General features: G+C 40.3%; 2 protein-coding genes and 1 pseudogene across 2 annotated transcripts; 2 read left to right on the top strand and 1 right to left on the bottom strand.

Annotated features, from left to right (window-relative positions):
* The first annotated feature begins 39364 nt into the window (after positions 1-39364).
* On the top strand, positions 39365-40938 carry LOC100671316 (large ribosomal subunit protein uL4-like; annotated as a pseudogene).
* Positions 40939-41418: 480 nt separating this feature from the next.
* Positions 41419-57228, top strand: HHLA2 (HHLA2 member of B7 family). The gene is given in 6 exon segments (XM_064273475.1): positions 41419-41464; positions 41599-41665; positions 45132-45223; positions 46253-46519; positions 56423-56740; positions 57041-57228. Coding segments are annotated over 6 exon segments (978 nt in total).
* Positions 57229-78039: 20811 nt separating this feature from the next.
* MYH15 (myosin heavy chain 15) lies at positions 78040-287853 on the bottom strand. The gene is given in 59 exon segments (XM_064273474.1): positions 78040-79029; positions 80777-80853; positions 80855-80874; positions 85999-86059; positions 91917-92190; positions 92665-92759; positions 94282-94406; positions 98521-98644; positions 98646-98718; positions 100416-100596; positions 106922-106945; positions 109891-109992; positions 112445-112569; positions 114975-115137; positions 115139-115325; positions 118887-118990; positions 118992-119074; positions 120407-120532; positions 121363-121379; positions 126306-126418; positions 136891-136957; positions 136959-137028; positions 137031-137056; positions 137058-137087; positions 137089-137249; positions 139262-139352; positions 142475-142549; positions 142551-142618; positions 145287-145357; positions 145360-145424; positions 145426-145448; positions 146914-146994; positions 146996-147190; positions 150178-150217; positions 151164-151322; positions 156633-156929; positions 158008-158097; positions 159206-159260; positions 160738-163536; positions 163903-163984; positions 164832-164883; positions 177980-178092; positions 178095-178141; positions 179132-179315; positions 200285-200449; positions 200881-200929; positions 200931-201016; positions 206258-206306; positions 214330-214345; positions 227402-227540; positions 228797-228816; positions 228819-228899; positions 267738-267799; positions 275237-275299; positions 277057-277084; positions 277719-277874; positions 278916-278918; positions 279289-279471; positions 286494-287853. Coding segments are annotated over 59 exon segments (8436 nt in total). The 5' UTR covers positions 286648-287853; the 3' UTR covers positions 78040-78862.
* Positions 287854-288358: the final 505 nt, after the last annotated feature.

The raw sequence follows: 288358 nt of genomic DNA, 5'->3' as shown, positions 1-288358 counted from the left end.
GGGCATTGGCAAAAAACAAGTCTCCAGGAATTGATGGAATACCAATTGAGATGTTTCAACAAATGGATGAAGCACTGGAAGCGCTCACTTGTCTATGCCAGGGAATTTGGAAGACAGCTCCCTGGTCAACTGACTGGAAAAGATCCATATTTGTACCCATTCCAAAGAAAGGTGATCCAACAGAATGTGGAAATTATTAAACAATAACACTAATATCACATGCAAGTGAAATTTTGCTGAAGATCATTCAAAAGTGGTTGCAGCAGTACAGCAACATGGAATGGGTAGAAATTCAAGTCAAATTCAGAAGAGGATGTGAAATGAGGGATATCATTGCTGATGTCAGATGGATGTTGGCTGAAAGTAGAGACTACCAGAAACATGTTTAAGTGTGTTTTATTGACTATGCAAAGGCATTCAACTGTGTGGATCATAACAAATTATGGATAGCATGTGAAGAATGAGAATTCCAGAACACTTAATTGTGCTCATGAGGAATGTGTACATAGATGGGAAGGCAGTTGTTCAAATAGAACAAGGGGATATTGTGTGGTTTAAAGTCAGGAAAGGCGTCAGGGTTGTATCCTTTCACCATATTTATTCAATCTGTATACTGAGCAAATAATCTCAGAAGCTGGACTATCTGAAGAAGAATGGGGCATCAGGTTTGGAGGAAGACTCATTAACAACCTATGCTATGCAGATGACACAACCTTGCCTGCTGAGAGTGAAGAGGACTTAAAGCACTTACTGATGAAGAGTGTTATCCGATTGGGGTCTGTGCCTTGGAGCAGTAGAGCCAATGAAATGTATTCCAAGTCAGAATGAGAAAGAAAATTTACTAGGAGTGACACCAACAGAGGAGACCCAACAACAACTCAGGCTGTCCTTTATGGAGTCACCCAAAAGCAATTTTTACATCAGAGCAAGGATTACCTAATGGATTTAAGCACGTAGCCCAAAGATGGTCATATACATCACAAAACAACTACAAAAAACTTTATTAAATTAAGGAGATGCATTTCGGACATCTGGACTCTAATCTATATGTTTGTAACAGGCTGAAAAACTTACATAAGAATCTCTCAGCTAGTGGAACTGGCCTGCCCAGTCCACTCTGACTAAGATAAAGAGCAAGAAAGAAAGTTGCAGAACAAAAGTGCCAGGCAGCCTCTCTAGCTGCCATTTCTCAAGAGAACAAAGAAGATGAGAGAGGCCAAGGCCATAGGGCCTGAGAGGGCTCTGCACCCCTTTGGAAAGAGACCGGTATAGCCAATGGAATACAAAAATGCTTATAGGTCACTTAGAGTATCATTATGGCATTAGTTATGTCAAGCTGTAAATCACCCATTTTGAAAAGGAGAAAACATGTTGTGAAGTATTACAAGATCAAAGACTACAGCCTTCGGTATGAATTACACCTCAACATATAGAAAACAAAAATCCTCACGACTGGACTAATAAGCAACATCATGAGGGCTGTGGGGACCATAGTCTCAAGGAATATCTAGCTCAACTGACATAAAATAATTTATAAAGAAATTGTTCTACATTCTACTTTGGTGAGTAGTGTCTGGGGTCTTAAAAGCTTACGATCAGCCATCTAAGATATTTCAATGTTCTCACCCCTTTGGGAGCAAGAGATAATGAAGAAAACTAAATATACAAGGGAAAGATTAGTCCAAAGGACTAATGGACCATAACTACCATGGCTTCCACCAGAGTGAGTCCAGTACTACTAGATGGTGCCCAGCTACCACCAGTGACTGCTCTGACAGGGATCAAAATAGAGGTCCCAGACAGAGCTGGAGAAAAACGTTGAACAAAGTTCTAACTCAAAAAGACCAGACTCAGTGGCCTGACAGAGACTGGAGAAGCCCCGAGAGTGTGGCCCCCAGATATCCTTTTAGCTCAGTAATGAAGTCACTCCTGAGGTAAACAAAATGAGATTAAAGGAGCACACCAGCCCAGGGACAAAGACTAGAAGGCAGGAGGGGACAGGGAAGCTGGTAATAGGGAACCCAAGGTGGAGAAGGGAGAGTGCTGACATGTCCTGGGGTTGTTAACCAATGTCATAAAACAATACATGTACTAACTGTTTAATGAGAAGCTAGTTTGTTCTGTAAACCTTCATCTAAAAAATAATAATAAAAAAAATCGAAGTCATCAAGGATTTCATTCTACTCGGATCCACAATAAACACTCATGGAAGCAGCAGTCAAGAAATCAAAAGACGCATTGCATTGGGCAAATATGCTGCAAAAGTCCTTTTAAAAGTGTTAAAAAGCAAAGAGGTCACCTGGAAGACTAAGATACACCTGAACCAAGCTGTGGTGTTTTCAGTTGCCTTATATGCTTGGGAAAGCTGGACAATGAATAAGGAAGACTGAAGAAGAATTGACACCTTTGAGTTGTGACGTTGGTGAAGGATATCGAATACACCGTGCACTGCCAAAAGAACGAACAAATCTGTCTTGGAAGAAGTACCACCGGAATGCTCCTTAGAAGTAAGAATGGCAAGACTTCATATGACATGCTTTGGACATGTTATGAGGAGCGACCAGTTCTTAGAGAAGGACAATGTGCTTGGTAAAGTGGAGGGTCAGCAAAAAAGGGAAGACCCTCGACTAGATGGACTGACACACCAGCTACAACAATGGGCTCAAGCGTAGCAAGGTTTGTGAGGGTGGCACAGGACCAGGCAGTGTTTCAGTCTTTTGTCCATAGGGTCGCTGTGAGTTGGAATCGACTTGACGGCACCTAACAACATCTTAGTCCCCTTTTACCACCATTTCCAAAGGCAGTTCTCATAACCTTTTGAGCATTCTGTGGTATAAATTAGTTGGCTCTTATTTTTTCCAGTATTAACTAGAGACTGAGGGCAGTGGTGGTTCAGTGTAGAATCCTCATCTTCCATATGGGACACTGGGTTCAGTTGCTGGTGCAGCCACCACCCGCCACTGGAGGCTTGTGTGTTACAATGATGCCAAATAAGTTTCACTGGAGCTTCCAGACTAAGACACACTGGAAAGAAAGGCCTGGTGATCAATTTCTGAAAAAATCACTGAAATGAAAACCCTGTGGATTGCAGTGGCTGGATCTGTTGTGCTTGAGTTCACCATGAGCCCAGGGCCAACTTGATGACAGGCAGTAACAACAAGCTAGAGGTTAGTTTCCTTGAGTCTGCTGAGTTATTACTTGCCCATTTTAACTCTAGCTTTCAAAATTTTGCTGATTTTTTTCTCTGTCCTGGTTTTTTTTGCTATGTCTCTCTGTCTTAAAAAAAAAAGCGTTTAGAAGCATATGTTCAAACTGCTGTCTTAACCCGGAAGTCCTGTGTAGATTAACTTCTTCACATCTTTTCAACAATGTGTATTATCTTTCCATTTATTGTTAAATTCCTGAAATACATCCTGCATTAAGTTCTAACTGCTCTAAGCCCTCGGGTTTTCCAGATTACTGGATTCCAATATAGCCCACTGTTCATATGACTAAAAGCCTGAAATGAATTTCCCGACTTGTGGCAGATTCTTCAGTTCGTCATTCGGTGTACCCTAAGTTTGCTTCCTGTTTTTCGCAGCACTCCACTGCAGTGCAGTCAGAAAGCCTTCTACCAACGTTCTAGAAGGAGACCGAAATGAAAATGAATTATCTACACCTCTCTCCACTCCGTTTGTATGAGGGAAATGGAAAGACAATCAATTGATGAGCATCTGTTTAGAATAAAAGCCATTCATCTGTTCTTCTTGGCTATGCAAATTCGATCCACCTTTTGAACAAATTTAGTAATGACTTATAATTCTTGGTTATATGTACCAGATTTAAGTTAGGGTTTCAAGATGGTGTTATTTACGGAAAACTGATTTCATCAAGTGGTGCCCCTACTTTGTTTTCCTAGTTGATTTACAGGCTGGTGAAACTTCTTTTTATTATTAGAGAGTATATTTCAGAGGGTTGTTTTCACAGTAAAAGCATATAGGTAAAAATTAGCCCTCCCCCACCCCCATACGTGCTAGAGTCCCAGTCTCTCTAGAGGCCGTGTGCCAGGTTAAATTTATTGTATATGTCTTGAAAAATTACCTGTGCAAATACATACGTGAGTATGTGAGCTTTCTAAGTACCAATTAGGGCAATTTTTTATCTCTGCTGTTCTGTATCTTATCTTATTTAACCATATATTTCTGAAGATTGGAAACCCTGGTGGTGTAGTGGTTAAGTGCTATGGCTGCTAACCAAAGGGTCGGCAGGTCGAATTCGCCAGGTGCTCCTTGGTAACTCTATGGGGCAGTTCTACTCTGTCCTAGAGGGTCGCTATAAGTCGGAATCGACTCGACGGCACTGGGTTTGTTTTTTTTGTTTTTTTCTGAAGATTATACAGTATCGGTATATTTAAATCTTCCTCAATTTTCTATTAATTTTTGGAGCTAGAATAAAGACCCATGCACAAAATGAATATAGCTAAATGAATCAGCAGAAAACCAAAATTTACCCAGGTAAACTGAGAAACAGCACATTACCCACCTCCCACGAAGCCCTCTCCTACCCCTCCAAGTCATTGCATTTTCTCTCTCGCCCAAAGGAAACCACCACCTAACATTTATGGTTAACTTTTCTGGGCTTTCTTTATGGTCTTACTACCTAACTATGCATCCCTGAACACTATAGTTCAGTTTTACGTGCTTTAGAATTTTTGGTAACTGGAATCATGAAGTATGAACTCTTTTGCGTCTGGCTTCTAACCATATACCGCTTTGACCAGGGCTTTCTATTTTCTTTTTTTTTTTCCCCTCAAAATTTACTTCTTTCTGGGTTTTATTGCAAATTTAGTATTATATTTTCCCCTCTATTAGCTTGGAACACTCTCTTTTAAAGTTATTTTGGTAGTAAGAGTTCATGACATACATCTTTGGTTTTCAAAGTCTAATGTTAATTGGTATTTTACTTTCTCTATGGACAATTCAAGGATGTTAGAACATTACAACTCCTTTTAGCCCCTCTCAAGTTTTTTTTAGGGTCCATGTTGTGAACAGGTGTCAGGCTTACTTACAGAAATTGATTTGGTGAGAGATGATGCTGTTGAAGTGAACTTAGACTTCCGGTATTATATTATTCAAGGAAATGACAAATTTTGGAATTATGCATGGGAAACAGTTAGAAGCGACACTTTTGACTTTGCCCAGTGATTAGAAATTTGAAAATCCATGAAGTATGTGTCACTTTGTTATGCTGCTGGGTGCTAGGGAGAAACTCACAATAGGACTTGTTACAGGGTTGAGGAGACTGCCTGAAGGGCTTCCTGATTTGGGTAAATTACTGCTGTGGCTGAGAATCTGGAGGCGGCAGAGTTGTGGGTGAAGCGTGGCTGGCGTCTGTACAGACTCCACTGTGTCACGAGCAGCTGGTGTGGAGAAACTGCATTTTAGAACTCAGAATCTTTACGTGATTTGTGCAGGGGTTTGTCCTCAAGGTGACTGCTCTGGCTGCTGTTGCAGGAAGACTTGGCTCAGTAGCCAAAGGGCATCTGATCAGCTAAGTGAGGAAGGAAAAGGCCGTGCACTATAGGGAAAATTTACCCAGAAGTAAGTAGCTCTTTTAGTGAAATTCCTATATTCTCAGTATGGTAAGGCTGCCCTGGGAGAAAATGCCATAAGAGCTTCGTCAGAAACACAGGTAAACAGAACTTCTTTTCCAGGGAACCTGAAAAGCGTGACCTAACACCTAATTCCGGACTAGCTAACATGACCTTGAAATAAAGATGCTATAAAAACGGAAATGACCACGGTGAGGCTGAAACCGATTCTGCAGAGGACTTGTATTAGTCAGGGCCTGGTTGCAGGTGACAGGAACCAGATACAAACCACCTCAAGCACAACCATCAAAAGGGGACAAGAGGAGTAAATGACTGCCTTGGGCCTGACCATATTGCATATAAGTATAAATGTACCCTGGCTGGAAGGATGAGAGAGGGACAAAAGGTTGGAGGTTCAAGTCCAGCCAGAGGTGCCTCTGAAGAGGCTTGGTGATCTACTGCTGAAAAATAAGTCATTGAAAAAAAAGCACAGTTTTACTCTGACACACATGGGGTTGTCAAACAGCTGATAAACTTGCTTTGGAAGGCTCCCAGCTTAAAGGATAGATACATAGAAAGATAAGCAGATAAATAAATAGGTAGGTAGATAGATGATAGATAGATAATAAACAATAAACAAATAAAAAAGGAATGTAGGGCTGATGATTCTAGGAACAACAGAAAAAACAAAACAAAACAAAAAAACCCAGTGCCCTGGAGTTGATTCTGACTCATAGCGACCCTATAGGATGGAGTAGAACTGCCCCATAGAGTTTCCAAGGAGCCCCTGGCGGATTTGAACTGCCAACCCTTTGGTTAGCAGCCGTAGCAATTAACCACTACGACACCAGGGTTTCAGGAACAACAGAGGTGGCGTTAATTCAGGCCTGACCAGGTCCAGAGGCCAAAAAGATGAGACTGCTCCCTTGCACTATCCAACCTGCCTCTGGCTTGTGCTGCCCTTTTCATGGGCTCATTAACTCCTTCTATAAGTACTTCTCCCATGTTGCTAGGAAAGAGGGACCCAAACATCTTACATTACTCCCAGAGTAGCCAGGCCCGAGTCAGGTTTTGTACCAACTATCTATTGCAGCTTATCAAATTGCCCCCAAACTCAGCAGCTTAAAACCACAAACCCTCATCATCTCACACAGCTTCTGAGGGTCAGGAATTTGGGCACAGCTTATCTGGATGGTTCTAGCTCAGGATCTCTCATGGGATTGCAGTTATCTAAGGGGGCTGGGCAGGGACAGATGATCCAGTAAGCAAGGTAAGCCCAGGCCGACTTATGCTTACTTAGTAATCTGTAATGAACAATTTCATGTGGGTTTCGCTACATCTCTGATGTGGTGAGAAAACATAAAATTGTTCACTACAGATGATCTGGTAAACAAAGCAAGCATGGTGCTTACCTGTCAGATCACCTGGCCCTGGGGTTGGAGGAAGTGCTTCCAAGCTCATTTATGTGGGTGCTGATAAAAGCTTCACAACCTTGCCATGTGGGTCTCTCCACAGGGCTGCTTGTATATGGCAACTGGCTTTTCCCCAGAGTGAGTGATCAGAGAGCAAGAAAAGTCAAAATGGAACCCATGGTGCTTTTTGTAACCTAATCTCAGAAGCTCATATCATTTCTGCAGTTTTCCGTTCGTCATGGAGACCAACCCTGGTACAATGTAGGAGGGAACTACACCAGGATTTGAGTACCAGAAGGTGGCAGGGATCATTGATTGTCATCTTGGAGGCTGGCTAACACAGGCGCTGTGGTGGACAGAATTTTTAGAGGGCCTCCAAGATTCTTGTACCTCCGTGTACACATTCAGTGTAATTCCCTCCCCTTGGCTGTGGGCTGGACCTGTGAGTATAACTCACCCCCTTGAGTGAATTACATTATATGGCAAAAATGCAGGGATTTTGCAGATATAATTAAGGCCCCAAATCAGTTGACTTTGAGTTAATCAAAAAGGAGATTATTCTGGTGTGCCTGACAGAATCAGGCAAATCCTTTAAACTAGGATCTAGACGCCAGAGACTCAAGCAGCAGACACTTGTCTATTGTACTTGAAGAAGCAAACTGCCATATGGAGTGGGCCACATGACAAGGAACAGTAGGTGGCCTTGAGGAAAGTGAGAGCCTTTGCTAAAACGCAGTGAGGGTGATGCTGCTGGTCCATGGATCAAACTTTGAGAAGCAATACTCTAAAGAGTATTTTGAGGACTATTGGGAAAATTTAACTATATATTAGACAATATAGCAATGTTTGATTTCTTCAGCGTGGTAATGGTGTTGATCCAAGGTTGAATCAAGGATCACATTGCATTTAATTACCAGTGTTTTCTTTACTCTTTAATGTCTCTAAACTAGAATAGTCCATGTGTTTTCTACTTTTTTTTTTTTCCTGTCTCCCTCTGGTCCCTTCCTCCTTATCTCCCTTCTATCTCTCCCAGGAAAAACAATGTGAAGTTTGAAAACCTTTCCGTGCTTTTGAAACTAACCACAGAAAAACTGTTTAAGGGCTTACTGAGTGTTATAAACAAGATTTAGAGGAGTGTCATGGTAAACTAGGTCACTAGGAGTTGACTGAGGTTTCATGAAAAAGAGCCACTTCTGTGGACCTTGAAGTCATCAACACTGATGGCAAGGAACGTACTCGTGGGATAGCAGGGTGCATTTGGGAATACAAGTTAGTCAGTTTTCTCTAGAGCAGCTATTTCGAGAAACAAAGGCTATCAGTTTTGAATGGTAAGTTGGAGCTAACCAAGGACTTTGATTCATAAACGATCAGAAATCTTACTTAAAAATAATTTCCTGACTTTAATAAACTCCTAAAATAATGTAGGATACTTGACTGTGTATAGCTAAATTACCGTTGAGTTGTAGGACTAGTGAGTTTAAATTTTAAGTGTTTTTCCTGCCAGTCTTCTTTTTTTTTTTTTTACTTTAAGGAATTCTTTTAAAATCCTGACATGCATTATAGGTTTCATTGGATATTACTTTATGAGTATTTTTCCATAGCATTAAATATCCATCTAGCACTTTAAACCACCTCATAAATAATGTGCATTTACATAAAAAAAATATTGTCATTGCAGTCGAGTTCATTCTGAGTCATAGTGATTGTATACGACAGAATAGAACTGCCCCCATAGGATTTCCAGGGCTATAAATCTTAACAGAAGCAGACTGCCCATCTTTCTCCTGTTGTGCGGCTGGCGAGTTCAAACTGCTGACCTTTCGGTTAGCAGCTGAGCGCTTAACCACTGCGTCACCAGGGCTCCCGTGCATTTAAAAAATAACCGTGCATTTACACACCACAATTTTACTTTTTCCCCTATTATCAGAGATTTCAGTTGCTTCCAGTTTTTAACCATGAAAAACAATACCGCAGTAAAAATCCTTATCTATACACTTACTATATTTCTATTTTTTAAGAGTCCTAGGAGTAGGGTTACTGGGTCAGAATTTACAATAGACACAAACTGGGGTGTGAGCCCAGCTCACATCAGTTTCCTCAGTGGGTCTGGCCGTGTCATTACTCTGTCCTTGTCGCCAATCGTTCTGCTCCAAGAATAGGGAATCTGAATTCAATCTGGACTAAAAAGATTTGGAAACCTAACCGTATAGGTTTCCTAGAGCTTCTGTAACAAAACACCACAAACTGGGAGGCTTATATGAACAGAGATTTATTGTCTTACAATTCTGGAAGTTATAAGTCCAAATAAGTTTTTTGGCTGGGTCATGACCCCTCTGATCCCTTCTTATCTCTACTGGCTTCTGGTAGCCGCAGGCGGTCTGGGGCTGGCAGCTTCGGCATAGCTCCAACTCTGCCTCCATCATTACATGCCCTCTTCTTCCTGTCTGTCTGTCTGTCTGTGTCTTTTCCCCTCTTCTATAAGGACACCACTCAGATTGAATCAAAACCCATGCTACTCCAGCATGACCTCATGTTAATGTAACTGATGACATCTTCAAAAACCCTGTTTCCAAACAATGTCACATTCACATGTACCAGGAGTTAGGACTACAATACATCTTTTGTAGACACAACTCAGTTTATACCTAACCAAAAAAACCAAACCCGTTGCCATCGAGTTGCTTCCGAGTCATAGTGACCCTGTAGAACAGAGTAAAACTGCCCCATAGGGTTTCCAAGGAGAGGCTGGTAGATTCGAACTGCCGATCTTTTGTTCAGCAGCCATAGCTCTTAACAGCTGTGCCACCATACTACTGACTGAATACGGAGACAGAAAATAGTGAGGTCAATTTAGGAAGGGACCCGGTGCAAAGACCTCAAGGTTCTGCAACTGGATTTGGCATTATACTTGTCCTGCTCCTGTCCTTCCTAAAACTGGGTCAGACATCTCTTCCTGAAGTCACGTGAGCAATCTCAGACTGCTTCCAATAAACTCCATGATTTGCTTGTTAGTCTGAGTTCATTTCTATTCCTACTAAAAACAAACAAAACAAAAACAAAGCACCCTAACTGGCACCAGTGACGGGCTGCATACAGCAGACATTTAGGGAAAGGTAATATTTGGAATTAGCCATTGGACATCAGTGGAGAAAAATGCCCCTGGGAGGGATATGTAAAAGCTCATATTAAGGAAAGGTCAAATAGCTAATCAAACTCTTACCCAAAGGCAGCTGAGATCTTGCACCCCTTGGAGTGACACTCTGTCTGTCTGGGTAGCTATGGCCAAAAATAAAGACAATGAAGGTTCATGAGGCCATGGGGTAAGGATATCCTCCTGACCGTTTTCCATTACTTCCGTTTAAAGGACTGCTAGTATAAACCTCAAAATTTCTGGTTCCGTGCATGGAATAAAATTTAGGCTTTTACATAATATCACTAAAATCGTTTTACTTGTAGCTGTCAAGGTGGTATTACGCTCATTCTAAAATAAAATGAGATTTAAGGTGGGGTAAGCACTTGTCCAAAACCCGGCCAGCTTCTTGGGTGTGGGGTCGCACAGGGCCCCTGCTATCACTGAGTTGAAATTCTCAGTAATTTTTGAACAGGGGCCTTGCGTTTTTATTTTGCACCGGGCTCCACAAATTATGTAGCTGGCTCTGGTCCAAGTCCACACAGCCAAGATTCAAACCAAGGTAACCTCACTCCACAGCCTTGGTTTTTAACAGTCCTTTACAGTTTCTGCTAAAAACTGCCAATCCTCCTTTATAGGGAGACCCTCACCTGTAGAGTTGCCAGCTTTAGGAAATAAAATTAAAAATTTGATTTGAATTTCAGGTAAACAATAGATTATTTTCTTCCCCCCTTCTTAGCTTTTAAAAAGCAAACCATTACTGAATGCGACCTTCACTAGGTGATATTGAATCTTTCCTCCTCCATTATGCTTGGGTCTTTCTGGCTCTCAAAGAGTGCAAAAACTAGAAATATAAGTCTGGATCTATATGTGTGTGCCTGGCCCACCTACCTCTCACTCTGTTCCAGTCCAGGGCCTAGAAGAATCTGCTGTCCCATAAGAAATTGATTGCTGAGGCAGGCTCTAGAATCCTTTAAATATGTACCTCACTAACTGTTCTCCATAGACTAGGACCACTGGTGATAGGGATGAAATGAAAATGGAATTCCTGTGGAAATGTAAAACAATACAACAATTGTGGAAAACTGTACGGTGATTCCTCAAAAAACTAAAAATAAAACTACCCTGTGACCCAGAAATTCCTGTTCTAGGTATATGCCCTAAACCAAAAAACCAAAACTGATGATTTTGAGTTGACTCTAACTCATAGTGACCCTTGGGACCTAAAAGTAGTGACACAAGCAGACGCATGTACACCTACCTGTGTTCACTGCAGCACTATTTATAATAGCAAAAATATAGAAACAACCTTAAGTGCCCATCAACAGTTGAATGGATAAACAAAATGTGATATACACATGTAATGGAATACTATTCAGCCATGAAGAGAAATGAAGTGCTGATATATGCTACACCGTGGTTGCAGCTCAGAGTCATTATGCTAAGTGAAATAAGTCAATCACAAAATGACAAATACTTTATGACCTTTGTATATGAAAAGACAAGAATAACTAAATATATAGACACCAATGGCCTTCAGTGGTTATCTGAGGAGGGAAGGAGGAAGGAGAGGGAATTTGGTAAGTAGTGAGTTTGTGTTTATGGTGATAGGAAAATTGGTATTAATTAAAAGTAATTGAAAAGTAGTTCTGTTGGTTCAAAGGTACAGGGTTATGGCTTCGGGCAAATATGCTGTCAATTGGCCTAATATTGTTTTTAGAATTACTATTTCACTCCCTAGTTCAGTGAGTAGTGCCTGGAGACTTAAAAACTTGTGAATGGCCATTCAGTATACAACAATTGGTCTTATTTACCTGGAGCAACAGAGGAAGAAGGAGACCCAGGAAGTGGAGAAGAACTGGACTGCAGGTCTAAGTGCCTCCATGAACTACCGCCTCCTTAGCTGTGAGACCAGAAGAACTGGATGATGCTTAGTTACCATTCCCGAACATTCTCATCAAAGAATCAATAGATGAATCTTGATCAAAAGGGGAAGAATGTGGAACAGAATTTCAAATTCTTACAGAATCCAGACTTACTGGGCCTGTTTGGAACCCCCGAATCTATCGCTCTGAGAAAATCTTCAAACCATGAAACAAAATTATCCCCTGAAGCCATCTTTAAACTAAAGAACTCTTTACTTAAATTAGTAAAAAATGTTCAACATGAGTATTGTACTCTTTTAAAAAACTATCTATGTGAGATCAAATTGTCAACAGTAACTCTAAAGCACAGATGAGAAGTTCAGGGGGTAGGAAATCTAAGCCAATGGTGGTGAAGTTACATGGGTGAAGATAGCAAGAATGGCGACACAGAGTGAAGAGTGTAGTGAGTGTTATGGAACTGTACATGCAGAAACTGATGAGTGAGTGTGTTTTGCTGTGTATATTTTCACTAAAATTAAAGAAAAAAAAAAAGGAATTCCTAAACTCAGCAAAGTTAGGAGGGGCCATGCAATTGCAGATTCCAAATGAATATGGTCATTGCAGTGCAAAGGCAGTGCAGTAATTAGGGCTCTGGAATCAGTTAGACACGCAGAGATATCTGGCTTAGACTAATTACTGAATCTTCAGGAATTAAATTTACGAGCCAGCTCTAAGGCCTGGCTGTGTTTTATTTTTGTTTTATACATATAAAACAAAACTTTCATTCACCAACTAGCATCAGTATTTTGTACCGGCCAAACCAAAGAACTGGGTGGGAATATGGTATAAATCTCCACACATACATCTTTCAAGCCTTTTAAAACATACTAGGGATGTGCTATTGCTTTTGATTAAATATTTTGAAAGCACGAGACATGCAAATAGCTGCCACTTGGATCTTATTACTATAAAAGCCTCTAAACAAGAGGTCAAGTAACTAAGTTTTGAACTCTGAAAGTTGCCAAGGATGGTCATGTCTGACATAGTCACAGAAAAATTGCGTTAATTATAGCTCCACAGGGACTAGTGTGAGTCAACTTAGCCGACCCAAGAAAATAGCATCCACTTCAAGTATTTACAGGAGGGATTTAGTGCAGGAAACCAGGTGATAGAGGAGCTTGGAATTCAAATAGAAGGTAGTGAGGAACCCAGACAAAGGTAAGAAGTCACTAGAGTTCTAGAAGGAAGTGATGCTATGGGATGCCAGACATTGGGGTCACCTCCTGGTAACTGGACGCCTGGCAGGTCTTCCTGTCAAGAACTTGAGCCATGAGAGAGGTGGAGCTGGTGCCAGGAAAGCTGCTCAGTATTTCATAATTTAATCAGGTCGTGATTCTCACTGCATCTGCCGTTCCATATGTTGGTTCCTCATTGGAGCAAATTCATGCAGTATCTGAGGCAGATCCTGATATTGATTGGTGCCTGTGGCAAATCCTAATAGATGAATTGCAATAAAAGATCCTAGGTTTCGCTCTACCAAGTAACTACAGACAGTTCCCAGGTTCCAAATGAGATCCTTTCCCGTGCTTTAAGTCTTTAAGGCGAATTTGTAGGTAAGTCAGAACAGGTGCATAAGGTTTTTATTTAGACTTACTTTCATGCAAGAAAGGGGCCCTGCTACTACAGTGGTTAAGAGCTATGGTTGCTAACCAAACGGTTGGCAGTTCAAATCCACCAGCTGCTCCTTGGAAACCCTATGGGGTGATTCTACTCTGTCCTGTAGGGTCACTATGAGTCATAATCGACTTGATGGCAACAGGTTTGGTATTTGGTTTTTAGTGCAAGAAAAGGCTCAAAGCCTTTTCAATGATTTAAAAAGCTGAATGTGTAGCAAGTAAAGGTGATTGGAATAAAGAATTTGTTGTGCGTAGGGGCTGAGTCCATCGTTTCAAAGTGCGGGCAAATTTACATAACATTAAAGGGCAAATACAAGTTGTCCCTAAGTCAGATATTTGTAACCTGGAAACTGTCTGTATTCTTTTCTGTAATTGTGTGTAGGTGAATCAGATAGCACACAGTTAATGAAGAAAATGCCTGAGTTTTAGATTCTCTGATCAGGGATCCAGTATCAACAGCAAAGTAAGAGCACTGCTGAGTATGCCTGGCAGCATTCCATCGGCCCCAGATGAACAAAGAAGTTGCAAGAGCAAACTGCTTGCATGTGTCTTAGTCTACCACGCTACTCTTCTATCCTCAGCCTATGCTATGGCCTCATGGGGAGTTCCTTTAACAAAACTTTGGGTGCTAAAGATGTCTTGCAGGTTGATGGCTGCCACCAACTGTAAGTAGACCCTATTGCATTAGAGTCCTAACAGGTGTAGCTCTGAAGGACAGTGGAGGAGGAAGAACCTCCAGTTAGGTGGGATGTTGAGTAGTGCATCTCACTGTAACTTTGTTTAAATGAAGATGAGGCCTACAGTTAGGCTTTTTACCAGTTCTTGTACATGTTGTACATGCTGGTCAGGGGCATGGAAGGATGACTGGAGGATTGAGAAAGGGGATGTAAGCCTGGCACATTCAGAATGGATCTGGAGCAGGATACAGTTCATGAGGCCACCAGATGAGGCTGAGCTGACGTGACTGACGTCATTACCCATCCATGTGATTTACAGCCTCTTCTGCAGCCATGGGAGTATGGATAGAGGCTCTGTATAGGCCCCACTAAGTAGCCTTTTGCTCATCAAAGCAGACCAACTACTGTCATAGCTGGGTGCTCAATTTGACAGCCTTAGATATCAACCTGTGTCTCTGATATGGCATCATACCTACAGAAGGCAAGTCAGGTCCTTGCTGGATATGTTTTGTTGTAGTAAGTATATATATAACAAAACATTTACCACTTCAACATTTTTTACTTGTACGACTCAGTGACATTAATCGTGTTCACCATGTTGTGCAACGATCCCCATTATCCATTTCCAAGTTTTCCTATCACCCTTCAATGAAGCTCAGTGCCCCTGAGCAATGACTGCCTATTACTCCCTCCTTCCCATCTTTAGTAATCACTAATAAACATTTGCCTATTCTATATATTTCGTAACAGTGGGACCATAAAATATTTGTCCTTTTGTGACTGACTTATTTCACTCAGTATAATGTCTTCAAGATTCATTCATGTTTTAGCATGTATCAGAACTCCATTTTTCTTCTTCTGAAGAATAATACCCCATTGTATGTATGTGCCGTATTTTGTTTATCCACTCAACCACTGAGAGACATTTAGGTTATTTCCATCTTTTGGCTATTACGAAAAGTGCTGCAATGAACACTGGAGTGCAAGTATCTGTGTATTATATTTGTTTCCATTTTAGAAGGGGACAGAGTTACCCTTTTGCTCTTCTTGCTGGCCATGTCTCTACCAGAACTATCAACTGTGAACTTACTCTATGCATCATACACCATCTTGTTATTCCATCCAAATTGTCTGTGAAGGGTGTTCCTTGATCAGAAACAAAGTATTAAGGCAACCGTCTAATTCCCATGTAACTCATTGTTTTATGTTCCCTATTAATGAAGCAACTTACTTTATTAAACGGTGGAATGGCCTCTTAAAGACTTAGCACTGCAATCACGCAGGGCATCTTCTTCTACCTGATGACTGAGCTCCTTTGAATAAAGCTGTTTAGGCTCTGAACCAATTCAATGATCAAAATAAGACACTGTTTCCCCATAGTTAAAACACTTGGGTTTAGGAACCAAGTAATGAGAAGAGACTGATGTCTCTAACCATTATACCTAATTAACCTGTTCTGAAAAGCGTTAGTCACTATTTCCACAACTGTGGGCTCTCTTTTAGTACCCAAAGGAAGAATGCTTTCATTATGAGATATAGTATTGTTCTACTGAATTGGAAGCTAAAACTGGTATTCAGTCTTTTCACAATGGGGTAAAAATGACAGGAAAGTGAGGTACTGTGTTGTCTGGGGTGACTGACCTTGCCTATTAAAGGGGAATGTGGCTACTGATGGACAACTGGATCTAGGAAGAATACGATAGGAGATTGGTGGACCCCTTTGTTGTTTCGATGTGCCCAGTGGGAAAGGCTAATGAAAGACTACTTTCCCTTTATGGGCAAGACCACTAAGAACTGAAACAGCTCAGGAGTCAAGGTTCAAGTTACCCACTGGGGAAATAGCTGAGGGGCTGGCAGAAGGTAAGGAGATCACAGAATGAGTTAATAGAAAAGGGAAGATGTAAATACCACCTGGCTTAGGAAATCAGTGGCAGAAAGAAAGACTGTTTTCTTGCTTGCTGTGTGACAACTTAAACAAAAGTTCTTTCTCTCTATAGTAGGTTGGTGGCAAAATACATCTTCTGGGCAATATATAAAAACAAAATTTGAGGAGGTATAAATATCATCTTGAGCAATGCTACTGTGAATTGTTTATTACTGGCTCATGATGAGAGAAGCATAGAAATAGAGTGTAAGTATTTAAAATTACTCTGTTAAATTGGTATCAAAATTATGCCTATTGAATCTAATAATAAAATATAGAGGCTTGCATTTTATGTTAATTTTTCTAGCAATTCATTTTTATTGTATTTTCCTGATGAATTTGTATCTGACAGGTGTGGGGGGATCAACTGGCTCTTTAATACAGACAGTTTGAGAAGCACTGATTTTAATGAGCAGTGCCCTGTGATACCTGTTATTATTCCTGGATGCATGCAGTAGCTGTGTGTAATTTTGAACTGTTTCTTACTATGAATGAGGTGAGGCAGCTTGCCATTGTTCATAGGGTATTAGGGTGGTGAAAGGTGGAGGCATCTTTAGTTATAGGGGAACCTGTGTGTGTGTGTATAAGTATGTAAGCTGGGCAGCCAAAGATGAATGTATATAAACGTACCCATGAGTTGACTGCCCAGCTTATATCTTTGTGATCCTCTTTCTGTTCTCCCAGTCACTGGATCTTACAGGCATGACTGACTTTCCCAAGGGTAGAAGTACCTAACCAAAGCTTGGTCTATTCAGGAAATTTGAAAAGTAGAACAGAGACCTACCCAGGTGGAAGTTTGTTGGAACTGAATCACTGTATTGTAGAACCCAAGTATCCAGGGTTCCTGAAGTTGACTTTCCTGGAATTGCCTGGGCCCCTGCACTTTTTGAAACTTGGCTGTGCTTCCTTCAACTTTTGGAGTTATTCCGTTTCTTTCTAATCAGTTTCCTCTTAAAACCAAAGTTAACTCGTTGCCATTGGGTCTATTCCAACTCATAGTGACCCTGTAGGACATAAGGTCTCCAAGGAGCGAGCGGCTGGTAGGTTTGAACTGCCAACCTTTTGGTTAGCAGCCAAGCTCTTAACAATTGAATCACTAGGACTCCAGTTTCCTCTTACAATTCTTTTTGTCATTTGTCACTAAATTTACCTTAAATGAGAAAAAGTGTCTTGTAGTTTTATAGGCATTTAATAAATATTGCCATATTGCTTTCCAGAAAGTTGCATATCAATTTACACCACTACTAATGATATGAGTGCCTGTCTCCAAGTATCTCTCCAGGCTTTGAATAGAGTATGTATTCAAATATTATTATATGTAAATGTATATATATATTAAATATTTGCCATTCTGCAAATATGTTTGGAAATGGAACCTTATTTAATATTTTTCATACCTTTAAAAACTATTGAATATGTTGGTAGATGGGGTGACAGGATATTTTTGTATGCAATTATAGAAACCAAATTCAAAAAAACTTAAGGAAAAAAGGGATTTTGCTAGAACACATAAAATGGAAAGGTACTGGGGTAGTTTATAGAATTCAGTTAAGAGGTATGAAAACCAAGGACATAAGGAAATTCTTATTGGCAGGAACTTCTGTTCTCTCTGGTGCACCTGCCTACTTGCCATCATGAACTTGCCCTCAGCCTATCTGTTAACTTCTTATCTTAGCTCAATTTCCTTCTGTAGACCAGTTCTTTTTTCATGTGGCTGGAATTATTGCTGCCAACAGTTCAAAGTTCATATTACCAAAACCTAAGAGCCTAGCCAAAAAGATCTCCTCACTTAATGTCCAGTAGTGCTCTGACCCTCCTTGGATCCATGCCATGATTAGCCACACCTGAATTATTAACCTATCCTTGGTTGAAATGGTAGGTCAGGGCACATTGTGATTGATGGTGATTAAGAGTTTTTCTAAACCATAAACATAAGAAAATAGAGGTAAATTTCAAGATAACCACAAAGAAAGTTAACAAAACCTACTCATCAAAATACAGAAGAAAAACATAAAGTCTCAGTAAACACAAAATCTACAAAAATGAAAGAAAAAAAAAAGTCCACAAACAAAAGAAATTCAGCACAGGAGAGTAAGAGGAACAAAGAAAATGCCACCACCACTAAAGAAAAAAGCACTACAAAACGACAGTAATAAACACACACCTGTCAATAATCACACTGATCGTAATGGCTTACATGCACCCCTAAAGAGAAAGAGTAACAGAATGGATAAAAACAGGACCCATCAATAAGCTGTCTACAAGAGGCACACCTTAGAAACAAAGACATGAATACATTAAAAACCAAAGGATGGGGAAAAAAATGTATCAAGTGAACAGCCATGAAAAAAGAGCAGAAGTGGCAATACTAATAATCTCTGGTAAAACAGACTTTAAAACAAAATCTACCATAAAAACAAGGAAGGACATTATATAATGATTAAAGGAACAATCCACCATGAGGACACAACCATAATAAATATCTATGCACCCAATGACAGGGTTCCAAAATACATAAAACAAACTCAAACACCACTGAAAATAGAAGTTGATAGTTCCACAATAATAGTAGGAGACTTCGATACACGACTACTGATAAACAACAGAATATGTAGAAAGAAACTCAACAAAGGTACAGAAAATCTAAAGGCCACAATCAACCAACTTGACCTGATAGACATGTACGGAACACTCCACCCAATAGCTGCAAAGTACACATTCTTTGCCAACGCACAGGGAAAATTCCTCAGAATAGACCACATCTTAGGCCACAAAGCAATCCTCAACAAAATCCAAAACATTAAGATAATAAAAAGCATCTTCTCTGATCACAACACCAAAAGCAGAAATTAATAACATGAAGAGCAAGGAAAAAAAAATCAAATATATAGAAAGTGAATAACACATTGCTTAAAAACTGCTGGGTAATAGAAGAAATTAAAGATGGAAAAAAAAAATTCCTAGAATCAAATGGGAATGAAAACATATCATAACAAAACATCTGGAACACTTTAAAGGCAGTGCTCAGAGGTCAATTTATAGCAACAGATGTACGCATCAAAAAAGAAGAAAGGGAAAAAGTCAATTAGCTATACAACTCAAACAAACAGAAAGAAAACAGAAAAAGGAGCCCACAGCCACCAGAAGAAAGGAAATAATAAAGATCAGAGCAGAAATAAATGAAATGAAGAACAGAAAAGCAATAGAAAGAATCAACAAAATCAAAAGTTGGTTCTTTGAACAAAATCAACAAACTATTGGCCAAACAGACAAAAGAAAATAGGAGAGGACACAAATAACCCAAATAAGAAACGAAATGGTGGACATGACAACATACCCGTCTGAAATAAAAAGGATCATAACAGAGTACTATGAAAAACTATACTCTAACAAATTTGAGAACCTAAAGAAAATGGACAAATTTCTACAAACGCACTGCCAACCTAAACTAACACAAACTGAGGCCGAAAATCTGAACACACCCATAACAAAAGAAGAGATTGAAAAAAAAAAACAAAAAACCTTCCAACAACTAAAAAAAGCCCTCACTTAGATGGCTTCACTGGAGAATTCTACCAAACATTCAGAGAAGAGCTTGTACCAGTACTACTCAAACTATTTCAGAACATAAAAAAGAAAAGGATACTTCCGAATTCATTCTATGAAAGCCAGCATAACCCTGATACTAAAACCAGGCAAAGACACCACACAAAAAGAAAATTACAGACCAATATCTGTCATAAATATAGATGCAAAAATTCTCAACAAAATTCTAGCCAACAGAATTTAGCATCATATTAAAAAAATAATACACCCTGAAAAAGTGGGATTCATACCAGATATGCAAGGATGGTTCAACATTAGAAAATCAATCAGAGTGGAGTCAAGATGGTAGAATACACAGACACTTACGGCGAGCCCTCTTTACAACAAAGACCCCAAAACACGAGTGAAATGAGTAAATTTATGACAAGCTAGGAGCCCTGAACATCAAAGGCAAGCTTAGAAAATGAACTGAGGGGCAGGGTGAGGAAGAGACAGTTCAGGAGCAGAGAGGAGTTACCAGACCTGAATCGTGGGGAGCCCTCAGGCACCATTCCTGGGAGCGGTGGCAGCTGGCTAGTACTAGCATTCAGCCGCAGTTTACTCTGGGAGACACAGACAGCCACACAGCCTACTCACACCTCCAGAACCAGAGAATAATGGCACTCTTGGCAAAAGTACTTGTGTGTATTTTACCGTCCCTCACCCCCGCCCCCCTGCTTCCAAGTCAGCTTCAGCAGCTGAATTCCCCAGGCCTGAGATAGGCCATGCTGAGTGCCTAGAGCCATCCTCCCGGCCTTGATGAAGGAATTAATTTGCAATTAGGGGAAAAGATAATTTGCCAGATCCACTAACCGGGGGAGCTCAGGACAAAAGCGGCTCCTGTCCAGGCATAAATGGTCCATGGACTTTGAGTACCTTTCCCTCTGCATGGACCTGTGTGGGCCTATTTCAGAAGAATAGGCCCTTGTTGGCAGACTCCAACATTTTCAGCTGTGGGAGGAAAGGAGGGTATTTGATGTTTGACATTGCTTTGCTTATTAAGTAGGGTCCTCATCTACCCACATCAGGGGCGTAAGGACTGGTAGCTCCACTCAGATGACACAGCCACCTGCGACAGGGGTCCAGGATAACTGGTACCTCCCAGTCCTTACAACCAAAAACATTAGGTTCCCATGGTCCATCTGCAGAACCCACTGACCTGTACACTCTAGGGAATAGGGACATGCTTTCCTCAGAGATATGGGGGGATGATTCTCAGCCCCCTGCCTTGTTCAGAGTGTGACCACATGCTGCAACCCCATACCGATACCCACACCAATCACCCCTTCCCCTCTAAGACTGTAGGACAGAGCCTGTACCAAACAGTTGATGATTAGCTACCTGGACACCAGAGCTGAATTCATACAAGAAAAGTGAGTGGACTCCCAGACTGATATATCTGATAACAGCTCTAGCCATCTAGGCACAAGATGTCAGAGCTCCGAAGGCGAAGATAGTCAAGCTAGCTCACTCAAGCAACCCATATGAACATATCAAAACAAAACAAAGCAAAAAGCTACAGCATGGTAAAACCCCCAGTGCCGTCGAGTCGATTCTGACTCATAGCGACCCTATAGGACAGAGTAGAAGCAAACATAAAATAAACTAATACAATAACTTATAGATGGCTTGGAGAAAACGGTCAATATCAAGTAATATAAAGAAACAGACCATGATCACCTCAACAAGCTCTCAGAACAAAAAATCCAGGGATCTTCTAGGTGAAAGTGCATTCCTGGAATTACCAGAGGCAGAATAAAAAAGATTAATATACAGAACCCTCCAAGACATCAGGAAGGAAATGAGGGAATACTCAGAACAAGCCAAGGGACACACAGATGAAGCAATTGAAGAAATCAAAAAGATTATTCAGGAACATAATGAAAAATTTAATAAGCTGGAAAAATCCATAGACGGCAAACAGAAATTCAGAATATTAACAATAAAATTACAGAAGTAGACAACTCAATAGAAAGTCAGAGAAGCAAATTTGAGCAAGTGTACGGCAGAATTTCTGAACTTGAAGGTAAAGAGCTTGACACTAATATATTTGAAGAAAAATAAGATGAAATAATTAAAAAAAAAAAGGAACCTTAAGAATCATGTGGGGCTCTATCAAGAGAAATAACATACGAGTGATTGGAGTACCAGAACAGGTAGGGTCAACAGAAAATACAGAGAGAATTGTTGAAGATTTGTTGGCAGAAAACTTCCCTGATATCATGAAAGATGAGAAGATATCTATCCAAGATGTTCATCGGACTCCACACAAGGTAGATGTTAAAAGAAAGTCACCAAGACATATTATCATCAAACTTGCCAAAAGCAAAGATAGAGAATTTTAAGAGCTGGTAGGGATAAATGAAAAGTCACCTACAAAGGAGAGCCAATAAGAATAAGCTCGGACTATTTGGCAGAAATCATGCAGGCAAGAAGGCAATGGGATGACTTACTTAAAAAATTGAAGGAAAAAATTTGCCAGCCAAGAATCATATATCCAGCAAAACTGTCTCTCAAATATGAAGGTGAAATTAGGACATTTCCAGGTAAACACAAGTTTAGGGAATTCATAAAAACCAAACCAAAACTACAAGAAATACTAAAGGGAGTTCTTTGGTTATAAAATCAATAATATCAGGTGTCAACCCAAGACTAGAACACTGGGCAGAGCAATCAGAAGTCAACCAAGACAGGGAAACAAAAAAAAAATAAGATTAAAAAAAAAAAAAATCCTCAAATTAGGGTAACAGTGATGATATTACATAAAAGAAGATGACATTAAAACAATAAAAAGAGACTAAGAAATGTAGTTACAGATCTTCTATATGGAGAGGAAGATAAGGCGATACAAAGAAATAAAAGTTAGGTTTAAATTTAGAAAAATAGGGGTAAATAATGTAACCACAAAGGGGACACACTATCCTACTCATCAAAATAAAATACAAGAAAAAAATAGAGACTCAGTAGAAATAAAATAAAAAACAATGAATATAAGGAAAGGACAATATATAAAGATAATCTACCCAGCACATAAAATTAAGTGGGAAAAAGAAACTGTCAACAACACACAAAAAAAGACATCAAAATGAGAGCACTAAATTCATATCTATCCATAATTATGCTGTATGTAAATGGCTAAATGCACCAATAAAGAGACAGAGAGTGGCACAATGGATTAGAAAACACTATCCATCTATATGCTGCCTACAAGAAACACACCTTAGACTTAAAAACACAAACAAACTAAAACTCAAAGGATGGAAAAAATATATCAAGCAAACAACAATCAAAAAAGAGCAGGAGTGGCAATATTAATTTCTGACAAAATAGACTTTAAACTTAAATCCATCATAAAGGATAAGGAAGGACACTATATAATGATTAAAGGGGCAATATACAAAGAGATATAACCATATTAAATATTTATGCACCCAACGACAGGCTGCAAGATACATAAAACAAACTCTATCAGCATTGAAAAGTGAGATAGGCAGCTCCACAATTATAGTAGGAGACTTCAACGCACCGCTTTTGGTGAAGGACAGGAAATCCAGAAAGAAGCTCAGTAAACACACAGAACATCTAAATGCCGCAATAAACCAATTTGGCCTCATAGACATATACAGAACACTCCACCCAACAGCAACGAAGTATACTTTCTTTTCTAGTGCGCACGGAACATTCTCTAGAATAGACCACATATTAGGTCACAAAGCAAGCCTTAGCAGAATCCAAAACATTGAAATATTACACAGCATCTTCTGTGATCACAAGGCCATAAAAGTGGAAATCAATAACAGAAAAAGCAGGGAAAAGAATCAAACACTCGGAAACTGAACAATACCCAGCTCAAAAAAGACTGGATTATAGAAGACATTAGAGGTGAAGATGATGGAATAAAGAAATTTATAGAATCCAATGAGAATGAAAACACTTCCTATCAGAATCTTTGGGAAACAGCAAAAGCAGTGTTCAGAGGTCAATTTATATCAATAAACTCACACATACAAAAAGAAGAAAGGGCCAAAATCGAAGAATTATCTCTATAACTTGAACAAATAGAAAGAGAAAAACAAAAGAAACCCTCAGGCACCAGAAGAAAACAAATAATAAAAATTAGAACAGAACTAAATGAAAAAGAATACAGAAAAACAATTGATAGAATTAACAAAATGAAGCAAATAACCCAAATAAGAAATGAGATGGGTGATATTACAACATACCCAATTGAAATGAAAAGAATCATATCAGATTACTATGAAAAATTGTATTCTAACAAATTTGAAAACCTAGAAGAAATGAATGAATTCCAAGAAACACACTACCTACCTAAACTAACACAAACAGAGATAGAACAACTAAATAGACCCACAAAAAAGGAGAGATTGAAAAGGTAATCAAAAAACTCCCAACAACAACAAAAAAAGCCCTGGCATGGACACCTTCACTGCAGAGTTCTACCAAACTTTCAGAGAAGAATTAACACCACTATTACTAAAGGTATTTCAGAGCAAAAGGACAGATTACTCCAAAACTCATTCTATGAAGCCAGCATATCCCTGATACCAAAACCAGGTAAAGACACCACAAAAAAAAGAAAAGAAAATTACAGACCTATATCCCTCATAAACACAAACACAAAAATCCTCAATAAAATTCTAGCTAATAGAATTCAACAACATATCAAAAAAATAATTTACCATGACCAAGTGGGATTCATACCAGGTATGCAGGGATGGTTCAACATTAGAAAAACAATTAATGTAATTTTTATTACATAAATAAAAGACAAGAACTGCATGATCTTATCAATTCATGCAGAAAATGCATTTGACAAATTCCAACACCATTCATGATAAAAACTCTCAGCAAAATAGGAATAGAAGGAAAATTTCTCAACACAGTAAAGGGTATTTATACAAAGCAAGAGCCAGCATAATCCTAAATGGAGAGACCCTGAAAGCATTCCCCTTGAGATCGGGAACCAGACAAGGATGCCCTTTGTCACCACTCCTATTCAACATTGTGCTGGAGGCCCTAGTCAGAGCAATTAGGCAAGATAAAGAAATAAAGGGCATCCAGATTGGCAAGGAAGAAGTAAAAGAATCTCTATTTGCAGATGACATGATCTTATACACAGAAAACCCTAAGGGATCCTCAAGAAAACTACTGAAACTGATAGAAGGGTTCAGCAGAGTATCGGGATACAAGGTCAACGTACAAAAATCAGTTGGATTCCTCTACACCAACAAAAAGAACATCGAAGAGGAAATCACCAAATCAATACCATTTACAGTAGCCCCCAAGAAAAACTACTTAGGAATAAATCTTACCAGAGTTGTAAAAGATTTATACAGAGAAAACTACAAAACGCTTATGTAAAAAACCGAAAGATACCTACATAAGTGGAGAAGCATACCTTGCTCATGGATAGGAAGACAATGTTATAAAAATATCTATTCTACCAAAAGTGATCTATAGATTTAATGCAATCCCGATCCAAATTCCAACATTTTTTAATGAGATGGAGAAACAAATTACCAAGTTCATATGGAAGGGAAAGAGGCCCCGTATAAGTAAAGCATCACTGAAAAAGAAGAACAAAGTGGGAGGCCTTACTCTACCTGATTTTAGAACCTATTATACTGCCACAGTAGTCAAAACAGCCTGGTACTGGTACAACAAGAGATACATAGACCAATGGAACAGAATTGAGAATCCAGACATTAAACCATCCACATATGAGCAGTTGATATTTGACAAAGGCCCCAAAACAGTTAAATGGGGGAAAAGACAGTTTTTTTAACAAGTGGTGCTGGCATAACTGGGTGTCTGTCTGCAAAAAATGAAACAAGACGTATACCTCACTCCATGCACAAAAACAAGCTCAAAATGGATCAAAGACCTAAATATAAAATCTAAAACAATAAAGATCATGAAAGAAAAAAGAGGGACAACTTTAGGAGCCCTAATACATGGCATAAACAGTATATAAAACATTACTAACAATGCAGAAGATAAACTAGATAACTGGGTGCTCCTAAAAATCTATGCTCATCCAAAGACTTCACCAAAAGGGTAAAAACATTACCTATAGATTGGGAAAAAGTTTTTAGCTATAACATTTCCCATCAGCACCTGATCTCTAAAATCTACATGATACCGCAAAAACTCCACTACAAAAAGACAAATAACCCAATTAAAAAATGGGCAAGAGATATGAACAGACACTTCACTAAAGAAGACATTCAGGTAGACAACAGATACATGAGGAAATGCTCACAATCATTAGCCTTTATAGAAATGCAAATCAAAACTACAATGAGATTTCATTTCACTCCAAAGAAGCTGGCATTAATCCAAAAAATACAAAATAATAAATGTTGGAGAGGCTGTGGAGAGACTGGAACACTTATACACTGCTGGTGGGAATGTAAAATGATACAAACACTTTGGAAATCAATTTGGCGCTTCCTTAAAAAGCTAGAAATAGAAATACCCTATGATCCAGCAATCCCACTCCTTGGAATATATCCTAGAGAAATAAGAGCCTTTACACGAACAGATATATGCACACCCATGTTCACTGCAGCACTGTTAACAATAGCAAAAAGATGGAAGCAACTAAAGTGCCCATCAATGGATGAATGGATAAATAAATTATGTTATATTCACACAATGGAATACTATGCATCAATAAAGAACAGTGACGAATCTGCGAAACATTTCGTAACATGGAGGAATGTGGAAGGCATTATGCTCAGTGAAATTAGTCAGCTGCAAAAGGACAAATATTGTATAAGACCACTATTATAAGAACTCGAGAAAATAGTTCAAACAGAGAAGAAACTATTCTTTGATGGTTATGAAAGGGGGGAGGGAGGAAGGGTGGGAGAGGAGTATTCGCTAATTAGATAGTAGATAAGAACTACTTTTGGTAATGGGAAAGACAACACACAATACAGGTGAGATCAGCACGACTGGACTAAACCAAAAGCAAAGAAGTTTCCTGAATAAACTGAATGCTTCAAAGGCCAGTGTAACAGGGGCAGGGGTTTGGGGATCACGGTCTCAGGGGCATCTAAATCAATTGACATAATAAAATCTATTAAGAAAACATTCTGCATCCCACTTTGAAGAGTGGCATCTGGGGTCTTAAACGCTAGCAAGCAGCCATCTAAGATGCATCAATTGGTCTCAACCCACCTGGATCAACGGAGAATGAAGAACATCAAGGATACAAGGCAATTACGAGCCCAAGATACAGAAAGGGCCACATAAACCAGAGACTACCTCATCCTGAGACCAGAAGAACTAGAGGGTGCCCGGCTACAACCCATGACTGCCCTGACAGGGAGCATAACAGAGAACCCCTGAGGGAGCAGGAGAGCAGTGGGATGCAGACCCCAAATTCTCATAAAAAGACCAGGCTTAATTATCTGACTGAGACTAGAAGGACCCCAGGGGTCATGGCCTCCAGACCTTCTGTCAGCCCAGGACAGGAACCATTCCCAAAGCCAACTCTTCAGACATGGATTGGACACAACAATGGGTTGGAGAGGGATGCTGGTGAGGAGTGAGCTTCTTGGATCAGGTGGACACTTGAGACTATGTTGGCATCTCCTCCCTGGAGGGCAGATGAGAGGGTAGAGGGGGTTAGAACCTGGCCAAATGGACATGAAAAGAGAGAGTCAAGGAAGGGAATGGGCTGTCTCATTTGGGGGAGAGTAATCGGGAGTATATAGCAAGATGTATATAAGTGTTTGTGTGAGAGACTGACTTGGTTTGTAAAATTTCACTTAAGGCACTAGAAAAATGATTAAAAAAAGAAAATCAATCAACATAATCTATGACACTAATAAAATAAGAGAATCACATGATCATCTGAATTGATGCATAAAAGGCATTTGATAATGGCCATCATGAATTCCTGATAAAAGCTCTTAATAAAATAGGTACAGAAGGGAAATTCCCTAACATAAAAGGGCATGTATACAAAACCAACAGCTAACATCATTCTTAATGGAGAAAGGCTGAAAACATTTCCTCTGAGAACAGGAACAAGACAAGGGTGCCCTTTGTCACCACTCCTATTTAACATTGTGCTGGAAGTCCTAGACAGAGCAATAAGGCAAGAAAAATAAGTAAAGAAATAAAGGGCATCCAGATTGGTAAGAAGTAAGACTAACCCTATTTGCAGATAATATACCTTGGAAACTCTATGGGGGCAGTTCTACTTTGTCCTGTAGGGTCGCTATGAGTCGGACTCGACTCAACGGCAATGGGTTTTTTTTTAATACATAGAAAACCCAAAAGTCTCCACAAGAAAACTACTGGAACTAATAGAAAGATTCAGCAGAGAAGCCGGATACAAGATCAACATAAAAAATTAGCTGGATTCTTATACACCAATAAAGAGAACGATGAAAAACAAATTAGGAAAACACTACAATTAAAAAAAAAAAAAAAACTTAGAAATAAATCTAACCAGGCACATAAAGGACTGATACAAAGAAAACTACAAAACACTACTGCCAGAAACCAAAGGAGACCTACAGAGATGGAAAAACATACCGTGCTCAGGGATAGGTAGACTCAACCTTGTAAAAATGTCAGTTCTACTCAAAGCAATCTCCAAATACAATGTAATCCCGATCCAAATACCAAGAGCACTCTTTAATGAGGCAGAAAAACTAATCATTAACTTTATGGAAATGAAAGAGGCCCTGGATAAGTAAAGCACTACCGAAGGAGAAGAATGAGGTAGGGGGTCTCGCACTACCTGACCTCAGAACCTATCATACAGCTATGGTTGTAAAAACAGCCTGGTTCTGGTACAATGGCAGACATATTGACCAATGGAACAGAATCAAAAACCCATGTGTAAATCCATCCGCCTACAGTCACCTGATCTTCCACAAAGGCCCAAAGTCCATCAAATGCGGAAAAGACTGTTTTTTTAACAAATGATTCTGGCAAAACTGGATATCCATCTGCAAAAAAAAAAAAAAAAAAGAAACAGGACCCATACATCACACCATATACAAAAACCGATTCAAAATGGATCAAAGACCTAAATATAAAGCTAAAAACTATAAAGACCACGGGAGAAAAAATAGGGTGAGTGCTAGAGGCCCTAATACACAGCATAAACAGGATACAAACCATAACTGACAACACACAAACACCAGAAGGAAAGTCAGATAAATGGGATCTTCTAAAAATTAAGCACTTACGCTCATCAAAAGACTTCACCAAAAGAGTAAAAGGAGAACCTACAGCCTGGGAAAAAAATTTTGGCTATGGCAAATCTGACAAAGTTCTAATCTTTAAAATCTGTAGGAAAATCCAATGCCTCTACAACAAAAAGAGAAATAATCCAATTTTAAAAATGGGCAAAGAGTTCAAACAGACACTTCACCAAAGAAGACATTCAGGCAGCTAACAGACACATGAGGAAATGCTTGTGATCACTAGCCATTAGAGAAAAGCAAGTCAAAGCTACAATGAGGTACCGTCTCACCCCAACATTGCTGGCATGAATCAAAAAAACAGAAAATAACAAATGTTGGAGAGGCTGCAGGGAGATTGGAACTCTTACGCACTGCTGGTTTAAATGTAAAATGGTACAAACAATTTGGAAAACAATATGACGTTTCTCTAAAAAGCTAGAAATGGAAATACCATAAGATCCAGCAGTCCCACTCCTAGGAATATAAGACAAACAAGAGTCATCACATGAATAGACATATGCACACCCATGTTCATAATTCACAATAACAAAACAATGGAAACAACCAAAGTGTCTATTAACAGATGAATGGATAAAAAAACTATGGTACCTGCACAAGATGGAATGCTATACCACAATAAAGAACAATGATGAATCCGCGAAACATTTCACAACATGGATGAATCTGGAGGGCATTATGCGGAGTGAAATAAGTCAGTCGCAAAAGGACAAATACTGTATGAGACCACTATTATAAAACCTTATGAAAAGGTTTACACACAGAAAGAAACAGTCTTTGATGGTTACGAGGGAGGGGAGGGGTGGGGATGGAAAAACACTAACTAGACAACAGATAAGTGGTAACTCTGGTGAAGGGTAAGACAGTACTCTGAACCCTGGTGGCAAAGACAGTATGCAAAACTGGAGAAGTCAGCACAACTTGACCGAGGTAAGGTCACGAAACCTTCATGGACACATTTAAACTCCCTGACGGGTTGAATTACTGGGCTGGGCTGGAGACCATGGTCTTGGGGGACATCTAGCTCAATTGGCATAAAATAATTTAGAAAGAAACTGTTCTACATCCTGCTTTGGTGAGTAGTGTCTTAACAGCTTGTGAGCAGCCATCTAAGATACTCCACTAGTCCCACCCCATCTGCAGCAATGGAGAATGCAGAAAACTAAAGACACAAGTGAAAGGTTAGTCCAAAGGACTAATGAACCACAACTACCACAGCCTCCATCAGGCTGAGTCCCACACAACTAGATGGTGCCTGGCTACCACCACGGACTGCTCTGACAGGGATCACAGTAGTGGGTCCTGGACAGGGCTGGAGAAAAATGTACAACAAAATTCTAGCTCACAAAAAAAGACCAGACTTATTGGTCTGACACAGTGTGGCCCCAGGACACCCTTTTAACTCAGTACTGAAGTCACTCCTGAGGTTCACCCTTCAGCCAAAGATTAGACAGTCCCGCAAAACAAAACTAAACTAAATGGGCACACCAGCCTAGAGGCAAACAAAACAAGGCAGGAGGGGACAGGAAAGGTGGTAATGGGAAACACAAGGTCGGGAAGGGGAGTGGTGACATGTTGTGGGGTTGGCAACCAATGTCACAAAACAATTTGTGCATTAATTGTTTAGTGAGAAACGAATTTGCACTGTAAAATTTCATCTAAATCACAATAAAGAAAAAAAAAGTTTTCCCACACCAAATGAGTGTGGAAGGAGGGATCCCTTGAAGGCAAGGCCTCTGGGTAGGCAGAAATGTTCTCTAAACAGTTAGCAGAAGCTCTTGATTTTTGAGCGGACGGATTGCATATTCCATTGCCTAACACAGCAATGGTGCAAAGGTATGGTGACCGTGTAATATAGTCTAGACAGAGACACTTTTGAAAGTGAAAGACCACTATTAATAATTAATGAATACATGTTTACCCTTCCCATGGGAATACGGAGAAACTGGAATTAGAGAGACGACTTCGGAATTGTTGCACTAACCTCTTGCCTGATATGATAAAGGCAGGGTTTGGAACTGGTTTGTCCTGGTTTGAACCCCTGCTGAGAGTTTGCATTTCCATCCCGGGTATACTGAATCAGAATCCACATTTTAACAAGATCCCTAGGTGATTCTTATGCATGATAAATTTTGAGAATCACTGCTCTACTAGTGGAGCTCTGGTGGTGCAGTGGTTAAGAGTTTGGCTGCTAACCAAAAGGTCAGCAGTTTGAATTCACCAGCTGCTACTTGGAAACCCCATGGGGCAGTTCTACTCTGTCCTACAGGGTCGCTATGAGTTGGTATCAACTCAACAGCAATGGGTTTGGTTTGGTTTTTTGATATGGTTGCTATGAGTCAGAATCTACTCAGCGACAACGGGTTTTGATTGGTGGCTCCACTAGAGGTTCTCAGAATTTGGCCCTAACCAGCAGCATTAGCTGCTGGGAACGTGTTAGAAGTGAAAATTGTGAGCAGGGGTTTGAACTGGAACCAGCCATTTGGAAGCCCTATTCAAAACTAATATTTCCAGAAGCTTTTCTTAACATCCTGAACCATGAAGCTCAAATATTTTTCTTCTGTTCTTCTATAGCTCTCAATGGGAGTGTTCATTACTACCCGAACCTTGCACTGTGATGTATTTGTGACATAATCCACCTGTAATCTCTTGGTACTATAGAGAATTTTTTGAGGTTAAGGACTGTCTGATTCATCTCTTTATAGTTCCTGACTCCTAGGTGATGCTGAAGAAAGTGTGTTTTTAAGAGATGTACTATAGTGTGCAGTGCTGTACAAAGAAAGATTTACTCCTTTTTCCTAGAGATTAGGATAAATTCGATGTATTTCATCCTCTCTTGTTTTTCTGAACTTCAATATTTTCTGCCTCTATCTTGGGAATGGATTGTGAGCAGAAGATAGGGCTGAAGCAATGGACCTTTGCAAACAGAAGTTGTTTGGCAGAATAGACTCCGAGCTGTTTGGGAAAGTCACCGGTACAAAGCAAACGTGATAACCCTGTACTTTGGAAGTGGCCCACTGAGCTGTGTACACCAAACCAGGCCAGCAGTCTTTTTTTCTTGTATACTTGCTGGTTGGGGTAGCCACAGCTTTAAATTCTAAGAACTGAAAGCCATTAAGTCATGTGCATATAGGCACAAACGTCTGCTAGAAAGCAACTCATTATAAAGCATCTTTAATAAAACCTCTAAGCTGTCTGTGCAGCTAGAAATAAGCCTTGTAAAGATTGGATTTTTTGCCTATTCTTCACGTCAAGTCCTTGATCCTGATACTCAGTTTCAGGTCACCCAATCCCACGGCCTTGATATATAGATACAAGGAGGTGTTATTTATTTCTGGATTAGAAAAAAGTTGACACAAGGATTGAGTAGGAATGACTAATCTCATATGAGAATGAGAAATACTAACTCTATCATTTATCATGCAATAGACTCATATTTAAGTATAACAACTGTGAACCTCATAGAATGGAATTCTGACACCAGAATTAGGTGATAACCCTAAATCAGCATTGGGAAGCGAGCCTTTTATTTCTGTCTAGCACAGATTCCTTGGCCTTTAGGAGTCGTTGATCCTCCTCTGTGCTCCACGTGTCTGCTCTCATGCCATCTGTGGTGAGAGTTCGCAGTGTTATTTCAGAGATTTCATTATTTCAGTCAAAGCCCTTATTTATTTATTTTAGTGTTTGGTCTGATAAAAACAAAACAAAAGTTAGGTATCCAATTAATGTATTTTTGAATATATTTAAACTTAAAATATATAACTCTCTATCCATTTTCTAGTCTTTTGGGTGAGGTCAAGGCCTTGTTCTGAGTATGGGCCCACTGATTTTTCTGTATTATCTTTCTTGTATAAACTAAATAATGCATCATCCAATATTCCCAGTTCTTGTTTTTTTATAAGTAGACAGAGAACACTGCACTAGAGTCTAACTCCTTCTAGGCTTTTACAACATGTTTTCAGTCTTTTGCAATTGTGGTTAAGAGCTCAGCTGCTAACCAAAAAGTCAGCAGTTCGAATACATCACTGCTCCTTGGAAACCTTATGGGGCAACTTTATTCTGTTCTATAGGGTTGCTATGAGTCAGAATCAACCCAATGGCAATGAGTTTGGTTTTGGTTTGGTTTTCTCCCACACCTAATCCAATTGGAAAAAAAAAAAAACAGTTGCTGTGGACTTGATTCCAACTCATGGCAACCCCATGTGTTACAGAATTGAACTGTTCCATATGGTTTTCTTGGCTGTAATCTTTCTGTATTGTTGCTGGATGGATTTGAACTGCCAACCTTTAGGTTAGTAACAAAGAGCAAGCCTCTTGGACCACCCAGGGATCTTACCTATCCCATAGCTGAAGTTTTTTTCCTTGTGTTGTATGACTTGCTTTTTTTGATTGTTTCTAAAGCATTCATCTTATTCAACTTAGTTGTTGGAGAAACATCAACTATTTTTCTTGTCCTCCCATTTAATCAATTAACACATTTAACATGATTCCAACTCATAGTGACCCTATAGGGCAGAGTAGAACTGCCCCATAGTGTTTCCAAGGGAAGCCTAGTGGATTCAAACTGCTGACCTTTTGGTTAGCAGTTGAAGCTCTTGACTACTATGCCACCAGGGTTTCCAATACATTTAGTTAAATTATTTAATCATGATAATGCACCAAACTGGTAGAAGCATACAGGAACACCAGAGTGGCTTCCCAGGGGCATATGGTGTGCAACGGGCATCTATCAATATGTCTTACAGAGAAAGAGGAGAACACAGATTAGTCTGATGACCACATTTCCAGGAAGTCCTTGGCCTTACATCTGCAGACGTTCAAAATCCTCTTCACTTAATGGCGTCTTACTCAATTGATTACTACTTTTATGTGCTCCACAAAATGCCTACTATTTGCCTTGTTAACTCTGGCAATTTCTTGTCTGTTTTCTTGACTTTGCAGTGTTCTTGCTAAAAAACAAAAATGAAAAAAAAAAAAACCCACTCTGTCCAGCTATATTCTTTCTTGTATAGAGTGTTATTGAGGTGTATTATATAATCTACTCCTTTGGAAAGAAAAAAACATTTCTTGATTTGAGTCTGACCTAAAAAATTTCTTGGAGGCATTAGTAGTGCTGTGGTCCCTCCTATGTCATACGTACACCTTCTGGGGTATTCCCATACAGGTGCTTAGTTTCAGGCTCTGCTTCTAGGGACCAGCCTCTTCTCACTCGCCACCCCCAGATCGGATTTGTGTGCAAGTAATGAAGGAGTGCTCTTAGGAGAAACCTATAAGGAACAAGGAAAGTAGAATGGGCCAGGAAAGAAGCTGAGCAAGGAGGTGGCTCTAGGTGAATTCTAGGCTCAGCCTGATCCCAGGAGAGCTCTGAAAGGCAGAATCTTTCTTTCCTTGAGGTCAGCACTGGGCTGGGAGCAGGGAAGGAGTATAACTCCCAGGGCCACCACTTCCATCACCTAAGGGCAACCTTTGGGAGAAAGGTGCAGTTATGTGAGCAGGTAGCAAAGCTCAGCTACGGACACATGAAAACTGAACTGATAAAAGTGACCCCATGCATCTGGGCAGTTGACTAGCTATTTGCTAATATAGAAAAATATCAGATATGAAATGTATGGCATTTTAAAAATAGGTACTTCTATTGAACCCAATTTATGAGACTTTCTGAATTTTCTTGGCCTCACCTGCCTCTAGGACCCTCAAACGCTTGCACAAACATAAGTCCCGACCCCAATGTCATTGTTCATTTCCAAACATCACCTGCTGTCTCTGCCTCTCCTGGGGAGGCTAACTTCAACAGGTCCTCCAGTGTGCCCACAGCAGTGGGAGCCACAGCAGCAGCAACAGCGTCTAGACCGGACCCAAGAAGACTCACAGAGGCTGCCGTTCCCCCCACCCATCTCCAGGCTCAGAAGGCCATACAGAAAGACATGAGAGCTGGCTTTCTTAGTGGCTGTCCTGAGGGGCCAGGTGACACACCCTGGAAGAGCATGGGAGTTAATGCCCCATGGCCAAACCACTGACCAATGTGTGGAGGCTGCACACACATTCCTTTTCCTTCCTTCGTTTGATGGAGTGTTCTGAGATGCTATGGTTCCATAGAGCATGTCTGGAGTTGTCCCTTGTGACTGAACAAGTGCCTCTGTTTTCTATTCTGTTGCAGTGGTCATTAAGGTAACCACCACCTAGTATTTGCTTTCTCTTCTTTCACAGTTTCTCTTCTCTAATTCCTTCACTCATGCTGCCCTGTGACTGCAATTCTCCCCAAAATGTATTAGCACATAAGCTTAGCCTGGTTTAAAACAAAACAAACATAAAACAGAACCTGAGGCAAAGATAGTATCCCCAGGGATTCAGAGTTTTAACCCAGTTCACCCTGTTCTAAGGTCGATTCTGATTCATGGCAACCCTGTGTCAGAGTAGAACTGCATTCCACAGGGTTTTCAACGACTGTAATATTACATGAGTAAATTACCAGGCCTTTTTTCCAGTGTGCAGCTGGGTGGATTTGAACCACCAACCTTTTGGTTAGTTGCCAACTGCAAACTGTTTGTGCCGCTCAGGGATCTTCAATCCAATTTATGAATCCCCAGTTGGCAGAATTTCCCAGTAAAACATCAGGGGAGATTTTTTGAGTAAAAAGTAGGTAATCCTAAAATTGTTCTTTTTCTGTCTAAAGAAAGTCAATCCTATGAAAATCTAAGTGAATGCTAAGGAGAAATCCCCAGGATGCTATGAAGACTTTTCCTTTTGTTGTGACTTCATTTACCAATTGGCTTAGTGCCATGAGTACTGAATTTAACAAGGCAGAAGAGAATGGAGCACCCTGAAGCTGCTTTTCCTCAGAAGAATGGATCTGTTAGTGAACTGGTCTGATGCGTGCATGATGCGAAACATCCTTCTTTTCAAGAAAGAGGGTTGACTTGCTATGTGGCTCTGGTCAGATCTAGGTCAGCAGCTGGGGGGCCATAACTAGTCCTCAGTGTTACTGACGTCAGGCCAGAGAATCTGACCTAAACACAAGTGATGCTTCTTATGATCACAGTTGTGCTGATGGCTATAGCCAATTTGGTACGTAGCTATTAAGATGGATACAGGGTAGAGCTGTTCTATTTATCCTGGTAGAATTGGCCTCAATTTTATCCCTTGTCTGATTAGTCTTAGCGTCTGGATTTCTTTTTTCCATGTTTCATTAAAGATGCTGCCTCTCTTTGCCTTTCTCCTCCACATCTGGAATCCAGCCAAAATGTACCAGAAGAAGATGCTTCTAACATTTGAGCCCTTTTGTAAGGGTGTTGATTGCAACTTGGATAACTTCAGTTTAATCCAAGGTAGAAGATTTCTGCTGCTTTTGGGGAAGAAAATAAATGTCTAAAAATAAGACTAGGCATAAAAATAGGGCCAAATACTCATTAACTTCCTCACTTGGCTAAATGCTGAAATTATTTCAGTAGTGCTAAATCAAGGCTTTGTGTAGAAGAGGTTGAGTATGATTTTATTCACTGTACTTTATCCGAAATGATAAATGGATTACTGTAATTTCAAAATATCAATATCATTAATATCACAAGCAAGTAAAATGTTGCTGAAGATAATTCAAAAATGATTGCACCAGTACATTGGCAGGGGACTGCCAGAAATTGAAGCCAGATTCAGAAGAGGATATGGAAAGAGGAATATCACTGCTGATGTCAGATGGATCTTGGCTGAAAGCGGACAACACCGGGAAGATGCTCACCCGTGTTTTATTGAATATGCAAAGGCATTTGACTGTGTGGATTATAACGAACTATGGATAACTTTGTGAAAAATGAGAATTCCAGAACACCTAATTGTGCTCTTGAGGAACCTGTACGTAGACCAAGAGATGGTTCTTTGAACAGAACAAGAAAATACTGGGTGGTTTAAAGTCAGGAAAGGTGTACATCAGGGTTGTTTCCTTTCACCATACTTATTCAATCTGTATGATGAGCAAATATTCAGAGAATCTGGACTATATGAAGAAGAACAGGGCATCAGGATTGGAGGAAGACACATTAACAACCTGAAATATGCAGTTGACACAGCCTTGCTTGCTGAAAGTGAAGAAGACTTGAAGATCAAATTCTAATGGAAATCTAAGACTATAGTTTTCAGTATGAATTACACCTCAACATAAAGAAAACAAAAATCCTCACAACTGGGCTGATAAGCAACATCATGATAAATGGAGAAAAGATTGAAATTTGTCATGGATTTCATTTTATTTGGATCCAAAATCAATGCCTGCGGAAGTAGCAGTCAAGAAATCAAAAGACATATTGCATTGGGCAAATATGCTGCAAAAGACCTCTTTTAAGTGTCAAAAAGCAAAGATGTTACTTTGAAGACTAAGGTGTGCCATGGTATTTTCAATTGCCTCATATGCATGTGAAAGCTGGCCAATGAATAAGGAAGACCAAAGAAGAGTTGATTTCTTTGAATTATGGCATTAGCAAAGAACATTGAGTATACCATGGACTGCCAGCAGAATGACCAAATCTCTCTTGGAAGAAATACAGCCAGAATGCTCCTTAGAAAAAAGCATAGGGAAACTTTGTCTCACATACTTTGAACATGTTTTCAGGAGGGACCAGCCCCTGGAGAAGGACATCATGCTTGGTAAAGTAGAGGGTCAGTGGAAAAGGCCCTCAATGAGATGGATTGACACAATGGCTGCAACAATGGGCTCAAACATAGCAATGATTGTGAGGATAGTGCAGTACCAGGCAGTGTTTTGTTCTGTTGTACATAGGATTGCTATGAGTTGGAACCAACTCAATGATACCTAATAACAGCAACAATAAATTTGGGTACTCCCTCATCCTCCTGCCACCAATTCAACCAATCTGTTAACAGCTATGTCCACTCTTTCTGCCTCACCTTCTTCTTCTATTCAAGGCCAAACCCTTCACTTATATTCTGTATCCTGAACTTTTTTGCATTCAAAGAGCTTTTCTTGCCATTAAAACTCCTTTCTTCTGTACCAAAAGGTTGTCTCTACTCTATCACTTCTATGAGCATAAATGCTCCAGTATCATTCATCTTAAGAATACGACAAAATTTTTTTTTCCTCTTAGTCCTACCTTCTCATCTCATTACCTAGCAACCAATTTTTCAGCTCTATTACCTTCTTGAAGTAATTGTCTAAATAGCTGCCTCCATTTCCCCCTTTACTGTTTTCCCCTCAACCCACTTGAATGGGGCTCCTGTCTGTGTGATGCCCCTTAAACTGTCCTTTTCAGTGTCACCAAGAACTTCCACCTTGCCAAAAGTAGTGGATACTACTTGTCATCATCTTACTCCATCTCTCAGCAGCATTCACCATAAGTTGCTGTTTGCTTCCTCTTACAAGATTCCTCTTTTGGCTTCTGAGATACCACATTCTCCTAGTTTTTCCTTTTTTTTTTGATGCTACACCTTAGTCCTTTCCTGGCCCTCTGGTTGCTTTCGTTTGTGGGAATATCAAAGGGCATGTTTCCAGGCCTTCTACTTTCCCTTTACTCAGATCTATGTGAGCAAATCTAGTGCATGATCCCAAATGTCATATCTACATAAAGGATTCTCAAGCTGATCTCTTGACTTCTCTACTGAGTCAAGGTCATATATTCAACTTTCCAATTGATCTGGTTACTTTGACATCTCATAGGTAGGAGAAAGATTGGTGATCTGCTTCTGTAAAGATTACAGCCTTGGAAACCCTATGGGGCAGTTAATCATGACCAAGTCAATCATAGCTAACTGAGGATGATGTAGGACCAGGCAGTGTTTCATTCTGTTGTGCATACGGTCACTATGAGTTGGAACCGACTCAACAATACTTAACACAACACACACAAAATTAATGAAGCAAGAACGTTAGCTGAAAGGGATACAAGAAGAGAAGACATTGGAAGTTTCAAGAAGAGGCAGTGAATAGTAGTTTCACAGAATGGGGTGGTAAACCTATACTTGGCAATATAGTAGGACTGTGTGCAGAAAATGACCCAAAGTTACATTAAGGTGTATTTGAGTTAATTTTCCCTTGGAAAGGGACTATGATTAAATCTTAAGGGCTTTTTGTTTTGTTTTTGATGGCCTATAAAGGTAAAAAGTATATAAGCAACACATTTTCATAGAAGAAAAATGTGTTTAATTACTGCTTATAATCTTATCATTCAGAGATAAACGTTGTGATATACAGGTATGCATCACTTAATGTCCATGACACATTCTGTGAAATAGGATGTTATGTGATTTGACATTGTGCGAACACCATATTAAAACCTGGCTGCCTCAGCCTTACCAACACTGGTCGTGTCTACAGGTCATTGCATTGAGGAAGTTCCTGAAAGTCCTTTGGTGGATGAAGATAAAGTTGAAGGCTACAAGAAGACCAAGGAGTCTGTTTTACTTCTTAAGAAATTTAAGGCCTGGAATGATATCAAAAATTCTATGCCTCTCAGCGACTGAGAGCTGGCAAGGACAAAATGAGAACCCGCCGTTGTACCCAGTACAGAAGACAGTGCGTTATCTATAATGAGGGCAATGGCATCATCAAGGCCAGCAGGAACATCTTGGAATTACTCTGGTTAATGTAAGCAAACTGAACATTAGAAAACTTGCTCTTGATGGGCATGTGGGACATTTCTGCATTTGGACTGAAAGTGCTTTTTGCAAGTTATATGAGCTGTATGGCACTTGGAGTAAAGCTACCTCCCACAAGAGTAACTATAACTTTCCCAGGCACAAGATGATTAATACAGATCTTAGCAGAATCTTGAAAAGCCCCAAGATTCAAAGAACGCTCTGAGCACCATGCGAGAAGATTCATCACAGAGTCCTGAGGAAGAACCCACTGAAAAACCTGAGAATCATGCTGAAGCTAAACTCATATGCAAAGATCATATGCCAAAGCACCGTTCTTCACCAGGCCAGGAATGACAAACTCAAGGGAGATAAAGCAGCCGCAACACTAGAGGCCAAATCAGATGAGAGGGGGACTCCAGGCAAGAAGACTGTGGTAGGGAATTGAGGAGGAAAGAACGCTGTTGATGTGAAGAAGCCTGTGGTGGGAAAGAGGGCCACAGCTACCAAGAAACCAGCAGCTGAGAAAAGCAGCCAGCAGAAAAGAAACCTACCACAGAAGAAAGGAAGCCTGTGGCATAAACCCTTACATTTGTTAATTCCATACAAATCAAATCATATGAATAGCTTATTTCAAATAAAGACCTGATCAAAAAAAAAAAAAAAGACCCTCTTCCAAGATTGAAAATTCAATAATTTTCTTCTAGTATTTAAAAATGTAAAAATAAAACTACAGATCATTAATCTACCAGGTTTTATTTTGGTAGGATGTAATGAAGGAATCTAATATTGTGTTTTAATCATTCTTAAATCTCATGTCCCACAACAAATTTGGGATACATCCTTGTCAATAGTAGAGCTCTCAAATGATTTCTTAAAAATTTTCTTTTAGAGGTTTTAAAACTGATAATATACCATCCTTGTAAACAAGCTATGTTTTAAAGAGAAAAAATTACCTATAATCCCATCAGAGAAAATCGGTTACTTATTACTTACTTAAAATTATATTGTGTGTGTACTCATGGTTTGTCATCTATATTTTTTTCACTTAAAATTTTTTTTTTATTTTTATAAAAATATAAAGGACATATTCACCAAATCAACAGTTTTTCACATGTACAATTCATGAAAACCAATTATATCAATCATGTTGCACAACCATCACCAATATCCTTTGCCAAATTTTCCATCCCCATAAACCAAAACTCAGTACTACCTAAAGATTCTCACTTTTTAAGCTTTTAAAAACTCTTTGTAAAATTTGATTTTAATGACTGCCTTTGATTTACACTATCACTGTACATTTAAGAATATAAGGTGTACCTAGGTCCTGTTTTAATTGCTTATATCTGATTATAAATAGTGTCACACCATAGTTAACATCAATGGAACTTAATATTGAATTGAATCTGCTTTTAGTACTTTTTTTTTTTTTACTGTAAAAGCCATATACGCCCATTGTAGAAAGTTTTAAAAATAGCAAAGATCATTATTCAGAGAACCACTGTTGAACTACAGCAAATATTCATTCAACAAGTCATTATTCATTACAGTATGTAGCAGGCACCGCTGTAGATGTGGATCCTCCTCTTCGGAGTTAATATTCTAGGGTATATAGTGATACGGTATGTCTTGTCAGTCTCCTATGGTATATAGAAGTGTGCTTTTAAAAAGGAACTATGAAATTTAAAAGTTGTAATCTGATTTTCTCCTTATGAGCTTCCGTCCTTGCCACTGAACCATCTTTTACGATGTCGTCTGCAGTGGCCGCAGAGGAGTTATTTGTGTGGATGCACAGTGGTTCATCTAACCAGCCTTCTATAGGCAGACACTTTATTTTTTTCCTTTTTCAATTCCTTTTTTGAATTTAAGGTGCATAACATACATGCTCGGTTTCTCTTTGACAGCATAATGAATTTGACCTTCACAAGACAATGAAGGATGAAGCAACGCTGTCTTTCTTCCTCATTTTCATACCATCTTTGAGGGGATTTCAAGGTAAGCTCCATTCATAATACAACTAAGTGTTGGTTATTTGTACTGCTGGATAGGAACATAAGCACACATTCCAGGTGGCTGTCTCCTCTATAGCCACAGCATCTGTCTTAGGCTGGGTTCCCTAGAGAAGCAAACCAGTGAAGCATACATGTGCAAATATACATAAAGAGATTTGTCAAGGAAATGTCTCACATGGTTGTGGAGGCTGGCAAATCCCAAATCTGTAGTCAAGCGTTGGACTGGGGGCGCCTCCTGACTTATGTAGTTGCAGGGGCTGAGGAACTCAAACTGGCAGGTCAGATGACAGGCTGCTGGCCCATGGGGTTGCAGAATCTGGTGAATCAGGTCAGATGGCAGGCTGCTAGCTCCTAGTGCTGCAGAAGTAACAAATCCCAGAATCAGCAGGTCAGAAGGCAGGCTGCTGGCTCAAGTCCCAAGAACTAGAGGTCAGATGATGATGAGATAAAGGATTCACAGAAAGCAAGTGTGCTTTGCCAGGGCATTCATATATATTGGATGCAGGCCATACTCAAGGAAACTCCCCTTACATCAGATGCTTGAGTAATGCAGTGATTTGACTAAGGATGTGACTTGAATAAGACAATTGCCAGTCAATACGTACAGATCTAACTTGTTCTTTTTAATGAATAGTATCATACGGTATGGACATGCTGTAATTGACACAACTATTTTCACATTGGTGGATATCCAGATATTTCCAGGGTTTTGCATTACAACAATGTGGGAATGAATGTGTTATTTTTGTATTTAGTACTGGGAAATGATCTGAAAGAAAAGAGCCAGAAGTAGGATTTTAATGTTACTGCCACCAGCAGCATAAGAGTATCCATTTTCCCCCTAATCTGGCCAGCACAAAATATGATCAATCCTCAAAATTATTGACAGTATGATGGATGAAAAACAATACTGAATTATTGATTTAAGTTGTATTTTTCCTGTTTCATAATGAGTTTTTAAAATATCATATGCTTTCCTCTTTTCTGTATTATCCTTCTATGTTTTTGTTTTGTTTTGTGTTTTGCTTTTCTGTTTTCTAATGAGTGGTTTTATCCAGCATCTGTTCTTTCTTCCTCCGTCCCGTTTAGCAGCTTCAGACCTTAAGTCAGACATCTAAGTTCATTTGAATTATGTATAAACAAAGAGCCGAGTAGTCTCTGAATAAGACTGTGACTTGACTAACAGAGTGACTTAAGTAAGAGTGTACTTGAGTAACGGCGTGGCTTCAGTAAAGGTATGACTTGAGTAAGGATGTGACTTTAGTAAGGGTGTGATGAGTAAAACAGTGACTTGAGTAAGGTGTAACTTGAGTCAGACAGTAACTTGAGTAAGGATGTGACTTGAATAAGACAGTGATTTGCATAAGGGTGTGACTTGAGTAAGGCAGTGACTTAAGTAAGGCTGTGTCTTGAGTCATGCCCTGTCATAACTGTGTGACTTAAGATACACCCCACACTAATCCTGCATCATTAACATATATAGGTTTAGAATTTCCAACACATACGTGGAGGATAATTACACAATACCATAAACAGGAGGACAAGTACACAACCCTGGGGATCATGGCCCAGCCAAGCTGACACATAACATTAACCGTCATAGCATCATAACCTTTTCTAAAACATCAGTTAATGAGAAACAGGGAAGGGACTGGGAGCCCAAATGAAGTTTAAAAACCATACATTGTTCTGCCCACTCTGATTAAAGCTCTTTCTAATATGTTATCTGCTACCACAAATAAAACCACTAGAAAGGCTAGTTTGATTTCTTTTTTTTAAGTTTTAGCTTCGTACTCAACACTTAACAGAAAGCATTATCAGCTTTGCCACCCTCTGAGACAGGAATCCTTAATTATCCATTGAAATATTAGAGGGGTTTAGTAGAGCAATTAGGGAAGTTGACAATCATGGCTTTTCTTCCCCACCTTCCCATGTCTTTCTCTCGGCATAGAACCCCATCCCTCTAGCTCCCTGTACAGAAATAAACTAATCCTATCTGTAAAAGGGGAGGCATGGCAGGATGGAAAAAGCCCTGGAGGAAGAGGAAAAGAAGTAAGACTGCAGCAATTCTCCCATCTTGGGTTTGCTTAGGGGGTGTTTATTGTCTGTAAGATAAAGTTCCTTCCAGCCCTGATATCTTAGAATCCGCAAAGAAATTCACAATGCTTTATGAATTGGGCAAAATAGTTGGATGCTACCTTTAATGATTATGAAGTAACTAGATGTGTTTTCTTTGCAAAAACCTGTATTGTGATGAATCTCCTGACTTTTCAAAATAAACTTCTGAAATTGACAGTTAAAAAGAAGCACATGAGGAGTATTGGACTTCCACATTTGTATCCAGAGTATTTCTTAACTATGTTTTGGCTGACTCATTGGCTATCCTGAGAGTGGTCCTAAGCCAAATTAAATGAGTCATTTTATCTCCCCTTTGGATTCCTCCTGCCCATATCCTCCCCTGCTTGAGACTGGCACCTGGATAGTCCTCATAGCATCCTTAGCCCAGCATTGTCTTCTACCTGCTCCAAATCTTTCCCAACCCAACCAAGATGAGTATGTTCTATTCTTTTAGGTACTGCTGGCTCTAGTATAGTGGTCGAGAGCTCAGGCTGTTAACCCAAAGGTCGGCCATTCAAATCCACTAGCCACTCCTTGGAAACCCTAGGGGGCAGTTCTACTCTGTCCTATACAGTTGCTGTGAGTTGGAATCAATTCAACGGCCACAGGCCTGGTTTTGGTTTTGGCTCTAGTTAGCTGGATAAACTAATCTATTACTGTTATAATAGGTGTTAAAAGTGAATGCATTCTGGGAATAAAAATCAACAGGAGTCTTTTACATACATAATATATATCATTTCCAGTACTGTGATAGGCCAGGGTGGGAGGCAAGATGAGACTATTTGATCAAGTGGGTAGCAAACCAGTGTTTCTATGCTTTGGGTGCTTTGGGCTCTTGTCAGTCATCGCAGTTAAACTGAATCAAACAAGCGTTCAATTAAAACTGTAGAAACTCAGAAGCAAGTCATGAAGATATGTTTAGTAATAAAACTACTAAGGGTTCTTGATAATGTGGTCTGTTAAGGATCAGGCTGCTGACCTAGGGTTATTCTTCTAGGCAGGTCCTGATAGAACCTTGACAAGCACCCATCACTAATTCTATTTATAACCTCTCTACTCTTAATTTTAGATCCATTCTTTTCAGCTTTCTTAGGCCGTTCTAGTATTGACAGCGAACTAACAGTCATTGGAAGACTTAATGAAGGTATAATTCTCCCTTGCTTATTTGAGAGTGGGCCTGAAGTTGTAATTCACTGGAAGATTCAAGACTACAATGTTCACAGCTACTACAAAGGCAGTGACCAATTAGAAAGGCAAGATCCCAGATATGCAAACAGGACAGCACTCTTCCATAGTGAAATTCGCAATGGGAATGCTTCTTTAACTCTCAGAAGGTTAAGCCTTCAAGATGAAGGAAGTTACATCTGCTATGCGGGAACAGCATTTGGAAAAACCACAAGCAAAGTAGTGCTAAAGATGGGAGGTGAGTGTGCATGTATAAGGTTTTTATAAAGCATAAAACTGGGATCCTTCCATGTTATTCCAAAATGTGTCTTTTTCTTAACCTAATATGCTATTGCTTTCTTGCCAGTCAATACATACAGATCTAACTTGTTCTTTTTAATGAATAGTATCACACGGTATGGACATGCTGTAATTGACACAACTATTTTCACATTGGTGGATATCCAGATATTTCCAGGGTTTTGCATTACAACAATGTGGGAATGAATGCTTTATTGTTGTATTTAGTACTGGGAAATGATCTGAAAAAAAAGAGCCGGAAGTAGGATTTTAATGTTACTGCCACCAGCAGCATAAGAGTATCCATTTTCCCCCTAATCTGGCCAGCACAAAATATGATCAATCCTCAAAATTATTGACAGTATGATGGATGAAAAACAATACTGAATTATTGATTTAAGTTGTATTTTTCCTGTTTCATAATGAGTTTTTAAAATATCATATGCTTTCCTCTTTTCTGTATTATCCTTCTATGTTTTTGTTTTTTGTGTTTTGCTTTTCTGTTTTCTAATGAGTGGTTTTATCCAGCATCTGTTCCTTCTTCCTCCGTCCCGTTTAGCAGCTTCAGACCTTAAGTCAGACATCTAAGTTCATTTGAATTATGTATAAACAAAGAGCCAAGTAGTCTCTGAAAAAGCCTCTGAGCAGTCAGGAGAGCTTCCTAAGCTCTCGTTGCTAGATTTGGACACCTACATTGTTTGCTCAGTGAGGCCATAAGGTGTCTTTCTCACCTATGTTTCTAGAGAGTTGAGATTGCTAGTTGCTATGTATATATGTGTGCTCTTTTTTCCCCTTTTATGTAAGTACACTATTTCTCACGTTTCTACAGCAAAAAAAAATTTTTTTTCCTTTCAGTAAATGCTGTGTTTTGCTCATAAAGCTTAGTTTTTCATACCATGGGCATAAAAATAATAAGTGTGCAAAACAGATGGTCTAAAAAGAAGCTAATGATGATACTTCCTCATATGTCCTCCTTTCTCCCACATAGCTTTCCTCATGCCTATGATGAAGTATGAAACAAGGAACACAAGTGCCTTCCTAACATGTTATGTGCTAACGGTTTATCCTCGTCCAACTATCACATGGCAAGTGGGCAATACAACTGTCTTTGAAAGCACTATGGAAGAAATTGGGCCGTTGCCTCCCTTTTATATCAAAAGTACACTGAATATTACATTTTCAAATACATCTTATGAATGTGTCATTGAAAATTCACTGCTGAAGCAAACATGGAGAGGACGATGGATGATGAAAGGTAGGCTCTGTACAGCTTTCTGTAGGCAAGTGCTGTGTCAAGAGTTGGGAGGGGATGGGGCGTGATTTACAAAGGAAAAAAAAGAAATGGAAAGAAACAAAAGAAAATGCTTTCCCTTCAGTTAGGAGACCAATTAGAGTCCCAGGGCCAATCTTACTGTTCTTATTACCTTAAGCAATCATTTTTCACTTCTGAGGTCTAGTTTCTCACTAATAAAATGGGAGCAACTCTTAGTTTGCTAGGCATTTATGAGTTAAATGAAAACATTCTTGAAATGGAAAGCAGAAAACCATCCATGAATATTCCTGTATTTCTGCCTAAGGCTTATGCTTCCGATGGGATTTCCTACCTACTTTTCACTTTAAAAAGATTAGAGGGGAAGAAAAGAGTGATTGCCTTTTAGCCGATCACAATATCCCACTTTTCCCAATCTTATAACTAAATAAGAATTAGCCTTAGTAAACCAGCTGCAGTCAAGTCAACTCTAATTCATAACAAACCCATGTGTTTCAAAGTAGAATTGTGTTCCACGGGGTTTTCAACAAATGACTTTTTTGGAAATACATCACCAAGCCTCTCTTCTTAGGCACCTCTGGGTAAACCCAAACCTCCAATCTTTCTGTTAGCAGCTGAAAGTGTTAACCCTTTGAACCACCCTGGAACATTGGTGGTTCGGTGGTAGAGCTCTCACCTTCCATGCAAGGGACCTAGGTTATATTCCCAGCCAATGTACCTCATGCACAGCCACCACCCATCTGTCAGTGGAAGCTTGCGTGTTGTTATGATGCTGAACAGGTTTCAATGGAGCTTCCAGACTTACATGGACTAGGAAGAAGACATGGTAATTTACTTCTGAAAATAAGCTCATGAATACCCTATGTATCACAACAGTCAATCCCCAACCAATCATGGGGATGGCGCAGAACTGGGTGATGTGTTGTTCTGTTGAGCATGGGGTTGTCATGAGTCGGCAATAAACAATCACAAAAAAGAATCATAATTAGTATTACTGCTTCTGTTTTTTTAGTATTAGCCCGTTACTTTTTATTCAACCTCTATCATAGTATGACCAAGTTTCAGAACTCTTTCTCCTCATTTATTTCTACAAACACAAACTCTGATAAATGTCTAGATCTATAACCTAAAGCTAAAGAAAAGATTAAGGGGAAAAATTAATTTGACACTTCCCTACCCAATTCTAAGGAAAATTATTGTTTTATATTTCATTAAAAGCAAAACACAATTTTTCTGTAAATCTCCCTTATGTGGGGAAGGTGGAGGGTAGCATCTTTTTTGGCCTTCTGTTCGCTGGGGTTTCATGTTCTCAGAGTGCCCACCTAGAAAGTATGGAAACTGTGAGAGACTCGCCATCTTTACATGGCTCTAGAGTTAAAGGCATGGGTACCCGATGTTCACTGGCCGTTTTTCAGGAGCCAGACAGGAAGGGAAATGTGAGAAACAGTTGAAAATGTTAATGTTAAATTGTCAATATTTTCTTTGGAAAATCATAATTTCTCGTGTTTACTCAAATTGAAGCACCAACTTTATCTTGTTAAAAATCTATTATGTGCCAAGCCTTTGTCTCCTCCCAGACTGTGGCTTAAGAACTTGGACTCTTACCCATCTCTGGATCCAGGCATCTAGCACAAACATGTAAAACTAAACTGGGAAGGCAGCATAAAAAGGGAGTGATTGACCTTTCTTGGAGGCGGGGCCAAGATGGCAGAATAGCCAGATGCTTCTGGCAATCCCTTTTACAACAAAGACCCAAAGAATCAAATGAAACAATTATATTTATACTACGACAAGCTAGGAGCCCTGAACAACAAAGGCGAAGTTAGAAAATGGACTGAGTGGCAGGGGGAGAGAGACCTTCAGAAGCGGAGAGGAGTTGCCAGACCTGAATCACTGGAATCCCTCAGGCACCATTCCTGGAAGTGGCTGTGGTGAGCTGGTGGTAGCGTTCAGCTGCAGTTTTCCAAGGGAGAAGCAGCCAGCTACACAGCTTACTCACACCTCTGGAACCAAAGAAGAATGGTGCCCTCGGCAAAAGCTAAGTACTTGCATATGTTTTATCATACTCTTCACCCCCAAGCTGGCTTCAGTGGTTATTGATTTCCCTGGGCCTGAGACAGGCCTATTTGAGCACACTGAGCCATGCTCCCCGACTTGGAGAAGGAATAAAACTACAACGGGGGGAAAGATAAATTGTCAGCTCCACTAACCTGGGGATCTCAGGACAGAAGTGGCTCCTGCCCAGGCATAAATGGTCTGTGGACTTTGAATATCTTTCCCCCCAGCTTGGACCCGTGTGAGCCTATTCCAGGAGAATAGGCCCTTGCTGGCAGATTGCGACTATTTAAGCTGTGTGGTACAGAGGTGGGTGTTTGATATTTGACACGGTTTTGCCTATTAAACAGGGTCCTCACCTACTCACATCAAGGGCCTAAAAACTGGTGGCTCCACTCAGGTAACCCAGACACCGGAGACAGGGGACCAAGGATAAGTGATACCTCTTAGTCCTTAAAACCAAAATCATTGGCTGTGCATGGTCCATCTGCAGTATACACCCACTGTATGCTCTAGGGAACAGGGAGGCGCTTTCCTCAGAGACACTTGGGGAATGGACCTCAGCCCCCTGCCTTGTTCAGAGTGTGACCCCCTGCTGTAACCAGAATGCCAGTACCTACACCAAATACCCCTGCCAATCTAAGACTGTAGGACAGAGCCTGTACCACGCAGGTGATGACCAGCTACTTGGACACCTGAGCTGAATCCACACAAGAAAAGTGAATAGAATCATAAGCTCATATACCTGATAACAGCTCTAGCCAGCAGGGCACAGGACTTCAGAGCCCCGAAGGTGAAAATAACCAAGCTAGCTCACTCAAGCAACCCATCTGGGCGTATCAAAACAAAACAAAGCAAGAAATTGGGATACAGTAAGCAAACATAAAATAAACTAATAGAATAACTTTTAAATGGCTCAGAATCAACAGTCTATATCAAACCACATAAAGAAACAGACCATGATCGCTTCAACAAGTTTCAAAACAGAGAATCAAAGGATCTTCTGGATGAAGGTGCATTCCTGGAATTACCAGATGCAGAATTCAAAAGATTAATATACCGGACTCTTCAAGACACAAGGAAGGAGATCAGGCAATACACAAGAAAAAAATAGAGACTGAGCAGAAACAAAATCAACAACAACAATAAGAGGAAAAGACAATATATAATGATAAACTACTCAGCATAAAAAATTAAACAGGAAAAAAACTGTCAAAAACACACAAAAAAAGACATCAAAATGACAGCACTAAACTCATTAAAAAAAAAAAAACTCATACCTATCCATAATTACTCTGAATATTAATGGACTAAATGCACCGATAAAAAGACAAGAGTGGCAGAATGGATAAAAAAACACGATGCGTCTATATGCCGCCTACAAGAGACACACCTTAGACTTAGAGACGCAAACAAAGTAAAACTCAAAGGATGGAAAAAATAGATCAAGCAAACTATAATCTAAAAAAAGCAGGAGTTGCAATGTTAATTTCTGACAAAATAGACTTTAAAGTTAAATCCATCAGAAAGGATAAGGAAAGACACTATATATTGATTAAAGGGACAATATACCATGAGGATATAACCATATTAAATATTTATGCACCCAGTGACAGGGCTACAAGATGCATAAAACAAATTCTAACAGCATTGAGGGGTGAGATAGACAGCTCCACAACCATAGCAGGAGACTTCAACACACCACTTTCGGTGAAGGACAGAATATCCAGAAGGAAGCTCAGTAAAGACACAGAAGGTCTAAATGCCAAAATCAACCAACTCGACCTTATAGATATATACAGAAAAGTCCACCCAACAGCAGCCAAGTATACTTTCTTTTCTAGTGCACATGGAACAGTCTCTAGAATAGACCACATATTAGGTCACAAAGCAAGCCTTAGCAGAATCCAAAACATCGAAATATTACAAAGCATCTTCTCTGACTATAAGGCCATAAAAGTAGAAATCAGTAACAGAAAAAGCAGAGAAAAGAAATCAAACACTTGGGAACTGAACAATACCCTGCTCAAAAAAGACTGAGTTATAGAAAACATGAAGGGTGGAATAAAGAAATTCAAAGAATCCAATGAGAATGAAAACACTTCCTATCAGAATCTTTGGGACACAGTGAAAGCAGTGCTCAGAGGTCAATTTATATCAAGAAATGCATACATACAAAAAGAAGAAAGGGCCAAAATCAAAAAAGAAAGGGCAAAAATCAAATAGAAAGAGAGCAACAAAAGAAACCTTCAGGCACTAGAAGAAAGGAAATAATAAAAATTAGAGGAGAACTAAATGAAATACCAAAAAAAGAAAAAAAGAACCAGTGCCATCGAGTCGATTCTGACTCATAGTGACCCTGCATGACAGAGTATAACTGCCTCATAGAGTTTTCAAGGAGAGCATGGCGGATTCGAACTGCCGACCCTTCGGTTAGCAGCCGTAGCACTTAACGACTATGCCACCAGGGTTTCCAAAAATAGAAAAACAATTGTAAGAGTTAACAAGATGAAAAACTGGTACTTTGAAAAAATTAACAAAGTTGATAAACCATTGGCCAAACTGACAAAAGAAAAACAGGAAAGGAAGCAAATAACCCAAATAAGAAATGAAACAGATGATACTACAACAGACCCAAATGAAATTAAAAGAATCATATCAGATTACTATGAAAAATTGTACTCTAACAAACTTGAAAACCTAGAAGAAATGGATGAATTCCTAGAAACACACTACCTACCTAAATTAACACAAACAGAGTTAGAACAACTAAATAGACACATAACAAAGGAAGAGGTTGAAAAGGTAATCAAAAAACTTCCAAGAAAAAAAAGCCCTGGCCCGGATGGCTTCAGTGCAGAGTTCTACCAAACATTCAGAGAAGAATTACCACCACTACTACTAAAGGTATTTCAGAGCATAGAAAAGTTTGGAACACTCCCAAACTCATTTTATGAAGCCAGCATATCCCTAATACCAAAACCAGGTAAAGACACCACAAAAAAAGACAGTTACAAACCTATATCCCTCATGAACACAGATGCAAATATCCTCAACAAAATTCTACCCAATAGAATTCAACAACATATCCAAAAAATAATTCACCATGATCGAGTGAAATTCATATCAGGTATGCAAGGATGGTTCAACATTAGAAAAACAATCAATGTAACCCATCATATAAATAAAACAAAAGATAAGAACTACATGATTTTGTCAATTGATGCAGAAAAGGCATTTGACAAAGTTCAACACTCATTCATGATAAAAACTCTCAGCAAAATAGGAATAGAAGGAAAATTCCTCAACATAATAAAGGGCATTTATACAAAGCCAACAGCCAACATCACCCTAAATGGAGAGAGTCTGAAAGCATTCCCCTTGAGATCGGGAACCAGACAAGGATGCCCTTTATCACCACTCTTATTCCACATTGTGCTGGAGGCCCTAGTCAGAGCAATTAGGCTAGATAAAGAAATAAAGTGCATCCAGATTGGCAGGGAAGAAGTAAAAGAATCTCCATTTGCAGATGACATGATCTTATACACAGAAAACCCTAAGGGATCCTCAAGAAAACTACTGAAACTAATAGAAGAGTTCAGCAGAGTATCGGGATACAAGGTCAACGTGCAAAAATCAGTTGGTTCCTCTACACCAACAAAAAGAACATCGAAGAGGAAATCACCAAATCAATACCGTTTACAGTAGCCCCCAAGAATGAACTACTTAGGAATAAATCTTACCAGAGTTGTGAAAGACTTATACAAAGAAAACTACAAAACACTTCTGTAAAAAACCAAAAGATACCTACATAAGTAGAAAAGCATACCTTGCTCATGGATAGAAAGACTTAACATTATAAAAATATCTATTCTACCAAAAGCGATCTATAGATACAATGCAATTCTGATCCAAATTCCAATGACATTTTTTAATGAGTTGGAGAAACAAATCACCAAGTTCATATGGAAGGGAAAGAAGGCCCAGGTAAGTAAAAAAAAAAAAAAGTAAAGCATTACTGAAAAAAAAGAACAAAGTGGGAGGCCTCACTCTACCTGATTTTAGAACGTATTATATGGCCACAGTAGTCAAAACAGCCTGGTACTGGTACAACAACAGATACGTAGACCAATGAAACAGAATTCAGAATCCAGACATAAATCCACCTACATATGAGCACCTGATACTTGACAAAGGCCCAAAGTCAGTTAAATTGGAAAAGACAGTCTTTTTAACAAATGGTGCTGGCATAACTGGATATCCATCTGCAAAAAAATGAAAGAAGGCCCGTACTTCACGCCAGCACAAAATGAACTCAAAATGGACCAAAGACCTAAATATGAAACCTAAAATGATAAAAATTATGGAAGAAAAAATAGGGACAATGCTAGGAGTCCTAATACATGGTGTAAACAGAGTAGAAAACATTATTAACAATGCAGAAGAGAAATTAGATAACTGGGAGCTCCTGAAAATCACACACTTATGCTCATCCAAAGACTTCACCAAAAGAGTAAAAAGGTTACCTACAGACTGAGAAAAAGATTTTAGCTATGACATCTCTGATCAGCATCTGAGCTCTCAAATCTACATGATACTACAAAAACTCAACTACAAAAAGACAACCCAATTAAAAAATGGGCAAAGGAAATGAACAGACACTTCACTAAAGAAGACATTCAGGTGGCTAACAGACACATGAGGAAATGCTCATGATCATTAGCCATTAGAGAAATGCAAATCAAAACTACAATGAGATTCCATCTCACTCCAACAATACTGGCATTAATCCAAAAAATAAGAAATTTTGGAGAGGTTGTGGGGAGACTGGAACACTTATACACTGCTGGTGGGAATGTAAAATGGTACAACCACTTTGGAAATTGATTTGGCACTTCCTTAAAAAACTAGAAATAGAACTACCATACGATCCAGCAATTCCACTCCTTGGAATATATCCTAGAGAAATAAGAGTCTTTACACTAACAGATATATGCACACCCATGTTCATTGCAGCATTGTTACAACAACAACAAGGTGGAAGCAACCAAGGTGCCCGTCAAGGAATGAATGGATAAATTATGGTATATTTACACAATGGGATATTACACATTGATAGGGAACAATGATGAATCTGTGAAACATTTGATAACATGGAGGAATCTGGAAGGCATTATGCTGAGTGAAATTAGTCAGCTGCAAAAGGATAAATATTGTATAAGACCACTATTATAAGACCTCGAGAAATAGTTTAAACAGAGGAGAGAATATTCTTTGATGGTTACGAGAGGGGGGAGGGAGGGAGAGAAGGAGAGTGGTTTTCGCTAATTAGATAGTACATAAGAGCTATTTTTGGTAAAGGGAAAGACAGTACACAATACAGGAGAGGTCAGCACAACTGTACTAAACCAAAAGCAAAGAAGTTTTCTGAATAAACTGAATGCTTCAAAGGTCAGCGTAGCAGGGGTAGGGGTTTGGAGAGACATAGTTTCAGGGGACATCTAAGTTAATTGGCATAATAAAATCTATTAAGAAAACATCCTGCTTCCCATTTTGGAGAGTGGTGTCTGGGGTCTTTAACACTAGCAAGTGGCCATCTAAGATGCACGCATTTCTCTTAACCCACCTGGAGCAAAAGGGAATGAAGAACACCAAAGATAAAGAGTAATTATGAGCCCAAGAGACAGAAAGGGCCACATAAACCAGAGACGACATCAGCCTGAGACCAAAACAACTAGATGGTGCCTGGCTACAACCGATGACTGCCTGACAGGGAACACAACAAAGAACCCCTGAGGGAGCAGGGGGCAGATGTAATGGTCTGACTGAGACTAGAAGGACCCTGGAGGTCATGGTCCCCAGACCTTCTGTTAGCCCAAGACAGGAACCATTCCTATATCTAACTCTTCAGACAGGAATTAGACTGGACTACTGGTGAAGAATGAGCTTCTTGGATCAAGTAGACACATGAGACTATGTTGGCATCTCCTGTCTGAAGAGGAGATTAGAGGGTAGAGAGGGTCAGAAGCTGACCAAATGGACACAAGGAGAGTGGAAGGAAGGAGTGTGCTATCTTATTAGGGGGAGAGCAATTAGGAATATATAGTAAGGTGTTTATAAATTTTTGCATGAGAGTCTCCGACTTGATTTGTAAACTTTCACTTAAAGCACAATAAAAAAAAAAAAAAAACAGAGTGATTAATTCTGTTCATGTGGACAGGGATATGTTTAAGGAAGTTGCATAAAGACAGAGTTTTAAAAGATTTGGATGTTCAAAGAGAAGAAAAGTATTCCCGGCAACAGGTATATCATGTACAAAAACTCAGAGGAGTAAAGTCGCCTGGTTTTGTGGAAGTGTGGGGTGGCTGAGAGTGAAGCTAGAATATCAAGGGGTGCACCTGGAGAGGGATGCAAAAGCCAGTTCAAAGGCCTTCCACACCTTGCTAAGGTGTTTGAACTGGACCCTAACAGTAGAATGGAGCAAAAGAAAGACTTGAAGTATCAGAGAAATACTGGATTTTCTTGTTTTGGCATTACTCTTCAGCAGGTTGTCTAGAGGTTATGTGAGTCAAGAACCATGAAGACCAATCCATTGGTCGTCCATAGATGCCAGCCTACAGAAGTAAAGAACAGGAAGGATGGGGTGAAGCTGGGTCTGGAGGGGCAAACCAAGACCACCCAAAAGAATTTCTGCTCTGCAAAAGCTAATACACTGTGGTAGTTGCCTGCAGACAGCTGCAAACATACTCTTTATGCGTGGAAAAGAGACTTTGTCTAGAGAGACTAGAAAGTGGTTGTGACCATAAACATCACAAAGACTACGAGGGAGTAGAGTATTAAGAGGGGAGTGCTGGGGAACACTGGCATTTGAGGGGTCAATAAAAGTATTGAGTTAAAACCACCATCTGTCTGTCAATACGTTGTACTGAGGTGGCTTGCGTGTTGCTATGATGCTGGAAGCTATGCTACGAGTATTCCAAATACCAGCAAGGTCACCCATGGCGGACAAATTTCAACAGTATTTCCACACTAAGACAGACTAGGAAGAAAGGCCTGGTGATATACTTCTGAAAATTAGAAGTAAATCAATGTGGTCAATGAAAACCCTATGGACCAGAACAGAATATTGTCCAGTATAGGGCTAGAAAATGAACCCCTGGTTGGAAGGCACTCAAAATATAAATAGTACAACAATGGACTCAAACCATGACCATGAAGATAGGGAAGGATCAGGCAATGTTTTTGTTCTGTTGTACAAAAGATCTCTATGAATTGGAGGCAACTTGACAGCAACTAATAACAAATTGAGTTAAAAAAGCTAGTAACTGATAGCAACTTTGTTGAGTGCTCAGTGTCAGGTTGTGAGAATTGAAGCCCAGTTGCACCATCCCCCTAGCTGTCCCAGGCTTTAGGCACACTTACTAGGTGGTAAAATGGAAAATAGTGGTTTGTAAGGCTTTTCTTTTTTGGGTTTCTTGGGTAATGCAAATGGTTGAAAGGCTGGCAGTTAGAACTCACCCAGAGGCACCTTGGAAGACAGGCCTGGCAATCTGCTTCTAAATAGTCGCAGCCTTGAAAACCCTATGAAACAGTTCTACTCTGCACACATGGGATCGCCATGAGTTGGAATTGACTCAGTGGCAAGTAACAGCAACAACAACAACAACAAGGCTTTTCTTTTAACAAAATCTACAGTACATCTAATTGCTTTTCAAAAAGGTATTTCCAAAGAAATTGATAATATAGTCTTCATTCCGTTTCCTAAGTTTAACTTAGAAAATTCATTTGAAAATATTATCTTCATTGACATTTTCTTGTTTATCCTATTGTTAGAACACCTTCATAAAATGCAAAGTGAAGACGTTTCACTCTCATGTCAGCTTACCAACAACTTTTCTCTACAAAATCAAGACTTCACAGTCATGTGGTCCAGAAAGAAAAGTGGGACTTCCTCGATGCTTGCTTACTTTTTGAGCTCTTCACAAAACACAATTATCAATGAACCCCGATTCTCATGGAACAAAGAGCGAATAAACCAGAATGACTTCTCTTCGACTTTGACAGATCTTGCTCTTTCAGACAGTGCAGAATATTTATGTAATATTTCTTCAAGAAAATATGCTTTACTCATGGTGCACACACTGCAAGTAGGTAAGTAAGTTGCAGGGTTAGATCATGGGCTTTGGCTTTAGCAGTGAAGCTTCGTGAATATCAAACATAGAGCTTAGGTTAGCATTTAAGAACAGTCGTCCCTCTCTATCTGTGGAGGTCGATTCCAGGGCCCCTGCAGATACCAAAATCCAAGGACGCTCAAGTCCTTTTTACAGGCCGTAGTGCTCCCCATAGTTAGCCTTCCATCCCCTACTAGCCTGACACTCCTTCCTCTCACTCTCCTCACCCCCTCAAACTTAGCCTTTGGAGGATTGCTTTGACCACTTCATTGCTTTGTAGGAGCCATTTTTTCACAGAAACAAAAGGTGCACCCAAGTAGAGAACAAAAGAGATGCGAGGAAGATGATGCTCAAACTGCGAGTGCTAAGTGCTGGAGAGAGACTGAGGATCTGGGAAATGGCGAGAGGCTACAGCAGGGATGCCCACACATCACGTCACTCATGGGCGTCCAGCCTACTGCTCAGTGAACAGCAAATTCAAGTTTTACTTTTTGAAACTTTCTTTTTTTTTTTTTCCAAATATTTTCAATCTGCAGTTGATTGGATCCATGAATGTGGAACTTGCGGATTCAGAGGGCTGAATCTACCTTAGATTAGCGCTTCTCAAAACTTGATTTACAGGGACACTTCTGGTCAAAATGGTAGAAATCCCACCGTCCTTCAACCACATAAAAACATTGTATTGAAAAAGAAATTACTCCAAGAGGACTTCCCTCTCAGGGCTTCAGACATAAAGAGGAAACCTATAAGTTTTGATGCTTCTGTGGGCTAAGCAGCTTCAACTGCTCACCACTGCCCAATAAATGCCTTAGGGACTAGGGGTTGTGGCGTTGAAGCTATAGGTGCAGTTGTCATTGTTAGGTTGCTGTTGAGTCGTTCTAACTCATGGCTGCCCCATGTGTGCAGAGTAGAACTGCTCCATAGGGTTTCTAAGGCTGTGACCTTTCAGGTGACCTGTGACCTGAGGCACGTCTGGGTGGGTTTCAAAAAGCCAACCTTTTGGCTAGTAGTCAAGTGCTTAACTATTTGTGCCATTCAGGGACTCCTGCAGGCACATAGGAAATTAAATAAAGACTCTTTTGGATGCTGGAGAAACATAGCACCAACTCTGAATCTGGTGGAAATAGTCACCACAGAACATTTGAAGCACTAAGTGTATACCTGATTCAGCTCATTTTTTTTAACTTCTATTGGTAATTGTCATGGATTGAATTGTGGCCTCCCAAACTGAGTCAACTTGGCTAGGCCATGATTCTCAGTGGTTTGGCAGCTATTTAAAGATGTAATCATCCCCCATGATGTGGTTGGATGTAATTATCCTCCATCTGTGATGTGTTGTAAATCCTGACCTCTATGTGTTAACGAGGCAGGATTTAGGCTATTTTTTATGCTAATGAGGCAGGTTTAGGGTTACAATACCCTTATTCAGATCATATCCTTGATCCATGTAAGTGGAGTTTCCCTGGGGTGTGGTTTGCATCACCTTTTGTCTTACAAGAGATAAAAGAGGAAAGAAGTGAGCAGAGAGGGGGAGACCTCAGTGCCATCAAGAAAGAAGAGCCAGGAGCAGAGCATGTCCTTTTGCCCCAGGGTCCCTGTGATGAGGACGTCCTAGATCCAAGGGAAGATTGAAGCCAAGACACATGGAGATCTCCAGGGGATGCTGGGCCTGCAGATGTTGAAAGGAGACCAGGACCTTCTCCCAGAGTCGATAGAGAAAGCCTCCCCCTAGAGCTAGAGCCCTGAATTTGGATTGATAGCCTCCTAAACTGTGAGAGACTAAATTTCTATATACTAAAGCCATCCACTTGTAGTATTTCTGTTATAGTAGCATTATATAACTAAGGCAGTAATCAACTGCCAAAATTCATTACTTGAAATAGTTCTAGTCCACTAACAATAGATTCATGAAATGTGTACCCATAAAGTCAGCTTTCTAGAGAACGAGGTGGCTGGTTGGACCCCACACCTGAAGCTACCAATTTGACATCATGGTAGACCATGGAAACTACCACCTTAATGAAGATATTCAAGTCAGTGGAGCATATGTTTTAGGAATATTTTTATCATTCTAGTTGTAAAAATTAAGAGGAATAACAGATCTTAGGTTTGCTGATACTATATAGTGAGATTTCAAGTGAGAGCACAGAGTTGTCCTTAGGTCATGTGGTCTGCAAATAGATAGAAACTTCTAGACGCCTGTCAGTAACACTTTTTGCAGAGCTGCCACTTGGAGAGCACAGAACTAAAAACTGAAGGTGCATTTGACACTTATTTTTTCTCCAAAGTAAGAGCGTCAGACTTATATAAAATACAGTCAAGCCAGCTTTCTATTTTTACCAGTGTTGCCTCATGTTAGATTCATTTTGTAGCGTAGAAAAAATAATCAAGAAGAAATGGTCTAAAGGCCATATATTGCCCATCTTCTTAACCAGAGGTCTAATTATCAATTCACACATAGCATAAGCATCAGGACCATTCCACCTCTGACAAAGAAAACAGCTTTTCGGGGTCTCTCATTCCCAAGTAAACCCTGGTCGGTTGGGACTGAGGGAGGGTTTGCCCACACCCACTCTCAGGAAAAGGCCTGTAGTAGGAGCTGCCCTAGCAGGGCACAGCACAAGGCAAACATTACGCTACCCTAGACATCACTCTTTCAAGGACACTGGTGATTTTCTGCTCTGAATTACAATTTTCTACGTGGTGCCTTGCCCAAGGGAGCCTACAATCTTTGAAAAGGAGGTCTAGATGGGTGTGTTTTAGAGTCCTAGGGTCTGTATCTGTTCAATAAATGTCACACTCAGTTGAAAGAAATTAAATAATTTTTGCTAAATTTTGATGGTAAATCAGTTTGTGACCTCAGGCAGATTCCCTGACAAATGGGGGAACCAATGGCCACATATAAAATGGACAGAAGCTATATTTTGCAAGATTTTTTTCACGTGGAAAAAAATGCATATGAGAACACTTTAGAGAATCACCTTAACATTACTACTTAATCTCTCCTTCTTTGCATATGTATAGAATTTAAGAGTGACCAAAATATGTACAAAGATTAATGTTTTATTGGTTGTAAAACATTACTTCGTTAAGAGTATATTCATAAAAATTGACATCTGCTATATAAGTAGATATATATATAGAGAGAGAGATTTGCATCAAGGAAATGGCACACAGTCACAGAGGTTGGAAATTCCCAAGTCAAGCTGTAGGCTTCTCCCAATCCGCATAGCTATGGGGGTTGGTGAACCCAAGATCCAGACCACAGAGGCTGATGAATTCCAAGACTGGCAGGCAAGCTGCTAGTTCCAGTCCCAAGAACGAGAGGTCAGATGAACAGGAGCCAACTGCAGGATCCAGAGTGATCAAAGGCCTGCAACCCTTGCCAGAAAGTCCACCTATATTGGATGCGGGCCACACCCCTATGGAAACTCCCTTTCAACTGATTGGCTACTCACTGCATGTCCCCTCCTGGAGGTAATAGCATTGTATCAGATCCCATCCTGGAGGTGATTACATTATTATTTGACTGCCAAACTACATCATAACTGCCAAACCACTGAGATCATGGTCCAGCCAAGTTGACACACAACCTTAATGATCACAGCTTCCTTCCCACTATTCCATACAGCATAGATCACAAGATTAATAGGATTCTGACTTTGGTAACCTGAGATCTTTCCATGTTTCTGCTTTTTGGAGTCCCCACTTCCTTTACTACTAATTACAATAATTTTAGCCCCAACCCAAATGCTGGAGAAAGTTTAGGCTCCTCCAACTACCTACCATGCTGGTGGTCACCTGTCACCTCTCAGTCAGCTCCTCCCATCACCTCTAATCGCTGTTCACCAGGATGCCGTTCTTTCCAAGCTGTGTGTGGGCTGCACCCTCCCTTTACTCTCCATGTAGAATGTTGGGCTGAACTAGCTTGTAGTCGTAATTATTCCTTTGTAAAAAATGTGCTAGTTTCCTTATTACAGTATAAAAAATAGAAACTTAAAATGCATAATAGACTCATTGTTCTGAAGTTTTCAGACTCCTTTTTCTCCTGCCTCTTTTCCCAGAATTCCCAAATCAGTTAACATTATTAAAGTGCCTATAAGTTTCTCATACTAGAGACATTGAGACTGGAAGATATTTATGATTGTATCAAACTCCTTCATCAAAACTGGGCTCTTGATCTTATCTCTAATGGGCTTTTTCATTATGTCAAGTGTTTTCACTAATAAATTCTACCTCCCAGCTAAGAATGCAGAGTTAATTAGTTTTAAAAATAACAAACATACTCCACACCCTCCCACATTTATCTTTTCTTTTTTGATAATTTTTCTTCCTGTTCACAGACTTTGTTTGTTTTATTTAGAACAGAGCCGAAGAATAGTTTCCCAGAAAATGATTATAATAATTTTGGTGGCTCTAAGTTTGCTGATTCTACTGATAATAGGTTGTCTAGTTCATCATTTAAGAAGATCCAACAAGGCCACAGGTAATATCTCATGGAGAATTTGGGCTTTGTTCCTGAGTGTGCAGGTACGAGTGTATTAAAAATGACAGGGAAATACGCAGTTAAAGCATTGATGGGCATGCAAAGGGACCAAAATTTTCTGGAGAATCATTCACAAAATGTATCAAAAATATTTTAGAACAGTCCTACATTTCCACCTGAGTAATCAAAAGGTCAGCAGTTCACGTCCCCCAGCTGCTCCTTGGAAACTCCGTGGGGCAGCTCCACTCTGTCCTGTAGAGTCACTATGAGTCAGAATCGACCTGACAGCACTGGTTTGTTAGTTTGTTTTTTTTTTTTTTGGAATTCTACTTGTAGGGGTTTATCCTGAGTAAATCATCAGAGGCACATCAAGCTTATACGCAAGCACGTTCTTTGTGGCACACTGCCATTATTTCTATTTTATGATTAAATTAATTGAAAATCGCATTCTTTTTTCCACTAAAAAGGAGAAAAGAAAAATTTAAATTTAACATTAAAATGATGTACAGATGATCCCAATCATTCTGCATGAAAAAGTAGTTGGAAAGAAAAGGCCAAAGCTTTAAAAACAGTCACTTTGGGGACAATTGGAGTACGGGATTCCTCCCAGCAGCACACCTTCCCCAAACACTTTCCTAAGTCTCCGGGCTTCCCTCTCACTACTTCCATCCCTATCTCTTGCTCTAACTTAGTCTATTCTTGGTGCTGCTCGAAAGTGCATTGTACTTATGAGCCATTTTATTTTAATTCTTGTGAGTTGTTTTTTAAAAAATGTTCTAAATTTTCTATACTTTATTACTTATAAAAACCATTACAGCTATTTAAAATGATACATTGAGATGCTATGATCATAAAAATAAAAAAAAAATCCATTGCCGTCGAGGCGATTCGGACTCATAGTGACCCTATAGGACAGAGGAGAACTGCCCCACAGTTTCCAAGGAGCACCTGGTGGATTCAAACTGCCGACCTTTTGGTTAGCAGCCTTAATACTTAACCGCTATGCCACCAGGGTTTCCACTATGATTATAGAACTTCTTAAAACATGTTCCTTTTATCAATAGAATTTGAAATAGAAGGTATTTGGCAAAACTTAGTTCTAGTTTATCTCCACATTTTACAGGAAGTTAACTCAAATGCTAAGTGGGCATATGAAACATGTGTACTGCCTAAGATCACCTGGTTAACTAGTGGAAGAAACAGGTCTAGCCCTAAAACACTCTCCCTTACTCCATTACTCTTCCTTATTCCATACTCCCCTTTATTCTATCTGGCTGTGTTCTGACTGCTCTGGGGGTTGAGATAGCTCCCATGCCCCTTTCTTATGTTCCTCTGGTTGATATTTGCCTATTTTCTCCACTAAAGTTAGGATATTTGGTCATAGCAGAAACTTCTTTTTTTTTTGGCCATAATTTTTTTTTTTTTTTTTGTCCTTTAGGTGAAGGTTTACAGAACAAACTAGTTTCTCGTTAAATTGTACACATATTGTTTTATGACAACGGTTAACAACCCCACGACATGTCAACAATCTCCCTTCTCGACCTTGGGTTCCCTATTACCAGCTTTCCTGTTCCCTTCTGCCTTCTAGTCCTTGCCCCTGGGCTGCTATGCCGCTCTAGTCTAGTTTTGTTTTATGGGCCTGACTCATCTTCAGCTGAAAGGTGAGCCTCAGGAGCGACTGCATTACTGAGCTAAAAGAATCTCTAGGGGACGTACTCTCAGGGTTTCTCCTCTCTCTTCAGACTAGTAAGTCTGGTCTTTCTTTTTGAGTTAGAATTTTGTTCTACATTTTCCTCCAGCTCTGTCTGGGACCCTCTATTGTGATCCCTGTCAGAGCAGTCAGTGGTGGTAGTCGGGCACCATCTAGTTATATTGGACTCACTCTGGTGGAGGCTGTGGTAGATGTGGTCTATTAGTCCTCTGGACTAATCTTTCCCTTCTGTCTTTAGTTTTCTTCATTCCCCCTTGCTCCCAAAGGGGAGAGACCAGTGTTGTATCTTAGATGGCTGCTCACAGGCTTTTAAGACCCCAGATGCTACTCACCAAAGTAGAATGTAGAACACTTTCTTTATAAACTATATTATGCCAGTTGAGCTAAATGTTCCCCAAGAACATGGTCCCCTCAGCCCTCAACACAGCAATTCAGTCCCTCAGGGAGTTTGGTGTATCTATGGAACTTCCATGACCTTGCCTTGTAGGAGTTGTGCTGGCTTCCCCAGTATCGTGTACTCTCTTACCCTTCACCAAAGCTACCACTTATCTGTTGTCTAGTTGGTGTTTTTCCACCCCTACCCACCCCGCCGCCTCGTAACCATCAAAGATTGTTTCTTTTTGTATGTAAACCTTTTCAGAGTTTTTACAGTAGTGCCCTCATACAATATTTATCTTTTTGTAATTGACTTATTTCACTCATCATAATGCCCTCCAGATTTATCCATGTTATGAGATGCTTCACAAATTCATCATTTTTCTTTATTGTTGCATAACACTCCATTGTGTGTTAAGTACCACAGTTTGTTTATCCATTCATCTGTTGATGGGCATCTAGGCTATTTCCATCTTTTTGCAATTGTGAACAATGCTGCAATGAACATGGGTGTGCATATGTCTGTCCATGTGACGACGCTTATTCCTAGGATATATTCCTAGAAGTGGGATTGCTGGATCATATGGTATTTCTATTTCTAGCTTTCTAAGGAAGTGCCTTATCGTTTTCCAAAATGGTTGTATCATTTTGTACTCCCACCAGCAAAGCATAAGAGTTCCGTTCTCCCCGCAGCCTCTCCAACATTTGTTATTTCCTGTTTTATTGATTCATGCCAGCCATGCTGGAGTGAGATGTTATCTCATTGTGGTTTTGACTTGCATTTCTCTAATGGCTAAAAAAGAGGGTGTTATTCAGTGTCCACGTAATTGATTTTTTTTCCTTACTCTTCCTGTTAATTTCTACTTTGATGGCATTGTGGTCAGACAAGATACTTTGTATTATTTCAATGTTTTGGATTTTGTTGAGGGTTGCTCTGTGGCCTAAGATGTGGTCTATTCTGAAGAGCGTTACATGTGTGTTAGAAAAGAACGTGTACTTTGCAGCTGTTGGGTGCAGTGTTCCATATATGTCTATGAGGTCAAGTTGGCTGATTGTGCTCTTCAGCTCTTCTGTATCTTTGTTTCTTTCTAGATGTTCTGTCTTTTATTGACAGTGGTGTGTTGAAGTCTCCTAGTATTATTGTGAAACTCAATTTCTCTTTTCAGTGCTGTGTACGTTTTTTTTTAATGTATTTTGGAGCCCTGTCATTGGGTGCGTAGATGTTTATTATGGTTATGATGGATCATCCCTTTAATCGTTATATCATTATATAGTGCCCTTTGTCTTTTCTGGTAGATTTTGTTTCAAAGTCTATTTTATCTGAGATTGGTATCGCCACTCTTGCTCTTTTTTGATACCTGTTTGCTTGATATATTTTTTCCATCTTTCATTTTAATAAATTTACATCTTTTTTTCTAAGGTGTGTCTCTTGTAGACAGCCTATTGATGGATCCTGTTTTTTTTATCCAATCCATCACTCCCTATCTCTTTATGGGTGCATTTACATTTAGTGTAATTATTGATAAGTGTGAGTTTATTGCTGTCGTTTTGCAGTGCTTTTTTTTTTTTTGGTGCTGACATTTTCTTTGTTCCTCTTACTCTACTGTGCTGAATTCCTTTTACTTATGGGTGTTTTTTTTCATTTCTTTTGTTTTTGTAGATTTTGTTTTTATTGAGACTTTATGTTTTTCTTCTTTATTCTGATGAGTAGATTTGTTAACTTTCTTTGTGTTACCATGAAATTTACCCTTATCTTCCTAGGTTTGAATCAGTGTATTCTTACTTGGTATCACCTTGCCTTCCTCTTCATTAGGAAGTTCTATACCTATACCATTTATTCCCTCTTTTATTGTTCTGAGGTTGTTGTCATTTGCAGATTAACATCTCTGGTTCCCTGCTGTAATTCTTTTAGTTTTGGATAGCCCCTGAGAGTTAATTTCCTAGGTTGGTATCTGGCTGGTGTGATCTTGTGTCCTAGCTTCAGTCTGTGGTCTGACGTTGTTTGTTCTTAGACTGAAGGACCTTCTTTAGTAATTATTTTAAGTTTGGTTTATTTTTTACATATTCTCTTAATTTGTGTTTATCGGGAAATGTCCTTTTCATAGATTGAATTATGTCCCTCCCAAAATTTGTGTATCAATTGGGCCGGGCCATGATTCCCAGTATTGTGTGATTTTCCTATATGTTGTAAATCCTGCATCTATGATATTAATGAGGGAGGGTGGGTGGCAGTTGTTTTAGTGAGGCGGGACTCAACCTACAGGATTAGATTGTGTTTAAGGCAATCTCTTGAGATATAAAAAGAAGCAAGCAGAAAGACAGGGGGACCTCATACCACCAAGAAAGCAGCACCAGGAGCAGAGTGCGTCCTTTGGACACAGGGTCTCTGTGCCTGAGAAGCTCCTTGACCAGGGGAAGGCTTCCTCCAGAGCCAACAGAGAGAGAAAGACTTCCCCTGGAGCCAACGCCCCGAATTTGGGCTTGTAACCTACCAGACTGTGAGAAAATAAATTTCTCTATGTTAAAGCCATGCACTTGTGGTATCTCTGTTATGGCAGCACTAGATGACTGAAAAAAGACAGTCCTAATTTCACCATCATATTTGAACAAGAGTTTTGCAGAATATACTATTCTTGATTGGTAATTGTTTTCTTTCGAGGTTTTATATATGTCATCCCATTGCCTTCTTGCCTGCACGTTTTCTGGTGAATAATCAGAGCTTAGTCTTATTATTTCTCCTCTGTATGTGGCTTTTTGTTTTTCTTGACCTGCTCTCAGGATTCTTTCTTTGTCTTTGGTTTTAGTGAGTGTGATTATGATATGCCTTGGTGATTTTCTTTTGGGGCCTATCCTATATGGGGCTTGTCGAGCTTCTTGGATGGTCAACTTTTCATTTTTCATGATATTAGGGAAGTTTCCTGTCAGCAACTCTTCAGTGATTCTCTCTGTGTTTTTCGTTTTCTCCCCCTGTTCTGGAACTCCGATCACTTGCAAATTTTTTTGTTTTTGATTGTATCCCACATAATTCTCAGGGTTTCTTCATTCTTTTTTCTGATTTTTCATCAGAGTTGTACCCAAGTGTTTGTCTTCAGCTTCACAGATCCTGTTTTCCATCATTTCAAACCTGCTCCTAAGCCCTTCGACAACACTGTCCATTTCTGAAACTTTGATGTTTATCCTTTGGATTTCTAGTTTTTGTATGATTTCCAGTTGTGAATTCATTTTGGCCCTTTTTTCTTGTATTATTTTTCTGAATTTTTCCATTTTTTGTCTTATTTTCCATGAATTTGTCTGTCTTTTCCAGGAATTTATCTATTTTTCATAATTTTCGCCTGCTTTTTGTTTCAACTATTGGATAGCTCTGAATATTAGAGATTTGAATTCCCTATCAGGCAGTTCTAGCACCTTTTCCTCTACTGAAAAGTCATCTGGTATTTTATTATAGACACCAACTAGAATCACTCTATCCTTTTTTTTTTTATATGTTTTGATATTGTCTGCTATCTTCAGGACATTCAGTAGTTATTTTCTTCATTTACTGAATGTAGGTTTGCTTTTGTCCTGCTTTTTTATTTGGTTATGTCTGAGCAGAGGGCTATACATTCTTTGTTGTTTGCTCATCTGTATGCACAGTACTTCTAACCTCCTTTTCCAATGGGCAGGGCCATTTCCTCAGCTATGGTGCAGTAGGGGAGGTCCAGCTGAAGGGGAGGGCTGGGATGGGTTATTTGTGGCACATACTAGGGCCAACAGGGAGGGCTGGGAATCAGCGCAGGGCAGGTTCTGGTAGGCTGCACCTGTGCTGCTCAGGGGTGTGAGGTTCAGTGATCAGTGCAGACAGGCAGTTAGGAGGGGGGAGGTTGCAATGTGTGGAGCTAAGATGGGTATGGGAAAGAGGAGAGAGAAACAGGAGCCAAAATAAACAAAAAAAAAAAAAGTGCTAAAGGAGCTTTCCATTCAAGTGGAAAGATGAGAAACTGAGAAATGGAGAAAAACAAAAGGGGTGAGGGAAGACAAAGGAAATAAATAAATAAAAATTAGAAAAAGAAAAGCCTCCAGGGATCCCATGTAGCTGCAAATACTGGGGAAGTGGTTTCCAAGCCAAGTAGTACAGCCTGGCTAGAACGGGTGGAGATGTCACACGGTGCCAGGTATTCAGGAGACAAGATAAGAAGGTAAGTATAGAGAGATGAGAAACTGAGAAATGAAGAAAGACAAAAAGGAAAAAAAAAAAAAAAGAAAGAAGAAATACCCCCAGGGGTCCCACCAGTGCAGCTGTGCAGACTGGGCAAGTGGCTCCCAAGCCATACAGTACAGCTGGCTAGAAGGGGCTCCCAAGCCTCAAAAGAAAAAGGAAACAAACAAACAAAACAAATAAGAAACAAAAAGGCAAGCCCCAGGGATCCCACTAGTGTCGCAGCAGGCTAGGGAAGCTATTCCACAGCTGAGTAGTTTCACAGCCTTTCAAGAAGAAGCAAAGATGGCAGACAGAGCCAGGTGTTTGAGAGAAATGAGAGTGTGGTAGTGAGAGGCACGGAAGAAACCAAAAGAAGCGGGAAAAAGCAACATTAGCAACACACAAATGGCACTCTGGGAGCTGGCCAGTGTAGGTACAGTGAATCCAAGTGGAAGGGACCAAATCCAGTGCCTCCCGCCCAAGAGACTGCAGCCAGTGCGAAGCAGAGGAGGCTGAGCAGCAGGGGGAAGGATGGGGGATGGGAGAGCGTATATTGCTGGTTACTGGGTGCTCTGTCTTCTACTGGAAGTGCCTGTAAGCTGCTTTCCTGTACTCCCTGTCCACTGATCTCTGACGTGGGTGGGGCAAATCCAAGGGGCACAGACCCTGGACTTTTCAGCTGGCTGAGCAACCACATCCAACTATGATGTGGGGAAGGTCGAGAAGAGAGGAGAAGGATGGGGGGAGTGAGAAAACATTTATCACTGGTTACTGGGTGTTCCGTCTCGTGCCAGGAGCTCCATGAAACTACTTTCTTATACTCCTTGTCTGCTGATCTCCAATAGGAGTCCAAGACGGTGAATCCATGCTGTGTTAGCTGATAGGAGACCTCAACACATAGCTCCCCTCACTCTCTTTGTCAGTTTCTTATTCTATTCAGTGCTTGGCTGAGTTCTTTATCTCTTCATTTAATGCTTAAGGTTCAAGGACTGAAGTTTGTCTCTGTTCTACTTAGTTTTTCAGATCTTTGTTGTGGAGGGATGGCGTGGTGTTTCTGTCTATAGTGCCATGTTGTGTGGAAGCTTATAAACAACTATTAAAGAAACGCTTTTAAAGGTGACAGCAAGAGTTTCACCACTTGTAGCCCTATGATTGTTTGTACTAGTAGGCAGGCTAGGCCCCTCACTGGTTGCTCCTGTCTCTTATCTGACCAGTAGAAAGAGATAAATGGTAGGTCATAGGCATTCTAGTTTGTTTTCTCAATTGCAACCCCTGACCTAATATAATGATGTTTGTGATTGGATTAGGTTTAAATTGTAAGAGAGAGGTCATTGTATTTTGCTCAGGGATGATTGCTTAGTTTCTGTATTGAAAATATGCATAAGTCAAGTCCCAACAAAAAACACATGGCACACTCAAAATTGTACAAAAGGGAATGCAAATGAAGGGACAAAGAGAGGTGGCATTTCTCAAAACCTGGAAGGATAAAGTCATGCAATGTCAGCTGCCTTGTAAGGAACGAAGGCCTTTATTCAAGGGACAGTGGGATCACTATGGTTGGTGTCACCCAGTACAGTAACTCATGGTGTCACCCCCCCATGGATCTCCTCTGGTACTAGACCATACTGAATCCTTAGTAATGTTTTTTGTACTAATGTTATTTGTAAATTGTAATTCATGTATATCACTGAACGTAACGGCAATAGTAGTGACATAAACAACCAGCGAAATCAAAATTACACCTTTATATTACGATATCAGACACACTGCCTAAATTATTTATGTTTTGATTTTTCTCCTTTTCCTTTAATTACTACTTCTTTCTCAAAAAAGTTATTGGTATAGGTTCATAAATACTACTTACCACAATAATGCAGTTGAAACACCAGAAAACTTGACAAATCAGTAAATGTAAAGACACTGGCATCAACGAAAACAACAGCATGTACTTTTAGTGTGTGCGGAGGAAACCACATGATTTGGTGTCCTTATAGTTGGATAATAATGACAGCTCTGAAAGAAGCAAATTAAAAAGTTCAAAAAGTAGATTAACACACACTTTTAGCCTTGTAGGTATATTGATAACATGTAACCTGGGCTTATGAAAAAAGTTTTTGTTTTTATAACTAACTTTTGTTGTTGTTAGGTACCATTGAGTTTGTTCCAATTCATAGTGACCCTCTGTACAACAGAAGGAAACACTGCCCAGTCCTGCACAATTTACACAACCTTTGTTGTGTTTGAGCCCATTGTTGCAGCCGCTGTGTCAATCCACTTCCTCGAGGGTCTTTCTCTTTTTTGCTGACTCTCTACTTTACTAAGTATGATGTACTTCTCCAGGTACTGTTCCCTCCAGATAACATGTCCAAAGTATGTAAGACGAAGTCTCGCCATCCTCACTTTTAAGGAGCATTCTGGCTGTACTTCTTCCAAGACAGATATATTTGTTCTTCTGTAAGTCCAGGGTATATTCGATATTCTTCACCAACACCATAATTCAAAGGCACCAATTCTTCTTTGAGCTTCCTTATTTATCGTCCAGCTTTCCTATGCATAAGAGGCAATTGAAAACAGCATAGCCTGAGTCAGGCACAACTTAGTCCTCAAAGTGACATTCTTGCTTTTCAACACTTTAAAGAGGGCTTTTGCTGCAGATTTGTCCAGTGCAACACATCATCTCATTTCTCCACTGCTGCTTCCATGGTGCTATGGATCCAAAAAAAAAAAATCCAAGTAACATGAAATCCTTGACAACATCGGTATTTTCTCCATATATCATGATGTTGTTTATTGATCCAGTTGTGAGAATTTTTGTTTTATCCTGAGGTACAATCCATACTGAAGGCTGTGGTCTTTGATCTTCAATAAGTGTTTCAAGTCCTCTTCACTTTTAGCAAAGAAGATTGTGTCGCCTGCATATCACAGGTTGTTAATGTCTTCCTCCAGTCTTGAAGCTGTATTCTTTATATAGTTTAGGTTCTCAGATTATTTGCTCAGCATACAGATCAAATAAGTATCGTGAAAAGATACAACCCCGATGCATACCCTTCCTGACTTTAAACCACTCAGTATCCCCTTTTTTAGTTTGAACGACTGCTTTTTGGTCTATGTACAGATTCCTCATGATTACAATTAAGTGTTCTGGAATTCCCATTCTTTGCAATGTTATCTATAATTTGTTATGATCCACAGAGTTGAATGCCTTTGCATAGTCAATAAAACACAGGTAAGCATCTTTCTGATATTCTCTATTTTCAGCCAAGGTCCATGTGACATCAGCAATGATATCCCTCATTCAATGTCTTCTTCTGAATCGAGCCTGAACTTCTGGCAGTTCCCTGTTGATGTACTGCTGCAATTCCTCTTGAATGATTTTCAGCAAAATTTTATTTTTGCGTGATATTAAGGATGTCGTTCGATCATTTCTGCATTCTGTTGGATCACCTTTCTTTGGAATGGGCACAGATATGGATCTCTTCCAGTCAGTTGGCCAGGAAGCTATCTTCCAAATTTCTTGACATAGACAAGTACCTCCAGAGCTGCATCCATTTGTTGAGACATTTCAGTTGATATTTTGTCACTTCACGGAGCCTTGTTTTTCGCCAGTGCCTTCAATGCAGCTTGGACTTCTTCCTTAGGTACTGTCAGTTATCGATCACATGCTACCTTCTGAAGTGGTTGAAAGTCAACCAATTCTTTTTGGTACAGTGACTCTGTGTATTCCTTCCATTTTCATTTGATGCTTCCTGTGTCATTCAATATTTTCTCTGAAGATTCTTTCAATATTGCAACTCAAGGCTTGAATTTTTTTCTTCAGTGCTTTCAGCTTGAGAAATGCTGAGCATGTTCTTTCCTTTTATTTTTCTATCTCCAGGTCTTTGCACATTTCATTATAATACTTCCCTTGGTCTTCTCAAGCCACCCTTTGACATCTTCCATTCAGCTCTTTTACTTCATCATTTCTTCTGTTTGCTTTAGCTACTATAAGTTCAAGAGCAAGTTTAAGAGTCTCTTCTGATGTCCATTTTCAGCTTTTCTCTCTTTTCAATGACCTTTTGCTTTCTTCCTGTATGATATCCCTGATGTCATTCCACAACTTGTCTGATCTTCAGTCATTAGTGTTCAATCCATCAAATCTATTCTTCAGTGGTCTCTAAATTCAGGTGGGATATACTCAAGGTAGTATTTTGGCTCTCCTGGACTTGCTTTGATTTTCTTCAGCTTCAGCTTGAACTTGCATATGAGCAATTGATGGTCTGTTCTGCAGTCAGCCCCTGGCCTTGTTCTGACTAATGATATTGAGCTTTTCCAATCTCTCTTTCTACAGATTTAGTCAATTTGATTCCTGTGCATCTCATCTGGCAAGTTCCACATGTACGGTCATTGTTAAAGTCATTGAAAAAAGTTATTTGCAATGAAGAAATCCTTGGTCTTGCAAAATTCTATCATGCAATTTTTGATGTCTTTTCTATCACCAAGGCCATGTTTTCCAACTACCGATCCTTCTTTGTTTCCAGCTTTCACATTCCAATCACCAGTAATTATCAATGCATCTTGATTGCAGGTTTGATCAATTTCAGACTGCAAAAGTTGGTAAAAGTCTTCAATTTCCTTGTCTTTGGCATTAGTTGTTGGTGCATAAATTTGAATAATAGCTGTATTAACTGATCTTTCTTATAGATGTATGGATATTATCCTATCACTCACAGCACTGTACTTCAGGATAGATCTTGAAATGTTCTTTTTGATGATGAATGCGACACCATTCCTCTTCAAGTTGTCATTCCCGGCATAAGTAGACCATATGGTTGTCTGGTTCATAATGGCTAATACCAGTCCATTCCAGCCCACTAGTGCCTAGGATATCGATCTTTGTGTGGTCCATTTAATTTTTGACAACTTCCAATTTTCCTAGATTTATACTTAGTACATCCTCTGTTCTGATTATTAATAGATGTTGCTTCATCTCAATTTGAGTCCTGCCACAACAATGAATGAAGGTCTCAAAATCTTTACTCCATCCATGTCATTAAGGTCAACTCTACTTTGAGGAGGCCGCTCCTCCCCAGTCGTATTTTGAGTGCCTTCCGACCTGAGGGGCTCATCTTCCAACACTATAAAAAAAAAAAAAAAAAAACACTATACTGGACAATATTTCACTGCTATTCATTAAGCATTCATCGGCCTATTTTTTTCAGCAGTAGACCGTCAGGTCGTTCTTTCTAGACTGTCTTAGTCTGAAAGCTCTGCTGAAATCTGTCCATCACGGGTGATCCTGCTGGTAATTGAAGTACTGGTAGCATACTTTCCAGCATTACAGCAACATGCAAACCACCACAGTATGACAAACTGACAGACGCGTGGAGATGTAACTAAGTACAGGGATATTTTTGTAAAAAAATAATAAATTTCTGCTGAAACACTGCACAAAAATTTTATAGACAAGTTATTTTGGTGTCACCCTCTCTGATAGTGTTACCCTGTACAATCAGCAGCCCCCTGTACTCCTCTAGCGGTGCCACTGTTAAGGGACCCAGACAGTCAGGGTGACCTTAAAGGCAGGAGCTGGGGAATGACTCCCTGTTCTTTCTTTTCCCTCTCTCTGATCTCCCACCCACCTAGGACCTAAAAGGAACAGACAACTGCTAATGGAACCCATCTAGATGAGCCTTCCATGGCAAAGAGCCAGATGAAAACTAGCTCTGGAGGATCAGAGGATATTGGCAAAAATTATATTACAATATTGCCCACTTTAAAAAAGAAAAAAAAAAAAGTTCTATGGTCTGTGGTTTAAAAAAAAGGGCTTAAAATACAGATAAACCTGTTTTAATAAAAGCCACAAAACCTTGCCTACCTTCAGGTCCCTGGTTGTAGTGTCATATGGCTATATATTTCAATGTGTTTTGTTTTTTTAATTCTCTTTTCTATTACTCTGTTTTAAAATGTTCTTAGCTTAGGAAATGTATAAAATGGTCAAATTTTGGTAAGGTCCAGTAGGAAGGCCTTCCTTGAGAAATAACACAGCATTGTTTATTCCTTAACCACTTCTTTCAGTGGCTCGTTGGCCATTGCTTTTCCATCGTTAGTAGTTGGTAGGTACCAGGTCGACATCCTTAAAGAGCCAGGGATGATGGTCTGGTCGAACTGCCTCGATTCCCCTTTGGAGCACCAGAGTCAGTCATAAGAGTTCCCTGCTGTTGCTGCTGATAATGTGTTTCTACAGTGACCGTATTTGTAATGCTGTTTGTGGGAAGAAGGGCATGAAAGAGGGAGCGACTAAGTGATTCTAATAACGTAATCATATTGAGATAGGAGAAGGGAGAACTTGAGTGTCTATAAAGAGATTTTTTTTTTTTTAAGTTTCTTCTCTTTTATCCTCTAGAAAGTTGTAGTCCTGACTCTCCTGATGAGCATTCTGGTAATGCAGAGGGAAACGTGGTAAGGCATTTCCTTTATCAAACCATTTGTAGTATAAGAATGTGGCTGTTAAAATGTAACCAAAGTTTTGACTGATTCACATATCATCATACAAGTCTTCTATAGAGAGAAGGAAAGGCAGAATGATTGCAGGATAGAATAGCAGGAAAAAAAAAAATACAATTAGATCTTTTCCAACATCTGTAATTAAAGGGACACTACTTGCTTAAATAAACTGTTGCTCTTCTCGTCTCCTATTGTAATTTGTTGAGAAGATCTCAAATGGTATGTGTGTATGAAGCTGCTCCAATGTACTTACTCTTGATGGAAACATGGGATTGTATAGAAGTGGATACAGACATAGAGAAAGATAAAATAGAGCAAAGCAGATGACAGTTTCTGCCTATGCTCAGATATACTGGATTTCCACACTTTTGCCATCACCTTTTGATCCTTGGAGACTGATAATTCAGTTCACAAGTTATAGTTTGATTGTATACTTCCCTTTAGCTGCCTTACCTTTTATCATTTGTGAGTTCCATTAATCAGAATATGAATAAAGGCAAAGGGTAAAGTAAAACTCATTTTTCCACTCGTTAAAACTCAGGAAGATCTGACCAGGAGACTAAAATTGATGACAGCCAGATTTCATAACTACTTATTTCATAGTTGTGTCATGGATCTTTGATAATAGATGCAAGCAATTGCTTACAGCTCCCCTCCCCCAAAACACTAACATCATTAAATACTTAAGATATTCTGTCTTGGACAACAGCTATTTACAGTCAGTTTTTCTTGCTTCCAGCTTCTTTCAGATGCCCAACCAGTAAGAGAAATGGAACCAGAAGCATGACAACACATGAGAAGCGTTCTTAATACCTAATGACTTCATCTCCCATTTCTTCACTGCTATTTTTTTTTTTTTTTTATCCCGGACAATGGCTTTCAAGAGCTGATAATTCTACCCCTCCAAAGACTTTGCAACCATCCTGTTTTCCAGTATCTCTGCTGTATTCACACTTGGAGACCTAAGTACCATTCACTGACAACCCCAGCTCCATCAAAATCATAAATGCCTCGGCTAAGGATTCCAATTCAAAGAAGAAAGGAACTGTCTTTCTCAATTCCATTTCTGTTGTAACCTGTACAGAAGGCTAGAGAGAAGTTACCACCAAGAAGCCGGAAGTGATGTCTCCTAAGAGGTGATTCAAACACAGATCAGCTGATGGTGGGGAGACAGCAGGTAGGAGCAGAAGTCAGTTTATTGAGAAGGTGAAATACCAGGACCTAGAAATAGAAGCTTGATTGATTTTATAAGATATTGCTTGTTAGTTTTATATGAATAATAATATCAGCTTACTCAGCAAGATTTAGTGGGGTTAGTCTTAGGGACCCCAGAGAGCAAGAATGTCAGTATCTTCAAGTTTTCCTAGGGCAGATGGCCCTATAGCCCAGTAATTCACCCTGCATCTCTGCAGTTGGGTGATATCTGCCAGAGCACGTGCCTAGCTAAGTGACCCTAGCCATGAAGATAATTTGATTAACTCTCTGGCTTGTTCTAAGTCAGCCTTCTAGTAAATTTAGGTTTCCATGCAGATTTTTATGCAAAGATAGAACGCAAAGCCCAGCTGACTTGATGCTCTGTTCTCCCTAATTTTAGTCAATTCATGAGAAAGAGAAAGTCTACTGTTGTTAAGCGTATGAATTTGTTAGTGTACCAGCTTTTTCGTGACTGACTTAGCCAATCAAATTTTTGACTCACAGTATACAGGATAAAACAAACCCTGAACTGTGGTGATTCCACCACAGAATAATACCACCTGGTGCAATTTTCTCTTAGCTATCCTCTGGCCTCAGTTTCACAATCTCTTACCCGTACATAGTGCTGTTGACTTTAACTGTATTGATGTTTTCCATGATGCTGTAACAGGTCTTCATAAATAATAAAGAGCGTACTAAGGACTCCATAGTAAAGAAAAATGTCATTGAGTTAATGTTTATGTGTCTGGAATTTCTTCCTCCTAGTAATCTCGGTTCCTTCTATATGAATTTTGTCCAAGTGAGGGACTCTAATTTTAAAAATAAACCATAAAACAGGATTTATGTCCCCAAGATGAAGTTTGTTAATACTCTGACTTTACTGAATGTGTGTAGGGGGCATAGAAAAACAATAGCTCTCAGATTTCAGGATTGGCAATCTGCCAGTAGCAAATTTCTAAAAAAAGTTAGGAAAATAGAGATGTTTCTTGGATGTAAATATTGGCTTATTAAAGGATAATTTCCAACTTAATTTTAGAGAATTTTTTTTTTTTTTAATTCATGTTGGGGGCAAAAACCTTAGGAAAGTTACATGTTAAATATTCTCTCTTTGGGTTAAGATTGATGAGAAAGGGGAGCCCAGTGTTTTAGATACAGCATGGTAGATGCCCAGTGACTAAAAACAAAAAACCAAACCCATTGCTGCCAAGTCAATTCCGACTCATAGCAACCCTTTAGGACAGAGTAGAACTGCTGCATGGAGTTTCCAAGGATCATCTGGTGGATTCAAACTGCCGACCTTTTGGTTAGCAGCCGTAGCACTTAACCACTAAGCCACCAAGGTTTACTTTTCCCTGTGAATTGCAGAACCCCATTGCTTGGAGTAATACTGTCTTTCAAGGGGATCTGTCTGAACCAACCTTGGTGATTGGATTCCACTTGTTACAAGATTGGTTTATCACAGACACATGAAGATAGATGGCCAATAGGATAGGAAGTATTGGAGAGCACTTCTGGGAAAATGTTTTCTTAATTTTAAAAAGGGGACACAGGACATTATATGAGAAGCCAATGCTCAAAACTGCTGTAGTCCTCTTGCATCTATGAGGGGAAAAATTTCAAGACCAAAACCAATGCACTGAGGATGGCAGATAATCTAATCCAGAACCATCTGCATGAGCTGGGGTTGCATCAGCAAAGCAAAACTGCGCAGAATGACATAGAATAAGGATTTCTCCTAGGGACTAAACCTTACACAATTGTGGGAGCTGGTGAAGGAGTCTATGAAAGACTGTGCCATCTGCAACTGGTGTTGGGTCAGCAGTCACGGAGGAGAGCTAGACATGAAGTGGGGAGAGTGAGGATGAACAGAAACCCCTAAGAACAACTGAAACCTGCATCTATGTCCAGTGTTGATGCTGTGGGTGACCTGCCGGCAGCCTTTGCTGTGGCGCTAAGCTCACCTGGCCAGGAGTTTGCAAAGCTAAAGGAAGAGACCAGAGGCAGCTGGAAGGGCTGCGGGTCCAGGGAGCTGTCCCTGATCTACTAGCTCACTTTTTTGGCCTGGGGTAATTTATGTGAGCTGTCGCAGTGCCTGGGGCTGTACACTGACCTCATAAGCATAAAAAATGTCTGTCCCTTCACTTCTGCTTTCCAAATCTGGTGCAAATTTCTCCTGTGACCAACTTCAACCAAGAACCAGAAAGAGAAGAAAATTCCAGGAAATGTACCTCTGACTTAGCTAAATTGACACAATACAAAGCCACCAGACCACCTATCAGAGAAGTTCTGGTGTGAGAAGTTGCCCCAGTGTTGAAAGTCTATGTACCAGCATGGATCCACAAGTATGTCCATTAAAAGGGTTTTACCACAAGTTCAAAGTGTCTAACTGTGATTATATCTGTATCACAGAGCTAAGAGAAAACTTTATCAACTCCCACCCTTAGTGGCTAAAAACATAAAATAATAGATGTGGGGACCAAATGACCAAAGTTCACTATTTTCAGTTATAAATAAACATTTACCAACCCACCAATTTCTGAACATAATTGGAGTGAGGAGGTCTTACATTAGTACCACCCATTAAGAGGCAGTGTGGAGTAAAGGACAAGTATTAATTTATTTTTTAACACCAGCATTTAAAGGATTCTTGAATCTCTTTAATCTTTTGTGTGAAATGTTTAGAAGGCAGCCTACATGCATTTGAAGATCAAAAAATTCCCATTAACCTTGGAAGGAGGAGCCCTAGTGGCGCAGTGGTTAAAGCACTCAGCTACTAACCTACTTAACTTACAGGGTTATTAGTATTCCATTTACAATAAATAAGACTACCAGGCATGAACCAGATTTAAAAAAATAAATAAAACAATAGTGTCTGTCTGTGCTAGGCACTGTGCTGAGTGCTTTGCTGACATTCTATGAAAGGTGGCTAATATCACATTATCCAGGCTCCTGTAACTTGCTTTTCCTAAAGCCAGACCTCGTTTAAAGGCTATGTGTTCATGGAAAAATCACAAGTAAGGAAGCTGTGGCTACCCTGGCCCTGCCAGTCAGCTCAGTATTCTTTGTCACTCTGTCGTTTGCCTATAAAAGTAGGAGTGGCTGGTATCCTTTGTCACTTTGCCTCTTTGCCTGGAAAAGTAGGAGGTGGTCTTTACCAAGAGATCAGAACAGCATGTTTATGGACTAGAGAGATGTAGAAATATGCATTTTCTGTGTTGGGACAGGACCAGAAATAAAGAAAAGACTTGTGTTTGTTCCCTCCACTGCCTCAGTTTTAACCCTCTCTCCCCACGTCTCCATATTGATACAGCACAAAGTCACCTGCTTGTCTACCATGGGAAAAGCTCACTCAAGATTTCAAGCAGACTCATTCATGCTTTTTTAATCATCTTTGCTCCCTGGGCTCCTGACTCTGTACACATAGATCTGGGCCTGGAGCTTAGAGCCTTCGATCTAACCTGGAACTGACCATTTGCGAAGTATGAATACAACATACGACATGCCTCCTACACAACTACTTAGCACTGCACTACCTGGACAAGTATAATGTAATAAATATGTGAAGATTTATTGGACCCTTGTTGGTTTGTGTTTTTTTAAGGTTTTTAAAGAGAGAAACAGGACACTTCTTGTTATACTGATCCTTGCCATGACGTAAGACCCAAATGCAGGTGCTTTAAGGCTCAGAGCTGAAGTGAGTGTCTGCTGTAACTTTTTCCCAAAACTCTTTTGCTTTAATCTTGAGGTTATTGACTTCAGATTCGGCTATTTCTGCTCTTTCTTTAGGTTCGTTCAGCTGGCGTTGTTGCTGCTTCTACTTGAAAAGATATTGATTGGCTTGTGCTCCCTATTAAAATAAAAAAAAAGAAAGGAAGGAAATCTCAGTGCCTACATAGTCATTTTTTTTTTTCCCTGCTCTGACATGAGGAAGTTGAAGCGTGTGTGAAAGGAATCCAAACTTCTGAGTATTGAATGGAATATCATATTTTGGTACGATGCACAGGCAGTCCCCAGGTTACGAACAAGATACGTTCCTAAGTATGTCTGTAAGTTGAATTTGTAGGTAGGTGGGAACAGGTGCATGTTCTTATTTAGCCTTAATTTAGTGCAGCCAGGAAACCCTGGTAGTGTAGTGGTTAGGAGCTATGGCTGCTAACCAAAAGGTCAGCAGTTCATATCCACCATGCGCTCTTTGGAAACCCCATGGGGCACTTCTACTCTGTCCTAGAGGGTCACTATGAGTCAGAATCAACTCGACAGTAACAGGTTTTTTTTTTTTTTGGTTTTTAGAGCAGCCAAGCTCTTAACCACCGCCCAGGTGGTGTAGTGGTTAACAGCTCAACTGCCAACCAAAAACGTCAGCAGTTCCAATCCACCAGGTGCTCCTTGGAAACTCTATGGGTCAGTTCTACCCTGTCCTATAGGGTTGCTGTAAGTCAGAATCAATTTGATACGGTGGGATTGGTTTTGGTTTTAGTGCCAGAAAAGGCTCGAAGCCTTTTCAACGGCACGTACAGCAAGTGAAGGTGATTGTGATGAAGAATTTGCTGTGAGTAAGGGTAGGTTCAATCATTTCAACTCAGACTGACTCATAGCGACGTTATAGGACAGAGTAGAACTGCCCCATTGTGTTTCCAAGGAGCACCTGGTAGATTTGAACTGTCGACCTTTTGGTTAGCAGCCATAGCCCTTAACCACTATGCCACCAGGGCTTCAATCATTTCAGAGTCAGGGCACATTTACATAACATTAAAGGGCAAATACGAATTATTTATAAGTCAGACATTCATAACCCAGCAGACTGCCTATAGAGATTCAGACTTTCCAGTAAGCACTAGATCCATTTTATAACTGTTGTTCCCTGGAAATTCAGAACCTGGTCAGTACTTTCCACCAACTGGATATAGTACAGCTTTCACAGACTTGGTAGGTGGTAGAATAACCACAGTCATTTGTAGTCAGTTCAACACTCTATTCTACTTTTGGGTAGAAGGGGGCTTTTATTAAAATTGTATATGTCGATAGGTAATCACAGCAGTACTTTAACCCAAATTATTTTAAAAAATCAAGTCAAAACCTCTCAAGGGACATTATTAGGTATAACCCAATATTTATGGTACTTAGCAGTTATCATTCATGTGGATATGGACACTAGCTAGCAGGGCAAGTACATTTCAGGTGATGATAATGATTTTGTTCACAACCATGTCAAGGCTCATCAGGTGAAAAAAAACCGTGAACCTTGTTTTTGTTCACCCAAGGTTTTGGGATTGGGGAGGCTCCAGCGTGGCTACCTTGCCATAAACTTGCCGTCCTACATGACACCTGTCCTTACTTAGCTCATGTTTTGAAGCACACATGTTTGGGTGTAACCGCAAGGTCCAGGGAGAAAGCGCTGGCTCGCTGAAGGGAAAGTAGCTCAAACAATTTCTACCGTGCATGACAGCTCTAGCTTGAGAAAAACAGGGGACTGAGCAGACATCAAACCAAGATCATCCTTTCTGGCAAGCTGCTCACCTAGCTCAGGATCACTTAGCCCATTAATCAAAAATGGCTGAGAATCCATGGGGCTGCAACTGCCCCCATACACTTAACGCTGCCTCTACTTGCTGCTAGTAACTTTGCACTTTTAGTTTAAATTTACCCATCATAGTCTGTGTCCTGTTAGTTTTTCTTGTCTTCCTCTTCCTGAAAGTGCATAGGTATGCAAATGAATGTTGTTATGGATTGAATTGTGTACCCCAAATGTGTGTATCAACTAGGTCATGATTCCCAGTATTGGCTGGTTATCCTCCATTTTGTGATCTGATGTGATTATCCTACTCGTTGTAAATTCTAACCTCTATGATTTTTTATGATGTTAATGAGGCAGGATTAGAGGTAGTTATGTTAATGAGGCAGGACACAATCTACAGGATTAGGTTGTATCTTGATTCAATTCCTTTTGAGATATAAAGAGAGAAGCAACTGGAAGGACCCCTGAAACTATGGTCCCCAAATGCACTGCTAACCCAGAATTAAAATCACTCCTGAAGCCCACTCTTCAGACAAAGATTAAACAGGACTATAAAACAAAAAATAATACACTAGAGGAATGTACTTCTTAGTTCAATCAGATATACAAGATCAAATGGGAAGCTCCTGTCCAAAAGCAAGATGAAAAGGCAGGAAGGGACAGGAAGTGGTCAAATGGACACAGGGAACCTGGGGTGGAAAGGGGGGAGTGTGCTGTCATGATTGTGGGTATTGCAACTAATGTTACAAAACAATATGTGTATAAATTTTTGTATGAGAAACTAACTTGAACTGTAAACTTTTACCCAAAGCACAGTTTAAAAAAAAAGAATAAGAAAAATAAATAAAAGAGAGAAGCAAGCAGGGAGACTGGGGGATCTCATTACCACCAAGCAAGAAGAGTCAGGAGCAGAGTGTGTCCATTGGGCCAGGGTCCCTGTGCTGAGAAGCTCCTAGACCAGGGGAATTGATGACGAGGACCTTCCTCCAGAACCAACGGATATAGAAAGTCTTCCCCTGGATCTGGTGGCCAGAATTTGGACTTCTAGCCTCCTAAACTATGAGAGAATAAATTTCTGTTTGTTGGAGCCACCTACTTGTGGTATTTCTCTTATACCAGCAGTAGATAACTAAGACAAAGATGATTTGAAAGATTCAGCACTCTACACTGGGGTAGCCTCACGTGAGGAAATAAGGACAAGGAAACATTCTTAAGCATTGATACAAAAGTTCGTGATTTGAAAAATGGCTTTAATTCAGGGCTTTGAACCAGTTCAACACCTGAAGATAGTTTTCATTTCCACCCCTAAATATACTGAATCTGAATCTATATTTTAACAAGATCCCCAAGTGATTCTTATGTATACATAAGATTCTTATGTATACACTCTCATGTAAACACACGAATCATCTGGGATCTTGTTAAAACATGGATTCTGATTCCATATGCAAATTCTTGGCAGAGGATCAAACCAGAATGAATCAGTTCGAAGGCCTGATTTAATTCTATTCATCTCCTAGTTCTGAGAAATTAATAACCACTGTTCTGAGCAATTACTGAGTGGCTCAGTTTGAGTCGCTTCTCCTGATCTATCCACAGCATCTTACTAGCCTTTGCTGAGATGGAAGTTGAGGCCATTGGTCTTCATTGGGTCTCCAGTCCTCCCGTTCCAGCTAAACTCATTCCCTACATTCTCACCTGTCTGTGGTTTCTCATTATGAATGAAGTGCCGTTATTACAAAAGCTACATTTGTAAAACATAAAACGAATCTTCTCCCTGACTCTTGGCTTTGAATAGTAGAAACATAGGAAAGACAAGATTTCTGGAATTCTGGCAAGGGCATCAGCACAGATAGTGATGAAAATCCCACAAGCTGTGGGAATTTAGTGTGACTATTCTCATTGCTTCCATTGGAGTTCAGGCTTGGGCTGGAGAAAGGAAATCTGGTGAGACAGTGTTTCTCAATTGGGTTTCATGGACCCTTGGACATTCTGCTGGGGAGAAAGAAGAGAAGCAGGAAGGTGGGCAGGGGCCCTATATACGCCCCCTTCTACACCCTTTAACTGAAATATCTCCACTTCGGAACTTTTGGACTTCTCAAAGGAATAAAGGGTTCTGCCTACTAGCAATTGAGATACTGATTTAACTAAGACATACCACTTCTGCTCAAGTGTTTTCACACCCATTCCATCAAATATCAACTTCTTTGGTGCCTTTCGTGGTCCCCCCACTTAACTTCCACTGCCCCCACAAGCTCCTCCCACTCCAATGAGACTCATCTCCTAGTGTATCCCCACAGATTCCTTGCTTACTCCCTCCTCCATAAGTTTACCCAAACTGTTTTCATCACCTGGAATGCCCTCTCCTCCCTTAAGGTATAATCTGACAATAGATAATTACTAATGTTTAAGTTTACTTAGGCAGGGAAATGAGACAAGTCTGTGTTGTAAATAAAATTCCTTCTGTTATCATCTTCCTATCACTCTAACTCTCAGGTATGAAATTTGAAGATTTATGACATTATATGTTTATTGCAAATTCTAAAACCAACGGAGACTTACTTGTTAATAACTGAGGACAGAGTTGGTCAGCAGGCCACATAGTAGAACACTGAAAAAAAGCTAAAAGTGGTTGCTTATGTTAATGATGTTCCTCCCACTTGGGAAACAAAGGCTTTGACATTAGGCCAAGGCTCACACCTCAGCTCTGAGGTAAGGATTTGTGAGGAATGAAGTAGCTGTGCAGCCCTGGTGGTACAGTGGTTAAGAACAGCTCGGCTGCTAACCAAAATTGTTGGCAGTTCAAATCCACCAGCTGCTCCTTGGAAGCCCTATGGCGCAGTTCTACTCTGTCTGAATAGGGTCGCCTATGAGTTGGAGTCAACTTGTCAACTTGATGGCAATGGGTTTGGTGTTTTTTTGTTTTTTTTTTAAAGTAGTTGTGGAGCTCTGGTGGCACAGTGGGTAAGCACTCAGCTGCTAACTGAAAGGTTGGCAGTTTGAACCCAGCAGCTGCTCCATGGGAGAAAGATGTGACAGTCTGCTTCCGTAAAGATTTACAGCCTTGGAAACCCTATGGGGCAGTTGGGGCAGTTCTGCTGTGTCCTACAGGGTCACTATGAGTCAGAATCAACTGGGCTGTAATGTGTTTTTGGAAGTAGCTGTGGTACCCACCATTGTGCACTGCTTGGATTTCCTTTCAAGAAAAATATTACCAGTTAGCTGTGAGGAAGGCAGTTACTTCAGAGCCTCTAGCCACAGCATTTGAGCTGAGGCTACATACTTCCCTGGTAGCACCCAACCAATACCTGATCACGGCAGGATTATGAGAGTCTGGTCATTTCATCCCAGTATGGGAGTCCTTAATCTTTGTGCGGAGACTTGCTCAGAGCTGCACTACAGCCTCAGGCTCTTTCTACCCCATATTCCTTCCTGTATCGTTTCTTTTCACAGGTGTCAGACTTGTGTTGTGATCTAAAGCCTTTCTCTGGCCAATCCTTCTTGCTCGCCCTTTTGTCTTTTACAGCTGTTACCTCCGATAATCTCTTTCATCTGGTTCCTGGAGAACCCAGCCAACACAGTGACTTAACCAAATTTTGTTTTCTTATCTCAAAATGTGGAGATACTATATTTATGATTGAATTTGTAAGGATTAAATAACATCCACACCCAGATTCTTGAATACAGGAAGCAGCAAAAGGTAAAATGGGGCAGGTGGGTAGAGAAGAGGGGGGCAGAGAAACTTTCTTAACCTTCTAAATAGTTACGAGTTCCTAATTTTACTTCCTACTTTACAGCACACTCTTCTAGGCACTGGGAGAGAATACAGTGGGTTTCCAAATGCTAGAGGGACCTAAGGGAGGAATAACTTAGTGAGGACTGGCCATGCAACTGTTGTTGGATCCCCTTTCCAATATAGTAGGATCTCCCCAGAGGATTTTTCCTAGGAAAGGCAAACTCTATTTGTGTCCCTTTCAAAATGACACTTACAATTGACACTATGAATGAGCTGTTACAAAACTCCCCGCCTCATAGTGCTGATGGTTATTTGATATCAGAGGAGGACAGATTGGACTTACTCAGCATCTACCTTGAATATTTCAAAACCAGGTATTAATATCAAGGAAAGGGGAGGGCCACTAACGTCTCTTTAGATTTACAGGGCCTAGCCTATTATGGTGCATTAAACAGGTGCTCAATAGACATTATCTGATTTGAAGGCAGAAAATCATTGCATGATTGAACAGATCTACTGTAAGCATTGTGCAGACACTTGGAAGAAATCAAGAAATACACCTCCACGCTAGTGCATGAGAAACACTAAGATTACTGCTGTGAAGAAACAAAGATAAAACACACTAGAACAAGAGTCCACTCCTTGGAACAGCGAATACCAAAAAAGTGTAGCTTTGCAGTTTTGTTCTATAATGAAGTTATTTACAGAAGGGAACAATAAGAAAGATCAATGGGAAAATAAAATCAAGAAAAACCCAGGCAGTATTAACCAGCAGTATTTCACTCCCTCAACTAAGGCGGCTTCCCCATCCCCTTCCAAGAGGAGGAAAACAGCACGTTTCATGTTCCGAGGTGCTTACTTAGCCGCACATACCCTGGGCTGGCTCCTCAGCGGCTTTGATATACCTGGCACGGTCGCCACAAGTGTCAGACTAACTCATCTTAGCAAAGAGCCATTTATTCGGTAAGGAAGAGCCGTGCAAGCAGCTCATTTCATCTTAATTAGCACAAGAGGAAGCTTCTGATGTGCTCCGCTTTCTCGTCAACACCATCCTTCCTGCTGCAAGGAAGACTCTGATGTCTTCGACAACAGCACAGCCTCAGGAACAACTGGGAGCGGCAGACCTCGCGTTGGTGCTGTTGAAGGTGCTATAGAGATGGGTGCCTAAAATAACCGTGCCTTTTCTGGGAGCGGCAGACCTCGCGTTGGTACCGTTGAAGGTGCTATAGAGATGGCGGCCTAAAATAAACGTGCCTTTTCACCGGAATACACTATACTGCAAAGTGTGAAAAAACAAGGATGGTATAAATAGCTTTTCACTTCTAATTGCAACTTGGCACTCACATTCTGCTTCCTGAGTGCTCTGAAAAGGGACCATCCCAAACCACTAATAGCCTGGGAGCGCAGGATGGGTGAGTTAGCATCTACTGCTGAGGGAGAGAACAAAGATGGAGAGGGAACTGCAGGGGACATAGAAGGCCGTTCATTTCAGGCTTGAAGGGGCACATTTCTTAGGGGGTGGAGCCCTGGCAGACAAACAGAGAGTGCTTTCCCGGAGTACCTGATAAGTAGGTTCTTTGATGCATGTCTCAAGTCTGCAGGCTCCCCGCTGGGCCTCTGCACTGCCCAGGCTTTGCCCTCCAGTTCACCTTCCAGCTCATGGATGGGCAACCAAACCAGGATCTCAGACCACATGCTGGCCACAAGCTGCCATTGCATTTGCCATTTGGCATGATCATTTGAATTAGGTGAGAGGATTATGTGTAAGCAATCCTTCTGGTAGGGGTTAACAGGGTGACCTCTCTGAGAAAACTGCTTTGCCAAAAGTAAGTTGGTTAAACTTATGTAAGTTCATAAAAGGACTGCTTAGGCTCTGAAGGATGTGAAAAAATTAATCCATGCAGATGTGATAAGCTGCTCTTCTTAGATTACAAAATTACACACACACTTGTGTATGTGTGTACCCCCAAAAACCTGTTGCCATCAAATTGATTCCAACTCACAGTGACCCTAGAGGACGAGTAGAACTGCCCCCAGGGTTTCCATGGAGTGGCTAGTGGATTCGGACTGCTGACCTTTTGGTTAGTAGCTGTAGCTCTTAACTGCTTCCCCACCAGTGCTCCATGTGTATGAGTATGAATGTATGTATTGCAAATTGTATATAAGGAATGTCTTGGCCACCTAGTGCTTCTATCCCAGAAATACCACATGTGGATGGCTTTAACAAATTTATTTTCTCACAGTTTAGGAGGCTGGAAGCCTGAATTCAGAGCACTGGCTCTAGGCCAAGGCTTTCTCTCTCTGTTGGCTCTGGAGGAAGGTCCTTGTCTCTTCAGCTTCTGCCTCCTGGTTCCTTGGAGATCTCCATATGTCTGGGCATCTAATTTACCCCACTCCTCTGCTGGCTTCTTTAATCTCTTCTATATCTCATTAACATAAAAAGACAACCCATTCCCAAATGGGATTAGCCACAGGCATAGAGGTTAGAATTTACAACGCAGGCATTGGAGGGACATAATTCAATCTATAACGGAGAGTAAACTACAGATGGCACACTTTAAAGACTCAGCCAATACTTAATGTTAAGCTTCCTTCTGGTTCAGCTCTGCCTCCTTAAATTAATCAGACCCTGAGTCTATGTTGGTCACATGTACCCCTGCTTTGTGTGAGAGCTGTAGTCAAATGTGTTTGCAGCCTCATAGAGTTATACAAACAAGGTTAACATAACATTCGTTCAAAATGTAAGAATACCCACTATGCACCAGATTTCAGCCTAACCAACCAACCCATTGCCGTCGAGTTGATTCTGACTCATAGTGATCCTGTAGGACAGAGAACAACTGTCCCATAAGGCTTCCAAGGAGCAGCTGGTGGATTCGAACTGCCCACCTTTAGGTTAGTAGCCAAGCTCTTAACCACTATGTCACCAGAACTCCACAACTCCAGTCTAGGTGTTAGAAAGACAGCCTTGAATAAAACAGACAAAAATCTCTTACCTGTATAAGCAAACACTCTAATGAGAGGAAGCAGACAAAATAAAGTAAAATGCAGAGTATGTTATAGATATCGATAAATGCATTGGAGCCCTGGTAGTACAGTGGTTAGAGCCATTGATTGCTAACCGAAAGGTCAGTGGTTCAAAACCACCAGTGGCCCTGTGGGAGAAAGATGAGGCAGTCTGCTTCCGTAAAGATTTACAGCCTTGGAAAGAAACCCCACGGGGCATTTCTACCCTGTCCTATAGGGTCGCTATGAGTTGGAATCGACCCGTTGGCACTGGGTTTGGTTTGGGTTTTTTACTGTGTTCACCACACAGTTCTGTCAGTTGGGACTTGAGGCTAACAGAGGCCCCCACCTGCTTCTTTTAAGCACTTGTTAATCTTGTTTTTAAGTGATTAAAACACATGGGGAGAAAAAAAAATCACTTTATTAAAGCAAATCCTAGACGTAATTTCCCCTGTAAATACTTCATGTGCTTCTAACAGATAATGGTTTATACCGTATTTTACGCAAATAATGTGCACTTCTGTGTTTGTTTGCCTGCCATGCCCCCCACCCCCAGGTATTTTTGTAAGGGCCCACTAGGCCAGTTTTTTTTTTTTACATACTGCTGTAAAAATTTAGCATAATGTGCTTACAAAATACCTCTGGAGGGAGGAATGGTTGGCAAACAAACATAGAAGGTATATGTTATTTGTGTAAACATACAGTGATAATGTTTTTAAGAAAATTAACCGTAATTCCTTAGCATCATCTGGTATTCTGGAGCTCATTGTTACTGAGCTATTGTTGATTTGGGGCCGTAACTGGATGAATAACAATTGGAAAAAAAATCATACAATCTTAAATTTGAGTTGGAAATACGAGTATTACTGACGTATTTTTTTTTTTTTTTAGGGAAAAATGTTATCAATTCTTTGATTTTATACTTACATGTGTTTCTCTTAAACTAAACATCTTAATTCTTAATGACAGTATTGTATATGTTGTTAGATAATTGTATTAGTCTAATTGTTAACAGCAATATTAAGATATTATTTTGAAACTACAAAACATGATTTTCTTTTTTTTTTTTTGTCCTTAGAATATATGCTACTAGGGACGTTCAGACAGATCACTGTGTTTCAAAGCCACTGGAAACGAGTCTTCGTTGTACTTCCCTAACTTGGTATATACTTAGCCTCATTCATTTCCATTTATATTAAAATTTTAGCAGCGGCTTTATTTTTCTCTTTGATTTAAACTTATTTTTAAGTTATAAAGCCTGTCGATATTTTATATGACTCGACGGCACTGGGTTTGGTTTTTGGTTGGTTTTATAGTCAAAAAGCTAAACAAGGTGCATCCAGAAGGTGCAGCATTCGTCTCTGTGTTGTCCTCCTGTAGGCGACCATTTTTTATTAATCCTGTCACCATTTTTTTTTGAAAATAAAAGCAAATATGTACAAGTCTTCGTATTTCTCCCCTTTATTACACAAAAAGATTTACATCCACCCCCATTGCCCTGTGCCTTTTATCATCGTTATACTGTTAGGTATAATCTTTGGGACATATTACAGGCTTTGCCTCATTCCTTTGTAATCAGCATGATATTCCATTGTATGAATGTACCATATACAGGTAGTTCCCGACTCACGAATGGGTTCTGTTCTGACGACTCCATCCTAAGTTGGTTCTGATGTAACTTTTCCTTTTTTTTAGTTTTCATTATTATTGCATTTTATTAGCAGTATTTGTCTTGATCATCTAGTGCTGCTATAACAGAAATACCACAAGTGGATGGCCTTCACAAAGAGAAATTTATTTCTTCATAATATAGTAGGCTAAGAGTCCAAATTCAATATGTCATCTCCAGGGGAAGGCTTTCTCTCTCTGTTGGCCTTCTCATCAATCTTCCCCCAGATTAGGAGCTTCTCCACACAGGGACCCTGGGTCCAAAGGATGCGCTCTGCTCCCAGCACTGCTTTCTTGGTGGTATGAGGTCCCCAACTCTCTTCCTGCTTCCCTTTCCTTTTATCTTTTGTGAGATAAAAGCTGGTACAGACCACACCCCAGGGAAATTCCCTTTACGTGGGATTAAGGATATGACCTGGTAAGAGTGTTACAATCCCACCCTATTCCTCTTTAACATAAAATTACAATCACAAAATGCAGGACAACCACAGAATACTGGGAATCATGGCTTAACCAAGTTGATATACACATTCTGGGGGGAAATAATTAATCTGTGACATTCCACTCTTTGGCACCCCAAAAATCACATCTTTGCAACAAGTAAAACATATTCATCCCATCATATCATAGCAAAGGTCTTAACTCCAAGTCCAAAATCCAAAAATTCCTCTTCATCTGTGAAATATAGAACACAAGTTATCTGCTTCCAAAGGCACAATGGCAGAACAGGCATAAACTAGACATTTCCATTACAAATGGGAGAAACTGGAGGAAAAGAAGGGATAACAGGCACCAAGGAAATCAGCAGAACACCTTACATTAGCCTTCAAGGCTTTGAAAATAATCCCGTGTTCTCTGAGATGATTTGCACAATGACCCTGCTCTCCAGACTCTAGGTATTGGACACACTCTCCGGATTCTGAGTGGAGGACGCTCTGCCCTGGGCTTCAGCTCTGCCTTCCAGGCCCACTGGGACAGCAACTCTGCTCCCTCAGCTTTAGGTACACAATTCTCCTAGTCCATCTGAGTAGTGACTCCACCCTTACAAACACCAGAGGCCACGGCTCCACCCTTTGAAACCCCCCAGGTCATGGCCATACCTTTTGGGACTGAGACAGCTCAGCTCCTTGTGTTCCTTGTCTCTTCAGCTTCTGCTTCCTGGTTTCTTGGCCTCTTGGCTCCTCTGGCCTCACGCCAGCATCTGCCCTGCTGGGGCAAGTGTTCCAAAGCTCTGTAGCTCTATCGATAAGTGCCTGGAGGCACCCCACTCTGCCAGGAAGCCTCCTGAGCACAGGCACTCAGCTCTCTTGCTCCATGAGTCCTCTCCAGTGCTGTCTGGTGCTGGTCTCCTGGTTCTGCTGCTGGTTCTTTGCTGCTGAAGGTTCTCTGCTGCTGCCACTTCTCTGCCCCTGCAGGTTCTGTGCTGCTGCTGGCCCTTGGTTGCTGCTGCTCCTCTGTCCATTTGCAGTTTCAAAAACCACTTCCACATTTTAGTTATCTGTTAGAGCAGCAACCCACTCGTGGTGCCAAATTCTGTCTTGGTCATCTAGTGCTGGTATACCAGAAATACCGCAAGTAGATGGCTTTAGCAAAGAGAAATTTATTTCTTCACAGTAAAGTAGGCTAAAATCTAAATTCAAGGTGTCAGCGCCAGGAGAAGACTTTCTGTCTCTGTTGGCCTTCTCATCAATCTTCCCCCAGATTAGGAGCTTCTCTACTTAGGGATCTTGAGTCCAAAGGATATGCTCTGCTCCCGGTGCTGCTTTCTTGTTGGTATGAGGTCCCCCACTCTCTGCTTGCTTCCCTTTGGTTCTTATCTCTTGAGAGATAAAATGTGGCACAGACCACACCCCAGGGAAACTCCCTTTACATTGGATCAGTGATGTGACCTAAGTAAGGGTGTTACAAACCCACCCTATTCCTCTTTAACATAAAATTACAATCACAAAATGCAGGACAACCACAGAATCCTGGGAATCATGGCCTAACCAAGTTGATATACACATTTTGGGGGGGACATAATTCAATCCGTGACGGTATCTTTATAAATCCAATCTTTATTTGTCTTTGGGAATTGGAAACATTACATATAAACACCTGTAAATGAACATCTGAGAATAATAACATCAGCAAATTACATGCTGTAACATGTATGTAGTGCATGTTACTAACGACAAGATGTACAAAATAAAAAAGCAGACGGTGGTAAGTGTGTTTCACCTTAACTCGAGTATGTTGTAAGCCAGGAACTCCTGGACGGGCAAAGCTGTTACCTTATTTTTCAGAGACCTTTCTGAACCATCAAATCCCAATCAAATACTCTTTTCATCCTTGTAGCATTTATCATATGCCTGGTACAGAGTCACTGAAATTGTTTTAATAATAAATAATCCTATTTTCGAGATTAGTTTTCCTGTTTGTTTTTCAGCTCCCTGAAGGCAGGTACTATGTCATTTCTGTCAGCCCTTACTCCGTCTTCATCAAATCTTTCTTGATCTCTTACTCCTAGATTTAGTGTTTTCCCTCTCCCTTCTCTGGTGTTACGGAATGGCATTCTCTGCAGAGGAAGTAACAGAACCAGAGGCACAGAAGTATAATTATAGGGGTGTGTTTGGAAACAGTGGGTAGCCCTAGCTGTGGGCAGCCCAGAGCAGGTGTGGGCGAGTGGGAGCAGACACATTCTTACTCAGCAGTAAGAGAAGGCAGATTCCATTCAGTCCAAAAAAAGGACCATTTGGTGGCCGGAAGTCAAGCAAAGATGAATGAATATGTTGAGGCCTGACATTCTCAAAGATCTGGAAGTGCTATAAGCAAAAGTGATGAGGGAGGAAAGAAGAGCTGGTGTTATGTTCCAGAACCATAAGGTCTTGGGAGGTTGTCAAGACTCTATCATTACTCTGGCAAACTCCTACCCTGGATTCTAGTTTCTGGAACTGCTTTCTACTCCCCTTCAAGAAAGTCTGCTTAGCTTCATCCAGCCTTTTTTTAAAGTCTTTAATTGTCTGCTCCATATTATTTCTTATCCTCTCCAAGTGGGCATTGGGGTCTTGCTCCTTCTTCAATTCTTCTGATATGTTTGCTGCTTAGAAAAGAAGGAAAGGCACAGAGCTAATCAAGCAACCAATTGATCTTAACTATTCTACTCACAATCTTCATCTCCTGTCTGATCGGATGTCCTACCTTTCCTCTGCATATACCATCTCTCCCTGTCACTCCCTCTCTAGCCTCTGACGCCCTCCAGTTTGTGAGCTATAAGGCAATAGAGTCAGCAGCAGCTATGAGAGAGACTGGAGTGGAGGTTAGGATGAAAACCAAAGATAACATACCCGTATGAACATTATCACACAACACCTGTATTGAAAGGAAGGTGACCAACTGATGCAACAGCTTTTAATTCGATAAAGCACCAGGATATCTCCTGTAACTGGTGTCACGTGATGCATCAGGAAAAGTGTAGAAAAGAGCCTAGGAAAATTTCTTTTTCCATCTCATTTCTATATTCCTATAATGCACAACTACACACAAGTTTAGGTTCTGGGAATTTGGCACCAACAGAGGCTCTCAGTGCCAATAATCTGCATGAAGAAGGTTACTTCTTGCTTGTGAAGCCTGCTCTTGGCTTCGGCTACATGTGCAAGGGCTTGGGATCTAGCGCAGTGATTAAGAACTGTTCCATGAATCTCTGAGGTCATTTAATGTAAGAACAGTCCCCTCCTGGCCAAAACTTCTCTGTCTGTCAGGTTACCAACCATCTGTAAAACTTAAGTGAGAGACGTCTGTGCAGATGGTTAGGGCAGAGAATGAATTACAGAGGTGACTCTGGGTTCTGCTATGCAGAGTTGGGGCTCAGAGCTAAGCTATTGGAGGATGGGGCAGCAGGGAGTGGAGAGGCAGTAAGTTCATGCTTCAAAATTGCCAAGAAAATCTTATAACAGCAAAGTTAAGTGGATTGCTTCTTTATAATGTGTGACTGCATCAATTTATCAAGCAGCAGTAGAAGCTCTTTGTATTCCTTCCTATCTATGTGGATTTTCATAAGTGTTAAGCATATGATTTTTGCCTTGGCCACCAAACATTTTCAAGCATTCACACACCTCTCTTCTAGCGGTAGTAGTGTCTGCCTTGATACACAACAGCTGAGTGATGGGCACGCTCCTCCATTACTAGAATGGATCTGGGTTCTGCAACGCCCTGGCAGCAAGGATGTGGTGCGAAGGTTTTGTTTAGTTCCCCTAGTGCTAAATTACTTGAGCAAATATAGACACACTCTCTTCTCCTCTTTTGGAATTTTAAAAAGGCTAAAGTAAATCCTAATTGAATATCCTGCTCTCCAATTCTCAAACCCTTTGTAGCAAGGGGGTCAGCTTCCATTTGGAGCAGCATGGTCAGGCTGCTGCAATGGCTGTGGGTTTGATGGGCTGCACAGGGTACTTGCTGTGGGGAGTGGGGAGTGGGGAGTAGAGGCTGACAACTCCAAACCTGGCTTCGCAGCCTCTGGGTCCTGCAAAGCCTCAGTCCTCCACGTTCAAACCTTCCCCCAACCCTAACAGTTTTTGCTCAGTGATGCCTTTGAGCCAAGTGCTACATCTGCCCAGAAGGGGTGCTCAGGAGGTGGCCTTTTCCCAGGTCCCACAAGGGTACAGTCAGGGCTGGCAGCCAACCCTGAGCTGAGTGTCATTTAGGAAAAGCACCATCATCAACAAGTTTAAATTTACAAATAAAGGAAGTACACCAGCCCTGAAGGCCTTCTTTATCAGCCTGATTTTGCTACTCAAGCAGTAGTATGGCTTGTAAAAATACGTGAAAGAAGCATTCTTTCCAGATCGTCGCCATGAAATCATTACAGACCTGAGGAAAACAGCTATCTGAAAGGAAACACAGGAAGCATTGTTTCTAGCCACTAGATATATTGATGCCCAAATGGAAATGGCATAACTCTCCCCGTTGTAAGGTTTTGATTACCACAATTCAACAGCTGCTTTTCATTGCCAGGGGAGGAGTGAATGGTCTAGTTTTGCAATAGGGGACAGAGGCAGAAGGCTGAGCTACCCTCCTCCTGGCAGTAGGGGAGGCAGTGAAATTGCTTTTGGCTGCAGATATGCCCCACCCCTTGGTCACTGCTCTGGTGAGGGCTGGAGGAGGGGAGTGGGCAGGCAGTCAGTGGGCCCACCTCGGCACTGCCTTCATGGCCTTCTCTTCTGCGTTTTGACAACCAGGCTCCACCTCTTCCGCTTTTTTCTTCTCCTGAGCACCAGCAACCTGCAGTTTCTTTTTCTGGCTGAGGAGACTTGTGTTCTAAGGAGAAGAAGAATCCCCATCAGGGAAGTTGGGAGCCACAAGGCACATGTAAGCTGGCGGCAGCCGACTCTGGCCAAGAGAGTCTTATTCTAGTCAGTCACACTCAGTTAAGCAATAACTCCAACCCCAGGGAGCCACAAATCTGTCCTGGAAGAAGTACAGCCAGGACGCTCCTTAGAAGCAAGGATGGCGAGACCTTGTCTCAGCTACTCTGGACATGTTATCAGGAGGGGCCAGTTCCTAAAGAAGAACATCATGCCTGTTAATGTAGAGGGTCAGTAGGAAAGAGGAAGACCCTCAACAAGATGGATTGACACAGTGGCTGCAACAATGGGCTCAAGCATAGCAATGATTGTGTGGATGGCACAGGACCAGGCAATGTCTTGTTCTGTCGTACATAGGGTCACTATGAGTCAGAACCGACTCTATGGCACCTAAAAACAGGAGGCCACATTAGAAAAACCACCTGTGCCATCAAAGGATACTTGAACCAAAGGAAATTCACTCATTAGAGGATCAGCATTAAAGAGATGGCAGCCTTAATCAGAAAGGAGAAATGGATCCCAGATAATCTACAAGTCCCAAATGTGTGTTTGGTTTTCAGCTGGTTGTGGGTTTCCCTTCTGCTCTTTGATGTGGTGGAAGTGTTCCAGGGCGGAAGTCAAAGTCAACTGCAGACATCTGGGGAGGAATAAAAACCACAGTTCCCAGCATGCTGCTCCGGGAAGAAAAAGAAACAACTTTATCCACCTCCCTTCCTATCTGGCTTTGCAGTGAGAAGGAGGTGGGAAAATCAGCCCAGAACAAGCCTCACTCCCCAGCCCTTAGGGACCCCCATTACAGGAGGGGATTCTTTGTGTACCACTGCTGGTGTGCCCCAGTTCTTTCCATCCCGGGTTGTGACACTAGTGGCCAAAACGCCTTTAGCTGCTATTTGGTCCATGTTTGAAGCGCCGCTTTTCCGAGGTTGTAAAACCTTAGCATAGAGAGAGCACAGGCTTTCTGCATTTTATTGCTTCCCATTATCCTTTCACTCTCTTCCAGCCAGTGCCTCTTTCGGTGGCAGGCTTAAGCCTTGGAAACAGAAGGAAAGATACTCCTGCCTCCCCCAGGTCCTGCCCTGCTTTCTCTGTGGCATGAAGCATCTTCATCAAGCTTGTCATTTTCTGTCCTTGTGCAGAGCCAGGCATTGCACAGCCGGGCTTTCCATTGCCATGGCTGTGGCTGGGAGGGATAAATAAGTGTTTTTCTGGAAGTATTTTCTGGACGCTTACTGCATATACCTCCGTATAAGCCCTTTCTTTGTAAAGGAAAGTAGAAGTTTAAATACTGTTGTGTTTGTATACGGAATCATTTAAAATCTACTAGGAAGATAATATGGGGGCAGTGGTGATTCAGTGGTAGAATTCTTGACTTCCACGCGGGAGACCTGGGTTTGATTCCTGGCCAATGTACCTCATGCCCAGCCACCACTCATCTGTCAGTGGTGGTTTGCGTGTTGTTATGAAGCTGAACAGTTTTCAGTGGCACTTCCAGACTAAAATGGACTAGGAAGTAAGGCCTGACAATCTACTTCCAAACATCAGCCAGTGATTTCCTATAGATCACAACAGTCTCATCTGCAACCCATCATGGGGGTGGCGCAGGACCAGGTAGTGTCTTGTTCCACTGTGCCTAGGGTGGCCATGAGTTAGAGGCCCACTGGACAGCAGCTAACAACAACAGGGAGATAAGAGTCACAACTGTTGCATGCTGAGCCACTCCGTAAGTGCTTCTTGTGGGGAGGAAAGTGGGAAGAAGATAGCATGAGGAAGAGTAATCCAGATGGTCACAGATCAGGTTTGAAAAAAGACACATGTGATCAGTGAAGGGAAGGTCAGCCTTGTGTCTGCCCTGGGCTAGAGGTCTGAGAATGTGGAAGGGATGAGAAGTCTCCATACAGACAACCTTATGTTCAGATTGTCTGCATTTTAGTAGTTTTGAAGTGACCTAGCATGGTCAAGGTGGGGGAGAGGTCCCTGTGAGCCACAGAATATCACCCAGACTAGTGCTGTTCAATGGACGGTCTCTGGACCAGCAGCATCACCTGAGAATTTGCTAGATTCCTGGGTCCCACACACAGAGATTCTCATTCAGTCAGCCCAGGGTCCAAAACTAAGCCCACTGCTGTCGAGTCGATTCCGACTCATAGTGACCCAATAGGACAGAGTAGAACTGCCCCCATAGAGCTTCCAAGGAGCGCCTGGAGGATTTGAACTACTAATCCTTTGGCTAGCAGGCGTAGCACTTAACCACTACCCCAGCAGGGTTTCCAGCCCGGGGTGGGACCTCAGAATTTACATTTTGTTTTAACAAGCCCTCCAAAATGATTCTTACAGAACTAATATTTGAGAAACTCTGCCTTAGAGACCAAGTTTTGCCAATTCTACCTCCTAAACATATATATAAATTTATCTTCTCCTCTCCGTACCTGCTGGTTTTGCTCTGGCTGATGCCTTCACCTCTCCCTGCTGCTGGTTTTGGCCATATTAGGACCCACCGGCTCACTATCAGTCACCATACATGCGGCGAACGATTTGTTACCAAACAGCCATTAAACACCGCAGACGGTGGATGATCTACTCTGAAAAACATTCACTATCATACTTCTAAAACTCCAACTTGTTGTATTTAGATAACCTTTCCTGAGGGAGAAAAAAACGCTGCAGAGTTAGCCTGCTGGGCATTATGCGTAACCCAGAGGCTATTTTTTTTCTATCCCAAAGAGGGCCCAAATGAGATGTGTCATGCACTTGGACACGGAAGTCAAACTGTGGGCACAAACTAATTGCAGTGCCTTCCTGGTGCATCTCTGATTTGTATTTTCTCTAACCCAGTATTTCTCAGTGTGGCATAAGTGGCATTCTGGGAGGGGAAATTTGTCATACTGCACCTCGGAGGAGTTTCAGTACCCCTGACCACTAGATGCCAGTGGCACATCCAGCCCCTGGAGCAATCTAACCCCAAATACCCGTAGTGTGGTAGCTCTGGCCCTAGTTGCTTTAATCCATCCTCCACAATAATCACATCAAAATCCTCAAATGAAAATATGACAACGTCACTCTCAGCTACTCAAAATTCTTAAGTGGCTCCCCATTATCTGAAGGATAAAATTGAAACTCCATTGGTATCAAAATTCAAGGATCCTGGGACCTGGCTCTACCTGCCTCTGAGCACTGTTTCTTCTGGTCTGTCCTACTTGTTCTTGCTCTGAGTACGGGAATTTCTCTGAACAGCCCAAACCCCCCTCCTCTCCACGCTTCTGCCCTTGGCTCTCCCCTTTGCCTGGCTGACTTCTTACATGTCCTCCTTGACTTAGACGAAGCACACCGTGCATCTGCCGCAGTCCAGGTTGTTGGAGAAGACTTTCTGGAAGAGCTGTGCTTGCTGACATTATACACATGGCAGTGCACCACAGCTGTTTACCTGGTACTTTACCTTTTTAGAACAGTGGGGAGATTTTGAATCTATACCGTGTATGCCTGCACAGCTTATGGTGGATGCTCTACAAAGGTTGGTTGAATGACTCATTTATTATGCACTTTTGTCCTAGCCACCCTGGCTCCAGCAGCTTCTTCCTACTCCTCCTAATCCTCAGAAAATGAGAGGAGGATTTAAGAATTCTGGCCTCATGTCACTTATATGACCTTCATGAGAAGCCAGAGCTGTCACAGCTCATCACGTCTGTCAGCAGCCACTCAGAACTGTTAGAGACTGCCTAGCTCTCAGGTGGGGGATGCTGGGGGAACAAAGCTTGTATCTTGGAGGGAGCAACAGAACCAAGCAAGTGATTTTGGGCACTACTTAGGACACGGCGGGGTGGGGGGAATGTTGATCCCTCTCTCCCGAGCATCCTGGCTGTGGATGCCCTAACAGTCTACTCTCTGGCAGAATACATGAGAATGAATGAAAAGTGTGACCACTACTCCACTGTTAAAGGCTCTCCCTGTGCTTTTCAGGCCACAGCCAAGACTTGACATGGCAACCCTGCATAGTCTAAGGCTGGCCCAGTGTGGAATCCCCCGCCTTCAACCAGCTCACCCAGCTAACGGACAGAGTTTGGGGGTCCTACCTTGGAATGGAAAAGATGGATTCTTTCTGTGGCCTCCAGGAGCTCTTCTTCAGCCAGCCTGGGCCCATGTTCAGCTTACCTTTGCAAGGCCCTCAGTTCCTCTAGTTCAGACTGAAGTGCACCACTCAGCCACAGCCACCTGCTCCTTCAGATCACTGTCCAGGTGCATGCTGTCATCTAGTTGCACTTGAAGGCTCTATAAAACGAAACATGGGCCTAGGAAATCAATCCCTGAGTTTAGAGTATAATGTGCAACTGTGCATGCATGCTCTGAGCAAAGCTCCACCACTACGATATAAACCAGTTGTTGTTGTTAGGTGCAATTGAGTCAGTTCTGACTCACAGCAACCCTATGTACAACAGAACGAAACACTGCCCAGTCCTGCACCATTCTCACAATCATTGTTATGCTTAAGCCCATTGTTGCAACCACTGTGTCAATCTATCTCATTGAGGGTCTTCCTCTTTTTTGCTGGCCCTCCACTTTACCAAGGATGATGTCCTTCTCCAGGGACTGGTCCCTCCGGATAACATGCCCAAAGTAGGTGAGATGTTGTCTTGCTATCCTTGCTTCCAAAGAGCATCCTGGTTGTACTGCCTCCAAGAAAGAATCGTTCATTCTTTTGGCAGTCCATGGTATATTCAATATTCTTCTCTAACACCACAGTTTGAAGGCATCAATTCTCCTTCGGTCTTCCTCATTCATTGTCCAGCTTTCACATGCATATGAGGTGAGTGAAAACACCATGGCTTGGGTCAGGCGCAACTTAGTCTTCGAGGTGACATTTTTGCTTTTCAACACTTTAAAGAGGTCTTTTGCAGCAGATTTGCTCAATGTAACATATCTTTTGATTTCTTGGCTGCTGCTTCCATGGGTATTGATTGTGGATCCAAGTAAAATGAAATCCTTGACAACTTCAACCTTTTCTCTATTGATCATGATGTGTATTGATCCAGTTGTGAGATTTTTGTTTTCTTTATGTTGAGGTACAATCCATACTGAATGCTGTGGTCTTTGGTCTTCATCAGTAAGTGCTTCAAGTCCTCTTCATCTTCAGCAAGCAAGGGTGTGTCATCTGCATACCACAGGTTGTTAATGTGTCTTCCTCCAATCTTGATGCCCCATTCTTCTTCATATAGTCCAGCTTCTGGGATTATTTACTCAGCATACAGATTGAATAAATACGGTGAAAGGATACAACCCTGATGAACACAATTTCTGACTTTAAGCCATACAGTATCCCCTTGTTCTGTTCAAACAACTGCCTCGATCTATATACAGGTTCCTCATGAGCACAATTAAGTGTTCTGGAATTCTTATTCTTCTCAATGTTATCCATAATTTGTTATGATCCACACAGTCGAATGCCTTTGCATAGTCAATAAAACACAAGTAAATATCTTTCTGGTATTCTCTGCTTTCAGCCAGGCTCCATCTGACATCAGCAATGATATCCCTGGTTCCATGTTCTCTTCTGAATCCAGCCTGAATTTCTGGCACTTCCCTGCCGATATACTGCTGCAGCTGCTTTTGAACGGCCTTCGGCAAAATTTTGCTTGTGTGTGATATTGATGATATTGTTCGATAATTTCCATGTTCAGTTGGATCATCTTTCTTTGGAATAGGCATAAGTACAGATCTCTTCTAGTCATTTGGCCAGGTAGCTGTCTTCCAAATTTCTTGTTTGAATACCAGTGGCATAGCTTCCAGCATCATAGCAACATGTAAGCCCCCACAGTACAACAAACTGACAGACATGTGGGGGTTAAGCATGTTACCGGTCATTTAAAGGATTAAGTTTGCTGTCCTCACCTTTATTACTCAACACAATCTGCACTTAGTTTGCTTCTATATGCAGAGATATTTTTCCCCGTATTACAATTTGAAAATATCTTGGTTTGAACCTGAAACTGGCCTAGGGCTTTGGTTGCATCTGATGCCTGCCGGTGGAGTCAGCTCAACTAGTGTTCAATCTCGTTGAGGTCCCCTTCCACCTTCCTCTTCATTCAGGTAGCCTTGATTCTGCTCTTAGCTTCAGAATCCAGACTATACTGCAGGGAGTCAATAGCACACTGCTAGTTCCTCCTAATTTTAGAATAACATTCAGGGGAAAAATCATGCACCCAAATTAAGAATGGTTACCTGCTGTGTTCACAACAGTTTAGGAAACAGAAAAAATTAAAATAGATGAAAAATTCTGGGTAAATAACAAAACGGCTCCAAAGGGAATCTATGTTAAAAACATAGACATTGAGGGTGGTGAGTACATGTTCATTGTAAGAAATGAAGTAAGACTCCCAGAACAACTTCCAGGAAGAATAAAGGAAAACACTGGAATCTTTTTGGGTTTCTACAGGGCAGTTAATGCACTCAGCTGCTAACCAAAAGCTATAGGTTCAAGTCCACCCAGAGGCACCTCAGAAGAAAGGGCTGGTATTCTACTTCTGAAAAATCACCCACTGAAAACCCTTTGGAGCACATTCTACTCTGATACAAATAAAGTCACCATGAGTCAGAATTGACTTGACAGCCACTTGTTTTGTTATGGGACATCCTTAGCCAAATCTGAGACTTCCTAAAGGAAGGTGTAGGGCAAACATCTGGATCCTTAGAGTAGCTAAGAACAAAGAAAATACACCCTTTCAGACAGTCATAATATTTAAAACAATTCAAATGATGAGAAATGTCTAGACAAGGTAGGAAAGAGCCACCTAGTTTAAAACAAGTCCTGAGATCTAGCAATGCTGCTCTAATGGCCAGGAGATGCTAAACTCTCCTAGAAAAACATAGCTTTCTTTCTCCAGAAGATGGAGAGTACAACCAAAGACTGGCTGAGAAAATCAGTTGCTGAGTGACGTTGAGTTTACTTCAGTACTCCTTCCTAACACCAAAAACCCCATACTGAAACCAAATTCGCAGAATGGCAGAAGTGGAAGCAATAGCTATGTGTTCGGGAAGGCAGTGAGAAGACTGGGACCACAGCAAGCTTCCTTTCCCAGCCCTCCTGCAGTTAGGTTGCGGCCATACGTGTTCAGGAAGGCAGTGAGAAGACTGGGACCACAGCAAGCTTCCTTTCCCAGCCCTCTTGCAGTTAGGTTGCGGCCACACAACTGAATTCTGGCCAATGGACCATGGAAAGAACTGATGTGCACCGTTGCCATAAAATTTTTACTTGTGTGATCCTGCACTCATTTTTCCTGTCTGTGGCAAACTTGGTGGCATGTATGGAAGGCAGTGGCATCACAAGATAAAAGGAATCGAGGTTTTAATGACTCTGAAGAGAGGGACCATCCTGCATCCTAGTTGGATTGGGCCCAGCAATCCGACCACACCGGACTCTGACATGAGCCAAAAAAATCTTTCATTGTTCTAAGGCTCTGACTCTGTGGCACTGGGTTTGGCTTTTGGTTTTGGAGTCAGGACAGTTTAACTTCTGTAACTAATTCATGCCCTGTAAGCTCACCCCATGAAAGAGGGTCACGTGCTGGACAGGCAGACAAGGCTGAGGGAAGTAGAGCCTTCGACCTTCTTCACACAGCCCATGAGCATAAGTAGCAAAAATGTATTTGTCTTGCGTCAGAATTAGATTTCACGTTGAATTGGCATTGAGAAGACTGTCATCAGCTTTGAGGCCAATCAGGAAGGTTTACAGCTTGCAGGGGGATAGGAATGTGGCCAGAGTTTGGAGAAGGGGGATAAGTAGAAGTGCCACTTTTCATGACCAGCTTCTTGTCAATGGTAGGGGGAGGTCCCAGAAGTAGCCATGGCAAATACCTCTTTCCAGTTCCAGAACCCAGGATTAGCACTTCTCCTCTGCCAGCTCCATCTACCAGCTCCACAACATGAGGCAGGTCTCTCATGCCTAGCCTCTGGCCCTAGGCTTTTGTTCAGCTCCCAGATCAGAACCCTATAGGGATGCTAGTATGTAAAGTTAATAGGCACACTCACACTCAATATCACCAGAAGCTTTACGACATTCCACTGTCTTAGGTTGGAGAAATTCTCATTTTTTTCACAGCTCATTCTCCCTATACAAAAACACTAAAACATGACTAAACCCAAGAAAGCCAAGCCTGTTGCCATCGAGTCAATTCTGACTCATAGCAACCCTATGGGGCAGAGTTGAACTGCCCCATGGGGTTTCCAAGGAGCACCTGCTGGATTTGAACTGCCGATCTTTCATTTAGCAGCCAACTCTTAACCACTACACCACCAGAGATCCCTAGCCCATTCAAATCCTCTGCAAGAAATACATTTTACTTAAGGAGTCAAATGAATGTTTTGAACTGTACTTTTTCTTCAGTTGTTTATGAAACTTCATGAGTGCCTGCAAATAAGTAGAAAGTGCTATGGTTTAAGATGCATGGGTATAAAACAGGCCTGAAGAATGGCTGCTGGACAATCAACACATTTCATGCAGAGTCAAAAAATGAAAACTTCCTTGAGTGCTTTTTTTTTTAAGAAAAACGAAGCACTCCCAGCCAAGGACAATATAGTAAGAAGTTTCCTTTTTTTCTGAAATGGGAACCACAATTTGGGAAAAGAAACCAGATTGGGGGAAAAAAATCAGAATAGAAACTTACAATCAGAATAGAAACTTACAAATTAATTAATTTTAAATTAATAGTTCAATAGGTCATTTTTCTCTTGCAACACTGCTCATCTCTATTGGTGAAGTGTGGGATTTTTCTTAATTCTAATATATCTGACCCAGCTTTAAAATGATCAAAAAGACAAAAACCGATGGTCAACATCGTTCTCGATGGAGAGAGGCTGAAGACATTCCCCTTGAGAACAGGAACAAGACAAGGATGCCCTTTATCACCACTCCTATTTAACACTGTATTGGAAGTCTTAGCTAGAGCAATAAGGCAAGAAACAGAAATAAAGGGCATCCAAATTGGTAATGAGAAAGTTAAACTGTCCCTATTTGTGGATGATATGATACTAAGAAAAGCCAAAAGACTCCATGAGAATACTACTGGAACTAATAGAAAGATTCAGCAGAGTAGCAGGATACAAGATAAACATAAAAAAATCAGCTGGATTCCTATATACCAGGAGAACAATGAAAAGGAAATCAGGAAAACAATACCATTTATAGTAGCCCCTAAAAAAATTAAATCCTTGGGAATAGAAGACCTATATAAAGAAAACTACAAAACACTACTGCAAGAAACCAAAAAAGATCTACAGAAATGGATAAACATACCACGCCCATGCATAGGTAAACTCAACAAAAAATGGCAATTCTACCCAAAGTGATTTACAAATACTATGCAATCCAATCCAAACACCAACAACATTCTTTAAAGAGATGGAAAACCTTATCATTAACTTCATATGGAAAGGGAAGAGGCCCCAGATAAGTAAAGTATTACTGAAGAAAAAGAATAAACTAGGACTCGCACTACCTGACCTCAGGGCCTCCTATACAGCTACCGCAATCAAAACAGCCTGATACTGGTACAATGACAGATACATTGACCAAGGGAACAGAACTGAGAACCCAGATGTAAATCCATCCACCTATGGTCACCTGATCTTTGACAAGGGCCCAAAATCCATCAAATGGGGAAAAGATGATCTTTTTAACAAATGGTACTGCCAAAACTGGATGTCCACCGGCAAAAAAATGAAACAGGGCCCATACCTCACACCATATACAAAAACTAACTCAAAATGAATCAAAAACCTAAATATGAAGCCAAAAACTATGAAGTGCATAGAAGAAAAAATAGGATCAACATTAGAGGCCCTAATATATGGCATTAACAGGATACAAACTACAACCCACAACACACAAGCTCTAGACGATAAGCTAGATAACTGGGATCTTCTAAAAATTAAACACTTATGCTCATCAAAAGACTTCACCAAAAAAGTAAAAAGATAACCTACAAACTGGGGAAAAAAAATTTTGGCTGTTACAAATCAGACAAAGTTCTAATCTCTAAAATCTATAAGAAAATCCAACACCTCTACAACAAAAAGACAAATAATCCAATTAAAAAAACGGGCAAAGGAAATGAACACACAATTCACCAAAGAAGACATTCAAGCGGCCAACAGACACATGAGGAAATGCTCACGATCTCTAGCCATCAGAGAAATGCGAATCAAAACCACAATGACATAACATCTCACCCCAGCATTACTGGCACAAATTAATGAAACAGAAAATAACAAATGTTGGAGAGGCTGCGGGGAGATCACAACTCTCATGCAGTGCTGGGAGGAATACAAAATGATACAATCATTTTGGAAAATGATATGGAGCTTCCTTAGAAATAGAAATACCATATGATCCAGCAATCCCACTCCTAGGAATATATCCTAGAGAAATGAGTCATCACACGAATATATATATCGACTCGGCAGCACTGGGCTTATATATATATATATACACACACACACACACCCCCATGTTCATTGCAGCATTGTCCACAATAGTAAAAAGATGGAAACAACCTAGTTGCCCGTCAACAGATGAATGGATACACAAGCTGTGGTACCTACACAAAATGGAGTATTTCGCAATGCTAAAGAACGATGAATCTGTGAGGCATCTCATAACATGGATGCATCTGGAGGACATTTTGCTGAGTGAAATAAGTCAATCACAAAAGGACAAATATTGTATGATACCACCACTGTAAACATTCATGAAAAAGTTTACATACAAAAAGAAGCAATCTTTGGTGGTTACCAGGAAGGGGATGGATGGGGATGGAAAAACACTTAATAGACAATAGATAAGTGGTAACTTTGGTGAAGGGTAAGACAGTGCACAGTACTGGGGAAGCCAGCATAGCCTGTTCAAGGGAGGGCCATGGTAGCTGCATAGATATATCCAAACTCCCTGAGGGACCGAATTGCTGGGCGGGAGGCTGTGGGGACCATGGTGTCAGGGAACACCTAGCTCAATTGGCATAAAAGAGTTTATAAAGAAAATGTTCTACATTCTACTTTGGTAAGTAGCATCTGGAGTCGTAAAAGCCTGTGAGCGGCCATCTAGGATACTCCAACTGGCCTCACCCCTTAGAGAGTAAGGAAGAATGAAGAAAACTAAAGACATAAGAGAAAGATTAGTCCAAAGGACTAACGGACCACATCTACCACGGCCTCCACCAGACCGAGTCCAGTACAACTAGATGGTACCTGGTTACACCACTGACTGCTCTGACAGGAATCACAATAGAGTGTCCTGGACAGAACTGAAGAAAAATGTAGAACAAAAATTCTAATTCATAAAGAAAGACCATGCTTGCTGGCCTGACAGAGACTGGAGAAGCCCTGAGAGTATGGCCCCCGGGCACACTTTTGGCTCAGTCATGAGGCCACTCCTGAGTTTTACACTTCAGCCAGAGATTGAACAGGCCCATAGAACAAAACAAGACTAAAGGGGCTCAGCAGCCCTAGGGTAGGGACTGGAGGATAGGAAGGAACAGGAAAGTTGGTAACAGGGAACCCAGGGTTGAGAAGGGAGAGTGTTGACATGTCGTGGGGTTGTTAACCAATGCCATACAACAATGTGTGTACTAACTGTTTGATGAGAAACTAGTTCTGTAAATCTTCATCTAAAGTTCAATTAAGAAAAAAAAAAAGATTAACAAGATACTTTGCAAACTAAAATCCATGTCCAAATTTGAGATTTGACTTTTCAAAGACACACTAAAATATTTTACTTAGAAATGGGGAGAGATTTAAACACATTTTTCTCGCAGAGACTCAGACAATGAGGGAAATTAAGACAGATAACACATATAAGTTGTAAGCATGCAGCCAAGTTTGACCTTACTGAGTTCAGAGGAGCAGACTATATGGAAGGAAAAGATAACTGAGCTTACACGTGTCCCCGACTTTTCCAGTGCTCGCTTTACGTCACTTCACTTTTAGGAGAGACCTACATTAGTATCTGTTTCATCTAACAGAAAGAAATCTGAAGAGGATTTTTGCTTTTAAGAAAAAAAAAAAAAAAGGCAAAAAGCAGAATAGAATTCAGCCTTTGTTTTGCAGTGAGCCCTTGAAGAGACAGCACACTCTGAGCAGTGAGAGTGGCGTCTCAGACCTCCTTCCCCAGGAAGGACGCTCAGCATCTCAGCATCAAGTTGCCATAGTTTTGAACTGTGCCTGCGAGCATCCGTGCTTTACCTCGATTTATTTTGTGCTTCCGTTAGTAAGATGTGCCTAAGGGCTGGAAAGCTCAGATGTTTTTCCCATATAAATTAACGGTAATTGCTTCTTCGCTTCACGCCATTTTGGCTAAGGAAAGACTTCATAGGAACGTTCTACTTTAAGATAGCTGAGGAAACCTGTGCTAGATACCTGAGGCTGTAGGCCAGGTTGGGCAAACCATTAGCTGGTTTGGACCTAATCTGGCCACACTCATCAGTGTACCTATTGTCTATGGCTATTTTCCAGCTACAACTACAGAGTTGAGTAGTTGTGACACGACCATATGGCCCACAAAGTCGAAATATTTACTATCTGGCCCTTTGGAAGACAAGTTTTCCTAAGTCTTCTACAAGTAGCAAACCAAAACAAACAAATAAACGTGTTATGACAGATTGAGTAATTTCAGTGCCTCTCTGGCTGAGTTCAGGGAGAGCAGATACAGGCCCCATGTACCCCGGCTCTGGGGCCAGCATGATGACCCTCACACATTTCAGCATTTTCTTGAATACCAGAGCTGGGGACAGTGGTATAGTTGGTGGCCCCTGAAGGTCAGGATGTACTTGGCTGACCTGTGTTCAGCCAGTCCTGAGCCTTGCAGCAGGGCAGTCACAGGCACCAGTTAGCTTCAAGCTTGCCACTGACATTCTTCCCCCTTTCCTGCATCTAGGATGGAGAGGATGAAGGCCAGTACCAATACTTCTCCTCACCTATTCTGTCCTATAGGATCTCTGTGAGTTGAAATCGACTCAACAGCAATAAGTTTGTTTTTTTGTTTTACCATCGTGACTGCACCATAACTTTTAGTTATGGTCACTATAACTATTGTGAAAATTAAAAAAAAAAAAGCTCTATCATTCATAAAAGTTTGAAAAGCCCTGATTAAGCTATCAGGCACAGCATCTGGCAAACATTGGTGCTCAAATAGTTGTTGACCAAATGAAGCACACCACACACACCAGCTCACACTGTCATCACCAACAGCGCTCTCAATCATCCTTACTCAGTGTGAGTCCTCACCAGAACGGATGGGAGATCTTGGCAGTAGAGAATGAGTTGCCCAGTTTGCTGCACTAGCAAGGTTTTGCTTTGGCCTCTATGTCAAACTTCTTGTGCTTTCTTGATTCCCTTCAACTTCCTGGGTGTCTGACCTGTCTTGCTGGGCTCCTTCAATTTCTGAAGAGTTCTGGAAGTTTTATGCAGATGTAGGACCTCAAGCCTCATCTTGTCCTCAGGCAATATTTTTGTTCAGTCCTATAACTTACCTGGTTTCTGAAATCTTATCCTTTGCTCACCTTCTTTTTCCTGGAATTCTATTCAATTTCCTTAAGATCCGTTTTACCACTAGCTCTGATGTCTGATAAGTGCTTCCTCAGATTAAACCAAGGCAGTCTGACACAATCAGTACTCTCACAGGGCAGAAAGGGTCTGGGACAGAATCCGGGATGTTTTGTAAGATGTGTTCATCTCCCCTTTCCGGCTTACCATCATAGTTACTCTGAGTCATTAATTAAAACTCATGAATAGCTCAGCCCCTCCCTCCAGACCTCCCTTTCCTTTTTCAGCCTCTTCCCAGCTCCCGTCTCGTCTTCTGTTCTCTCTTCTCCCAGCCCAAGCTGTTTGGATCTCTGGCTTCCTTTGCACTAAAATTATTATAATTGGCGAACTGCTCTCTAACATTCAGATGTACCTGACTAGACGCAGACTCTCTGAGGATTCATTTTTCCTCCGCTCAGTTTATTTATAGGCACAGATTTGATGTTACTGAAATCAGTTGGATTTTTTTTTTTTTTTAACTACACAAGGAGACATTCATTTTTGTTCCTCATGGAAGGTAGTAGGGCAAATATCAAAACCCAAATGTTTCTGCCCTTCATCAAAAAAAAATCTTTTAGACACTGACTCCAAGGCTTAAGTAGACCTGAATTCCTCACCACAGTTAGTCTTTTAGGGGGAAGTGCAGGTGAATGAGAGCAAAGAGAACTCGCATACAGAGGACCGATTTGGCTTGACATCCTCATTAAAAAATTGACCCCCAAGGGACTTTTGTCTGAAAATAGGCTAAAAGAAAGAGGTCAGTTAAATTGGACACGCTAACAGATTTTTTTTAAAAGTTGTTTATCAAGCATTTGAGTTGCCAGTTGAACTACAGACTCAAAATGATTATTGTTGTTAGCTTGTGACATTGACTTAAGGGAACAGATGAGAGAGATGATATAATTATCATTAATTCCATGTATTTATCATTGTGCCTTTGATCTATGGAGCGCGAAGTGCTTTGCCAACATCAGCTGACTGATCTTCCTCACCACCTTCTGTGACGTGTAGCTGGCTGCTTTCATCCCTCACTTCACTGAGGAGCTAAGAAGTGGAATGTCGAAAGTCATCAGCTTGTTATGATGAAGACAAGAAAAGATCCTGCAGCCCACGAGTCCTGTCTAATTCCATTTCCTGACTCTTAAGACTCAGTAACTTCAACAGGGATGCAATGAGTAGATCAGCTCTTGGCTTCTGCCCCTCTCCAAACGACCACAGGTAGGGGCAAGGAGTATGTGGAAACTTTACTTTCATCTGACATTAATTTTAGTGTATAACATCAAGTTTTTTTTAATTCTTTTCCTCCCCAGGGTTCAGCGTTATCAGTCAGTTTCTTGAATGCCCGAGAGAGACTTGATATAGGGAGACCCAGACAGTATACACAGTCCTTATGAGTAATTATGGTTTTCTGGTTTATTATCTTGAGCCTTACATGATGCTCAAATATAATAGAATCATAAAACTTGGCAGTAATTATATAGAGGTATTCCTTTATATTAAGAAGCCCTGGTGGCACAGTGGTTAAAGTGCTCAGCTGCTAATTGAAAGGTCAGCAGTTCAAATCCACCGGGCACTGTGGTGTGTGGCATTCTGCTTCCATAAAGATTTACAGCCTTGGAATCCATACAGGGCAGTTCTATTCTGTCCTATAGCGTTGCTGTGAGTCAGAATCAACTCAATGGCAATGGGGTGAGTTATATTAATAATTGTGACTTTATTAGAAAGATTGTAGTACAGGTTAGAATGGTTACTTTTTTGGTAATGTTCCAACCGGGGTCATAAAACTAGCCAAACACAATGAGCTCTGTTCAGTCAAGGATTCTGAGATATGCAACTGTTGCTCTTTAACATAATTTTAAATATCAAAATTTTTATACTTCTTCATCTTTCTGTGAAAGCTTTCTTTGAAGTTCTGCTTTGGCATCCAAGAGTTTAAGCTGGAAACAAAGAATCTTACTTTTGTTACGTTCTAGAGCTCCCTGAAATACATACATAAAAACACTAAATTAAGTTCATTTTTGGACAAAAGTTTGTTTGTTTGTTTTTCTCTTCAAAATGTATGTCACTGATATAGCTCTCTTTAAAGTTTCTGGGAGAGGTCTTTGGTTCAAAGTCAGGTCACTGAAAATTGGAACAAAACTAGAGACAAGCTATGACTTTAGTTTGTCATTTCACTTATAACTTTGACATTCTTAGGGGTTTCAACTCTAGTCAAAAAATCTAGAATTCTAAGCGTTTTTTAAGTAGGAAATTGCAATATTGTCTGTGACTGTCTTTAAACTTTGCAATGATCTCTCTTGACTTTTTCTGATGTGTTCAAGCTTGAAGATGAATCAAGAAAAATATCAAAGCTAGAGGAAGGAAAATGATAGATCCAACCTGGAATCTTTTATTTAATTCTGAAGATCATACTTTAAGAGGAATAGAAGAAAAGTTGAATGAATTCAGAGAACAAGCAACACGATAGTGCTGAAATATTGTCATATGGAGAACAAATATGGGAATTAGAATGTGCTTGGCACACACTACTCCAAGTGAACAATTATCACCGTTATTGTTACTGCTACTACTACAGATGGACTTGCTTTGACACATAGGATGTCCGCTGCCCCTCTGAGCACTTAAATATACACAAAGCTATTATTACCACGGATGTTATAAAGGTGACTCAATTTAAAAGTGTAGGTTGTCTAAAGCTTTAAAGCCTGTTTCAAAGATAAAATTCATATAAAAGAAGAAACAAACAGACACACACACTTGGAGGATACTGAAGAAGATGCTTATGAAGGCCACAGGAGTGACGACAATCTCCTGGCCAGTTAACTATGGACAGTCCTGAGGGCAGGAGCAGCTTAGTCCACACCACCAGAAGTAAACACTAAGACTGAATAGCAATATTAAAAACAAGAAAGATGTTGGGAATTTTAATATGGCTTTAGGTATTCTTTGCTGTTTTCTCAACACTACCTTCAATGTAAAAGAAAATAAACCCACAAGAAATGCTAGGATAGCAATTTCCTCAGAGGGAATGGTGCAGTTCCTTTGGGGAAAACTGTCACCTCTAACTCTCTAGAATGCACTGAGAAAGTAAATCTTTGGAGAAAGTGACCTGAGGTACCTTGAGTTTTGTGGTTTAAAAAAATTCTGATAAGCTTTCTCATAAAGACTCGCCCAGGAAAAGAAATAACCCAATTTATAAATACATGTCCAAGCTGATTAAGTATTTATAGATGTGAGTGAAGATAGAACTTGAGAGAATGTGAATAGAATAGAATGCCATCTGGTGGTACTAAACAGTATGAGAGCTTTGGCCTTAATGTCATTCTTACCTTCTTAGATGTGGGTGTTGGTCAGTTTAATACGCTGCGGTGCCTATATGTTATGCAGGACTCAAATTGTCTCTGCCCATCCTATTTCTCACTGGTTTCCTACGGCACCTGAAATTTCTACCATGAAAGTTACCTCTTTGCGTTCAGGCGTTGGCTTCAGAAAGTCCCTAGCTAAGACGGCTAGAGAACCAAAGGAACATTTGAAAAGTGACCAAGGAAATGAAAACAGTGTTCGCCAGTTTTACAAGGTTGGTAGGAGTCCCAGTGATACCAGTTGAAAGGATTCTGTATAAAATGTAGAAGACCTCCAAAAACATTCATGAATAACAGGGTAAAAGCTGTGCCCAAAGCTGCCTACTTGACAGCTTTCTGTGGAGACGGTAATATGAACACCTCTCCTGCCTGGCAAGTTTCCTACAGACATTCAATGCTGACATCACAGAGCCATCCTTTTGATCTTATTTTTCATTATTGTACCTTCGAAAAGCCTGCCTAAAACTGACTACCCATGCCTTTTATTTTTATTTTTTTAATTATTTATTTATTGTTGTTGAACTCCCATGACTTTTAAAATTCATTTTCTCTCCTGGTGTGGGGCTGGGGGTAGGGGTGGACTGGATTTTAATGCGACTAGGTGCTTATTCCAAGGGTGGCTCAAGAAGATGAAATTCAGCTGTGAGAACGAGTCTTCGAAGGGTTTAACCATTTAATGAGCATGACAGTACAACATGTTTAGTAGTGAGGGTCTAGGCACTGGAGATAAATTGGCGAACAATTCAGACATGGTTCCTGTTTTCATTACCATCAAGAGATTTGTGTTCATTATTATTTATCTTATAGGGTCTATAGGGTCACTGTGAGTCGGAATCGACTCGACGGCACCGGGCTTATTATTTATTCCGGTCTTAGGGCCTCAATTTCCTCATTTGTAAAATGGGGACAATAGTTCTATTTACATGAAATAATGAATACCAAGCAGTTTGCATGTGCCTAGCATGTAGTAAACACTTGAATATGTGTCATTGTGTTGTTGTTGTTGTTGTCACTAGAATACAGAACTGCTTTGTCTTATGAATGAAAACATTTCTCTGGGAGATAATACCTCTGCTTCTTCCAGTACCACTTGGACTTCAGTCTTCTCTTGTTCCATCAGTTTCTTGACCTTTTCCATTTCACTTAAATTCTTGTTTCCTTTTTTAACCTGGTTTGTCAGGTCAGAAATCTCTTCTGGAGAGAAACAGGAGAAAAGTAGTGAAAGACACTGGTCTGTGACCCATTACCTCAGGTACAACATACTATTCCCAAAGGTCTGCTGGGACCATGGCCACATGGCCCTTGGTAACTTGACGCAGGGCCACCTCTAGCATATATAGAATTAGAAAAAAGCATCGCTTCTTTGATGCGTTTTTCTACCATCTGCCAAACGTTGTCTACAAGTGCCTCACGTGGTATTGTGCATTGGACAACCTGAACAACTCTACACAGTGGTCCTGCTCATTAGAGCCATGACAAATACTGACAGTTTCACTCCAAGATACAGACTTGGAATCCCTGAAATTTCATGGTGAGTTCTTAGTGATCAACTCCACAAATGTCCTTCAGCTACCATGGTGTCAGCTACTGCTCCACACTGGGACAGGGGCTTAAAACATAAGCTGAGTCATTTCCTGCCAACACTCAAGGCATGAGCCCAGATATGACAAATTCGGAGGGGCTCAGGGAAGACAGTGGCTTTAGCTAAAGTACCTCATGGCTTGTGGCTAGTCTCTCCTGTAGACAAGCCTTTAGTCACAAAACCTCTGGCACCTAATATTGTTCCTGTCGGTTCTGGCGTTTCATGAAGGAAGCCCCTGGTACCTGGAATTACCCTATAGTCCATAGGTGGTGGAGTAGGCTCAAGGCTCACTACATTCCTCTGGCTCTAAGATCCTGGGTTATTACTTTCTTCACAGGGCTATGATGTTACTAAACCCTATGGCTGTTGAATTGATTCTGACTCATAGTGACCCTACAGGACAGAGTAGAACTGCCCCCAAGCATTTCCAAGGAGCTAATGGTGGATTCAAACTGCCAACCTAAGGGTTAGCAGCTGTAGGTCTTAACCACTACACCAGCAGGGCACAATGATATGACTAGATTTTTACAAAAACAATTTAGATTACAATTATCGTGTGAGTAATAATCTTTCTCTAATAGGCCTTCTCCAGAAAAGAGGTTCCAAAAGAAAGCTGGTGCTGCTGGTTTTCAACACTGACTGCACCTTATAGTAACCTGGACAGCATCCGTGAGAGACCTCTGCCCCAGTCCCAGCCCGACCAAATTATTCACATAACTGACCCAGAAACTCTGGGGAGGGCCTGGCCAGCTGTGTTTACCAAGTCTTTCCGGTGGTTTGAGGAAGGTTAAGTTTCATAACCACTGTTCCAACACCTCTCACATGCCAAGTCAGGGACCTGATCATGCACCATGAAGGTCAACAGAGAAAGCGAGTTTCACTGATGCTTCCAGTAGTAATGAACTTGCTTCCAGGGTGTCTCAGGGTTTTAATGCAGGTCACTGTGGGTAGTAGAATAAGTTGGCAACCTCTTTGAAAGTCTGTTTGACACTCAAGGTACAACGAACCTCGCTTAGGACTTTTTTTTTTAGTACATCTTATTGCAGTAAGTACTACGGAAAATGTTAAAATATATCTGTAAGTTTATATGTAATGTTTCCAACCCCCAAAGACAAGTAAAGATCGATTTTATAAAGATACTGATAATAAAAGGCAATAATAATGAACACTAAAAAAAAAAAAAAAGTATTCAACTTACTTCAGAACCCACTTATGATGAAGAAATCACAACGGAACCCCACTGTAAGTTGGGGACTACCCATATACCAAAATTTAAAAATTCATTCCTTTAACCCAGCAATTTCATTTCTAGGGCTCTATCCTACTGAAATATTTTTACATGTGTACAAGTACATGTACAGGGACGTATAATAATAAAAAAAAAATAGGCTGTTCATAATTGTGAAAAATTGGATATAAAATTAATAAGGTCTAGTTAAATGATGATAATCATCCTCATTACAAAATACTATATAGCTGTTCAAAAGCACGTGGTAGGTCTCCACATACAGGCATGCGAAGAACCACACGGGGAGGTGGCAGAGCTCAGCAGCTAAGTGTGTATATCCTGGGGCCAAGCTGGCTGGGCTGAAGCCCCAGAACTGCAACTTATTGACTGTGAATTTGGACAAATTACCAAACTCTTTGTGACTCAGTATAACTTCCAGAGTAAAACAGTGAATAGTTGAATGCCTGGCATATAGAATGTGCTTTAGAAACATCTGTTAAGCTGGAAAATACACCATGTACTTACTACATTCTTAACAATGGCTTCCTTTAGAGAATAAAACAGGCTAGAGGTAGAAAAAGTCTTATTTTTGGAATTAATTTAAGAAAAAAATAACTTCTGTGGTTAAAAAATTTCAAAAAGCATTGAAAATTGAAAAGTTAGAGCATGAGTGGGAACCTGCACTGACAGCTCCAAGGCCCCCTGCCCACAGAAGACAGCCATGCCCTTGTAGCCAGGCTCTCCCACAGTGCCTCGTTCTTGTCTCAGCCCCTGCTCAGCTCAGAGTGCCTTGGAGGTTCTTGTTCTCCCTCCTGAGTGTCTCCCAGCTCACAGTGCTCTCCTCATTTGCATGCTTGAGCTCAAGGAGTTCCTTGCTAAGGGCTTGGGCCTCCTTCTGAGAGATGTCCAGCAACACCTGAGCCTCCTCGTGCTTTTAGTTCCAGGCAGCCAAGGGCCTTGTCCAAACGCCACTGCTTCTGGACCAGCACCGCTGCTGGGGAGCGTGCCTTCCCAAGGTTAGGCAGGGCATCCCCAAGATGAAGCTGCAGTCAGTGCCTGGCGCTCTCCAGCGAGGCGTTTCTAGCATTGGCTACCTCTCTGGCTCCAGCAGACTCCTGCAACCTAATTGCCAGCTTCTTCCTGGGAAGGGGAGACCCAAAGGGCAAGTGAAGCAGCCTTCAGGGTCTACCCAGTATGTCCTTGATTAAAGATAGTGCTTGGGTACAAAACAGAGTGGCCTCTGAAGTTAGCTTCACAGGGGAAAGCAAAAGCAGCTCATGACTGCAAATGACCTCCTCGTGTCTACAGAGCTGAAATGTCTGCTCACCGTCGTCCTCTGGCTCCTGGGTCCACATGCATTTACCCCACCCTTTGGCAACCTGGACTTGGAATTCAAGGCCTCTTTGAGTTACTGTATTTGCTTACCTAAACTTTTAATAAGCAATGCAGGTTTTATTATTGATGATTTCGGAAGAAATGGAAGAAAAAGGAAGTTTGTATTGACCAGCCCACAGTAAGCATATCCACAGGCACATCTAGTCTCTAAAAGGCCTCCTTGGCTGGGTTGCTTCCTTCCGAGGAATGCTCTCTCCCACTCATTCCCTCTCCCTCAAATGCAGATCCTAAACATTCTGGCAATACCCTTCTCTGAACATTTTTACTTCCTCCTCTACTCCCCCAATTGATGTGTCCAGATTCGTGCCATCAGTGTGCTCAATTATAGGTCCCACTGCTCTTAAAAAAGCATAAGCAGCAGGTATTTTAATCCCGGTTGTTTGTTACTCCAGCCTCTTTTGGGGTGGAGTGCTTTATTAAAGTGTTCCCTCTACCACTCACATAATGCAGTGCTCTTAGGAATTCTAACGGATGAAATATGTTTTCTCACTTACATTTCCTGCAGGGACACGGGCAATCCCATTCTTACTCATTTCTATACTCCATAGATGAAAGGTACTGTATGTACCAAAGCTTTTTCTTTAATTTTTATTGTGGTGAAATATCTAACATTTTCCATGTCAACCGTTTTTAGCGTACAATTCAGTGACATTACGTTTGCCATGTTGTGCAGCCATCACCATGCGCTTTTCCGAAGTTTTCCAACATTCTTAACAGGAACTCAGTGCCTCTTAGGCAATATGCCCACCCCCCTTTCCTCTCCCACCCACCCTGTAACCACTAATGAAATTTATCTCTGTGCATTTGCATATTCTCCAATATTTCATGTTAAGTGGGATCATATTTGTCCTTTTGTAGCTGACTTATTTGACTTAGGGTGTTTTCAAAATTCAAGTCGGGTTCATTCCTCTTTGTGTTTGAGCAATATCCCATTGTATGTATATACCAATATTGTTTATCCATTCATTTGTTCACAGACACTTGTTCCCACCTTTTGGCTATTGTGAATAGTGCTGCAATGAATATTGGTGTAAAAGTATCAGAGTCCCTGCCAAAGCTTTTTCTGATCCACTGTTATTAAGGAAACCCTGGTGGCATAGTGGTTAAGCACTATGGCTGCTAACTAAGAGGTCGGCAGTTCGAATCCGCCAGGTGCTCCTTGGAAACTCTATCGGGCAGTCCTACTCTGTCCTATAGGGTCGCTATGAGTTGGAATCAACTCGACGGCAGTGGGTTTGGTTGGTTTTACTGTTATTAAACAAGAAAAAGGTCCTCAGAATTAACATGTATCACAAAACTAGCCCAACAGAACAACGTAGTCATAAAGTGCATTTGTTGTAGAATCCTGCAAAAAACAATCTGTGCTCAGCCTCCAGGAAGGACCTGGGCTCTACCAACAATTCCTTGCTCACTAGTTTTCCAACCATGCTCACTTCACTTCTGTGATCCATTCCCTGAACTGTTAGGAGGAAATTCTGTTTACCGCGGTCTCTGAAATTATTACACATATGTTAACTGCCTTAGGAATGTCTGATAGGTGCCAGATAATATGAGTGTTACTTCCGGTGACCAACTGTGCTGGTTTGTCTAGAAATGAGGGGTTTCCTCAGGGTATGGGACTTCCACTGCTAAAACTGTGAAAGACCTAGTCAAACTGGAATGAGTTGGTCACCCTCATTTCACTGGTAACTTTGTTCTAGATTTAATACCAGCAACTATTTAACTCCCCAACCGTAAGCACCTAGGATATGTGAGTGGATGTGGGAGGTTAAGAAACCAAAGCCCTATCTTTGGGGAATTCGGAATTTAGAGGCAGTAAATTGAGTTTACAGTGAACATGGTTCTGCTAAACTAACTCAATAGGTGAAGCCAAGCCTGAAAATCAAAGCAGGCAGAGCCTTAACCTTTTAACTTAAAATACAGGATCTTAGGATTATTTTTGTAGCTGTCTATCTCCCTGATGTGATTTACAGTAAAAGCATGATACAGACAGACCTTTATTTATCTGATGGTCAACTAATTTTAAAGAAGGGTGTTGCATATTGCCATATTTTGCTTTAGTTATCATTTACCGCAGAACTAGTTTGAACAAATCCATGTAGTCATAAAGCAGTCTATATTCTTCCCCTCTTTTTTATCCCCCAAAGAAACCATCCAACTGAATGACAGGTAGGCACTTTCACCTAAACGTTTCGATCATTAGAAGGAATTTTTTTTTTTTTTTTTTTTACTTTGGAAGCAAATGCCATATTTGGGTAGGAGGAGGCATTTCAGTTCAAAGCCCCACTTTTCAGGAGCCCAGAGTTTTTAAAACTGCAGGTATTTTTAGTGTCTGTCATCCCAAAGTCCTTTTTAAGTTACCTTGGATACAGAGTTGGATCACTTTGTACCCCTTCTGGGGCAGAACAGAGGGACTGTTTAACAACTGTACAGCAATGCCTCTCAAAGATTTAGGTAAAGAACTGAGAAACGGTATTTTTGGTTGAATCTAAAGAGAAGTATATTGATCTGCCCTGGATTTTTGCCAAGCTACCAAAGCCAGGGACGCATTCTTTTGAGTAAACCTTTAATGATTATAAACTGGAGTTAGTTTGACACTCTCTATGATAGATACACAACTCCTTGACCTCTAAGCAAAATGTTTCAGTACTAACCTTTGTAACCAAGTCTTGATTCAGCTGGGCCCCAAACTTCTGTCGTTCCTGCAGAAAAAACTTCTGAAGGGTTCATGTGGAGCTGGCTATGAAGCTGATTGTCTAACCTTGGGGGTGGCCTGGGGATAATTCCTTCTCAAAGCAACGCCTGTTCCACAAGGCGTGATGACAGATCCTAACATGTTTCTAGCTATCCCTCTCCATCTTTCATAGACCGCTTTTTAGTCTGCAAGTTGTAGACTAGAGACACGATGACTTTAATGTACAGAGCCAAGGGCATACATAAATCCAATTATTTCAATGTCCCAAATGAAATATAGGATTTTAAGTGATAGCCCATTTTTAAGCCATAGCTCAAAATCACATCTATGAAAACTTCTCTTTTACTCCCAAGAAGGGCTTTCTTCCTCTCCTCAGGACTCCTTTATAGCACCTATCACTTTGAACTATTAATTTTTTTTTTCTTTTTTTAGCCCCTCTTGAATGTGCACTTCTTGTCAATGGTGACTATTGCAGCCTTGGGCTTGAACTTATTCATACACTAAGCAAAGATTGGTTAAGTACATACTACAAGGCTTTGGAGACATAGTCAGTGCTCTTATACTCCTCAGTGTAACTAATTCCAAGTTAAGGACAACCTTGCCCTACTCACTTGCTGTCCTCCAAGTCTTCAGTTCCCTGGATGGCATAGTTTTTGTACTTCTTTCTCCATGGCACCATTTCAGCATTGCTTCTAGAAGAGGCCAGTTCAGCTCAGCTTGGCCTCCTGCTCTTCATTGTATGGATCTCGAAACAGGTCACAGTCATACCTAGCTGACTGCAGGGCATGAGCCAGGGCACACACATGAGTAAGGCACCACCTCCATCCATAATGAAAGGCTTGAAAGTGGCAGGACTTTTTTCACATAAAGTTAGTAAGAACCTACCACAAGCTGAACATGAACTTAGTAAAATAATACCAGGGAGAGAATTTGAGACAAGGGGAGAAAGAGTAGAGAGTATCTGATTGCTGCTGTTAAAAGAGAGGAGAGAGTTCTATTTAAAGAAATGCCAGACTGACTATGTGGGCATCAACAAAAGACAGCCATAGAGTCCTAGAAAGAATGAAGCATGCAAAGGTAACAAAGAGATCATCCACTAACATTTAGACAATAAAATTTATATTTAGCAACACGTAAGGCTCAGATCTTGTTTGGACTGGAAAGAACCACTGAGGTTTAATCTAGTCTTTTCATTTATTCCATTGATGTGGAAAATTCAATCTTTTCTTTCACATGTGTCTTAGGCTGGGTTCTCTAGAGAAGCAAAACCAGTAAAGCATATATAGAGGCATATATATCAAGGAAAAGGCTCACACATTTGTAGAGGCTGGAACTTCCCAAGTCCGTGGGTCAGGATAGAGGCATCTCCTAATTCACGTAGCTGCAGGGGGCGGTGAACCCATGATCAGCAGGTCAGAGAGCAGGGTTCTTGCTCAAAGGCTGCGAAGATTGACAAATCCCAAGATTGGCAGGCAAGACTACAGATAAGCTGCTAGCTCAAGTCCCAAGAACTGGAGGTCAGATGAACAGGATCCAGAGCAAGCAAAAAGCCACAAGCCTTGCCAGAATGTCCACTTATATTCAGTGTAGGCCACATGCCCAAGGAAAACTCCCTTTCAACTGATTGGCTACTCACAGCAGATCCCATCATGGAAGTGATCATATTATATCCAATCTCATCATGACTGACTGAGACTACAAGGACTCCAGAGGTCATGGTCCCCAGACCCTCTGTTAGCCTAAGACAGGAACCATTCCCAAAGCCAAGTCTTCAGACAGGGATTGGACTGGACTACGGCATAGAAAATGATACTGTTGAGGAGTGAGCTTCTTGGATCAAGTAGACACATGAGACTATGTGGGCAGCTCCTGTCTGGAGAAGAGATGAGAGGGCATAGGGGGTCAGAAGCTGCCCGAATGGACAAGAAAATAGAGAGTGGAGGGAAGGAGTGTGCTGTCTCATTAGAGGGAGAGCAACTAGGAGTATATAGCAAGGTGTATATAAGTTTTTGTATGAGAGACTGACTTGTTTTATAAACTTTCACTTAAAGCACAACAAAATTTTTTTAAAAAAGAGATGGAATTAAATTAAAAGGCAGAATTAGTAATTGCTAATTTTTTTTTAATAGAATTATTACTTTGGTCTCCTTTTCCAGTTGCCCTCTAAATTCTTCAATCTGCTGAGCAAAGATGCTCTTTTCCCTGGAAAGTTGATTTATCGGAACCTCCTTTTCTTCCAGTCTCCTTCTAAATTTCCCTACAGAAAGATTTCACAAAATAAGTTTATCATGGTCTTCCTCCTTATCTATTGCCTCTCTCACTTGATTATTGACTTTAAAGGCAACCAGAATGGCTCCTGCCCACATGTTTTTGATATTTAGAAAGGGCAAGAATCCAGTTATAAGCAGAACCAAGGCAATGAGCTTTTCTGGGACTCCCAGGAGAGTCCAATAAAAGAATCAATTTCCACTGAAGTTAAATATAAGTCGATAAAAATAATATTAACTACTATTTATTGACAATTTTCTATGTACCAAGTGTTTTACATATATTGTCTAGCTTAAGTCTAACTCTTTGATAAAGTAGGTATTATTTTACCCATTTCACAGCAGAGGAAATTGGACAACGTAAATGTGATTGATATACAAATATAGATAGCTAATAGTAGAAGTGGATTCAAATTAAGTCATACCCCAAATACCACACTCTCTTCTATACCACACTTCCTTGCTTGTTATGTGTGGCTCTACCAATTTCAGGCCATGTAATTTTAAAGAAATTACTACATTCATTTTCATCACAACTTGTTATGGACTGAATTGTATCCCCCCAAAATGTGTGTCAACTTGGCTAGGCTATGATTTCCAGTATTGTGTGGTTGTTTTCCATTTTGTGATTTGATGTAATTATCCTATGTGTTGTAAATCCTCTATGATGTTAATGAGGCAGGATTAGAAGCAATTATGCTAATGAGGCAGGATGTAATCTACAGAATTAGGTTGTCTTTTGAGTCAATCTCTTTTGAGATATAAAAGATAGAAGTTAGTAGAGAGGACAGGGACCTTCATGCCACCAAGAAAGAAGCACCAGAAGCAGAGCTCATCCTTTGGACCTAGGGTCCCTGTGCTAAAAAGCTCCTACACCAGGGGAAGATTGATGACAAGGACTTTCCCCCAGAGCTGACAGAGACAGAAAGCTTTCCCTGGAAGCTGGCACCCTGATATTGGAATTCTAGCCTCCTAGACTGTGAGACAATAAATTTCTGTTTGTTAAAGCCATCAGCTTGTGGCATTTCTGTTATAGCAGCACTAGATGACCAAAACACAATGAAATAAAAGTTTGTTAATGAAAATTAAATGAGTGTGAATGTATTTTGTGAACAGACTTTGTTGAACAAATATTAGAAATAGTCATCGAATGGTAGAGATGTGAGCATAGATGGATGAAGTCCTATTACATCCTGGTCCACCCTCCCTGTTTACCTTAAAACGTTAAGGTAGGACAGACATGTCTTGGTTATTAGAAATAATACTAAAAGCTAAGCCATTCTTGGGCAAAGGCACTTGCTTCTATACTGCGATTAATGCAGCATAAAAGCCCAAAATGCTTATGACCCCCACCCACCTTGCTTCAAACAGGTTGTCAGACTCTCAACATTATAAGGAAACATCTTTCAGACTAAAGAATCAATAGCCAAACTTCTTGGTTTCAGGAACCCTTTCATATGCTTAAAAATTATTGAGGATCCCAAAGAAATTTTTACATGGATTATGCTAATATTTACTGTACTAGAAATTAATGAAATTTAAAAGATGTATTACTTATTTTAAAATAACAATAAACAATTTAACAATGATAGGTTAAGAATGATGTGTTGACAACAATTTTTAGGGGAAAAAAGCTTTATTTTCAAAAAAAATAGAATGTATTGTTTTACATTTTTACAAATTTCTAGATTAATACAAGATAGCTGGATTCTCATATCTGTTTCTGAAATCAATCTATTTTAATATATTGTTTTGGTTGAAATATATAAAGAAAATCCAGCCTTATACAGTTGGAAAAGGGGGGGGTGTTATTTTCATAGCCTTTTCATGTAATTGTCACTATTATTTAATACTACACCAAAACTCAACAAGTGAAAGTTTCTTCAAGGTTGGTTACAATATGGAATCCAACCATATCAATGAACTTTTTTTTTCCACTCTGTTACATTAAAACTATAGCTCCATTTTGTACTTTGATTAGATCTTTTACCCATACATGATTTCATAAAATAAACAGTAGTTATTTTGAAAAACAAAGGAACCCTGGTGGCACAGTAGTTAAGTACTCTGTAACTGAATGGTCAGGGACTCCAACTCACCACTTGCTCAGTGGGAGAAAAAACCTGGTCATCTATTCCCGTAAAGATTACAGCCTAGGAAACGCAGTTCTGCTCTGTCCTGTAGGATCTCTAGGAGTGGAATTGACTCAGTGACAAACATTAGGAAAACGTGGGCTTACTGAATTATGAAATGTTGACATATTTCATTATACGATAAAGAAAAGTTGTATTTGTTAACATCACCACTGATAGCATCAGAAAAGTTAAAAATTGAGAAGCATTCAAGTTCACGATGGCATACGCAAGTTTTCCAAAATTCTAATTGCTGCCCGAAAGCTCCAATTTTATTATTGGCAACAAATATCGTCAGTTGTTTTCCTTGGAGTGACAGGCTTACTTTGCTCATTTTTGAGAAAATACCTGCCAACTACCCAAGTCTGAAAAAAAAAAAAAATTTTTTTTTTTTCTCTACCCAAGTCTGAGTAAACGTAGTTTGTCTTGTCAATCGTTCTTTCAAGTAAAAATGGTACTCCCTGAAAAAAACCGCTAGTTCAGCTCACAACGTAAATAATCACGAGTCAGACTTACGTACGCAGTGGAAGCGCTTTGAGCATTTCTTATTTTGTCACATAGAATATTAAAAAGATATGTACTCAGTCAATATGCACTAAAACTAGTGTTTTTACTGCTTCATTAAGGACATTTTAAAGTGTAACTTTTTTGAAACTGTGAGTACACAGCATAATGAGTGAATACAGTGAGGTGTCGCCGTGCTAAGGCTCCAGCAGTGCTGTCACTGCTTTTACACCATCAGTACCAACTACAACAGAATGAAAAAAAGCAAACAGCATCTCAGTGTTAGGAGGAGGCCAGAGTCCATGGGTCACATTTTGAGAATCTCTAAGTGAAAACCTTGTATTTAAAAAGATTCTGAAGCATTGCAAATTTATTAGGGAGTTGAAGCTAATATACCACATATCTTATAGAACCAGAACCCACTTAATGTGGTTTTAATTGATCAGATTTACTCTCTGCCCCCTTTGAAAGCTAAGTAAAATAAATTGATGAAGTGTGAGAAAGAAACATTGGTTTTAGGAGCAAAAAAAGAAGTAAAATCTGAAGCATAGCTCCAATTAGAGAAGAGGGGGCTTGGGTAGGCATATAGTTAAATTTTAATTTACATAAAAGCTAGAAGGTAAGGATAAGAATTAAGGCAGGAAGAAAAAGGTCCTGTATTCTATGCAGAATTATCATCACAGACCCACTTTCATTCCACTCACTTACCCACCAATTTCCTCATCAAAAAAGTGAGTAGAAAATTAATGCTAGTAACAAGGGGGAGGCAGGCAATGCCTATCAGAACAGTTTTTTCTGCTACACTTCCTTCAGGGCCAACATATAGACATTCCCCAGCTTTGTTTCTGGGCTGTGGAGTCCACACACAGGCTACACCCTAAATGGCACAAGAGATAAAATTGGAAGTTTTTATAACAAGGCAAAGTGTCACACAGCCTGTTGGCAGCATAAGACAAGTCCTATTTAGTGTCCTGTTAGAACAAAAAATACATCCCTCTTTATAGAGTTTTTTTTTTTTTTTTTTTTAATTTTTCCAACTGTTGTGAATTTAGCTTCGTTTTCAGATTTAGCATCTAGGGGCAGAGGAGGTGTCCACTGGTAGAGGGTGGCATGCAGTCCAAATGGTCATCCTCACTTTAAATTTCGTGCCTATGAGCACCAAGCTCATATTGCTTATTTTCTTTGACCTGTGGGTTCCACCTCTGAGAATATATTACTGAAAATAATTCTAAATACAGAAAATTGTCTAGTTACATGCTTTTCATAGCAGAGAAACAAGTCAAGTAACAGGGCATGGTTAAGTACAGTCCATCTAGTTGAGGGCCTAGATGCAGCCATTATAAATCACTTTGAGTATGCAAGATACAAAAGGGATTATGACAAACTGAAAAACTGCAAATAGATCGCCACAAGGTGAAAATATTGGATAAATTTACAGAAGCTATCAACAGTGGTCACTATGAGTTGGAATTGACTCAATGGCAGTGGGTTTGGTTTTTGGTTTGATCAACAGTGTGTGAATAGTTAAGATCAAACATAGAACAATTTTCTACTTTTCATTTATTTATCAAATACTTATTGAGTAATGATAAGCACCAGGCATTGTTCTAGGTGATTGAAATAGATCAGTGAACAAAACAAAAACCCCTGCCCTCCTGGAGCTTATATTTTGGCAGTTGGAGACAAACATTTATTGTGTTAAACATGTAGTTTGATTAATTGTAATAAATGCTGCACAAAAAGAAGTATACTGAGCAAAAAAGGCTTGAAAGTACTCAAAGTCACCTTCTCAAGAAGGCCTATCCTGACTTTTCCCAGATATCCACTTGATTAATCCTCACCTCCAAGTCTTTGAAGAATTAATAGGTTGTTTCACATCAAGGAAATAAATAGGGAAAGACTCTAGGGTGGGAGTGTGTCTGGTGTTTTTAAAACACAGCAAAAAGGTCATGTGGCTAAAGCAGAATGAGGGAAGGGGAAGGTAGTAGAAGGGGTCAGAGAGTAATGGGGGACCTGATCATGTAGGCCTATGTAGGCCATTGTATGGATTATGGCTTTTAGTGAATGTAAAGGGAGGTATAGGTTCGTAACTGAAAATTAGAAAAAATGCCTATTTCAATGAGAAGTTGTAAAAAGTTGTGTCTAGTAGACTGTGCATATATGACTTCTACTACTCATTGATCTGACTACAAAGTGTCTTCCTCATCATTGAAGGGAGCTTTAAAGGTCTTCCAAAGCTGCAAAGAGGTAACCCTTCTGTGATGGTTAAGATTGTGTGTCAAGACTTCTGGCTAACATGGTGCCATAGACGGAAGCACCATACTGTCTCTCCACAGCAAAGACCCAAAAAACTAAGTAAAACAGAGACAAACATCATTCTGGGCCATGATTCTCAGTGTTTATATATGATCACTCCTATGATGGGATCTGCTGTGAGTAACCAATCAGTTGAAAGAGAATTTCCTTGGACTTGTAGCCTGCATCCGAATATAAGTAGACGTTCTGGCTTTTGCCTGCTCTGGATCCTGCAGCTGCCTCCTGTTCATCTGACCTCTGCTTCTTGGGACTTGAGCTAGCAGCTTATCTGCTGATGTTGGGATTCATCCACCTTCACAGCCTATGAGCAAGAGTCCTGGTCTCTGACCTGCCGATCTTGGGTTTGCCAACCCAAGTAGCTATGTGAATCAGGAGCAGTCTTGCTGTCTTGCCTGACAATCTTGGGATTCGTTGATCCTCACAGTCTGTGAACAAGAGCCCTGCTCTCTGACCTGCTGATCTTGGGTTCACCAGCCCATGTGGCTACGTGAAGTAGAAGCCTCTATCCTGATCCACGGACTTGGGACATTCCAGCCTCTACAATCATGTGAACCATTTCCTTAATATAAATCTGTCTCTCTCTATATATATGTATACGCTTTACTCTTTTGCTTCTCTAGAGAACACAGCCTAAGACACCTTCTCAGATAAGAAGCAGTCCATAGATGAGGATATCTCAAAGGCTGTATCCTTCCCTAGAATCTTTAAATGCCCACCTGGGCTCTATGATTTAGTTCATCATCTCAGCCATCCCTCCACCAGTCAGCTTGGATTGGGGCTCATTCACTAAGATAGTTGAATATTTACTTACTTCGTAGCATTGTCTTCCGTGTTGTCATTTACCAGCTGACTCACCTCACCCAGTTTTGCATTTGCTTCATTCAAATGCTCTCCATACAGTCTACAGTGCTTCTTGGCATTAGCCTATGAATTGAGAAAGAAGGGTTGGTCATGGTTTATACAGGCCACATATGGTAGAAGGGGAGGGTGGCTCCCAGAACCTGCATGTTCTCTTCTGACCTAAAGATCACGGCCTGCATGGGAGACCATGTCTTCTAATTTAAGCAACTACAGTACTCTCTAGGATCTAGGCTTCCATGAGGCCTAAACTTTTCAGACTACAGGTATCCACAGAGAAAGCCAGCCCCCTGGGTATTGGGGCCCTTTCTAGAATTCTGTGTCCTTCTGAAGGAGAAAATTCAAACATTGCTGAAGGATATAATTACTTCTCAACATTATATATTTAAAGTTTCTCTTCCACTAGAATATAAGTTTCATGAGGTTTAGATTCTGTTTGATTCACAGATACCCCCCACTCCTGGCCCTGTGCTTACAATAGTGTCTAGCACATACTGTGAGCTTAATAAATAATTGTACAGGGGTGGAAAGAAAGGGGGCTTAGAGGGAGAAAAGAGAGGGAGAGAGGAAGAAGAAAGGAAATCCAGAGGGCTGACCAAGTTGAATAAGAGAAAGTAGATGGATCTGAGCTGATGTAGCTTAATAACACAAATTCCAGCTGTCAAAGCAACAGTTTTAGATTAACTCTTCAAAGTCTAGTTTCTCAGAAATGGTTTTATATGCTTGGAGAAAAGTATATGCCATTTGTCTTTGTACTTCCTGGCTTCATGTATACAATCTAATCACCAAATTCTTGCCACATTCTGAAAACTTGCGTTAGTGACTTTGAGACCCAAGATCCTCAGGTAGGACCAAGATCTAAGATTTACCAAATGCAAGATGTGGGTATCCTCTTTATCTGAGAATTGGCTGGTGGTTTACATTTCCGTTATTACTAGGGCCAGAAATGGCAAAAGGACATTGGTAGACTTCCATGGTCCTACAGATTTTATACTCAATATTCTGTTTATTACAATTTTTTTCAAAATGCCTGCCATCTGCCCCATTTTTGATGATGATGATAACAATGATAATGAAAGTAATAAAAATAATAATAAGAGCAGTTAACATTTATTGTGTGCTTATCATATATCTAGATCTCTTTTCTAGACTGTTTAAATGTATTAAATCTCAATCCACCAGCAGCCCTATGAGGCCGTTGTCTCTACAAATAAAGAATGCTATGAAAATGGAAGAATAAGGAGACAGCAAGGGATCACCATCTGGCAAAATGGTGAAATCTGGTGGTGAACCTAACAGTATCAGTATTAACCTAGTTTTTGTGATACTGTCATGACCAAAGACCAGGGACACTTAAAAGGTGATGCCAGACTTAATCCTCTTGGAAACTTCTGAATCAGCAATAGCCTTTGAGATCTCCAGCTGGAGTCTATGCTGAATTGAAGACTGTTCTGTTTAAACTTACAATAGTGATTATTCTAAATTCCCTAATGAAAAACTAGATTATATCTTCCTTATATCCTCAGGGCCTACAGCAGTGTTTGACACATTATAGGCACTTCATAAATGTCTAAGACACTCAAATTTCTCCAGACTTCGGTGAAAAGTTGGCCAACACAATGACTAAAGTTTACTAAGATCACATTCAAGCCTTCTTCATAAACTCCCACCTCCAAAATTTGTTTTTTAACCTGGGTAGGATATTATATACTGATTAGTAAACAAATAAAGAGCCAAATCAGGAGTATGTTCTTTAGGAGGCCGACAAGGAATGCCATGTAGTTCTAGCTCACAGTTGTTGCAGGCTTGGTGGTTGTGAAACCAAGTCTGGCAGAGATTCACTGGCCAGTTTTTCGGACAATGCCATTGGTGTCACCTAAGTTAGGAGATTAATGTTAAATGGCAGGCACACTCAATTATCCATGCTTCACTTAAGACTAGAAGAAAGCTACTAAAAAAAAAACTGCTGTGGAGTCAACTTCGACTCATAGCAGCCCTACAGGGCAGAGTAGAACTGCCCCATAGGGTTTCCAAGGAGCGGCTGGTGGATTCTGTCAGTCTTATGGTTCACAGCCACCCTCTTAACCACTGCACCATCAGGGCTCCAGAAGATAATGATAAATGTAACGGTTTAGATTGTCTGCAAAATTACTAATTTTACCTTGAATGTTGAATATGTTTGCTCTAACAGCCAACTATCAACATCGATAGTTGACATTGGCACACTCCTTTTTTTCCCTCACAATATCCCTCAAGAATTTGGTCAGCTCTGTTTCATGAATGAGCATGTGAAAGGCTAAATAACTTGCCCAAATTTACACAGCTAGTAAGTATTGAAATTAGGATTTGAACTGATATTTTCCTGTGCAGATGCAAAAAACAAAGTCAAATACTAGATTCCCCAGAATCCATTGTATGAAAATAAGGATTAATTGATTGATGTCCTACATCCTAGTTGGCTCAGACACCACTCCTGAGTTCCAAGATAAACTGGATAAAAATATGGATGACTAAGTGAACCATCTTTATTTTATAGCATCTCCAATAATAAATGACCCATAAACTGGGCTAGGAGGAACACGTCTAGGTATGAGAAACCATAGTTCTGTTTATGACCTGGAATATGCTATGTTGTACACCTGTTTGCTGAGGGTGACCAAGCATAGATTTCTATGAGACAACTTGGGTCAGCGGTGTGTGGAAACAGCAAGGAAAGGAGCCAGAGTCCTAATTTTTGGCAGAGGCCTGTGTTATGAAACCCACCAAGGCAGAGTGTGCAGCCTGCCTAGGCAGACAGAAAAGGCATCTGTCCTAAGGCATAGCTTCAAGTGGTAGGTATCCATGGACACTGCTAACCTCTGGTAAAGTGTTTTCAGTTTACAAAGGATTTTCATAAGCAGAATGTGCAAAAGACTATGAGGTTGCTTATCTAAAAGGATGAGCAGGGAATGAACGGCAAACCTTTTAGGAACGCCTCCAAGATTCTGAAGAAATTCTACATTTTTCTTGCCACAGTCCACTTTATTGTTGGTTCCTCTTCCCAGATGACTTTACTAATTTGGCTCATGAGGAGTACAGGTTAGAGCAATTAATCATTCACTCTCATTAACCTAAGGCACGAACCTAAAGAGTGAAAAAATCGGTCTTGGAAGAAGTATGACCAGAATGCTCCTTAGAAGCAAAGATGGCAAGACTATATCTCACATAGTTTGGACATGTTATCAGGAGGGATCAGTCCCTGGAGAAGGCCATCATGCTTGGTAAAGTAGAGGGTCAATGAAAAAGAGGAAGACCCTCAACAATATGGATTGACACAGTGGCTGCAACAATGGGCTTAAGCATAACAGTGATGTAAGCATGGCACAGGACCAGGCAGTGTTTCATTCTCTTGTACACAGGGTCACTACGAGTCAGAATCGACTTGATGGCACCTAACAACAACCACCACCTAAAGCAAGCCTTCTTTCAACTACCAGAAGGTAGGGTCACCACTACCCACGATATCAAACTATCCATTTAAAAATGGAGCTTGCGAGAGGCGGGGCCAAGATGGCGGACTAGGTGGACGCTACCGCGGATCCCTCTTGCAACAAAGACTCGGAAAAACAAGTGAATCGATCACAAAAATAAACAATCTACGAACTCTGAACAACAAACACAGATTTAGAGACGGAGAACGAACAAATACGGGGAGGCAGCGATTGTTTTCAGAGCCTGGAGCCAGTGTACCAGCCAGCGGATTTTCTGGAAAAACTAGTTTCCCAGTGATGGCTCGGAGACAGCAGTCCATATCAAACCACCTAAAGAAGCAGACCATGACAGCTTCTCCAACCCCCCAAACAAAAGAATCAAAATCTTTCCCAAATGAAGATACAATCCTGGAATTATCAGATACAGAATATAAAAAACTAATTTACAGAATGCTTAAAGACATCACAAATGAAATAAGGCAGACTGCAGAAAAAGCCAAGGAACACACTGATAAAACTGTTGAAGAACTCAAAAAGATTATTCAAGAACATAGTGGAAAAATTAATAAGTTGCAAGAATCCATAGAGAGATAGCATGTAGAAATCCAAAAGATTAACAATAAAATTACAGAATTAGACAATGCAATAGGAAGTCAGAGGAGCAGACTCGAGCAATTAGAATGCAGACTGGGACATCTGGAGGACCAGGGAATCAACATCAACATAGCTGAAAAAAAATCAGATAAAAGAATTAAAAAAAATGAAGAAACCCTAAGAATCATGTGGGACTCTATCAAGAAGGATAACTTGCGAGTGATTGGAGTCCCAGAACAGGGAGGGAGGACAGAAAACACAGAGAAAATAGTTGAAGAACCCCTGACACAAAACTTCCCTGACATCATGAAAGACGAAAGGATATCTATCCAGGATGCTCATCGAACCCCATTTAAGATTGATCCAAAAAGAAAAACACCAAGACATATTATCATCAAACTTGCCAAAAACAAAGATAAACAGAAAATTTTAAAAGCAGCCAGGGAGAAAAGAAAGGTTTCCTTCAAGGGAGAATCAATAAGAATAAGTTCAGACTACTCAGCAGAAACCATGCAGGCAAGAAGGGAATGGGACGACGTATACAGAGCACTGAAGGAGAAAAACTGCCAGCCAAGGATCATATATCCAGCAAAACTCTCTCTGAAATATGAAGGCGAAATTAAGATATTTACAGATAAACACAAGTTTAGAGAATTTGCAAAAACCAAACCAAAGCTACAAGAAATGCTAAAGGAGATTGGTCAGAAAACCAATAATATCAGGTACCAGCACAATACAAGGTCACAAAACAGAACGTCCTGATATCAACTCAAATAGGGAAATCACAAAAACAAACAAATTAAGATTAATTTTAAAAAATAAATAAACAAAATAATACACATAACAGGGAATCATGGAAGTCAATAGGTAAAAGATCGCAATAATTAAAAAGAGGGACTAAATACAGGAGGCATTGAACTGCCAGATGGAGAGTGATACAAGGCGATATAGAATGATACAAGTTAGGTTTTTACTTAGAAAAATAGGGGTAAATAATAAGGTAACCACAAAAAGGAATATCAACTCCATAATTCAGGATAAAAGCCAAGAAAAACGTAACGACTCAACAAACATAAAGTCAAACACTATGACAATGAGGATCTCACAATTTAATAAGAAAAACGTCTCAGCACAAAAAAGTATGTGGAAAAATGAAATGGCCAACAACACACATGAAAAGGCATCAAAATGACAGCTCTAAAAACTTATTTATCTATAATTACCCTGAATGTAAATGGACTAAATGCACCAATAAAGAGACAGAGAGTCACGGACTGGATAAAGAAACACGATCCATCTATATGTTGCCTACAAGAGACACACCTTAGACTTAGAGACACAAACAAACTAAAACTCAAAGAATGGAAAAAAATATATCAAGCAAACAACAAGCAAAAAAGAAGAGGAGCAGCAATATTAATTTCTGACAAAATAGACTTTAGACTTAAATCCACCACAAAGGATAAAGAAGGACACTACATAATGATAAAAGGGACAATTGATCAGGAAGACATAACCATATTAAATATTTATGCACCCAATGACAGGGCTGCAAGATACATAAATCAAATTTTAACAGAATTGAAAAGTGAGAGAGACACCTCCACAATTATAGTAGGAGACTTCAACACACCACTTTCGGAGAAGGACAGGACATCCAGTGAGAAGCTCAACAGAGACACAGAAGACCTACTTACAACAATCAACCAACTTGACCTCATTGACTTATACAGAACTCTCCACCCAACTGCTGCAAAATATACTTTTTTTTCTAGCGCACATGGAACATTCTCTAGAATAGACCACATATTAGGTCATAAAACAAACCTTTGCAGAGTCCAAAACATCGAAATATTACAAAGCATCTTCTCAGACCACAAGGCAATGAAGCTAGAAATCAATAACAGAAAAACTAGGGAAAAGAAATCAAATACTTGGAAAATGAACAATACCCTCCTGAAAAAAGACTGGGTTATAGAAGACATCAAGGAGGGAGTAAGGAAATTCATAGACTGCAACGAGAATGAAAATACTTCCTATCAAAACCTCTGGGACACAGCAAAAGCAGTGCTCAGAGGCCAATTCATATCGATAAATGCACACATACAAAAAGAAGAAAGAGCCAAAATCAGAGAACTGTCCCTACAACTTGAACAAATAGAAACTGAGCAACAAAAGAACCCATCAGGCACCAGAAGAAAACAAATAATAAAAATTAGAGCTGAACTAAATGAATTAGAGAACAGAAAAACAATTGAAAGAATTAACAAAGCCAAAAGCTGGTTTTTTGAAAAAATTAACAAAATTGATAAACCATTGGCTAGACTGACTAAAGAAAAACAGGAAAGGAAACAAATAACCCGAATAAGAAATGAGAAGGATCACATCACAACAGAACCAAATGAAATTAAAAGAATCATTTCAGATTACTACGAAAAATTGTACTCTAACAAATTTGAAAACCTAGAAGAAATGGATGAATTCTTGGAGAAACACTACCTACCTAAACTAACACATTCAGAAGTAGAACAACTAAATAGACCCATAACAAAAAAAGAGATTGAAACAGTAATAAAAAAACTTCCAACAAAAAAAAGCCCTGGCCTGGACGGCTTCACTGCACAGTTCTACCAAACTTTCAGAGAAGACTTAACACCACTACTACTGAAGGTATTTCAAAGCATAGAAAATGATGGAATACTACCCAACTCATTCTATGAAGCTACCATCTCCCTGATACCAAAACCAGGTAAAGACATTACAAAAAAAGAAAATTTTAGACCTATATCCCTCATGAACATAGATGCAAAAATCCTTAACAAAATTCTAGCCAATAGAATCCAACAACACATCAAAAAAATAATTCACCCTGATCAAGTGGGATTTATACCAGGTATGCAAGGCTGGTTTAATATCAGAAAAACCATTAATGTAATCCATCACATAAATAAAACAAAAGATAAAAATCACATGATCTTATCAATTGATGCAGAAAAGGCATTTGACAAAGTTCAACACCCATTTATGATAAAAACTCTCACCAAAATAGGAATTGAAGGAAAATTCCTCAACATAATAAAGGGCATCTATGCAAAGCCAACTCTTTTTTTATGCAAAGCCAACAGCCAATATCACTCTAAATGGAGAGAACCTGAAAGCATTTCCCTTGAGAACGGGAACCAGACAAGGATGCCCTTTATCACCACCTTATTCAACATCGTACTTGAAGTCCTAGCCAGGGCAATTAGGCTAGACAAAGAAATAAAGCGTATCCGGATTGGCAAGGAGGAAGTAAAGTTATCACTATTTGCAGATGACATGATCTTATACACAGAAAACCCTAAGGAATCCTCCAGAAAACTACTGAAACTAATGGAAGAGTTTGGCAGAGTCTCAGGTTATAAAATAAACATACAAAAATCACTTGGATTCCTCTACATCAACAAAAAGAACACCGAAGAGGAAATAACCAAATCAATACCATTCACAGTAGCCCCCAAGAAGATAAAATACTTAGGAATAAATCTTACCCAGGATGTAAAAGACCTATACAAAGAAAACTACAAAGCTCTACTACAAGAAATTCAAAAGGACATACTTAAGTGGAAAAACATACCTTGCTCATGGATAGGAAGACTTAACATAGTAAAAATGTCTATTCTACCAAAAGCCATCTATACATATAACGCACTTCCAATCCAAACTCCAATGTCATATTTTAAGGGGCTAGAGAAACAAATCACCAATTTCATATGGAAGGGAAAGAACCCCCGGATAAGCAAAGCATTACTGAAAAAGAAGAAGAAAGTGGGAGGCCTCACTCTACCTGATTTCAGAACCTATTATACAGCCACAGTAGACAAAACAGTCTGGTATTGGTACAATAACAGGCACATAGACCAATGGAACAGAATTGAGAACCCAGATATAAATCCATCCATGTATGAGCAGCTGATATTTGACAAAGGACCAGTGTCAGTTAATTGGGGAAAAGATAGTCTTTTTAACAAATGGTGCTGCCATAACTGGATATCCATTTGCAAAAAAATGAAACAGGACCCATACCTCACACCATGCACAAAAACTAACTCCAAGTGGATCAAAGACCTAAACATAAAGACTAAAACGATAAAGATCATGGAAGAAAAAATAGGGACAACCCTAGGAGCCCTAATACAAGGCATAAACAGAATACAAAACATTACCAAAAATGATGAAGAGAAACCAGATAACTGGGAGCTCCTAAAAATCAAACACCTATGCTCATCTAAAGACTTCACCAAAAGAGTAAAAAGACCACCCACAGACTGGGAAAGAATTTTCAGCTATGACATCTCAGACCAGCGCCTGATCTCTAAAATCTACATGATTCTGTCAAAACTCAACCACAAAAAGACAAACAACCCAATCAAGAAGTGGGCAAAGGATATGAACACACATTTCACTAAAGAAGATATTCAGGCAGCCAACAGATACATGAGAAAATGCTCCCGATCATTAGCCATTAGAAAAATGCAAATTAAAACTACGATGAGATTCCATCTCACACCAACTAGACTGGCATTAATCCAAAAAACACAAAATAATAAATGTTGGAGAGGCTGCGGAGAGATTGGAACTCTTATACACTGCTGGTGGGAATGTAAAATGGTACAACCACTTTGGAAATCTATCTGGCGCTACCTTAAACAGTTAGAAATAGAACTACCATACAACCCAGAAATCCCACTCCTCGGAATATACCCTAGAGATACAAGAGCCTTCACACAAACAGATATATGCACACTCATGTTTATTGCAGCTCTGTTTACAATAGCAAAAAGCTGGAAGCAACCAAGGTGTCCGTCAACGGATGAATGGGTAAATAAATTGTGGTATATTCACACAATGGAATACTACGCATCGATAAAGAACAGTGACGAATCTGTGAAACATTTCATAACATGGAGGAACCTGGAAGGCATTATGCTGAGCGAAATCAGTCAGAGGCAAAAGGACAAATATTGTATAAGACCACTATTATAAGATCTTGAGAAATAGTATAAACTGAGAAGAACACATACTTTTGTGGTTACGAAGGGGAGAGGGAGGGAGGGTGGGAGAGGGTTTTTTATTGAATAATCAGTAGATAAGAACTGCTTTGGGTGAAGGAAAAGACAACACTCAATACATGGAAGGTCAGCTCAATTGGACTGGACTAAAAGCAAAGAAGTTTCCGGGATAAAATAAATACTTCAAAGCTCAGCGGAGCAGGGGCGGGGGTCTGGGGAACATGGTTTGAGGGGACTTCTAAGTCAATTGGCAAAACAATTCTGTTATGAAAACATTCTGCATCCCACTTTGAAATGTGGCGTCTGGGGTCTTAAATGCTAACAAGCGGCCATCTAAGATGCATCAATTGGTCTCAACCCACCTGGAGCAAAGGAAAATGAAGAACACCAAGGTCACACGACAACTAAGAGCCCAAGAGACAGAAAGGGCCACATGAACCAGAGACCTACATCATCCTGAGACCAGAAGAACTAGTTGGTGCCCGGCCACAATCGATGACTGCCCTGTCAGGGAGCACAGCAGAGAACTCCTGAGGGAGCAGGAGATCAGTGGGATGCAGACCCCAAATTCTCATAAAAAGACCATACTTAAGGCTCTGACTGCGACTGGAGGAATCCCGGCGGCCATGCTCCCCAGACCTTCTGTTGGCACAGGACAGGAACCATTCCCGAAGACAACTCATCAGACATGAAAGGGACTGGTCAGCGCGGGGGGGGGGGGGGGGGGAGAGATGCTGATGAAGAGTGAGCTAATTAAATCAGGTGGACACTTGAGAGTGTGTTGGCAACTCTTGTCTGGAGAGGGGATGGGAAGATAGAGAGAGAGGGAAGCTGGCAAAATTGTCACGAAACGAGAGACTGAAAGGGCTGACTCAATAGGGGGAGAGCAAGTGGGAGATGGGAGTAAGATGTATGTAAACTTACGTGTGACAGACTGATTGGATTTGTAAATGTTCACTTGAAGCTTAATAAAAATTAATTAAAAAAAAAAGGGAGCTTGCAGTGTATAGATTAATGGGCTCAGTGAAGAAAGAAATTTCTTCTGGTGCTGGCTGGTTAAAGAGGTGCCAGAGGACACCAGGGAGAAAAAGTTCCTCTTCTCAGCAAAGCTGCTTGTGTTGGCCATTTGTTCAAAAGGTTCTATTCACTTACTTATGCTATTATGAAAAAAGCCCATAGGAATACAGACTGGAATTCCAATAAAACCCAAAGCAACCATCAGGCCACTTTTAGGTGACAGCTGTGTGACCTTAACAACAACTGCTGTTCTACTAATACTAATCTAGTAAACCTGAAAAGCTATGGCCTTCATTAACAGATACCTCAGGTCACCCATCTAGTTGTTTTTTTTTTTCCCCTCTCCTCCTCTCCCTACTCCCATGTTAAGTTAAGAAATCCACCAGAAGGGCTTGAGATCACCTACCTCAGCTCTGGCGGTCTGCTCAGTATGGGTCAGGAGGTCATCCACTTCTAGCTGCAAATTACTCTGTCTTTTCCAGTTTCTGCCTGACCCACTGTAGATTTTCTACCTGGCCCTCAAGCACAGTGAGGCTGTCAGCAAAGAGGCAGAGGTTGCCTCAAAGTGCAGTGTCTTGGTGAAGCTTCTGGAATTTTGTTTCGTTTCTTACTTACCTCCAGCTGAGCCAAGTTGGCACCTTCTGCCTCGTCTAGCCTCTATTCAAAGTCTTCCAGTTCTTAAGTGTGGTCAGCTGTTTCCCTCTCCACCTTGGCTCGAGTGGTCCTTTCGGATTCCAGCTCTTCTTTCAAATCCTGTATCTGAGTCTGTAGCAACAAATAATTTCTGTGTTTACCAAGCCCTTGCAGCACATTTTCTGTTCAAGAGCTTTACCTTATTATTTTTTTTCATTTATTTCTCAAAACTAAGAAAGATGACATGACACTTTTGATTCCTATTTTATAGTAAAAGAAAACAGAATATACAAACAGAAGTGCTTTGCCCTAATTTAGTGCCAAGGCCAGAATTAGGATTTGTAGTTCCTCCAGATGCACCAGCCCTTGCTGCTATGCAGCTTCATCACAGTATGCACAGGAAGGCAAAACTCAGCAAAGAACACTGCCCAAGGGAATACGAAAACATCTTTCATCCATCAAGAAAACCCTACAGAGAAATTATTTTATATATATACACATATCATGATGGATTTCACATATAACGCCTCACTCATCTGGAATTTTTTACCTGACAACCTCAACTATCAGGAACTTAGGCAGAAATCTGATCAAGAGAATGAGTATCTCGAAGTTCTAAGCTCAAACAACATACTCATAAGAAACGACGTTAATTTTAAACACAATTCTTAGAAACTTGGTTTTCTAGTCTGCAGGAGATTTTCAGTAGCAGATCTGAAGTAATACATTGGAGTTGGTGGAGAAACGGGGACTACTAAAGTGAGGAATAACCTGACACAATTAGAGGATGAAGAATTACTAGGGGGAAAAAAGGTAGTGGCAAGAACCCTCAGAGCAAACAGCCCTTTTAAGGTAGAGAAAAACAGCACTATAAATCCAGAGAGCATCATTGTATTACAGAACATGAAGCCATTGACATTCATTAACTTCACCTCAAGTAATTAGGCATAGGTTAGGGCAGGAGGAAAAATGAGAGAATCTATTTTAGGATATCTTTTTCTTTGCAGTAATTAAGAGTGCTATGACTTAAAAAAAATGACTTAGAGGAAGCTAATTTCTGGATCGTACCAAATAAGTAGGCTATCAGCTCTCTGTATGAAATGTGACAGAGAAGGTGCTCAAAAAGGTATGATTTCCACATCCGAATAAACGTTGTCCTCTTTCAACTAGTTACCTTGAGATCCAATATATTTATCTCAAACAATACTGTCATTGAACCAAACATTTCCGAAACATTTATTTGGAAATAATCTTTAGAGCAACACTTAAAGACATCAAGGTAAGAAAATTTGTCTTTTGGATAAACTGAGGACCTGACTTTTTTTATTTTTGAAAAAGCTATCATTTGAAGGTAAGTCTGGTGAATACGATGGGTAATCACTTGATTAATAACGTGTCTGAAAATAAAGCATGTCCATAAAGCAGTGAGATTGGTTTTATTTGGCTCAAAATGTCTTAGAAGTTAATTATCAGAAAGGAGTTCCAAAACCATTTTAAGTAATGCTTACATTATTGAGATAAAAATTTAGCTCCAAAGGAGAAACACATCCATCTGGATGTATAGAGAGATAGAGAGATACAGAAAGAGATAGATATAGATATATGTGTGTGTGTGTTATTTTATAACATGCTCAAAGAGTATAAAACAGTTACATGGTCTAAGACATAGTTATTCATTATAAAATAATGTTTTGAGGTGACAAATAGCTACAGAATTGAGTGATTTTTAGCATAACTGCCTTCTAAGAATAATCATCATAAAAAATTAATCTGCTAAGACCAAATGCTTACCACAGCTCAGGCTCCATGTTTAGCATTCTCAATGTACCCTTGCACAATATGAGCTCAAAGGTTGTTGGGAGGGTTCATGAGTGAAAATATACTCATTTGGGATTTTAGCCAATGCCAAGTTAGCAATTCATTTTTATTATCCTCATGATAAGGAAATTTAAGCTTAAAATTTCATTTTCCCAGAGTCAAACATCCAGAAAGTGGTAGATAAAAGTTGGAACACCACAGTTTTCCCTCTTAACCACTGTGCTTTTGTTGTGCTGTCTATGGCTAGAAGGGCATTTACCAGGGAAGCACCAATCATCACCCGTCTTGGCCTAAATACAGATACACACGGATATTTGATAAATTACCTGAAGCTCTTTAACCATCTTTTGAAGCTAAGCTGCTAGACCTTTCTCATTTGCCACCTTTGAACTCATTTGGCTCATTTCTAATTCTTTCCTGTTGGGAAAAGGTAACTAGTGGAATTGTTTGTAATAGTAATGTTTTGTTTAAATATTTTTTAATTATATAAATGATGCATGGACTTATTCTCATTAAAAAAAAAAATTAACTATTATGGCTATATTTGAAGTCTCCTTGTCTTTACACCCAGTCCTGTTCCCTCTCTAAAGGTAATCACCATTATCAGTTTGACGTCCATCCTTCCAGACATTCATTTTTCTAAGCATTTACATTTGTTTGTGTTAATATGTGTGTGTGGAAAGTTTCATTTTCTTGACTGTAAAAGGTATAAAACCAAAAAACCAAATCCATTGCCATCAAGTCGATTCTGATTCATAGCGACCCTGTAGGTCAGAGACCCATGGGGTTTCCAAAGCTGTAAATCGTTACAGAAGCAGATTGCCACATTTTTCTTCTGTGGAATGGTTGATGGGTTTGAATCACTGACCTTTTGTTTAGCAGCCGAGTGCTTAACCACTGTACCACCAGGGCTCCTCGTAAAAGGTATAAGATTGCATATATTTGTATAAAACCCATAGTTCTATAATTTATTTTTAACCCAATAACATATTGGAGATTTTTCTATGCTGGCCCACAGATACATGTTTTTCATTTAAAAATTTTAACTGTGGCATGATTAACAAAGTGCATGATTTGAACATAATGTTGTTGTTATGTACCATCAAGTCGGTTCCAATTCATAGTGACACTATGTACAATAGAATGAAACACCATCTGGTCCTGCAACATCCTCACAATCGTTGTTATGCTTAAGCCCATTGTTGCAGCCACTGTGTGGATCCATCTCTTTGAGGGTCTTCCTCTTTTTCACTGACCCTCTACTACACATGATGTCCTTCTCCAGGGACTGATCCCTCCCAGTAACATGTCCAAAGTATGTGAGACATACTCTAGCCATCTTTTCTTCTAATGAGCATTCTGGTGGTACTTCTGTCTTCAGTCATTAGTGTTTGACCCGTCAAATCTATTCTTGAGATGGTCTCTAAATTGAGGTGGGTGTACTCAAGGTCATACTTTAGTTCTTGTGGAATTGTTCTTATTTTCTTCAGTTTCAACTTGAACTTGCACCTTAGCAGTTGATGATCTGTTCTGCAGTTGGCCCCTGGCCTTGTTCAGGTTGATGAACATTGTAGTTTATCCATTTTCCTATTAATAATCGCTTAGGTTTTTCCCAATATTTTGCATTTCCAAATAACACTGTTCATACACTTGCCTCCTTGTGTACATGTTAGTGTTTCTCTATGTGGACACTGAGCAGGTAAATTCCTGGATCGTATATAGGTATGTGCTTTAAAATACAATAGCCTTGCCCTTTGCCCTCCAGTAGCAATATGCTATTGTTATTTTCCTATATTTACCCTTAGCATTATCATACTTCCTGATTTTTCTTAACCCATTTTTTATTTTGAACTCTCTTGTTCACCAGTGATGAAAGCATCTTGTCAACGCTGAGGAATTAGCAACAGTCAATAAACCAAATGATTTGCCTGTTTGTGTCCTTTTGTCATTTTTTTCTATTAGATTGTTTGTCCTATTATTGAATTACACATTTTCTTTTAATAGTCTAGATATTAATTTTTTATATATGTTACAATATTTTCTCCCATTTCATTATCTTGTCTCAACTTTATATAATTCTTTTTTTCACACACACACACAAGTTTAAAAACTTGATGTAGTCAAACATCAATATTTTTCTTTTATGTTTTTGGCTTTTTTGTGACTTAAGAAGACTTCTCCTGTCAATTACCTAAAACTTATCACCTATATTTTCTTTTAATGGTTTTATAGCTTTGTTTTTACATTCAATTGTTTAATGTAACTGGATTTTGTACGTGTGAACAGTTCGAGGTAGGGATTTAACTTTTACCTCAGAAAATTAAATAGCTACTAATTCCAACTCCATTTATTAAGTATTATATCCTGTCCTCACTAATTTGAAATGTCACCTTTATCACATATTAAATTTTCATATATACATAGGTCAATTTGGGCAAAAAGGTTTTACAAAAAAAGTTATAACTTACTGAAAACATGCACTTCTTAAGCATCAGAACTCTTTAAACTGTGGCCTACAAGGACTTGGAGTATCATTTTTCCTCTGAGCTAAACAGTCTTCAAAATTGAATCCGTTTTGCCTTGCACTATTGTTACTTATTTCACTTTCCCAAACATCTATTAAATTCAGTAACTTAATAGTAGAATATTAGCCAAGCCTCACCAAGGAGATCCTGTATAATGACAACGTATGTACACAACAAGAAAACCAGAACCTCATAGCTGCTCACTTGAGTATTTTCTTTTCCTGTGGGCCCCAATCATTCATATGCTTCCAGCTTTAATCTGGCCTTATCACACTCTTGGACCTCACAGTTTTCCCTTTTTATTTGGACTATTCTGAATAACTTGAAAACCTGTAAATGGGAAGAAGGAAGTTGAGCTAAATCAGAAAAAGACAAAAAGTGAGATAATCCATTTCTCTGAGCAATGAAACCAAACCCAGAGAGCCATCTTGCTTTGAGTTCCTTAAGAGTATAAGGAATTCATATGATTTGGAAGTTCCACTAATTTTAATCATTGTCATGTTTGCTTTCAACTTTAAGTTTTAATATTTATGCAGTAGTAAAAAAAAAAAAAAACTTACATAGTAAATTATTTGACAAAAAAAAGCTGTGTAAATGATAATGAAATTGTGTGTGACAAGTATTTCTGAAGTGATCAGACTTTGAATCAAGGTCTTTTTTTTTTTTTTTAATTTTTACGCCATTGTTTTTACCATGAGTAAAAGAAGTGAGCTATTTTCATTCTATTGGTTTGCAGCCTCTAATTCCCAATAAGTTAATTCATATTTCATATGCCTTATACCTTTTATTCATATCTGCTAGTCAGATGCCCTCTAGGTTACATTCTTCTAGATTTACTCTTTTTTATAACTATATAATAAAGTCCAGGAAAAAAAAAAAATCACATACTTGTTATCCTGCTCTTCAGATTTTGAGATACCTGGCCCTAGAGTCTTGAGAATAAATGAAATGAGAGAGCTGCTGCTTCCAGTATAAAGTTCCCCAGAATCTCATGTCAACAGAAAGATGGCTTACTTCCTCAGGTTTTCTGCTAGTTGCAGCTGGCTGCTCTCCAGGTTCTCCATACTTTCCTGGTTCAGCTTTAAATCTCTCCAATTTGCACTTTTCTCTTTCACAGTGCATTCTCACTTTTCTTTCCTGCTCAAGGGCATTCTCGATCTGACAAAAGGAAACACTATTCAGCCAAATAAGTAGCTAAAGTTTATGCCTCCCTAGGTGTGTTCATTAACCACTATCTCTGGGAAAAGAAAAGTAGAAGCAGATTTTGTAAATGATACCTAGCACAGATATTTTAAATAAATATTGCATGCATCAATAGGTTAACAAAAGAATATACAGTCACAGTGATGTAAGAAAACTTTAGAGACAATGGAATAAGAGCTTTGTCCTAGGGAGGAACCAATAATAAATGGCCAGTGAGCTCTAGTTTGATCACTTCCCAGTAATGAGAAGCTCGCTTCTTCACATGGCAGCTCATTTCACGGGTGGATAAGTCCATTTACTCAGAAGTGCTTCTTCCTAGAAGCCAAAATATCCTCTATGAATTCTACCCACAAGTCCAAGCTCTGGCTCTGTTCTCTGGAGCAACACCAAGCAAATCTTTCTCCGTGTTGTAACGTGATGAGGGTGGGTCCTGCCTGATGTGACCCCTTAAGTCATTGAGAGACACCAGGCCTTTGAGAAAGAGAAAGTGGACTTTATCACAAACTGGTAAGCAAGGAGCTCAGAGACTAAGTCTCAGATTAGTTCCCTGAGGTTGGGGCTTCCAGGGTAGATATACGTTTTGGGATAGGGAAGTTATGCATAATTCATGAAGCTTCTGAGAATAGGCTAATTGGAATAGAAACTAATTAACACGCATGGGGGTGCAGTGTCATGGCGGCTAGGGGTGTGTTTTTTGGGGTATGACGCATGAAGTTCATCTAAGGATGGCTCTGCAGCTTACTGCACATGTCTGAATGGAGGGAGAGCAGTGAAGTGACCTTGGGCCACTACCCAGGATGCCTTATCAGGAACTCACAGACAGGGGCGTGATGGAGGGAGGGGAACAGTTTAACCCTGTTGGTTATGAAGTGACCATTATGAATATTTAGCACCTTCCCTGGGTCTGGGCCAGGACAAACATGTCTCAAACATATCAAATCATGGGTCCTTTCAAACATGTCTCTCATGGCATGATTTCCATACCTCCTTCACCATCTTGGTAACCCCTTCCAGTCCATAACATCATGTCACAGTCTGGTGCCCCACCAAGGTGGTCAGAACATTCCAGCTTTGTTTAGTTGAGCAGGAGGCTTGGTAACAGCGACAATATAGTTTTTGATCATTGTCATGTTTACTTTTCAGCAATGGAAGATACTTTCTGTAAGCAGCAAAAGACATAAAATCCAAATGAAAGGAGAATTCTGGAAGGTATACATAAAAACCTGAAAGTAGGTGAATTTTAGGAGAGAGTGAGCATTCATGTGTATGTATGTATGCAAATGTGCACAGCACTCATAAATCTGCATACAGAGGCTTTGGGAAATAAGCATCAGTGGGAATAGGAAGAGAGGTGAAGACAATTAACAGGTAATAGAGAAAACTGATAGAGACACAGTAGGAGAAAGCACATAACAACAGTAACAAACCTGACCACCCTGTCAGCAGTTTTATAATGGCCAAACTTTAGGGGGAAATAAAAGAAGGAATGCTTGTACTGTGTCAGCTGTAGAGGGAAAAAAAGAAGAATGATGAACTCATCCCTTGAACCTGGTCTGAAACATCCTTACCTCACAGGGTTACTGAAGGCAGAGCAGGAGCACCATCTTTAGACTCTTATAAGTATTGTCCAGTAGTGTGGGTAGAACGCAGCTTGTGGCTTGCATACTGTAAATAAATCTCAACCACTGGAGACAAAACAGGGCCAGCCTTTAAACCAATTCCTCTGCACCATGTATGGAGATGTCCAGTTTTTACTTAACTTCTGTTAACAGATTCAGGAGAACTTGGTAGCATAGCTTATTTCCTTCATTATTTAGATGTGGAGGCCTTTTTTTTCCCTCCTTAGCATACACTGAACCACTACAGGCAAAGCAGGACCCCAGCAAATAATCTGTCATATATGGGTTTTAAATGTAACTTTCACATTTAGGGGAGGAACACTGAGATGAAGGGTAAAGGGTTATCTCTCAAAGTGACTGACTTTCCCCTATAGCTCCCAAAGAACCTGGTATTTTGCTCCAGGAGTATATCAAATAGGGTTATGAACGAGATCTGTTCCAGTGTCTATAAGTTGAGTTTGTAATTAAGTAAGAACAGGTACATAAGGTTCTTATTTAGCCTTATCTTATTTATAGTGCTCTGAGTTGGAATCTACCCGATGATAAGGGGTTTGGTAGAAGAGAACGCTCAAAGCCTTTTCAATGATTTAGAAGCTGCACGTGCAGCAAGTGAAGGCGATTGTGATGAATTTCTCTAAACACGGGTTGGTTCAATTGTTTCAAAGTGAGGGCAAATTTACATAACATTAAAGAGCAAGTACAAGCTGTCAGTTAAGTGGGACGTTCATAACCTGGGGACTGCCTGCTATCAACATACCCCTGGAGCAAAATGAAAGTTACATTTAAAACCCATACATGACAGATTATTTGCTGGGGTCCTGCTTTGCCTGTAGTGGTTCACTGTACATTAAGGAGGGAAAAAAAGGCCTCTTTTTTAATATCTAAATAATGAAGGAAATAAGCTATGCTACCAAGTTCTCCTGAATCTGTCAACATAAATTAACTAAGTAAAAACTGAACATCTACATACACATGGACAGATAGCTCGCTAAATCACTATTTACCTCATGAACTTGCTGTTCCAATTTCCCCTTTGCTTTGCTCAGGTTACCCTCCTCTGCCTGCAGGTCACCCAGGTTTGCTGGCGGGCCCCTGCACAATCTTGGTCACTGTTAAGTTTGCTGAGATCCTCTTTTAGAGACTAGTTCCTCGGTCAGTTTCTTGACCTCAGGGAAGAAGACAATGAAGCCTTTATTAGCACTGCTACTGAAAGGTTGGACATAAGGCTAAGAAAGGTCACCGTGTCTCTTTTCTACTACAGAAATTCAAAAAGTATCCACTGTCATAAAGACTCTAATTTACCCCAATTCCTAATACATTTTCAAAAACTCTAAATTCACTTTTTCTTCCACAAAAAATAATCCGTTATCTGTCATGGGCAGGGATTGAGACATTTTGGTTAATGAAATGTTATTAATAGAGTTATGACTTATGAGTGGCCCATTTTCAGAGTGTTGTACATATTATTGTATAACAATAACACCACTAGAGGTAATCTGGAGTCCCTAGTGGCACAAATGATTAATGTGCTCAGCTGCTAACCAAAAGGTTGGAGGTTTGAGTCCAGTTAGAGGTACCTTGGTAGAGAGGGGCCTGGCAATCCGCTTCGGAAAAATCAGCCAATGAAAACCCTATGAACCACAACGGTCTGCATGAGGTTACCAAGAGTTCGGGGCCAACTCAATGGCACTTAACAACAGCGACAAAGATAACTTAGCACTTTCTTTTGAGGATTTAGGAGGCGTATACTGATTTTGGAAACCCTGGTGGCGTAGTGGTTAAATGCTATAGCTGCTAACCAAAAGGTTGGCAGTTCAAATCCACCAGGCGCTCCTTGGAAACTTAATGGGTCAGTTCTACTCTGTCCTATAGGGTCTCTGTGAGTTGGAATCAACTGGACAGCAATGGATTTGGTTTTTGGTTTTTTATACCAACTTTATACCTAAGTGTCCTAAGCAAGTTCAAGAAGAATTCCAGCTGATCGAGTGTGTGATAACGGAAACTGGCTATCCCAGGCCCACTTGCTTTTTATGGAAAGGAATCAGTAGCACAAGGGCCACTAGGTAACCTTCTGTCGACATTAGGGTGTCATTTTGTAGTGTAATTATTATCTGAGATCTGATACAGACTCCTCAGCTACTCTCAATCCATATGCAGACACACAAGTTGAAACCCTCACCTAAAACAAACAAAAAACCAAAATCCTTAACTGGAATTAAAGTGACATCATCAAGGTCAAACTCCAAATCAATGTCAGAGCTGGGGATTCAGAAACATCCCAAATCACCTTTTAGTAAACTGTAACATGCTTGCTCTCCTTCCCAAAAAAAAGCATACTTAGTGTCCCAATGAAACCATTTCACTCTTTCTATTAGATTTCTGATGCAGTAAGATTGGAGTAAATGAAAACATTTCACTTGGGAGATTAAGTGGTGTGCCATAACTTCAAATGGGAAACTTGACTTGGGGTAACGCAGTTCATCAGACTATTTTATGTGGCTCTGATTCACCGTGTTGTAAAAAGCTGCAGGCCACTGTGTTAATTAACTTAAACAGAGCAAGTCTGGTACCAAAGCCTGATTTGAGTGGAATTCAGGGATCTAGTCCTTCCAAACATCATAGAAAAAGTACCTTGTGGTGTGTAGCATGCTTCTCCTTTTCTGACTTCGCCAATATTGTTTCCAGGTCATTGATTTCTTTCTGCAAATACAGAGCATTCATCTTCCAGTTTCCACCCCTTGGCAGTCTGCTCAGAATTTATCCCCTCTTCTTCCTCCACCCGCTCAGACAGCTCCTTGACTCTGGCCTCCAGCTGGATCTTGGATTTAATCAGCGACAGGCACTGCTCTTCAACATTTGCCAGGGTCTCTTGCTCCCGCCATGATGAGGAGAAAATTGTTGCCAACAGCTGGAAGTAATTTATGAGCTAGGCGAGAATGCTGCTTAACACATAGCAAAGAGATAATTGTCTGCCCTCTGCCCAGCACTTTTCACCTACCTTTCCTAAAAAAAAAAAAAAAAAATCCTAGGCAGCTGAAATAGTATTCCCAGCTCCCTGATCTATTGTTGAGAAGTGGAGGAGTTGCTTGTGTTTGGAGGGCTTTCGATCTTTCAGGCACATTCAGAAGATTAGATTACCTCTTCTAAAGCACTTAATAGAATCCTGGTGGCCTAACGGAGCTAATACCCCCCAAAAAACCAGTCCCGTCGAGTCGATTCTGACCTATGACGACCCTCTAGGACAGAGCAGAACTGCCTCATAGAGTTTCCAAGGAGCACCTGGCAGATTCGATCTGCTGACCCTTTGGTTAGCAGCCGTAGCACTTAACCACTATGCCACCAGGGTTTCCAAGCAACAATATTAGGAATTATAATATTACAGGAACATAACTATAGATATAAAAAAACAGATTAAAAAATCATAATCTAGTAAATTGGAAAATTCAAAAGTAAAATTTCTTTAAAAAAGAAAACTTACCTAAAGTGATTCAAGAAGAAATCGAAAAATCTAATATGTCTATAACCATTATATAAATTGAATCAAAACTGAAAAATCTACCACAAAATAGTAATCAAGTTCAGATGGTTTTATAGATAAGTCCTACCAAATGTTCAAGGAACAGATAATTTCAATAAACTGTTTCATGTTTTAAAAAGAGGAAACATTCCCCAACTTCCTTATGAGGCTAGGGTAACCTTGATCCCAAATTAAATAACGTAGCAGAAGAAAGAAAAGTTACAGGCTAATCTTGTTAGCAAACAATGATGTAATAATCCTCATGATAATATTACAGTTAAAACCATCAATTCATGAAAAAGATAATATTTTATGCCCAAAGTAAAAATCATGTGAGAATCCCAATTGATGCAGAAAAAGCACTTAACCCCTATTTGCAATAAAAGCACTTAACAAAATAAAATGGAGGAGAAATTTTCCACACAATAAATCGTACCTACAGAAAACTCCATTCTTAAAATACAAATGTTAGCTTTCCCAAAACAGTCAGAAGCATGACAAAATTTGGCAAATTTTTTTCAAATCTGAAATACCATGAGTTGGTGAGAACGTGGGACAAAGGGGTCCTCATATACTTCTGGTAGAAAGTAAATTGAAAAGCTTTTAGGAAATATCTAGTAAAGTTGACATTGTTTATAGCCTACAACTTGCTACTTCTTACCCTAGAGAAGTGCCATTCCAAGTGCAGACTTGGACCAGCCACTGGTCAACAAAGTGTTATCAGTGCATGGGAGACAGTCATAAAAATGTTCACTGCAGAACTGCTCATAATAGCAAAAATTGGAAATGGCTTAAGTTTACATGAGCTGGGGAATGCATAAATAAGTGTATGCTCACACAAAGGAATACAACACAGCAGTTAAAATCAATAATCTAGTACTAGATTTATCAACGTGGATAAATTTTAAAGATAATATTGAGTATAAGAAACAAATTTCAGAATAATAGATCTGGAATATTATTTATGTGAAGACTAAAACTATTTCGTATATTTAAGGACATCTGCATATCTAGTAAGGATATGAACACATACACAGGAATGCTAAATACAAATTCCGGATCTGGGGAGGGAAGAATAGGACTTGAATCAAGGGAGAAATACACAAAGGGCTTTACAGTACCTGTTAATTTATTTAGTTTTTTTAAAAAATGAGTCATGACCACTATTAAAAGAACTCAAGAAAAGGTTTAAAAACAGAAGGAAACATTCTTCTATGGTGGGAAGGAAGGGAGAAGGGTATTCACTAACTAGATGATAAAGATAGACAAGAATTATCTTAGGTGAAGGGAAGGACAACACACAATATAGGGGAATTCAGCACAACTGGTCTAAACCAAAAGCTAAAAAGTTTCCTGAATACAGCCAAATACTCTGAGGGACAGAGTAGCAGGGGCTGGGGTCTGGGGACCATAGTTTCAGGGGACATCTAGGTCGACTGGCATAACAAAGTTTATTAAGAAAATGTTCTGCATGGCACTTTGGCGAGTGGCATCTGGGGTCTTAAAAGCTAGCAAGCGGCCATCTGAGATGCATCAATTGGTCCCAACCCACCTGAAGCAAAGGAGAATGAAGAATACCAAAGACACAAAGAAAATATTAGCTCAAGAGACAAAAAGGGTCATATAAACCAGAGACTACTTCAGACTTGGGCTAGAAGAGCTAGATGGTGCCCAGCTACCACCAATGACTGCCCTGACAGGGACCACAAGAGAAAGTCCCTGACGGAGCAGGAGGTAAGTGGGGTGCAGAACTTGAATTCATGTAAAAAGACCAGACTTAATGGTCTGACTGAGACTGGAGGAACCCTAGAAGGCATGGCCCCTGAACTCTCAGTTAACCCAGAACTAAAACCATTCCCAAAGCCAACTCTTCAGACATAGATCAGACTGAACTATAAGACATGATGCTCATGAAGAGTGTGCTTCTTAGTTCAAGTAGAGACATGAGACTAAATGCCCAGCTCCTGTCCAGAGGCGAGATGAGAAGATAGAAAGGGACAGGAGCTGGCAGTATGGGCACAGGAAATCCAGGGTGGAAAGGAGGAGTGTACTGTCACGTTATAGGGATAGCAACTAGGATCGCATAACAATGTGTGTATAAATGTATGAGAAACTAACTGAGCTGTAAACTTTCACTTAAAGCACCAGAAAAAAAAAATGAGTCATGAACAACAGAAAAATGTTAAGAATTTATATACCTTCATGGTGATTCTATGAATGCTCATTATATTTTCTGTATTTTCCTGTATGTTTGAAACATTTCATCATAAGTTTCTTTCAATATCCTTCTATGATTTAGAGAGGATGGATGTTAAAAGCCTTATTTTTAGAGATGAAGAAAGTGAACTATGGTGAAATTATGTCTTACCTAAACTCACCAAACTGGTCCTAGAAGCCATGTCCCGTGATCCCCAAACTCTGTACCATATTGAGGACATATGAGGAGTCACACAAGACCTCTACGAGATGTTTTTCTAATATTTTTGACATCACCATGTAATGACTTTTTTTCTTCTTTTGAGAAATAGATGAAATTTAAAAATTGTCTATTAGGCAAGTTATAACAAGACCAGTGGACCTCTTCCCAGAAGATAAACTCTATCAAGGAAAAAAAGAATATAACAACTGTGGAATCCCTCTCAAAGTCCCTTTGTTTATAGATTTTGTTAGCTTTGCTTTCCATGATTCTATTAAAGAATAGATAGAACCTGTATGTTAATGTCCAAAATGTGGTAATAAATGTCTCTAGTGAACCTGTCCCAAATGAGGCAAGAGAGTTATGATTACATGTCATCAACAGCCAGTTTCTGTCCCAAGAGAGGTAATAAAACAGTCAGAACACCTCCCCACTTTGAAGCAAACTTCTGCAGTGCCGTCTGTGGAATACATGCAAACCCTTACAGGTCTGCTTATGATATAAATTGTGAGTCACAACATCCTCAGAGGTCCAGACATCTCAGACTATAAAGGGAAGGCTGGAAGCAATGTAAGAAATATCTGAATCATGCTTATACTCAATTGTCTGTGACAATAAAAGTCCTTTGTCCTCGGTCTTTTTTGGCATACTGTGATTAAAAGAATTTTAAGTAAGACTTGGCCAAGGCAGAGGAAGTAGCCCTTAACCATGGCCTATCATAAGACAGGAGCCCTGGTGGCGCAGCAGATAAGAACTTTGGCTGCTAACCAAAAGGTCAGCAGTTTGAATCTACCAGCTGCTCCTTATAAACCCTATGGGGCAGTTCTACTCTGTCCTACAGGGTTGCAATGAGTTGGAATTGACTCGATGGCAACAGGTTTGGTTCTGGTTTTTTATCATAAAACAATGAGATAGGGCCACATTGGTTGAGGCACACCATGATTCTACTGGTAGAAATGTGAGCTAGGGGTATTATATCTCTTTTCTAGCACCTTTTGGAATTTAATTCATATCGATTTGCCCTGTGTTCCAACTTGGAACAATGTGAAGACTTTAAATAGTCTCTCATTGTTTCCAGATGGTCCAGAAAGCCAACTCTGAATAACGCTTGAAGGAAATAAGCCAGATGTTAGATCTACTCATTATGAATATTCGGCAAATCTACTGTATTTCTTGTTAAGTTTTGTTGAATGTGTAAAAGGAACATTCTAGAAAGTTTGGTTTTATAAATTTAAACTTTTGCAAAAATATTTAATTGATTGCTGAAGAATTTAGACTCTTATCTCCGTTTCCTATTAATGTTGTCTAGGTTGACCAGGGAACCAGGTTTAAGTTTTAAGATAGGTCCAGGTAGACAGTGCTCCAAAGTGGCAGGCAAACATAAGCAAACTTTTTCTGTAAAGAGTCAGATAGCAAATATCTTTAGACTTTACAGACCACATATCATCTCTGTAAAATCTTCTTCCTTCTTTCTTCTCCTTTCTTCTCCTTTTTTCCTCTTTTAACAAATATTTTAAAATGTAAAGCCTTTCTTAGTTCACAGGCCGAGTTAAAAAAAGACTAGACCACAACCTGGATATGGCCCTCCAGCCATAATTTGCTGACCCCACTCTAGAAGAAGGTATTTTTATCTTAGGCATCAAAGAATGCACACACATATTTTTCCCAAAAATAATTAATCAGGGCCAAGATGAGATGAGTAAGGCACACATTTTACTCACTTTCAGGATTGCACAAGTCAGCACTTGCACAACCCTGAGAGTAAGCGCCTGCTTGAATTTTGTGCCTTAGTCACCTCCCTTGCCTCATGCTAGCCCTGGTCCAGATGAGTCCTATACAGTAAAACTAAATGAACACACAGGGAAACAGGAAATCATTAATGAAAATCACCAGAAACAACAGAAAGCAAAAACTGATTCTCAGGTACTCAAAATAAGGAGTCAAGTAACAATATACAACCATGTCATACAGAGTTCTTCTTCAATGAGCTCTTCACCCTGGACTTTCCAAATTTCCTTCAAATAATTTGCAATTATATGGATGTCATTAGGAATAATCTGATGTTGACTTCTAGATAAAACTAAATCTATGACTCAAAAGTTTCCCAAGATATACGGGTCATACAAAGATCATCTAAGATGAGGCAGAATTTAGAAAGCAACTGAGGTGTAAATGAATTACTTTATATGGCCCTTCTAGTTATGTCCTTGTAACCCACCAAATGATTGGGTGTGGCCATGCTAATAATGTATATGGAAACCTAATGAAGGGATTGGTCAATTTTGCCATTCGGGTAGGCTTCAGATGAGCCATCCCAGAGAAGGGAAGAGGATCTTACCACTACCAAGAAATAAGAGCTAGGAGTGGATCATGTCCTTTGGAACTAGGATCCTTGCACTGAGAAGCAACTGGAATAAGAAGACCGAGATAAAGAGAGTGCTGTAACAGTGAAGATGAAGAGAAGCAGTGGCAGAGAAATAGCAGCAGGAGAGACCAGCAGGCAAGACTGGCAAGAGATGGTGCAGTGCTTTCTTGGCCCGTGGATGGACAGAACTTAGTGCCTTTGAACAGGAGGCTTGTTAAAGGAGTAGAGTGCCTCCAGGCACGTGGTGGAGCTAGGTTTGCTGACCCACAGAGCTATAGCTGAGCACCTTCAGACCAAGGCTCACTGGCAGAGTGGGGTACCTCAGGGTACTTATCAGTAGAGCTAAAAGAACTTTGTAATACTTGCCCAAGTAGGGCAGGGGCTGAGGGGCCAGAAAGAGGCGTGCCTATGGGCATAGCTGAGAAGAGGCTGTCCTGATGGAATAGCTATATCCCAAGCATACTTAAACTTGAATCGTAACCCATTATTTCCCTAAGAAATCCCAAAACTGTGAGTATGGTCTGTGAGTTCCGCGTGGCCATTGCAATAAATTATCGAACTCAGCAAAGAAGTAGAGAGTGCCATGGGAGGGATGGCTGGTGTCAGAACTGGTACAGATGAGGCATGTCTGACCTCCACCTAGTAGGAATTAGCCTTGGGGTCTTGATCTGGATTCTCCTCCCGCTTTGTGAATTTAGAGAAGGTCAGACCCCGCCCTCATGACTTTTTACATTTGGCTTCAAAAGCAGGGTTCTTTGCAATGGTTCCAGACTCATGAAGGCATGGAACTTTGTAAGAGAAAGAATGAAGGGGCTTGGAAAGTAAAACTTTTGATTCTTAGATAGTTATTTTGGTTGTTGTTACCTGTAATGACTGAAAGGAAAGTCATGCTGCAGCCGAGAGGAGAAAAGCCTCATTTGGAATGGCTTGGAGCAAAAGCCAGGCTGGATAAGCAAGATGATTGATAGGGGACCAGGACCTGCTGGTTCCAACCAGCCAGAGGCCCAAGGCCATATGCATATGAATGGGAAGATAGTCAAGGGTGGGGAGAAGATGAAACTGGAATGCTTTAAAAAGAGTTATGTATTTAGGATTATGTGGTTATCTGAATGTACTATGGATATTGAATGTTTTTCATGCCTAGTGTTATAAATCAGACCAAAGTGTATGACAGAAATGAAAACTAGATATTATAGATTAAAGGAAGCCTATAACTCTGCCTTCAGCCAATACTTGATTGGCTATGCTAAAAGGGGAGCTAGGATTTTCCCCCAGAGAAACACAGGCTGTTTGAATACAGTGGCCTTATACAGAGTGGGAGCCTTAGGTTCAAAACCTGAGCCTCACCCAGGTTTTGTATTTGAAAAGACACGCAGACCTACCCAGAACTGATAGAGAACATGAGATTTGCCTTTGAAGGACGGACATGCAGAAAAAAAATAACTCTTTTGCTTTTTGAATTTTAAGGAAGCAGTTTGCCCCTGGGTGCACGGAAGCAGGAAAATCAGTGCCCATCAGAAGGAAACCCCTTCCAGGACAGGAAGCTGGCAAGTAGACACCTTGGTATGCTCACCTGTGGTGACCACCTGGGTCCACTTGTGAGTGGAAGTGGGGGGAGTACGGCAATGAAGAGTTGGGCTGAGTTTGGACATGTTCCTTTTGTACCTTTTGACCTAGCCCACGGGGTATAGGAATGAGAGAGTGAGCGGAAGGAAGGACAGGCTGGTCAGAAGTTCAGGGAGTTGTGCAGACTCCTGAGTATATAGGTGGGGCCTGCTGACCTAGCCCAAGGAGGCTAGAGATGAGAGAGAGAGAAGGGGCTCCCCATTGTGACCTATCTTGGATGGTTAGAGATGAGCTGACTAGAACCTAACCGAATGAAGAGAAGGATGTTTGATACTGTGAACTGGTGTAGATTGCTGCAAGTTGATGGCTTGCTCTGGACTGGACTTTGCTAATGGATGCAGATGCTCAAAGTTCCAACTGGAACAGAAGATTCTTCAAGACCAAGGAATGTGCTTGTCTCCTCAGAGTACAGGTTTAATAGGGATGGGCAATTTAGAAATTGGCTATTTAAAGCAGGGGGCAGATAAAGGCATGAAGCGACTGGCTTACATGCTTTCCTGGATGTGCTTACATTAAACAAGGGTGACAACAGAGGATCCCCACTGAATAGATTCCTCTTTTCCTGATAGGTTTGGGGGAGAGAGGGTGGGAGAGATGCTAATAGGGTTATATGATTTAGTTGTGTCGATTGTGAACAGGGTTAATTGTGATTGTAAAAACTGTAGTTGTAGAAGCTATGTGAAAGAGTGGACTAAGGGAGAAGCACTGCTGGACTGGAGTCCAGGGCTTAACCTAACATCCCTTAAAGGTTTTGTTACATTGATACCTCATGAGGCTCAGAGCAAGGGAATGATCTTCTCTCAGATTTTATCAGACACCAGTAAGTGTGAAGCTGAGATGACTTTTAGAGAACCTGACCCCATCAGATGGACACCTGCAGCAGACCTGAATGGCTGGTACCTGAGTAATCTCACCTTTAGGATTCTTTATCCTACAGAAGGACTAACTGTTTTGGACTGGTAAAATGGTTGGGAGGGGGAAATTAATCCTTCAGGTATGAAAGGGTCAATGGCTAAAAGAGCCAGGGGTGGCCTGTGGTGCAATGAATTACTTAATATGGCCCTTCTAGCCCTAGTCTTTGTAACTCTCACCACATGTTGAGGTGGGACCATGATAATAATGTATATTGGCCCCTAATGAAGGAATTGGCCAGTTTTGCCATCCTGCTAGGCTCTAAATGAGCCATCCCAGAGATGGGAAGAAGAGGATCTTACCACCACCAAGGAAGAAAAGCCAGGAGTTGGGCTCTGGGATCCCTGTACTCAGAAGCTTCTGGAACCAGGAGACCTAAAGAGAGATAAAGCTGTAATACAGAAGATAGCAAGAAGCAGTGGCAGAGAAACAGCAGAAGAAGAGACCAGCAGGAGACAGTGTGGTGGGCTTCCCAGCCTAGGGGCGAGAAAGCTGAGTGCCTTCAGGCAGCAGTCTTGCTGGAGGAGTAGGGTGCCTCTGGACACTTGGTGGAGCTAGGTTTGCTGGCCCACAGAGCTATAGCTGAGCACCTTCGAGTCAAGGCTCACTGGCAGAGAGGAGTGCACTGGGGTACTTATCAGCAGAGCTAAAAGAGCTTTGAAACACTTGCCCAAGCAGGGCAGAGGCCCAAAGGGCCAGAGAGAGGCATGCCTGTGAGCACATTTGAGAAGGGGCTGCCCCGATGGAAGAACTGTATCCTGAGCATTTTGGAACCTGAATTGTAATCTGTTACTTCCCTAATAAACCCCATAACTGTGAGTATGGTCTGTGAGTTCTGTGTGGCCATTGCCATGAATTATCGAACCCAGTAGAGAAGTAGAGAGTGCCATGGGAGGAACGGTTGGTGTCAGTATTGATAAAGATGGTGGAGAGAGGAGGCATGTCTGACCTCTGTCTCATAGAAACCAGCCTTGGGCTGTTGATCTTGATTTTCCTTCCCTTATGTGAAGTTAGAAGAGGTCAGGTAATGCCCTCATGCCATTTTTGCAGCAACATTTAAGGAAGTTGACTTTGGATTAATTTTTGAGTGCTGGGATTGACCTTAAAATTGTTAAATTACTCAGGCAAACCAAAAAAAAAAACAAACCTGCTGCCGTCATAGTGATCCTATAGGACAGAGTAGAACTGCCCCATAGAGTTTCCAAGGAGCGCCTGGTGGATTCAAACTGCTGACCTTTTGGTTAGCAGCCATAGCACTTAACCACTACGCCACCAGGCTTTCCAGACAGTCTTCTAGAATTCATTCCCTAAAAGAGCACTTGTGGATGAATCAGTTCATATGCAGAGAAGCAGTAAACTCCAGAAAATTAATCCCCCCTTTCTGACTCTATGTGCATATATATTTTCTAGCACCCTAAGGTTGACTCACTATTTTATATTTTGGCACAAACTTGTTTAGATGAATAATTATAAAAATGCAAATGTAGTTAAGACTGAGGTTTAAGAAGAATTAAATTTTCTCTCTCACAATGCTGAAGTTTCTACTTTCAACTGAGCTCCATTTGTGGTATTTGTGGCCATAAGAGCTGTAAGAATGCCTTATAATTATGCTTTCATAGGTATTTGAAGATACAGACTCTTTCCTCCCCCTCTTCTCCAGATGCATTCCTTGCAGTTTTCTGGTTACCTTAGGGATTCTGAAGTGGTGCTGGGTATGGTCTGTCTCCAAGGAGCCAAGTAGTTCTTCAGCTGCTTTTCGGCTGCTCACAAACTTGCTCTCTAGAAAGGCCTTCAGGTTCAGCATACTGTAACTAATTTAAAATGGGTAAAGAATAAATACTGGGGGCAAACGATCATGTGAGTCAAATAAAGAATAATTGGACAAGTGAGGTGAAAGGATATCCTCCTACCAATTTTAACAAAACTCTTGGCAGTGATAATGAGGAGGAAGCAATAATCCCTCACATTGGTGTGTTGTACTTTCTCGGGACTGTAGAGACAACTTTGATTCTCTGCTTTATTAGGGAGAAAAGAAATGACAGGGGTAAGGGAGGGATAAAGGCAAGCTTTAGCATCTCTGTTGTAGAGATAAGGAACCCCAGTGGCGTAGTTGCTAACCGAAAGGCTGGCGGTTCAAACCCACCAATTCCAAACTGCCAGCTTCTCTGCAGGAGGAAGATGTGGTAGTTGGCTTCTGTAAAGTTTACAGCCTTGGAAACCCTATGGGGTAGTTTTACTCTGTCCTGTATGGTCTCTACAAGTCAAAATTGTCTTGGCAACAACAGATTTATTATAGAGATAACAAAAATGAAAACCAGAAACATTAAATGTCTTTTCCAAGATTCCTCCACTCTAACAGTGATTTGGCAGAGAACTAGAAATATGCTTCCTAATTCTGAGAGAGGTGTTCTTTGTGTTTCATCATAATTTGCACCAATTTGCTTGATGACCTATAATTTATACTTTTAGAATTCAGTAAATAGCAAAGATGCCTCTCCTGCCTTCAGAAATATCCTTACCACACATCTTGCTAGCTTCCTTCCTTTCATAGCTTACTTGTATAGCAACAGCCTGCTCAGATGGCAGCTAAGATTAAGTACACACATTTCAGAGATTCAATTCAGCCTCCATATCCTTCTTCTGTATATATTTCTTCCACATGTGGGTCTATTATCCATTAATAGAGATTTAAGGATATTACAGCTACATGGACGAGGGGTTCAAGAGGAAATAATAACGGAACTCTGTCGTCCTATGTCTCACCACCACCAAAACACATCGATCTGTGGCCTGGAGGGCAGCAACCAAAAAAACAATATGTGCCTAAACTCAGAAGGAAAAACAGAATGGACTGCCTCAGGCTTCTTGGATCCTGGGACGTGTGTTTACCTTTGTTTAAAGTCGGCTTTATACAGCAGTCCTCTGGAAATCTTCCCAGCATATCCTAATTTCTTCCAAGACACCACTATACCACAGCTGCTGCAGAAAAAAGGAAGTGTACATTAAACCTGAAAGGGGGATCAAGTTGTTTCTTTCCCTAGAAAAAATATTACTCCAGATTTTGTGCAAATTGGTGCATCTTGGGTTAAAAAGAAAAAGCCTGAATTTGGTGCTCTCCGTATGGTAGGTAAGTGAGTTTCCTCATGGCCAGCCTGATGGCACTCACAGTATCCACCTTAGACGTAAGGGGCTCCAAATATAAAATGATTTACCTGAAATTCCTTTAACATGGTAAACACCCTTTATTTCACAGTTAGATGAGATTTTATGAGTAAATACTCCTCGAAATAAAAAAAAAGACATTTTTGCTAGAATGTAAACAGCGAGTATCACATCTATTCACCTATTAAAATCAGCTAGGGAGAGGGACAAAAACACAAAAGGGAATATCTATCTCCAAGTACATGGGGGACAGGGGAATGAAAAGAAAGGGGCAGATGGGGCCGCTGTTGTTGTCAGGTGCCTTCCAGTCAGTTCCAATTCATAGCAACTCTATGTACAACAGAACAAAATACTGCCTAGTCCTGCACCATCTTCACAATTGTTACTGTGCTTAAGTCCATTGTTGCAGCCACTGTGTCAATCCATCTCATTGAGGGTCTTCCTCTCTTTCACTGACCCTCTACCAAGCATGATGTAATTTTCCAGATACTTGTCCCTCCTGATAACATGGCCAAAGTACATGAGACAAAATCTCACCATGCTTCTAAGGAGCATTCCGCTGTACTTCCAAGACTGACATATTCATTCTTCTTGTAGTCCATGGTACACTCAATATTCTTTGCCAACACCATAATTCAAAGGCCTCAATTCTTCAGTCTTTCTTATACCAAAGCTTAGGTAAGGTGTACCTTGGTCCTCAAAGTGGGGGATGGGGAAATGAAAATTCTGTTTTACAGTTTTGCCTCTAGGAGGAATCGATGGCATCCCCTTTATTATCTTGAGAGCTCCTGTTTTATTCTGTAGTCTAATCACCTCCTATCACCTTCCGTTCATCAGAAGAAGCCCCACTACAGCTGTGTGCAGCAATCTCTGATAGAGCCTTTGCAAAACCATCCAAGAAGCCACTGCATCTGGCTCTCAGCACGTCTTCTGGAAGAAGCCAAGCAGCAGTCCTTCTAACACAAAGGCCTGCTGTGGTCCTACAAGGAAAATGGGACAGAGGTGACTCTCCACCTGTGCCCAGGGTCATAGAAACCCACTCTAAACCACATACCCATACGCCTTCCTCCAGTCCCTTTCACGAACAGAAGCAGATGGTGGAGTCCTATGACATCTGAAGATCAAGCATGTTCTTTCCCTTTAAGTACATATGAAAAACCTTTCTAATTAGATCATGAAGCTTTTCTTATGTCTTTGTCTCTTGGCTTAAAAAAAAAAAAAAACTGATTAAATCAGGGCTAACTCAATTGGAAGCAACTCTAATAGGGAACAGAATTGCTCCAAAATAGAGGCAGCTAATTAGATTCCTTGCAAGATGGAAGCAGTGTCCCTGGGTGCATTCAGAAATCCAGCCGATGGAAAGCAGTGAGGTAAAAACATACAGCAGTGAATGAACATGAAGGATTTACACTGCTAAAACTCAAACTGCAGCATCATTGTTTAGCATCACACTTTCCCAAAATAGACCACAGACTGTCAAGATTGGGGTCTTAATTACAGGAAGTTAATAAAAATGCAAGATACTACAATCCTCAGAAACCAGAATCGGCAATGTCTGGCTACATGTTCCCAGGGTGATTGGTGCTCTGGAGACGTAAGTGCTTGTCATACACATTCCTCTGAGGCTGACAGCCTCCCACCAAAGAGCTACACCCAGTGCTGTCGAGTCGATTTCGACTCATAGCAACCCCATAGGGTTTCCAAAGCTGTAAACCTCTACAGAAACAGGTTGCCACATCTTTCTCCCTCAGAGCTGCTGGTGGTTTCAAACCACCAACCTTTTGGTTAGCGATGGATTACTTGGAATTTCACAGAAATCGCAGGAATCTTCAAACCCATGATATAAGAAAAGCAATGCGTGTAATCAATGTCTGTAAAAATTTTGTCTTGGCAGTAAAAAACATAAAAATAAATCTCACTTTCACCCTCCAACCTCATCGTACCCCACTACTATTTACTCATCAAAAGTACCCATAGCCCAGAATTACATGACTAATGAAATGGGTATGGAAACCCTGGTGGCGTAGTGGTTAAGCGCTATGACTGCTAACCAAAGGGTACGCAGTTCAAATCCACCAGGCGCTCCTTGGAAACTCTATGGGGCAGTTCTACTCTGTCCTATAGTGTCGCTATGAGTCAAAATCAACTCGATGGCACTGGGTTTGGAAATGGGTATATTAGGGAGAGGGGAGATGTTAGAATTAAGAAGGAAGGCCAGAGGGAGTTCTTAACACTTACATACTGATTTAGAAATATCTTTATGGTCAATTTAGATAGCTTCAACCAAATAACTGCCCTAGTCTGAGATAGAAGTCCCCGATAGTATAAATGGTTAACTTGCTTGCTGCTAACTGAAAGGTTGGCAGTTCAAGGAAACCCAGAGGCATCTCAGAAGAAAGGCGTGGCGACTACTCCTGAGGAATCAGCTATTGGAAACCCTGTGGAACACGGCCATACTCGGACACACGCGGGGTGGAACGCGGCCGCGCTCCGACACACGCGGGGTGGAACGCGGCGGTACCCCGACACACGCGGGGTGGAACGCGGCCGTACCCCGACACACGCGGGGTGGAACGCGGCGGTACCCCGACACACGCGGGGTGGAACGCGGCCGTACCCCGACACACGCGGGGTGGAACGCGGCGGTACCCCGACACACGCGGGGTGGAACGCGGCGGTACCCCGACACACGCGGGGTGGAACGCGGCCGTACCCCGACACACGCGGGGTGGAACGCGGCCGTACCCCGACACACGCGGGGTGGAACGCGGCGGTGCCCCGACACACGGGGGGTGGAACGCGGCGGTGCCCCGACACACGCGGGGTGGAACGCGGCGGTGCCCCGACACACGGGGGGTGGAACGCGGCCGTGCTCCGACACACGCGGGGTGGAACGCGGCCGTGCTCCGACACACGCGGGGTGGAACGCGGCCGTGCCCCGACACACGCGGGGTGGAACGCGGCCGTACCCCGACACACGCGGGGTGGAACGCGGCCGTACCCCGACACACGGGGGGTGGAACGCGGCGGTGCCCCGACACACGGGGGGTGGAACGCGGCCGTGCTCCGACACACGCGGGGTGGAACGCGGCCGTACCCCGACACACGGGGGGTGGAACGCGGCGGTGCCCCGACACACGGGGGGTGGAACGCGGCCGTGCTCCGACACACGCGGGGTGGAACGCGGCGGTGCCCCGACACACGGGGGGGTGGAACGCGGCCGTGCTCCGACACACGCGGGGTGGAACGCGGCCGTGCCCCGACACACGCGGGGTGGAACGCGGCCGTGCCCCGACACACGCGGGGTGGAACGCGGCCGTACCCCGACACACGCGGGGTGGAACGCGGCCGTACCCCGACACACGGGGGGTGGAACGCGGCGGTGCCCCGACACACGGGGGGTGGAACGCGGCCGTGCTCCGACACACGCGGGGTGGAACGCGGCGGTGCCCCGACACACGGGGGGTGGAACGCGGCCGTGCTCCGACACACGCGGGGTGGAACGCGGCCGTGCCCCGACACACGCGGGGTGGAACGCGGCCGTGCCCCGACACACGCGGGGTGGAACGCGGCCGTGCCCCGACACACGGGGGGTGGAACGCGGCGGTGCCCCGACACACGGGGGGTGGAACGCGGCCGTGCTCCGACACACGCGGGGTGGAACGCGGCGGTGCCCCGACACACGCGGGGTGGAACGCGGCCGTGCCCCGACACACGCGGGGTGGAACGCGGCCGTACCCCGACACACGGGGGGTGGAACGCGGCGGTGCCCCGACACACGGGGGGTGGAACGCGGCCGTGCTCCGACACACGCGGGGTGGAACGCGGCCGTGCCCCGACACACGCGGGGTGGAACGCGGCCGTGCCCCGACACACGCGGGGTGGAACGCGGCCGTGCCCCGACACACGGGGGGTGGAACGCGGCGGTGCCCCGACACACGGGGGGTGGAACGCGGCCGTGCTCCGACACACGCGGGGTGGAACGCGGCGGTGCCCCGACACACGCGGGGTGGAACGCGGCCGTGCCCCGACACACGCGGGGTGGAACGCGGCGGTACCCCGACACACGCGGGGTGGAACGCGGCGGTACCCCGACACACGCGGGGTGGAACGCGGCCGTACCCCGACACACGCGGGGTGGAACGCGGCGGTGCCCCGACACACGGGGGGTGGAACGCGGCCGTGCCCCGACACACGCGGGGTGGAACGCGGCGGTGCCCCGACACACGGGGGGTGGAACGCGGCCGTGCCCCGACACACGCGGGGTGGAACGCGGCGGTGCCCCGACACACGCGGGGTGGAACGCGGCGGTGCCCCGACACACGGGGGGTGGAACGCGGCCGTGCCCCGACACACGCGGGGTGGAACGCGGCCGTGCCCCGACACACGCGGGGTGGAACGCGGCCGTGCCCCGACACACGCGGGGTGGAACGCGGCCGTGCCCCGACACACGGGGGGTGGAACGCGGCGGTGCCCCGACACACGGGGGGTGGAACGCGGCGGTGCCCCGACACACGCGGGGTGGAACGCGGCGGTGCCCCGACACACGGGGGGTGGAACGCGGCCGTGCCCCGACACACGGGGGGTGGAACGCGGCCGTGCTCCGACACACGCGGGGTGGAACGCGGCCGTGCCCCGACACACGCGGGGTGGAACGCGGCCGTGCCCCGACACACGCGGGGTGGAACGCGGCCGTGCCCCGACACACGCGGGGTGGAACGCGGCGGTGCCCCGACACACGGGGGGTGGAACGCGGCGGTGCCCCGACACACGCGGGGTGGAACGCGGCGGTGCCCCGACACACGGGGGGTGGAACGCGGCGGTACCCCGACACACGCGGGGTGGAACGCGGCCGTGCTCCGACACACGCGGGGTGGAACGCGGCCGTACCCCGACACACGCGGGGTGGAACGCGGCGGTGCCCCGACACACGGGGGGTGGAACGCGGCCGTGCCCCGACACACGCGGGGTGGAACGCGGCCGTGCCCCGACACACGCGGGGTGGAACGCGGCCGTGCCCCGACACACGCGGGGTGGAACGCGGCCGTGCCCCGACACACGCGGGGTGGAACGCGGCCGTGCCCCGACACACGCGGGGTGGAACGCGGCCGTACCCCGACACACGGGGGGTGGAACGCGGCGGTGCCCCGACACACGCGGGGTGGAACGCGGCCGTGCTCCGACACACGCGGGGTGGAACGCGGTCGCGCTCCGACACACGCGGGGTGGCCATGAGCGCCAGCTCGGCAACTAGCACTAATCCTCGAGAAGATGATTCAGTCACTTTTGATTATACTTTGCCCTTATAGACAGTGGCTTAGGAACTTATCTACGCTTTAGCATGAAATTCAAGGAGGATTTAAATGGTAAAATCAAGCAGTCTTATGTTATCCAGTTGAGTCTGCTTTGTGAAATCTTTCTGTGCATCCACTTGAATCTCAATTCAAAGACAATCTTGAGGTTCTGAAGACCTCGCTTTTAGCTTACTTTCATTTTTCTATCTGAAAATCTGCCCTTTTATAAAAGGAACCAGAAAATGCTTCTTGAAAAGACATTTAACATAGCTGAAATCAAATATATTTCCTAGTGTGGGTTACAAAGAAGTTTAGATCCTACCTCATATTTTGTTCACTTCGGGATTTATGCATCTCAGGAAATGAGGTGCTGTTCATTTCAGATTATTTCTTAGTTTATTTAGGTTTCCCTAAAATGGAGACCATAATAAACAAAATAATTTGGCAAATCACTATAGCACCAGTCTACCTACAAATGCCTCCAAATCTCTCAGTTTAACCTTATAGCCAAGTTGCATACCAATAGTAAAATGAGGAATTCTACATTCGTTCCTGCTTACCAATTACAATATGTCTTTTCTATGGCAAGTCGATATTTATCTGACAGACACAGTGCTGTTGTGAATCATCTCTGTGTTTTGAATTTGATAGCAATAACTTATGGCTGGGCAATAAAACAGCTTGAAGAAAGAAATTGTTCCTCAAGCTTCCTGTCTGTGGAAAACCTTATCTTAGGTCAAACTCTCTAGAAGCGGAAGCAGAGATGGGGATTCTGGTTCAAGAGATTTATTTGATAAAGGAAGCAGGTGAGGGCAGGGGGTTAGAAATCCAAGCAATGTTGTGGACTCAGCTAGAAACTAGCTTTAGTCTGATCCCTTAGGGAGCTTTGAGCACAGGAACACCAATAGCACAGCAGTTGACCCCACCTTGAGGTAAGATAGGGGTCAAAGTCTGGAGGGAAGGTCAAGGAGACAGCTTAGCTTCCCATTTGTCCAAGGACAACTTTAGGCAGCTGTGAAAGGCTGTGCCAAGATTCACGTCAGCTGCAGGATGAGTACACAACTGGTAAAGTAGACCCAGTGGGGCACCAACAGTGTCCATAAAGCCCTTGGTGATACCAAGAGCATAACTCAACTTCCCCAACTTGGCTAGTTTCAGATAGTTTATCCCTATTTGAAAATGTAAAATTTCAAGTAAGCGGCAACACATGCAGATTTCGAGACAGTTAATATATAAACAGACATAATTAAAAACTACTTTATGCAGAGATGCAGCCATTTGGAATGAAGCTTCTTTTTTTGCGTTTCTTCTCCCCAAATTGTAAAATGAAAAAAAAAAAAAGGAAAAAGCATTTAAAAAGTACTTTTTTGTCACATTCTCATACCCCGTTGATGGAAGCGTAAATTTGTCAATGTTCTGAAAAGCACTATGGCAATATCTATCAAAAGATTTAAAAATATTTATATCTTTTGACACAAAAAGTCTATTCCTAATGCCTTTCCTTAAGAAATAATCAGACAACTGTGCAAAGACACTCACTGCAGCATAGTTTATTCAAAGCCAAAAATTAAGCAAAAGTAAGTTATCAATAAATGTCCACAATAGGAGATTGCTTAATTAAATTATGAAGGAGTATGTGTAAAGGGTCAGTGAAAGCGAGGGAAGCCCTCAATGAGATGGGTTGACACAACGGCCACAGCAATGACCTTACATATGCCCGTGATCACGAAGGTGGCACAGACTGGGCAGAATTTCACTGTCATACAAAAGGTCTCCGTGAGTCAGACCAACTCAATAGCAACTACGAACAGCAGTGTATATAATGGACCACTGCAGCCTTTTAAAGCAATGATACACATCCATATAATTGGCACAGAAAATTTTCTAGGATTTATTTTAACTGAAAATATAGGCTAAAAAACAGTTTGCATATTATGATCCTGAGCGTCTGTTCTTGTTTTGAAGTGTGGATATGTTGTAGATAAGGAGCCCTGGTGACGCAGTGGTCAAGCGCTAGGCTGCTTCAGAGGTTCAAACCCACCAGCCGCTCCATGGGAAAAAGATGTGGCAGTCTGCTTCCATAAAGATTACAGTCCTGGAAACATTATGGGGCAGTTCTGCTCTGTCCTATGGGGTTGCTATGAGTCAGAATAGACTCAACAGCAACAAGTATGTTACAGATGACTATATACATAGACAATATTGGGACAAAATGTTGAGTTATCTCTGTATGTGAAATTGTAGGCATTTTTTATGTTCTTTTCAATGTTGACTGTATTTTTACAACATTTATGTATTATTTTTATAATTTATTAAAAAACAATACATCTATTCTTATTTTCTTGAAGTAAAAGACCCTATGGTAAGCCAATCTGCTTTACAAATGTCTGTGAAGTTGCTAACTCACTAAGATGTACAACCACAAGAGTAACAACAAAACCCATGAGCAACTTAGAGAAAATGGACCAGCTATCAATACGGAAAACTAATCAAATATTCTCTGGGCTTTAGTGGCAGCTGAGCTGAGCCAGATGACATGTGCCAGGCCCTCTAGTGAATCACTTGACCTCTTTGCACTTCAGTTTTTCCACCCACGGAAAGGAATAATACTATTGTCCATTAATTTTTTTAAAAAGAGTTGTAACTCTAGTCAAAGTATTTGAATTCCCCAGGGAAAACATGGTTATTAAATGAGCAATTCAATGTTTGGATGAGTCAGAAACTTGAAGGCAAATATTTTCCAGAGGTGCTTTAAAGAATTATGAAAAAAGACATTCTGGACAATTCACTTCTAGTTCCAAAGAATGCAGCACACACCCTGAAGAGTTAGAAGATTATTTTCTCTCTAACTCTCTGGATAAACCACTGTCTTATCTCTTATGATCAGAGAATTACTCAGCTGCGAGCCATAAGTTTATGTGGCCACTGCCTAAGAGACGTCTCAGGACCACTTTAGAAACTATTAGAATCAGGCAAATGCACTGCCTGAAAATTATCAGGGTTCAAACACAACAGCTTCCAATTGTCAACCTCGTCTTGAGGCAGGCCTATGAGATTTAAGGCACTTTCCTGAATTATGTTAACATGTGCTGAAGTAACCAACCCAAACCAACCCCAAAATTCTCTGTTTCCTGATGGTCTCAGTCAAGTGACCCAAGTCAGCCTACAGGTGCCAGACTTAACACAAAGGAGGGGAGTTGGGTGTAAGATAATGGGAGGGTGGGATTGTGAGGAAGGAAGAGCACATCCACTGGATTTTGAAACCAGGGAGACCAGATTTTCTGTTTTCCCAGAATTTCCATTTTTCAAGGAATAAAGGAAATGCAAATTTGTATGTAAAATCTTCTGATTTTCTTACCTGTATAGATCAAACAAAAACTGTTTGGAGGCCAGGTTCAGGTCATGGCTGCCAGTTTGTGACTTGCAGCAGAAAAGGTAAAGAGCTTTCCTCCTACGTAGCATTAGCACAATTATGAGGCTGATCTTATCAACCTGGGCTCAGTGTCTTCAAGCCCTTTGTACTGTATAGTGGTGCAAAAGCTTTAATGGTATCCTAAACGTGTGTAGCCTATCTCTGTTTGTTTGTCTCTGAGACAAGGAAGTTAAAATGGAATAGTCACTAGACTAGGAACCAAAAGTCCTGCTTCATACCCAAGCTTTGCCACCTAATTTATGAAATTGGGGATGCCACTTAACTCCTCTGTATTGGTTCCTATAAGATATGGAGATGTTGTTGTTAGGTGCCATTGAGTCGGTTCCAACTCATAACAACCTAATGCACAGCAGAATGAAATGGAGATATCCCTCCCGAATTTATCTGAAAGGGTCATGGCAAGGATTGATTGAGATGATGTACCTAAAAGTACCTTGTAAATTACAAAACGTTTTACAAGATTAGTTGTCAGCTGGTCACTAAATATTTATCAAGTGCCTCCTAACCAGTCATTTGTTAGATACTAAGTTTTTTTTTTTTTTTTTAAGTCTACGGTTGAACAAGTTAGGCATAGTCCTTACCCTTGTGAAGCTTATAATAACTGCAAGAGCATAGAGTGCTGTGAGGAGGAATTAAAAATTATTTTGAAAATATATATTAAAGGGGTTTATTATTTTCCCCAAATTATTTACTAAAACACAATTTTATGTTCCACTGAAACCTGTTCAACATCCTAACAACACACAAGCCTCCACTGACAGGTGGGTGGTGGCTGCGCATGAGGGACTTTGGCCAGGAATCAAACCCAGGTCTCTGAAGGGAAATCAGGCTTTGTGAGGCTGAATATGAGCACCCTCATGCGTTCTGCTAGTTCACTAAAGTTTGCTAAGTTGTTCTTCTGTAACCCCCTGGCACGCAGCCACTATTGTCCACCACTGCTATAAAACCTCTGCCTTCCCACTGTGAAGTGCGGAGATCTGCTTGGTCCTGTGGCCGCCCAGGACTCATCTTGTATGTAAGTCTGCCTAATAAACTTCTTTGCAGCCACCCTGGAGTTGCCCACATCTTTTTTCAGTCTTTCAGCAGCCTCCAATTTGTGTGTGCGTGTGTAATTTAGATGAAGTTTTACAGAACAAGCTAGCTTCTCGTTAAACAGTTCACTTATTGTTCTATGACACTGGTCAGCAGCCCCACGACATGTCAGCACTCTCCCTTCTGGACCTTGGGTTCCCTATTACCCGCTTTCCTGTCCCCTCCTGCCTTCTAGCCCTTGGCCCTGGCTGGTGTGCCCCTTTAGTCTCATTTTGTTTTATATGCCTGTCTAATCTTTGGATGAAGGGCGAACCTCAGGAGTGACTTCATTTCTGAGCTAAAAGTGTATCTGTCAGGCCAGTAAATCTGGTCTTTTGTGTGTGTGTGTGTGAGTTAGATTTTTGTTCTACGTTTTTCTCCAGCTCTGTCCAGGACCTCTATTGTCATCCCTGTCAGAGCAGTCAGTGGTGGTAGCTGGGCACCATCTGGTTGTACTTGGACTCGGTCTGGTGGAGGCCATGGTAGCTGTGGTCCATTAGTTCTTTGGACTAATCTTTCCCTTGAGTCTTTAGTTTTTTTCATTCTCCCTTGCTCCTGAAGGAGTAAGACCAGTGGAGTATCTTAGATGGCCATGCACAGGCTTTTAAGACCCCAGATGCTACTCACCAAAGTAGAATGTAGAACATTTTCTTTATAAACTATTTTATGTCAATTGAGTTAGATATTCCCCAAGACCATGGTCCTCATAGCCCTCAGCCCAGAAATTTGGTCCCTCAGGGAGTCTGGATGTCTCTATGGAGCTTCTATAACCTTGCCTTGTACAGGTTGTGCTGGCTTCCCCAGTATTGTGTACTGTCCTACCCTTCACCAGAGTAACGCTTTATCTATTTCTGTTTAGTGCTTTTCTATCCCCACCTCTCCCCTCCCTCATAACCATCAGATTGTTTCTTTTTGTGTGTAAATCTTTTTGTGAATTTTATAATAGTGGTCTTGTACAATATTTGTCCTTTTGTGATTGACTTATTTCACTTGGCATAATGCCCTCCAGATTTATTCTTGTTGTGAGATGCTTCACAGATTCATCATTGGTCTTTACCCATTGTGTGTATGTACCATAGTTTGCATATCCATTCATCTGTTGATGGGCATCTAGGTTGCTTCCATCTTTTTACTATTGTGAACAATGCTGCAATGAACATGGGTATGCATACATCTATTTGTGTGACGGCTCTTATTCCTCTAGGACGTATTCCTAGTAGTGGGATTGCTGGATCATATGGTATTTCTATTCCTAGCCTTTTAAGGAAGAGCCATATTGTTTCCCAAAATGGTTGTACCATTTTGCACTCCCACCAGCAGTGCATAAGAGTTCCAGTTTCCCCCAGCCTCTCCAATGTTTTTAATTTTTTGTTTTTTTTGATTCATGCCAGTAATGCTAGGGTGAGATGGCATCTCACTGTGGTTTTGATTTGCCTTTCTCTAATGACTGGTGATCATGAGCATTTCCTCATGTGTCTGTTAGCCACTTGAATGTCTTCACTGGTAAAGTGTCTGTTCATTTCCTTTGCGCATTTTATAATTGCATTGTCTTTTTGTTGTAGAGGTGTTGGATTTTCCTGTAGATGTTAGAGATTAGACCTTTGTCAGATCTGTAATAGTCAAAAATTTTTTTCCCAGTATGTAGGTTCTCTTTTTACTCTTTTGATGAATGTAAGTATTTAATTTTTAGAAGATCCCAGTAATCTAGCTTATCTTCTGGTGTTTGTGTATTGTTTGTTATGATTCGTATCCTATGTATTCCATGTATTAGTCCCTGTAGTTTTGGTTCTATTTTATCTTTGATCTTTATAGCTTTTGGTTTTATATTTAGGTCTTTGATCCATTCTGAACTAGTTTTTGTGTATGGTGTGAGGTATGGGTTCTGTTTCATTTTTTTGCAGATGGGCTTCAAGTTTTGCCAGCACCATTTGTTAAAGAGACTGTCTTTTCCCCACTTGATGCACTTTGGGCCCTTGTTGAAGATCAGGTGACCATAGGTGGTTGGATTTACATCTGGGTTCACAATTCTGTTCCATGGGTCAATGTATCTGTGGTTATACCAGTACCAGGCTGTTTCGACTACTGTAGCCGTATAGTAGGTTCTGAGGTCAGGTAGTGCAAGTTCACCTACTTTATTCTTCTTCTTCAATAGTGCTTTACTTATCCGGGGTCTCTTCCCTTTCCATATAAAGTTGATGAATAGTTTTTCCATCTCTTTAAAGAATGTTGTTGGTATTTGGATTGGAATTGCATTGTATTTGTAAATTACTTTGGGTAGAATTGTCATTTTCACAATCCTAGTCTACCTATCCATGAGCATGTTATGTTTTTCCATTCATGTAGATCTCTTTTGGTTTCTAGCAGCAGTGTTTTGTAGTTTTCTTTGTGTAGGTCTTGTACATCTCTGGTTAGGCTTATTCCTAAGAATTTTTTTGGGGGGGGTGGGGGGCTGTTATAAATGGTATTGTTTTCCTGATTTCCTTTTCATTGTTCTCTGTTGATGTATGGGAATCCAACTTATTTTTTGTATGTCAACCTCGTATCCTGCTACTCTGCTGAATCTTTCCATTAGTTCCAGTAGTTTTCTCATGGAGTCTTTTGGGTTTTCTAAGTATAGTAACAAATCAACGGCAAATAGGGACAGTTTTACTTCTTCATTACCAATCTGGATGCTCTTTTTTTTTTTTGCCTTATTGCTTTAGCTAGGACTTCCAGCACAATGTCTTGTCTTATTGTCTTATTCCTTCTCAAGCAGAATGTTTTCAGCCTCTTTCCATTAAGAATGATGTTGGCTGGTGGTTTTGTATAGATGTCCTTTATTATGTTGAGGAATTTTCCTTCTACACCTATTTTATTGAGAGTTTTTATCAGCAATCGGTGTTGGGCTTCGTCAAATACCTTTTCTGCATGAATTGAAATAATCATGTTGTCAAATTCTATTGGCTAGAATTATGTCAAGAATTTTTGCATCATATTCATGAGAGATATTGGTCTGTAACTTTCTTTTTTTGTGGTGTCTTTGCCTGGTTTGGTTATCAGGGTTATGCTAGCTTCATAGAATGAATTTAGGAGTACCCCTTCCTTTTCTATGCTTTGAAATAGTTTAAGTAGTACTGGTGTATGCTTGTCTTTGAATGTTTGATAGAATTCTCAGGTGAAGATATCTGGGCCACACCTTTTTTGGGGGGGGGTGGGAGTTTTTAAATTACGTTTTCAATTTCTTCTCTTTTTATGAGTCTGTTCAGATTTTCAACATCATTTTGTGTTAGTTTAGGTAGGTAGTGTGTTTCTAAAAAATTTGTCCATTTCCTCTAGGTTTTCAAGTTTGTTGGAGTATAGTTTTTCATAATACTCTGTTATGATCCTTTTTATTTTAGTTGGGTCTGTTGTAATGTCTCCCATTTCATTTATTATTTGGGTTATTTGCATCCTCTCCTGTTTTTCTTTTGTCAATTTGGCCAGTGTTTCTTCTCTTTTATTTATATGGTGGATTACATTGATTGATTTTTTTAACGTTGAACCATCCTTGCATACCTGATATGAATTCTAGTTGGTCATGGTGTATCGTTTTTTTGATATGTTGTTAATTTCTACTTTGATGGCATCGTGGTCAGGGAAGATACTTTGTATTATCTCACTGTTTTGGATTTTGTTGAGGGTTGCTCTGTGGCCTAAGATGTAGTCTATTCTGGAGAACATTCCATGTGTGTTGGAAAAGAATGTGTACTTTGTAGCTTTTGGGTGGAGTGTTCTATATATGTCTGTGAGTTCAAGTTGGCTGACTGTGGCCTTTAGATCTTCCGTATCTTTGTTGAGTTTCTTTCTGGATGTTCTGTCCTTTACTGAGAGTGTTGTGTTGAAGTCTCCTATTATTGTGGAACTATCAATTTCTCTTTTCAGTGCTTTTAGAGTTTGTTTTATGTATGTTGGAGTCCTGTCTTTGGGTGTATAGGTATTTATTATGGTTAAGTCCTCATGATGGATTGTCGCTTTAATCATGATATAGTGCCCTTTTATGGTGGATTGTGCTTTAAAGTCTATTTTATCTGAGATTAGTATTGCCACTCCTGTTTTTTTTTTTTTTTTTTCCTTTTGGTAGCTGTTCGCTTGATATATTATTTTCCATCCTTTGATTTTTTTAATACATTTCTGTCTGTGTCTCTAAGATGTGTCTCTTGTAGACAGCATGTTGATGGGTCCCGTTTTTTTCTATCCGTTCTGTCACTCTGTCTTTATTGATGCATTTAAGCTATTTATGTTCAGTGTAATTATTGATAGGCGTTGAGTTTATTGCTGTCATTTTGTAGTGCTTTTTTTGTGGCGCTGATGTTTTCTTTGTTCCTTTTACTCTTCTGTGCTGTATTTCTTTTGTTTGTGGATTTTTTTTTCATTTCTTTTGTTTTTGTAGATTTTGTTTTTACTGAGGCTTTGTTTTTCTTCTTTATTTTGATGAGTAGGTTTGTTAACTTTCTTTGTGGTTACTTTGAAATTTACTAGTATCTTCCTACATTTGAACAAGTCTATTATTACTTGGTTTTGCCTTGTCTTCCTCTCCATTAGAATGTTCTAGACCTATGCCATTTATTCCCTCTTTTATTGTTCTGATGTTGTTGTCATTTGCAGATTAGCCTCTCTGGTTCCCTGTTGTAAATCTTTTGGTTTTGAATAGTCCTTGACAGTTCATTTCCGAGGTTGGTGTCTGGCTGGTGTGATCTCTTGTCCTAGATTCAGGCTGTGGTCTGATATTATTTGTTCTCAAACTGGACTCCCTTTAATAATTCTTGTAAGTGTGGTTTGGTTTTTACATTTCCCTTAATTTCTGTTTATCTGGAAGTGTCCTAATTTCACCATCATATTAGAATGAGAGCTTTGCAGGATATATTATTCTTGGTTGACAATTTTTTTCTTTTAAGGTTTTATATATGTCACCCCAATGCCTTCTTGCCTGCATAGTTTCTGTCAAATAATCAGAGTTATTGTTTCCCCTCTGTATATGAGTTTTTGTTTTTCTCAAGCTGTTCTCAGGATTCTTTCTTTGTCTTTGGTTTTAGCGAGTGTGATTATGATAGGAGCTTCTTGGATGGTCAGCTTTTCATCTTTCATTATATCAGATAAGTTTTCTGTCAGCAGTTTTTCAATAATTCTCTCTGTGTTTTCCATTTTCTCCCCGTCCTGGAACTCTGGTCACTCAAAAATTTTTGCTTTTGATTGTATCCCACATCATTCTCAGAGTTTTTTTTTCATTTTTCTTTGTTCTTTTTTCTAGTTTTTCCTCAAAAAAAGGAGTATCCAAGTATTTGTCTTCAGTTTCACTGATCGTATCTCCCAGTGTTTCACACCTGCTCCACAGACCTTCTATGACACTGTCCATTTCTGAAATCTTGTTTATCTTTTGGATTTCTCATTGTTGTTTCTGTATGATTTCTAGTTGTGAATTTATTTTGATATTTTGTTCCTGTATTATTTTCCTGAATTCTTCCATTGTTTTGTCTGTATTTTCCGTGAATTTGTCTGCCTTTTCCATGAATTTGTCTGTTTTTTCCTCATTTTTGTCTGCTTTTTGTTCCAACCCTTGGATAGCTCTCAACTTTAGAGATTTGAATTCCCTGTCAGGTAGTTTTGGTGTCTTTTCTTCTACTGGAAAGTCACCTGGTGTTTTATTTTGGACACCAACTGGAACCATCTTGTCCTGTTTCTTTTTTTTAATATGCCTTGATGTTGTCTGCTGTCTTCTGGACATTCAGTAGTTATTTCTCTCATTTATTGATTGTAGATTTGTGTGTTTCATCCTGCTTTTTTCTTTTATTTGGTTATGTCTGAACAGACACACTGTGCATTCTTTGGTGCTTGCTCCTTTCTAGATATGATACTTTTCACCTCCTTTTCCAATGGGCAAGGTCAGTCCCTCAGCTATGCTGTAACAAAGCAGGTCCAGCTGAAGGTGGTAGCTGGGATGGGTTGTTTGTGGCATGTACTGGGGCCAACAAGGTGGGCCGGGGTCAGCACAGGGCAGGTTCTAGTAGGCCATGCCTGTGCTGCTTGGGGGTGCAATGTTCAGCACATGGTACAGATAGGCAGGAGGGAGGGGGTGGTTATGATGTGTGGAGCTGAGTTGGGATTGGGAAAGAAGAGAGATAGGAGAGAGAAACAAGAGCCAAAAAACCCAAAAAGAGTGCTGAGGGAGTCTGCCATTGGAGTGGAGAGATGAGAAACAGAGAAATGAAGAAAAACAAAAAGGAAAAGAGAAAAAAATAAATATAAATTTTAAGAAAAAGAAAAGAAACACCCCCAGAGATCCTACCAGTGACTGGGAAGGTGGCTCCCAGGCCTCTGGGCATGGCCTGTCTAGAAGGGGTGGGGATGACACACAGTACCAGGTATTCAGGAGACAGAAAAAGAAAGAGAGAGAGATGAGAAACTGAGAAATGAAGAAGAGCAAAAAGGAAAAGAAAAATAAATAAATACAAAGAAAGGCCCCCAGGGATCCCACCAATCACCCTCCATTTTTGGAGGTAAGTTTCACATTACAAGTCCATGCCAGGACAATTGGCTAGCCAGCCAGGAGACTGAGGAAATTGCAAGTGGGAGTGAGGCCTCTGTGGGGGAAATCCCAGGTTGCCCAGCAGCCTCCTGGAGGGGAGGTCTGACCTGTATGCTTGATGTATGTGCAACACTATGTGAGTATGGAGATGCCCCGAAAACACCAAGCAGCATAGCACGATCATGGGAAGACACACACCTTCATAAGTATGGAAAGGAAGCTAGGAAACCAGCGGCAGCTGTAGGGTGGCCGCTGCTCTGGGCCATTCAGCTGGCCACCAACACCCAGATAGCTGCTGAAGCATGCATAAAAGCTTTGCAGAAAAAGTTACATTTGGAAAGGAATGTGCAGCAGTAGTGTGTGGTCATGACTGACACATTGAGCAGCCATGTCCACGAACAAGATGAGCAACTAGAAACACTTGCCTGCAGGTTTGTAGAGATGGGGGAAGGAGAGGAGGATCCTGGCTTTGCAGAGTGGCCCCTCTGGGCACAGCCGCTCATTACTCATAAGATGAAAGTCACCAGCCCCTGCCCTAGCTCTGCCTCAGTCACAGGAGCCTGCAGCTGGCCCCTCTACCCCTTTAGAGCTCAAGGAGAGCAGGCCAGCACTTCAGAGACTGCTAGTGCTGCTGCAGGAGGAGGAGGAAGTGAACAAGGAGGAGGTGGCGGTGAGCAGCAGGGAGGAGGAAAGAGAAGAAGAGGAGGAGACCAGGGTATGCTGTCATCTTATCCCTTAACACCCAGAGCCAAAGTCAGGCCCCCACCACCTGTGGCCCACCAGGACCCCCCCCCCAGGCCCCGGGGGACTAGGATTGGGGCTAAGGTCACCTGCAGCTCAGGACCCTGCAGAAAAACCAAACACCCCATGTAGAGGTCACAATACTTTGGTCAAAAACAAACAAGCAGTAGATGATGCTCTGGTTGATACAGGGGCAGAATGCACCCTCATCTTTGGAAACCCTGAACAGTTTTGAGGACCACTCGCTTGGCAATTGATAGACATGGCAGAAAGTCCATCTATGTAAGTCAAGTATTCCTGACTCTCCAAATAAGACATACCCCCCACAAAACCATGGCAAGTTTATATTTCCCCCGTACCAGAATACATTCTATGGGTGGATGTCCTCATGAGGCTGACTTTGACCATATCTGTGGGAGAAATTCAATTGCAGCTGGCAATCGTAAAAGCAATCTTGAGAGGGAATGCAGCATGGGAACCAGTGCCCTACCACGAAGAGTGGTAGACATCAAGGTTGTCTGGAGGACATACTACTTTTGGAATTGAAAAGAGTAGACATCCTCCAGGAAGCCCAAAGTGCCTTTAATATCCTTGTGTGGTCTGTGAAGAAAGCAGATGGGTCCTGGTGCATGACCGTGGACTATAGAGAACTTAACAAGGTGATCCTCCCTAACCTTTTCCCCTTGCCTGCTACTTTCCATTGGTTTCATTATATTGATGATGTCGTGTTAACTGCTGAAGATGTTTCTCTGTTACAGGAGTGTCTAGACACCCTAGTCATCTACCTACCAGGGAGAGTATGGGCTGTGAATCCCCAAAATGTGCAGATGCTGGGAACGTAGTAAAATTCCTAGGGGTTGTCTGATCAGGTAAGACCCCGTGTTGCCTGAAGCCGTAGTCCAAGGCTTCCCTGGTGAGGCAGACTAGGGTGCTGCCTGAGGCTTTGAGGTTGATAAATTTGGCTCCCACTGAGGCTTTAGCCCCATATGCCAGACTAGGAGCCCCAAATGACCCTCCAACAAAAATGCGAGTGACACCATAGGCTCCAGAAACATATTCACCAAGATTGTTACCAGAACAAAACAGCAAGGTCGTCCTGACACCTCAGGATCTGGCATTGGGACGTGGAACCACCTACTGGCACTTGTCTCCCTCTAATTCTTCCTTCAGTGTAGTGGGCCAGAAGCCTGTGTCCCACTGCTGACAGGTGATGACACCTAATCCCACTGAATGGTTTCTGCTTAAAAACCCCAACAGGACTGCAGGAGCCTACCTCACTCCTCATGCCACTCAATGGCTATGTGGCCCTACTTGTGGCCCTGGTTGCTATATGATTGGATAGGGCACTGCACTTTGAGGTTATCCTATGCTGCAGGAACTGTTAGAAAAACTATACCCAAACCTCTGAATTACCCCATGGTAAAAGCCAGGTGGACCAAGCCTAGGTTTTTCCACTGGCATGATCTCCTTTTAACTGTTTTGGTTCTCCCCCACCCCCACCCCCATTAGCTCCTTAGAAGTAATGGGACAAATTGAAGCTCTAACTAATTTTACTAAATAGGCCCTCAACGATAGCAGAGAAAGCTTGTGGCTACTAGCTGCCAAAACCACCAAATGAAGAAGGTAGTCTTCAGAAGCAAATGGCTGCAGACGTTCTATCAGCCACTCAAGGAAGGCCATGTTCCACAGTAAAAACTGAGTGTTGTGCCTATATACCTATATACCAGACTACTATCAGAGCATAAGTGATTTGCTAGGCCGTATGAACAAACAGAGCTTTGGACACACCTGATGTCTGGTCTGCTGTGGTCACCTGGATTTCCCCTTTCCCTTCTGGTTGGCAAGGTTTTTTGTTAGACCTGGGTCTTTCCCTGGGTATAGGGGTTTTTTGCTGTGTTTGTCTATATTGCTGGTGTGGTCTGTGCCTCCAACTACAGTAAAGCTGCTTGTCCCTACCTGCAAAGGTATAACGCCTCCTTTTGGGGCCCTTAAGGACTTTGTGGAAGAAGGGGAACATGCTAGACTGCAAGGGCTAGCCTCAAAGGTGGACTGAAGGGTAACCAGGCTTCGTGAGGCTGAACATGAGTGTCCCACTAATTCACTACAGTTTGCTAGGTCATTCCTTCGTAAATCCCTGGCATGTAGCCGCTATTGTCCAACACTGCTATCAAGCCTCTGTCCTCCCACTGTAGAGAGTGGAGACCTGGTTGGTCCTGTGGCCACCCAGGACTTACCTTGTATGTAATTCTCCCAATAAACTCCTTTGCTGCCACTCTGGAGTTGCCCACCTCTTTCTTTGTTTTCTCAGCACCCTCCATTTTTGGAAGCAACTTTCATATTACAAGTCCATGCTGGGACAGTTTCCCACGTGGAAGGGGAAAATTCTAGCACTGAACCACCACTGTCCCCATAGACCAGGAGTAGAGTGCTTAAAATATGTCTACCTTAGAGCACTAGTACCATTTCCTTGAAGAAACACCAGACTGGTAGAAAGACTAAGAGTCTCAGTCCACAGGGAGCAGAAGCTGATATCATGGGAAAGAGGCAAGGATTTTTGTAAAAGCTGAGGCAGTCATCAGATCCATTCTGAGGCTGAAAAATCAAGGATGACTGTTTAACTCAGTACTGTTGGTACTCATGAAATTTTCAGAAAGGCTCCGTAAGAGTCTGTTGAAAGACTTCTGAAATATAGCTACCACTGTTTCATTAACAGCGTCTTTTTTTTGTTGTTGTTGTTCTTTTCAAGCTAACCACTGAAGTTATAAGGCACCTTTGGAAAGGCTGCGGTTCAGGTAACAAAAGCGGAAAATGGATAAATTAGCATAGCAAATTGTGCATTACTTGGGAAAACATCACAAATTGTGTAGGTCATTTAATTTTCAATCAGTTTGATGTAACAGTGTGAACAATCTCTAGAAGCCCATTGTGCAGCCTATAGAAATTCTCAGGCTTTACCATTAGCAGGAAGAGAAGAGAAGGGAAGGAGAAAGGGAAAGGAAGGGAAAAAGAAGGAAAGCGGAGGGGAGAGGAGGAAGAGGAAAGGGAAGGTGGGAGGAAGGATAAGGTGGTATTTCCAATAGAAACAATTTACATCATAGGCAAGAATAGCTAAAATAATCCAAGTAAGCTGTCCCTGGTGTACAGTGAGCACTCAAAAGAGTTAGCAATTATGATATTTTACTATAATTATCCTTATAATAATCTAGGATACCAAAGAAGAGAACTATAAACATATTTGTGTACAGTGGCAGGTCATTTTTAGGTTGAAGTATTATTCTTTATCAGTTCTCTCTCTTTTCCAACCAGAGTCACTAGCCAGAAGCATAAAGGCAGGAAAAAAGGGGGCACGCACACCAGCTGAGGAGTCAGTGTGGGTCATGAGAAACCTTTGTTGGCCGTAGTTTAGAGAATATCACTTCACATTGGCTATTTCTTTATGGGAAGATTAAAAAAAAAAAAAAAACTTCAATAAAAAGATCAGTTGAAATCACTCATTCACACAATGTTAAGTTAAAAGAAAGGACAAATATGGGAAAAATCTGGGACTTTGATGGTCTAGGACTGTCTGGCTTTAGAGCTGGGGTGACAAAGTCAATTTTGAGATTTTTGACTCCTGTGCTCATGGAATGTTATCACAGTCTGGGTATTTCTTTTGCTAAGTGCTGAGATTTATTTTCTTTATCTTTATTTAATTTAAACTTTACTTATATATAAAGATTTTGGTTAAGTGAATTTGAAACAGAGTCAGGATAATTCAGGCCCGGGGGTAACTTATCACTCCTGCATAGCGGACAAGTTCAGAGTGAGCTTCCTATTTTCTCCTCTTGTTGGGCTTGGGCTTCAGGAGATGAACCAACTTTCCTAAATTGTTGTCAGAGAGCTTAGTCTTGAAAGTCCCGTCTGTAGCCCTAGGGAACATATACTCCTCTTCAGGGATAGAAAGGGTACCCATTGGCTGTTGGCGATACATATGGGCAGCATATAGAAACACCAGGAAACAGTATTTTCAGTAGGGAGTCAGAGTAAATTCTTCCCCAGAGACCTAATCAGTTGATAAGGGAAAGGGACATTCACTGCACATAACTAGTCAATCACCCATTCAACAAACATTTGTTAAATACATGCTAGGTGCAAGAGTTGGCAATGCAGCACTGAGACACATATACAAAGTGTCTGCCCTTATGGTTCTTATGTTCTGGTGGTGCAGACAGACAATAAGCAAGGAAACAAAAACAAATAACTTAGTTTCACATACCACCACCCATCTGTCAGTTTGATATACTGCGGTGGCTTGCATCTTGCTATGATGCTGAAAACTATGCCACAGGTATTTCAAATACGAGTAGGGTCACCCATGGTGGACAAGTTTCAGCAAAGCTTCTAGACTAAGACAGACTAGGAAGAAAGGCCTGGCAATCAACTTCTGAAAATTAGCCAATGAAAACTGTGTGGATCATAATAGAATGCTATCTGATATAGTGCTAGAAGATGGGTCCCCTAGGTTGTAAGGCACTCAAAATACACAGTGGCTGCAACAAGAGGCTTGATCACGCCGGCTATCATCAGGATGGCACAGGACGTGGCAACATTTCATTCTGTTGTACATGGGGTTTCCACGAGTTGGAGCAGACGCGACAGCAACAAACAACAGTTTCACACAAGTGCTCTGAAAACCAAAACCAAAACTGTTGCCATTGAGTAGATTCCAATTCATAATGATCCTATAGGCCAGAGCTGAACTGCCCCATAAGCTTTTCGACGTTGTAAATCTTTACAGAAGCAGACTGCCACATCTTTCTCCTGTGAAGCAGCTGGTGGGTTCAAACTGCCAACCTTTCAGTTAGCAGCTGAGCACTTAACTGCTGTGCCAGCAGCTCCTTAAATGCTCTGAAGTATCCTGCAAATTAAAGAGATAGAGAGTAACTGGGGCTTGGGTGTGGGCTGTTTTAGGTGGGGTAGTCAGGTAAGACCCTTCTGACCAAGAACCTAAATGAGAAGAGCAAACCCTGATGAGATCTAGGTGACTAGCATTCTGGCAGTGAGAGGAAGAATGTAGAGCCCCTGAGGCGGGAATGTACTTGGCGAGTTTGAGGTTCTGCAGGAAGACAAGTTCGGACACAGCAAAGCTAGTCAGGTGGAGCACACTGCATGAGATAACATCGGCCTTATAGGTCATAGTGAAAACTTTGGGTTTTATTTGAAGTATGATTGAAAGCCTTTGGAGATGCTTAACAAAGAGTGATGTGATTTTATCTATGCTTCAAAGGAATGATTGGTCTAGAAGACGAGAACAGAGGTTGGTGGAATAGAGCCCATGGGCCAAACCCTGCCTGTGACTGGTATTGGAAAGCCAGTGAGCTAAGAATGCTTTATACATTTAAAGGGTTGTGAAAGCACAATAACAAACGAAAACAAAGAAGAATATGTAACAAGAGACTGTATGACCCCTATCAGCAACTTTTTTCTCTGCAGGGCTATACAGTAAATATTTCAGGTTTTGTGGTCCATATCTGTTTCACCTGGCATTGTTCTGCTGAAAGCAGCAATCAGTGATATATAAACAAAATAGGTGTGGCTATTTTCCAATAAAGGTTTATTTATAAAAACAGGCTGCAGGCTGGATTTGGCCCACAGGACCATAGTTTGCAGAAACTGATCTAGAGTAGTGGTAGAGTTGGCATTGCGAGAAATCTTTGGAAAAGTGATATATATTGAAAGTCAAGCTAGGACACAATTGCTATTGGCCCGAATGGGTGTGGGGAATAAGAGAAAAAGGAATCAAGGATGATCAGGTTTTTGTCCTGAACTACTAGGTGATGGATGCTGCCACTATCCAATATGGGGTACGTGCACCAGTGAAAAACAAGTTTTGGGGGGAAAATCAAGGATTCTTAATATTTGCACATATATGTATGTATTTGTTTATTCATTTATCTACTCCACAAATATTTTTGAATTTCCTCCTGTGAACAAATCACTGTACCAGTAACTCTGAGTTATACCAAGGTGAATCAGACATGGGTGCTGGCTCCAGGTCATCTAGCCGAGAAGACAAGTCATACATATAACACAAAGCCAACTGCTGTTGAATCAGTTCTGACTCATGGTGACCCCACGCATGTCAGAGTGGAACCATGCTCCCTCTGTAGAATTTTCAATGGCTGACATTTCAGAAGGAGATCACCAGGCCTTTCTTCCAAGGTGCCTCTGAGTAGACTCAAACCTCCAACTTCTCAGTTAGCAGCCAAGCATATTATCTGTTTGCATCACCCAGGAACTCCGTACATAATATATAGACTACAAAACAGGCAAAATAGAGGTACAGATAAAATGCCATGAGAATTCCAAGATAGAACAAGATAGCTTTCCCCAACAACATAGATTTTGTGATGTTCTACCCATCCTTTATACCTAAGAATCATAGACTTGTAGGTTAGGAGGGACACTGGAGGTCTGGTACAACTCACCTAAAAGATCCTCAAATCCCTTCACAAATTCCCTTAAAAGGCAGGTTAGATTCTGCTGGAACATTTTCGTGGAGAAAGAACCCACCAACTCTAAGTCAAGACTCTATCCTGTTGTCTTCAAGTAAAATTGCAACTCATAGCCACCCTATAGGACAGAGTAGAGTGGCCCCATAGGGTTTAACAGGAGGGGCTGGTGGATTCAAACTATCAGCCTTTTGGTTAGTAGCCAAGCTCTTAACCCCTGCACCATCAGGGCTCCCAAGTCAAGGCTCTAGATGGGTGATGTATTAGGGGAAAATTTGTTTGTCGTTCAGAGTTCTTTGTTCCAAATTACCCCATTTAAGCCATGTAAATAGGTCTAATTCTTCTTCCACGTGCTGGTTTGCCAGGTATGTGAAAAGCATGTTTTTGATCCACCTGAGTCTATTATTTTAATATATGGACTATGGTTTCCTACCTCTTTTGTATAGTCTCATAGGCTTAGACCTGCGTTTTATAGAAAATGTCCTGAGTAACATTCCACCAGCAACTGTTGTAATGAAGAATTCTGGAACACCTGCCCTTCATCCCAAGCACCTAAGAGGGGAAGGATGCAAAAATTAGGGATATGAAGTGTTCTAGACGAAACCAACGTCTGTCTTGTTTCTGACGGCACTGACCTTGTAGGTCGTTGGCAAAATGAGGCATAAGGAGGAGAAAGAGTCTGGTAAATGAAAAACTGATTCATTGGTGTAAGCTCCGGGAGCACATGGACTCTATCTTGTACCGTGTATTTTCCTACCGTGCCTATAGTCAACCTTCGATAAAAGTTGGAATGAATCATTTAAAAAAGTAAGCATCTCCTGGGGTGGTACCTGTTAAAATTGTGGCAAAATTTCACTAGGAGCCACAGAGTTCCCCACACAAGGACCACATAGGCCTCTAGTGATGTCAACTTCCATTTTGGAAGGAATGAAGTTTTATGTAAAGCAAGTAGATTTCATGATTCAAAATGTAACAACTAAACTCAGGAGGGGGAAAAACACAGCTTTCTTCATGGTCTTCTCTTGACAAGTGCTCAGGCTTGCTAAAGCTTCAAAGAAATATGGGGTCCTCCAGCAAAATAATTTCCAAATAGGTCAGGAAAAAAAGTAATTACTTTCTGCCCCATAGCATCAGCTGCCCTGATTCAGAGCATTAGCACTCTGATCTCTCTTCAAATATTACCAATTCTGCCTTCCTCTCTCTTGTATCTATCACTTTCTTACTGTTTCCATTTCTACTGTCCTCGTTCAAGGTCTTTTTATTTCTCAGCTGGACTGCTATGACAGCTTTCTAACTGCCTTAACTTCAGTCTTTCCTCCCATCTGAGATATCCAACACGAACCCACCAGATTAAACATGAGCAGCGCTGACTACTCCATTGATCAAAAACAGCTCAGAAGTCTCTTTGGCTCCTCAGTGCCTAAAATAATATTTAAACTCTTCAAGATGTAATTAAAATCCCTCACAACCTGACATTCCTATTTTTCTTCCGACTACTTCTTCTGTGTATTCTATGCTGCAACTAGACCTCCTAACATTTCTGAGCATATTCTTTGCCTTTGATCTTGCCAGTCGCTTCACCTACAACACGTCTCTTCCCAGCTTCACCTGCTGAAATCACACCCAGTCCTTAAGACCCAGCTGAAATTTACCCCTTCCGCACCAGGCCTTCCTAGATCCCTGCAGACAGGGCTAAACTCTGCTCTTCTGGTCTCTTAAGGCCTTTGTCTGTACCTTTTTACACTTATATTGACTCATATTTTTATATGTATTAGACTTACAAGTCCCCTAACTAACTGCATATTTCCTAAGGGCGAGACCTATTCGTAACAAATGCTTCACTGTTTCACATTGTGAGTGTTGGAAAAATATCACAAATTATTTGTGTCCTTTAACTTTAAATGGGTTTGATGTAACAGTGTGAATAATACTCCGGAAACCCATTGTGTAGCCTAAAGAGAGTCTCAGGCTTTACCATTTACAGGAAGAGAAGAGAAAAGAAAAAGAAGAAAGGGAAGGGAGAAGAAGGAAAAGAAAGGAAGGGAAGGGAAAGGGAGGAAGGGGAGAAGGAGACTGTGTGTAAGTTGAGGTATGTGACCGGACAGCATATAAATTCAAAGTTTTATACACAGTAGCTGCTAAACAAATTTACTTGTTTGCTTGCTAAAAACCAATAAAAGGTTTTGTTTTCAGACATCTTTCCGATTACACCTTAAGTTCTTTGAGTCCCAGAATGGTGTCTCCTGGGATATGCATTTTTCATAACCCTTATCATAATGAGTTTCAAGGTAACTAAAATGAAGTTCTTTAATAAATTTCTGATAATCAATTAACAGGTGAACACTAAGACGTGCAGATTTAAGCTTCGGGACCTGGGCTATTTTGTTGAGGCCAATAGTCAGATAAAAATTAAGAGTTGCCAACAAAAAATCACAGAGTTGTGTGTTTAATGAAAAATTCCTATGCACACATGATGTAGCTAGATATTAAAAATATACATTTTATAATAAAAATACCAGAATCAGCACATCCAAAGAGTTCCTCTTTAGAGGCAACAACACTTATTTCCAGAATACCACCAGGATTTAAAATATTTTAGAACCCTTCTTTGAGATATCTGACGCCATTGCCTGCTGGCACATAGAAAATTCCTATTTTGGGGAGGCATTTTTTATACCATTGTATGGAAACAATCAAATGTTATTAAGACCAAGGCAGGTAAATAAGCTAAATAATATGATCAAGCAGTTTGGACTCAAAAACAGATAAGATAATAAGTACTGAAACCGGGAGGCAGGCCCAAGATGACCAAATAGTCAGACATTTCATGTTGTCCCTTTTATAATAAAGACACACAAAAAAACAAGTGAATCAAATATATATGACAATCTAGGAATCCTAATCATCAAAGACAAAGCTGAAAAATCAGACTGAGAGGCAGGTGGAAGGAGAGACATTTCAAAAACAGCATAAAAGAGGAACTACAGATTGTGGGATTGCCTGCATCCCACTGGCTGAACCTGCACAGCACACATAGGCTGAAGAAAATAGCAACAACCCAAAGCAACACCCACCCCACCTGGTGCAGCCAAGCAGAAACTAATCTGCGCACACCGCTAGAATTAAACAGGAGCAAAACCAGACCTGTGAAAGTTAAGTGCAAGTTCCCAACCCACTGTGTGCACTGGCACCGTAACCCATCTCCCCACCAGAGTTCCATGGCCAAGGAACACCCCTTCCCCTCGTCCATCCGCCACCCCGCTTTGACACCAGTGCTGCTGCATTCAGCAATGCCACACCCCTTAAGCCAGGAACTCACAGCAGGTCCAGAGGTACCTGCCCCTCCACCCAGCCATGGCATGGGGGTCCATGGACTTACAGTGCTCTCCATCCCTACCCCTGAACCCTGTCCCAGTGGCTTGCAGACCAATCCAACACCACATGCCCTCATTAGCATAAAACAGGCAGGACATCCACCTGAAGCCCATTTTCACCCTCAGCAGCCAAGTGGGAGTTGCAGATTTGTGACATTAAACACCACCTTGTCCCCTAAGAAGAGGCTTCATCCACCCACACTGGGGGGCCTGAGGGCCAGTAGTACCGCCCACTTCATAGAGCAACCCATGACAGGGGCCTGAGAATTCGTAGTGCCTCTCAACCCCTCCAGCCAACACCACCAGGTGCCCAAAGGGGCTACCTATCCCCCACTACACAGAAAGGGACAGGGACACACCCTCCATCCAGGCACCTGTGAGCAGCTGAAAGCCCCCTGCCTTGCCTCACACATCCTCACCCCACACTGCAACCAGAGACCTGTGTCTGCTCCAAACACCCCTATGCAGCCCTGCCCACCTAGCACTGTAGTTGAGAGTCTCCACACTGCACACTCAGTGACCAATGACCCAAACACCTGCACCCCAAACAACTGCACCCTGCAAGAACAGTGGACAGACTCCTGAGCTCACACACCTAGTAGCTGTTCTGATCACCTGGAGACAAGAGGTGAGAGCTTAATGACACCAACAACCAGAGTAGCACATATGTGCAGCCTGATTGTACATACCAAAACAATAATACAGGATGCAGTAAACAAAAATCAAATATACAAATATAATAACTTACTGATGCCTCAAAGACAACAGACAAGTCAAATCACATAAAGAAGCAGGACAAAATGGTTCCAGCAAGTGACTAAAACAAAGAGTCAAAAAACCTTCCATAGGAAGATAAGGCAATGGAACTACCTGAAAAGAATTCAAAAGACTAATATACAGAATTCTCCAAGAGATAAGGAAGGAGATCAGGCAAGACTCAGACCAAACCATGCAACACAGGGACAAAGCAATAGAAGAATTCAGGAAAACAACACAAGAGCAAAATGACAGAATAAACAGGCTGCTAGAAACCATTCAGAAACAGCAACTAGAAATCTAAAAGATTAATAATAAAATTTCATAATTAGATAATTCAATAGAAGGTCATAGGAGCAGAATTGAGACAAGGGAAGTCAGAATTAGTGAAGTTGAAGATAAATCCCTTGAGACCAATTTGTCTGAGGAAAAATCAGGAAAAAAAAAAAAAAAAACGAAAAGAAGAAGAAAGCCTAAGAATTATGTGGGATACTATCAAGAATAAAAACCTACGAGTGATACAAGTACCAGGAAGCGGAGGAGGGGTTAAAGGAAAACACAGAGAGAATTGTTGGAGATTTTCCGTCAATATCATGATGACAAGACAATATCTATCTAAGAAGCAAAATGAATACTATATAGGATACGCCCCAAAAGAAAGTCACCAAGACATATCACAATCAAATTTGCCAAAATCAAAGACAAAGAAAGAATTCTGAGAGCAGCTAGGGGTAAGCAAAAAGTAACCTACAAAGGAGAACCAATAACACTAAGCTTAGGTTACTCAACAGAAACCACTCAGGCAAGAAGGCAATGGGATGACATATATAAAGCCTTGAAAGAAAAAAATTGCCAGCCAAGAATTATATATCCAGCAAAACAGTCTCTCACATAAGATGATGAAATCAGGTCATTTCCACATAAACAGAAATTAAGAGAATTTGTAAAAACCAGATAAAAATTACAAGAAGTATTAAAGGGACCCCTCTGGTTAGAGAACCAACAACACCAGACAATAATCAAAGACTACGACACAGGAGAGATCAACCAGGCACCAACTCAGATAGGGAATTCTCAAAAATAGAACAAAGTTAAAAGACTGAAAATGAAGAATCAGAGACAGCAATATGTAAACTGCAACAACATCAAAACAAAAAAGACGGAATAAACGAGGAAGTCATAGAACTTCCACATAAAGAGGAAGTCAAGGCAATATCAAGAACTAAAGACTGATTTAAACTTAGAAAAATAAAGGCAAATTTCCAGGTAACCACAAAAGAAGCTTACAAACCCACCCATCGAAATAAAAAAGAAGAAAAACAAAAAAGATTCAGCAAACACAAAATCAACAATAATGAAAGAGATGAAAAGAAAATACATAAACAAGAAGAACTCAGTGCAGAAAATTAAATAGAACGAAGAAAGGGTCAGTACCAAAAAAAAATCAAAATGACAGCAGTAAGCTGATACCTACCAATAATTATACTGGATGTAAATGGATTAAATGCAAAGAGACAGAGGGTGGCGGAATGGATTTAAAAAAAGAAAAAAAAGATCCATCTACATACTGTCTACAAGAGACACACTTTGCACAGAAAGACATAAACAAACTAAAACTCAAAGGATGGAAAAAAATATATCAACTAAACAATAACCAAAAAAGAACAGAAGTGGCAACATTAACCTCTGATGAAATAGACTTGAAAGCAAAATTCACGATAAAGGAAGGACATTGTATAATGATTGAAAGGTCAATACACCAGGAGGACATAACCATAGTAAATATATGCACATCCAATGACAGGGCCCAAAATACATAAACTCTAACAGCACTGAAAAGAAAAAGAGACAGTTTCACAATAGTAGGAGACTTCAACATCAAGAAAGAAACTCAATAATGACACGGAAGGTCTAAATGCCACAATCAACCAACTCAGCCTCATAGACATATACAGAACACTCCACCCAACAGCAGCAAAGTATACATCCTTTTCGAACACACATGGAACATTCTCCAGCATAGGCCACATTTTAGGCCACAAACCGAGCCTTAACAAAATCCAAACCATCAAAATAACACAAAGCGTCTCTGATCATAATATCATAAAAATAGAAATCAATAACAGAAACAGCAAGGAAAAAAATCAAATACATGGAAATTGAACAAAACCTTGTTTAAAAACTACTGGGTAATAGAAGAAATCAAGGATGGAATAAAAACATTCACAGAATCAAATGAGAATGAAAACACATCCTACCAATATCTTCAGGACACAGCAAAAACAGTGCATAGAGGCCAATCTATAGCAATAAACACACATCAAAATAGAAGAAAAGGACAAAATCCAAACATTAACCCTACAACTTGAACAAATAGAAAGAGAGCAGCAAAAGAAGCCCTGAGGCACCAGAAGAAAGGAAATAATAAAGATGAGAGCAGAAATCAATGAAATAAAGAACAGAAAAACAACTGAAAGAATCAACAAGACCAAAAGCTGGTTCTTTGAAAAAATAAGCAAAAGCAACAAACCATTGGCCAAACTGACAAAAGAAAAACAGAAGAAGAAACATATAACCTGAATAAGAAATGAGATGGGTAATATCACAACAGATCCAACAGAAATAAAAAGGATCATAACAGAACACTATGAAAAATTATACTCCACAAATTTGAAAGCCCAGAGGAAATGGACAAATTTCTAGAAACACACTGCCTACCTAAATTAACACAAACAGGTAGAAAAATTAACAGGCCCATAACAAAGGAAGAGATTGAAGAGATTTAAAAAAACTCTGTCTCAGTCAGCTTCACTGAAGAATTCTACCAAACTTTCAGAGAAGAGCTAACACCAATACTACTAAAGCTATTTCAGAACATAGAAAAGGAAGGAATACTCCTGAACTCATTCTATGAATCCAGCATAACCTCATAAAGATACCACAGAAAAAGAAAACTGCAGTCCAATATCCCTCATGAACACATACGTAAAAATTCTCAACAAAATTCTAGCCAACAGAACTCAATAGCATACCAAAAAATAATATATCATGACCAAGTGGGATTCATACCAGGCGTGCAGGGATGGTTCAACATTAGAAAATCAATCGATGTAATCCGCCACACAAATAAAAGAACCACATGATCTTATCAATCAGTGCAGAAAAGGCATCTGACAAATCCAACACCCATTCCTGATAAAATCTCTCAGAAAATAGGAATAGAAATCCCCCCATAATAAAGGACATTTATATAAAGCCAACATCTTTCTAAATGAAGAGAGACTGAAAGCATTTCTGCTGAGAACGGGAACCAGACAAGAATGCCCTTTATTACCACTCTCATTCAAAAGCATGCTGGAAGTCCTAGCCAGAGAAATAAGGCAAGAAAAAGGGTATCCAAATTGGTAAGGAAGAAGTAAATCCTTCCCTATTCACAGGTGATATGATCTTATACACAGAAAACCCCCAAAGAATTCACAATAAACCTTCTGGAACTAATAGAAAATTTCAGCAAAGTAGCAGGATATAAGATTAACATACAAAAATCAGTAGGATTCCTCTACACCAATGGCTTAGTCATCTAGTCCTGCTATAACAGAAATATCACAAGTGGATGGCTTTAACAAAGAGAAGTTTATTCTTTCACAGTGCAGTAGCTAGAAGTCCTAATTCAGGGTGCCGGCTCTGGTGGAAGGCTTTCTCTGTCGCCTCTGGAGGAAGGTCCTTGTCATCAGTCTTCCCTTGGTCTACGAGTGTCTCAGTGCAGGAACCTCAGGTCCAAAGGACATGCTCTGTTCCCGGCACTGCTTTCTTGGTGGTATGATGTTCCCAACTCTCTACTTACTTTCCTTCCCTTTTATCTCTTGAGAGATAAAAGGTGGTGGAGGTCACAACCCAGGGAAACTCCCTTTATATTGGATCAGTGATGTGACCTGGCAAGGGTGTTACAATCTCACCCTAATCCTCTTTAACAGAAGATTACAATCACAAAATAGAGGACAAGCACAGAATACTGGGAATCATGGCCTAGCCAAGTTAATACACACATTTTTGGTGGGACATAATTCAATCCATGACGATCAACAAAGAGAACTTCAAAAAGGAAATGACCAAATCAATACCATTTACAATAGCCCCCAAGAAGATACCTAGGAACAAATCTAAGCAGGGACATAAAAGAACTACACAAAGAAAACTACAGAACACTACTGCAGGAAACCAAAGAGACCTACGTAAATGGAAAAAACAATAACATGCCTGTGGGTAGGAAGACTCAACATTGTGTAAATGTCAACTCTACCCAAAGCGATCTACAGATACAATGCTGTACTGATCCAAATACCAACAGCATTCTTTAATGAGATGGAGAAAAAAAACACCAATATTATAAGGAAAGGGAAAAGACTCCAGATAAGTAAAGCTTTACTGAAGAAGAAGAACGAAGTGGGAGGCCTCACATTACCTGGTTTTAGAACCTATTATACAGCAATGGTAGTCAAAACAGCTTGGTACTGGTACAATGACAGACACATAGACCAATGGAACAAAATTGAGAACCCAAACATAAATCCATCCATCTGTGGTCAGCTGATCTTTGACAAAAGACCAACATCCATTAAATGGGGAAAAGACAATCTTTTTAACAAATGATGCTGGCATAACTGGATGTCCATTTGTGAAAAAATGAAACAGGACCCATACCTCACACCATACACAAAAACTGTTTCAAAATGGATTAAAGACCTAAATATAAAAGCTAAAACAATAAAGATCGTGGAAGGAAAAATAGTGACAATGCTAGGGACCCTAATTCATGGCATAAATAGGATAGAAGCCATAGCTAACAATGTGCAAACACCAGAAGAGAAGACAACCGGGAGCTCCTAAAAATTAAACACTCATGCTCTTCAAAAGCCTTCTCCAAAAGAGTAAAAACAGAACCCACAGACAGGGAAAAAACTTTTTGCTACTACATATCCAACAAGGGTCTAACCTCTAAAATCTGTGAGATACTGCAACACCTCAACAACAAAAAGACAAATAATCCAATTAAAAGTGGGCAAAGGATTTGAACTTGGAAACTGAACAACACCCTGCTCAAAAAAGACTGGGTTACAGAAGACATCAAGGAGGGAATAAAGAAACTCATAGAAAGCAATGAGAATGAAAACATTTCCTATCAAAACCTCTGGGACACAGCAAAAGCAGTGCTCAGAGGTCAATTTAAATCGATAAATGCACACATACAAAAAAAGAAAGAGCCAAAATCAGAGAACTGTCCCTACAACTTGAACAAATAGAAAGCGAGCAACAAAAGAATCCATCAGGCACCAGAAGAAAACAAATAATAAAAATTAGAGCTGAACTAAATGAATTAGAGAACAGAAAAACAATTGAAAGAATTAACAAAGCCAAAAGCTGGTTCTTTGAAAAAATTAACAAAATTGATAAACCATTGGCCAGACTGACTAAAGAAATACAGGAAAGGAAACAAATAACCCGAATAAGAAACAAGATGGGCCATATCACAACAGACCCAACTGAAATTAAAAGAATCATATCAGATTATTACAAAAAATTGTACTCTACCAAATTTGCAAACCTAGAAGAAATGGATGAATTCCTGGAAAAACACTACCTACCTAAACTAACACAATCAGAAGTAGAACAACTAAACAGACCCATAACAAAAAAAGAGATTGAAAAGGTAATCAAAAAACTCCCAACAAAAAAAAGCCCTGGCCCGGACGACTTCACCACAGAGTTTACCAAACTTTCAGAGAAGAGTTAACACCACTACTGCTAAAGGTATTTCAAAGCACAGAAAATGATGGAATACTACCTAACTCATTCTATGAAGCCACCATATCCCTGATACCAAAACCAGATAAAGACATCACAAAAAAAGGAAATTACAGACCTATATCCCTCATGAACATAGATGTAAAAATCCTCAACAAAATTCTAGCCAATAGAATTCAACAATATATCAAAAAGATAATCCACCACGACCAAGTGGGATTTATACCAGGTACGCAAGGTTGGTTTAATATTAAAAAAAAAAAAAATTAATGTAATCCACCATATAAATAAAACAAAAGACAAAAACCACATGATCTTATCAATTGATGCAGAAAAGGCATTTGACAAAGTCCAACACCCATTCATGATAAAAACTCTCAGCAAAATAGGAATAGAAGGAAAATTCCTCAACATAATAAAGGGGATTTATACAAAGCCAACAGCCAACATCACTCTAAATGGAGACAGCCCGAAAGCATTTCCCTTGAGAACCAGAACCAGACAAAGATGCCCTTTATCACTGCTCTTATTCAACATTGTGCTAGAGGTCCTAGCCAGAGCAATCAGCCTAGACAAAGAAATGAAGGGCATCTGGATTGGCAAGGAGGAAGTAAAATTATCTCTATTTGCAGATGACATGATCTTATACACAGAAAACCCTAAGGAATACTCCAGAAAACTACTGAAGCTAATAGAAGAGTTCGGCAGAGTCTCAGGTTATAAGATAAATATACAAAAATCACTTGGATTCCTCTACATCAACAAAAAGAACATCGAAGAGGAAATCACCAAATCAATACCATTCACAGTAGCCCCCAAGAAGATAAAATACTTAGGAATAAATCTTGCCAAAGATGTAAAAGACCTATACAAAGAAAACTACAAAGTACTAGTGCAAGAAACTAAAAAGGACCTACATATGTGGAAAAACATACCTTGCTCATGGATAGGAAGAAGACTTAACATAGTAAAAATGTCTATTTTACCAAAAGCCATCTATACATACAATGCACTTCCGATCCAAATTCCAATGACATTTTTTAATGTGATGGAGAAACAAATCACCAACTTCATATGGAAGGGAAAGAAGCCTCGGATAACTAAAGCATTACTGAAAAAGAAGAAGAAAGTGGGAGGCCTCACTCTATGTGATTTTAGAATATATTATACAGCCACAGTAGTCAAAACAGCCTGGTACTGGTACAACAACAGGCACATAGACCAACAGAACAGAATTGAGAACCCCGATATAAATCCATCCACATATGAGCAGCTGATATTTGACAAAGGCCCAGTGTCAGTTAATTGGAGAAAAGATAGTCTTTTTAACAAATGGTGCTGGCATAACTGGATATCCATTTGCAAAAAAATGAAACAGGACCCATACCTCACACCATGCACAAAAACTAATTCCAAGTGGATCAAAGACCTAAACATAAAGACTAAAACGATAAAGGTCATGGAAGAAAAAATAGAGAAAACGTTAGGAGCCCTAATACACGGCATAAACAGAATACAAAATATTACCAAAAATGACAAAGAGAAACCAGATAACTAGGAAAATCAAACACCTATGCTCATCCAAAGACTTCACCAAAAGAGTAAAAAGACCACCTACAGACTGGGAAAGAATTTTCAGCTATGACATCTCCAACCAGCACCTGATCTCTAAAATCTATGTGATTCTGTTAAAACTCAACCACAAAAAGACAAACAACCCAATCAAAAAGTGGGCAAAGGATATGAACACGCGCTTCACTAAGGAAAATATTCAGGCAGCTAACAGATACATGAGAAAATGCTCTTGATCATTAGCCATTAGAGAAATGCAAATTAAAACTACGATGAGATTCCATCTCACTCCAACAAGGCTGGCATTAATCCAAAAAACACAAAATAAGAAATGTTGGAGGGGCTGCGGAGAGATTGGAACTCTTATACACTGCTGGTGGGAATGTAAAATGGTATAACCACTTTGGAAATTTATCTGGCGTTTTCTTAAAAAGTTAGAAATAGAACTACCATACAACTCAGAAATCCCACTCCTCGGAATATACCCTAGAGCAATAAGAGCCTTCATATATGCACACCCATGTTTATTGCAGCTCTGTTTACAATAGCAAAAAGCTGGAAGCAACCAAGGTGTCCATCAACGGATGAATGGTTAAATAAATTATGGTATATTCACACAATGGAATACTACGCATCGATAAAGAACAGTGACGAATCTGTGAAACATTTCATAACATGGAGGAAGCTGGAAGGCATTATGCTGAGCAAAATTAGTCAGAGGCAAAAGGACAAATATTGTATAAGACCACTATTATAAGATCTTGAGAAATAGTAAAAACTGAGAAGAACACATACTTTTGTGGTTACGAAGGGGGGAGGGAGGGAGGGTGGGAGAGGGTTATTTACTGATTAGTTAGTAAATAAGAACTACTTTAGGTGAAGGGAAGGACAATACTCAATACAGAGAAGGTCAGCTCAACTGGACTGGACCAAAAGCAAAGAAGTTTCCGGGATAAACTGAATGCTTCAAAGGTCAGCGGAGCAAGGGCAAGGGTTTGGGGACTATGGCTTAAGAGGACTTCTAAGTCAATTGGCAAAATAAATTCTATTATGAGAACATTCTGTATCCCACTTTGAAGTGTGGCGTCTGGGGTCTTAAATGCTAACAAGCGGCCATCTAAGATGCATCAATTGGTCTCAACACATCTGGATCAAAGGAAAATGAAGAACAGCAAGGTCATATGATAACTATGAGCCCAAGACACAGAAAGGGCCACATGAACCAGAGACTTACATCATCCTGAGACCAGAAGAACTAGATGGTGCCCGGCCACAACCGATGACTGCCCTGACAGGGAGCACGACAGAGAACCCCTGAGGGAGCAGGAGAACAGTGGGATGCAGACCCCAAATTCTCATAAAAAGACCAGACTTAATGGTCTGACTAAAACTAGAAGAATCCCAGTGGTCATGGTCCCCAAAACTTCTGTTGGCCCAGGACAGGAACCATTCCTGAAGACAACTCATCAGACATGGAAGGGACTGGACAATGGGCTGAAGAGAGATGCTGATGAAGAGTGAGCTACTTGTATCAGGTGGACACTTGAGACTGTGTTGGCATCTCCTGTCTGGAGGGGAGATGGGAGGGTAGAGAGGGTTAGAAACTGGCAAAACGGTCACGAAAGGGGAGACTGGAAGGAGGGAGCGGGCTGACTCATTAGGGGGAAAGTAAATGGGAGTATGTAGTAAGGTGTGTGTGAGAGACTGACTTGATTTGTAAACTTTCACTTAAAGCACAAGAAAAATTATTTAAAAAAAAATGGGCAAGGGATTCGAACAGATGCTTCCCCAAAGAAGACATTGAACTGGCTAACAGACACATGAGGAAATGCTTTCGATCATTAGAGAAATGTAAATCAAAACTACATTGAGATGCCATCTTACCCCCACAGTACTGACACTAATCCCAAAAACACAAAACAACAAATGCTGGAGAGGTTGTGGGGATATTAGAATGCTTGTGCAATGTTCCTGGGGGTGTAAAATGATACTACTTTGGAAAACAATGTGGTGCTTCCTTTAAAAAGCTAGAAATACCACACAATCCAGCAATCCCACTCCTAGGAATATACCTTAGAGAAATAAGAGCCATCACACAAACAGACATATGCACAACCATGTTCATTGCAACACTGTTCACAATAACAAAATCATGGAAACAACCTAAATGCCCATCAACAGATGAATGGATAAACAAATTATGGTACATACACACAACAGAATACTATGCAACAATAAAGAACAATGATGAATTCACAAAATGTCTCACAATATGGATGAATCTGGAGTACATTAGGCTGAGTGAAATAAGTTAAAAACAACAAATATTGTATGACACCATTATTATAAGAACTCGAGAAAAGGCTTGCACATACAGAAAAAGCATTCTTTGATGGTTACGAGGATGTGCAGGGAGGGGGAGGGGAAATCACTAACTAGATAGTAGACAAGTGTCAACTTCAGTGAAGGGAAGAACAACACACAATGTAAGAGAAGTCAACACAACTGAACCAAAGCAAAAGCATAGAAGTTTTCTAGATACATCCAAACACCTTGAGAGATTGAGTACCTGGGGCTGGGGTCTAGGAACCTTAGTCTCGGGGGACGCCTAGGCCAATTGGTATAACATAGTCCATAAAGAAAATGTTCTACATCCCACTTTGGTGAGTAGTGTCTGGGGTCTTAAAAGCTTGAGAATGTCCATCTAAGATACATCTATTGGTCCCATCCCATACAGAGCAAAGGAGAATGAAGAAAACCAAAGACACAAGGAAAATATTAGCTCAGATGGCTAAAGGATGACTTGAACCAGAGACTCCACCAGCCTGAGACCAGAACTAGATTGTACCCAGCTACCCCCAACAACCAATTTGACAGGGATTACAACAGACAGTCTTGGACAGAGTTAGAGAAAAATGTAGAATAGAATTCAAAGTCACAAAAAATATCAGACTTAATGGTCTGACAGAGAGACTGGAGGAACCCCTGTAACTGTAGCCCCATACACTCTGCTAATCCAGAACTGAAACTGTTCCCAAATCCCACCTTTCAGACAAAGATTGATAGTCACAGGATATAGGCAAGGAAGTCCAAACCCATTGCTGTCAAGTCAATTCTGATTCAAAGAGACAGTATAGGACAGAGTAGAACTGCCCCATAGTGTTTCCAAGGCTATAAATCTTCACAGAAGCAGAATGTCACATTCTTCTCCCATGGAGTGGCTGGTGGGTTCAAATTTTTGGTTAGCAACTGAGCATGTTAACCACTGTGCTACCAGGGCTTCTTCAACAAAGATTAAGCAGGCCTATAAAACAAAAAATAACACACATGAGGAATGTGCTTCTTAGTTCAATCAAATACACAAGCCCAAATGGGCAGCTCCTGTCCAAACACAAGAGGAGAAGGTAGGAAATGACAAGAACTGGACAAATGAACACAGGGAACCTGGGGTGGAAAGGAAGGAGTGCTGTTACATTGTGGGGACTGCTACCCAAAGTCACAAAACAATATGTGTATAAATATTTGATTGAGAAATCAACTTGAGCTGTAAACCTTCACCTAAAGCACAATAAAATGAAATAAAAATAAATATTGAAGCCAATTTTCTCTCAAAACTGGCAAACTCGTTCTAAATCCTTACCTTAATCCCCCTCCTCTGATGGACTTTCCAAAATGGCTAAATTATTGAAAGAAGGGCATAGTCTCCCAGGATGACTACACTCAAGGGGGAACAACTTTTTAAATGTATAACTTTTGGTGTATCTGTTAAAAAGATAATAGAAAAAAATCTCTTTACCAGTGCCTTATGTATATCCATAAACATATAAAAAAAATTTTTTATACATTAATACTCCAATAAGTAAATTATTGATGCTCAAGTTCTAAACAAACTAGAATATTTCAAGAAACGAAAAAAGTGTGAGCAAATTCTGTCAGATTCAGTCACAGCGTATATTTAGAAGGAGGTCTTTGTATACATGAAGACCAAATTAACAATTAAAGTTGGTGTTAAAATGCATTTTTAATTTTAGTTTAACATAAGGTTTTTCTGTAAACATAAAATATGATACTTTTCCAGATGAAAATCCATTTCCTTATACATATATGCTCAGATGCATGCTATTAGACATTTTATACATACTGATAAATTTTAGTCCTTTTGAATTTTGAAAACTTTCCACAAGTCATTCTATGTCAAGGAGTGAGTGTGATTATTTAATATTTACTATAAATTTTCCTCAGCCTGAACCAACATAATGGGTGTTTTCAAAATACAGAGTCTTTTTAGGAAAGGTTTTATATTCCTCATTTGTTGGGCCTGAAAAACGTTGAAATCATTCATAAGACACCAAAGAGTTATCTTTTTCTACCATCAGCTGTTAAGTTTTTTTTTTTTCCCTCATTTATCACATCAGTAGAAAATACAACAGGAAATTACATCCACGTTGCTAGAGCGTCATTTGGAGGCAACATCAATGAGGCTTCGGATCAACTAGTTTAAAAACAGTAACATTTACAGACCTATTTGTGTTGGGACAATGCCTATGTGGCACCTTCCCACCTGAAAATAGTATCTTGCCGTAATCAAAGTAAGTAGATATTACAGGTGTCAATTGCCAGAAGCTGAATCTGTCCCTCTGATGGGCTCCAGCTCTTTTGTTTCATTTCTAATCAGAAAGCTACATCTTTTATAATACCAGGAAACATTTACCAAAACATGGTTGGATTTGTTACCTGATTGGGTTCCGTGCCCTAGAGCAGTCAAGCCAATGAAACGTACTCCAAGTCAGAAAGAGAGAAGGTTTTATTATGAAGCGACACCAGTGGGAGGGCCCCGACTGCAACGCAGGCTGTCCTTTATGGAGTCCCCCAAAAGCAATTTTTACATCAGAGCTTATATATCATTTTGGCAAGGATTACCTAATGTTTTCAAGCATGTAACCCTTAAATGGTTGTATACATCACAAAACAACTACAAAAAACTCTTTATTAAACTGCATGCCAGACATCTGTATTCTAACCTATATGTTTATAACAGGATGAAAAAAAACAAGAATCACTCATCTAGTAGAACTAGCCTGCCAAGTCTACTCTGTCTGAGATAAGGAGCAAGAAAGAAAGTTGCCAACTAAAAGCACCAGGAAAACTTCCTAGCTGCCATCTTGCAGGCTGAAGGCCATTTCTCAAGAGAACAAAGAAGAGGAGATAGACCAAGGCCACAGGAGTCAAGAGGGCTCTGCAGCCCTTTGGAAAGAGACCAGTGCAGCTGGTGCAACAAAAAAATGCTTGTAGATTATGTCAGGGGACAGCCCCAGCAAGGAAAGACCCTCACTGTGCATCCTGGCAGATAATCTGAAGAACTGACACATAGCCCTTTCCAGATTCATGAGTTTAGGGAAACTTACTGACACCGGCAAGCAGTTGCTCTCCAGTGGTGGCCAGATGGAGTATTTTCCACAACCACCTAGCAAGGGACCCAAGCTTATATACCATTCCAGCTGGGACCAAGGCTCACTGTTTTCTCCCACATCCTTTGGCAGTCAGTGTTCCCAGGGACTTCCCATCCAGACCCAGATGTTTTCCTTGTCATCGCTGAGGTATTCTTCTGCCTTGGCCACTGGCCCAGTCATGCAACTCCTGGACTTGTACCTTATCCAGAGTCCATCCCGAATTCATCCCCAGCATGCTTCAGGGAAGAGCAAAGCTGATTCCATTAGGGAAGGGATGCATATAGCTGAATAGCATTACCCTATATTGCTTAGGATATCATTACAGTATTAGTCATGTCGAGCTCTCGATCACCCATTTTGAAAAGAAGAAAACATGTTGCGAGGTATTAGGGTCACAGTTTATTACTAGTAGTAGTAGTAGCAGCAGTAATATTTTAAATCAGCTTATAGTTGATACATTACTATTTTTTAGCAGCCTGTCCTCCCCCAGGAACTTTGCTGATTATAAAATAAAATCAATTTGATGTCCATTCCTGTTAGAAATAGTGGCTATTTTCAAGGCAGCTTTTGTTTTCATCTAAACCCTAATAAATAAAAGTATTGAGACACTGATTGATAAAATCTGAGGTCTGGGCAGGCCAAGGCCTGAGCTGCTTCCTGACAGGGTTGTTGAGAATCAAATGTGACAGAATAGCTGAAAAGAGCTTTCTGAAAGCTAAATGCACTAGGTCTCGGCCTGCCCAGACCTGTCTCTAGAATTCACTGAATCCACAGATGTAGCAAGACACAGGGGCAAGTATTTGGTAACATACCACTACAGCTGCTGCCATGGACAAAGCCACTGAAAAGAACATATAGAACTCCCCCTGCAAGCCCTGTGAATCTTTCCCAGAGCACGCAGCAAGATTTCAGAGTACAGGGACATCGCTGAATTCAGAAACCGTACACTTCAGCTGATTTACTAATAAGCCATGAAGCATTGTCATAAATTACTTAAACTAAGTGGCACTTGTCCAATTAAATGAACAAACTATGTCCTGCAAGGTAGTGGCCTTGAGGATTTATGGCAGTTGTTTGTTTGCATGCTAATTTGCCAAATTTCGTTACGCTGCTCTGGGTCTACTAATTCACTTTATGTTAATCAGCTAGGCCTACAGAGCTCATATTTTCAGCTCTGTGTTTTTCCAGTAGAGAGCATGACCATTTTTAACCTTGACAAGGATCCCTGTGCATTAACAGTGGAGACCACATATAAGCAGCAAATGCACAGTGACAGTGTGCATTACAGGTGATGGAGTAGGGTAACTGACACGAGAGTTTAGTTAGAAATGCCACGGGTGCTGCACACAGAGACCGTTAGGAAGAAATTTGCTCCATTCCCCATCCCCTTCCAGAGCCTGGTTCCTGACATAGATCAACATGGCAAGCAGGGACAGATCTCCATAAATGAAACTGGGAGAGGAAAAGAGCACACATTACCTTCTCAACAAGATCTGTGCAGGCTTGCAAACCCAGCCCAAAGTCAATGAACACCCAGTCAATGCCTTCTTTCTAATAGTCCTCTTGTTCCAGAGCAAATATGTGCTGACTGAAGAACTGCTGTAATTTTTCATTGGTAAAATTAATGAGAAGCTGCACAAGGCTGTGAATAGGTAAGAACACAAGATAAAAACAAAACTGAGTTCCACCTGGAAGAATGCGTAGTAAAGAGAAAACCATAACCATCGTCATATGATGGCAAACACACCCAATGAGTAGCAAATGCTCAATTAAATTTTGACCCCTTCAGATATACCCACCAACTAAAGATTATTCTGGTAAAATAACACATAATGGTATTAATATCCAAAACCATAAAAAAAATTCCTTTTACCTTTATTTAAAGTTTAATTGTATAAATAATAATTAATAATTTCTTAATACCATTAACTAATTACTAGCTCTTTTCCAACCACATTAGCTGTGAAGGTTTAAACAGAATGATTCCAATCATGCTTTGACCATGCATTCCAACTTTCAAGTCACACTTGGTAAACTCCTTGTAAGTGTGCATTGACTTTACTCTTACCACGTATGCTTATATCAAGGATTTCAAAACGAGTCATGTCAAGAATGCCTTGGCGGCTTGGCATCCAGAGCCCTGTGAATACATGCCGCCAGCCACTTAAACATCGTTTTTGACTTGAACAGGGCACCAGTAACACAGGTTACCTAGAAAGCACATTGAAAACACTCCCTCGTTTGAAAGCAGTGTTAATTTTAATCTTGGACATTCTCTATCAGCAAAGACCTTCCAGTCAAATCAGGGTGTATTTATTGACCTTTTGTTGTTCTAGCATTTTGCTGAGCTCAATGAGAAAAAAAATTCAGAAAAGGGCAAAGAGAAGAAAAGGGAGAAGAGAAGTAGGAAGAGAAAGGGAGGAGGAGGAGGAGGAGAAGTGTAAGAGAATGGAGTTGAGTTGGCCTGATGCCTCCCTACCAAAAACTCATGTGAGAGAATTACGTTCCCATTATTAAAGGTCTAATAAAGGATAGAAGAATTGATGTGTTCAAACTGTGGTGCTGGCAAAGAATACTGAATATGCCGTTGAACTGCCAAAAAAACAAGTCAGTCATAGAAGAAATAGAACTAGAATGTTCCTTAGAAGCAAGGATGGTGAGACTGCAGCTTACTTACTTTGAACTTGTCATCAGGAAAGATCAATCACTAGAAAATGACATCATGTTTAGTAAAGTAGAGGGTCAGGGAAAACCTCCATGAGATGGATTGACAAATAGTTGCAACAATGGACTCAAACATACCAAGGATCATGAGGATAGCCCAGGACTTTTCTGTTATACATAAGGTCATCATGAATCAGAGCCAACTCAACAGCAATTAAAACACAATAAAATCCTAGGATGTGGTTCTAGAACTTTCTGTTTGAAGTCAGTCCTAAGACCAGCAGCATAGGTATCACCTGGGAGCTTGGTAAAGATGCAAACTCTCAGGCCTCACCCCAGGCTTAGTGAATCAGAATCTGCATTGTAACAAGACACCCAGCAGATTCCTAAGCACAATAAAGTTTGAAAAGCACCAGCGTAGTAGATACCGGCGTAGTAGATTAGGGATCTAGAGCCCTTAGTCCTTTCCTGCTGTTGCTGCTGCTAACAAACTGTGTGACCTTTGGAAATGACTCAACCTCTCTGGGCTGCAGCACCTTCATCTGAGTAACGCTTTTGAAAGTCCTAACTAGCCCCAGCATTGCTTCCTTGTGTTAGTTCTGAGCGTTGCTCTCAACTTCCTGTAGAGAGAATGGCTATTTGGTGTATCACTCTGACTCAGATTCTCCTACTGTAAAGCCAAAGCTGCATTTCCCTTCCCTGACGGGGCGTGGTAAAGCCTTTCAGGTGGCCTGCGAGGTCCTCCTGCCTGGAACACGCTGCACAAACGCAGATCCTGCTTCCCTAATACAAAGGCACTGCGGGAGTAGCAGGTTTTTGACAGACTCCAAGTAGGAGTGGGTTTCAGCTGGACATTCTCCAACCCTGGAAGCCAAATGCGCTCCAACTACTTAATATTTAAAACAGGACCAACATATCCATCCCTCAGCTGCCCTGGGGTGAGCACTCAGCAGAAACCAGTTGGTGTCTGGTGGTGATTTAGTTGTGAGTCACCTGCTCTCTGATCAGTTATCTTGAGTCACTTCCACAGTAATCCATAAGCCGGATGGAATCTCATTTTTTTATTATCAGCATCAAGAGCACACCCGTACAAATAAAGCACCAGGAATGATTTTCATCTTCTGTAACACTGAGGAAATCACTCTATGTCCCTGGCAGTCACTTTGAAACTTAAAAAAGAACATGACTAACTTGTTCACTGCCTTTTAATTCCCTAAATACTGTAGAAGTGGGGGTGGGAAAGAAACTGTTTGGCCAGGGTGGGGAGTGGTGAAGAAATGCGGAAAGCAAGCCTGAAAAGTAGGTGGAGGGAAGAGTAGATGGTTTCATGTTAGCCAAATGAGTTAAGAAAGCCAATATACTGCTCATTAATTAATCATTCTAATCATTTTCATCATTTCACATCCAATGAAAGAGAAATGAGGCAGCTAAACCTACACTTCCACTTTTCAGGGACTAAATGGACCCATCTCTTAACTTTTCTTAAAAGTAGCTTCACATAGCTGTTACTGTTTTTAGTTGCTATCCCGTCAATTCCAACTAATGGAGACCCCATGTGTGCAGAGTAGAACTGCTCCACAGGGTTTTAAGACTGTGACTTTTTGGAAGCAAATCATCGGGCCTGTCTTTCAAAGGCACTTCTGGGTGGGTTTGAACCGCCAATATTTCGGTTAGCAGTTGTGTGCTTAACCATTTGTGCCACCCAGGGACTCCATCCTCATATAAGGCCCTACTGGGGACAGCAGTGCATGGCAGAAAAAAAAATGAAAACAAAAAAATGGAGTCAAGTAGCCAAATTTTTAGCCACTTTGAACCCTGATTTTCTCTTCTGTAAAATAGCAACAATAAAATATGCAAATCTCAGGGTAGTTGTCAGAGATTCAATGAGACAGAGTCTGTAAACACACATAGCATAGCAGCTGGCACTCAGAATTCAGCAAACATTAGTCCCCTTTCCATTCTGTCACTTCCTTTCCCTCGCCTCAGTGCCTATGGCTATGCCAGCTTGAGCTGTTGGTTAGTGTCTCTAAGGTACACTGCCCATTACTGTGAAATGGCAATGGTGATAAGATCTACATTGCAGGCTTGTTGCTAAATTGAATGAGATAATCCACATAAACCACTTAGCACAGAGCCCATAGTAAGTACGGAAAGATATTGGCTTTATTATCATTTTGTCATCATCATTAACGTTTTTAAAATTAAAATAACTGATTTCTAATAGGCATAGTTAGAACTCTCAGAGAATAAAATAGACCTAAAGAACTTTAGTTCTTGATAATCGTGCATAAAGCCTTTTGATTCAGGATGGCGCTGTTTTCTGGTTGTCACAATTACTGAGAGTGCTACCGGCACTTAGTACCTGCAACCTGAAATGTGCAGGACACTCTCATACATGAAGAATGGTCCCCCTCAGGTGTCAATCATCCTTCCACTGAGAAACACAGAGGAGTTCAACCTTTTCACTGGGCAGCTCAGAGAAATGAAGGTATTTGGCCAAGGTTTTGTAGTTAGCATTAGAGCTAGAACTAAATTTGTAAAGAGCGTTAACACTGCAAGAGTTGTCCCATCTTTGCGACTGTCATCACAGAGCATACACATCTCTATTCTTAGCAGTGGCAATTGTCTCCATAAAGTCAGTAAAATTCCAAAGAAAAGAAAAGCCTTACAGTGTGCTTTCTTACTCTGTCTCCTGGAGAGAAATGGGGAGAGGGAGGCTGAGATGTTTTTCTTTTTTTTTTATGTTGAATAATAATACATTAGTTTGCTTCACTGGTTCTGTTATAGTAAAGGCTGGAGTGGTAACTAGGCCCTTAGAACACAGCATTAGGCAGTGAAGTTTTGATTTCAGTCCTCCTATGGCCTTGTTAGTTTTATAAAAAGGAACTGTTCTATAATCATAACATGTCATACAAGCTTTTTGTGAGAAATGTCTAAGAAAACAGAACTGCCACACAGCTCTGATCCCACTACCCAGAAATAGCTCAACTACTTGTCCTGCTGATCATGACTGAAGTTCAGCTCAATTTAGTTTAACATTTATGGGACATACGGTTTCGAAGGCACTGCGCTAGGTGCTAGGGATCATAAGATGAATTAGACACAGTCCATGCCCTAAAGGAGCTTAGGTTACCAGGAAAAACAAGAATATAAACAGATAAGTTCAATATAGTAGTATTAAGGAGCGCTGGTGAAGGAACAATTAAGCGCTTGGCTGCTAACTGAAAGGCTGGGGGTTTGAGCCCACCCAGTGGCTCTGAGGGAGAAAGACCTGGCAATCTGCTTCCATAAAGATTATAGCCTAGGAAACCCTTTGGGGCAGTTCCACTCTTTCACTTAGGGTTTCTATGAGCTGGAATCAACGTGATGGCATCCAACAATAACAACATAGTGAGCATGATGGCAAAGGTAAAATTATTGATTTAAGTAAGTTAAACTAGAAAACCTCGATTAATTGTTTGAAATAACACACGTCAGATACCTTATTATGCCAAGGAAATACAGTGTATGGTAGTAAAAATGACACTGTCTTCTACCACTATTTTGTGCATTTATCTCTCTTTTTCAGAATTAGGAAGTAAGTGAGTAAGACAATCTGAGTGCCACCTGAATACTATGAAAGCTTACTTATGTTCTCAAAGCCTCAGTTTCCTCAGCTGGAAAAAACATAAATTAAGCATTCCTGTCTTACCTTAGAGTGCTGTTGTAAGAATCAAAGGAGTTAACACTTGTGAATGCTTTACACATATGAAGTGTAGCATAGGCAAGGCTCTGTCTTAGCCATGCCATTTTCTCTTCCCAGAAAGACAGTTCCCAGCCCCCCCTGTAGCTAACGGGATAATTTGACTAATTCTCACCAATATTAATGAAAGTGATATCACTTCTGGCCCCAACAAGTTGAGAGTGGATGTGCTTTCTCCACAAATTCTATTTTCCCCATGTATGATTTTGGAGGCCAAGTGTTCCAGATAATATAACTATAAAATGAAAGAAGGATGTCAAATCTGTATAGGGTTCACGTAAAAAAATAAATCTTTATTTTGTTGTCATTTTTTTTTTTAAGATTTTAGTGTGTATGTGTTACTGCACACAGTCTATCTCATATTGACTAATACATTTGCAGATGTGAACTATCATTTTGTAATGTACTAGCATAATTAGATGGTCTCAGTACCCAGCAGTCCTGGGAATATTTGCACTAAGGCAAAGCCCCAAGATCAGCTGTCTAAAAGAGTCATTATTCTATAATTATAACATTCTCCCAGATGCTGAATGAAACCTACAAAACCTTCTGTCTTTCATTTCTCTTCTCAATCTTCCCTTCCATACAAATACTAACAGTATAATATGTTCTGAAGTTCTTTCTCAACTAATGTATCCCCACGGTCTGTTACACTAAGAAATTCGATATTCCAAATAGCTGAGGGATGTTAATTTTCCAATATTACTCATATTAGGAACTAAAAGCTTTGAAAACTTCTTAGCTGGATAACAAAGATATTCAGCAGAACAAGTGAAGAGCTTACCTTGCAGCTGCAAAGAGACTTATTACCTAAGGGAAGCTGTCAAAATGGTATATTTCAGACTTGAAAGACTCTTAACACAAGAGTGCCTGTTGTGGTGCACCCAAGTGAAAACATCTGGAGTACTCTTTACAGTAGCAGTCCTTTGCTTTTGTATAAAAGCTCTTGCTGCAGACACCGTCAGTAATTAAAAAATATACATATATAATATGTATACATTATTATAAGATCACTGAACCATAAAGCCTATGAAATGCCACCTTACCTGTTCTACAGTTTGACCTCTGGTAACATATTCATTGCCAATTTTGATTCTAGTTAATATCAAATCACATAAAGAAACAGACCATGATCCCTTCAACAAGCTCTCAAAACAAGAATCAAGAGATCTTCTGGATGAAGGTCCCTTCCTGGAATTACCAGATGCAGAATACTAAAGATTAATATACAGAACTCTTCAGGACATCAGGAACAAGATCAGGAAGGAAAATAGGCAACAAGCAGAACAAGCCAAGGAACACACAGATAAAGCAGTTGAAGAAATTAAAAAGGTTATTCAAGAACATAACAAAAACTTAATAAGCTGCAGGAATCCATAGAGAGACAGCAATCGGAAATTCAAAAGATTAATAATAAAATTACAGAATTAGACAACTCAATAGAAAGTTAGAGGAGCAGAATTGAGCAAGAGGAAGGCAGAATTGGTGAAATTGAACATAAATCATGTGGCATCAATATATTCGAAAAAAAATCAGATAAAAGAATTAAAAAAAATGAAGAAACCCTAAGAATCATGTGGGACTCCATTAAGAGAAATAACATACAAGTGATTGGAGTACAAGAAGCCGGGGGCGGGGGGGGACAGAAAATACAGAGAGAATTGTTGAAGATTTGTTGGCAGAAAATTTCCCTGATGTCATGAAAAATGAGAAGATACCTATCCAAGATGCTCATCGAACTCTACATAACGTAGATCTTAAAAGAAAGTTACCAAGACATATTATAATCAAACTTGCCAAAACCAAAGATGAAGAGAGAATTTTAAGAGCAGCTAGGGATAAACAAAAAGTCACCAACAAAGGACAGTCAATAAGAATAAGTTTGGACTACTCGGCAGAAACCATGCAGGCAAGAAGGCAATGGGCTGACTTATATAAAGCATTGAAGGAAAAAAATTGCCAACCACGAATCATATATCCAGCAAAACTGTCTCTCAAATATGAAGGTGAAATTAGGAGATTTCCAGATAAATGGAAGTTTAGGGAATTCGTAAAAAACAAACCAAAACTACAAGAAATACTAAGGGAGTTCTCTGGTTAGAAAATCAGTAATATCAGACATCAACCTAAGACTAGAACACTAGACAGAGCACTCAGATGTCAACCGAGACAGGGAAATCACGAAAATAAATCAAGATAAAAAAAAAAAAGCTTAAAACGGGGAACAAGCAATGTTATTATGTAAAAGAAGACAACACTGAAACAATGAAGATGGACTAAGAAACATAGCCTTAGATCTTTCATGTGGAGAGGAAGACAAGGTGATATAAACAAAGAAAAGTTAGGTTTAAACTTAGAAAAATAGGGGTAAATATTAAGGTAACCACGAAGAAGACTAACAAACCTACTTATCGAAATAAAATACAAGAAAAAAATAGAGAATCAGCAGAAGCAAAATCAAGAACAATGAATAAGAGGAAAAGACAATATATAGAGATAAACTACTCAGCACAAAAAATTAAGTGGAAAAAAGAAACGTTCAACAACACACAAAAAAAGACATCAAAATGACAGAACTAAACTCATACCTATCCATAATTATGCTGAATGTAAATGGATTAAATGCCCCAATAAAGAGACAGAGAGTGGCAAAATGGATTAAAAAAACACGATCCACCTACATGCTGCCTACAAGGGACACACCTTAGCCTTAGAGACACAAACAAACTAAAACTCAAAGGATGGAAAAAAAATATATCAAGCTAACAACAATCAAAAAAGAGCAGGAGGGGCAATATTAATTTCTGACAAAATAGACTTTAAACTTAAATCCACCATAAAGGATAAGGAAGGACACTATATAATGATTAAAGGAACAATATACCAGGAGGATATAATCGTATTAAATACTTATGCAACTAATGACAGAGCTTCAAGATACATAAAACAAACTCTAACAGCATCGATAAGTGAGATAGACAGCTCCACAATTACAGTAGGAGACTTCAACACACCATTTTCAGTGAAAGACAGAACATCTAGAAAGAAGCTCAATAAAGACACAAAAGACCTAAATGCCACAATCAACCAAATTGACCTCACAGATATATACAGAACACTCCACCCAACACCAGCCAAGTATACTTTTTTTTCTAGTGCACATGGAACATTCTCTAGAATAGACCACATATTAGGTCATTAAGCAAGCCTTAGCAGAATCCCAAACATTGAAATACTACAAAGCATCTTCTCTGACCATAAGGCCATAAAAGTAGAAATCAGTAACAGAAAAAGCAGGGAAAAGAAAGCCAATACGTGGAAACTAAACAATAAAAAAAAATACCCTGCTCAAAAACAACTGGATTATAAAACACATGAAGAATGGAACAAAGAAATTTTTAGAATCCAATGAGAATGGAAACACTTCCTATCAGAACCTTTGGGACACAGCGAAAGCAGTGCTCAGAGGTCAATTTATATCAATAAATGCACACATACAAAAAGAAGAAAGGGCCAAAATCGAAGAATTATCCCTACAACTTGAACAAATAGAAAGAGAGCAACAAAAGAAATCCTCAGGCACCAGAGAAAGCAAATAACAAAAATCAGAGCAGAATTACATGAAATGGAGAACAGAAAAACAATTGAAAGAGTTAACAAGACCAAAAGCTGGTTCTTCAAAAAAAAATGAACAAAATTGATAAACCATTGGCCAAAGTGACAAAAGAAAAACAGGAGATGAAGCAAATAACCTGAATAAGAAATGAGATGGGCGATATCACAACAGACCCAACTGAAATTAAAAGAATCATATCAGATTACTATGAAAAATTGTACTCTAACAAATTTGAAAACCTAGAAGAAATGGATGAATATCTAAAAACACACTACCTACCTAAAATAACACAAACAGAGGCACCCATACCCATTGCCGTTGAGTTGATTCCGACTCATAGCAACCCTATAGGACTGAGTAGAACTGCCCCATAGAGTTTCCAAGGAGTGCCTGGTGGATTTGAACTGCCAACCGTTTTAGGTTAGCAGCTTTAGCACTTAGCTACTATGCCACCAGGGTTTCCATACAGAGGTAGGGTAATCAAAAAACTCCCAACAAAAAAGCCCTGGCCCAGAAGGCTTCACTGGAGAGTTCTACCAAACTTATAGAGAAGAGTTAACACCACTATTTCAGAGCATAGAAGAGGACGGAATTCTCCCAAACTCATTCTATGAAGCCAGCACATCCCTGATAGCAAAACCAGGTAAAAACACCACAAAAAAAGAAAATTACAGACCTATATCCCTCATGAACTTAGATGCAAAAATCCTCAACAAAATTCTAGCCAACAGAATTCAACAACGTATGAAAAAAGTAAGTCACCAAGGACAAGTGGAATCTATACCAGGTTATAGATCAACCTTAGAAAAACAATTAATGTAATCCATCATATAAATAAAACAAAAGACAAGAACCACATGATCTTTTCAATTGAAGCAGAAAAGGCATTTGACAAAGTTCAAATATAAAATCCCTCAGCAAAATAGGAATAGAAGGGAAATTCCTCAACATAATAAAGGGCATCTGTACAAAGGCAGGAAACCCTGGTGGCATAGTGGTTAAGTGCTTCAGCTGCTAACCAAAAAGGCCAGCAGTTCAAATACACCAGGAGCTCCTTGGAAACTCAATGGGACAGTTCTACTCTGGCGCATAAGGTCGCTATGACTCGGAATCGACTCAACGGCAATGGGTTTGGTTGGTTCTATACAAAGCCAACAGCCAACATCATCCTAAATGGAGAGAGCCTGAAAGCATTCCCCTTGAGATCAGAAACCAGATAAGGATGCCCTTTATCACCACTGTTATGCAACACTGCACTGGAGGCCCTAGCCAGAGTAATTAGGGTAGATAAAGAAATAAAGGGCATCCAGATTGGTAAGGAAAAAGTAAAAGTATCTCTATTTGTAGATGACATGATCTTACACACAGAAAACCCTAAAGAATCCTCAAGACAACTACTGAAACTAATAGAAGAGTTCAGCAGAGTATCGGAATTCAAGAAAAACAATCAAAAACCAGTTGGATCAAAAAGAACATCGAAGAGGAAATCACCAAATCAATACCATTTACAATAATCCCCAAGAAGATAAAACACTTAGGAATAAATCTTGCCAGAGATGTAAAAGACCTACACAAAGAAAACTACAAGACACTACTTCAAGAAACCAATAAAGTGGAAAAACATACCTTGTTCATGGATAGGAAGGCTTAACATTGTAAAAATGCCTTTCCTACCAAAAGTGATCTATAGATACAAAGTAATTCCGATCCAAATTCCAATCGCATTTTTAATGACATGGAGAAACAAATCACCAACTTCATATGGAAGGGAAAGAGGCCCCCAATAAGCAAAGCATTACTGAAAAAGAAGAACTAAGTGGGAAGCCTCACACTACCTGATTTTAGGGCCTGTTATACGGCCACAGTAGTCAAAACAGCCTGGACTGGTACAACAACAGGTACATTGACCAATGGAACAGAATTGAGAATCCAGCCATAAATCCATCTACATATGAGCAGTTGATATTTTACAAAGCCCAAAATCTGTTAAATGGGAAAAAGATGGTCTCTTTAACAAATAGTGCTAGCATAACTTGATATTCATCTGCAAAAAAATGAAACAAGACCCATACCTCACACCATGCACAAAAACGAACTCAAAATGGATCAAATACCTAAATATAAAATCTAAAATGATAAAGATCATGGAACAAAAAATAGAGACAATGCTAGGAGCCCCAATACATGGCATAAACAGTATACAAAACCTTACTAACAACGCACAAACACCAGAAGAGAAACTACATAACTGGCAGCTCCTAAGAATGAAACACCTATACTCATTCAAAGACTTCACCAGAAGAGTATAAAGATCACCTAGAGAATGGGAAAAATTTTTTAGCAATGAGATTTCCAATCAGCTTCTCATCTCTAAAATCTACACGATACTGCAAAACTCAACTACAAAAAGACAAATAACCCAATTAAAAAATGGGCAAAGGATATGAACAGGCACTTCATTAAAGAAGACATTCCGGTAGCTAACAGATACATGAGGAAATGCTCACGATCATTAGCCATTAGAGAAATGCAAATCAAAACTACAATGACAAATCCGTAAAACATTTCATAACGTGGAGAAATCTGGAAGGCATTTTGCTGAGTGAAATTAGTCAGTTGCAAAAGGACAAATACTGTATGAGACCACTATTATAAGAATTCAAGAAACGGTTTAAACAGAGAAGAAAATGTTCTTTTACGAGAGTGGGGAGGGAGGGAGGGAGAGGGGTATTCACTAATTAGATAGTAGATAAGAACTATTTTAGGTAAAGGGAAAGACAACACACAATACAGGGGAGGTCAGCACAACTGGACTAAACCAAACGCAAAGAAGTCTCCTATATATATACTGAACACTTTGAAGGCCAGCGTAGCAGAGGCAGGAGTTTGGTGACCATGGTTTCAGGAGACATCTAGATCTATTGGCATAATAAAATCTATTATGATAACATTCTGCATCCTACTTTGGACAGTGGCTCCTGGGGTCTTAAATGCTAGCAAGCAGCCATCTAAGACGCATCAATTGGTCTTAACCCACCTGGATCAAAGGAGAATGAAGAACGCCAAAGACACAAGGTAATTATGAGCCCAAGAGACAGAAAGGGCAACATAAACCAGAGACTACATCAGCCTGAGACCAGAAGAACTAGATGGTTCCCAGCTACAACCGATGACTGCCGTGACGGGTAACACAACAGAAAACCCCAGTGGGAGCAGGAAAGCAGTGGGATGCAGACTCCAAATTCTCGTAAAAAGACCAGACTTAATGGTCTAACTGAGACTAGAAGGACCCCGGAGGTCATGGTCCCCAGACCTTCTGTTAGCCCAAGACAGGAACCATTCCCAAAGCCAAGTCTTCAGACAGGGATTGGACTGGACTATGGGATAGAAAATGATACTAGTGAAGAGTGAGCTTCTTGGATCAAGCAGACACATGAAACTACGTGGGCAGCTCCTGTCTGGAGGGGAGATGAGAGGGCAGAGGGGGTCAGAAGCTGGCTGAATGGACACGAAAATAGTGGAGGGGAGTGTGCTGTCTCATTAGGGGGAGAGCAACTAGTAGTATATAGCAAGGTGTATATAAATTTTTGTATGAGAGACTGACTTGATTTGTAAACTTTGACTTAAAGCACAATAAAAATTAAAAAAAAAAAAGAAAAGAGTTAAACATAAAGTTACTCCATGACCCACCAATTCCGCTCCTCCTTGTTTTTAGGTGCCTTCAAGTCAGTTCTGGTCCATAGAGACCCTATGTACAACAGAACAAAACACTGACTGCTCCTGCTCCATCCTCACAAATATTGTTATGCTTAAGCTCATTGTTGCAGCCACTGTGCCAATCCATCTTGTTGAGGATCTTCCTCCCTTTTGCTAACCCTCTACTTTACCAAGCATGATGTCCTTCTCCAGGGACTAGTCTCTCCTGATGACATGTCCAAAGTCTGTGAAACGAAGTCTCTCCATCTTTGTCTGTAATGAGCATTCTGGCTGTACTTCTTCCAAGACTGATTTGTTTGTTCTTCTGTCAGTCCATAGTATTTTCAATATTCTTCACCAACACCATAATTCAAAGGCATCAATTCTTCTTCAATCTTACTTTTATATACCAAAAATTTGAAAGCAGGATTTCAAACAGACATAAGTACATCAATGTTCATTGCAGGTTTATTCACAATAGTGAAAAGGTGAAGACAACCCAAGTGTGCATCAACAGATGAATGGTTAAACCAAATGTGGTTTATACATACAATGGAATATTATTCAGCCATAAAAAGGAATGAATACTAATGCATGCTGTGACATGCATGAACCTTGTAAACATTATGCTTAGTGAAAAAATCCCAACGCAAAAGGCCATAAATTATATAATTGCATTTATATGAAATGCACAGAATAGACAAATCCGTAGAGACAAAAAGTCGATTCATGGCGGCCAGGGGCTGGGGAGAAGGGGAAATGGGAATAACTGCCAATGGTCCAGGATTTTTGGAATGAGACAGTGATGGCTGCACAACATTGTGAATATACTAAAAAGCACTGAATTGTACGCTTCTAAGTTTTTTTTTTTTAAGGAGTGGATTTTATGGTATGTGAATTATATCTCAATAAAAATTATAAAAGAATCTCTTTTCTGATACAGATTCTTTTCTAAAAAGAACTATTTATTTTAAGGTCATGGAAAATGCCATCTTTATCATTTGCCAATTTTCTCCTTCTGTGTATATAGTTGTAGATTCTTTCAATGAAGCAGGGACTTGGACCATGTAATTTTATAAGTCAAGACAACCATCAATCAGGACCGTTGCCAAGTGTCAGTCAAAATCCCTTCCTCTTCCTGTGAAGTCTTTGTTGACTCCACAGTGCCCTCTGCTGTCCAATGAAAATACTTACACTCCACAAAAATGTTTTGCAACACAAAACTTCCGTTTTCAAGGGAAAAAACAAGGAAGAACTAGCGTTACAAGGCAGAAAAATAAATATGTATGCATCATCTCAGGTGTTTAAAAATGACAATAACACAAAATAATTTCATAGGCAAAAAATTTTAAGCATATTTCAAATCATAGAGCACTTCTGCTACGAAATAAAACAGATAGTCCACTCCTGTGAAAACTCTCTGCTACTTCTTCCACTTTAAAGGAATCCTGAGATATGCTGGTTTACCTGAGTATTCATCCTGCAGAATAATGTCTTACAATAGAAGGCAATGCAGTCTTTCCTCACTGGAATAAAAAAGTTTATTTCCTGAGCAATAACCATAAACAGAGACTAAAATAATAATAAAACATAACTAGAGACCTGTATGTCATTTGTATTAGTAATATCAATTTCCTTTCTGTGGGCCTTTAAATTTTTCACAGGGGCTTAAAAAGCTTGAAATGTTTGATTTCCTTGTTAACTAAAATTGATATACATGACACATCTATTTCTACATGCTATACACCCACTGTATATCAGTTGATTTATATTGATAATGGCCTAGGTGCTCAATTGCTAGGAAACCTTTCAAAGCCAAAGCCTATTTGGAAAAATAAATGGAAAATCAGAAGTAGAGCGGATATGCCAATCCTTTGCTGAGGTATCCCTGCTAAGAGTGCAATGTTAGGAGACAAAAGCCTGATTATTTCAAGTCGAGAATCCAGGGGGTCAGAATCATAGCCTTTTGAACTGGAGAATTTAGAGACCATCTAATCCAATGCAAAGATACTTAAAAGAGAAGAAGAAATGCTACATGCCTCACCAGTCTGAGTGAAGATGAATAGTAACTGACAGGGTGAAAAAAGAACAATTCCACAGTATCTGTCCAGGAAAAAAAAAAAAGACATAAGTTTGGTTTTCTAGGCTTTGGGAGCATTCAAATGGACAGTACAGGCAATAATAGTCTCAAATAATTGTTTCCAACACCAAAAGTCTTCACACAGCCTTTTTCCAGTGTTAAGGTCAGTCCTTTGACTTTATTATTATACATGAACAAAGGAAACCCAAATTCTCAGTATAGGATCCCATCTTCAGCTGTACCAGAAATAGCATCGATGTTATGGAATGATTTCTCACTATTCCAGTCAAGTTCCTACAGACAGAGGACGGCTCTGGCCTGGATTTATTGTGCAGGCACACATTATATATACCACATTCTTTCCCCATTATATTTTTTTTTGTAGAAAACAGTAGTGAACAGTATTTCCCACAAATGAATTTCTTCATTTGTACAATCAAGATGAAAAAAGCTTAAACCTTTGAATAAATAATCTGTCTGACATTCAGGAAATACTATAGCTAACACATTTTTACCATGTTACATGATCTTTCCAAAGCACCTTTATGAATCTTGCACCAATAAGTATTCTTCCCTCAGGACCCTGTCAACGAACCCTTGCCTTTTAACTAGGCTGTATCGTCTTACATGGGAGAGATAACACACAAACATTAGTATTGCATCAGAATAGTCTCGAGAGCTAATAAAGCACACAGAGGTCCAGGCTGGTTGAAGTAGGACCTGGGCCTCTCTCTTTTTATAATGTTTCCCAGGTGATTCTGATACACATGAAAGTTTGAGAACAGAGCCATTATTGCAGTGGTCCTCAACCTTGGCTGCACAATGGAATCACTTGGCAAGTTGGGAAAACAAATACAGAAGCCTGCAACCCACCTCCAGCGATCTGTGTTCTTTGTTCTGGATGAAGCCTGAGTATCAGGAATTGAAAAGCTCTCTACATAATTCTGATGTGCAGCTAAGTTGGAGAACTACCATCTAGAGGAACGTGAGGTTGGGATTCATGACAGCGGCAAAGGCTAAAAACCAAAGCCAAACCCATTGCCATGGAGTCAATTCTGGCTCATAGAAACCCTACAGGACAGAGTAGAACTGCCCCATAGGGTTTCCAAGGAGCAGCTGGTGGATCCGAACTGCCAACTGTTTTGGTTAGCAGCTGAGCTCTAACTGCTAGGATGCCACATGCTTGGGTCTCCTTCCTCTTTCCATTTTCACCTTTCTCCTCCAACTGCCCAATCCAGTAAACCCAGTGCCGTCGGGTCGGGCAGAGTAGAACTGCCCCATAGAGTTTCCAAGGAGCGCCTGGTGGATTTGAACTGCTGACCCTTTAGTTAGCAGCCGTAGCACTTAACCACTACGCCACCAGGGTTTCCTCCAGCTGTCCAGCTCTGTCAATTCTTCCACAAATGATTAACCGGAGAAAAAATTACCAAAGCTGAATATATTAAGAGAATCAACTGTACAATAAGTAGGAGAAGAAGAAGAAATTAAGAATCTTAAGAAATCAACTAGAAAAAATTAGCATACCAATTTTAAAATGAACTTAAGGATAGAAACTAAAAAGTCAAAAAAGAAACAATACAAATAAGTAATAACACAAAAATTAATTGTATTAATGCCTTAAAGGAATTAAATATAAAACAAACCCTCGATAATTGTCAATGTAAAATTAATTGCAAGTACTGGTGAGGATAGTGAAACGTCACCATAGTTTTCATCATCATAACAAAAATCTGGAAATACATTAAATATTCCATAATAAGAGATGTCTTAAAAGATGTTCACATATAACGAAGTAAAAAAGTCTGCTACAAAACAACATGAAGAGTGTGATTACATATTTTTTGTTTAAAAAAAAATGTTATTTGTTGACATTCAGTTAGAAAATGATCTGAAATACATGTCCTGTGGTATTGTCCCTGGATAAATAGGATTCATTTAACAAATAATTATCCACTATACTTGCCACTGCCACACGGCTGTCAGTTTGTCATGCTGTGGTGGATTGCATGTTACTATGATGCTGTAAGATCTGCCATTGGTATTTCAAATATCATAAGGGCTACCCATGGTGCACAGGTTTTGGTGGAGCTTCCAGACTAAGACAGACTAGGAAGAAAGGCCTGGCCATCTCCTTCTGAAAATTAGCCATTGAAAACTCTATGGATTACAATAGAATATTATTTGATACAGTGCTGATAATGAACCTCCCAGGTTGGAAGACAACAATGGACTCAAGCATGCTGCCGATCATGAGAATGGTGCAGGACCAGGCAGTGTTTTGTTGTCATGTATAAGGTCACCATAATAACAATTACGTACCAGCACTATTGTAGTACCTGGGTATACAGCAGTGAGCACACCAAATTACGTCCGTGCTCTATGGAGCTTACATTCTGGTGGGAGCTGATGGGTGGGTAGAACAGTCAATAAAAATAGTTATATAAATGATATGAAGAAAAACATTCAGAGTAAGGGAATAGATCAATGGGAAGTAGGTTAGGGTGATTAGGGAAGGCTTTTCTGATCAGGTAACCTTCAAGAATTCACCTTAATAAAACAAAGGAGTAAGCCACGACGCCATCTAGGAAAAGAGAATTCTAGGAGCCCTGTTGGAACAATAGCTAAGCACTCAGCTGTTAGCCAAAAGATTGGCAGTTCGAACCCACCCAGTGGCTCCACAGGAGAAAGAACTGGTGACCTGCTTTCGTAAAGATCATGGCCTAGGAAATCCTATGGGGCAATTCTACTCTTTCACATGGGGTCACTATGAGTCAAAATCGACACCTAACAACAACAGGCAGAAGAAAGAGTTGGTGAAAGTCCTGAAACAAGACCGCTTACTTCCTCCAAGAAAAGCCAAGGGGTCAGTGGTGCTGAGGGAATGAGAAGTGGTAGGAGATGAGATTAGAAGGATGGATTAGAGAGATATCTTATAGGACAAGAAGGTCATGAAGAGGACTTTGGGTTTTATTTTGGGTAAGATGAGAGCCTTTGATGGGTTTAGAGCAGAGGATGGATATGACCTGACTTACACTGATTGATGCTTGCTGCTAGGTGCAGAACTATCTGTACTGGGGCAATCTGGAGGCAAAGAGCCCTATTAGGAGGCTATTGTAATAATCTAGGCAAGAAATGATGGTGGCTTAGACTAGGTGGTGGCAGTGGACATAGTTATGGTGAGAAGTTGTGAGATTTAGGATATATTTCAAATGAAAAGACAACAGGAATGAAAAGGGCTCAGGATGACTCCAAGGTTTTATTCAGGGCGACTGGAAGACACCAGTTGGCATTTAAGAATGAGAAGGTTAAGCGTTGGTGGAAAGAGCAGGGTGGGGTGAGCAGTTCAATTTTACACATGTTGAGTTTGAGATGGTGACCTAAGAAATGAGTATAGAAAGAAAATAAATGGTTCAATGTTTGAGCCCTGCAGTCCTGTACCAATTAGAAATAGGGAAAATAAGAAGGCTTTATCAGAGAACCTGAAAAGGAACCACCAGAAAGACTGGATGAGATTATGTACTTCGTTTGCTCATCTGTGTTTTCTAATTTATTAAAAAATATGCATTGCTTTTGTAAAAAAGGTTTTTTTTTTTTTTTTAAAGGCTTTGTTTCAGAAGGTGGAAAAAACAAGAAAACACCAAAAAAAAACAGCAAAATAAGGTAGCAAAATAATATACCATAAAGGCATATAGAGTTGATTCTTGTTATTTGTAGTTATTATTTTCTATAAAGTCATCACAAACACTGAATTGATGCGTACTGAACCATTGCTTCTAGGGGAAATACGAGGTTAGGTTACTGCAAGCCTCTGGTCACAATATTCTCATCAACCAATCAATACTTAGCCTTGTTTTATGTGTTTCTGTTTAAAGACATCTTATTTAGTATATATTGTGGTTCATTAACATTGAACTCGTGGCCAAGAACACTGTAAAGTCATGGCTGAACAAAGCTTATCTAACACAGGTATTTTCTCCATAAGGCACATCACATCCTTCTTGTACTTAGGAACACTAGAAAGCACTGCAGCACTACATCTGAGGGCCATTTTAAACAGAAAAATCACTACTAAAAAGCACAAAAATGTGAAAACGAGGCACTAAACAGACCATGAGAAGGACACTTGTGTACGGTATGAGAGGTGAAAGAAGAAGGCAGAGCATCGCCTTGTACAGTCTCAACTGGGAACGTGCATGTTGGACAACTCAAATTTTTTGCTTCTCTGCACACATCTGCAAATGACAGTGAAAGCACCACGAGTGTTGATTTTGGGGTAACAAATAAATCTTAGTGAGTAGGTAAATTCACAAACACAGGATCCGCAAATAAGGAGGATCAACTGCGTTCATATGCCAATATATAAGATGATTATACGGTCTTTACATCACAACTCCTCACTTCATTCACCTCTGTGCTCAAGTGCCTTTTCTGAGAGGACTTTCTGACTACCCCACCTACAACAACCCCCTGATTCCTATTGCTCTTTATTCATTTACTATGCTTTTTTTTTTTCATTTTGACTTGATGCTATATTGTGTATTTGTCAGTTTATGTATTTATATCTCCCATACTAGCCTGTTGATATATCTTGTTCACAATTGTATCCCCAACACCAAGAATAGTCCCTGGCACAGACTGGGCTCAAAAATTTTTTGTTGAGTGATTTGGATGGATGGATTTTCTCATTTTGTTTCAATTGCCAGGAATTTTAATATTAAATTAAATAATTATAATAACCATGTTTCTTTCTTTTCATAAATGTGGCTTTCTGTTTTAGTTATCACTCTACACAGATCATTCACTGAAAGATGGTTCAAATCTTTCTGGTAAGTAGGACCTGTAGATTTTTAAGATGTGAATAAAAAACAAAAGGAACAGACAAAAAAAACAAATACTGAGGAACACTGGGAAATTTAATACCCTCAAAAATTCCAATGTCCCAAGAAAAAATTACAAGACATGCAAAGAACAGAGAAACAATGGCTCATCCAAACGAACATGACAAAGGAAGTGAAAGTGTATGTAGGAATGACCAAATAATGGAAAAATATAATACAATGACATTAAGTGTAAGTGAAAAACTAAGGGAAAATGTAGACAAAGATTCAAAAGACATGAAGAAAACAATGCAAGAACAAAATGAGGATCTAAAAAAGAGATATTTGCAAGAGAAAGGGACAAAAACTGAAATGCGAAACACAACAGGACTTAGCAAAAGATTTAATCAGACAGAAGAAAGAATCAGTGAATTAGAGACTAAGATTATTAAAATTACAAACCCTGAAGAGCAGCAAGAACAGAAGCTCAAGATGTCTAAGCACAGTTTAATGGAATTATGGGACAACAATAAAAGACTTAATATACGCATCATGGGAATTCCAGGAAAAGAAGGATTATTTGAAGAAATAATAACAGAAAGCTTCCCCAATCTAACTAAGGGCACAAATCTACAAATCCAAGAAGCTCAAAGAATCCCAAGCAGGATAAACCCAAAGAGATCTATACCAAGACACATCATAGTTTAAAAAAAAAAAAACCATTGCTGTCGAGTCAATTCCAATTCATAATGACCCTACAGGGCAAAATAGAACTGCCCCACAGAGTTTCCAAGGAGCACCTGGTGGATTCGAACTGCCAACCTTTCGGTTAGCAACTGTAACACTTAACCACTACACCACCAGGGTTTCCAGATCATAGTAACATTCTCAAAAATTAATGGTAAAGAGAGAATCCTGAAAGCAGTAAGAGAGAAGCGAACAGTCACATACAAAGGAGCCCTAATAAGATGAAGTGCTGATTTTTCCTCAGACACATTGGCAGCCAGAAGGCAATGGAATGATTTACTTAAATTGCTGAAAGAAAAAACAAAGAAACTGTCAACCAAGAATACTATACCCAGAGAAAGTATCCTTCAAGAATGAGGGTGAAATTAAAACATCCCCAGACAAACAGAAGATGAAAGAGTTCATATCCACCAGACCAGTCCTACAAAAAACTCTAATGGGAGTTCTGTACATGAAAAGGAAAAGACACTAGAAAGTAATTCAAAGTTATACATAAAAAGAAAGATCCGTAATAAAGAGAAATGCATGGACAAGTATAAGGGCTAGTGATAAAGTATTTATGCTTGATAACTCTAAATGTTTTGTCCTTCATGTTTTTTAATAGCAAATATATAAAAGGCAAGGATAAAATTATGTTCCAGGACACATGAAATATAAAGAGATAATTAATGATAACTACAACAAAAAAGGGGAGAGAGGAATGGTATAGATACAGAATTTCTTGTATGTTACTAAAGTTAAGTTGGTACTAACTTACCCTTAAATGATATAAATACAAGTTCTTAATTGTAATATAGTAACCACTAAGAAAATATATAAAAGACATACAGAAAAAAGAAAACAGAAGGGAACCAAAAAGCCTCACTATAATAAACCAACAAAACATAAAAGCAAGCAGTAGTAAAGGACAAAGACAAAGAAAGCTCAACCCATTGAATAAACCAAATACACTTCTGTCTATTTCAACTCCTAGTGATCCTATAGGACACAGACGAAGTGCCCTATAGGGTTTCCAAGGAGCGGCTGGTAGATTCCAACTGCTGATGTTTTGGTTAACAGCCAAGTTCTTACTACACCACCGGAGCTTCAAAAAAAAAGAAAAAAAGCTTAAGACACACAAAAAAAACAAATAACAAAACGGCAAAAGTAAGTTTCTTCTTGTCAGTAATCACAGTGAATGTAAATGGACTAAATACTCCAATCAAAAGGCAGAGGGTAGAAGAATGAATAGAAAAAACATGATCTAACTATATGATGTTTATAACAGACATGTCTTAAACCCAAGGAAACAAATAGGTTGAAAGTGAAAGGCTGGAAAAAAATATACCATGCAAATAATAACCAAAAGAGAGCTGGGGTGGCAATCTTAATATCAGACAAAGTAGGCTTTAAGACAAAATCTGTCAGAAGAGGTAAAGAAGAACATTATATAGTGATAAAACTTTCAATTAAGAAGATTTAACAAACATAAATATATATGCACCCAACATCAGGGCACCTAAATATGTAAAGCAAACACTAATAGAATTGGAGGGAGAAATAGTACTACAATAATGATTGGAGACTTCAAAACACCACTTTCAATATTGGACAGAACATCTAAAAAGAAGATCAACAAGAAAACAGGGAACGCAAATGACGTTATAAACCATCTAGACTTAACAGACATATATAGAACGCTCCATGCAAGAACAGCACAATATACATGCTACTTCAGTGCACATGGGTCATTCTCCAGGATAAACCACATTTTAGGTCACAAAGCAAGTCTTGATAAATTTTAAAAAGATTGAAATCCTATAAAGTATTTTCTCTTACCACAATGGAGTGAAGCTAGAAATCAGTAACAAAAAAACCTGGAAAATACACAAACATATGGAAATTAAACAACATGCTATTAAACTACCAATAAATCAAAGAAGAAATCATAAATTTCTTAGAGTCCAATGAAAATAAAAGCACAGTATACCAGAACATATGGAATGCAGCAAAGGCAGTACTCAGACGGAAAATTATAGTAATAAAAGACTACATAGAAAAAGAAGATCTTGAATTAACAGCCTAACTTGATAACTCCAGGAACAAGAAAAAGAAGAGCAAACTAAGTCTAAGCCTACCAGAAGAAAGGAAATAACAAGATCAGAGCAGACATAAATAAAATCGAAAACAGAAAACAATAGAGAGAATCAATAAAAACCATAAGTTGGTTATTTGAAAAGATCAATAAAAGTAGCAAACTTTTAGCTAGTCTGACAAAGAAAAGAAGAAAAAAGATGCAAATAACCAAAATGAGAAATGATATAGGGGACATTACAACTGACCTGATGGAAATAAAGAGAATTATGACAGAACATTATGAACAATTGCATGGCAACAAACTGGATAACTCAGACGAAATGGGAGAATTCCTAGAAGCATACAGCCTACCCAAACTGACTCAAGAGGAAACAGAAAGTCTCGACAGGCCCATAACAAGTAAAGATGTTGATCGAATCAGTGCTCAAAATTATCCCCCCAAAAAAGTCCCAGACAAGCTGGCTTCACTAGGGAACTCTACCAAACATTTAGAGAAAAGCTGACACCAGTACTGTTTAAATTCCTCCAAAAGATAGAGGAGGAAGGAACACTCCCTAATTCATTCTATAAAGCAAACATAACTGTTGTGGATTGAATAGTGTCCCCCAAAAATGTGTGTCAACTTGGCTAGGCTATGATTCCCAGTACTGTGTAGTTGTCTTCCATTTTGTGATCTGATATGATTATCCTATGTGTTGTAAACCTAACCTCTATGATGTTAATGAGGCAGGATTAGAGGAAGTTATGTTAACGAGGTAGGACTCAATCTATAGGATTAGGTTGTATCTTGAGTCAATCTGTTTTGAGATATAAAAGAGAGAAGCAAGCAGAGACAAGAGGTACCTCCTACCACCAAGAAAGCAAAGCTGGGAGCAGAGTACATCCTTTGGACCCAGGGTCCCTGTACTAAGAAGCCCCTAGTCAAGGGGAAGATTGATGACAAGGACCTTCCTCCAGAGCTGACAGAGAGAGAAAGCCTCCCCCTGGGGCTGGAGCCCTGAATTCGGACTTCTAGAATCCTAGAATGTGAGAAAATAAACTTCTGTATGTCGAAGCCATCTACTCGTGGTATTTCTGTTATAGCAGCACTAGATAACTAAGACAATATTACCCTGATACCCAAACCAGACAAAGATACCACAATAAAAGAAAACTGCAGGGTCAATATCTCTTATGATATTTTGATGCAAAAATCCTCAACAAAATACTAGTTAACAGAATCCAACAGCATATTAAAAGAGTCATACACCATGACCAAGTGGAATTTATTCCAGGAATGCAGGGATGGTTCAACTTTAGAAAATCAATCAACATAATGCACCACATCAATGGAAGAAAAGAATCTCATGATCATCTCTATGGATGCAGAAAAAGCATTTGATGAAATCCAACATCCTTTTTTTGAAGAAAACCCTAAAGAAGACTGGGATAGAAGGAAAATTACTCAATATGATTCAGGGCATATATAAAAAGCCAATAGCCAACACTGTACTTAATGAAGAAAGACTGAGAGCTTTCCCCTTGAAACTGGGAACAAGACAAGGGTGCTCGCTCTTATCACTTTTATTTAATATTGTATTAGAAATCCTAGACAGAGCAATAAGACAATAAAAAGAAATAAAAGGTATCCATATTGGAAAAGAAGACGTCAAACTATCTCTATTTGAGTATATGATACTATATATAGAAAATCCCAAAGAGGTCACAAAAAAACTTCTAGAGCTAATAGAGGAATTTAGCAAAGTTGCAGGGTATGAGGTCAACAAATAAAAATCAGTTGGGTTTCTATACACCAGCAATGAGGAATCCGAAAGGGAAATGAGGGAAACATTTTCATTTACAATAGCATCTAAGAGAATAAAATACCTAGGAATAAATATAACCAGGGGTGTGAAGAACTTCTACAATGAAAACTATAAAACACCACTGAAAGAGATTAAATAAGACTTAAACAAGTGGAAAGACGTGCTATGGATTGGAAGACTCGATATTGTTAAGATGGAATACTAGCCAAAGCAATCTGTAGATTCAATGCAGTGCCAATCAAAATTCCTTACACAAATAGAAAAAGGAGTCCTTAACTTTATAGAGAATGGCAAGAGGCCCCAGTAGCTAAAACAATGTTGAAAGAGAAGAACAAACTGGGAGAGCTCATACTTCCTGGTTTTAAAACATATTATACAGCTATAGTAATCAAAACAGCCTGGTACTGGCATAAAAATAGACCAGAGGAACAGAATTGAGAATTTGGAAATAAACTTACACATCTATGGTTAACTGATTTTGGACAAAAGTGCTAAGTCCATTTGATGGGGAAAAAAGAGTCTCTTCAGTAAATGGGCCTGGGAAAATTGGACTGCCACATGAAGAAGAATAAAATAGGATCCATGCTCACACCATACACAAAAACAAATTCAAAATGAATTAAGGACCTAAGTGTGCAAACTAAAACCATAAAAAAGACAAGCAGGGGAACTCTGTCAGGCCCAGCTTTCAACAATGGATTATCTAATACAATAATAAAAGTACAAACAGCAAAAGATAAAATAAACAAATGAGGCTTCATAAAAGTTAAAAAACTTTTGTTCATCAAAAGACTTTACCAAAAAAGTGAACAGATAAGCTACCAACTGGGAGAATATGTTCTAAGACCGTATATCTGACAAGAATCTAACAACAAAACTATATATAAAACTTTGACAACTTAACAACAAAAAGACAACCCAATCATAAAATAGGCAAAGGGCTTGAATAGACATTTCACCAAAGAGGACATTCAAATTGCCACCTAACACATGAAAAGATCCTCAGTGTCATTATCCATCAGAGAGATGCAAATAAAAACCACTGTGAGATACCATTTCATTTCCACTAGGATAAAAAAAATAAGATTAAAAAATAAAATATTATATGTTGGTGAGATGTGGGGAAATTGGAACACTTATCCATTGCTGGTGGGAATGCCATTGTGGAAAACAGTGTGGTGGTTCCTCAGAAAATTAAAAATAGAACAACCATATGACCCGGCAATTCTATTCTTAAGTATATACCCAAAAGACTTGAAAGCAGAGACTCAAAAAGAGACTTGTACACCAATGTTCACTGCAGCACTATTCACAACTGCCAAAAGGTGGAAAAAATCTAAATGCCCATCAAGAGATGAACGGATAAACAAAATATGGCACATACAGTACAGGTGGAGCTTGAAGACATTATGCTGAGCAAAATAAGCCAATCACAAAAGGACACACATTGTATGACCTCACATGTATAAAAATATAAGAAAAAGCAAATGTATAGAGACCAAAGTTTATTAGTGGCTACCGGGGCAGGAGGGAGGGGGAAAACGGGGTTAACGATGATAGAAAAAATCACATTGATTAAGGATAGGGTTGCACAGCCAATTAATGTAATTGCTTCAAGTTGTACACCTGTAAAAAGCTGAACTGGCAAAAGTTGTGTGATATATTGCCATTTGAGAACAATGACAAAAAAAAAAAAAAAGTAGATGCTGAGGCTGCTTATGTACAACCAAACACCTCATGGTATTTGATTTCTTGGTTTGGAAGTTTAGAGTCATCATGGTTTCATGGGACATCCCAGTTAATTGACCTAATAACATGTATAGTGCTTCTGTTCTACCTCGTATTTCACTGAGTAGTGTTTGGGGTCTTAAAAGTTTGCAGCCAACCATCCAAGACACATTTGGTCTCTATTCACCTGAAGCAATAGAACAAGAAGCAGAGTCAGGAGTAGGAAGAGGATATGGGATGTGTGGCTACTTGCCTTCATGAATAACTGCCTCCTTTGCCATGAGACCAGAACTGGGTGATGCCTGGCTACCACTACTGAACATTTTGATCAAAGATTCTATAGAAGAATCCTGATCAAAAGGGAGAAAATGCAGAAGAGAATTTCAAATTATCATGGACTCTAGACTTTCTGGTGCCATGCAAGGTGGATGAACCCCTGAAGCTATTGCCCTGATATAATCTTTAAATCTTAAACCAAAAATACCCCCTTAAGTTATCTTAAAATCAAACAACAGTTTAGCTTAACTAGTAAAAAAGTTCTGCCACGAGCATTGTGCTCTTTTAAGAACCATCTATATGGGATCAAATTGACAATAATAACTTCAAAGATTAGACATGAACCTTACAGGACAGTGACTTTATGTTGATGAGGAAGGAATAACTCCGAAAGGAGGGTGAGAATGGTTGCACAACTTGAATAATGTAATCAACGTCACTAAATTGTACATGTAGAAACTGTTCAATTGGTGTAGGTTTTGCTGTGTCTATTCTCAACAAAAACAAAACAAATAAAATTTAGGAAAAAAAAGGGAATGAAGTCTTTATGGTCTCATCCGATGGAGTTAGTCCCTCTGCCTTTGGAATTTTATGAATTTCTGTCCACATCTCCATTATGTCACTTAATAAATCTTACAGTAATTTGTCTGCTCCTTTCTCTGTTTTTCTCAGTAGTTGATGTCGTAAAGGTAGGCTACGTCTTAGTCAATCCCATACCACCCATGTGTAGCAAATTTACTGGCACTACCAATAATTAAGTGAGCCCTGGTAGTGCAGCAGTTAAAGTACTCAGCTGCTAACCACAAGGTTGGGGGTTGGAAACCATCAGCCACTCCACATGAAAATGATGTGGCAGTCTGCTTCTGTAAGTATTTACAGCCTTGGAAACCCTGTGGGGCAGCTCTACTCTGTCCTATAGGGTTGCTATGAGCCAGAATCAACTTGACAGTAACAGGCTCTAATTGTGAGATATGAGGAAGAGCAGTGGTTAAGCCCTTGGATGCTAACCAAAAGGTCAGGTGTTCAAATCCTCCAGCTGCTCCATGCAGAAAGATGTGGCAGTCAGTCTGCTCCCATAAAGATTACAGCCTTGGAAGCCTTATGGAGCATTTCCATACTGTATATATGGTCACTGTGAATCAGAATCCACTTGCTGGCAGTGGGTTTGGTTTTTGGATTATCAGAATAGTGGTTGAGAAAATAATTTTGAGGTAAGGCAACTACGTGGTATTGAATACTTTTAATATTTTCTAAAACCAAGAGGTGAAGTCAACATAAGGAAAAGGGGAGCAGGCCTGGGATCAGGGATTTAAAGAGAGGTATATGCCACGCCTTCAAAGTAGTCTTACTTTCTGTGCCATCTGCTTTCACTTGCTCTTTTCTGGGTTTCTGCTTAAAGTTCATGTTTCCAAAGTACATGATGGCTCCGGTGAGTCTATAGGATCTATACCTCCCATCAGAAAGAAAGCCCAAGGTGTCCATGGCTTCCTGTAAAAAAGAAACAGATGACCGTGTCTTCATTTGCCTAATGGCTGCAGTAAGCCCCTGACCCCCGCAGCAGCATGAAGCATCTGCCCACAAGCTGGGCCCTGGGCTGCTGGAAGAGGATGAGACAGATAAGTATAGACCTGAGGGGCGGCAGCTCCAGCTCCGTTCAAAGCAATGCAAATTGGCCCTGTGGCCACTGGGTCACACACAGTTTGCACATCCTCTTTAAAAAAGAATTAGAAAGTCATGGGTCTTGGCTTGTTTAATTTCTGGTAGTTCTAGGACTTTCCTTACATGTTCGGCACCTCTCCTCTCCCTTCCAACAATAATTAACTGACTACATGCTGTAAATTATTTTGCTTTCATGCTTACAGTGGAAAGTAGCACCATATTCGATGGGTTGTTGTTTCTGTGAACCTATATGTTATCCCTTCTTCATTCTCTTCCAGAGTAGACACATTTCAAAGACTGGCAAAAAGGAAGTGTCTAAGAAAAAAAAAGCAAGTCACCAAAGAATTGTACCATAAGAAGCCCTGGCACATGGTAAGATGTGTGTTCTGTTCCCATACACTCTCCCTAGTGCAGGGTGAAAATTGGTACAATCTTTCTAGGGGTTAATGTAGAATATATATCAAGAGACTCTAAACATTTCATAATCCTTATCTAATAATTTCACTTCTAGGACTCTAGCATAAGGTGAGTCTGACATACAGAAACAGCTTTTTACCTACAAAGATATTTTAAAAAAATTTAAGAAGGCTTGAGTCTAACAATAGAAGAATGGCTAAAGAAACTATTGGACAAATGCCTGATTAAATATTAAATATTCCTTTAAATGTTTATGAAGTGTTTGTAATGGCACTGAAAATGTTTATAAGATTAAAAGAAAAAGCAAGCTCCATGTATCAAATAGTATATTCTATATAATTACATCTTTTGTTTTAAAAAGCACCCCCAAATATAAAAATGAAATAAAGTAAGACTTTAAATACATACACCAAATAAAAGTGGTGATTTCCATTGAGTTGAAACATCTTTCTAACTTTCCACGTGTTCCAAAGTTACTATGCTGGTGATATGCACTTGTAAAATAAGTAAATAAACTTGGCAAAGCTGCAGCTGTCCACGCCCTCCATCCCCCGTGGAGGGGAGATTGCCTCTCCTGGTCCCTTCAGAAGAGCAGAGCTCTAAGATGCCTCCTTTCATTTCTCACTGCCCTCGGCTAACTTCACGCTGCTAAAACTAGTGAGCATTACATCGGTGGCCAGCAATTCTCAGTGTCCTCTGAGCTCTCCACAGCAACCACTCCTTGAAAGCAAATGTGAAAGGCAGAGGGATTTACAGACAACAGGAGCACATCTACAGAGGAAAACCGTCAGTTAGACAGCTTTAAAAAATCCACAAGCCTGTAGAAAATAATTGGCCAGTGTTCACAGTTTATTCTTACAGCTTATAGAATACTTGTAAACAAACCAAAATAAAATCCATATTCTAGACTCAAACCTCTGCAATCAATTTTTGCCCTCTATTAACTTGTCAGTCATGTGTTAATGCCTCCTAAGGGAAGACAGGGTAGGCCAAATCCAAAATCAGATTCAACTGCAGCAGCTTGAATTGGTGTGAAAACACAGATAATGTGTGTTGGCAAAACTTTGAAAACAGGAATTTGGCCTAGATACATGACTGAGGGCTGGAGGACAAAATTATGCTTTGTCAAGTTAAAAGCATAACGGGCCTCAGCTTCAAAGGCTAGGAAGCAGCCAGGCCTTGGGGTCTGCGCACAGGGAACGTTAGTGGTGTAATCCTGTCACATCACATTCTCCCCATTGGGAGGCTGAGTCCATTCTTCAACGGATCCACAAATCAGCTACTGTGTTCAACACTGCACCACTGATATGTCTAAGACTCTTGACAGGATTCACTTAGTCAAAAAACATACACAATGCAGACCGAAGCCAAGGCAACTGTCAGTAGGCCATCATCGACTGACTTGGCAGAATCACATTAACCCCTTACTGCCTAACATGTGCTCCAAATCAAGTTTAGTTGAACTGGTCTTGTTTTTTCTGTTTGTCACTCAATGAAGTGAAGAGTTTTTATCCTGAAACTCAAATATCAGAAAAAAAGGAATTGGGAGGTATGAATGTTCATAGCAGCTTCATTTCAAAACAACCCAAATGTCCATTAAAAGTTGAACAGATTAACACACTCTGGTATGTCTACACTATGCACCCAACAGATTGTTACTCAGCAAACAAAGGAATGAACTTGTAATACACACTACAACATGGTTGAGTCTCAAAATAATTATGCTGAGTGAAATGAACCAGACCAAAAAAAAAAAAAAAAAAATACACACTATATGATACCATCTTATAAAATTCTAGAAAATACAATCTAATCTATAGTAACAGAAAGCATGTAAGTGGTTGCCTGGAGACTGACTGGGAGGCAACGGATCCAGGGAGTAAGAAAAGGCAGGAAGGAGAGATTATAAAAGGTTACAAGGAAACTTTTGAATAGATACGCTCATTATCTTGACTGTGATGTTTGTTTCACATGTTATGGACATATGTCAACACTTACCAAATTGCACTCTTAAATATGTGCATTTTATTTTATGTCAATAATACTTAAATAAAGCTGTTTTATAAAAGTTAAAAACAAATAAATAAATAGAACAAGTCCAAAGGAAATCAGGCTAAAGGCAAGTATGATATATACATACCAAACCAAACCCAGAGCCATCAAGTTGATTCCGACTCATAGCGACCCTATAGGACAGAGTAGAACTGCCCCATAGAGTTTCCAGGGAGCACCTGGTGGATTTGAACTGCCGACCCTTTGGTTAGCAGCCAAAGCACTTAACCACTATGCCACCAGGGTTTCCATATATATATATTTAATAGAAATATAAAATTGCAATCCAATACCTCTTCTTTCACTGGCTAATGCTTTTCAGAAGTAGACTGCCAGTTCCTTCTTCCTAGTCTCTCTTAGTCTGGAAGCTCAGCTGAAACCTGTCCTCTATGGGTGACCCTGCTGGTGTCTGAACACCAGAGGCATAACTGCCAGCATCACAGAAACACACAAGGCCCCACAGTATGACAAACTGACAGACACCAATATGGATGTCAGAAGAGACTCTGAAACTTGCTCACGAAAGTTGAGCAGCTAAAGCAAAAGGAAGAAATGATGAAGTAAAAGAACTGAACAGAAGATTTCAAAGGGTGACTTGAGAAGACAAAGTATTATAATGAAATGTGCAAAGAGCTGGAGATAGAAAACCAAAAGGGAAGAACACGTTCGGCGTTTCTCAAGCTGAAAGAACTAAAGAAAAAATTCAAGCGTCGAGTTGTAATAGTGAAGGATTCCATGGGGAAAATATTAAACGATGCAGGAAGCATCAAAAGAAGATTGAAGGAATACAGAATTAGTCGATGTTCAACTATTTCAAGAGGGAGCATATGATCAAGAACTGATGGTACTGAAGGAAGAAGTTCAAGCTTCTTTGAAGGCATTGGTGAAAAACAAGGCTCCAGGAATTGATGGACTATCAATTGAGATGCTTCAACAAATGCATGCAGCACTGGAGGTGCTCAATTGTCTATGCTAAGAAATACGGAAGACAGAGCTTCCTGGCCAACTGACTGCCTATTCCCAAGAAAGACAATCCAACTGAATGTACAAATTATAGAACAATATCATTAATATCACACACAAGCAAAATTTTGATGAAGATCATTAAAAAACGGCTGCAGCAGTATATCAACAGGGAATTGCCAGAAATTCAGACCGGTTTCAGAAGAGGATGTGGAACCAGGGATATCATTGCTGATGTCAGATGGATCCTGGCTGAAAGCAGAGAATACCAGAAGGATGTTTACCTGTGTTTTATTGACTATGCAAAGGCATTCGACTGTGTGGATCATAACAAACTATGGATAACGTTGTGAAGAATGGGAATTCCAGGACACTTAATTGTGCTCATGAGGAATCTTTACATAGATAAAGAGGCAGTTGTTCCGAAAGACCAAGGGGATACTGATTGGTTTAAAGTCAGGAAAGATGTGCATCAGGGTTGTATTCTTTCACCATACCTATTCAATCTGTATGCCGAGCAAATAATCTGAGAAGCTAGACTATATGAAGAAGAATGGGGCATCAGGATTGGAGGAAGACTCATTAACAAGCTGCATTATGCAGATGACACAACCCTGCTTGCTGAAAGTGAAGAGGACTTGAAGCACTTACTACTGAAAACCAAAGACCACAGCTTTCAGTATGGATTGCATCTCAACATAAAGAAAACAAAAATCCTCACAGCTGGACCAATGAGTAACATCATAATAAACAGAGAAAGGATTGAAGTTGTGAAGGATTTCATTTTACTTGGATCTACAATCAACGGCCATGGAAGCAGCAGTCAAGAAATCAAAAGTTGCATTGCATTGGGTAAATCTGCTACAAAGGCTCTCTTTAAAGTGTTGAAGAGCAAAGACGTTACCTTGAAGACTAAGGTGCGCCTAGCCCAAGCCATGGTATTTTGAATCGCATAATGTGCATGTGAAAACTGGACAATGAATAAAGAAAACCAAAGAAGAAATGATGCCTTTGAATTGTTGTGTTGGTGAAGAATATTGAATATACCACGGACTGCCAAAAGAATGAAAAAACCTATCCTGGAAGAAGTACAACCATAATGCTCCTTAGAATTGAGGATGGCGAGACTGCATCTTACACACTTAGGTCATGTTTTCAGGAGGGATCAGTCCCTGGAGAAGGACATTATGCTTGGCAAAGTACAGGGTCAGCAAAAAAGAGGAAGATCCTTAACAAGGTGGATTGACCCAGTGGCTGCTACAATGAGCTCAAGCATTGAGCTCATTACAACAATTGTAAGGATGGTGCAGGACTGGGCAGTGTTTCATTCTGTTGTGCATAGGGAGGCTATCAGTTAGAACCAACTCGATGCCACCTAACAAAAACAACAACACAATACCTTTTTTTTTCTCTTTTCCTGCTTTATTTTTAGTAACAGAACTTATTATCTTACATGTCACATATTTTTGTGATGGTTAAGGCTGTGTGTCAGCTTGGCCGGGCCATGATTCTCAGTGGTTTGGCAAGAATTATGTAATCATCCTCCATCAACAGAACAGCCAATCTCCTGAAAGGGAAGTTTTCTTAGGAGTGTGGCCTGCATCCAACATATATGGATGTTCTGGCAAAGTTTGCCCTCTCTCAATCCTGTATCCAACTCATCATCCTCTGACCTCTGGTTCTTGGGATGTGAGCTGGTCGATTTTGGCTTCATCAGCCCCTCCAACCATGAGTCAGGAGAAACCTCCAGCCTGACACCTAACCCACAAATTTGGGACTTGACAGCCTCCGCAATTACATGAGCCATTTCCTTGAAATAAATCATACTTCACTGGTTTTGCACCTCTAGAGAACCCAGCCTAAGACATTTGTTAACAAGAGAGATTATAGAGGCATAAAATCACAAGGATGAGTTTTTTTTAATTGGTTCTCAAGTCTGGCTAGTCTTAAAGGCTCTGATGAGTTTATTTCCAGTAATAAAGACAGTATTGCTAATCCATGGCATGAGGTGGCCATAGAAATAGGCAAAATATCGCCACCATAGGATCAAATATTTGTGAAACAAAGCTTTGGGTCATTTGATACTTTTCTACAATTTTGTGAGAGTTAGAAGTGTAAGGAAGCTGGCTGGGGGTCCTACTTTCACTAGACAAAGTTGTGAAAGAAAGGAATGAGATCAAGGCTTCAGAGTCAGATCTCAAGCACCACATACGAGACCTAAAATTTCTCACTTGTGCTTTGAAAGAAAGCCTTATTTCTTGTAGTAACAGAGCTGATATTGCCAAAAACCAAACCCAGAGTCTTATTATAACAGTGGCTGAATTACAATGCCCACTGAATTTCTAACATCAAATGATGTCTGAAGAGGCAGGGCCAAGATGGCATAGTAGTCAGAAGCTTCTGGTGATCCCTCTTACAACAAAGACCCAAAAAGACAAGTGAAACAATTGTATTTATGACAAGCGAGGAGCTCGAACATCAAAGGCAAAATTGGAAAATGGACTGAGCAGCAGGAGGAGGGAGAGATGGTTTGGAAGTGGAGAGGAGTGGCTGGACCTGAACCACCAGGAACCTCAGGCGCCATTCTAGGCAGCAACTGTGGCAAGCTGGTGGTAGTATTAAGCCGCAGTTTCCTCAGGGAGAAACAACCAGCTGCACAGCCTACTCACACCTCTGGAACCAGAGAAGAATAGCACTCTTGCCAAAAGCTAAGTATTTGCGTATATTTTACCATGCCCCCAGCCGCCGAGCTGGCTTCAGTCACTGTTGATTTCCCTGGGCCTGACATACGTCCTGCTGAGCACCTCCCGGCCTTGGAGAAGGACTAAATTCACAGATGGGGGAAAAAAGATAATCTGCCAACTCCACTAACCTGGACAGCTCAGGACAAAAGCAGCTCCTGTCCAGGCATAAATGGTCTGTAGACTTTGAATAACTTTCCCCTCTGCATGGATCTGTGTGGGCCTATTTCAGGAGAATAGGCCCTTGTTGGCAGACTACAACTGTTTCAGCTGTGTGGTGGAGAGGTGGGTGTTTGATGTTTGACACTGCTTTGCCTATTAAACAGGGTCCTTACTTACCCACAACAGGGGCATGAGGACTGGTGGCTCCACTCAGGTACCAAGCCACCTGCAACAGTGGTCCAAGGATAACTGGTACCTGCCAGTCCTTACAACCAAAAGCATTGTGTGCCCACAGTGCGTCTGCAGAACCCACCAGCCTGTGTGCTCTAGGGAGCAGGGATGGACTTTCCTCACAGACACTCGGGGGATGATTGTCAGCCCCCTGCCTTGTTCAGAGCATGACCACCTGCTGCAACCAGATACCGGTACCTACACCAATCACCCCTGCCCCTTTACGTCTGTAGGACAGAGTCTGTACCACACACTTGATGACCAGCTACCTGGACACCTGAGCTGAACCCATACAAGAAAAGTGAATGGACTGCTAGGATAGTATACCTGAAAACAGCTCTAACCATCTGGCAACAGGAAGATAGAGCTTCAAAGGCAAAAATAATCAAGTCAGCTCACTCAAGAAACCTATTTGGGCATATCAAAATAAAACAAAGCAAGAAGCTATGACACAGTAAGTAAACACAAAATAAACTAATACAATAACTTACAGATGGCTTGGAGACAACAGTCAATATCAAATCACATAAAGAAGCAGACCATGCTCACTTCAACAAGCTCTCAAAACAAAGAATCCAGGGATTTTCTGGATGAAGGTGGCTTCCTGAAAATACTGGATGCAGAATACAAGAAATTAATATACAGACCTCCTCAAGACATCAGGAAGGAGATTAGGCAACACGTGGAACAAGCTAAGGAACACACAGATATAGAGTTGAAGAAATTAAAAATGTTACTCAGGAACATAATGAAAAATTTAGTAAACTGCAAGAATCCATAGAAAGACAGCAATCAGAAATTCAAAAGATTACCAATAAAATTACAGAATTAGACAACTCAATAGAAAGTCAGAGGAGCAGAATTGAGGCAATAGAAGTCAGAATTAGTGAGACTGAAGATAAAACACTTGGCACAAAAATATTCAAAGAAAAATCAGATAAAAGAATTTAAAAAAATAAAGAAACCCTAAGAATCATGTGAGGTTCTATCAAGAGAAATCACCTACTAGTGATTGGAGTTCCAGAACAGGAAGGGAAAACAGAAAATACAGAGAGAATTGCTGAAGATTTATAGGCAGGAAACTTCCCTGATATCACGAAAGATGAGAAGATATCTATCCAAGATGTTCATCAAATTCCACATAAGGTAGATCTCAAAAGAAAGTCACCAAGACATATTATAATCAAACTTGCCAAAATCAAAGATGAAGAGAGAATTTTAAGAATAGCTAGGGATAAACAAAAAGTCACCTGCAAAGGAGAGTCAATAAGTTCAGACTAATCGACAGAAACCATGCAGGCAAGAAGGCAATGGGATGACTTATATAAGGCATTGAAGGGAAAAAATTGGCAGCCAAGAATCATATATCCAGCAAAACTGTCTCTCAAATATGAAGGTGAAATTAGGATATTTCCAGATAAATAGATTAGGGAATTCATAAAAACCAAACCAAAACTACAAGAAATTCTAAAGGGAGTTCTCTGGTTAGAAAATCAATAATATCGGATATCAACCCAAGACTAGAACACTGGACAGAGCAATCAGACGTCAACCCATATACAGAAATCACAAAAATAAACGAAGATTAAAAAAAAAGCTCAAAATAGGGAATGAGCGATGTCATCATGCAAAAGAAGACAACATAAAAACAATAAAGAGGGACAAAGAAATATAGTCATAGATTTTTCCTATGGAGAGGAAGACAAGGCAATATAAAGAAAGAAAACTTAAGTTTAAACTTAGAAAAATAGGAGTAAATATTAAGGTAACCAGAAAGGAGACTAACAGTCCTACTCATCAAGATAAAATACAAGAAAAAAATAGAGAATTGGCAGACACAAAATCAACAACAACTAATAAAAAGAAAAGACAACATATAAACTACGCAGCAGAAAAAATTAAGTGGAAAAAAGAAACTGTCAACAACACACAAAAAAAGACATCGAAATGACAGCACTAAACTTATACCTATCCATAATTACACTGAATGTAAACGGATTAAATGCACCAATAAGTGACAGAGAGTGGCAGAATGGACAAAAAAAAAAAAAAAAACACGATCCATCTATATACTGCCTACAAAAGACACGCTTTAGACTTAGAGACATGAACAAACTAAAATTCAAAAGACTGAAAAAAATATTTCAAGCAAACAACAATCAAAAAGAGCAGGGGTGGCAATACTAATTTCTGACAAAATAGACTTTAAAGTTAAATCCACCACAAAGGATAAGGAAGGACACTATATAATGATTGAGGGGACAATAAATATTATGACCCAATGACAGGGCTTCAAGATACATAAAACAAACTCTAACAGTATTGAAAAGTGAGATAGACAGCTCCACATTAACAGTAGGAGACTTCAATACACCACTTTCGGTGCAGGACAGAACATCCAGAAAGAAGCTCAATAAAGACACAGAAGATCTAAATACCACAATCAACCAACTTGACCTCACAGACATATACAGAACACTCCACCCAACAGCAGCCAAGTATACTTTCTTTTCCAACACACGTGGAACATTCTCTAGAACAGACAACATATTAGGTTGTAAAGCCAGCCTTAGAATCCAAAACATCAAAATATTACAAAGCATCTTCTTTGACCATAAGGCCATTAAAGCAGAAATCAATAACAGAAAAAAGCAGGGAAAAGAAATCAAACACTTGGAAACTGAACAATACTCTGCTCAAAAATGACTGGGTTATAGAAGACATCAAGGATGGAATAAATAAATTCATAGCATCCAATGAGAATGAAAACACTTCCTATCAGAACCTTTGGGACACAGCTAAAGCAGTGCCCAGAGGTCAATTTATTTAAATAAATGCACATACATAAAAAGAATAAAGGACCAAAATCAAAGAATTATCCCTACAACTTGAACAAATAGAAAAAGAGCAACAAAAGAAACCCTTAGGAACCAGAAGCGAGAAAAAAAAAAAAATAGAGCAGAATTAAATGAAATAGAGAACAGAAGAAGAATTGAGTTAACAAGACCAAAAGCTGGTTGCTTTGAAAAAATTAACAAAATCAATAAACCACTGGCCAAACTGAAAAAATAAAAAAGAGGAGAGGGAGCAAATGATGTGAATAAGAAATGAGATGAGCAATATTACAACAGACCCAACTGAAATCAAAAGAATGATATTAGATTACTAAGAAAAATTGTACTCTAACAAATTTGAAAACCTGGAAGAAATGGATGAATTTCTAGAAACACACTACCTACCTAAACTTACACAAACAGAGATAGGAAAACTAAATACACCCATAACAAAAGAAAAGATTGAAAAGATAATCAAAAAACTCCCAATAACAAAAAAAATCCTGGCCTAGACAGCTTCACTGCAGAGTTCTACCAAATTTTCAGAGAAGAGTTATCACCACTACTTCTAAATGTATTTCAGAGCATAGAAAATGACAGAAAACTCCCAAACTAATTCTAGGAAGCCAGCATGTCCCTGATACCAAAGCCAGGTAAAGATGCCACAAAAAAGAAAATTACAGACCTATATCCCTCATGAACTTAGGTGCAAAAATCCTCAACAAAATTCTAGCCAATAGCATTCGACAACATATCAAAAAAATAATTCACCATTACCAAGTGGGATTCATACCAGATATACAGGGATGTTTCAACGTTAGAAAACCAATTAATGTAATCTGTCATATACATAAAACAAAAGTCAAAAACCACATGATCTTATCAATTGATGCAGAAAAGGCATTTGACAAAGTTCAACACTCATTCATGATTAAAAAAAAAACTCTCAGCAAAATAGAAATAGAAGGAAAATTCCTCAACATAATAAACGACGTTTCTACAAAGCCAACAGCATCATCCTAAATGGAGAGAGTCGGAAAGCATTCCTCTTGAGAATGGGAACCAGACAAGGATGTCCTTTATCACTGTTCTTATTCAACATTGTGCTGGAGGTCCTAGCCAGAGCAATTAAGCTAAATAAAGAAATAAATGGCATCCAGATTGGTAAAGAAGAAGTAAAAATATCTCTGTTTGCAGATGACATGATCTTATACACAGAAAACCCTAAAGAATCCTCAAGAAAACTACTGAACCTAATAGAAGAGTTCATCAGAGTATCAGGAGACAAGATAAACATGCAAAAATCAGTTGGATTCCTCTACACCAACAAAAAGAACATTTAAGAGGAAATCACCAAATGAATACCATTTATGGTAGCCCCCAAGAAGATAAAATACTTAGGAATAAATCTTACCAGAGATGTAAAGGACCTATACAAAGAAAACTACAAGCCACTACTGCAAGAAACCAAAAGAGACCTACATAAGTGGAAAAACATACCTTGCTCATGGATAGGAAGACTTAACATTATAAAAATGTCTATTCTACCAAAGGCAATCTAAAGATACAATGCAATTCCGATCCAAATTCCAACACATTTTTAATGAGATGGAGAAACAAATCACCAACTTCGTATAGAAGGGAAAAAGGTCCCAGATAAGTAAAGCATTACTAAAAAGAAGAACAAAGTGGGAGGCCTCAGTCTACCTGATTTTAGAACCTATTATACCGCCACAGTAGTCAAAACAGCCTGGTACTTGTGCAACAACAGATACATAGACCAATGGAACAGAATTGAGAATCCAGACCTAAATCCATCCACATATGAGCAGCTGATATTTAACAAAGGCTGTAAGTCAGTTAGATGGGGAAAAGATAGTCTCTTTAACAAATGGTGCTGGCATAACTGGATATCCATCTGCAAAAAAATGAAACAAGACCTATACCTCACCCCATGCAAAAAAACTAACTCAAAATGGATCAAAGACCTAAATATAAAATCTGAAACGATAAAGATCATGGAAGAAAAAATAGGGACAATGTTAGGAGCCCTAATACACGGCATAAATAATATACAAAACATTACTATCAATTCAGAACAGAAACGAGATAACCGGGAGCTCCTAAAAATCAAACACTTATGTTCATCCAAAGACTTCACCAAAAGAGTAAAAAGATTACTTACAGGCTGGGAAAAAAAATTTGGCTATGACAAATCTGATCAGCGTCTGATCTCTAAAATCTATAAAAATCTATAGGATACTGTAAAACCTCAACACTAATTAGATAGTAGACAAGAACGATTTTAGGGGAAAGGAAAGACAACACACAATACAGGAGAGGTCAACACAACTGGACTAAACCAAAGGCAAAGAAGTTTCCTGAAAAAACTGATCACTTTGAAGGCCAGCATAGTAGGGGTGGGGGTTTGGGGACCATGGTTTCAGGAGACATCTAAGTCAATTGACATAATAAATTCTATTAAGAAACATTCTGGATCTCACTTTGGAGAGTGGTATCTGGGGTCTTAAACGCTAGCAAGCAGCCATCTAAAATGCATCAATTGGCCTCAACCTACCTGGAGCAAAGGAGAATGAAGAACACCAAAGACACAAAGTAATTATAAGCCCACGAGACAGAAAGGGCCACATAAACCAGGGAAACCCTGGTGGCATAGTGGTTAAGTGCTATGGCTGCTAACCAAGAGGTTGGCAGTTCAAATCCGCCAGCTGCTCCTTGGAAACTCTATGGGGCAGTTCTACTCTGTACTATAGGGTCGCTTTGAGTCAGAATCTACTCGATGGCACTGGGTTTTGGGTTACATAAGCCTGAGACCAGAAGAACTAGATGGTGCCCAGCTACAACCAGTGACTGCCCTGACAGGGAACACAACAGAGAACCCCTGAGGGAGCAGAAGAGCAGTGGGAGGCAGACTTCAAATTCTCGTAAAAAGACCAGACTTAATGGTCTAAGACCGGAAGGACCCCGGAGGTCATGGTCTCCAGACATTCTGTTAGCCTAAAACAGGAACCATTCCCAAAATCAACTCTTCAGACAGGGATTGGACTGGACTATGGGATAGAAAATGAATGATACTAATGAAGAGTGAGCTTCTTGGAAGAAGTAGACACATGAGACTATGTGGGCAGCTCCTGTCTGGAGGAGAGATGAGAGGGCAGAGGGGGTCAGAAGCTGGCCGAATGGACTCAAAAGTAGAGAGTGGAGGGAAGAAGTGTACTGTCTTATTGCGGGGAGAGTAACTAGGAGTATATAGCAAGGTGTATATAAGTTTTTGTATGATGGACTGACTTGATTTGTAAACTTTCACTTAAAGCACAATAAAAATTTTTAAAAAACAGTCTTGTAAAAAGATAAAAAAAAAGATGTCTGAAGTTAAAGTGAAGGCACTGATTAGGGAAAAAATGAGATCCTGAAACTTGGAATGTGGACACATGGGCAGATAATCTGGAAGCTGGGGCCACTGGGCCCCTAAATTCCACTGAATCACTACTACCAACAGAACCAGTCCTCTTAGTTCCACTTGAAGAGATTATTCCATCTTTGTCTGCTAAACCACCCTCCCCAGTAAAAGCTTTCCACCTCCATCTGATGAGATTAGCCTAGCTGTGCCTAAGGAGTCTTTGTCTGAGGTATTGCCTGGGGTAGCGCCTGGGGTAGCACCTGGGGCATTACATGGGGCATCACCTGAAGCAGATGCCTTATAAGACATTGATAAATGTCTCCAAGACCACACCCACCACCCATTTTTGCTTCTAGACCTATAACTAGACTTAAGTCCCAGCAAGCCCCAAGAGCTGAAGTACAAGTTTGACCCAAATGAAGTACACGACGCTCCAAAAGAACTGCCTGACTTTTCTAACATATACAAATAGAAACCTGGGGAATATGTGTGGGAATGGCTATTAAGGGTGTAGGATAATGGTACGAGGAATATAAAGTAAGATCAGTCTGAGTTTATTGACATGGGCACACTAAGCACAGATTCTTCCTTTGATGTTTCAGGTTAAGATGTTAGAAAAGGATCTAATAGTTTATTTGGTTGGTTCACTGAAGCATAGATTAAGTGGTGGTCCAAACTAAATCTAGTTGAAATTCCAGACCTGCCTTGGTATATTGTAGGGAAAAGTATCCAAAGCCTTAGGGAAATTGGCATATTAGAGTGAATTTATCAGGTTGGATCCACAGACCCACCCATGGAGTGCCCAATGGACACACCTTTCACCACAATGGTGAGGAACAAATTTGTCAAGGGAGTCCCAGCATCCTTGAAGACTGCTATGATTGCTATTTCACATAAGTCAGATTTGACAGTGGGAACTGTCTTAACTGAATTAAAACACCTAACTACAATGGGGCTCACTGGACTCTGGGTTGGTAGGAGCTAAGCTGCAGCACTTAATTGCCAAAGACAAGGTGGGCGTGGTTACCATAATGGACAGCAGAACCAAAGCAGTAATCAGAATAGTTTGACACATATTGATTTGTCATTGCTACTTAGTCATTGTGTCCCCTGTGAAATAGATGGGAAATGTACTAAATATTTGATTTGTACAAGTGAAAGAATTCCAAGTCCAGTGAACAGTAGTCTAACTTGAGTTACCAGATAGAGAGTCACACCCCTCAATCAATTCCCAGACTTAAGCCAGTTTACAGACTCACAGCCCCTTGAATGTAAGGGAGGCTGGGTCCCCTTGAGGAAGGACCCCACTACACCGACAAAAATTTATACTACTATCCTTTCTCCCAGCTTTTCCCATAGGAATCTACCATCTTTATGAGAGTGACAGTTCACTGGGGAAAAGGAAATAATCAGACTTTGGGGGATTACTGGATACTGGCTCTGAACTGACACTAATTCCAGGAGACCTAAAACATCACTGTGGCCCACCAGTCAGAGTAGAGGCATATGGAGGTCAGGTTATTAATGGAGTTTTAGCTCAAGACCATCTCACAGTGGGTCCAGTGGATCCCCAAACCCATCCTGTAGTGATTTCTCCAGTTTCTGTATGCATAATTTGAAGAGACATACTCAGCAACTGACAGAAACCCTACACTGGATTCCTGACATGTGAAGTAAGGGCTATTATGGTAGGCAAAGCCAAGTGGAAGCCATTAGACCTGCCTCTGCCTAGGAAAATAGTAAACCAAACACAATATCACATTTCTGGAGGTATTGCAGAGGTTAGTACCACCATTAAAATCTTGAAGGATACAGGGGTGGTAATTCCAGGCACATCCACATTCAACTCACCTATCTGGCCTGTTCAAAAAACAGGTGGATATTGGAGAATCACAGTGAATTATCGAAAGCTTAACCAGGTGGTGACTCTAATTGCAGCTGCTGTTCCAGACGTGGTTTCATTGCTTCAGCAAATTCATACATCTCCTGGTAGCTGGTACGCAGCTATTGGTCTGGCCAATGCCTTTTTCTCCATTTTTGCTCCAGAAGACCATCAGAAGCAGTTTGCATTCAGCTGGCAAGGCCAGCAATAAAACGTCACTGTCCTGCCTCAGGGGTCTATCAACCTTCCAGCCCTATGTCATAATTCAGTCTTCAGGGACTTCGATTGCCTTTCCCTTTCACAAGACACCACACTGGACATCACAAACGACATCGCACATTATATTGATGACATCATGCTGATTGGACCTACCTAGTAAGGAAGCAGTATCAATGACTCTAGACTTACTGGTAAAACATTTGCATACTAGAAGACGGGAAATTAATCTCACAAAAATTCAGGTACCTTCCACCTCAGTGAAATTTCTAGGGGTCCAGTGGTATGGGGCATGTTCAGATATTCCTTCTAAAGTGAAAGATAAGTTGTTGTATCTGGCCCCTCCTACAACTAAAAATGAAGTACAATGCCTTTTGGGCCTTTTCAGATTTTAAAGGCAACATATCCCTCATTTGGGTGTGCTACTCTGGCCTATTTACCAAATGACTGGAAAAGCTAGTTTTGAGTGGGGCTGAGAATGACAGAAGGCTCTGTAGCGGGTACAGGATACCATGCAAGCTGCTCTGCCACTTGGGCCATATGATCCAGCTGATCCAATGGTGCTTAAGTGTCAATGGCAGATAAAGATGCTGTTTGGGGTCTTGGTAGGCCCCTATCGGTGAATCACAGTGCAGAACCTTAGGATTTTGGAGCAAAGCCCTGCCATCCTCTGCAGACAACTACTCTCATTTTGAGAAACAGCTTTTGGCTTGTTACTGAGCCTTAGTAGAGACTAAATGCTTAACCATGGGCCACCAAGTCACCATGCGACCTGAGCTGCCCATGATGAACTGAGTGTCGTCTGACCCAAAAAGTTATAAAATTGGACATGCAGAGCAAACCTCCTTCATTAAATGGAAGATTGGGCTCCAGCAAGACCTGAAAGTACAAGTAAGTTACATGAAGAAATGGCCCAAATTCTAATAGCCCCCACATTACCTCCCTTCTCCAGTCTGTACCTATGGCCTCGTAAGCAGTTCCTTACAATCACCTGACTGAGGAAGAGAAAACTGCCTGGTTTACAAATGGTTCAGCATGATATGCAGGCACCACTTGAAAGTGAACAGCGGCAACACTACAGCTCCTTTCTGGGGCCTCCCTGAAGGACAGTGGTGAAGGGAAATCCTCCTAGTGGGCAGAACTTCGAGCAGTGCACCTGGCTGTTCATTTTGCTTGGAAGGAAAGATAGTCAGATGTGAGTCTGTATACTGATATATAGACTGTGACCAATGGTTTTCAGGATGGTCAGGGCCTTGGAAGGAACATGATTGGAAAATTGGCATCAAGGAGATATGGAGAAGAGGCATGTGGCCAAAGAAATGAAGATATTTGTGTCTCATGTGAATGTTCACAAAAGGGTGACCTCAGCAGAGGAGAATTTTAACAATCAAGTGGATAGAATGATGAGTTCTGTGAATTCCAGTCAGCCTCTTTCCCCAGCCACTCCTGTCATTGCCCAATGGTCTTGTGAACAAAGTGGCCATGGTGGCAGGAATGGAGGTTATGCCTGGGCCCAGCAACATGGACTTCCACTCACCAAAGCCAACTTGACTAAAGCCACTGCTGAGTGCCCAATCTGCCAGCAGCAGACACCAACACTGAGTCCCTGATAGAGCACCATTCCTAGCGGTGATCAGCCAGCAACCTGGTGCCAGGTTGATTACATTGGACCACTTCTATCATGGAAAGGGCAGCATTTTGTTCTTACTGGGTGTCATGGATTGAATCGTGTCCCCCAAAAATATGTGTATCAATTTGGCTAGGCCATGATTTCCAGTATTGTGTGATTGTCCATCATTTTGTCATCTGATGCATTTTTCCTGTGTGTTGTAAATCTTATCTCTATGATGTTAATGAGGTGGGATTAGCAGAAGTTATGTTAATGAGGCAGGACTCAATCTGTAAGATTAGATTGTGTTTTAAGCCACTCTCTTTTGAGATATAAAAGAGAGAAGCAAGCAGAGAGACAGGGGGACCTCATACCACCAAAAAACAAGACCTAGGACAGTAGTGTGTCATTTGGACCCAGGGTCCCTGCTTGGAGAAGCTCCTAGTCCAGGGGAAGACTGATGACAAGGATATTCCTCCAGAGCTGACAGAGAGAGAAAGCCTTCTCCTGTAACCGATGCCCTAAATGTGTGGACTTTTAGCCTACTAGACTGGGAGAGAATAAACTTGTTTGTTGAAGCCATCAACTTGTATTTCTGCTATAGCAACACTAGATAACTAACATAATGGAATAGACACTCTAGATATAGATTTGCCTTTCCTACATGCAATGTTTCTGCCAAAACTACCATCTGTGTACTTATAGAATGCCTTACCCATTGTCATGGTATCCTACACTGCTTGGCCTCAGGTCAAGGAACTCATTTCACAGAAACTGAAGTGTGGAAATGGACCCATGCTCATGGAATTCACTGTCTTTACTGTGTTCCACATCATCCTCAAACAGCTGGCTTGATAGAACAGTGGAATGACCTTTTAAAGATACAATTACAGCTGCAGCTAGGCAGCAATGACTTGAAGGGTTGGGCCAATGTTCTCTGGGATGCTGTTATATGCTTTAAACCAGTGTCCAATATACAGTGTTGTTTCTCCTATAGCCGTGAGTCATGGGTCCAGGAATCAATGGGTGGAAATGGGAGTGGCACCACTCACTATTACCCCTGATTACCCACTCACAAAATTTACTCCCTGTCCCCTCCACCCTATGCTCTGAGGGCTTAGAGGCCTTAATTCCAAAGGAAGGGATGTTCCTACCAGGAGACACATCACTGATTCCCTTGAACTAAAAGTTAATGCCACCTGGCCACTATGGACTCCTTGTACCTCTGGGTCAACAGGCAAAGAAGGGAGTTACCATATTGGCTGGTGTGACTGATCCTGATTACCAAGGGGAAATCATATTGATATTACATAATGGAGGTAAAGAAGAGTATGGCTGGAATACAGGAGATCCCTTAGGGCTTCTCTTAGTATTACCGTGCCCTGTGATTAAAGTCAACGGGAAACTACAGCAACCTAATGGCCCAGAATGAAGGTTTGGGTCACCACACCAAAGAACCACAACCATGTGAGGTGCTTACTGAGGGTAAAAGGAATATGGAATGAGTGGGTGTCATGATTGAATTGTGTCCCCCCAAAATATCTGTTAACTTGGCTTGGCCACGATTCCCAGTCTTGTTATCTACCATTTTATCATCTGATGTGATTTTCCTATGTGTTGTAAATCCTGTTTCTATGATGTTAATGAGATGGGATTAGCAACAGTTATGTAAACTCAATCCACAAAATTAATGTCCAATTTAAGCCAAAAGAGAGAAGTGAGCAGAGAGACAGAAGGACTTTATACCACCAAGAAAGCAGCGCCAGGAGCAGAGCACATCCTTTGGACCTGGGGCAACTGCACCTGAGAAACTCCTTGACTGGGGAAGATTAATGAAAATGACCTTCCTCCAGAGCTGACACAGAGAGAAAGCCTTCCCCTGAAGGTGGCACCCTGAATTTGGACTTCCAGTTTACTAGACTGTGAGAGAATAAATTTCTCTTTGTTAAAGCCATCCACTTGTGGTATTTCTGTTATAGCAACACTAGGTAACTAAGACAGTGGTAGAAGAAGGTAGTTCTAAATACCAGTTATAACCACGTAACCAGTTGCAGAAACAAGGACTGTAGCTGCTGGGAGTATTTCTTCGTTATCTTGTTTTACGTGTGTGTACACGCGTGCACGCACACGTGTGTGTGTGTAGGGTCACTATGAGTCAGAATTGACTTCACAGCAATGGATTTGGTTTAGATTATGGCCAGAAGCCCTAGTGACACTGTGGTAAAGAGCTACAGCTGTTAACAAAAAGGTCGGCTGTTCAAATCCACCAGTCACACCTTAGATACATATGGGGCAGTTCTACTCTGCCCTACAGGGTTGCTATGAGTCAGAATTGACTTGATGGCAATGGATTTGGTTTTTGTTTTATTATGGATAAAATGGCGACCCAGGCCTGTGAGGTCCACGCAGAAGATTCTTGAACAGGCTATGGGCACGTGGAGGAAAGGGGGTGCTTGTCAGGGAACAGTGAAGATGGGAAGCATCGAGAAGAAGGATGAGAGGACAAGGAAGGCAAAAGTCAATTGCTTCACAATTTCAAAAGGTACCAGTGTCAGCCTTTGTGCAGGCTCATTTCTAATGCCCATTAAGAGTGAATATTTTATCATCCAAGGCTTTGTTTTACATGTCATCCTAACATTAAATTTTACTTTCTGCATGGCTGGGTATGTTCAGAAACTCAGCTGTATCCTATGAAAAGAAATGAAGTTGATATTGGGCCAAAAAGAGTTTAAGATCCAAATTAAAGTTCTGTAGCGAACGCCCCTTTTGCTACATCATCCCTCATTACCTGCTCCTCAGAGCTGCCACATACATCTGAGGAGGCTGTGCACTGTCCAACTCCTGGGAACCAATTCATATAGCCTACAGTTAGAGTAGCACCTTCTGTAGTTGGGCAGTGCACAATCTGTACAGCCGTACGCACATCCTGCTCCCTCTGTAAACCAGTGGGGAGGAAGTGAGTAAAGATACAAGACTCATTAGAGAGACCTAACAGGTAAAGCGGGTTCAATGGAACATGCTCCAGTATATGAGATCTAGATGCTGCACATTTCTTTTCCAGCCCCCAGTATGCCTACCCAGGTGTGCCTCTTGGCAATTCCTGTTATGCATTATAACCCCATACTCTATGGAGTGATTACTCATGGCACTAGGGAAGGTGTCAAGGATTTCAAGAGGCAAGGACATGTTCCATGACTTCTCCTTGAGTTTATACACCAGTTGAATACCAAGGATGGTCACAATAAATAAATAGGGAGAGAAAAAAAGAAAGATATATGGAGGACCAAGCTATACAGATGAAAATAAATGCTCTTAGGATTTCAGAAGGAGCCACATCTGGGGGGACTGAGGACTTAGCCATGCCTTGGAACAAGTCAGATGTAACAGACAGGAAAGGGAGAAGGGCCATTCCTGTGTACTTGGAGTCATGGAGAGTCTATATGGGGGCTGACTCTGAGGTAACACATCACCCCATTTCCTCAGCTCCTTCAGTGGTGGTCAGTCTCCCTTCTGTGATTTTTCCATACCTGATTCTTCTGTACTGTAGACAAAAAGTTCATATTTTAGAATATCTCAGTATAATTATATATTACTAATATATACCCTTCTGCATCCAATCCAGGGTATCCTGAAGCTCTACTTTGGCAAAAATGGATGAAAACTGTTCCAGGTCATCTTAAAACTGCTACCAAAGCCTGACAAAGAGTGCCAGTGTGGACCACCAGATGTCAGTCTTTGCACAGCAATCAGTCTCAGCAGCCTTCAAGGACTCAGCAAGATAAGCATGGAATTTTCCACAGCAGCCATAGCCTTCCAATGGTTCTAAAGTAAAGACAGATGCTCCAAAACAAACTTTGAGGTAGCAGCTAATACCCACATCAGAACCCATGAGTCAGATGACCTACAAAGCCTAGAAATTTATGTCAAGACTGTTAGATTTGACAGGATTAATCAATAGAAAAAGTACTTAGGTGACACAAAAGATTTGTGCTCAACTGCTAACTTAAAAGTTGGTGGTTCAAACACACCCAGCAGTACCGTGGGATAAAAGCCTCACTATCTGCTTCTGCGAAGATTACAGCCAAGAAAACCCTATGTAACCCACGGGGTCGCCATGAGTCAGAATTGACTTGACTGTAACTAACAACAATATCAATGGAAGACGAAAAAAACCTTATTCCCAGTTTAGGTGGAGAGAAAGTGGGAAGAATAGTCACTGCTTGAATATCACCAATTACATTCACCGTGAAAATTACCCAGTTTGCAGCACTTTCTTCATCCGATGCGGTCACTTTGACCATGTGGCCGAAACGCTGCCAGATTTATACCACACTTAATCTAAGTGTTATGTGCTAAGTCAATTGTTCCCATCAGAAGGAATGGCGGCAGTTTTCTAACCTGGATCTGCAATCTCATCCCATGTCAACTCCTATAGAAGCACTGCTGTCCTCAGTGGCTCATTTCAAATGCAACAAAATCAGATTGTCATTTTCATCATCCAACAACTTCCCATAATACTCAGAATTAAGCTTAAACTCACTTCCATAAAAACCAAAAACTCACTTCCATAGCCTGCAAAATTCTGAGTAGTCTGGTCCCTGCCTACCTCCCTCTACATTGCCCTCTCCACACAACCACCCCAATGGTATTTTTGCTATTCCAAGAATAAGCCAAATGCATTTCTGCCTCAAGGCCTTTGCACGCACTGTTCCCTCCTCCTGGAACTTCATTTCTGGAAATCTTTGCCTGCTTGCTCCCTCACTCATTCAGGTGTCTGCAAAAATATTGCCTTTTCAGATAGAACTTGCCTGCCTATTCTATGTACATTATAGCCCCCATCATAGGAGTCCCTGGGTGGTGCAAATGGCTAATGTGCTTGGCTGCTAACTGAAAGATTAGAGCTTGAAGTTCACCCTTGGGAGAAAGGCTTGTCAATTTACTTCTGAGAAATCAGCCACTGAAAACCCTGTGGAGTACAGGTCTAGTCTGACACACATGGGTCGCTATGAGTCAGAATCAACTCAATAGCAGCTGCTTTTTTTTTTTTTCTTGTTTGTTTTTTACCTTACTAAACCCCAATTCTCTCTATCCCCTCACACTGCTTTATTTTTCTTTACAGACCTACCACTATCTGAAATTATGTATTTCTTTCTTTACTTGTTTGTTACCTGTCTTTATGCTAGAATGTAAGCTCCATGAGGGCAGGGACCTTGTCTGTCTCGTTCACACTCCATTCCTCCATGCATAAAGCAGTGCCTGGTGCACACACAGCAGCCCCACAATAAATATTTGTTGAATGAATTCATGAAATTCATTCTCTTGACCCACAATTTGCTTTTATATTTCTGTTCATGGCACTGCCATTATTCTAGTAAAATCACAATGATTAGGGGTATTTTTGGCTCCTTACACTCGACGACATGGATTTGACACAGTGGCTGCAGTAATGGGCTCAAACACAGCAAAGATTGTGAGGATGGAGCAGGACTGGGCAGTGTTTATTCTGTTGTGCACTGGGTCACTATGAGTTAAAACTGAGTCAATGGCACCAAACAACAACACTCTCCCTCATCTCTACATTCAATCATTAGCCAAGATCTGTCCATTCTTCCATGAGTCCATCCCTCTTTTCTTACGGACATTACCATCTCATTCCACAGACATTTCTGTAGATAAGTACCTTGTAATCTCATACTAGGACTGTTGCAGTTATTGCCCTCTAGTATTTCTACCTCTAGGCCATCCCAATGTCATACCAGCTTAACCATTCTAAAATACTGCCTTCAACTGATCACAACTTCCTACTATACCACCCCGCCTACAACACACCCCCCCAAACTTCCCTAGTTTAGAAACCATCAGTGTATAAAATGGCTGCAGAATAAAATCTATACTACTCCTCCGTACAAATCTTGTTCTCCAGTCAACCTGCTCTCTCTGTTCTCTGCCCTTGGCTTGATCTTTCCTGCCTTTGTACAAACTATTTCACCTACCTGAAATATCTTCCCCTCTTTTCCCTACCCAGTTAAATCCACCTCCTATTCTTCATATGCCACCCCAAATTCCCCCATCTTTATAAAACCCATATTGACCACCACATACCATGGTGATGTCTCTCTCCCTTCTCTACCCCCTTGTTCATATCAGCCATTTGGCTGTAATCATATAAGGCCTCAAATTGTTATCTAACTTTTTTTTTAATTAAAAATATATGTATTAACTCTACTAAGTCTCCTACCCATCTCCACTCTTATTACCAAATTGAATAGAAGTGTTACCATTTACTTTTTACCCACATAAAATTATAAAACACTAGAGACCACCCAGTTAAGTTCTCTAAGTTTTAGACTGAGCAAACTGAGGTCTAAAAAGCCTAAAAGGTCAGAAGAAAACTGGATGCTGCCTGGCTACCACTACTGAACATTTTGATCAAAGGTTCTATAGAAGAGAGGACTTCCGGCCGACATGGTGCCATAGACAGAAGCACCATGATATCCCTCCACAGCAAAGGGCCGAAAAACTAAGTAAAACAGACACAAATGTCATTCTTGGAACCCAAAGTGTGAAATGAAGAGATAAAGAATTCCTCCAAACACCAAATAGAATAAGAAATTGACACAGAACAGAGAGCAAGGAAAGATATGAGCGGATGTTCCCTATCAGCACAGATTCACCATCTTGGACTTCTGTTGGAGACTGGCAGACAGGGAGTGCAGGAAAGCAGCTTCATGGAGCCCCCAGCATGAGTCAGAGCACCTTGTAACCACCAATACATACTTTCCCACCCCCCATCCTCTCCCTGCTGCTGTACCTCCCTGCTTCCGGGTTGGCAGTGGTAACTTGATCTGCTGGGAAGTGCAGTGTCTGTGCTGCTTGGATTGGCCTCTCCCACATCAGAGATTGATGGACAGGAAGTAGGGGAAAGCAGCTTCATGACGTTCCCAGCAGGAGACAGAGAACCCAGTCAGTAACCAGCTATATAAACTTTCCTAAACCACATCCTTCTTCCCACCCCCTTCAGTCTCCTCTGCTTCCCACAGGCCACAGTCTTTTGGCAGGGAGACAACTGCTTCAGCCCCAGGCTGCTTGGATTCACCTTGCACACACTGGCCAGCTCCCCCAGTGCCATTTGTCAGTTGCTGATGTTGCTTTTTTCTGTTTCTTTTGGTTTCTTCCATGCCTCCCACGACCGCCCCCTCCTTTCTCTTGAAAAACTGTCTCCTTGTGCCACCTTTGCTTCTTCTTGACAGGCGGTGAAGCACTCCTGACTGGGGATCCACCCTCCTGGCCCTCAACTCCACCATAGTGGGATACTCAGGGCTTTGTCTTTTTTCCCCCCTTTGTTTTATTTTCCTTTGTTCTGTTTTGTTTTGTTTGTTTCTTTTCTTTTTCTTTTCTCTTATTGGGACCCCCTTCCAGCCAGGTTACACTGCGCAGCTTAGGAGCCACCTCCCCAATCTGTGCAGCCCATGAGGGAATTTCTTTTTTCTTTCTTTTTTTCCTTTCCGTCTTTCTTAATTTCTCAATTCTCTTCTCTCTATACTTACTTTATTTTCCTGTCTCCTGAATAGCTGTGTGACATCTATACTCCTCTAGCCAGGCCATACTGTGCAACCTGGGAGCCACACCCCCAGTCTTTGCAGCTACACCAGTGGGACCCTTTGGGGCTTTTCTTTTTTTCTCCAATTTTTGTCTAGTTATTTTTCTTTCTCTTTTTCACTTTTTCTTTCTTTTTGTTTTTCCCATTTCTCAGTTTATCATCTCTACACTCCAACAGAAAGCTCCCGTGGCACTCTTTTTTTGTTTGTCTCTTTGTTTTTGGCTCCTGTTTCTCTCTCCTCTTTCCCATACCCATATTAGGACCAAACATCACAGCCTCCCCCCTTCTAACTGCCTACCTGCAACATGCACTGAACATTACATCCCTGAGCGGCACAGGCATGGCCTAATGGAACCTACCCAGAACTGACTCCCATCCCACCCTGTCAGCACTAGTATGTACCACAAACAACCCATACCAGCCCCTCCCCTTCAGCTGGACCTGCCCTGCTGCACCACAGCTGAGCAACTGGCCCTGCGCATTAGACAAGGAGGTGAAAATTATCGCACCACACATGAGCAGACAACAAAGAATGAGCAGCATGCCTGCTCAAACATAACCAAATAAAACAAAAAAGCAGGACAAAACAAACAGATCTACAATCGATATATGAAGAAAATAACTACTGAATGCTCAGAAGACAGCAGACAATATCAAAACATAAAAAAAAAAAAAAACAGGAAAGGATGGTTCCAGTAGGTATCCAATGACTTTCCAGTAGAAGAGAAGGTACTAGAGCTACCTGACAGGGAATTCAAATCTCTAATATTCAGAGCTATGCAAGAGTTGAAGCAAAAAGCAAACAAAAATGAGGAAAAAGTAGACAAATTCATGGAAAAGGCAGACAAATTTATGAAAAATACAGAAAAAAATGGAAGAATTCAAGAAAACAATACAGGAACAAAATGCCAAAATAAATTCACATCTAGAAATCATACAAAAACAACAATTAGAAATCCAAAAGATAAACAACAAGATTTCAGAAATGGGCAGTCTCTTAGAAGGACTGGGGGACAGGTTTGAAATGATGGAAGACAGAATCAGTGAAATTGAAGGCAAAAACATGGATACAACTCTGGGGAAAAATCAGAAAAAACAAAAATGAATAAACCCTGAGAATTATGTGAGATACAATCAAAAGCAAATATTTGTGAGCGATTGGACTTCCAGAACAGGTGGAGAAAATGGAAAACACAGAGAGGATAATTGAAGAACTGCTGACAGGAAGCTTCCCTAATATCATGAAAGATGAAACGCTGACCATCCAAGAAGCTCAACAAACCCCATATAGGATAGACCCCAAAAGAAAATCACCAATGCATATCATACTCACACTCGCTAAAACCAAAGACAAAGAAAGAACCCTGAGAACAGCCCGTGGGAAAAAAAAAAGTAACATACAAAGGAGACACAATAAGACTTAGCTCTCATTATATGGCAAAAATCACACAGGCAAGAAGGCAATGGGATGACATATATAAAACCTTGAAAGAAAAACTTTGCCAACCAAGGATAATACATCCTGCAAAACTCACACTCAAATATGATGGTGAAATTAGGACATTTCCAGATAAACAGAAATTAAGGAAATATGTAAAAACCAAACCAAACTTACAAGAATTATTAAAGGGAGGTCTTCAGTCTGAGAACAAACAACATCACCCCATAGCCTGAACCTAGGATGAAAGATTGTAACAGCCAGATACCAACCTAGGAAATGAACCCTCAAGGACTACACAAAACCAGAAGGATTGCAACACAGAACCAGAGAGGTTAATCTGTAAATGACAACATCAGAACAATAAAAGAGGGAATAAACGGTGTAGGTACAGATTTTTCTAATGGAAAGAAAGGTAAGGCGATACCAAGTAATAATAGACTGGTTCAAACCTAGGAAAATAAGAGTAAATATCAAGGTAACCACAAAGAAAGTTAACAAACCTACTCATCAAAATAAAAAAGAAAAACATACAAACAAAATCTACAAAAAAAAGAAAGAAATTCACAAACAAAAGGAACTCAGCATAGTAAAGTAAGACAAACCACTGACCAAAATAACAAAAGAATGATGCAAATAACCCAAATAAGAAATGAAATGAGGGACTTTAAAACAGACCCAACTGAACTAAAAAGGATCATAACAGTATTATGAAAAAGTATACTCCAAAAATTTTGAAAACCTAGAGGAAATTGACAAATTTTTAGAAACACACTATCTACCCAAACTAACACAACATGATGCTGAAAATCTGAACAGACCCATAACAAGAGAAGAGATGGAAAAGGTAATTAAAAAAAAAAACCCTGGCCCAGATGACTTCACTGGAAAATTTTACCAAACATTCAGAGAAGAGCTTATGCCAGTACTACTCAAACTGTTTCAGAACATAGAAAAGGAAGTGATACTTCTGAATTCACTCTATGAAGCCAGCATAACCCAGATACCTAAACCAGGTAAAGACACCACAAAAAAAGAAAATTACACACCAATATCTCTCATGAATATAGAAGCAAAAATTCTCAACAAAATTCTAGCCAATAGAATTCAGCATCATATCAAAAAAATCATACACAACTACCAAGTAAGATTCATACCAGATATGCAAGAATGGTTCAACATTAGAAAATCAATCAATGTAATCCACCACATAAAAAAAAGGAAAAAAAAAGAATCACTTGATCATCTCAACCGACACTGAAAAGACATTCGACAATGTCTAACACCCCCTCCTGATAAAAACTTGCAATAAAATAGTATAGAAGGAAAATTTCTCAACATAATAAAGGGCATCTATGCAAAACCAATGGCCAACATCATTCTCAATGGAGAGAGGCTGAAAACATTCCCCTTGAGGACAGGAACGAGATAAGGATGCCATTTATCACCACTTCTCTTTAACAGTGTGCTGAAAGTTCTAGCTAGAGCAATAAGGTAAGACAAAGAAATAAAGGGCATCAAAATTGGTAATGAAGAAGTTAAACTGTCCCTATTTGTGGATGATATGATACTATACAGAGAAAACCCAAAAGGCTCCACAAGAAAACTACTGGAACTAATAGAAAGATTCAGCAGACTGGCAAGATACAAGATAAACATACAAAAATCAGTTGAATTCTTATACACCAATAAAGAGAACGATGAAAAGGAAATCAGAAAACAATGCCATTTACAATAGCCCCTCCCCCCAAAATAAAATACTGAGGAATAAATCTAATAAGAGATGTAAAAGACCTACACAAAGAAAACAAAACACTACTGCAAGAAACCAAAAAAGATCTACATGAATGGAAAAACATACCATGCTCATGGATAGGTAGATTCAACTTTGTGAAAATGACAATTCTACCAGAAGAGATTTACAAATACAATGCAATCCAAATCCAAATACCAACAACATTCTTTAAAGAGATGGAAAAACTATTCGTCAACTTTGTATGGAAAGAGAAGAAGCCCCGGATTAATAAAGCACCACTGAAGAAGAATAAAGTAGGAGAAAACGCACTACCTGACGTCAGAACCTACTATACAGCTATGGTAGACAAAATAGCCTGGTACTGGTACAATGGCAGATACATTGAACAATGGAAGAGAATTCAGAACGCAGATGTAAATCCACCCACCTATGTTCACCTGATCCTTGACAAGTGTCCAAAGTCCATCAAATGGGGACAAGGCATTCTTTTTAACAAATGGTGCTGGCAAAACTGGATGTCCATTTGCAAAAAAAATGAAACAGGACCCAAACCTCATGCCATATACAAAACTAATTCAAAATTGACCAAAGACCTAAGTATAAAGCCAAAAACTATGAATTTCATAAAAGAAAAAAACAGGATCAACGTTAGAGGCCCCAATACACAGCATTAACAGGATAAAAACCACAACCAACAACATACAGACTCCAGAACATGAGCTAGATAATTCGGATCTTCTAAAAATTAAAACACTTATGATCATCAAAAAACTTCACCGAAAGAGTAAAAAGAGACCCTACAGACTGGGGAAAAAAAATTTTGATATTACATATCAAACAAAGGTCTAATCTCTAAAATCTACAAGAAAATTCAACACCTCTACAACAAAAAGACAAATAATCAAATTAAAAACTGGGCAAAGGAAATGAACAGGCACTTCACCAAAGAAGACATTTAAGTGGACAACGGACACATGAGGAAATGATTGTGATCAGTAGCCATTAGAAAAATGGAAATCAAAACCACAATGAGATACCATCTCACCCCAGCATTACTGGCAAGAATAAAAAAAAAAAAAAAACAAGAAATAACAAATGTTGGAGAGGGTGCAGGAAGACTGGAACACTTAGGCACTGCTGGTGGGAATGCAAAGTGGGGCAACCATTTTGAAAAATGATGTGGCACTTCCTTAGAAAGCTAGAAATAGAAATACCGTATGATCCAGCCACCCCACTTCTAGGAATATATCCTAGAGAAATAAGAGTTGTCACATGAATAGACATATACACATCCATGTTCATAGCAACACTGTTCACAACAGCAAAAAGATGGAAACAACTTAGATGCCCATCAACAGATGAATAGAAAAACAAACTATGGTACACACACACAATGGAGTATTATGCAATGATAAAGAACAATGATGAATCTGTGAAGCATCACATAAAATGGAAGAATCCAGAGGGCATCATGCTGACTGAAATAAATCAATCACAAAAGGACAAATACTGTGTGACACCACTACTGTACTGAAAAGGTTTACACACAGAAAGAAACAGTCTTTGATGGTTTCAAGGAAGGGGAGGGGTGAGGATGGAAAAACAGTAAATAGACAATAGATAAGTGGTAACTCTGGTGAAGGGTAAGACAATAAATAGACAATAGATAAGTGGTAACTGTGGTGAAGGGTAAGACAGTACACAATACTGGGGAAGCTAGCATAACTTGTACAAGGCAAGGCCATGGAAGCTCCATAGACACATCCAAACTACCTGATGGACTGAACTGCTGGGCTGAGGACTGTGGGGACCATGGTCTCAGGGAACACCTCGCTGACATAACATCGTTATAAAAAAAAATGTTCTGGGAGGCAGGGTCAAGATGTTGGAGTAGTCAGATGTGTCCAGTGATCCCTCTTACAACAAAGACCCAAAAAAACAAGTGAAGCTATTATATACACGAAGAGCTAGGAGCCCTGAACATCGAAAGCAATGGGCAATTCTCTGGTGCGACCACGATGGGGCTGGTGGTAGCATTTGGGACGTCATTTCTTCAGGGAGAGACAGAAAGCTGCATAGTATACTCACATCTCTGGAATCAGAGAACAGTGCTCTCAGCAAAAGCTAAGTACTTGCCTCTAATTTACCTTGCCCCAAGTCGGCTTCAGTGGCTGTTGATTGCTCTGGGCCAGAGAGGTTCTGCTGCACATCCTGAGCCATTCTCCCAGCCTTGGAGAAGGAATAAATTAACAACTGGGGAAAAAGATAATCTATCGGCTCCCTAAGCTGCAAACTCAGGGCAGAAGGGGCTCCTATCCAGGTATAAAAGGTTCACAGACTTGAATGCCTTTCAAACCTGCATTGACTTGTGTGGGCCCATTTCAAAAGCTTAGGCCCTTGTTGGCAGACTGCAACAGTGTATGTGACTGGGATCTGAACTCAACTGTTTCAACTGTGCAGTGGAGAGGCTGGCTTTTGATATTTGACAATGCTCTGCCTATTAAACAGGGTCTTCACCTAAATCAGGGGCCTGAGGACCAGTGGCTCCACCCGACCACATAGCCACCCATGACAGGAGTCCAAGGAAAAGTGGTTCCTCCCAGTCCTCACAACCAAAAGCATTGGGTGACTATGGTCCGGCTGCAGAACCCAACCACCTGTGTACTCTAGGGAGCAGGGAAGCACTTTCCTCACAGACACTTAGAGGACAGCCATAAACCCCCTGCCTTACTCAGAGCATGACCCTCTGCTGCAACCAGATACCTGTTCCTATACCAATCATCCCTGCCCTTCTAAGACTGTAGGACAGAACCTACACCACACACTTGGTAACCGACTACCTGGACACCTGAGCTGAATGCATACAAGAAAAGTGAATGTACTCCTAGACGCATATATCAGGTAGCAGCTCTAGCCATCTGCTGACAGGACATTATAGCTTCAAAGGCACAAATAGTCCAGCTAGCTCACTCAAGCAGTCTACTTGGGCATGTCAAAACAAAACAAAGCAAGAAGCTAGGGTACAGTAAGCAAACATAAATTACTACAATAACTTATAGATGGCTCGGAGACAACAGTCAATATCAAATCACATAAAGAAGCAGAACATGCTCACTTCAACAAGCTCTCAGAACAAAGAATCAAGGAATCTTCCAGACAAAGAAGTCTTCCTGGAATTACCAGAGGTAGAATAAAAAAGATTAATATACAGAACTTGTCAAGAGATCAGGAAGATCAGGCAATATGCAGAACAAGCCAAGGAACACACAGATAAAGCAATTGAGGAAATTAGGAAAGTTATTCAAGAGCATAATGAAAAATTTAATAGGCTGCAAGGATCCATAGAGAGACAGCAATCAAGAAGTAAAGAAGATTAACAATAAAATTTCAGATTTAGACAACTCAGTGGAAAGTCAGAGAAGCAGAATTGAGGCAATAGAAGTCAGAATTAGTGAGACTGAATTTAAAACAGTTGGCACAAATATATCAAAGAAAAATCAGATAAAAGAATTAAAAAAAATGAAGAAACCCTAAGAATCATGTGGGACCCTATCAAAAGAAATAATCTACAAGCAATTGGAGTACCAGAACAGGGAGGGTTAACAGAAAATACAGAGAGAATTGCTGAAGATTTGTTGGCAGGAAACTTTGCTGATATTGTGAAAGATGAGAAGATATCTATCAAAGATGCTCATCAAACTCCACATAAGGTAGATCTCAAAAGAAAGTCACCAAGACATATTATAATCAAACTTACCAAAACCAAAGATAAAAGAGAACTTTAAGAACAGCTAGGGATAAATCAAAACTCACCTACAAAGGAGAGTCAATAAGAATAAGCTCAGACTACTCGGCAGAAACCATGCAGGCAAGATGGCAATGGGATGACTTACTTAAAAAACTGAAGGAAAAAAATTGCCAGCTAAGAATCATATATCCAGCAAAACTGTCTCTCTAATATGAAGGTGAATAAATTAGGACATTTCCAGATAAACAGAAGCTTAGGGAATTTACAAAAAAACAAACCAAAACTTCAAGAAATACTAAAGAGAGTTCTCTGGCTAGAAAATCAATAATATCACCTATCAATCCAAGATTAGAACACAGGACAGAGCAACCAGATATCAACCCAGATATGGAAATCACAAAAATACATCAAGATTAAAAAAATGCTCAAAACAGGGAAACAGCAATATCATTACGGAAAAGATGAAAACATTAAATCAATAAAGAGAGACTAAAAAATGTAGTCATAGATCTTTCATATGGAGAGGAAGTCAAGACAACATAAAGAGATAAAGTTTGGTTTAAACTTAGAAAAAAACAGGTAAATATTAAGGTAACCACAAAGGAGACTAACAATCCTAAACAACAAAATAAAACACAAGAAAAACATAAAGACTCAGCAAAAACAAAATCAATGATAAGGAAAAAGAGGAAAAGACAATATACACACAAAAACGACTCAGAACAAAAAATTAAGTGGAAAAAAGAATCTGTCAACAACACGCAAAAAAGACATCAAAATAACAGCACTAAACTCACACCTGTATGCTGAATGTAAATGGACTAAATGCACGAGTAAAGAGATAAAAAGTGGCAGATTAGATAAAACACAATCCATCTATATGCTGCCTACAAGAGACACACCTTAGACTTAAAGACACAAACAAACTAAAACTCAAAGGATGGAAAAAATCATATCAAGCAAACAACAGTCAAAAAAGAGCAGGAGTAGAAATATTAATTTCTGACAAAATAGACTTTAAAGTTAAATCCACCACAATGGATAAGGAAGGACACTAAATAATGATTAAAGGGACAATATACCAAGGGGATATAATTATATTCAATATTAACATGATAAATGACAGGGCTTCAAGATAAATAAACTCTAACAGCATTGAAAAGCAAGATAGACAGCTCCACAATAATAGTAGGGAACTTCAACACACCACTTTCAGTGAAGTACAGGACACACAGAAAGAAGCTCAATAAAGACACGGAGGATCTAAATGCTGCAGTAAACCAACTTGATCTCAAAGACCTATACAGAACACTCCATCCAACAGGATCCAAGTATATTTTCTTTTCCAGCACACATGTAACATTCTTCAGAATAGGCCACATATTAGGCCACAAAGCAAGCCTTAAGAGAATCCAAAATATTGAAATATTACAAAGCACCTTTTCTGACCACAAAGCCATAAAAGTAGAAATCAATAACAGAATAAGCAAGGAAAAAACCCAAATACATGGAAACTGAACAACACCTTGCTCAAAAACTACTGGGCTATAGAAGAAATTAAGCATGGAAGAAAAAAATTCATAGAATCAAATGAGAACAAAAACACATCCTACCAGAACCTTTGAGACAAAGCAAAAGCTGTGCTTAAAGTCAATTTATACTAACAAACACACACATCCAAAAAGAAGAAAAGGCCAAAATCAAAGAATTATCACTACAACTTGAACAAATAGAAAGAGAACAACGAAAGAAACTCTTAGGCACCAGAAGAAAGCAAATAATAATAATTAGATGACAATTAAACGAAATAGAGAATAGTAAAAGAACTGAAGGAGTTAACACGACCAAAAGCTGATTCTTTGAAAAAATTACCAAAATCAATAAACTGTTGGCCAACCAATAAAAGAAAAACAGGAGAGGAAGCAAATAACCTGAATAAGAAATGAGATGGGTGATATTACAACAGACCCAATTGAAATTAAAAGAATCACATCAGATTACTATGAAAAATTGTACTCTAACAAATTTGAAAACCTAGAAGAAATGGATGAATTCCAAGAAACACACTACCTACCCAAACTAACACAAACAAAGGTAGAACAACTATATAAACCCATAACAAAAGAAGAGATTGAAAAGGTAATTTAAAAACTCCCAACAAGAAAAAAGCCCTGGCCCTGACAGCTTCACTGAAGAATTCTACCAAACTTTCAGAAAAGAGTTAACATCACTACTACTAAAGGTATTTCAGAGCATAGAAAAGATAGAATACTCCCAAACTCTCCAAACTCCAATAAGCCAGCATATCCCTGATACCAAAACCAGGCAAATGTACCACAAAAAAAGAAAATTACAGACCTATATCCCTCATGAATGTAGATGCAAAAATCCTCAACAAAATTCTAGCCAGCAGAATTCTACAACATATCAAAAAATAATCCACCATGACTAAGTGGGATTCATACCAGGTATGCAGGGATGGTTCAACATTAGAAAAATAATCAATGTAACCCATCATATAAATAAAACAAAAGACAAGAGCCACATGATCTTATCAATTGATGCAGAAAAGGCATTTGACAAAGTCCAACATTCATTCATGATAAAAACTCTCAGCAAAATGGGAGTAGAAGGAAAATTTCTCAACATAATAAAGGACATTTATACAAAGCCAACAGCCAACATCACCCTAAATGGAGAGAGTCTAAAAGCATTCCCCTTAAGAATGGGAACCTGACAAGGATGCCCTTTATCACCACTCTTATTCAACATTGTGCTGGAGGTCCTAGCCAGAGCAATTAGGCTAGATAAAGAAATAAAGTGCATCAGGTTGGTAAGGAAGAAGAAAAAGTATCTCTGTTTGAAGATGACATGATCTTATACACAGAAAACCTTAAATAATCCTTCATAAAACTACTGAAACTAATAGTAGAGCTCAGTAGAGTATCAGTATACAAGAGAAACACACAAAAATCAGTTGGATTCCTCTATGCCAACAAACAGAATGTTGAAGTGGAAATCACCAAATCAATAGCACTTACAGTAGCCCCCAAGAAAATAAAATACTTAGAGATAAATCTAACCAGAGATGTAAAAGACCAAAGAAAACTACAAGACACTACTGCAAGAAACCAAAAGAGACCTACATAAGGGCAAAAGATTCAACATTGTAAAAATGTCTATTCTACCCAAAGCGATCTATAGATACAATGCAATTCCAATCCAAATTCCAGTAACATTTTTCAATGAGATGGAGAAACAAATTACCAACTTCATATAGAAGGGAAAGAGGCCCTGGATAAGTGAAGCATTACTGAAAAAGAAGAACAAAGTAGGAGGTCTCATACTGCCTGATTTTAGAGCATATTATACCCCAACAGTAGTCAAAACAGCCTGGTATTGGTGAAAGAACAGACACATAGACTAACGGAACAGAGTTGAGAATCCAGACATAAATTCATCCATATATGAGCAGCTGATATTTGACAAAGGCCCCAAATCTGTTAAATGGGGAAAAGACAGTCTCTTTAATAAATGGTGCTGGAATAACTGGATATTCGTCTCCAAAAAAAAATGAAACAAGACCCATACCTCACACCATGCACAAAAACTAACTCAAAATGGATCGAAGACTAAATATAAAATCTAAAATGATAAAGATCATGGAAGAAAAAATAGGGACAACACTCAAAACCCAGTGTCATCGAGTCGATCCCGACTCATAGGAGCCCTAATACATGGCATAAACAGTATACATAACATTACTAACAATCCACAAACACCAGAAGAGAAACTAGATAACTGGGAGCTCCTAAAAATCAAACACTTACGCTCATCCAAAGACTTCACCAAAAGAGTAAAAGAGTACTTATGGGCTGGGAAAAAAATTTTGGCTATGACAAATCTGATCAGCGTCTGATGTCTAAAATCTATAGGATACTGTAAAAACTCAACAACAAAAAGACAAATAACCCAATTAAAAAATTGTAAAGAATATGAACAGGCACTTCACCAAAGAAGAAATTCAGGCAGTTAACAGATACATGAGGAAATGCTTGTGATCATTAGTCATTAGAGAAATGCAAATCAAAACTGCAATGAGATGCCATTTCACCCCAACAAGGCTGGCATTAATCCAAAAAACACAAAATAATAAATGTTGGAGAGGTTGTGGAGAGACTGGAACACTTATACACTGCTGGTGGGAATGTAAAATGGTACAACCACTTTGGATATTGATTTGGCACTTCCTTAAAAACCTAGAAATAGAAGAAGTACCACACAATCCAGCTATCCCAGTTCTTGGAATATACCCTAGAGAAATAAGAGCCTTCACACAAACAGACATATGCACACTCATGTTCACTGCAGCACTGTTTACAATAGCAAAAAGATGGAGGCAACCGAGGTGCCCATCAACGGATGAGTGAATAAATAAATTATGGTATAGTCACACAGTTGCAAAAGCACAAATATTGTATGAGACCACTATTAGAAGAACTCAAGAAATAGTTTAAATGCAGAAGAAAATATTCTTTGATGGTTAAGAGGGTGAGGAAGGAGGAAGGGAGGGGTATTCACTAATTAGGTAGTAGACAAGAACTATTTTAGGCAAAGGGAAACAGAACACACAATACAGGAGAGGTCAGCACAACTGGACTAAACCAAAAGCAAAGAAGTTTCCCGAATACAACCAAATGCTTCGAGGGCCAGAGTAGCAGGGGTGGGGTTATGGGGACTGTGGTTTCAGGGGACATCTAGGTCAACTGGTATAACAAAATATATTAAGAAATCATTGTGTGTCCCACTTTGGTGAGTGGCGTCTGGGGTCTTAAACACTAGAATGTGGCCATCTAAGATGCATCAATTGGTCTCAACCCACCTGGAGCAAAGAAGAATGAAGAACAGCAAAGGCACAAAGTAATTATGAGCCAAAGAGTCAGAAAGAGCCACATAACCAGAAACTACAACAGCCTGAGACCAGAAGAACAAGATGGTGCCTGGCTACAATTGATGACTGCCCTGACGGGGAAAAAAAATAGAGAATCCCAACATTAGAAAAACAATTAACGTAAATGAAACAAGACCCATGCCTCACTCCACGCACAAAAACTAACTCAAAATGGATCAAAGACCTAAATATAAAATCTAAAACGATAAAGATCATGGAAGAAAAAATAGGGACAACGTTAGGAGCCCTAATACATGGCATAAACAGTATAAAATATACAAAACATTATAAAGAATGTAAAAGAAGAACTAGATAACTGGGAGCTTCTAAAAATCAAACACCTATGCTCATCCAAAGACTTCACCAAAAGAGTAAAAAGACTACCTATAGACTGGGAAAAAGTTTTTAGCTATGACATTTCTGATCAGCGCCTGATCTCTAAAATCTACATGATACTGCAAAAACTCAACTGCAAAAAGACAAATAACCCAATAAAAAAATGGGCAAAAGATATGAATAGACACTTCACTAAAGAAGACATTCAGGTAGCTAACATATGAGGAAATGTTCACGATCATTAGCCATTAGAGAAATGCAGATCAAAACTACAATGAGATTTCATCTCACTCCAACAGGCTGGCATTAATCCAAAACACACAAAATAATAAATGTTGGAGAGGCTGTGGAGAGATTGGAACACTTCTACACTGCTGGTGGGAACGTAAAACGGTAAAACCACTTTGGAAATCGATTCGGCGCTTCCTTAAAAAGCTAGAAATAGAACTACCATAAAATTTTTTTTTTTTTTTTACCATAGGATCTAGCAATTCCACTCCTTGGAATATATCCTAGAGAAATAAGAGCCTTTACATGAACAGATATATGCACACCCATGTTTGTTGCAGCACTGTTTACAATAGCAAAAAGATGGAGGCAACCAATGTGCCCATCAATGGATGAATGGATAAATAAATTATGTTATATCCACACAATGGAACACTACGCATCGATAAAGAACAGTGAGGAATCTGTGAAATATTTCATAACATGGAGGATCCTGGAAGGCATTATGCTGAGTGAAATGAGTCAGTTGCAAAAGGACAAATATTGTATAAGACCACTATTATAAGAACTTGAGAAATAGTTTAAACTGAGAAGAAAACATTCTTTTGTGGTTACGAGAGGAACGTGGGAGGGAGGGTGAGAGGGGGCATTCACTAATTAGATAGTAGATAAGAACTACTTTAGGTGAAGGGAAAGACAGCACATAATACAGGGGAGGTCAGCATAATTGGACTAAACCAAGAGCAAAGAAGTTTCCTGAATAAACTGAATGCTTCGAAGGCCAGCGTAGCAGGGGCAGGGGTCTGGGGACCATGGTTTCGAGGGACATCTAAGTCAATTGGCATAATAAAATCTATTAAGAAAACATTCTGGATTCCACTTTGAAGAGTGGCGTCTGGGATCTTAAACGCTAGCAAGCAGCCATCTAAGATGCATCAATTGGTCTCAACCCACCTGGATCAAAGGAGAATGAAAAACACCAAGGACACAAGGTGATTATGAGCCCAAGAGACAGAAAGGGTCACATGAACCAGAGACTACATCATCCTGAGACCAGAAGAACTAGACGGTGGCTGGCTACAACTGATGACTGCTCTGACAGGGAACACAACAGAGAACCCCTGAGGGAGCAGGAGAGCAGTGGAATGCAGACCCCAAATTCTCTTAAGACCAGACTTAATGGTCTGACTGAGACTAGAAGGACCCCAGTGATCATGGACCCCATACCTTCTGTTGGCCCAGGACAGGAACCATTCCCAAAGCCAACTCTTCAGATACGGATTGGACTGGGCAGTGGGTTGGAGAGGGATGCTGATGAGGAGTGATCTTCTTGGGTCAGGTGGACACTTGAGACTATGCTGGCATCTCCTGCCTGGAGGGGAGATGAGAGGGTGGAGGGGGTTAGAAGCTTACAAAATGGACACGAAAAGAGAGGGTGGAGGGAGAGAGCTGGCTGTCTCATTAAAGTCTCATTAGGGGGACAGTAATTGGGAGTGTGTAGCAAGGTGTATATGGGTTTTTGTGTGAGAGACTGACTTGATTTGTAAACTTGCACTTAAAGCACAATAAAAACTATTAAAAACAAAACAGAGAATCCCCGATGGAGCAGGAGAACAGTGGGATGCAGACCTCAATTTCTCATAAAAAGACCAGACTTAATGGTCTAACTACAAGGACTGCAGACGTCACGGTCCCTGGACCTTCTGTTAGCCCAAGACTGGTACCATTCGTAAAGCCAACTCTTCAGACAGGGATTGGACTGGACTATAAGACAGAAAACGATACTGGTGAGGCATGAGCTTCTTGTCTCAAGTAGACATATGAGACTACGTGGGCAGGTCCTGTTGGAGGTAAGATGAGAAGGCAGACGGGGACAGGTGCTGGTTGAATGGATGCAGGGAATACAGGGTGGAGAAGAGGAGTGTGCTGTTTCATTAGAAGGAGAGCGACTAGGAGTACATAGCAAGGTGTATATAAGTTTTTGTATGAGAGACTGATTTGATTTGTAAACTTTCACTTAAAGCATAATAGAAAAAATAGAAAATGTTCTACATTCTACTTTGGTGCATAGTGCCTAGGGTCTTAAAAGCCTGTGAGTCGCCATCTAGGATACTCCACTGGTCTCACCCCTTCAGGAGCAAGGAAGAATGAAGAAAATTAAAGATATAAGGAAAAGATTTGCCCAAAGGATTAAGGGACCACACGTACCACAGCCTCCACCAGACTGAGTCCAGCACAACTAGATGGTGACCAGCTACCACCATGATGGCTCTAACAGGGATCACAATAGAGGGTCCTAGACAGAGCTGGAGAAAAATGTAGAACAAAATTCTAACTCAAAAAGAAGCACCAGACTTGCTGGCCTGACAGAGACTGGAGAAACCCTGACAGTATGGCCCCTGGACACACTTTCAGCTCAGTAATCAAGTCACTCTTGAGATTTACCCTTCAGGCAAAAATTGGACAGGCCCATAAAACAAAAGGAGACTAAGGGGCACACCAGCCCTGGGGAAAGGACTAGAAGTCAGGAAGGAACAGGGAAGCTGGTAATAGGGAACCCAAGGTTGAGAAGGGAGAGTGTTGACATGTCGTGGGGTTGTTAACCAATGTCATAAAATAATATGTGTACTAACTGTTTAATGTGGAACTAATTTGTTCTCTAAAACTTCATCTAAAGTATGATACCAAAAAAAAAAAAAAAAGATTCTGTAGAAGAATCCTGATCCAAAGGGGGGAGATATAGAACAGAATTTCAAATTCTCATGGACTCCAAACTTTCTGGAGCCACGGAAGCTGGATGAACCCTGAAACTATTGCCCTGAGACAATCTGTACACTTTAAACCAATAATATCCCCTGAAGTCTTCTTAAAATCAAACAATAGTTTAGCTTAACTGGTAAGAATTCCTGCCTTGAGCATTGTGCTTTTTTAAGAACTACCTATATGGAATCAAACTGACAACAGAAACTCCAAAGAGTGGACAGGAAGCTTAGGGGGTAGTGAGTTTATAGGAGAGGAACAATTCAGAAACAGAGGGTGAGAATGACTGTACAACTTAAGGAATGTAATAAATGTCACCAAATTGTACATGTAGAAATTGCTGAATTGGTGTATGTTCTTCTGTGTATTCTCAACAACAATAACAAAAATAATATAAATTAAAAGACAAAATTTAAAGAGGTTAAGAGACTTACTAAAACATCACTTTTTCAGCTCCTCCATACTGACTTCTGTCTTCTCTATTTTTGGCATGACCCGTGTCTCTGAATCTTACACTTATCTTGAAGGTTTTTTTTTTTTTTTTTCAGACAGAATTTGGTAGTTCACCTCTCCAGGCTGCTGGGATTTTTCCTGCAAATCAGAATGATGAGAAATGGAGAAAGGTTCATACCTAATGTGCTCTTGTAAAACATAGAAGAAAACTATCAAATGGTTACTTACAGATATCGACGCCTGTAGATGACAGCTTGCCTCTGATGCCAAACTGCATGCTGATAAATTTGCTCCAAGTGGACACAATACATTTAAACATTCCAAGCATTAGTGTGGTCGTTAATGGTGTGTGTCAACCTGGTTGGGCCATGTTTCTCAATGGTCTGGCAGTTATGATGTAATTCGGCAGTCATATAATGACGTAATCACCTCCATGATGGGATTTACTGTAAGCAGCCAACGAGTTGAAAGGGAGTTTCCTTGGGAGTGTGGCCTCCATCCAATACAGGTGAACGTTCTGCTGAGGCTTTCAGGCTTTTGCTCGCTCTGAATCCTGCAGCTCGTTTCTGTTCATCTGACCTCTGGTTCTTGGGACTTGAGCTAGAAGCTTACCTGCCAATCTTGGAATTTGTGGGCCTCTGTAGCCAGTGAGCCAGAGGCCTACTGTCTGACCTACCAGTCTTGGGTTGGCCAACCCCTGCAGCTACCCCATGAATCAGTAGAAGCCTCCAGCCTAACTCACAAACTTAGGACTTTCCAGCCTCTAGCATCAAGCTGAATCTGACTCATAGCAACCCTGCAGGGCAGAGTGGAAGAGCTTCATAGGATCTCCAAGGAGCGGTTGGTAGATTCAAACTGCTAACCGAGAGGCTAGCCGCCGTAGCTCTTAACCACTGTGCCACCAGGGCTTCCTGTATACATATGTGTGTGTATAGATGCTTCACTGGTTTTGCTTCTCTAGAGAACCTAGACTAAGATAACTAGCAAGAACTTATGATACATCTTACTTTCAAAGTGACTACCTTTCAAAGAGTAAAAAATGTCACATGGTTTTGAAATGTCACCCGTTACTGTCTGGAGGGACCCAGAATGATTGATAGGACTTGCCCTGGATGATCTGCTGATTGCTAGATGTGTATACTTATGTGTGTTACTGACTCTCTCTGTGCCTTAGTATTCTTATCTGAAAATGGGAAAAATAATATCTGCTTAGACTATTCCTTCATTCATTCAACAAAGATTTTTTTGAGTGTCTACAATGATCCAGGAGCCCTGCTAGGCACTGGGGTTTCAAATCTAAGACAAAGACACAGTCCCTCTTCTCATGAAACTTGTATTCTAGTGGATAAATGGCTTTAATGCAAGGACTATAATGTGGGAACAAGTTTGTCATGTTTTGAAACCAAAAGAAAAGCCAGTGGTACTGAATCTTAGTGAGTAAGAGAAAGACAGGCATAAAACAAAGTCTGAAAGAGACAGGTACCAGATAAAGTAAGTCATGTAAGCCATGGTAAGGAGTAGGGTTTTATTTTATGTGTATTCTGGAGACATTGCAAAGTCTTAAGTAGAGTAGAGATGTGATCTTACTTATGTTTTCAAAACACCACTGTTTTAAATAATAGATGGTCCTGTCTCCCTCTTTCCTTCCTCTGTCCTTCTCTTCCTCCCTTCCTTCCTTCTCAATAAAAAGCTTTAAAGCAGACTCTAGTGGGGCAGTAAGGCTGCCCAGAGGCAGCAGGGGCCCATGCAAGAATACCAGATGTAGCCAAGAATGTGGTCAGCTAAGGGGCAGCTAGGCTTTGCGGGGTAAGGGTGATGGAGCAGGATGGAAAGCAGCCTGGCAGAGGTGAGAGGGTATCAGACCAGGACCACAACCTAACTAGGCAAGGAGAGTGGCCACAATCAGGGTGACTGAGCAATTAAGTAAAAATGTAGGATAATGGGAGCTGGGTTTCTCACTATTAGAGAGGGGGAAAGGCTAGAATAAACCCTATGGTGTTAGATTGGAATTGAAGATATCAGATGCAAATGTGTATGCATGTACATACATACATACACATATACACGTACATATGCATACAAATTATATGGAAATATAAGTATTGACTTGCCAGCAATGGGTTGGTTTTTTTGGTTATACATACATAAAAAAAAAAAAAATACGTACATAAAAAAAAATTTTTTTTTTAAATGTAGGTTTTATTTTTAACCCTTTTTCTTTTTTCCTTCTCCCTTCCCTTCTCCTTTCTGTCTATCCCTTCTCCTTTCCTTCTTCTTTCTATCTATCCATCTTTATGTTTATTTTGCTTCTCTATTTTTTTATTTTCTTCTATCTTTCCAACTTTTTTATTGTTCCATTTCATTTGCTTTCTTTCTTCTTTTTCTTTCCACTTGCTGTTCTTCCCTTTTCTTTCCTTCCCTTTTATCTTTCTTTTTTCCCCCCTCCCTATTCTTTCTTTACCTTTTCCCCTCTCTTACTTCTTTACAGCTTTCATATCTCAGCAGCAAATCCCTTAACATTCTAACAAATCCAAAGCCTAGCAGCTGTTTTATGGGCCAGTATTAGCACTTATTATGTCCAGTCAGACGTCACAAGCAGATGTCTAAAGTGTGGAAAGAGTGGCTCTAAGGCCTTAGATGGAAACTAGCCAATACATCATGAGGCTATTCTTTAAGTGCGCCCAGAGAATCAAAGAGGACACCTTCTACAAATTTCCTTATAAATTATACAGTGGCTCCCTGTCTTCTCATTCTTGGCATAAAAATGGATTTGTGAAGCTAGATTTTGAAATTCAAATTCTTCCTCCATCATGGGACTGCTAGTCATCAAACCTACTTAAGAAATAACTTTCTTCTTGTAAAAAAATCCCCGGTGAGAAATATGCAGAGTTAAGGGGAACCATAGCCAAGAGTAGAAACAGTAATTGTAGTATATTAAGTATACTAAGTATATTAAGAAGTGCCTGCTAAATTAATTTATTATAAGAAGTATAGGAAATTACAAAGGAAAAAGTACTTTCAAATCTGTAAAATGTAATAAAACATAAGACAGTACTATAATTTGCTGGTAAGCTTCCCTACGGGGAGTAGAAAGGAATTTGGAATGATTAAGACAAATATTTTCTTCTTGAAATTGACCAAACAGTAGAAGCTTCTCAGATACATATCTATATGTACTTTTAATTGTCTTAGTGATGAGGCTGGTAAAATTTTTTTGAGAAATCCAACAATATTATAGGACCTTCTCTGATGCTATAGAGACATTTTTCATCCCCAGGTGCTCAGATGGCACTCTGGTGGTGCAGTAGTTAAGAGCTTGACTGCACCAAAAGATCAACAGTTCAAATCCACCAGCCACTCCTTGAAAACCCTATAAGGCAGTTCTACTCTGTCCTATAGGTCACTATGAGTCAGAATTGACTCGACGACAATGGGTTGGCTTGGTTTTGGTATGTGCTCAGATATCAATTTTACCATTTGTTTAAAAATAAAAGATTCTGATATACTGCTGAATCACACTACTTACAAATGAGAGAAGTTGTAATTGCTTGGGATTGTGGTATTTCCAATGCTTTCAAGACAGGATTCACTTGCACATTTGATCTTCTGAAGTCACCTGCAGAGACACATGCAGACGACATGCCACTAACTAAGTGTTTAACAGAACTCGGTAATGTGGCAAGCCTCCCATCCCCAAAACAAAGCCCTATCCTCCTTCTGATAACCAGTAGCCAAAACCTGCTTCTAAATTTGGCTATAAGGTATAATTTGGAATGAAATATCAGAAGAATAAATAGATGAGAGAGATTGACAATATATGATATTAATTGGGAATATATGAATATGTGTGGGAGCTCACTTATTTGCAATGCTTCTTTTTTGGTTGACATTGGCTTAAGTGGGAAAAGGAAATGGTTATGTATCTTCCAGAGCACTATAGCCTATTTTCAGACATACTTCCTATATAGCGCCCCCCACCCCCATTGTTAACAACCCTCTCTTTTCATCTAATCCTTACAGTTGGAAATTTATCCTATGATAATAAAGCAGACTCTTGGCATTATTCAATTATATTTTTGCTTGCTGTTATTCCTAAGTAATCCTAGAGACCCATGTCAAGTGATCAATCATATTGGTCATGAATTTGAACCATGCACACTCAAATCAATGGGCCAAAATGGACCATCTACACAGAGAGTTAGTCTAGATGGCCACCCAGAACCCACATTTCACCATGGCTTTGTTTCTTTCCACTCAGCCTCAAAGTCCCATTTTATGGGGAAAAATATATATATATATTATATGGTGTTAAAAATTTACAGATTTACAAATATTATACCCCTTCTTTTTTTTTTTTTTCCTAACTACCATGGATCTCCGGTCTTTCAAATCAGTAAAAGGGCTTTATGAACAAAGATTTGCATAAAAATGTTACAAATTATCATGAAAGACTAAAGCCTAAATATCTGACAATGAGAAAATACTAAGTAATTGTACAAAGTAACAATAGAAAGTTAAATGAAAACCAGAATGACAAAAGTTATACTGATTAATACTAACAAAATACGTACTCATTTCCAAAAGTTAAAAATTAAACATAAAGTATGTGGAGAAATTGGAGCCCTCATCCATTGCTGGTGGGAATGGTAAAGCCACTGGGGAAAACTCCGATGGTTCCTCAAAAAGTTAAACACAGAACTGTCATGTGACCTATGAATTCCATTCCTAGGCATGTACTCAGAATAACTGAAAGCAGGAATGCAACCAGAAACCTGTACACCAATGTTCACTGCATCACTCTTCTTAATAGCCAAGGGGAGGAAACAATCTAAATGTCCATTATCAGAGGAATGGATAAACAAAATGGGGTATACTCATACAATGGAATATAACTCAGCCATAAAAAGAACTGGAGTCCTGATACACACTACGATATGGATGAACTCATTATGCTGAGTGAAATAAATTAGTAATAAAAGGACAAATACTGTATAACCCCACTTTATGAAACAGCAAATGTATAGAGACCAAAGCTTATTATTTGTTATCAGGAGATAGGGAGGGAGGAGGGGGAGCCACTGCTTCAGGGGGCACTGAGTTCCTGTTAATTGTGGTGGAATAATTTGGAAAAGAATAGTGGTAATGGTTGTACAACACAATGAATGTAATTAATGTCACTAAATTATACACGTAAAAATTGTTGAATTTGCAAATGCTTTGTTATACATATTTTTTACCACAATTAAAAAAAAAGGTTCAAAAAATGTAACATAAAAAATAAAGTTGCCTTTAAGGGGATAGGAGATGGTCTTAATGTATTAATAACATAATAATTTGTTTTAATAATTATAGATATACATACACAAATAGATAGGAAGATACAAAAATAATCAAATAACTGAAGCTAAATAAACACAGAACTGTTAAATAAAAGGAATAGAACTAAGTGCAAAGTTAATAGGCTAAGATTGTAAATGCGATGAACATTACGTAATTCTGACAATACAGACTAAGGAAAGCAGAGAAAGTTTCATGGAAAGTGAGGCGTAAGTTGAAACTTAAAGGAACTGTAGATACGCAATTGGTTGGGAGAAGGGGAAGAACATTTCAGGCTGGAAAAACAGCATGGGCAAAGATCTGGAGTTAAAAACAGAAGAGCTTTGGCTGGAAGACATAAGGTTAATTGAGAAGCAATGGAGGAAAAGGTTGAATAGGCAGTATGGAGTTATTTAATAAAGAACTCTAAGTTCCAGGTGATGAGTTTGAATTGTATTAAAAAGATGATTGCAAATCCTTAAAGGTTTGGAAACATAGAATTGAAACGGTCCTGCTAGTACATTAGGAAGATTAATCTGGCAGTGGTGTCAAAGACGGATTAGAGAAAAGAGAAATTAAAGACAGAGTGTCAGGGGAGGAGGTTATTGTTTTTCAAGCTTGGTTTCTGCAGTAATTCCATAATTAAACACTTACCCACCAAAAAACCAAACCCACTACCGTCAAGTCGATTCCGACTATGAGTAGAACTGCCCCATAGGGTTTCCAAGGACCACCCAATGGATTCAAACTGCTGGCCTTTTGGTTAGCAGCCGCAGCTCTTAACCACGGGTTTCCTCAAACACTTAGAAGGGTTTTCTTAAGCACAAGCTATTAATTGATACCATTATCTCCCCCACTACATTCGTTAATCCACCAGAAATTACTCCCCAAATTTTCCTTCACCCTGTTAGTGTGGTCTCATTCTTGCTCCTGCTGAGTGGCCAGGACAAAGACGCCATGGACTGGCAGGTAGAGCCAGGAACCATACAGAGGCATCATGAGCATAAACATTGTCCTGCATAATAATAATAAAAAAAATGCATAATAGGTGCTCCCAATTCAGTGTAGATAACCACAGAAAGACAAAAAGGACACTTGACTTCGGCATTATTATTAGAGCTTTGTTGTCATATCTTTGTTGTTGCTGTTCTTGTTGTTGTTAATGGATCAGTATAAGAGCTACCACCTTATCTCAGGGTCAAAGGCTATATATATATAAAAAAAAAAAAAAAACAGAAAACTTAAAACACATGCAAAAAATGAAGCTATATCTAGTGAATAACAGAGTTCAGAGACACCTAAAAAAAAAATCAATCCATTTCAGTAATATGGCTGTTAGAAAAGAAACTTTCTGTGGTTTGAAAATTGGATAAGATTGCTATTTTCAAATACTTCTTACCTTGCAAAGACAGCAGGAAGTGTTCAGGATTAAATTTAAAAAGCAAATAATAACACCAGGCACAGAAAGATGAGACGGTCCAACACTCAGTACGCATTGATTTGCAGTGCCATTCAGCCTTATCTAATTTCATTTTACATATCTACTTTTAGGGTCTAAAACCTATTGCCATCGAGTCAGTTCCAACTCTTAGCGACCCTACTTGGTCTAATTGCCCTCAAATTACCTTAAAGCCCACTAACCTATTAAAGGAGCTAAACAAAGTAAGCTAAGTTAAAAACCATCAAGGATAAAAAGAATAGAATAGAGAGAGAAGGTAAAGTTTTTCGGAATCTGGGATACGATTACACTTGAGGGTATGTCCTTCAGGAGCAGGACATGATCCAGGAGTTAGGGCGAAAGGATCAGGCTTTTAGTAGCCCATATTTGTGGGAGTCTGACATCTTATCAGAATCCCTGGTGGTGTAATGGTTGAGTCTGGCTGCTAACCAAAAGGTCAGCAGTTCAAATCCACCAGGCACTCCTTGGAAACCCTATGGGGTCATTCTACTTTGTCCTATAGGGTCGCTATGAGTCAGAATCGACTCCATGGCAACAGGTTTGGTTTTTTGTTTGTGTTTTTTGTTGTTGTTTGTTTGTTTGACTTCCAACAGTAGTTAAGGGATTTGGAAATATCAAAAGCTGTTATCAAGGCACCTTAGCCCTTTGTTAAAATGGTATGGATCTTAATGGGCCACATAATTAAAGGTATAATTCTCAGTGCATCCAACCAACCAAGACTATGCCAGTAAATGCCCCTCAAAGCAGGTTCGAATCAAATTATGTGACTTCATGTTTGTCAGGTTACTAGTTTGGAGTTCTGTGTCTCTAGTCACCTCCTTACTCCTCCTAAGCAGTTGTGGAAGAGCCTCCAGGACCCAATGGATACAGCCACTCCACCTTTCCTGCCAAAGTAAATGAAATAGTTCTCATGAACAGTTACCAGCTTTTTCTTGTATTCACCCATGGCTGCTATGTGGCAAAATACTAGATAACGTGTTTGATGTTCACATTCTTTCTAGCGCCAGATTCACCACTGTGATTGGAAATTCAATGACACAGTTAGCTGGTTCAGAACATAAACACAATGAAAGTTCAGTAATTCTGACCACGTAGGTTAAGGCAAACAAGGAAGGTTTTATGGAAAAGTGGAACTTAAGATGGAACTTGAAGGAGACGTAGGTATCTAATTGGTCAAGAGAAAGGGAAGGACATCTCAGGCTGTGAAAACAGCACGAGAAAGAATCTGGGGTTGAGCGTGAACAAGGACTTTTGTAAAACCAAGAAGGCAGTTCTTCACAGTCCTGTTAAAAAAAGCAGAGAGCACCTCTACTGATTAGAGATAGGTCTCCTCATTACCAACTGCTCAAAAGATTTTTCACTTATCAAAGCTGCCACATGGTCAAATTCAACCTTTTCCTCATTTTCACCAGGTAATAGGGCTTATGCTTCTCCCTTTGATAATTAGCATACTTTGTAACATGGGAAGAATGTTTTTGTTAGTTGTCATCGAGTCAATTCCAGCTCATGGTAACACCATGTTACAGAGTAGAACTGCTCCATAAGGTTTCTTTGGCTGTAATCTTAACAGAAGCAGATCACCAGGGCTTTTCTTCTGTACTGCTGGGTGGGTTTGAACCACCAACCTTTAGGTTGGCAGTCACATATGCAAAACATTTGCACCACCTAGGGCACTTACATGGGAAGAATACAGCTATGAAATTATAACCTCATCACCCAAATAATCTTAGAGTCAAATTCTGCCTTTATCTGTATAACCAGTTGCCATCAAGTTGATTCTGACTCATGGCTACCCTGTGGGTGCCAGAGTGGAAAAGTGCTCCACAGGGTTTGAATGGTTGATTTTTCAGAAGTAGATCACCCAGGACTTTCCCCCAAGGCACCCCTGGGTGGACTCGAACCTCCAACCTTTCAGTTAGCAGCTGAGCACTTACCTGTTTGTACCACCCAGGGCCCTATTATCTGTATACTCCAGAAAACAGTCTGTCCTCTTTGAATAGGGCTAAACTCTAACACTCCTCTAGCTCTAAGCTCCTTAGACCTTAGGATTCCTCTTGGTGTGACTGATGCCAGTGGAGGGCCTAACACATAAAGTGCACCATCACTGCATAGGAAGACCAAGGGCTTCAGTACTCCACAGCTCTCGGGTCTCATTCTGTCCCCTCAGACACTGGGCTGACAGTTCAAGTGGCCTGTCAGTGCTCTTTCCATCAAAATTAACATACAACGTTACATCACCAAGGTTCTTTCCTTCCTTCTGCTTCTTCCCCTTTCTTTTCCCTCCAAGCCTCAGTTCCCACTACTTAATGTACTGTTTAATGTACTTTCACTGCTCATACAGCATGTTTTCTGCCCCATGGTCATACCCATTGGACATCCAGCCTCTGTCTAATTAACTACCAGTCCAGAGGCTTGTGAAGACGAAGATTTGGGACACTGGAGCTCTCTCTGCCAAGAAGGTGATTAAAAACATCTTGTGCACTGAGGGCTCTAAAGCGTCTCCTAAAATGGTGGAGGCAGGCTAGTTGGTGCCATATTTGGAGTAATCACCGACTAAAGTGTTAGTCGGAATCGACTCAACGGCACTGGGGTTTTTTTTGGGTTAAAGTGTTATGACGATATCCTGAGTATCCCATTCTTGCCCAGAATGTACTCTGCATATAAAGAGCAAGAAATTCAAAAACAGTGAATTTATGTTTTATTCTCAGTGAAATGTAGGTGTTTCCATTGAAACTCTCACTGCTGGTCAAAAAGAAAAAGCAAGACAAACACGTGAAGAGCTGAGACCGATTGTCTTGGCCTACAAAACAAAGGAAAATGTCAGAATAGTCTTATGCCAGAGCTTCTACATATTGGCATGAACTTATTCAAAATTTCCTTGGCTACAATTTGAAGTCAGACATAAGGGAAAGGGTTTGCTCCGTTTACAGTTAGAAAAAATATCACTTAAATGGCGCAAAGTAAAAGAGATATTCTCTTGCCCATATTTATATCAGTCATAAGAACATATCAGTTCTAGGCCTATTTCTCTGTTCCAAATACAAATGATAACCAACTAATAGTTGACATTTTTGTCATTTTAAGAATCACGGTGTAGTGATAGCTATAGAATAACTTCTTTGTACCAGACACTACAGCAGACGATTTATATAATGGTAGGTGCCATCCACAGGGGGCTTAGACTGGGCTAGCCAACATGCCAAACCCTTTAAAGGCATTATTTCACTTAGGTTCATGTGTGAACTAATCTTCCCGATAACCCTAAGAGGTAGGGACCGTTTTGCCCATATTTTATCCAGAAGGAAACAGAGGCTTCAAGTGATTAGGTACCTGCAAAGGCCAGACTCTCCTCACAGTGCCTAACTGCCTCTGAGTGACCCAGAGAAAAAGTAGATAGATATTTTTACTTTTCATTTTGTAGGGCAGCTACTTACTGTGAAGCATATCCTGAAAGGTGTTATAAGCAACAGCAGAGATGTGAAGGGGAACCTCTGATGCCCTCTGCCTTTTGTAGCCAGCCACAACTTCTTTCTGATACACTGGAAGCCACTTGTCAGGGTTTATGGTCATGCAGAAAAGACCTGAATACTCTGAGGGAAGATCAGAAAAGACACCAGGAAATAGAATAGAAATACCCCTAGATTTGTCAGCTCTTCTACTGTCAGGTAATATTTGCTTAGATAGTTACTTAAAAAGAAACTAAAAAGAGGAGAGCTTTTGGACTCTTGTAAAGAATGGACTTCAAACAGGAAGAGACAGAATCAGGGTACAGGGACAACAGGACCTGGGATTACCTCTTCCCCAGGAGATCCGCGGACTGTTAGCACGTCAGACACGTTTAGCTTTGAAGACACAGGGGATGCAGCAGCAGTCCGGCAGAGATCTCAGGAACAGCGTCAGGCAGTTGGGGCCAGGAGGGAATCAGTGCCTCTGCAAAATTAGGAACATGATTTCTAGGGCATTTAGGCCTCACGAGTGTTATCCAGTCACTGTGGTGATTTGAATTGTGGCTCCCAAAAAGACCTGCCCATGTCCTAATCCCTGAAACCTGTAGATATGGCCTTATTTGAAAAAAGGGTCTTTGCAGATGTAATGTCAAGATGAGATCCTCCTGAATTATCTTCTTGGGCCATAAATCCACTGATTAATGTCCTTATAACAGACACAGAGGAGAGATACACAGACAGAAGAAGACATGACACTCAGAAGAGAAGGTCATGTGAAGACCAAGGCAGAGAATGCAGAGATGCAGCCACAAGAAGCCACCAGAAGCTGTAAGAGGCAAGGGAGTGTTCTCGCCTAGAGCCTCCAGGGGGAGTACAGCCAGGCTGACACCTCGATTTCATAATTCTGGCTTCTTGTGGTGATTTGTTACAGCATCCCTAGAAAACTAATACAGTCACACAGGGAACCGGATAGCTGGGGAACATGCTGCTGCAGGCTGTGGCTTCTGGGGCAATGGATCCCAGTTGCCACCATCTGCGTCTAATCTACTCAGTGCTGCTTCTGCTGCATAGATGGACAGTAAACCAGAGAATCCAAGCAACCAACCATCACCAATTTAATGATGATGGAAAAAAAAAAAAAGCCCATTCCATTTACTGAGTACAACTAGGTGACAGGCACTGAACTATCTGCTTTACCTACATTCTTTTATTGACTTCTCCCAGGTACCCTGAAGAAGCTGGCATTATTATCCCACTTCATGCGCAAATAACCCATGGTCACTCAATTTGCAAGTGAGAGCTGGCATTTGGACACTGGTCTACCAGGCTTCAAGCCTCGTGCTCTTAATTTAGCTTGGCAACCTATGGCAAGGGTTAGAATATTGACAAAATAAAATTGGTATGCTAAAATAAAGTCTCTCCCCAGTGGGCGTGCCTCAAGGACTATCCCCAAGTAAGTATGCTTAAATTCCATGTAAGATATCACCCAGGAAAGGCCTGGAACATCGTCAATATGAGTTCCAGCCTGATCTTCCAGTAGTAAAGCATCTGTACACACAGATCATCCAGTGCTCATAGTGCCTTTTCAGGTTATACAGCACAGGTGCTTCACTGAGGTGAGTCAGTATGGCCATGTCTTCAATCATTTCAAACTCTGGAGGGCTTATCACCTGGACTTTGTGCTCCTTGACACTGACTCTGCAGAAAGGAGAGAAATGCAACATATATTCTCCTATTTGCCCTATACGCATTCATTTTTCTATGCATTAGAAAGAATTTTCAGAGTCAAGAAGATGTCTCATTAAGGATAGGACAAGAAGAAATTAAACCAACGTTAATGGAAGAAATAGGTGTTCCTCCTACCCACTCCTTCCCTGAAGATGAGGTTAAAATACATGTGTGTGTGTATATATATATATATACACACACACCCAGTATATATAAAAACAATATATATATATATATAAACCCACTAACCCACTGCCTTCGAGTTGATTCCGACTCATAGTGACCCTATAGGGCAGAGTAGAACTGCCCCAGAGGGTTTCCAAGGAGTGCCTGGTGGATTTGAACTGCCGACCTCTTGTTTGGCAGCCATAGTACTTAACCGCTACGCCACCAGGGTATCCATATATATATATATATATATATATATATATATATATATATATATATATATATATATATATATATATATATATAATTAAATGTTTCTGTCCTGCAATGCCCTAATCCTATGGCTCCTCACTGACTGATTACCTCTGAGAGTTCATGGTTAATATCATGCATGATCTGCTCCCTTTTGACATCACAACATATTTCAGAAGTTTATAAGAAGTTGGTGTGAAGGGTCAAGGAGACGGACTTCATTCTTCCAGGTTTATTTCAAAACCTATCGTCTCCTTCAAGCCTTCCCCAACTACTCCAGCTCATTATTATTATTTTTTCTTCTGCCTTAAGCCTTTAATCACGTATACAACCTGTATGTACTATTATTAACTCCTGGATATGTTTTAATAATTGACTAAGTCATACTTATTTCCAAAAGAAATTATAAACACTTTAAGGAGTTTTGAGGTTTTCTTCTTCTATAGTCTCTAAAGTACCTCTCACATGGTAGGTACTCAATAAATATTGATACCTTGATTAATATGAATTCATTACTATTATCAAATAGATGCTGGGAGTTCCTCTCAAAAGTTTCCTAACACCATTTTCCATGGCCCTTTTCTTAAATTAATAAATACTACGGTGTTAATAATCATCCCCATTTAACCCCAGTTGGTGACGGCTTCTTCTTTCTAAGGCTCCCATAGCCTCTGTGTTCTTGTGTTCTTGATCTAATTCCTACCCACGGTCTTCTTGACATTGTTACAACAGCAATTTTTTTTTTTTTGAGCCCCTTCAATTACCATACTTCAAGGACTCCTTCTCTTCTGCCTTCAAAGACATGTAGAACATAATAAGGTCTCTTAAATTTTCAAAAACTTCATTTTTACCCTGATTCTGTTTTTCTCTCTTTTACTAACAACTAGCTTCAATAAGTAATACTCTATATAGGGTCACTATGAGTCAGAATTGACACGACGGCAATGGGTTTGGGTTTTGGTTTGGTATACCCACTGGTTTGATTATCTCTGATGATGTTACAAAGATCAAAGGAGATCAGAAGTGTAGCCACTTCTAACATCAGGAGGAGGAAGACTGGGGCAGAGTAACGCAGAGGGTGGCTGGGGCAATGGGACTTTCATAAGAAGGAAGGAGAATAAGCAAGACAAAACCCAACATTTCTAGATAGCTCTTTCTACATGCATTAACTTAACGTGTTCACACTCTTCCTCCCACGATTTCTTTTCTAAATCATAGTTGTAACCGCATTATATCCACCAGACTAACAACAACAACAAAAAACAGTTGCTGTAGAGTCAATTACAACTCATGACAACCCCACGTGTGCCGGAGTAAAACTGTGCTCTGTAGGGTTTTATCACTGGCTGATTTTTCAAAAGTACATCACTAGGCCTTTCTTCTAAGATATCTTCGGATGGACTGGAACCACCAACCTTTCAGTTAACAGAAAGCACATTCATTATATCCACAAATCACCTTAAACATTGTTAAAAGCCAGCAGTGCTGAAAAATGTGCTCAGAAGAGCAAGTTTCTCATCAGGAAGCCTAATGAAATTGAGTTGGACACTACCAAGAAAGGGAAAAGTCAGCCCACCTACGGGGAAAATTATTTGCAAATAATGTTTCTGATAAGGAATTTGGACCTAGAATACATAAAGAATTATTATAACTCAATAATAAAAGTTAAAAAATAACCCAATTAAAAAATAGGCAAAGAGTTTGTACAGACATTTTTCCAAAGAGGATATACAAATAGCCAATAAGCCCATGAAAAGATGCCTAACATCATTGTCATTATGGAAATGCAAATCAAAACCACCATAGCACTTCTCACCCACTAGGATGGCTATAATCCATAAGACAGATAATAGCAAGTGTTGGTGAGGATGCAGAGAAACTGGAGCACTCATTCATCGCTGGTAGTAGTGTAAAATGATACAGCCCCTTTGGAAAACAGTTTGGCAGTTCCTCAAAATGCTAAACAAAGAGCTACTATATGACCCAGCAATTCTACTCCTAGATATGTATCCAAGAGAAATGAAAACATACATTCATACAGAACCTGTACACAAATATTCATAGTATCATTATTCATAGCTGCCAAAAAGTAGAAACAACTCATATGTCCATCAACTGATGAATGTATAAACAAATGTGGTCTATCCATACGATGGAATATTATTTGACCATAATATTATTTGACCATAAAAAAGAACGAAGTACTTGTACATACTACGATACGAATGAACCTCAAAAACACTGCGCAAAATGAAAGAAGCAAGACATGGAAAACCTCATGTATATGAAATGGCTCAGGAAAATTAGGCTCTAGGCAAATTACACAGACAGAAAGTAGATTAGTAGTTGCCTGTAGCTCGTAGAGGAGAAGTGAAAGGGAAAGGTACGAAAATGTCCTAAAATTAGATTATGGTGATCATTGCACAACTCTGTAAAAACATTAAAAACCATTTAACTATGCACTTTAAAGAGGTGAACTATATGGTTCATAAATTATATCTAAATAATGTTGTTTAAAAAAAGTTGGCATGAATAATGATGGAAAAGAGACATTGAAATCTGCTTGCTCTTTTCTAGCAAAAGATTATTAATCAAGGTTCAATGGCCCTAATTGAGTCCCTATGTTGCCATTAAATTACTAATTTAGAACATTCTGAATTTTCGCTTGCCTACCCATTTATTTTTTACCCATTTATGTAGGAATCCCCGGGTGGTGCAAATGATAAAGTGCTAGACTACTAACTGAAAGGTTGGTGGTTCTAACTCACCCAGAAATGCCTTTGGAGAAAGCCCTGGTGATCTGTTTCCAAAAGGTCACAGCCTTGAAAATCCTATGGAGTGCAGTTCTACTCTCCATGAGTCAGAATTAACTCCATGGCAACTGTTTCATTTATTTATTGCCTTTGTTTTTTAACCATTATGTTAGTTATATAAAACATACCTAATTTAGGATTTCTTTTTTAGGCAAATACTATCAAAAAGGCATACTAAGGCATTTTAAGTGAGAATTTGCGGTTACCAGAATTTTACAACTCAAATGCTTTAGGTCATAAATTGTATAAAAACAAAGATAAGGATGTGAAGAAGACAAACTTTGCTGATAATGACTATACCCATTTGTTGTAGGATGTGGTTTTTTACTGAATTGGAAGGAAACTGGAAAGCTGAAACAGAGCCAAACACTGTCGGTCCCATGCCACTCTCACAATTCTTGTTATGCTTGAGGCCATTGTTGCAGCTACTGTGTCAATCCATCTCATTGTGGGTCTTCCTCTCTTTCATTGACCCTCTCCTTTACCAAGCATGATGTCCTTTTCCAGGGACTGATCCCTCCTGACAAAATGTCCAAAGTATGTAAGATGCAGTCTCGTCACCCTTGTTTCTAAGGAGCACTTTGGCTGTGCTTCTTCCAAGACAGATTTGTTCCTTCTTTTGGCAGTCCATGGTATACTCAATATTCTTCCCCAATATCACAATTCGAAGACATCAATTCTTCTTCAGCACTCCTTATTCATAGTCCAGCTTTCATGTGCGTATGAGATGATTGAGAACACCATGACTTGGGTCAGGCACACCTTAGTCTTCAAGGTGGCATCTTTGTTTTACAGCATTTTACGGAGGTCTTTTGCAGCAGATTTGCCCAATGCAATGCGTCTTTTGATTTCTTCACTGCCGCTTCCATGGGTGTTGATTGTGGATTGAAGTAAAATGAAATCCTTGGCAACTTCAAGCTCTTCCCTGTTTATCAAAAAGTTGCTTATTGGTCCAGTTGTAGGGATTTTTGTTTTCTTTATGTCGAGGTGTAATCCATACTGAAGGCTGTGGTCTTTGATCTTCATCAGTAAGTGCTTCAAGTCCTCTTCACTTTCAGCAAGCAAGATTGTGTCATCTGCATATCACAGGTTGTTAATGAGTCTTCCTCCATTCCTGATGAGAGTTCTCATTTATATAGACCAGCTTCTCAGATTATTTGCTCATCATACAGATCGAATAGATATGGTGAAAGGATACAACCCTAATGCACATCTTTCCTGACTTTAAACCACACAGTAACCCCTTGTTCTGTTTAAATGACTGCCTTTTGGTCTATGTGCAGGTTCCTACTGAGCAAAATTAAGTGTTCTGGAATTCCCATTCTTCACAATGTTATCCATAATTTGTTATGATCCACACAATTGAATGCCTTTGCATAGTCAATAAAACACAGGTAAACAGCTTTGGTATTCTCTGCTTTCAGTCAGGGTTCATCTGACATCAGCAATGATATCCCTAGTTCCACATCCTTTGCTGAATCTGGCTTGAATTTCTGGCAGTTTCCTGTCGATACAGTGCCGCAGTCGCTTTTGAATGGTCTTCAGCAAAATTTTACTTACGTGTTATATTAATGATATTGTTTGATAATTTATGCTTTCATTGGGATCACCTTTCTCCTTGGAAACTCTATGGTGCAATTATACTCTGTCCTATAGGTCCGCTATCCGTCACAATCGACTCAACGGCAGCGGGTTTGGTTCCAGTCGGTTGGCCAGGTAGCTGTCTTCCAAATTTCTTGGCATACATGAGTGAGCACTTCCAGAATTGCATCCAATTGGAAGGAGATTTGTTGAAACATCTCAGTCGGTACTCCATCAATTCCTGGAGTCTTGTTTTTCACCAATGCTTTCAGTGCAGCTTGGACTTCTTCATTTGGTACCATCGGTTCCTGATCATATGCTACCTCCTGAAATGGTTGAATGTAGACCAACTCTTTTTGGTATAGTGACTCTGTGTATTCCTTCCCTCTTCTTTGGCTGCTTCCTGCATCATGTAATATTTTTGCCATACCAAAAACCCACTGCCGGCAAGTTGATTCTGACTCATAGGAATCCTATAGAACAGAGTAGAACTTACCCATAGGGTTTCCAAAGAGCACCTGGTGGATTCGAACTGCCGACCTTTTGGTTAGCAGCCATAGCTCTTAATCACTGCACCACCAGGGTTTCCTTTTCTCCATAGGATCCTTCAATATTGCAACTCAAGGCCTGAATTTTTTCTTCAGTTCCTTCAGCTGGAGAAATGTTGAGCATATTCTTCCCTTATAGTTTTCCATCTCCAGGTCTTTGCACATGTCGTTGTAATACTATACTTTGTCTTCTCAAGCCACCCTTTGAAATCTTCTGTTCAACTCTTTTACTTCACAATTACTTCCTTTCACTTTAGCTACTCGAGCTTCAAGAGCAAATTTCAGAGTCACTTCTGACATCCATTTTGGTCTTTTCTTTCTTTCCTGTATTTCTAACGACCTCTTGCTTCGTTCATGTATGATGTTCTTGATGCCATTCCGTAACTCGTCCGGTCTCGGTCATTAGTGTTCAATGCATCAAATCTATTCTTGAGATGGCCTCTAAATTCATGTGGGATATACTCAAAGTTGTGCTTTGGCTCTTGTTGACTTGTTCTAATTTTCTTCAGTTTCAGCTTGAACTTGCATATGAGCAATTGATGGTCTGTTCCACAGTCAGTCCCTGGCCTTGCTCTGACTGATGATATTGAGTTTTTCCATCATTTGTTTCCACGGATGTAGTCTCATTTGATTCCTGTGTACTCCATCTGCAAGGTCCACGTGTACAGTTGCCATTTATATTGGTGAAAAAAGGTATTTGCAATGAAGAAGTCATTGGTCTGAAAAAATTCTATACTGCAAAGTTCTAACATGAAATTTCCAGCATCGTTTCTATCACCAAGGCCATATTTTCCAATTACTGATCCTTCCTCTTGTTTCCAACTTCCACATACCAATCACCAGTAATTAGCAATGCATCCTAATAGCATGTTCAATCAATTTCAGACTGCAGAAGTTGGTAAAATTCTTCATATTTGGCCTTAGTGGTCGGTTTATAAATTTGAATAATCTTCCTATTAACTGGTCTTCTTTGTAGGCTTAAGGATATTATCCTATTATTGACAGCATTGTGCTTCAGAATTGATCTTGAAATGTTCTTTTTGACAGTGAATATGATGACATTCTTCTTCAATTTGCCATTCCCAGTGAAGCAGACCATATGATTGTGTGATTTAAAATGGCCAATACCAGTCCAATACCAGTATTATCCTATCACTCATAGTGTTGTACTTCAGGATAGATCTTGAAATGTTCTTTTTGACAATGAATGCAATGCCATTCCTCTTCATGTTGTCATTCCCGGCATAGTAGACCATATCATCCCCAACCCCAGTGCTGTCAAGTCGATTCTGACTCATAGCGACCCTATAGGACAGAGTAGATCTGCCCCATAGAGTTTCCAAGGAGCACCTGGCAGATTCAAATTGCCAACCCTTTGGTTAGCAGCCGTAGCACTCACTACACCACCAGGGTTTCCAATCATATGATAGTCTGATTCAAAATGACAAATACCAGTCTGTTTCAGCTCAGCAATGCCTAGGATATTAATGTTTATGCGTTCCATTTCATTTTTGATGACTTCCAGTTTTCCTAGGTTTGTACTTCATACACTCCAGGTCCCAATTATTAATGGATGCTTGCAGATGTTTCTTCTCATTTTGAGTCATGCCACATCAGAAAATGAAGATCCCTTTACCTTTTTATCTGTAGTTTCAACAACTATTTTGACATACACCCATTATCTCCACTCCCTTTATCCTCAGCCTCAACATAACCATACTTGCCCTTATAAACGTAGCATTTCTTTTTCTCTACAGAGGAAAAATAGATTATAACTACAGTACTTGTAGGAAAAATATATTGGGTACTTTTCATACAGATACACATGATTATGTTTCTGCTAACTCAGCAGGTTTATTTGGGCTCATCAATATAGGAAGTTGCAAAGTTGGATAAAATCATGAACCCTCACTCTGAAGGTACACCCACACAATGTCTGCATAGGAACAAGAAACATCTCAGGAAGCAGAGACTGGGAACATCACAGAACATCTTGCTACAAGAAAATTACCTTCCAGCACCTACCAAAACCTTATCCATCCCTTCCGACCTGAACCCTTACCACCCACTCAATACCCAATGTCATTGGCAGTTGTCCTAGTGCTCTTACCCCTACCCAAATCCTCTAAAAAAACTTCCCTCAGAAATGTCTGGTTACAACTAAGTAAAATTTTGAGACTTCTGATGGAAAGATCACATCCTTGAGGGTTTCTTTAGGCACTATTTTTAATTTTGGAATGAAAGTCTGGTAAAATAATTACGTGGTAGAATTAGAGTGTGGAGGATTAAGGAGAGAGAATATGGGTTATTTTTGTTATATAGCATGACTGACTCATATTATTTTCCCCATATATTATTTTTTTCTCTTCCCAGCCTCCCCAAGCCCATGCCCTCCACAAAGCAATTTACCAATGACAGGTTTTGAGTGGGCTGAACCAGAACTCTTATGAACACCTGAGGCAGCTTCTCTTGGCCTCACTTAAACATTTAGAGCATCTGGCTAGAAAAGGGAAAATTCCAATCTTTGATACTGGAGAAAAGTGAGAGTTGCCCACGACTAGGAGATACACAGGAAAAAACCCCATTGCAACCATTACCACTGGTGGGTAATACCCACTCAACCACCACCATCACCACCCCAGGGGCAGAAAGCTTGGCCTTAGTAGTGTGTATTTACTAGTCTGTAGTGAACAATTTCACTTGTTTTTCACATCGAAAATAGTTCTCCACAGATGAGTAAGTAAACATAATTCAGCCCTTATGAACTTCGCTTACTGGTTAATCTGCCCCTGACCACCACCACCTCCTCTAGTGCATCACAAGAGCCAGAGGGGAGTCCTCGGTGCAGGACGGGTTGCTCTCGGCAGATGCTTTCCCCAGAGCTAGGTAACAGGGCTGGAGATGGAGTGCAAACAAAGAATGGGAAGTTGGGCACCATCGTCTCCGTTCTTCCATCAGGCTTGCCTCTGCCAAGAATTTTGTGGCTCGCTACTTTCTTGTTATCACAATGTGTTTCTTTTTCAGTTTTCCTGATTTACACCCATTTTGCCACTAAAACTGCTTGGCAAGAGGATTTTGTAATCCTAACTGATTTTGCGTTTGCTTTCTACTCGTAGTTTGCATTTTAAATACTGGTTTTGAGTTGTGTTTATATTTTTGTTTTTTTGCAAAAGCTGATTTTGCTTTGTGTTATATCTATGAAAATATGCTTGTTTTTGAAAAGCATTTATTTAGCATGGATTTTCTGTGTGTATGGTTAAGGTAAACGCCCTGCATTTTAAATCAGATGTTGTGGCTTGAAATTAATCAACTGTTGTAGCCTAAAGATCACCTGGCAGTCTTCTTGTTTTTGAAAAAGAAACTGAGAAGAGAAATGAAGCAAGTCGCCCATAGTCACATAGCTAATGAGCGGCAGCCATTAGAATAACGGCTCTATAAACGAGATCACTCCCTTCCTACTCAGTGCCTGTCCCGTCATAACATCCTGCCTCTAGTTCACGTACCTCAGTTTCCTCCTCCATTTCTTCTAATATAGTTT

The sequence above is a fragment of the Loxodonta africana genome, chromosome 20 (genome assembly GCF_030014295.1).
Source record: "Loxodonta africana isolate mLoxAfr1 chromosome 20, mLoxAfr1.hap2, whole genome shotgun sequence".
Classification (NCBI taxonomy): domain Eukaryota; kingdom Metazoa; phylum Chordata; class Mammalia; order Proboscidea; family Elephantidae; genus Loxodonta; species Loxodonta africana.
The sequence above is the reverse complement of the archived record's forward strand: the minus strand, read 5'-3'. Positions and strand labels throughout refer to the sequence as shown.